This window comes from Leopardus geoffroyi, chromosome B4 (genome assembly GCF_018350155.1).
Source record: "Leopardus geoffroyi isolate Oge1 chromosome B4, O.geoffroyi_Oge1_pat1.0, whole genome shotgun sequence".
Classification (NCBI taxonomy): domain Eukaryota; kingdom Metazoa; phylum Chordata; class Mammalia; order Carnivora; family Felidae; genus Leopardus; species Leopardus geoffroyi.
This window is the reverse complement of record NC_059341.1, coordinates 30062695-30351052: the sequence shown is the minus strand read 5'-3', so window position 1 is coordinate 30351052 and position 288358 is coordinate 30062695. Positions and strand designations below refer to the sequence as shown.

At 39.2% G+C, this 288358-nt stretch overlaps 1 protein-coding gene and 3 long non-coding RNA genes across 9 annotated transcripts; 2 read left to right on the top strand and 2 right to left on the bottom strand.

Annotated features, from left to right (window-relative positions):
* Positions 1–145869: 145869 nt before the first annotated feature.
* Positions 145870–285260, top strand: NRP1 (neuropilin 1). 6 transcript variants are annotated; one of them, XM_045465304.1, is made up of 18 exons: positions 145874–146342; positions 146742–147279; positions 150748–150922; positions 202999–203180; positions 208965–209192; positions 215371–215526; positions 218060–218226; positions 243288–243443; positions 247110–247254; positions 254325–254656; positions 259217–259361; positions 263019–263123; positions 267487–267546; positions 273031–273168; positions 277013–277284; positions 277765–277861; positions 280140–280190; positions 282338–285260. In XM_045465304.1, exons 2-18 carry the CDS (start codon positions 147207–147209, stop codon positions 282625–282627), a joined length of 2772 nt encoding a protein of 923 aa, XP_045321260.1. In that variant the 5' UTR covers positions 145874–146342; positions 146742–147206; the 3' UTR covers positions 282628–285260. The 6 variants fall into 6 exon arrangements, with proteins under 6 accessions (XP_045321262.1, XP_045321261.1, XP_045321260.1 ...); XM_045465303.1 differs by having other exon boundaries at positions 145910–146067; XM_045465302.1 differs by having other exon boundaries at positions 145938–146067; positions 277010–277284.
* LOC123591275 lies at positions 166518–168491 on the bottom strand. The gene is made up of 2 exons (XR_006709199.1): positions 168313–168491; positions 166518–166913 (listed from the first exon to the last, which is right to left on the bottom strand). It is a non-coding gene; the product is annotated as an uncharacterized LOC123591275 (long non-coding RNA).
* On the bottom strand, positions 181560–199321 carry LOC123591274. Its single transcript, XR_006709198.1, has 3 exons — positions 199208–199321; positions 192706–192735; positions 181560–185120 (listed from the first exon to the last, which is right to left on the bottom strand). It is a non-coding gene; the product is annotated as an uncharacterized LOC123591274 (long non-coding RNA).
* On the top strand, positions 247261–249095 carry LOC123591273. Its single transcript, XR_006709197.1, has 2 exons — positions 247261–247638; positions 248440–249095. It is a non-coding gene; the product is annotated as an uncharacterized LOC123591273 (long non-coding RNA).
* Positions 285261–288358: the final 3098 nt, after the last annotated feature.

The following is a 288358-nucleotide window of genomic DNA, read 5'->3' as shown; positions in this document are numbered from 1 at the left end:
CTCACAGTTCACAGGTTTGAGCCCCACAACGGTCTTATTGCTGTCAGCACAGAGCCCCACTTTGGATCCCCTCTCTCTGCCTCCTGTTTGTGCTCTCTACATTAAAATACATTTAAAAAAAAGAAAGGAAAAGAAGTAATTATGGTCAGTCTTCTGCCTTCCATTTCCACAGGGCCATAGTGAGCCTTCTCATCTTAGAGAAAGGAGAATCTATTGATTAAATGTTAAATATTAGTAAGTAAATATTATTATTACATACTAAGTTCTCACCGCAAAAGTGAGAAATTATAACTAGATGCATGTCACTCATAAAATGATTAGAGAAAAATATAAGGGGAAATTTGGGTTTCACTATTACTGGGAAATTCAAGGCTGAGCTCCACTGTAAATGTGGTTCTCCCTCAGGATTCTTACGTCTTACTGACACCAGTCTCTACTCCATTCCACCTCACCTCTGCTATTAGGTGGCCAGTTTTAAGTATCTTTTGTGAGGGGGATTTATATGGGTTTTGTTCTTTAATACATTCCTCTGCCATTTTTATCATTGTGTAGAAGACATAGAACATGAAAATTAAGAATAGAAACCCTGAGGGGCCCCTGGGTGGCTCAGTCAGTTAGGCATCCGACTTTGGCTCAGGTCATGATCTCACAGCTCGTGGGTTCTAGCCCTGTGTTGGGCTCTGAGCTGACAGCTCAGAGCCTGGAGCCTGGAGCCTGCTTCAGATTCTGTGTCTCCCTCTCTCTTTGCCCTTCTCCACTCATGTTCTGTCTCTCTCTCTCCTTCAAAAATTAATAAACTTAAAAAAATTTATGAATAAGAACCCTGAAATCACATAATTCTCACCCTCCTACTTATGCCCTGTGTGATTCTTGATTAAGTTGCTTAAATTTTCTATATTTCAGTTTCCTTTTCTGTAAAATGACTTAGTAATACCTACCTCAAACAGTAGTAATAAGGATTAGATGAGATAATGTGCATAGTGTTGACTCATAAAAAGAACTCAATCAGTGATGCATATTATCATTATTACCTTTATTATTGGTATTTTGTCTTTTATTTTTTATATTTTATGTTTTTTATTTGTTTAATATAATTTATTGTCAAATTGATTTCCATACAACCATAAGAGACTCTTAAATACTGAGAACAAACTGAGGGTTGATGGGAGGGAGGGGAAACTGGGTGTTGTATGGTATTTTGTCTTTTAACCAATTCAGTACTTTTGCAGACTTCATCAGTTTTCTCCCAATTCTGAGGATCCCATCTCCCACTACTCATCATATTTCTTTGAACTTCTACCTTACCAACAGTTGCAACTGGTAGCATGGCCTCTGAATGGCACTCTTATATTGATAATGTTAGAGATCATTTTTAAAGGACTTAGGCTAAGTTTTAATTGAGCTGGACAATGGAAGTTTCTATGGCATGATCCCACTTTTCCTACACTAACACTTCTGCTTTTTGTTTTTTCTCTGAGACTGAGTAATGGATCCCATTCTCACTAGATGTCTCTGGGATCAGAGCTGAAATCCTTCTTCATACTGCAATATCAAGATACTTTCAATGTGCTTCCTTTATACTGTAGTTTTGGTAGAATTATTGGACCCACTCTTGCACACTGAACCTAAACTCTTCAAAACATTTTTTTCCCAGAAGTTTTTATTTACACTAATCAGTAAATGTGAAAATGAAATTTGAATTCACTTGTCACTGGTTAAAATGATTATGTAAACCAAACCATTATATTCCAGAATCCCTAAGGAGCACTCAAATTAGGCCTTTTCTGGACCCTGGGTTACAATACATGATACAGTCTTTAGGTACTGTAGATCCTTAAGATTTGCCAGAGGTATAAGCTGAGAAACTTGAAGGTTCCAATTTCACATTCAGAGGTTACTGAGGGCACAAAGATAGGTAGACAACAACAAGCCTCATTTAGCTGTAGATGCTCAATGGTGGACTCATTTCCCTCACTAATCAGTGATTTCTTCATGAACATCATGAATCTAATCTACACCTAATGAAGGTAATAAGAATTAAAATCTCTTGTAACAGTCAAAACTATGGATGGTATATCTAGAAATCCCCAAGTTTTACTTCATTGCAGAGGATCACAAAAGGTGAAAATCACTAAGTTTCAATATGATCTGATTTGACCTATGACCTGAAACATGTCAGGGCTTGGAAACATAAGAAAAAGGAAAGAGTGCGTGGGAAAATATATCCAATGATAGGAAGAAGGAAATGATTGGAACAAAGAATAGTACTGAAATGAGTCACAGAGGAATAGAGAATTTACTTGGTAAAGGTCTCATTTGGTATAAACCATTCTAGTGTTGAACCATTGTTTTATTTCCCAGAAATTTTAGTTGTAATAAACCAGAAATTGTCATCATGAAGTTTAGCCTATTCTTGTTGTGTTCACCATGGAGCTAGATCAGAACACTTGTGCCAGAGATGAGAAGACATTCAATTATATGACAATGGTAGGAATTGGTCACGAACATCTGTTATGCTCATAGATTGCTGTGGAATTATCTTTCAGCCTCTGACCATCAGAATTAAGCTTTTCAATAGCTTTTCATCTTTTTCCCTGAGTTTCATTCATTCTTCATTCAGCTCCTTGCTGAATTACATGAACAGTAGATCTTCACATGGCTAGAAGTAGAAAAAGTAAAACAAACATATACTGCTTCTAAGAGATGATTTGTGTGTGTGTGCGTGCATGCGTGTGTGTGTGTGTGTATGTGTGTGTGTAACATATATGCTGCTTCAAAACTTCTTTTCCTTTTGGCAAATAAACTTTTTTCCTTTTGTTCCACTTTCTCTGCCAAGAAAACTCATTCCTCTGCTAAGTGGAACAATGTGAAAAAAAGAAAGGATACAATGACTTGCAGTCACTTGTTAGATGAGTGACCAGAGTCTGTAGTAGCACTAATGGTGGATGAGGAAATGCATGTGGAGGTTCAAGGCTTGATCTGGTCTCTGTGGAACTGAGAACAATTATGCTCACCTCTCTGTGTTTCACTTTCTTATAAAATAAACATGAAAATCTCTTCTCTCATGTTAAGATTATATCTGGTAGACTGAAATGGTAGAAACATGTCTATTTTTAAGGAGGAGCACTATATGGTTCAGATGTCTGTATATACCCAATTTTCTTCAGTGGTCCCAAATTAAACAACATTGTTCCTTTATCTACATAAAGCCATGAACATTTCCTGACAATTCCAACATTTCAGTGTTAAGTTACATTTCCTACACTGCCAAACACACACAGAAATATTACAGAAATCTTTTCTTTGGCTGTACTGTCTAGGATTTTTTGGTGTTGAAAATGTAATAAATCACTGTACAGTTCAATGGGATTTCTTTTTTGTGTGTGTTTCTTTTGCTCAACCATCTATATCTTTACTGGGAGTGTTGAGGATTGGTTGGTGTGTCCAAGTCCCCACATCACTGTCTTTCTTTCTAGCCCATGATTATCTTTCTCTGTTTGAACAACAATTCCCCTTCTGTTATCATGTGTCTTCATTTGTGTGACATAATTTGCCTCATTTTTTTTCTTTCATTTCAGGAGCTTACATAAACATCCTTATCGTCTAACTGAGCTTAGTGAAAAGGAAAAATGAGTTTCACACCCAGCCGTATGAAACATGATTGCAGAACGCTTTTGTCGAGATTCTGACTTCTGAAATTTAAATAGTGCAACTCTGGGACAGAACTTATGAGGGACTATCCATGCCAATCACACCCAAATGAAGAGATTTCTAATGCAATTATTTAGTGACACTTCGCTATTTTCACCACCATTTTCCCCCTGCCTGGGCTATGGGAAAAGTCTCCTTGCCAGCTTCCAGCTATCACTCTTTCTCCATAAAATAACCAGAGTGATTTTGTAAAATAGAAATCAGATTTTACATCACTCCCTGCCAAAGTCTTCAATCCTTTGATATTACACTTAGAATAACATTCAGGGGTGCCTGGGTGGCTCAGTCAGTTAAGTGTCCGACTCTTGGTTTCGGCTCAGGTCATGATCTCATGGTTTGTGGGATCCAGCCCCACGTTGGGCTCTATGTTAACAGTGCAGAGCCTGCTTAGGATTCTCTCTCCCTCTCTCTTTGGCCTTCCCCAACTCGTGCACACGTGCTCACTCTCTCTCTTTTTCAAAATAAATAAACTTAAAAAAAACTTTTTAAACTCACTGCTTATTTTCAAGAAGAATAAAATCAATTTGGCATAAAAGATCCACCTCGTTGGGGCCCAGCCTTTGTCGACCCCCATCTCTACCACCCACTCCTTCCTAGCTTTCGAACACCTTCATATCTCACAGCATCATAGGGCTTTCATTTCTGGTGTTTCTCTTTATGTCATTCAGGTTCTTCCATTTGAATGTTGCTTTCTCAGAAAAATGCACATAGTCACCCTCTCTTTACCCTACTTTTTCTTCATAACATCATTTGAAATTACATTAAACTTTTAGTTAATTTGTTTTCAAAATGTTTCTCTTCTGACAACAGGGTCTGTTTTGATATTATTCACTTCTGTCTCCTCAGAAACTAGAACCATACATGAAACACAATAAGCCCTTAATAAGCATTTGTCGGGTAAATGAAGAAATTCTGAAACACACTATATATATATGTTTCTTATAGCCTGATGTTATTATTCTTCAGAGGGGAAAATAAATATTGTTCTCATTTTTATGTATAAACTTTTTGGAAGATAAAATAATTGAGTCATTTATTTAAATGAAAGCTGTTAATTCACATCATAGAAAGGATCTCTTCATTATTCTTTGGTCTCTCCCATGAGGCTGAGGATTCTCAAGCCTGAAAATGAAAGTGTTGTCCATCCGTCTACCTAACCACTCTTCACTAACATTTGGTCCAACAAAGAGGAACTAAGATATAGGTGGTAACTGCTTAGTCCTTGGGTGCATAGGAACAAGAGGGGAAAAGACAAAGGCAGTGGTAGCATATAAATAAATCACCTTAGTCCCTCTTCTGTGTGGGCCTAGAAAAAATGTCAAGGTGCTGGCAGAATAACTAGTAATTGAATCCAGAATTGCCAAAGCTATGACTGGACATATTGAGGGGAAAGAGAGGGAAGCTTTCCTTTCATTCCATGTTTATTTTTTGCAAAGTACATTTGGCAACAATATCTTTCACTCCAGAAGAGGTTATTGAAAGACATTGAGAGAAAAATCTGAACTTAAACTTCCTTAGAAATGACCCTGGGGTAGGGAGTGTTCTACAGCTATAATAAATTATTCTAGGAAGAACCAAAGAGTAAAAGGCTGTTCTCATTTTCAGTGAACAGAATATTTTTCTCTAGACATAGTTTTGCCAGCCTTTGATGAGAATTTGTCATACCAGTTATTCACAAACCTTCTATTCTGCTAGGACCAATCTGAACTGGTAGAGAGGATGTTCTCAGATTTTCTATGAAATTTATAATTATCCAGTAGGGTAATGCTAGGGAGCCAGTCTCTGAATGGAACCCACTAATCTAAACTTACAGCATTTTCCAAAGATCAAAATGAATCACAGACACATTTTCAAGCTCCATACATTCACGTGTTGTTAAAATCTACAAATTCTTGATTCTTACATTATTACATTAATTGAATAACTTTATTCAATGAACATTTGGAGGCATCTACCAGTACCAGAGTTCATATCAGGTCAGACGATAGAAAGATATTTTCATTTTCTCATGTCATTTAGAATCTAGTTTATTTTGAGCTTTCGTATCATGTGGTAGAAAGTCTGGGAAAAAATAAGAATATTCCTAAAGGAGAGAAGGCAATACATATTGAACTCCTGGTGGAAATTAGTAGAAAATGGCAGCTAAAATACAGAGAATGATACCTACTAGACTTAAATTTGATCTCATAGCAGTAGGTATTTAAAAAGACTAAACTATGGACCTAAACTTTAAGTTAATCAGTTAGCTTTTCTTTTCTCCCAAGGCTACATATTTCATTGCTGAATTCAGGCCACCATTTTCACAAATGTTTATGTATACAGGACATAGGTGATGTGCAAGTAGGAACAGTTCTACCCAAATATTGAATTAGTATTAGGAAGCACACAGTATAGGGAGCCTGGATGGCTCAGTCCATTAAGCCTCTGACTTCAGCTCAGGTCATGATCTCACAGTCCATGAGATTAAACCCTGTGTTGGACTCTGTGTTGACAGCTCAGAGCCCGGGTCCTGCTTCGGATTCTGTGTCTCCCTCTCTCTGCCCCTCCCCCACTCATGTTCTGTCATTCTCTCTCTCTCTCTCTCTGTCTCTCTCTCCCTCCCTCTCAAAAATGAATAAACATCAAAAAAAATTTAAAAAGAAAATACACAGTAAAGGCACAGGAAGCTCTTCTCTTTAATTTGCTAAATTGCTAATTTCATAATATTGTCAACTATTGGATACATATTATTATATTTCTTGAGTCCTAGCACTTCCTCCAGTGAAAAACTATATTTTATTCTTCTTATTGCAAATTAATAGGGCATAAAGTCCTATAGCTAGAAGTGGACAGCTCTAGGATTACCACAGCAAGGACCCAGGCATCCAGAGTGTAGAATTTCTAACTTGCAAATTCCTAAAGATAATTGCTGATTCTCTCAAGAGGCGACCAATGTATATGGATTTCTGTCACTTTACAGAACAGAGTTGAGAAATTGTTGCCATTGCACACTGCTTGGATTTTTTATGTAATTACATAACTTTTTAATGTAATTTTCATGAATGAGTCTATTTTTGCTTATGCACTCTTTAATCACAAAGTGACCAGAGGAAAAACTGCCTTTGTCCTTGAGAGATATGTGCACACACACCCAAAGTTGACTTTTCCCTTAATGCAGGTATTCCATTTTGCTCATTTTTACAACGTAGAATCTTTGAACTGGAAGGGTGCTTAAAAGATATGTTTTAACCAAATCTCTCTAAATGCCCAAGGCCACACAGTAAATTTGCAGCAGGACTGAGACTAGAACACAGAGCACTTGGGTCCCAAACCATTGTTTACCTTTCAGTGAGGCCCATTTAAGATGCTTCAAGAGCCTTTAAATACCCATTGAACAGCCCAATGTCGTAGACCCAAGGAACTCACATACAGTCTTTATTTTTTGCAGCTCATCTGAGGCCTCAGAGAAATGTTTTCATTACCTTGAGTCATGGTGGAATCTAATACTTTAATTTGCTTTAACCCCATGAGATTCAAAGGTTATAAGTGGAAGAGGGGATGAAGGGTTAGAGAGGGCTCTTTTCTCAGTCCTTTTTTTTTTTTAATTTTTTTTCAACGTTTATTTATTTTTTTTGGGACAGAGAGAGACAGAGCATGAACGGGGGAGGGGCAGAGAGAGAGGGAGACACAGAATCAGAAACAGGCTCCAGGCTCTGAGCCATCAGCCCAGAGCCTGACACGGGGCTCGAACTCACGGACCGCGAGATCGTGACCTGGCTGAAGTCGGACGCTTAACCGACTGCGCCACCCAGGCGCCCCTCTCAGTGCTTTTAAGTAGGTAAGTTTACATAAGAAAGACACACGGTGATCTTCAATGGCACCAAGCTGCCACTCACCAGGTCTGACACTTTGTCAGAAATCCGTGTGCGCAGGACAAACCAAGAATCAAGACTTCTTTTCAAAATGAAGTAAATCTTTACATTCGCAATAAATGGAGATAAAAGGTTGTCTTTCTGTGGCTTCCAACATAAATTGATGTTCTGTAAGAACGTATGGCTATTTTGCGTTTGAAAGTTTCCCTAATGACAGCAAGATAGAGAACCTGTGTCCCCCACAGGTCTCCATGAAACCAGCAAGAATGGTTTTTCAGTTATTTGGGATTCGGATATATATTTTATGGCTGATTTTTCAGTTTTTTGTTGTTGTTTTTAAGAGCTTTGGCTGGGGTTATGAGAAGAAATCATGGCTACTGATACTTGACTGTGAAAGGTAGACCGGATAGTTGAGAAGTCCTGAGTCCACTTGGGACAGGGCTCATGCAGAGTAATAAAGCAGGTCAAGTGCAAACGTGTATCTAGGAGAAAATGAAATTAAGAATTGTTCCCATAGCTCAGGTCATGATCTCACAATTTGTGAGTTCAAGTCCACGTCAGGCTCTGCTGAGAGCTCAGAGCCTATAGCCTGCTTCAGATTCTGTGTCTCCCTCTCTCTACGTCTCCCCTGCTCACACTCTGTCTCTTTCACTCTCAAAAATGAATAAATGTTAAAAATTTTTTCAATAAAATAAAATTTTTTCTTAATAAAAAAAGAATTGTTCCCATAAGTCCTAATCCATGTGAGAAAAAGACTAAGTCTGGAATCTTTTTCCTCCCCACACTTCTGATATATCTCCTCTTTTATCCATACCTTTCTCTTTCCTGTCTCAGAGAAGGAGAGATAGCCATCACTGTATCCAAGGCCAACTCACTTTCCTGGAAATCTTGATTTGATCCTTCCTATGAAACCCAGTTGTATCAATTAATCCTCTTCTCACATCACTATTCCCCCATCTTCTTAATTCTTTTTTTTTTTTTTTTCTTCTTTCATTCATATTTAAGCCTGGTTTAAAAGGTAGTATGATACTATGGTCATATAGACCTTTCTGTCATTTGACAGCTGTATTGTCCTTGAACAAGTTACTAACCTCTCTAAACCTTAGTTTCCTGTTTGTAAAATGAGAATAATAATAGACTCTATGCTTTAGGAATTTTTTTAAAAGATAAATGATAATGTATATATAGTGCCTGACACATAGTAAGGGCTTAATAGTAGCAATTGTTTTTTTTTTGCTATTACTATTTTATATGTTTAATGTAATAGTGCATTGTTACTAATATATTATTATATCTTATCTCCTCTTAGACAAAAATTCCCTTCAATAAAGGGGAACATTTCTTCTTCATTACTTGAGAAGGTTTGTCATAATGTTGCAATATGATATATCTTCGCTAAACATTTATTGAGTAAATGTGGCCAGTGATTTGTTTCAATGATTTAAGAAGGATAAAGCTTTTATTTGGATCTCCAAGCCTTAAGCTATTTTTCCTTTTTGGAATTTGTTTAGCAATTAGGTAAAGTTTAACCTAATAGTTACAATTTACTAGTGTCTCAGTAGTCTTAGTAACTTAGTTGCATGGGCCATGGGGTGTGCATAAAATTTATGACTTTTGGTGTTCATGGAAACTAAAAATGTGGGGATATTAAGATATTATTAGGAAGAATAACAGGAGTTTAATGTATACATAGAATTCCAAGTTTTGTCTTCTAAAAAATGATACTCAGCTTTTCATTGTCTGGCCTTGAATTGTATAAGACAACAGAATGTGGGATCTGGAGTATACCCTATAGATCATCTGGCCAGCATTTCTCAAAGTGTATCCCAAATATGTTAAAAACAGAGGAAGAGATCTGTGGCCAAATCACTTTGGGAAATGTTGGCATGAACAAAGATAAATTCCTTTATAGAGGGAACAATGTACAGTGATTTTGACACTTATTTGCCCAAAGAACACTTGTTTTTGCAAAGCATATCTCAGGATTGTTATCAGGAGTAATACACTTGTAACCTCTTTATTTTATGGATATGGGACTCAAGTTCAAGAAAATTAAAATAATCTGCCAAAGATTACATAGTGGTAGAGCAAAAAGAACCTAGATGTCCTTATTCTTATCTGAAATTAGTCTTTCTGTTTATTTTTGCTTTCTTGGAAAGATAGTAAAATTCACATAATTATATCATTTTGCCTGTATTTTCCAAACAAGCTTACACTAAAAATATCACAACTAACTTTCGAGAATTAAACACATTAATAATAATGAAATGATTTCTCCATAAAATTGGGAATACAATTACCTCCAAAGTTCTATTAGGAAAATTAGTACTTTTTTTTAAAAAAAAAACTAGAATTCCCCAAACCAATTTCTTTGATGTTTTACTCATTATTTTTATAATTAGGCATACAATGATTCATACTTTATTCATAATTTAACAGATTTTTTGGGTTATTTCTAAATAAGATTAGTATTTCTGCATATCATAGATAAGCAGTCAATCATAAATGACATAAAGTTCTTCTTAAATATAATTAGGTTTGCTATGTGATGTTCAGAATTTCTGTATCTATAGAAAGAATAATCAAAAATTCATGAGAAATGTAAAAATACACTATCAGTGTGATGAAACTAAAGGAGTATAAAGGTGAAATTATAGTAACTCAGTCACTGAAAGACTATTTCTCTAGCTGTAAGGTTTCTACTACCTTCTTGTTAGGAAAAAATAACAAGTTTAAGATCTGAGTCCAAGATTATTTCCCCACCCAGTTTTTAAACATCTTAAATGGGCTTTATTTATAGAACATTTTTAAGTTTGCAGAAAAATTGTGAAAAAGGTGCAGAAAAGCTGCATATATCCCCTTCTGTGTGCACAGTTTCACCTACTGGTATCTTACATTAGTGTGCTACATTTGCTATAATTGATGAACAAATACCAACATATTATAATTAGCTAAGTACCATCATTTACATTAAGGTTTCATTTTTATGTTGTAAACTCTATGGACTTTTGACAAATGCATAATAACATCATTGGAGTATCATACAGAATAATTTCACTGCCCTGAAAATGTGCCGTGCTCCATGTACACATCCTTTCTCCCCCTAAACCCTGATCTTTCCACTGACTCTACAGTTTTGCCTTTTCCTAAAGGTTATATAGTTGGAATTATACAATATTGTGGTTTGGGTCTCTCTCTCTCTTTTTTTCCCAGATTGGTTTCTTTCATTTAAAAAAAAGTGCATTTAGGTTTCCTCCATGTCTTTTTGTGGTTCAATAGCTCATTTCTTCTTATTGCTAATATTCCATCATAAGGATTTACCACAATTTGTTTATTTTCCTAGTTAAGGGTACCTTGGTTGCTTCCAATTTGGGGCAATGCAAATAAAGTTGGTATAAATACTCACGTGCAGGTTATTGTGTGGAAATAGTTTTCAACTCCTTTGGGTTTATACCTATGACACGATTGCTTGATTTATGGTAAGACTGCCAGCAATAAACAGAGTTCCTGTTGCCAGCATTTGATATTCTTAGTGTTTTGGATTTTAGTCATTCTAATAGGTGTGTAATAGTATCCCATTTTTTTGAGGTGTAATTGATATACGACATTTTATTAGTTTCAAATTTACAGCATAATGATTCCATATTTGTGTACATTACGATATGATCAGAATTAGTCTAGTCTACAATTGTCACCACACATACAGAATCTTTTTTTCTTGGGATAAGAATTTTTGAGATCTACTCTGCTAGCAAAATTCACATATGCAATGCAGAATGATTAACTACAGTCACTTTGCTGTATATTAGACCCCCAGGACTTATTTATTTTATAATTGAAAGTTTGTTCCTTTTAACTCTCTTCACCTGTTTTACCAATCTCCGTTCCCATCTCAGGCAACCGCCTCTTCTCTGTGTCTATGAGCTTGTTTCTGTTTTTGTTTCCACATGTAAGTGAGATCATACAGTATTTACCTTTCTCTGACTCGTTTCACTTAACAGAATACCCTCAAGATGGACATGTGTTGCACAGGTACCAAGATTGTATCCTTTTTTATGGTTGAATAGTATTCCATCATATATTATATACATACAAAATTCAGCTTTTCCTCATTGAGTATGATATTAGCTGTGGGCTTGTCATATGTGGTATTTTTTATGTTGAATTATATTCCCTGTATACCTACTTTGTTGAGAGTGTTTATTATAAATGGGTGTTGAATTTTGTCAAATGCTTTTTATGCATGTATTGAGATTATCATATGATTTTTATATTTCATTTTGTTAATTTGATGTATCACATTGATTGATTTGTGGATGTTAAACCATCTTTATATCTCTGGACTAAATTCCACTTCGTCTTGGTGTATGATCCTTTTAATATATTGTTGACATTGGTTTGCTAACATTTTGTTGAGGATTTTTCTATGTTCATCAAAAGTATTTCCCTGTAGGGTCGCCTAGGTGGCTCAGAGTGCTCGACTTTGGCTCAGGTCATGATCTCGCGGTCTGTGGGTTCAAGCCCCACGTCAGGCTCTGTGCTGACAGCTCAGAACCTGGCGCCTGCTTTGGATTCTGTGTCTCCCCCTCTCTCTGCCCCTCCTCCACTCATGCTCTGTCTCTGTCAAAAATAAATAAACATTATTTTTTTTTTTAAGTATTTCCCTGTAATTTTGTTTTCTTGTGGTATCCTTGTCGCATTTTGGTATTGAGATAGTACTGGCCTCATAAAATGAGTGTAGGCATATTCCCTCCTCTTCTATTTTTTTGAAGAGTTTCAGAAGGATTAGTATTAGTTTTTCTTTAAATGTTTGCTGGAAGTCACCAGAGAAGCTCTCTGGTCCTGGACTTTTGTCTGTTGGGAAGATTTTTTTATTATTATTATTTATTCAATCTCCTTACTAGTAACGGGCCTGTTCAAATTTTGTATTTCTTTGTGATTCAGTAAAATCGTATGTTTCTAGGAATTTATTCATTTCTAGATTCTAGATTTTCCAACTTGGTGTATAATTGGTCTAGTAGTTTCTTATGATTCTTTGTGTTTGTAGGGTATCGGTTGTAGTGTTTTCTCCTTCATTTCTGTTCTCATTCATTTGAGTCCTCTCTCTCTCTCTCTCTCTCTCTTTGGTGAGTCTAGAGAAAGATTTGTCAATATTCAGGCTTATCTTGTAAAAAAATCACTGTATGTTGTTATTGTTGATGATATAAATGTATTGACCATGGGCCACTGAAGCAGATGATAAGTATTTTCACATGGGCAAGCTTCTACACACATAACAATTGACTAGAAAAGCATAAACTGAATAGTCAGTTAATAAAGGGAACTTGGACATTCATTACTGCAACAGGAAGTGAACTTTTATTACCTTTTTCTATCTTTATTACGGGAGACAATCTCCATCTATATAACTAGAAGAGTGTAGGTCACCTTTCCAAAGAATTTGATGCTAAGGCTACAACATAGAGGGACAAGGGACTCTCCTTTGACACTGTATAGACAATAGGGACACTTATTTATTCCAAGAAGTCTTTCATCTTCCCTAAGAAGTTGTACCATTACCAGTAACATGAAGAATAACCAGTTAACTAAGCTAAAGAATATCTCTTAAGTTAAAAAAAAATACTTGACATAGAATGGAAGTATTTATCTCTGTGCTACTGGCTAGAAAAAATTACTTAGACAATGGTGAGTTTCCAAGTGTATTTAGAGTTGATATTTGTTTAGAGACTTTTTGAAGTGAATGTGCCAGGAAATGAGTCTCTAAAAACAGAACTTGAAATTTGAGATGTGAGAAGATTATGAACCTTGTAATTTAATACATTGGCCACAGACTTCAACAATTTTCTTCATCTATTTGTAAGTCACCATCCAAATGGGTAACTAAATGGGCCATGTGTATTATTTTCATCTAGCAGCCCTGTTTGGACTGTTTCTAAATTTCCCAATGGACTAGAGGAAGATACCCAACCTAACTCTTGCACTTCTCACCACCTGTATTTATTGGCATCAGGTATCTTGTGCATTCTCAATAAATACATATTCACTGGTTGATTGATAAGCTTCTAACTTTTCCTTGTAGCCTCAATAATTATCTCTCTTCATTCTCAAGGCTGTCTCTAAACTCTATATATTCTTCATATTTAGCATTCATCTGGTGTCCCTTCGAGCTATTCTGTTATTTCAGATACTGCCTTAGCAGAATTTCTAAATGCCAAAAGATTTTTTTAACAACTTAGAAGGGAGATTGAGAATCATAAGTATGCTGCCAGCCCTGGAACGTTTGCCTAGTGACCTAATTTCATGGGAATTTGCCAGGCCTGCTCTGTGGAAGAAATCCAGTCTTATTTCTTGTCCCTATGGGTTATTTAGCTGACATTCTACACAGCCAGACTCTTCACATTGTTGTGACCTTCAAGAGACTCTCCCTTTAATACTGCTCTATTCTAATTTTGCTGTATAAAATAAACTATAAGAATTAAAGGTGTAATCATTTATATGGCTTAGACAAGTTTATACAACACAAAGTTCTTAACTCAAACATAATTTCTTATACTGAATTATAACATACAATTGTTTCTCATTACTCTAGACTTCTGTCACATACATTTTGAATAATTTCAGAAACTTATTAGTATAACTTATCCAAAATGTTATCAAGACTTTTTCCAGATGAGAGAAGTTATTTATTGTCCAACATGGACCTTCATGTCACTTATTTTTCTTTTTCCCCACTAGCTCCTCCTAAAGCCAGATCTAAAGTTATTTTAGATACCACAGTCAATTTGACATGGTTTTGTATTGATCTGACATTCTCTTCAGAAAACCAATACCAAAGTATTGTGTGTTTGTACACTCAGAATTGTACTCTAATTCTGTCCTGTCTACAGGCTTATAACCTTTTCTGAAGAACACTTTGTACCTGTTTTATCCCTCCATCTAAAAGTACTGCAATGGCCTTAGGCCAAAAGCAATGAAATTGTGACTTTCTAACTTCTATATAGCTTGCCTAGGGACATTAATGAGAGAAAAGTAAACCTAGTCTATTATCCTGAATGGCTTTTTAAATAATTAGGAGATTTTAATAATAGTGTCTGGTTGATGCTTTCAGGTTCCCCATGGGCATTCCGACATTTCGAGGGTGAGTAAGATGGTCCTGATGCTTCAGGAGAGAAGACCTCATTCTCACCACAAATGACCTTCAATTCATACAAATGCTGAAAACAGCACTGGGCATCCCATTACTGAAATGGATTGTTTGGCATCAATGCTTGCAGTTTGGGAGTTTGACATCATTTTGTAGAGCTATCTTTAAGAACAGAAGTGATTCAAATTTTTAAAAAGGTAGAAATTTTAGAATGATAGATTTTTGACACTTTGATTTTTTCTAATCTCACTACAAAATTAATTGAGTCACCTCTGACTTCTTTTCTATAAAGAAGGTGATGAAAATATATGCCAAGACCCTAGGGATCTTCAGAAAAGTAAAGGCATGATGTTAAAGTGGACTCAAAATGAAAATGTATCTTAAGCCTTAAAAAGTAAAGACTCTTATAACTTGCAACTCCACTACTAAAAGTTTATCCTCAGTAAGTATAACCAATAATGCATACATATGTTTATACAAGTATAATCACCACAGTGTTCATTATAATACTGAAATTTTGGAAACAAATATCCAGCAATAGGAAAATGGTTAAACAATAAGATACACTACAGCTATAAAACATTATGGTTAAAAATTGTTTATTGATCTTCACAATATTTTACTTGAAATAAAAAAGCAGGTTACAAAACAGCATCTATAGTGAGATTCTGTGTTTTTTAAAAAGAAATAGTAACATGTTAATATGGTTGATGTACCAATGATGGTATTTTAAATTTTTGTCTACATTTTCTAATTACTCTATAGTAATTATGTAGCATTTTTACAATAAAAAGGAGGTATTGAAATTTGTATTAAAGTATTTTCTTTTTATTTTAAAAAAGACTTTAGAAGGGAGTGGAGTGAAGTTTTTTCAAAGGTAGATGAGAACACCTTGATAAGTCCCGCATGCCCTATCATGTAGGAGTAGAGAAAGAGGTGGTGCTTTGAGAAGAACAATGAGGTGAAAAAATAATCTCTTGAGAGGAGCAGAGAGGAGCAACAATTCTGTGTACCTCTTCACATTCAGCACACAGAGGTGGAATGGTGCCTAAATGGATCAACAATGAGAAAGAGCCAACAAATTCCAAACACCATCAACAGAAAAATTTTTCAAGATGTTGGCTTCTAGGAGACTTTCCAGAAGGAATATCTATGTTTTATCTTCTCAAGAAGGCATGCACACACACACACACACACACACACACACACACACAACACATGGAAAGAATTTCAACTCTTTCTTCATAAACAGAGACCATGAAATGGGAATTCTGTCATCTTGCTTCTTCACCTGTTCTTTTGTCTTTTTCTCTTGTGCAAGGGAAGAAGAATTTCCTTTTCAGGACTAGCCCTTTACTTCTGCTCTTCACTGTGCCTCTCCTACTTCCTCAGGGACCTTGTTCTTTAGACCATTTTAGCCATTAAGCAATATAAGTAAACTTCTTGGAACTTGTGAACTATTCAAGTACCTACAGACATGTTTGTATCCAAAAAACAGATTATGAAATTCAAATTATGAATAATGAAAATCAAATGTAATAAATAACAGAATGTATATAAAATGTAATATTATGTCAACATTGTAAAACTTGGTATTTGTAAACTTTTCGCTACATTTGGAAACAATTTGTGACTTGGAAGCTCTCCATTTTCCAAAATTCCTGAGTATGCACATACATTGTTGATAAATCATACTGAATTATAAACTGAGTAGTTCATAGACAACTAAATTTGAAAGCAAATTATAAAAATTCTTTTAAAGTTTTTTTATTGCAAAAATATACTTCAGTCAGGGAAGTTGGCACAGTAAGAGGATCCTAAGATCATCTAGTCTCATAAATGCATCTAGATAACAACCATATCAGTGCAACTAACTCTAAAATACCTGAAGACTGGCAGAAGAGGTTTTCAGGATAGTAAGGGTGGAGACTCGGTCAGAAGCTAAACTCCCAACAAGGCTAACCACGAATTTGAGGGGCACCATAAGTGTGGAGAAGAGAGAGGAACAGACAGCACTCCAGGCACCCCAGGCATGAGGCATCTGCACTAAGAAGATGAGTCCCCATAACGTTTGGCTTTGAAAATCAGTGGGGCTTAACTTTGTGAGTCTTTATAATTAGCAAGTCTTAACTCTATGTACTTTAAAAATTATCTCCTTTCACTATGGGAGAGCTGGAGAGCAATAGGAAACTGAGGCACTTCCCTTAAAGAGCTAGTATAACAAACCACCTCACTGAGATACAGCATAGAAGTAGCAGTTTGAAAAGTGCCTGAGGTATATGTGAAGGAGACTTATTTAGTAATCTCAGAATGTGTGCTAGAGTGGCAGAGATCTTTAGGAGACTTCTTCAAAAACAAAAAAGCCAGCTGTAGAGTGCCATTTCTCTCCCCTCTACATAGCAGCCTAGATAACCAGACACTTGTGGGAACCAGAACATACAAGCTCCACCTATCATGCTAATACCATGAACCCTGGCCCTCTATTCTATGGATCTGCCCCCATCCAATCTGCCCCACTGGGCAGGCATGCTTCCAAAGCAGCTTCTGCCCAGACATACTCTGCAAGAAACCCAGGCAGGGACCACTGCCACACCAAAGTGACTGCAACCCTGGAGAGAAGGGAATATAACCACACACGGCAGTGTGACTACTGCCCCAGCAGACAGGTTGGGGGCAGGCAGCTGGTCTAACTGCTGGCCACACCCACCAATAAAAAACACTCAGAAACAATGCAGGGAGAGTACCATGGGTCAGCGTGACCCAGGCCCCTGAAATTGAGCTAAGGGCAGGCATCTGGTCTGACTGCAGATACTACCAACTAGAAGCCCACAGTGACACCAGACCGGCCCCTTGAAAGCACAGGAACCAAATCCTGCACAATGTGCCCACAATAGACAAAGTGGATCATTATAGCCAACTGGACTGAAGGCAAATGTGGTCCAGCTACAACAGTAGGTTGCATGCAACCCACATAGGAGACACCCTAAAGAGTCTGGTCCTGGTGAATAGGGGAAACTGAACTACAGGACACTGAAAGATGCCCTCTTCATAAGGAAACTACATTCAAGATCAGGAGACATGACTGACTTTATTAAAACATAGAAAAACCACAGAGAATTAGACAAAGTGATGAGACAGAGGAATATGTCCCAAATGAAAGCACATGGCAAACCACAGCAAAAGGACTAAATGAAACAGATAAACAATATGCCTGGTAAATAATTCAAAGTAATGGTCATAAAGATACTCACTGGAGTTTAGAAAAGAGTAGAGGATCTCAGTGAGATCTTCAACAAAGAAATAAGAAATATAAAAAAGGACCAACAAGAGATGATGAACTCAATAACCAAAATTAAAAATTCACTAGATGGAATCGTATCAGTTTAGAAAGGGCAAAGGAATAAATCAGTGAGCTGGAAGACAAGGTGATAAAAGCAATCAAGGTGAACAACAATAAGAAAAAAAGAACACTAAAATATAAGAATAGGTTAAGGAAACTCAGCAACCAACAAATGTAATAACATTGACATTATAAGGATCCCAGAAGGAGAAGAAAGAAAGAAAGAGACAGACAATTCATTTGAAGAAGTGAAGCTGAAAATTTCCTTAATCTGGAAAGGAAATAGAAATCCAGATCCAGTAGGCACAAAGTCCCCCAAAAAAATCAACCTATGGAGGTCCACACCAAGATACATAATAATTAAATGGCAAAAAGGATAAAGACAGACTTTTAAAACAGCAAGCGAAAATAAACAGTTACATACAATGGAAACACTCCAGGTCCATAGTGGATTTTTCGGCAGAAACTTTCTAAGCCAGAAGTTAGTGACATGATATATTCAAAGTATTGAAAGGAAAAAGTCTGCAAACAAGAATACCCTATTCAGTAAGGCTATCATTCAGAATAGAAATAGAGATAAGGAATTTTCCAGACTAACAAAAGTTAAAGGAGTTCATCATCACTAAGTCAGCCTTGTAAGAAATATTCGTGGGAATTCATTAGCAGGAAAGAAAAAAACAGGTTTACCCTAAAGATATTTTGCCTCACATGTGAGTGCTTGCCAATTTCTGTGTATAACGGTACTTCAGAACCTACAACAACAAGATAAGCAAAAGAAATAAAAGGCAACTAAATAGATAAGGAAGAAGCAAAACTGTATTTGCAGATAAGATAACACTATACATAGAAAACCCTAAAGACTCCATCAAAAAACTACTAGCACTGATAAATGAATTCAGTAAAGCTTCAGGAGACAAAATTAACATATAGAAATCTGTCGCATTTCCATACACTAATAATGAAGTAGCAGAAAGAGAAATTAGGGAAACAATCCCATTTATGATCACCACAAAAAGAATAAAATACCTAGGAATAAACTTAACCAAAAAAGTAAAAGACCTGCACTCTGAAAACTATAAAACATTGATGAAAGAAATTGAAGATGACACAAATGGAAAGATAGCCCCTGCTCATGGATTTGAAGAACTGATTTTGTTAAAATGGTCATACTACCAAAGCAAGCTATAGATTTAATACAGTTTATATAAAAATATCAACAAGCTTTTTTTTACAAATAGAACAAATAATACTAAAATTTGTATGTAATCACAAAAGATCCCAAATAGCTAAAGCAATCTTGAAAATGAAGAACAAAGCTGGAGGTATCACAATTCCAGATTTCAAGATGTACTACAAATCTGAGGTAATCCAAACAGTATGGTACTGACACAAAAATTATACATATACATCAATAGAACAGAATAGAGTATCCAAAAATAAACCCACACTTTTATGGCAAATTAATCTACACTGAAGGAGGCAAAAATATACAATGAGGAAGACAAACTTCAGCAAATGATGCTGTACAAGCACGCAAAAGAATAAAACTGGACCACTTTCTTACACCATACAAAAAATAAACTTAAAATCAATTAAAACCTTAAATTTGAGATCTGAAACCATAAAACTCCTAGAAGAAAACATAAGCAGTAATTTCATTGACATCTACCATAGAAATATTTTTCTAGATATATCTCCTGAGGCAAGGGAAAACAAAAGCAAAATTAAACTATTGGGACTACACCAAAATAAAAAGCATTTACTCAGTAAAAAAAAAAAAAAAATCAATAAATTGGCAAGGTAACAAAAGGAGCAGGAAGATGGAGGCAGAGTGGGAGGACCCTAGGCTTGACTCATCCCACAGAACACAACTATATAACTATCAAATCTTTCTAAATACCATAGAAATTTACCTGAAGATTGACAGAACAAAGTTCACAATTAAAGGGAGACAAGGAGCCACATCAAAGAAGGTAAGAAATACAGAGAAATGGTTTAGGGAAGAAATGGATCATTGGTGCTGTGGAGGGGAGGGAGCCATGGTCCTGGAGGAGAGAGAGAGGGAGAAAAAGAAAGAAAGAGAGAAGCACACAGGGGACTGCACTAGGAGAAAGTTTCCCCAAGGTCAAATACTTGGAAAGTGAAAGGGGCTGAATTTTACAAGTTCTTGCAACCAGTGGTACTTTATGTCTGGAGTAGTAAAAGGTCAGCAGACTTGGCTAAGATAGAGCCTGGAGAGCATTGTGTTTCTCCTGGAGAGAAGGCAGGTAAATAACACTGGGGCAGATAGCCTGGAAATAAAAACCTGAAGAGTGCCTGGGCACACAGAGAGGAGATTATTCAGAAGCATTCAGGAAGAGACCTCTCTGGGAACAAAGGAGCAGACTAGCACCTTTTCCCTCCCCCACCCCTCAGCATAAACACAGAGCCATCTGCAGGAAGCAGCACAGCTCTAAAACAGTCTGCGTAAGTTACTTACACCAAGCACCATCCCCCTGTACTCCAGTAGAACTGCTCTTCTCAGTAATTCTTACCTCAGTCCCAGCAAAGTAGGCTCCTTCCCACAGAAGACCATCACAAACCCCTGCCAACACCACATCTCCCAAACAGAGTTTTGCAGGGTGTCAGTTCCAGTGGAGGTGGTTATGGGTCTCATTTAACAAGGAGATCAGAGTACACCTAGTTAAAATTCACCACATCCAGGCCAGAGCACACAGCAGACAAGGAGACCCTCTGTAGATTACTAACCTGAAGGATAGAGCAGCCAGAACACCACAGCAGGACTCACACAGCTCATGACAGAAACACTCCCTGAAGAATCAGCTCCTGGGCACTCACTATATGACCTCTTTTTCATAAGACCATTACTTTCAGGCACAGGCAACATAACTGGCTTTTCTAACACAAGAACGAGGCAGAAACTTAGACAAAATGCCAATATGGAGGAATTCATCCCAAATGAAGGGACAAGATAAAGCCATAGTCAGGGATCTAAGCAGAACAGTTATAAGTAATATGACAGATGGAGAATTTAAGGCAACAATCATAAGGATACTCACCAGGCTTGAGAAAAGAATGGAAGACATCAAATATCAGTGAGACTCTTACCACAGAGATAAAAAAAAGTTAAAAAAGAATTAATCAGCGATGAACACTGAAATAAATGAGATTAGAAACACATTTGATGCAATGAACAGCAGGCTGGAAGTAGAGAAATGAATTAATGACAAAGTAATGGAAAGCAATGCTGATGAGCAAAAAAGAGAAAGAATAATTATGAGAAAGAAGATTAGACTCAGGGAACTCAGTGACTCCATCAAACTTAATAATATTCATAATATAGGACTTCTAAGAAGAGAGAAAAGAGAGAAGAAAATTTATTTGAAGAAAACTTGTCCAATCTGAAGAAGGAAACAGACATCCAGATCTAGTAGGTATAGAGAAGTCCCATCAAAATCAACTAAAGCAGGCGACACCAAGGCATACTGTTCTTAGACTTGCAAAATATGGTGATAAACAAAAAAATTTTAAAGCAGCAAGATAAAAGAAGTCATTAACTGACAACAGAAAACCCAAAAAACTAGCTGGATATTTCTCCACAGAAACTTGGCAAGTCAGAAGGAAGTGCCTTGATATCAAACTGCTGATAGGGAAAATCTGCAGCCAATATTCTACCCAGCAACGCAATCATTCAGAATAGAAGAAGAGAAAAGAGTTTGCCAGATAAACAAAAACTAAAGGAGTTTGTGACCACTACACCAGTCCTGCAAGAAATATTAAAAGAGACTCTTTGAGTAGAAAGGAGAAAAAAAGGTGACGGTATAAAGGCAGGAAGCACAAAAACAGTAAAAATGAATATTTCTGTAAAAATAAGTCAAGAATAACCAAAAAAAAGATACAAAATATAGTAACATATCTAAAACATGGATAGAGAAGAATGTGTTCAAATTTGAACGACCATCAACTTAACATAGATTGTTATTTGCAAGTTAGGTTATATACAAACCTAATGGTAACCATATATCAAAACCCACTAATAATCATGCAAAGAATAAAGAGAAAGAAATTCAAATATATCACTAAACAAAATTAGCAAAATATGAAAGAGAGAAAGACAAGAAAAGATTAGAAAATCTCTAGAAACAACCACAAATCAAGTAATAAGATGTCAATAAATACATATCTATCAATAATTACTTTGAATGTAAAAGGAATAAATGCTCCAGTCAGGATACATAGCATTTGGAATGGAAAAAAAAAACACCTATATACTAGAAACTCATTTTAGACCTAAAGGCACCTACAGATTGAAAATGAAGGGATGGAGAAACATTTATTACACAAATGGATGTCTAAAGAAAGCCAGGGTAGCAATACTTATGCTAGACTAACTAGACTTTAAAACAAAGACTGAAACAAGAGACAAGAAGAGGACTATATAATCATAAAGGAGACAATCCAGAAGAAGAAATAAAAATTATGAACATTTATGCACCCAACATGATACCACCCAAATATATAAAACAATTAATAACAAACATAAAGGAATTAATTGATAATAATACAATAATAGTAGGGGACTTTAACTCTCCACTTACAACAATGGACAGATTATCTAAACAGAAAATAACAAAAGAAACAATGGCTTTGGACAATGCACTGGACCAGATGAACTTTACAGATATATTCAGAACATTCCATTCTAAAACAGCATAATATACATTCTTTTCAAGGGCACAAGGAACATTCTCCAGAATAGATCACATATTAGGCCACAATACAGGCCTCAACAAATTCAAGGTGATCAAAGTCATACCATGCACCTTTTCTGATCAAAACTCTATCATACTATAAGTCAACCACAGGAAAAAAATCTGGAAAGACCACAAATTCATGGAGGTTAAACAACATGCTACTAAATAATGGTCAACCAAGAAATCAAAGAAGAAATTTAAAAATACAGGGAAACAAATTAAAATGAAAATACAATGGTCCTAAACCTTTGGGATATACCAAAGTACTAAGAGGGAAGTATATTGCAATACAGGTCTACCTCAAGAAGCAAGAATAATCTCAAATAAACAACCTAACCTTATACTTAAAGGATCAAGAAAAAGAACAAATGAAGCCTAAATCCAGAAGAAGAAAGGAAATAATAAAGATTCGAGCAGAAATAAATGATACTGAAACTGAAAAACCAATTAGAACAGATCAATGAAACCTGGAGCTAGTTCTTTGAAAAAATTAATTGATAAACCTCTAGCCAGACTTATCAAAAAGAGAAGAGAAAGGATCCAAATAAATAAAATCACAAACGAGAGAGGAGAAATAAAAACCAACACCACAGAAATATAAACAATTATAAGAGAATATTATAAAATATATGCCAACAAATCAGACAACCTAGAAGAAATGGATAAATTCCTAGAAACATATAAATTACCAAAACTGAAATAGGAAGGATTTGAAAACTTGAACAGATCCGTAACCAGGAAAGAAATTGAATCAGTAATAAACAAATAAATAAATAAATAAAAAACCTCCCAATAAACAAAAGTCCAGGGCCAGATGGCTTCCCAGGAGAATTCTACCAAATATTTAAAGAAGAGTTAAAATCTATTCTTCTCAAACTATTCCAAAATATTTAAAAAGGAAGGAAAGCTTCCAAGTTCATTCTATGAGGTCAGCATAACACTGATACCAAAAACAGATAAAGACACCTCTAAAAAAGAGGTCTATAGGCCAATATCCCTGATTAATATTAATGCAAAAATTCTCAATAAAATACTAACAAACTGAATCCAACAATATATTAAAATAAGCATTCAACACAATCAAGTGGAATTTATTCCTGTGTTGCAGGGGGTGGTTCAATATTTGCAAATCAATGAACATGATACATCACATTTAAAAATGAAATATCATTTCAATAAATGCAGCAAATACATTTGACAAAAGTCCAACATCCATTATGATAAAAGCCCTCAAAACAGGTTTAGAGTGAACATACCTCAACACAATAAAGGTATTGTCTTCAATGTGGAAAACCTGAGAACTTTTACTCTATGGTCAGGAACAAGACAGGGATGTCCACTCTCACCACTTTTATGTAACATAGTACTGGAAATCCTAACCACAGCAATTGAACAACAAAAAGAAATAAAAGGCATCCAAAAATTAGTAAGAAAGAAGTAAAACTTCCACTATTTGCAGATGAGATAGTACCATGCACAGAAAACCTGAAAGATTCCACCAACAAACTATCAGAACTGAAAAACAAATTCAGTAAAAAAAACTGATATCACTTAGAACTGATAAATGAATTCAGTAAAGTCACAGGATACAAAATCAACATAAAGAAATCTGTTGCATTGCTATATACCAATAATGAAGCCAAAGAAAGAAAATTAAGGAAACAATTCCATTTACAATTGCACCAAATACAATAAGATACCTATGAATGAATAAATGTAACCAAAGAAGTGAAAGACATGTACTCTGAAAACTATAAAACACTGAAGAAAGAAATTTAGATTACACAAAGAAATGAAAAAACACTTCATGTTCATGATTGGAAGAAGAAATATTGTTAAAATGTCTATACTACCCAAAGAAATCTACATGTGTCATAAAATCCCTACCAAAATACCACCAGTATTTTTCAGAGTGAGTACAATCTTAAAATTTGTATGGAACCACATAAGACCCTGAATAGCCAAAGCAAACTTAAAAAAGAAAAACAAAGCTGGAGGCATCACAATTCCGGACTTCAAGTTATATTATAAATCTGTAGTGATCAAAACAGTATGATACTGTCACAAAAATAGACACACAGATCAATGAAACAGAATAGAAAACCCAGAAATTAACACACAAGTATATGGTCAATAATCTTTGACAAAGCAGGAAAGAATACCCAGAGGGAAAAAGAATATCTCTTCAACAAATGGTGTTGGGAAAACTGGACAGCAGCTCGCAAAAGAATGAAACTGGACCACTTTATTATACCATAAACTAAAATAAATTCAAAATGGAATAAGTATCAAAATGTGATACCTGAAACCATAAAAATACTAGAAGGAAACACAGGCAGTAACCTCTTTGACACTGGCTGGAAACTTCTTTCTAGATATGTCTCCTGAGTCAAGGGAAACAAAAGCAAAAATAAATAATTGGGACCATGTCAAAATAAAACGCTTCTACACAGGGAAGGAAATAATCAGCAAAACTAAAGGCAACATATAGAATTGGAGAAGATATTTTCAAATGACATATCTGATAAAGGGTTAGTATCCAAAATATACAAGAAACTTATGAAACTCAACACACAAAAGTGAATAATTCAATTTAAAAAAATGGGCAGAAGATATGAATAGCCACAACAGATACATGAAAAGATATTCAATATTACTTATCATCAGGGAAATTAAAATCAAAACTACAATGAGATATTACCTGTCAGTTCAGCTAAAATCAATAACACAAGAAACAACAGGTGTTGGTGAGGATGTGGAGAAAGGGGAATTCTCTTGCACTGTTGGTGGGAATGCAAACTGGTGCAGCCGCTGTGGAAAACAGTATGGCAGTTCCTCAAAAAGTCAAAAATACAGAACCCTATGATCCAGCCATTGCAGTACTAGGTTATTTACCCAAAGAATACAAAAATATTAATTCAAAGGGTGGCATGCACCCCAATGTTTATAGCAGCCTTATGTGTAAAAGACAAATTATGGATACAGCCCAAGTGTCCACTGACTGATGAATGGATAAAAAAGATGTGCTTTATACATACAAATGAATATTATTCAGCCATAAAAAAGAATGAAATCTTAACATTTGCAACAACATAGATGGAGCTGAGAGTATTATGCTAAGCGAACTAAGTCATAATAGAAAGACAAATACTGTATGACTTACTTCACATGTAGAATTTAAGAAACAAAATAAATGAGCAAAAAGGGAAAAAAGAGAATGTGGTAAACCCAGAATTAGACTGTTAACTATAGAGAACAAACCGATGATTACGAGGGGTGGTGGGGGGAGGATGAGTTAAGTAGGTGATGGGGATTAAGGAGTGCATTTGTAATGAGCATCAGTGATGTATGGAAGTGTTCAATCACTATATTTTACATCTGACACTAATATAACACTGTATGTTAACTAACAGGCATTTAAATAAATTTTTTAATGACAAGGCAACCTACTGAATGGGAGAAGATATTTGCAAACCCAATAAGTGGTTAATATACAAAATATATTAAAAACTTACACAACTCACACCTCAAATCATCCAATTAAAAATGGGCAGAAGACCTGAATAGACATTTTTTCCAAAGAAGTGGCCAACACACACATGAAAAGATGTCCATCACTAATCATAAGGAAATACAAAATCAAAGTAAAATGAGGTATCACTTCACCTGTCAGATGGCTAAAATAAGAAATAAAAAAAATAACAAGTGTTGGTGAGGAAGTGGAGAGAAAGGAACCTTCATGTACTGTTGGTAGGAATGCAAATTGGTACAGCCACTATGGAAAAAACAGTATGGAATTCCCACAAAAAATTAAGAATAGGTTAACCATATAATCCACTAACTACACTACTAGGTATTTACCCAAACAAAACAAAAACACTAATTTGAAAAGATACATGCACTTCTATGTTTATTGCAGCATTATTTACAATAGCCAAGATTTAGAAGTAACCCACATGTCCATCCATAGATAAAGAGGTGTATGTATGCAATGGAATATTACTCAGCTGTGAAAAAGAATGAAATCTTGCCATTTGTGACAACATGAAAGGACCTAAGGGTATTATGCTAAGTAAAATAAGTTAGAGAAAGGAAAATAGCATATTGTTCCATTCATAGGCAGAATTTAAGAAAAAAAAACAAATGAACAACAAAGAAAAAAAAGACAGACAAGGGACGCCTGGGTGGTTCAGTCAGTTAAGCATCAAACTCTTGATTATGGCTTAGGTCAGGATCCCATGGTTCATGGGATCAAGCCTCAAATTGGCAGGGGGAGGCTGTCAGTGTGAAGCCTGCTTGGGATTCTCTCTCTCTCTCTCTCTCTCCCTCTCCATGTATCTCTCTCTCTCAAAATAAAAAAACTGAAAAAAAATGAGAGACGATAAAACAGACTTTTAAATACAGAGAACAAACTGATGGCTGCCAGAGAGGTGAGGGATGGGTGAAATAGGTGAAGAGGATTAAGTGTACACTTACCTTGATAAGCACTGAGAAATGGATAGAATTGTTGAATCATTATATTGTACACCTGAATCTAGTATGGCACTATATGTTAATTATACTTCAATGAAACAAAATGTTCTTAATGTGACCTGTGGGTGCGCTGTTGTGTTTGATCTGAGGTTGGGAAGAACCTCTAAAATGAAGTCCTGCTTGTGCCATAAATCATATGCTCTCATCCTGCACTTTTCTCCTCACTTTGTCCTGGTTCCTTTCTCTAAGCAGTTAAATATGTGTATGTCTTTCATATTGTAAAATTACTACCTATCCATCCCTTCTCAACTTCCAGCTATTATCCTATTCTTCCTAATGCCTCAGATGTGGTCTACACAGATGGTCCATATTTTCCCACCTTCTAGTCACTCTTTATATCACAGAAATATGGTTTCTATTATAACCATTCCACTGAAATAAAATGTCCTCACCAAAGGCATGAGCAACTTTGTTCTAAAATGCAATTCATACATTTCAGTTCCTTATTTACCCACTTTCTCTTCCTTCTTCTTGAAACACAGTTGCATTAGGTTCTGTGATATCTTTCTGTCTTGGTTTCCTTTGCACTTCTCTGGCCACTTCTTGGTTTTCCTTCAAGACCTCTTTGTCCTTTAGATGATAGTGTTTAGGGTTTTGATCCGAGGATCTCTTTTTTCCCTCTACATACCGTCCCTGGGAAATTCCCTTGGTTCATCTACCATCTTTGTAGTGATAATTCTCAAACTTATATCTGCAATTTATATCCATCTCCTAGTTCAGACCAATATCGCCAGCTGTCTACTGGTCATCTCAAGATAGACTTTAAGCCTTAGTGTTGAATGAAATTTCCATTTCACATCCTCACCCCCACTCCCATCAACTCTTCCTTGTGCTCCTAATATCAACAATTGGTTCCAACATCAATGCAGCTAGCATCTAGGAGCCAGCTTGACTCCTCAGCCTCCCTTATTGGCCTTATTCAACAATCTAGAAGTCCTAACTCTGAATTTTCCATAAATCCATCTCCTTTTCTCCATCCCCAAGGATCCTTTCCTAATTTAGGCCACCATTATTACCTGTCCAAATTATTACAGCAGCCTCCTAAACAGCCTCTGCTTCTGGTCTTATCAATCATTTCTCCGCTCTGCTCTCCAAAGTGACATTTTTAAAACTACTAAACTGGAGGCGCCTCAGTGGCTCAGTCTATTAAGCTTCCAACTTCAGCTGAGGTCGTGATCTCGAGGTTTGTGAGTTCAGGCCCCACATCAGTCTCTGTGCTGACAGCTCAGGGCTTGAAACCTGCTTTGGATTCTGTGTGTCCCTCTCTCTCTGCCCCTCCACTACTCGTGCACTCTCTCTCTCAAAAATAAAAACATTAAATTTTTTTAAAGAAAATAAAAAACCAATCATGATATGCTATTATTTAAATCCTTCAATATTTTCCCTAGCACTGTCAATTAAAAAAAGTCGAAAGTCCTTAAACGGGTTTACAAAATCAGCAAAATCTGGTTCCAATATATCTCTAGACCTGTCTCTTTCTTCCCACCCTATTTTATTAGAGTGAAAATCTTTTACCTCCCCAATCATTCCACATTCTCATTTTCTCCCAGGCTTTCATGTATACTGTTCCCCTGTCTTTCCAACTGGCTGATCCCCAACTGCGTCCTATAGGTGCCCTACTCTTTATTCTAATGTGGTTCTTGCATTGTTTATAATTGCTTGGCTATTCTCATATTTTCACTAAACTGTGAACTCTAGGGGGACTGCGATTATGTCTCTACTGTATAAGAACATAATAAATACTTGATAAATATGTGTTTATTATGCAAATAAATAATACACACCTCATTGGCTACTCATTATTCTAACTTTAGTAGGAGATTTGCTGAGTTAGATTTCCCATCTAACAACTTTGTTCTTAACCATTGTTATGATGCCTTCCAAAACTGTTAAAAAGGTTCTTTAATTTTTACTGAGCACTTTGAAATGGTGAGATAAATACTCCTAGCAAGGTGGCCTATTTTAAGTAAGATCTGGGTCTGGCTTCACAGCACAAAATGGGCTGCTTTTACTGCAATGATGTCACTAATGGTCGTTTGTTGCAAGCACCAAAATTTACTGCTAGTGGGGAAGGAAGTCACCAAGTATGTTCAAGGCCAGATTCAAACAAATGCTTGCTGCTATTTGCAGGGATCAGTGGAAGACTGTTTCACATGCTTTATTCTCAAAAACCCGTGCACAATTATTGTCACGTTTGGAAAGTAAGCAAATTAATACAAAAGGTTACCATATTTCCTTCCTAGTTATGACATAAGCTTGTGATTGCACTGGTTAGAAAACACTCTTCGTTGATAGTCAAACAGCATTTTTTTAATGAAATTTTACACAAAGGCAGTAACAATACTATGTTTTCACTAGTGATTGTCAGGTTTATTCACAAAGGAGGTGGCAAAAGTAAAAGACATTCCAGGTTATCAGGGTGAGTTAATTTGAAGGCAAGGGAATATTAAATTTAGGCTTAACAAGTAAAAGGACCTTTGGCAGAGTTGGATCAGGCATCCAGACAACCTCTACTTCTTATTGTACAATGTTCTGAGTTCAAAGGGATGGCAAGATTTAATGTGCTTGTCACTGACACTATACTGACTTGTGCATATGCAGTCTTGTTTTGGCACAAGCACCAGGAGAAACTGTTATGCCCAGAATTCTCGATCCCCAAAGACCACCAGGGAGCCGAGTCCAATGCAAAAACAAAGAGCCTTTATTCCAGCTAACTCGAGCTCAATCCCTTACCTGCACCGAGGCAGCGGTGAGATACCGGAGAGAGAGAGCGAGTTTCAAAAGCACAAAGGTTTTATAGGGGTCTAGGGGCAATTGGTGAGGTAATGGCTGTGGCCTCAGCCAATTGGCTGGGGAAGGATCGTGGCCTCAGCCGATTGGCTGGGGAAGGGTGGGAGTCCCATTACGCAGGTCGCCAGGCATGTTTTGATAGGGAAGTTTGAACGGGTGAGCGGGAGGTTACTCAAGGGGAGGAGGCTAGTCTGAGGTTTCTGCGATTTTCCTGGAAAGGGGCCAGTTGGGGACATAGTCACTCAAGGTGGAATACTCAGAACAAGGTGGAGTCGGCCAGCGTAGTTCCGCTCTTTCAAAACCTCTTTAAAATATGAGGTTAATACCACATAAATGTGACTCTAGATCTGAAGGATAATCTTTAGGTAGAAGGGTTATTCAGTGCATAAAAAGGAATCCTATCACTTTAAAGCAACAGCATTTATAATGCACATTCCTTGTAAAAGAAAATGACGGTAAGTTCAGGATTTCAGTTGAGTCCCCTGGGGAAGGGATGTCCCTCAAACCCACACGCTAGAACTGGTTTTGGGTTTAATTCTCCCAGTCTCTTGCTTCAAACTAATGAGCTATAAACTTTACTTTTCCCCTTTACTTCTTATTTTTGAAAAGGAGCAGGAATATTTTTCTTTAGGACCGGAAGGCTAATTAGCTAATGTTTGCCAAGAACCATGAAGATGAAAAGGCCTATATTAAGTCCAGAATTATAACTATTATTGTCACAAAATTCAAATTAGCTCAGAAATTTAGGTTTGATGACGCAGGAGCCCACATTCAGGATTCTAGTTAGATTGTGTCTGTAAACAGTCAAACCAATTCCCACAATGATTCACATTCTAAGTATTTATGGGTTCAGCATGACTGTATCCCAAATCATGCATAACAATAAAAATTAAACTGCATTCCTACTGATAATTTAGAAGACAATTGATAAAAGGGATCCCCAAAAGCTTTGTCTGTGTTGCTTCCAAGGCCAAATCCCTGCAAAGTTAGCCTGAGGAGAGACAGCCCAGCCAAGTAGAGGGTGGTGCAGACCAAAGGCAGTAGATGCAGACTGGCAGCTGGAAGATGCCAATTATACCAGATAAAGCTACTCGTAAATCACAATGCTATGCAGTAAATAATTTAGTAGGGAAGAAACCAAATCAGGCAACTATCTTCAGCCCTACTTCCTCAAAGACCCTTCCCTGTACACCATTTTTCACACTGATCTGTCATTAATTTTTAAAATATTTATTGAAGAAAGGTATTCACTGTATGTTTCTCGTAAATGCTCTTTATCAGGTTGAGAAAGTTCTCTTCTAGTCTTAGTTTGCTGAGAGTTTATGGTTGTTGTTTTTTTTAAAATGGGGAATGGCTGTTGGATTTTTGTCAAGTGCTTTATTTGTATCCATTGAGATGATTGACTGTTTTTGGTTTTTTTGTTTTTGTTTTTGTTTTTTTGTTTTTTTGTTTTAGTTTATTAATATGATGAATCACATTGACTTTACAATGTTAAATTAACATTCCTGAGATAAACCCCACTTGGTCATTATATTTTTGTGTATTATATATTATGTATAAACACATAATTATGTATAATTTTATATAAAAGTACTTCTATATATTGTTGGATTTGATTTACTAAAATTCTGTGTAGAATTTTGCATGCATGTTCTTTGGGGATGTTGTACAGCTTTCCTTGGAATGTCTTTTTTTTGCTTTTGGTGTCAGGGTAATAATAAAATAAGTTGGAAAATATCTCTCCTTTTCTGAAAGACTTTGTGTAGAATTAGTATTATTTCTTCCTTAAATATTTGGTAGAGTTCACAAATGAAACCTTCTGAGCCTGAAGCTTTCTTTGTAAAAAAGTTTTTAACAACACATCCAATTTATTTAATAGATATATTTAGTTTCCAATGACCTGACTACTTACCAATCATCTTTTATTATTGGTCTCTATTTTTTTTTAAATATGGAGAGCATACTTTATGTTACTTGGATCCTTTTAAATTTATTGACACTCCTGTGAGAGAATATGGTTTATCTAGGTAAGCATACCATGTGCACTTGAAGATTGTTTACTCTAGGTTGTTGGCTGAAGTGGTCTAGAGATGTCAATTAGATCAATTGGTGGGAGTGTTTTTCGAATCTTCTATATACTAATTTCCTGTCTATTTGTTCTACCAATTATTAAGATAAGATTATAAAAACCTCTGATTATAAATGTAGGCTTACCTATTTCTCCTGTACCTCTATCAGTTTTTGCTTCATGAATTTTGAAACCCTTCTATTATATGCATAAATATTTAGGATTATCATGTCCTCTGGATTAATTAACCCCTTTATTATTATCAAAGGGTCTTTTTCTTTTCTTTTCTTTTTTTAACGTTTATTTATTTTTGAGAGAGAGAGAGACAGAGCATGAGCAGGGTAGGGGCAGAGAGAGACACCGAATCTGAAGTGGGCTCCAGGCTCTGAGCTGTCAGCACAGAGCTAGACGCTGGGCTCAAATTCACCATCTGTGATATAATGACCTGAGCTGAAGTCAGATGCTTAACCGACTGAGCCATCCAGGTGCCCCTGAAAGTATATTTTTCTATCCCTGTTAATGTCATTTGCCTTGAAATATACTTTGTCTAATACTGCTATAGCTACTCTAACTTTTTGAAAATTCATTTTTGCACAGTATACTTGCATGGTTTTTGTTTGTTTGTTTGTTTTACTTTTAATCTGTGCATTTACATTTAAATATGTGTTTCAGGGCACCTGGGTGGCTCAGTCCATTAAGCATCTGAGTCTTGATTGCAGCTCAGGTCATGATCGCACGGTGGTGAAAGTGAGCCCATGTGGGGCTCCATCTTGGGCTTGGAGACTGCTTACTTAAGATTCTCTCCCACTCACTCTGCCCACCCATACGTGTGTACATACTCTCTCCAAAGAACAAATTAAATGAATGAATGAATACATACATACATACATACATACATACATACATAAAATGTGTTTCTTATAAGCAGCATTTAGTTGGGTCTTAACTTTTTTGGTAATACAATGGCCTTTGCCTTTTAAGTAGGAGATGTGTAACTGAAATGTGCTATTTCACATTTGATGGAAATATCATATGGACAAATGCAGATCTACAATCTTGATATTTTTTTTTCTATTTGTCCCATCTGCTCTTTGTTCCTGTTCCCTCTTTTTATGCCATGTTTTTGATGAACTGCATATCTTTTTTATAATTCCATTGCATATCTTCTAATAATTTTAGGTGTTTCCCTCCGCCGCTCCCCCGGCTTCAGATAATTTCCTCAAATGCGCCATCTGGTCAAAACTCAGATCTTCTGCACGCCTCAGAATTCTCTCTTTCTCTCTCCCCGCTGTCTCATGACAGTATGGTGTCTCGTGAATCCTAGCTGCATTGGTCTCCCTGGACTCTCAGCTCCATTTCCTCAACTGAGTGAGACTATCAGACTCTGCCTGAGTTCCCCTTCCCTACACAGTGGCTTGTAAGTAATCTGGGGCAGTAGCTGGGACAATCATAAGGCTTACCTCATTTCTCTGCCATCCCTCAGGGATCACTATCCTTTGTTGTCTGATGTCCAATGTCTTGGAAACTTTTGTTTCATATATTTTGTCTATTTTTATTTTTGTTTTTTGTTTTTGTTTATTTGTGGGTTTTTTTTTTTTTTTTTTCTTTTTTTGCTTGTTTCAAGCAGGAGGGTAAATCTACTTCCTTTTACTCTATCTTGGCCAGAGGCAATTCTGGGCAGAAGGTGATTTTGACAATCATGAGTTATCCTGATGCAAATTGGACATGTTTTAAAACATGAATTTGAAGATTTTCTGAAACTTTTCATAAAATGACCTAAAACGCTTAAGAAAACTGGTTGGGGCATTTTCTTATGTTAATTAGCTCCAAAATTTATAGCACCATTAAAATATTAAAGCAAAATAACCCAGAAACAAATAGCTAATTCTTGCCCCAGTTTAACAATCACTGAAAACACTAATGTAACCTTTCTCTCAAGGGCTTAGTTAAAAGGAATGCCTGTTAGATTTATTTCATTTTCAGGAAAGAGAGAGGTCATTATGGCCTAACAATTACCTAAGTCCTTCCTTGATTTAATCTTAGTCTATAAACACAGGTCTGTGTTTTGAAGACTATTACACTGAATGAAATACACTTATTACTGATATTCGTGGCTAAATGTATACCCCAGTGCTTGGAAGATGCATCCACGAAGCTAATTTACCACCATGAGTTATCATCTGAAAATATATGTCTTCCACATAGTACAGTCTAAAAATATTCCTTTAGTACTCAAACTAATGGTTTATAAAGAAAAGATGAAGAAAACCATGTGAATTCTTATACATTTTCCATATGTCATTTTTTAAAGGGCAGGGTTTTTTTCCCCTTGGTTGTATTTTTTTCCTGATTCTATGAGATTTTTATAATATACCTGCTATTTGTCCTCACTTTTTTCTCAAACCTTTCAGTTTTCAAGAGCATCTGATATAAACAACGCCAGTGCCCTAGATTTCTATGTAAATGGCAATGTCTGAACATTCTCTGGAGTAATTGCTTAATGACCATCCGGCTTGTTTTTTCTGGACAATCAGTCCTTGCTTCTGAATCATCACATTTTCCTCTATTAATCCCTCAAATTCTTTAAATCTAATATTCACATATGCATATGTTAGATTTTAAGAATATATATATGTACACATACATATGTATGTATGTGTATGTATGTATATATGAACAATATTTATATATATATATATATATATATATTTTTTTTTTTTTTTTTTTTTTTTGCCTAGAAGTAATTTCCTTGATTTTGTAAGAGTTTAAGAATAAATAATTAATTGGGGCACCTGGGTGGCTCTGTCGGTGAAGCAACTGATTCTTGATTTCAGCTCAGGTCACGATCTCATGTTTCATGAGTTCGAGCCCCACATCAGGCTCTGCACTGTCAGCATGGAGATCCCTTGGGATTCTCTCTCTCTCTCTCTCTCTCTCTGCCCCTCCCCCACTTGTGCTCCCTTGCTCTCTCTAAATAAATAAATTTTTTAAAAGAATAAATAATTAATAAATAATAAATTATTAGTAAATAATAGTTTGGAAAAGCAAAGAACTATTTTAACTTCCTGGGAGGAAGGGAAACACACAGATTTGTCAGAAGTGGAATTCTTTCCGTGCCCCATCTCTTTGAAACCAAAAATGCCCCCCTCACAGTGATAAACAGTCACTGACTTTCTCCACACTATCTTTCTGGAAACCTGAACAGAACGTAGTCCCCCAATTTAGTCCTTCATGGTTTAATTCGCAAAACCTTAACTGACCTCAGGAATCTCACAATGCCTCTCTGGTTCTAGAACGTTTGCATGTCTGGCCATCCCTCGTCTCTGAACTGGTGCCTCTCCAGCTGTGTACACTTTGTATCCCTGAACCTTCGGTTGGCATGGCTGACTGTGCCCAGCTTCTGAACACAGACGTTAGCTGCTGCCTTGATTTTCACTTTGACCTTCCCATGTCCATTGACACTGAGAGGGCCAATCACCATCTTGAAATATGTCCCTAAGTTCCTGAATTTCTTCACCAAATCTATTTTCAATGTCCCATTTTTTTTTCTTTTTCAGTTTATTTATTTCTTTAAAGAGAGAGTGAGCATGAGCAAGGGAGGGGCACAGAGAGAGAGAGAGAGACAGAGACAGAGAATCCCAAGCAAGCTTCATGCTGTCTGCACAGAGCCTGACATGGGGCTTGATCTCTTGAACTGCAAGATCGTGACCTGAGCCAAAATCAAGAGGCAAACACTTAACCGACTGAGCCACCCAGGAGCCCCTCAATGTCCACTTTCTTATTCCGACTATGCGGCACTGGTATACTAAGTGTGCCCATTTTTCCTCTTTGGCAGACGTACAGCTAAATGAATGTAAGCAAGTGGCCAAGGAGGTAGAGAAAACTAAAAGAACACTGAAATATGTCCAGATAGAAGCTGCCATCATGCTAACCTATTTTGTGTTTACTGTGACCTTTTGCCACTAAATGGGATGAGAGAGGAAGGTGAGCGTGGGGAAATGGTGTGGAAATTGAACTGGGGCAGAAATGATGGGAAGCAAAAGAATAGATTCTAAACATTTTACAGAGAAATGACAGAAAATTGAAAGTTGAGTCAATTGAAAGGGAGGAGATTGAAGAATTGGTGAAAAAAAATGAAAAAGATACATCATCAAGGGAGTTAGAGAGCTGGATGTGACAGAATTTTTTCACAGAAGAAAATCATGTTTTGCTGGGACCAGATTTTGTCCATGTTAGGTATATTTCAGCACTTAGTTCTGTGAAACGTCTGGTGGTACTTTTTTGTTTCTTTTCCCACGCAAGTGTTTCAGTGGGTGTGGAGGTTTGCTACAAGCTGCTTTCACCATGCAAAGTATTTTTCCTACAAAACTTTCCAAGGTACCACATTTCAAAACTCTATGGGTGAAAACATGGTAAACATGAGGACATTGTTAGAAGATATTTTAACTGGGCAGAGAAAAGAAAACTGAGGCAGGTGCTGGAAGTTAGACATAGACATTGCACACATTTTATGTAAGGCAGAGTCTAAATGTAACATTTTTCACAGAGTGCTGCATGCCAGAGAAAGGAAGATTCGTGTACTGATTATTGCAAGAAATCACACATATCAAGTTTGATCTTACAGTCCATATGTATGCAAAACACCAATCAAAATGATGGGAGTCTGCTTTTGTAGATATGACAATATTGTACGCAATTGATATTTATTTACCTCTGTAACTGCTTCATAAACTGTATGCATTAGGAAGTCAGTTGTGGCTTCCTGGAACATTCTCCCGGACTTCCTAGTTTTAAATCTTCTCCTATTGTCTCCTCTGCTTTGCCAACCCATTTATGAGAAGATGGGTGGGCTCTGCTTATGTCACTAATGATAATTATTTATATCCTTTCATTAGGGATCAGTCAGCTAAATCACCCCAGTACTTAAAAGTTCAAAGCATCTATCTATATTAATTTCAAGTTCCTATGAAAGGAAGAAGATACATCTTCTATTTCTCTATCTCTACCAGGGCAACAATGGAGCTGCTTACCAATTTTTCATTTTTCTCAAAAATAATGAACTGGGTCTTTTCCGCCAGGATGAAGGGGGTAAATCAAAAAGGGGAGCATTTACTGGCCATTAGCAAGGTCACAATAGGCAAATAGTGATTGCTTATTTCTGTTGTAGACATAACAGGAAAAAAGTTAAATACAGTCAGTTCCAATTCTACCATTTAGCATCTGAAATATTTTCTCCTTTTTCATCATCCACCATCATTGACTCAGAACTGACCTCATAGGTGTAGAAGACAGCAAGGGTCAGAGACAAGAGAACTGGGTGGGAAGGAGAATCAGAAAAAACAATAAGTCTCTCTGGTTTTAAAAGGCCAGGTCCGAGGATAGGGAAGCATACATGCGGTTAGCAATACTAATTGATTGCAGTTTTTAAGAACTCTTTTTCTTAAAGTTTTCTTTCTTTCTTTCTTTCTTTCTTTCTTTCTTTCTTTCTGAGAGAGTGCAAATTGATTGCAGTTGTTGATCTATCTATCTATCTATCTATCATCATCTATCTACCATCATCTATTTATTTTAGAGAGAGAGAGAGCACGAGTGAGGGAGACAGGCATAGGAAGAGACAGAGAATCTTAAGCAGGTTCCACACTGAGTTTGAACTCAACACCAGGATTGATCCCACAACTCTGGGATCCTGACTTTAGCTAAAATCAAGAGTCAAACACTCAACCAACTGAGCTACCCAGGCCCAAGAGTACTTTAAATTAGGGTTTCTTGAATATTGTCTTTCTCTCTTTATCTCTCTCTCTGCACATATACATAGGTTTCACAAGTATTTTAAAGGAAAGATGAAGACTTTCAGTGTCTCTCTCAGGATGTTCAAAACTATTTTTTTTTTACTTTTTAAATGTTTATTTATTTTTGAGAGAGGCAGAGACGGAGCATGAGCAGGGGAGGGGCAGAGAGAGAGGGAGACACAAAGTCTGAAGCAGGCTCCAGGCTACAAGCTGTCAGCACAGAGCCCAACGTGGGGCTCGAATTCACAAACCATGAGCTCATGACCTGAACCAAAGTCGGATGTTTAACCGACCAAGCCACCCAGGTGCCCCTGTTCAAAACTATTTTAAAAATCTAGCTGGAATTTTTTCTAAAGTTGGTTCAACTAATTGGGGTAGGCTATTAGACACTTAGTTCCTAGTTTCATATGTGGTTAAAATTTCATAAATACTTTTTTGGTGGTGTGTGTGCCACCTTATGCACAAACACATTTTCCATTGGCAGAATCGTGAACTAAAATAACATTTTAGGGGTGCCTGGGTGGGTCAGTTAGTTAGGCGTCCGACTTCAGCTCAGGTCATGATCTCACACTTTGTGAGTACAAGCCTGGCATAGAGATCTGTGCTTATAGCTTGGAGCCTGGAGCCTGCTTGGGATTCTGTGTCCTGCCACTCCCCCACTCATGCTCTGTCTCTCAAAAAACGAATAGACATTTAAAAAATTTAAATAAATACATAAATAACATTTTAATAAGTATCAGGAAACATGAATACAAGGCCTGACTTTGACGTTAGCATGCAGCCTTGGACCAGTCACATAACTTCTCTAGACCTTGGTGTGCTGGGCTATAAAATGGTGGTAGAGAGAAGGACCCCAGGCAAGGAAGGGCAGGTTAGTAATGTTGGACCAAAAATGATCCTTCCCTTCAGGTCCTTTATGGGAAATTTGCTTTAAAATTTTTCCTGTCATCTCTCATGCTGCAAGCATTCTATTAGAGGAAGAGGACATTTCCATGAAAATTACTTGGTTTTTATTTGTATTTGTCTTCCCATGAAATGCTTGCCTGGGCCCCAAAGATAACCTGTTTCCCCAGTCAGACTTAAAATAATGTATATCTAGCTACAATATATATCTCTTGATAAAGGAGGGCCTGCAGAAAAAAAAATTAATTTCTGAATTTCAAAAAACACTGTTTCCTGAGACATTATCTCTCAAATAGGAAATAAACTTTTTTCTTTCAGTATTTGAAAATTGACGGGAAGAATTCAAGTGTATTTACTCTTACTTTATCTCGATCTTGCTTCCTCTCTCTTGAGTCTGAATGCAAATTAATTTGCAAACAAATTCAGAGTACTAAAACAGTCCACACATTAAAAAAAAAAAAAACATATCTGGAGAATATTGACTCTTACCTGGAATATTGTTGTTGACATATTGTCTCTCATTTTTCCCTTTCTATACTAGTGGTGTCCTTAGTAGAGTTTGCATTTATCTCTGTATGAAGCTGGATTTCACTTTACTTTCTCTTTATGGTCTTATCACATCGTTTACAAACACTTTATCTCTGTTACAGAAAATAAATGAAATTCCAGCCTTTCGATGAAATGTCATGCTGAAATGGATGGTCCAAAAATCTATATTTAGATGAGTGACTCCTGTTTGAGGAAGACATGATAAATGTTTCATGCATATAAACTGAAGGATGATGGATTTAATGATCATACCCTAACTGGGGAATGCTATTTTGGAATAATTAAATGTTCCATCATTTGCAAGTCTAAATAGTCCATTGTTAGTTCCTGTTTTTGTCTGTCAACAGATCCTTCCATTTTCTAAAGGAAATTTATCATTAAAACAATTGAAGTGATAGCAACATCCCACCAGTGTGTTAGCAATAGCACATTTCATGGGACTCTAATTCATAGCTACAGTTTAGGAAAACTTAATTTATGTATGAGTCTGCTTCATAAATGACAAACATGACAAGTATTGTTTAAAGGCTAGTGGTAGATATTTATCTTCAGGTATTGAGAGAAGAGGTGGTTCAGTCTTTTGTCAGATGGAAAAAAATCCCATAGAATACAAAGCATTCAAAAACTATTTTATGATAAAATAATAATAATTTCACAATTTCCTTGCTAATCCTTATATTTTAGAGGCCTTTACACTCTACATTTCTTTTTAAATCTTATTGTTCAGCATTTCAAAATAAAAATGTACCTAGTTATCTAATTATAGTTATGTATATATACTTTGATATAAATTTTAATATTTGACTTCTCTAGGTTTTAGTCTGTTAGGCTGCAAAATGGTGGTAGGGAGAAGAAGTGGGACTGGAGAGTATAATATTTTTGAGATATAAATATATTTAGAACTGAAAAATATGCTATATATGAAAAACATTGCTTCTTTCTCATGAAAACTCTTATTCTTATTTATAAAACTAAAAGATATCCCCAAATTCTATCAAAATGTTTGCTTCATGTTAAAGATCTGTATATACCTTTCTCTCTCTGCCTCTTTAGATAGGTAGATGATTTAGATAGATGATAGATAGATAGATAGATAGATAACAGATAGATGATAGATGATAGGTAGATAGATGTATATACATATAAAAATCTTAATTGGGAATGGCATAGTCAATGCATTAGTAATACATACGAATAAAAAATTAATTAACAATTAATTGTTAATTGCTGATTTATTGCCTTCTCGCCCCATCACTGACACAGTTATATTTGTATGAATTATTTGCACATAGCTATGACATGTAAATATTTTTGAGAACCTAGTCAAAACTTCACTGTTTCCATGACAAGGTCCTAGAAATGAAAACACCTAGACCAATTATCATGAAAACCTAGTTGTATTACTGACCAAATTGAATCATTGAATTATTGATTCAGATGTTATCCAATTAATTATTAAGATGGCTGAAAATACCAGACAGATCGTCCCACGACTAACAGATTTTGATTGCTTTGTATGTGCTGTGCAGTCCATATGTGGAAACTTGAACATTTGTAAATAGGTAGGACTGATTGGGCATGGCCAGATCGGCTTTGCCCAAGTTAGAAAAATCGTTGCAGGCCATCCAGAACTTTCTATGTATCAATGCAGTGGCAGAGACATGTTAGTGAAGCAATGACCAAATTGCTTCCAATTTGATTCATGGAGTAAGTCATTTGTTGGAAGATAGTCTGTTTTTAAGAACACTGTATTAAAGATTTTCAAACTCTACTTGGATAGGGTGTCTTGCAATCCTTGTTGATTATTTTACTTAATTCAAGTATACCCAGACATCTTATTGATTTTGAATGTCCTAAAGCAGGTCCCCACATCTGAACAAGACCATTTGAAGATGTGTGAGTTTCTGCACATAGGCTATAATGAAACACAGCGATCCAAACCTATCAAATCTGACCAAGTCAATTTGATATTTTTAAACCCTTTAATGGCCAAATGTACTGCGGTCCTCAAAACTATTCCTGGAAATTTTAAACTGAATTTATATGTGATATCTACCATTAAAGATATAGTGAAGCTATATGATCTGTAATTTAGATGTTATGAAGAGAAATATCAATGATTCAACAATTTGCTCCCCAAAGGTAAGGTCTTAGACTGAAAATAAGCTTGTATCAGTAGACATGAATGGATTTTTATGAGTTTCCTTGGGAGAAAAAAGTCTTTAAGAAATGTTTCAGTTAAGGGGTGCCCGGGTGGCTCAGTCAGCTAAGTGTCTGACTCTTGATCTTGGCTCAGGTCACGATCTCATGGTTGGTGAGGTTGAACCCCTGCTGGGCTCTGCACTGACAGTGCAGAATCTGCTTGGGATTCTCTCTCTCCCTCTCTCTCTCTCTGCCCCTCCCCTGCTTGCACACACTCCCTCTTTCTCTCTCAAAATAATAAATAAATAAATAAATAAATAAATAAATAAATAAACAAACTTTTATAAAAAGCTTAAAAAAAGAGAAATGTCTCAGTAAATATTTTGAAAGTAATTTGGAGAAAAGAAAGGACCCCATCATTGGATATGAGAAAAAGCATTGTTTAAACTATGAAAAAGTGACTGTTGATTTGTTGTGAGCTATATATTTTAAGTGTTTTTCAAAATATTTTTGTAATCAAAGTGGTATTATAAGCATTAAAATATTGGAGTAGATACGAGTATCAAAATCATGTCATGGCTTGAAGTATTTTAAAGAAAAGCCAATCTAATTTTAACATCAATGAGTGACATGTATTTATTGCAGCCCTTGTTTGATTAACCAGAAGTTAGTTATTAAAGAAGTAATAAAAGTAAAATGTACCCTCAAAATTTTTGATTTAGTGAATTGGTATAGATACAGTTTCATCAGAGATTAACTGCACTTTATTCATAATCCTAACAATAAATGAACATCAAACCATACTTCAAAATTATGGGATGCTCACAGAGAAAGTTAATTTAAAGAGGAATGGAAAGACAGGGCTGCCTTCAGGCAGCTGCACTTTGGATTGCAGGAAATATGCAAAGTCATGTAGGCTCCTAGAGAAAAGAAAACATGTCTTACTCATCTTTTTATTCTCTTACAGTCCACTCCTCAATATCTTCTTACAGAACTAATAATTTGTAAACAGTTTTGTAATTATTGAGACATTGCACAGGAAAAACAGAAAAGAAAGGAAAAACCACTAACCAATTGTAAAAACTGAGTCTTACTGCTCACTGACCTTGCTTGTTGTTTATTGTTGTTAAATAACTTAGCGTCTTACTCCTGTATAAAATTAAAACCAGATCTTCTCTGCCTGGTTCTCAACATTGTTGAACCAATCAAATAAAAGATGCATATGCCAGTACTTTGAAAATGGCGAGACTCTAAAAGAAGGAATTGATGATTTTGTTAGCTGTATCTGCAACTCAAAGTGGACAAGTTTGATTGGATATCAGAAAGGCATGTTGGTGGATTAAGTGCTGACATTGGCCATCCAGTCATGTGTAGTTGGAATCACCATTTCATCTACCTTTTAAAATAGAGATCTAGGGGATCCTGGGTGGCTCAGTTGGTTAAGCATCCGACTTGGCTCAGGTCATGATCTCGTAGTTTGTGAGTTCCAGCCCTGTGTGGGGCTCTCTGCTGACAGCTCAGAGCCTGGAGTTTGCTTTGGATTCTGTGTCTTCCGCTCTCTCTGCCCCTCCCACACTCATACTCTGTCTTTGCCTCTCAAAAATAAATAAAACATCAATTTTTTTTAAATAGAGATCTATCACTAACTGATCTAGATTGAGAAAGGAATAACTGAATAAAAAAATATAAGGTGACAATATAAGGTTCCTGTCAATAGTACCAGTTATTTTTAATACAAAACAGAGGACTTTAAAAATTAAGCTAGTATCTGGGTATGTTAGTTTAAAAAGAAAACAAACACAACTTCTAAAAAGTTGGGAGTTGCTATGGACTAAATTTTGCCCTCCCCCCAAATTCATGGGTCAAAGCCCTAATTCCTGCTGTGACTGTATACGTTTTTTTACAGAAGTAATCAAGGTTAACTGAGATCATATGGGTAGGGCTCTTATCAGATAGGATTAATATCCTTATAAGGAAAAGTGGAACCAGATCTCTTGCTCTCTCCTTGTGCATGCACTTGAGGAAAGGCCTTGTGAGCACATAGGGAGGAGGCAGCTGTCCACAGGCCAAGAAGAGGGATCTCACCAGAAACCCACTACCCTGACACCTTGATCCCAGACTTCCAGCTCCAGAACTACAAAAAAACAAACTTCTGTTTAAGCCACCCAGTCAATAGTATTTTGTTTTGGCAACCCGACCAGACCCACATAACGGTTGTAGAAAAACAAAACCTGGATAATTCGTTTTGAAAGCTTAAACAGAATTTGTAAGGACAACATTAAGAATGTATATATATATATATATTTTTTTTTTGCTGGGCAGGGGCGGGGGGGAAAGAATGTATACTTTTAAAAAACAATGAATGCATATTTTTAAGCACTGTGATACTTATAAATTAAGTACTCTGCTTTATCCTTGCTTTTGTTTTTTGTTCCTCTCCTTTCCAAAAAGTTTAGGAATAAAGATATTGCTTATTTCTGTCCCTCCCCCTCCCTTCCTTAACAACACAGCTTCATTAATAGGTGAGCAAAACATTGTCTAAGGATTCTTCTGAGTCGATGGCAAAGAAATTGAAGGAGACAGCAGATGTTCTCTCCTTGGAAGCCTGGGAAATAATAATCCTGGAAATCATTGCAACTTTTCATTAAGCACCTACTAAGGGAAAGACACTGTCCTAAAAATTGACATGTAATATGTTGTTTTTACTGAGAAAATGCTGTTAACTAGATATTTTTTCTTTCTTCCCTTCTTCTTTTCATTTGCTCTAATTTTTGGAATATTGACATAATTTATTTTTATAGAAGTGAAATATAATTGCTAATTTAAGAAATTATAGATGGGGGCGCCTGGGTGGCGCAGTCGGTTAAGCGTCCGACTTCAGCCAGGTCACGATCTCGCGGTCCGTGAGTTCGAGCCCCGCGTCAGGCTCTGGGCTGATGGCTCAGAGCCTGGAGCCTGTTTCCGATTCTGTGTCTCCCTCTCTCTCTGCCCCTCCCCCGTTCATGCTCTGTCTCTCTCTGTCCCAAAAATAAATAAACGTTGAAAAAAAAAAATTTAAAAAAAAAAAAAAAAAAAAAAAAGAAATTATAGATGAGGAATAAGAAGAGAGGAAAAAACCTCCCCAATCTACTACTCAGAACCAACACTATTAATGCCATTCTAGACATGCATGTTTAGAGATAGATGGATGAAAGACAGACAGACAGACAGACATATACACATGTGTACATATTTACATACATGTAAACAGAAAATGGGTTATTATACAAATAATAAAGCTAAATTGACTGAAATTAAAAAAGAAAAATGAGTTGAAATAAAACTGGAGAAATTGGTGAACTTCAGATAATATTTCTTCACCAAGAAAGATCTTAATTCTTAAATGTTCCACATAAAGTTACATTAAAGTAAAAATATTTTTTAAAAAAATTAATAAGACAAAGTCACATTTATTATTACTGATTTCTTACTTTAAAAATGGAGAAGTTAGCATACTCATACCCTTCTTACCTCCTTTTTCTCCTCATTCTATTATAACATTTACATTCTGGCCTACATCCCTAATTCTCCCAATTGCCCAGATGTATTTTTATATTTAAGTAGAGTGTTTTGGTTTTTGCTCTGTTTTGGCTTGGTTTTGCTTTTTTTTTTTTTCTTTCTTTTCCTTTCTTTTATTTACTTTTTATTGAGAGAGAGAGAGAGAGAGAGAGAGAGCATGTGCACAAGTTAGGGAGGGGCAGTGAGAGAAGGAGAGAGAGAGAATCCCAAGCAAGCTCTGACTGTCAGTGCAGAGTCCAATGCGGGACTGGAACTCACAAACCTGAGTTTGAGACCATGACCTGAACTGAAGTCAGACACAACCGACTGAGCCACTCAAGTGCCCCTGGTTTGGCTATTCTTAATAATTTCTCTATTTCTGTTTGGCTATCTCTTTCTTGCCTAGATTCCATCTTTTCATAGATTTTTCAAGAAGGGTTCATAAGAGATAAAGTCCCTAAATCTTATATTTTTGGAGATGTCTCTGTCTTGCCTTAAATTTGAAAGACAATTTTCCTGGGTATAACTTTTTTTTTACTTTCTTGGATCACATTTTCTTTTCTTCAGATCTCTTGTTTAATGTTGCCACACCATCTTCTTAAATTAACTATCACTGTGGGCACATCTAACCCAAATGATTTTCCCCCTTCAAACATGATCTATTTTCTCTCCTATTTCATTTTGTCCCCATAATGCTTAATTTTTTTTTTTTCAATGTTTATTTATTTTTGGGACAGAGAGAGACAGAGCATGAACGGGGGAGGGGCAGAGAGAGAGGGAGACACAGAATCGGAAACAGGCTCCAGGCTCTGAGCCATCAGCCCAGAGCCTGACGCGGGGCTCGAACTCACGGACCGCGAGATCGTGACCCGGCTGAAGTCGGACGCCCAACCGACTGCGCCACCCAGGCGCCCCCCCCCCCCCATAATGCTTAAGAAGCTGAAGTGAGCTTTTGAAGATGTAAATCAAATCATTGTATCCCCTGCTTAAAGTTCTCCTATTAATACCCATTGGATTTAAAACAGATTCCAAACCCCTCCAGTGTTCTTCAAAGACCCTCATGATTCCATTAGTCTTGCCAATTTCTCAAACCCCCATTTCCCCTACTACCCACCCTGACCTGCTCTTCTGTTTCTCATGCCTCAACAAACCTACCTGTTCCTGTCTTGGGGTCTTAGCCATCTACCAGTTCCTAAGGTTACTTGTGGCTCATCACCCTGTTCCAGCATACATATCACTTCCTCAGAGGACTTCTCTGACCACCCTATCTCTCCCGCCCTGCCACCGTTCACCAGGCTTATTCGTATTGTTCCATTACCCAGTTTCCTTAGCTTTATTTTCCACCCTGGACTGTCTGTCAATGCGCAACTCAGGACTGAAGGCACACAATCAATCATGACTTCATGACCATCCAATATTATATTCATGCATAGGCTGTCTTTTTATTTTATTGTATTTTTTATCTTCTTTTGTATCCTCAATTTCTTCAAAGGCATCCCTTCTTGTGATACATTATGTTACATCTTCTTTGTCTTCCTTTTTTTTTCCTTTTCACTTAACATAGGTTTTTGAGACTTTATATGGAGATACATATGGATCTATTTCATTCATTTTGCGCATTATGTAATATTTCATCATTTGCATGTCTCCCATATTTATCCATTCCATTATTCATAACCATTGAAGTTTTATTCCAAAACTGTGTTATCTCAAACAACATTGTGACTATCGACATATATGGCTTTTTGTGAATCTCTGCGAGGGCCTTATGGCGATAGATACTTAGGAGTAGAATCACTGAGTTGGTAGAATATACACACTCAAATTTTCAAAACTCTTTCAAATTGCTCTCCAACACACTGCATCAGTTTGTGTTCCTCCCAGCAAGTGTTTCAAGGTTGAACTCTGTTTTAATTCTCTTTATCTTCCATTGACACTTGATATCATCAAGTTTTTGCAGTTTTACCAATCTAGTGCTTTTTGAATAAATCCCACTGCCTTATAGTGAGACTGAGTTTTTTCATAAGCCATTTGGCTCTCTATTTCTATTGGGTTATTTTTTTTTTTTACTTAAAGAACTTTATGCATATGCTACATATTAATCCTTTAGTAGTAATATAAATTGGAAATATCTTTACTCAGTCTGTCTCCTACCACACTTGTTGAATATAAGTCTTTCATATTTATTCAATAAATTCCATCAATTTCCCTTTATGATTTATGATTTTTACATGTCTTTGAGGAAATAATTCCCCAAAACAATGTCACAAAAATAGCCTTCTACTTTGCTTTCTAATATATGTGTATTTTGCCTTTCATGTTTAAAACCTGAAACCATCAGGGATGTGTTTTGGTATATGGGATGAGATATTTTGACTTTTGTACATATGATCAACTAATTTCCTCAGAACAATTTATTTAAATATTGATATTTCCCAAAGGTTTAATTTCTCTGCTGTCATACATTAGGTTTCCATGTATATGAATCCATTGTTCTAGTTTAAAGCTATAAAATTGAAATATGTCTTTATATATGGTAGAATGATATCCTCAGGAAGATTTTCTTTTTAAGAATATTCTTAGCTACTTGTTGGCCTTCATTTGTCTACATAAATTTTAAACACTTAGTCTAATTTTGCTAAAGCTCCTACTGGGATATTGATGGGAATAATATTAAACATATACATTAATTTAGGGAAAATTAACAACTGTAAAATATTGTCTTCTCATTTTAAACCATGACCATTTTTCCATTGTTTAGGTTTCATTTGATATTATTGAGCAGAGTTTAAAATTTTTTTCTATAAATGTCTTGTGTATTTTTTTTGTTGTTGTTAGGACTAAAACTCTGCTCTTCTCTTGCCACTCAATCTTGTCTCTTTAATGCTTTGGTTTCATATTTACAGGATACACAATTTTCTTTATAGCTATTATTCACTTAAAAATAAACTTAAAATTTTGTACTTTCCTACTTTCCAATAATTCATTGCTTTCTCCTTGATTCATTTCTCTACTTTCTGATTTAATTCCTCCAAATTTCTCCAGAACTTGATTAAACATTTAGTGTTGTAATATGTCTAAATATTTTCTTATTTTAGCCTTGCATTTAAATAACAGCTTAGCTGGATTTTTTTTTTTTAATCTAGGTTTGAGGCCTCTGCATGGTTCAGTTGGTTAAATGTTCAACTTGGGCTCAGGTCATGATCTTGTGGTTGGTGAGTTTGAGACCGGTGTGGGGCCCTGTCCTGACAGCTCAGAGCCTGGAGTGTGCTTCAGATTCTGTGTCTTCCTCTCTCTCTCTGCCCCTTTTCTGCTCACACTCTGTCTCTCTGTCTCTCTCTCTCTGTCTCCCTGTCTCTCTCTCTCTCTCAAAAATAAATAAACATTAAAAAAAATCTAGCTTCAAATTCTTTTACTCTGTACTGTTAAACTCTTACTCCGTTTCTTCTTTCTTCTCATGTGGCTATTGAAAAGTCTGATGTCCTACCTTTCTTGCTTATTTCTAGGTATCCCTCTTGTTATTTTGAAAGCTTACATGTTCTGTTTGATTTGAGTGTTCCGAAGTTATTCTGCATTATGTACATTATATTTTTTCTCTAATTTGTCTTATACAGCATGCTATACGATGTTTTAATTAAAAGTTCTGATGTAATTCTTTAAATTTGAGAATTTTTGACTATTATTCTGCTTTTAATTGCTAGGCTGTGTTCATTAATTCCATTTATCCTTTTTCTTTCAAAGAATTTGAACTTCATATTTGCTTTCGATACATTTTGTGGTCATCTTTCTTAGTTTGGGGCTCTTTATGATACCTGCCCATGGCAACCTACTTTGTAATCCTCAGATTTAGTCTGAAGAATGGTCGGGACATGCCTTGACCATTTTCATTGTACAAAAGTATCTTATTCATGTATTTCTTTGTTTATTTATTTTATCCCTCCTTATTAGACTGTAAACATCCTGAGAACAGCAGTTTTGTCTATCCCAGCTACAGTCATTGTTCTAAAGATAATGCCTGACATTATACAATATACCCAAGAAATACATATTTTATAAAAGAATATGGAAAATATTTTCTGTACCCACTAAAACAGGGCAGGCTATGCTGTAGAAACAAACAGCCTCAAAACCTTGGTAGATTATAACATGTTTATCATAGAGCACCTGCCTGAGGGTTCTGCTCCCCTCCATTCTCACTCATGTACACAAGCTGATGGAGCCCCCTCCACCAGGAGTTTGGTTGCACAAAGTAGAGTAAAATGATGAAAGATGAGTTCAGAAAGATAGTCATGAACCAGATCAGGTGACCTTTGAAAGTCAAGGTATAGATTTTGGATTCTGTGAGGGAATCCAACGGAGGATTTTAAAAAGAGGAATAACATTATATGATTTACCAGGTTATTCTTACTGCTGGTAGGGAATGAATTGAAGGCAGGAGGCAAGAATAGAATCAAGGAGACCACTACAGAGGCTCCAGCAGCATTTCAGGTAAGAGATGATGATGGCTTAGAGAGACGTGTGGCAGTGGGAGATAAACAGCAGTAGATGGGTTTGGCATATGTTCTTGACATCAAGTTGACAGATCTTTTGGAGGATTAAAATAGAGGGGATAAAAGAAGTCAAGGATGACACCTAGGTTCTTGGCTTGAGTAATTGGTAGATGCTGGGGTATTTTGCTGGCAAGGGAAAACTGGCAATATCTTTGTGGTAAGAAATCAAGAATTCTGTTTTGAACACCAAGTGGAGAGTCTATGAGTCATTTAGAAATCAAATAACCAGAAATAAGCACAGAAGTAATAGATTTGGGTTCATTATCATATAGATTATAGCTATAGCCATGGGACTTGCTAAGATTACTGAGGGAAGAGAAGGAGCCTGGGATTATGGCTTGGTTATTAAACAGAGGAAGAGGAGCTGGGGAAAGAGCCTAATAAGAAAAACTGTCAAGATGGGGGAAGAGTGTGGTGTCAAGGAAACCAAGTGCAGTGTTTTTACAAAATAGGGAATGCTCAAGTGTTTTGAAGGATGGTAAAATGTCAAGTAAGACAAGGAAAAAGAAATGACCATTGGTGACTGAAAAGAGCAATTTCAGAGAGATTTCTGGGAACAGAAGCCTGATTGGAGAGGACTGAGTGCTGAAATGAGGTGAGAAGTAGAGTTTTACTCTGGAAAATTCTTTCAAGAAGTATTGCTATGAAGGGGCCTTGAGGAATTAAACAAATCATGCAGAATGTACTCTTTGTTTCCTCCTTTTGTCAGGGAAGAAATCAAGTACTTGGCTCAAGTGAAAGAATGAGGAAGGAAAAGAAGATGAACACATAATGAAATTTTCACAAAATCAAATGGAAATAATAAAATAATTTTCTTACAAATCTTTTTTTTTTTTAATTTTTTTTTTCAACGTTTTTATTTATTTTTGGGACAGAGAGAGACAGAGCATGAACGGGGGAGGGGCAGAGAAAGAGGGAGACACAGAATCGGAAGCAGGCTCCAGGCTCTGAGCCATCAACCCAGAGCCTGACGCGGGGCTCGAACTCACGGACCGCGAGATGGTGACCTGGCTGAAGTCGGATGCTTAACCGACTGCGCCACCCAGGCGCCCCCTTACAAATCTTTAGATATAAATTAGTCGTTCATTGCAGAAAAGATTTTTTATTTGTTTTACAAAAGAGCTAAAAAACTATGTGACCAACCAGACCTGAGCATTTGTTCATTATTTTATATTGCTGTAGGTAATTTTCAGTTATATATAAAGAACTAGCAAGACAGCTATATTCTTATAATTTAAAAATTATCACATGTCAATAAAACTATTAAATTATAATTTTAGGCCATTAAAATGAATAATTTAAGGCTATGAGGAGAGCTTTCACTTTAATAAGTTCATAAGGTGTCAAACTTTGCAATTTATTATAGATTCTCCAGCTAATATGCCATAATTAATGTGAATGAAAAATATTTCATTGCCTAAATATTCTGTTTATGTATTCCTCTCTAATGATGAAACAAAAGGACTAATTTGTTAAAGATGTTCTTTAATTGACTCCAAAGGGAATACTTAGAATATAATTTGCTGACTGGTTTTGTGCAATTCCTGATTCCTGGTACTCAATGACGTCCATAATTTTATGATGACAAAACAGTATAATCATGTAGTAATGTTATTCCCAAGCACAACAGTTCCCAGTGGATTTTCACTACCAACTGTATGGTTTAATAAAAAGAACACTGGGGATAAGATTTCAAAAGGTAGAGGTAAAAAAAGGTCCCTCTGGCAAAGTAGACCCTTGCCACCAAGAATACAGACCTGGGAGAAGGTAGGCAGGTGAGACAGATAGATAGATACATAGATAGATAGATGATAGATAGATAGATAGATAGATAGATAGATAGACAGCAAGAAGTATTATCATTTATTGCCAAGTATTTGCCCAGTTGGGGAAAACAAAGTTTCCCTACTTTAGGAGAGAGTAGACTTACACATCTCTTCACTCCATACCAAATATGATACACACTATTAGGTATTAAGGGGATAGGATTCCACCACTTATGAGGAAGGGTGATAGCTTTATCTGCTCAGGAAAAAGATAGAAATTCTGCTAGGCACTTTCTTTTATGGTACTCCCCAAATATCCTTGTGGCCCTTATTGATATCAGCTGGGCACTTGCTGTCTGTGCTGCATGTACACAAAAGCAACTCATCAATCCCCTCAGTCATAACCTAATAATTCAAGTCACAACCTAATAATTCAGTATAGGCAAATTGGGTTTAAATTTTAGCTAGTATCCTACAGATAAAGTACATTTTATTATTAATTGTTTGGGGCTCATATGTGTTAACAATTTAGGGGAGAATTTGGAGGCAAAGCATTTGTTTGAAGAGGCAGGTCTTATTAGGGTTTATTTAGTTTAGATTAGATTTTTAGAAGTTCACCATTCACAATTTACTTACATAAATAAATTACCACATATAAACCTTAATTTGCTCAATGGGAAAACAATAATCGAATTAGCAACCATTCGACATCCCCAGCAGGATGTTTGTGAGACCCTCAAAGGCAATGTCAATGAACGTTCTTAGCTAAATTCATACTACTTTACCAATAGGAGGCAGCTTTAAGCCTACTTCATTTCCAGTGTTCAAACATTAAAATTCTAATCACAATGGGTATTTGTCAGAATATAACCCATTTAAAGGGTAAGAACTCCTACATTTTATGACCCCAAAGAAAACTTTAGTGAGCTGTTCATAGAGCCAAAACTTGCCTTAGCTCTGAAATCATAATGGGCAGAACAAATGTGGGCCCATGACATGGCCCTGACATTAGGAAGTAAACATCACATGATGTCATGTGAGTGGAATATGAAATGTGAAAGCCAAGCCATTCTTTAACCCTACCTGTCATATGTTAGGCCCTGTATTAATGTGCTCTGCCAAAATGGGGTCTTTACTACTAAAGAGACATGGAAGTTTGGACTAGGTCCAGAGGAGAACGTGACAATTATTAATGACTTGGAAAAAAGACCTATGAAGAAAGGTCAAAGAAACTCAGAACTTTTCAGAGAAGACTTAAGTATCTTCACAATTTCAAAGTGGGCAATTAACCAGTAGGAAACACAAAATCAAGAAGAGGAGTCTGGCTGTTAAATTTGTCAGACAGAAGAAGTTTCCAAGGGACAATGTGGAATCTTATCTGGGGGTGATTACGGGTTTGATGATCTTTTGCTTGGATGGTTTCAATTTCACGTTATCTCAACTCCTAGGCTTGGACTTGGGAACCTCTTAAGGCCATTTGTAAAAGGGGTGCTTGGGCTTATCTGAAGGGCAATGTTTATTCCTTGTGTCAACATAGAGCTGGAACCAAAGAAATTGAGACTGTTCTTTCATTCTGGCAACTAAATTGTCACTCCCTCAATAAAATTTGTTGCAATAAAAGTCTACCCAGTACATACAAAAATCACTTGACTGTTCCATTTTGGTTTTAGTTCTTTCTTTGAGGTACCCTTTTTTAATGTCCCACACATACACACCCTGAATGCATCCCGTACTCCCTTATATCTGAACCTTTTCTTATTTTCTCTTCTCCCCCAGGAATGTCTTTGCTCACCCTTTCCATCTGTTAAAATACTACTACTTTATTTCATATTCCTCAAGGCCAATTCAAGTGGCATTTCCTCCAAATAAACTTCCTTAGTTTTCTCCTTCCACTCTGTTGGAACTAATCTCTCCCATATGCACATATGGAAGTATAGCTTCTATAGCACTTTGTACTTTTATTTTACTTCTGCTTTTGAAAATAGATGCTCAATTATTTATTTGCCTCTCTTCTAGAGATAAAGTTCCTTGAGGACAAGAAAAATTATTCTTTCTTCTACTCCCCATAGTGCCATGCATATAATAAATAAGAATATTTCTCAGGAAATACTCTCTGCAGTCATGGATATGAGCCCTTGAACGCTCTTTTCTTTGTAACTGGAATACACTGTCTTACTCTAAGAAAAGTCATCTGTCTTTCTCCTTCACAACTCTGTATAGAATTTATATCTTCTATTATAATTTTTAACCTAATTCCACTGAGATATTGGTTCACGTTATTCTAGACTCTAGACCAAAATCTGTATTTGTTACCTATTGCTGCATAATAAATTCCCCCCACAGCTTAGTGGCTCCACATTTTCATTTTCTCATAGTTTTTGTGGTTCAGGAATTGAGGTCTGGTGTATCTGGTCCTCTGCTTCATGTTCTCTCAAAGGTTGTAATCATAGTGTCAGTCCAGGATAAGGAGCTTCATCTAAAATATCAACTGGGGAAGGATCTCCCATATGGTTGTTGGCAAGATTCAGTCTCTACAGGGTGGTTGGCTTGAGGTTCTTTGTTGGCTACTGGAAGAAGAATCTCTCAGTGCCTTGCTACATGGCCCTCTCCAATATGGCAATTTGCTTCATCAAAGCTGTTAAGAGAGAACATCTTTATAGTGTAAAGCTTATCCTATCTCATTCCCAGCTTATTTACTGGTTCTCAAGCCACCTTAGATTAGTGAAAATAGAATCAATTCTTCTCCCTCTGTAACTCCTGATGGTGCACCATAGTGCATAAAGTGTGTTTGACTAAAGATGTTCCTTAATGAAATTCAAGTAAGTTTGAGAAATGTAGCAAACTCTGCAACTCTCAGAAGACTCACAAAACAAATAAATATAGTAAAAGATCTGTAATATATTAATTTGCCATGGTAAAGAAAACTGTTTAATTTTATTTTTTTCAGGGTTTCCCAAATTTGTTTGGCAAGGGACCCCTATAACAACCTATGAAACTACTGCTCTGAAGAATGTGCTTATATAAATAAGGTGTTAATTTTATAACAAGAAATAATCCCTTCTGAGAGTGTACCCAAAACACAGAGAAACTGAAAGCACTTGAGAGGCATTGTATTTCATATATGCTACCCAGGAAAGTAGGACAGAAGGCAGAGTGGTACTTAGAAGCAACATTGTGCAAATTCTATGAAGGAGTTTGATAAGATGATTTGGGTGATCTCTGCACACAGGACATATAGGATGTACCATCCATCCAAGGAGCCAAATTATGGGTCTTGCTTGTGGAAGTTACTTCAAATAAGTAAATAATTAACCTACTTCTTGCAACACTGGAGCATACCTCCATCACTCTTTTTCCCTTTCTACCTCTTCCTCCCCACAGGACTGTGCTTCTTGGATGTAAACAATGCCAAGATAAGATGGGGATGTAGTGGGGGGAACAGTGTAGTGAAGCATTTCTAGCAGAGGACCAGGATATGCTTCAGACAGCTCTGAAATGTGTGAGCCCTGACCAACTGACCACCAACCGCCGATTTTATCCTCTAATGAGACATCCTTACTCCTCCCAAGCACGGTTTTAATAAATTGTCCTGGAAAACATCAAAGTTATTTGAAAAGGTCCATTATGGCATATTATTTCTTTATGCAAAATGGCTGTTTAACAAGATTGCCTCCTTGAACTTTTCACATGAATAAGAAAGCCAATCTCATTTGCTAATGGAAGCTTTACAGCAGATCCTTTTGCTGCCCTTGTCTCTCTTTACCAGTATTTTATGGATAATAATTTACAATTTGTGTAAGCTAGGGGGGGAAATACTCTAGAGCATAGGGTGACATTCTCTGTGCTGCCATATGGTGTGAATGTCCCTGAGGCACATTTTAAGGAAGCCAGCCCTGGCCCCTTTGGCAGTTTGACAGGAAATAGAGAAGGGCAGGTGATACTTGCCACTGAGGTGAAGCCAGGGCTAGCTTCATAAGCTCCCAGCCTTTGCTCAGAAACTCTATTTGTAAGACGCTGTTTGCATCAGTTATGGTTAAGAAGGCAATGGATTCGTAAGGAAGGAGTCATGCCGCTTTTACCCCTGATTTGAGCACAGAGTGGATGATGTGGATAATTAGGCTTCTGCTGCTGCTAATGATTATTCAAGTGAATAAGGGGATAGAAAAGAGTGAGCAGTAGAAGTATCTTAGCAAGAAAACATGTACTGAATGGGAAGCTTGCACAGCACTCAGATCCTTAGTAGACACCCACCTGAGTTTTGGCACTGGTCAAAAATTGGTGAATTTACCATCTATAGAAATTACTTCCTTGACATCATGGGATATGTTTTATATTCTCTATTTGGGAAATTCCTATGTAATTTTATGTTAAATGGGGGAATTTCTTCTGAGCAGCAAGGAAAGATGTTTTCAATTGTTTTTCTGAAGGGGAAAGAAAGGAGGTTGTAGGACACAGCCCAGGATCCCTGGGTAGGATGAGAAAAAAGAGAGAGAGAACTGGGGCGCCTGGGTGGCTCAGTTGGTTGAGCCTCTGACCTTGGCTTGTCATGATCTTTCAGTTCGGGGGTTCAAGACCCATGTTGGGCTCTGCGCTGACATCTCAGAGCCTGGAGCCTTCTTCAAATTCTGTGTCTCCCTCTCCCCCTGCCCCTGCTCGGGCTCTGTCTCTCAAAAATAAATAAACATTAAGAAAAGTTTTTTTAAGAGAGAACTGGATTAACTATACAAGAAGGTATAATAAAACAGAAAGGAAAGAAAAAGGAAATTAAGAAGTTATGGGATTTAATTTTTTCAAAGGTGATGTTTTGAGTAAATCATTTGAGGGAAAAATTTGAGGGAAGGTTGCAAAATTATTAGCATATCAAGATTTTCATTAGGGTAAGAAAGAATGATTATTTCTGTTATGAAACTTACTTTCTTCACGGATAAGTGGAAAGCTCCTGAAAAAAAAAAAGTCTATTGACTCTGACTTTGCCCACTTTATGCCAATTGTTATTTAATCTTTCTGGTTGCCAGTTTCTTTGACTATACATGAAATATACCTTCCTTTTCAACAGAGGCTGCCTTAATAATGGAAAGAATCTCAGGACATCAGAAACTATGAGACTTGGGAAGGAGCCAAAAGGCAGGAGATGTTTCTTTGTTGAAATTTATTTTGGAGAATTTGATACTTCAGGATTTGCATGATGTCAGAATGCTAAATCAAAACATCAGAAAGAAAAATATGTTTTTCCTTCTTCAGTCAGCCTTTATTCTGTGTAGAATCCCTTCAATTAAGAGTTGTAAATGATTCAATAAATAATAATAATTTCAAAAAAAAGTGTATCAATTTAAAAATAGTTAAAATTGAAAATGGACCGTCTTGAGAAATTTTTAGCGGTATGTGTCTGTGTGTATGTGCATGGCCAAAAGGCCTTCTCTAGTAGACAGAATAAAATTAAATTAGGAGATGTACCCTTAAAAGACTGATCATAAAGAGACCCAGTACCTGATGGTGATGCCAAAAGCCCTATAAAAATGCCTATGGATAGCAGGTGCCATCAGGCGATGATCAAGTTGATTGTCTATCTGCATCGAAATGGCTCTCCACCATGTAACTAATCACGTAGATGAATATTATTGTGATTTACACAGCAAAAAAATAAAATCACTTAGCAAAAAGGCCATGATTTAATGTTTTGCCTTGTGTTTATCTATTATTATAATCAAAATTACCAATTACCCATCATATTGGTCAATATGGTGGCCCAAGTTAATTAAAATACTTATTGAGTACCTCCTATGTGGAAGACTTTGTACTAACCACTGTGGAAGACACACACACACGCATTCACACACACATATACACACTCACACACACAAACACGAACTGAATGATACATAAATCCTGCTTCTAGTTTCTTAAAATGTATGGACACTTTTATTAGATGAAAACTTTGAAGTATTATTCCCATGGTGGGAATACTTTGAATTACATAATCTAGGTAATCCTGAAGAGTTTGTATGTAAATATTCACAAACAGGAATATATTTTAAATGCTCAAGGAAAGTTTGCTAATTTAAGAATCATAAATTGTCTTACATAAGACAATTTGATAATTCCAGTAGTCTATGTAACTTGTAATTTTTGAACTTTATACTTATTTATACTTATTTATACATCTGTTATCTTGTAGTAATAATTCCATTTTTCAAACAACAAAATATATCCAACCTTTTTTTTAAAAGTGTAACGTAAACATTGCCTTTTCACAAATGCCAAAAATGTTCTAACGGTGTGTAGAACAAAGACAACTTATAAGGAAAAAAAAGGCTCCTTCCACCTGAGAGATCATTTCTAGTGCATGGTGTGGTAAAGAAAATGTTTACTACTTGCCCATTTAGAGAAAATGTCTTTTATTCACTACACTGGACCATACTTTTATCCTGTGCTTTTAAAAAGATAAAAGCAACAGAATGCATTTACACTCCTGTTTCAAGAAAGGATATTTGTTTAAAAATATTTTTTCTTTCTTAAATGAATGGGGAAACATTAAAAATGTAATTTGAATGACCTTTTTTGCAGTAACCTAATGTATGTATTTCCTGACATAATGCTAATTTATACTACTATAGAGTTAAAACACATAAAGAACAAGCAAACATTTGTTTGTTGTGGTTGATATATACATGTAGTCTACAGATATGAAGGCTTAAGTTAAAGTTTTAATGTGAAAAAATATTAGAATGCTTTCTTTTCATTTATTCTGATGGCTATGAAGGTCAAAGAGAGATCAATCCACAGAGGCCAGTAAAGTTAGAAGTAATTTAATTAGGGTTGTCTAGATCTGAAATATCATCTAATCCACTTATTGCTGGGGGGAAATATGTGTATCTATATTTGTCAAAAGTGATTATGTACTTTTATAACCTGTGAAGAATTATACCACAAACCCCATGAAGAAGACAGCTATACAGGAAAAAAAAATGGAATGGGCAATATTTATTGTCATGCTCAATATTATTTCAAAGTACAACAGTATTTTTTTTTCTTTCTTTATGAAAACTGCATCATAACAACCACAAAGGTCAGTTAAGAAGTGTTATGTACAGCCCCTTGCCACCTGAAGGAAGCCAACTTGTTACATCGACAAGGGTGACATTGCATGGTCTCTGGGCCTCTCCCAGGAGATCACATTTCAATGTCATGATACTTGCTGGTGTCTCAGAACCTACTGTGTTGTAGAGAGGCCAATGTGATCCATTGTCACCACTCACTCTGACCAAGTCAGTTCAAGAGATAAGACTTTCAGACAAACTATAATATGTAAGCTACAAGGTAGAATGCAGAATGTGGGGCTCCAGAGAAGCTTTTTGGTGTGCTGGAGCTCTCATTCACTATTTCCACAGGACGTCATGTGAGTGGTGGCTCCAAAGGACTGTATAATTCACTGGGTGTCCCACACAGGAGGTCCCATGTATCCATGGTGGGCAGAATGCACCTGTTTTGTTACCCTATCTGAGATTCCTGAATGCCACTACCAACAGGGCACTATTAACTGGTGGAACATTTGTTCTACAGAATCACATCATTTTTTCCACTCAATCTTTTCTTTGTAGACACCAAATCCACAGAGAAACTGATAAGAGAAATTATAATTAACAATTAATAAATAAGTCTCCTCAGCAAGGAAAGTCCCTTATTCCCGAAGGTTTCTAGATGCATTTAGCGACTAATTGCATAAGCAATTCTGTCACCTGTGACCTTGCATCGAGACCTCTCATTATAAAAAAGGCTTCACCAAGTTAGTCAATTTGTTCCAGGAAAATGGAGTTGATGTAAAATTTCAGTCCTGCCTATAGAGTTTTCAAAGTGCAGGCATATGTTGCCTAGAGTTCAACTCCAATGAGGTTTGAGGCTTTTATTAAATTATCCCCATTTCATCGAGCATTTTCCTGAGTCCTGCAAACCTCTAAGTGAATATAATGTTAGTTTTACCTTTTTTCATAGTCCTGTGTGGGGCAGAGGGGGAGAGGGGTACGGGAGAATGAGCTTTGAGTTCATTGGACCACAACCTTCTGAATGGGCCTCACTGTGGAGAGGGACTTTTTATCCCTGACAGGATGGTAAAATAGTCTAACTTATTCAGATCTGCATTCCTTTTGCAGTCCTGAATCTAAACAACCAAGGTTTGTAAAAGTTTAAAACTCTGTAGGTTTTTTTTTTTTTTTTTTTTTTTTTTTTAATGAAACAAGAAGAGTATTTAAATGGCAACAAAGAAGGGAAGCTGTTAAGCCATTCCCATGATTGGCTTCCAATGGAGCAACCGGTGCGGAACAGAACTTGAGGGTTTCATATTGAGTTCCAGATTGCCATATGGGTTCAGATGAAAGTTAAAGTCAATGAGTTGGATACTTTTCAAATCAGATACATGAAAATTTGGTAGGAACACAGGGGTGGGTTTAAAAACTATACTTTAATTAAAGATCACAACATGTTTTCCACAGCTTTTCTGTGTTTAGGCTTGGCAAGCCCATGATGAGTCCACACTAATGACCATGAACAGAAAGAAAACTACTTGTGTCTCGTGTTTTTACAACACTGTTTATAGATTTCTCTTATGGTACTTATAAACTGTGCTAAAAAGAACTTGATATGTAGGACCAGATAGACCCAGTTTTGAATCCCAGGCACACTACTTACTGTGTGACATTGGACTAGTTGTTTAACTTCTAAGTTTTCCTAGTGATCTGGTTATCTATTACATAATGACCAACATTCCAGAACTTAAGGATAAGGCAACAACGATTTTAGTATGTTTGTGGATTCTGTAGATCAAGAATTCAGTCAAGCCACAGCAGTGATGGCTTATCTCTGCTTTACAGTGTCTGGAAAGATGGAATCTATAGGCAATCGGAATCGCCTAGAAGTTTTATTCAGTACCTGGGTCAGGATAAATTGAAGGCTGGCTCAGCTAGGACTGGCACCCAGAGCATGTAGACATGCCCTGGGCTTCCTCACAGCATGGCGGTCTCATGATATACTTCTTCCATGATGGTTCTGGGCTCCAAGAGCAAATGTTCCAGAGGTCAAGGCAGAAGATACATGGCCTTTTAGGACATTTTGTCATTTATCTTGTACTCTACCAGTCAAGGCAGTCACAAGCCTTCCTAGATTCAAGGGGAGAGGATATAGACCCCACCTTTCAAAGAGGGTATCAAAGAATGTGTGGGCATGTTTTAAAACCACCAGTACAACCTTATAGGAACATGGTGAGGATTAAATTAGAAAATGTAAAACATTATATTTCCAGTACCAGGAAATTAACAGGTGCTTAATACATGGAGTTCTGTTTAGTACTTTGTTAGGGTTGTTAAGGTACAAATCTTACTGCCCACTGTAAGTTCACACAAGATAAGTTCAAGTGGAATTCATGGGGTTAGCCTGCACTCACGCAGTGCCCTGGCACATGCTTCATACACTTAGCTAAACTATTACTGGACTGTTTTTGGTTATAGGCTTGAGACTGTGAATGAATTAATGAAACTTTTGGAATCTTGTAGTAAGCAATGATACCTAAGATAGTTTATTAAGAAATATTGTTAATGCCCCAAAGCACTAAAAGTGGTGCTTTAGAATTACTGACAAATTATCATTTCAACATAGGTATTGCTAAATGTGCAAAAGCAATGATTTGATTTCATGAATATATAACCCTGTAATTCTTTTAGAAAGCACTGGGATCCCTTATTGTCACTTACCAATGCCATTTAGTTAAAGTCTTAAGAATACAACTTTTCCTCAAGTTCTTGTTGTTGTTGTTTTTTTTTTTTTTTTAATCCACACTGTATGAGATTGTGCAAACCAATGAAAGGAGAGGTTAGACAGAATTTTCTGGCCAAAATGAGTTTGCACAGCTGTGAGCAATAAAATACAGCAGCCATGGCAACCCTCTCCAGTGTCCCGATAACACATCTGAAATGAGGTTATTAGAATTATTAATTCACATTAGTGGCTATTAAAATTACTACCTGCAGATTTGCTGCTTGAAAATCCTTTCTGTGTGTGTCAGAAGAAGGCCTTGTTTCCAAAGGGATCTAGGTACTTAAATAGATGCAATCTATTGTGTGTAAGGTGTTAGAGGAAGACCAATGGATTAATAAAGCTCGCAGTGAAATCGGGATAGCTGCCTTGTGAGGCAAAGAAAGCACATGTAACACTTTGTTCTCCTGACAGTGGCAAAGGACCAATGAGGCTCTGATGGCTGGAATGATAACTGGATGCTCCTGAATTCTCTAGAAGGTATTACTTAAAATCCAACCCAGTGTGGGCTGTTTCATGAAATTCTGAGTGGCATAGAAAATATTCTACCTTGGCGAGCCATAAACAAAATCAAAAGAAATCAGCTGAAAAGTAAGTCATTTGTAAGGAGGTTATGGGGATTCTTGGAGAGCCCATGGAGACTTGGCTAACTCCCTTCCATCCCCCATTAACTCAACTCAAAAAGCAGATGCCTGCTGTTTTAAGCAAAAGAAGAAACACCATTACAGAGAGGCCACGGTAGGAATTAATCAGGGGAAGCAGCTATACGGCTGAGAAAGAACATTTTATTTATAGAAATGAGCAGGAAAACACACACACACACAAGGGGAAGAAAATCTACAGGTATAGGAAAGAGGCTGCTGAGGTGACAGAGCTGCGTTCCTTGTAGCTCACGCGTGCCATGTGATGTGCGTAGAACCAGACATCTGCAGGAATGTCTTCCTGGTGACAACGGTGCCCCTAATCCCTGGAGCAGGAGCCCCGTTCAGCCTTGCATAGTGTCACAGAAATGGGAGGCATGAATAGGAGGTCCTGTGTCCCTTCTGAATTCTGTCCTAGTGACTAAGAAGGGGTACTCCATACTTCTGCCTTTTTGATCTAGCTTTGCTGGGTTCTTCATCCACGCAAAGGCAGTCTGCCCTTGACTCAGGAATAGTTGTCAGCCAAAAGCCAGCAGGCTTCCTCCACACTGCTAAAAGTGGGGGTCTTTTGTTTTTCTTTTTATTGAAGTATAATTAACATATAGTGTTATATGAGTTTCAGGTGTGCAATATAGTGATTCAACAAATCTATACATTTCTCAGTGTTCATCAAGGTAAGTGTACTCTTAATCCCCTTCACCTGTTTCACCCACCCTCCACCCACCTCCCCTCTGGTAACCATCAGTTTGTCCTCTGTATTTAAGAGTCTGGTGTCGGGGCGCCTGGGTGGTGCAGTCGGTTAAGCGTCCGACTTCAGCCAGGTCACGATCTCGCGGTCCGTGAGTTTGAGCCCCGCGTCAGGCCCTGGGCTGATGGCTCAGAGCCTGGAGCCTGTTTCCTATTCTGTGTCTCCCTCTCTCTCTGCCCCTCCCCCGTTCATGCTCTGTCTCTCTCTGTCCCAAAAATAAATAAACGTTGAAAAAAAATTAAAAAAAAAAAAGAGTCTGGTGTTTTGTCTATTTTTTGTTCTTTCTTTGTATATTTGTTTTGTTTCTTAAATCCCACATACAAGTGAAATCATATAGGATTTGTCTTTCTCTGTCTGACGTTTTGCACTTTGCATTATGCCCTAGAGTTCCATCCATGTCATTGCTGGTGGCAAGATCTTTTTCCAAAACAGGGAGCCTTTGATAACCTCTGCATAAAGCACCAGGAACAATTGCAAGGGTTCTATTTAATCTTGCTCTGAGTCTCCAGAAGTGGGCGCAGGAACCAGGAGACTAAGACAGAACACTGATAAACACCACGTAACTCCAGAAGCCACATTCTCCAAACAGAACTTCAAACACACAATCCGCAGAGGACTTGGGTGTTGCTTACAGATTCTCAGAGCAGTCTGAGTCATATATAGTTCAGAAGTCAGAAATGCTGAAATTGCTGGGACATTCCTATGGTTTGTGGGATGATTTGATAATATGTTTGTATTGAATCTGGCTGGAAAACCAGAAGGTATGTTTACTCAAAGAGGTCACACACAGAGACCTTCCTAAATAGGAATTTGTCATAGAGGCTGGCCTCAAAGAATCGTTGATTCCCACCCAAGGAGAAGAGCTTCCATGAGATTTTTCTAGTAGCAGAGACTAGATTGTATCTCTGTAAAGAATATACCTGCAAAATTCAATTCTATTCACAATTCCATTGTATCTAACAAGTAACTATTGAGTACTTAGTATTTTGAAATCCCATTGCCTTAAAATTCTTACCTACTGGCAAAAATGCCACACCTCTTTCATGGAACTACATGAAAAAAGTTTTTTTAAAGGATTAACTGCTTTACATATTTGGGCATTGAGATGGCCCAGTCTTCCCTTTGACTTGATTTTCAGTTAGCTGGCTTTCTTAATCACAAAAATAAATATACATTTTTCTGATTACAAGGTAAATCAAATGTAACATGATGCAAAAGCACAAAAGTAGAAAATGAATACTATTCCAAAAATCACCACTTATTCCAAAAATCAGCCACCTTCTAATCTTTTTCCTGTGTGTGTGTGTGTATATGTGCGCGCGCGCCTTGGTATTTCTTCAAAACTTGCCTCTCTGTCACTTGATCAGTATCCATCACATCCACTTAGATTCCAGATCCCCCAAGCCCTCACCATAAGTCCCATATGGTTTCTTTTCCTCAATCTCAAAAGTTTTGGATGCAACGTCAACAGTTGCTTTATGCATCTCTGGCTCTTAAAGTCATGCATTATGTTTACTTTTGGGTTACTGATCACTTCATTTATCAGTTCCCTGCTCATCTTCACCATCTTAACCTTTTATCCTCGTGCACAAGTCAGCATCAGAAATTCCTATCTTGTAGATAGGCACTATATCTGCCTTTAACTGCTAAGAATAAGAGGATGGGGTGGTGCTTTTGTTTCCCTCGGAAAAGGACAGGTGGCCCTGGCCATCTGGGTGTCATTTATCCCAAACATTTGCCTTTGATTTCCCAGACTTTTTCCCCAATTTCTTCCAGAACACTTGTCCCTTTCCTCTGTCCCTTCCCACCCACACTCCTGTTTCTTCACAGCCTGTCCTCTGTCACTGTTTTTTGCCACTTCCTCTGTACTTTCAAAATCAGTCTTGTGTTTGTCTTGTCAAAATCTTATCTTCCTTCTTTCTAGTTATTTAGAAGTTTTATTCACATTGATACATAAAAATTCTGACTTTTGTCATTGGCTTATCCAAGAGTTTTCCCATCCCCTCTCTATTCCTCTCTTAATTGTAATCACCAAAAATCCATTTTCTCAATCTACAAAAAGCAGGTTCTAAAGCTTTGTGATTCAGAAAAATGCACTGGAAGGTACACAGATGTGGATGCACAGAAAACAATAAAATCTGGACAATGAAATCATCTGATAAATTCTCTGCCAATTGTGTCCATGTTCTTCATGTTTTCCCCTCTTGCTAAATTTTACTCTTAAGACATTTCTCCTACATTTGTGGAGTGAGTCATGACTTGGGTGTTGCAATCCCCTCTGCCCTCCTATTTCCTAGACACATCCTCTCTCTGGTCTTGAATCTTAAATGTTTCTCCTCATATATCAAATAACCAACCTAAAAATGAACCCTGTTTGTTTCCTTTTTAAGACACCTTCTTTCCCTTCTTGACTGTCAATAACACCTCCCCGCTTCCCAAACTCAGGGGCTTATAATCATGTATTATTCCTCCATTTCCTTCTCTGGCCACATTTCATTCCCATGGGACCACCGCTCCACTTCCTGAACAGAAATCTTACAAAGTGAGCGTTTTCATTCTCACTTCCACTGGACTTTAGTTTAGACTGAAATAATTTCCTGCTCAACCTGCATGCAACCCCAACTTCCTACCTTCCTAACTCTCTTGCTTCTCCCTTCTCCTTCCTAGGAATCTAAAATTTTACTAGCAAAATATTTTATTTTCTCAGCCCACTTCCCTATGTCCCCCACACCCGCAGGTGTACCCTGTTCATGTAGTTGTTCTTCTTGATTTCCAGAAGTTTTTTTTTGTTGTTGTTGTTTTTCATATACAGTTCAGTGTTTCATGATATTTATGTAGCCCTCCCTTTTATCTCAGGCTCTGGTATCTTTCTTTCCTGACCTGCATTAGCGACTGGCTCTCATAAGCATCCTGTTATGGCATCTTTTAACTCCTATATTTATTCCAACACACTTGACTTAAAGCTTGAGCACTGAGGTATACATATTTTATCTACTGTATCCCCTTCCAGATGAACAGTTTGGTTGCAAATAACCAGGATATGCTAGATTTTGTTACTACATAACAAATGATTTCTAACTACTTCTTGTTTTGAATCACAACAAACAGAGCCACAAGGCATCCTTGTTATTATTTCTTTAAAAACACTTGGAGCCCTTGTACAGGAAGTGGGAAGTAGGACAGCCCTGGAATAGCCTTGAGGAAATATTGTGTTGTGGAAACTACTTTTGGGATTACATGGGACATTTCCTAAGACCCAGGTAAAAGCAGAAGCAAGAGAAAGATAGTCTAGGCTGCTTCCCAGGGAGTTTTCACGCACTGAAAACCACAAGAGTGTCTCCATGGCTCACTTAATGGAGAAGGTACTTGAGACCTTGGGACTGATTTGTCTAACTTTGGTGTAGTTGGATTGGTGTCAAATATAAGCATCAGTACAGTGGAACCGGCCAACTTTCTGAAATCTTTCCCTTGGTTCCAGACACCTCCTCTATGGTGTTTATACTAACCCTGGAGCTAGAAAATCCTCTTGAATCGGATAACTATGAAGACCTATATTTCCTCCAGTCCATCTTAAACCTGTTCATTCATCCCTTAATAATCAACATGATGCATTAACTTTCTCCCTTTGACTTTCAACTGTTAGCTATCGCCTCCCGAGTCCTTCAGCCCAAAGATGCGTTGAAATGGCTGATGCTGTACAGCTGTCACAACCAAACACTCAGTTTAAATGTTACTTCTTCCTGGAAAAATCAGTTATTGTCTTAATGTTGCCCCAAGCTGGTCCCCTCAGACCACTCCTGGGGACTCTGCCACAGTTGCCTGCGCTGTTTCACCTCTTAGATTTTAATACATATTAGAAAAATCTAAATGAGATTTTTCATTGGGGTAATTTCAATTTCTTCCCAAAAGATAGGCAGGGAAAGCAGCGGGCTGCTTTGCCAGCTGCAGCTTTAGCACTTTGATGGAAGGATGCAAACTCAGTCTTTATCTCTTTATGGATCACAAAGGCCTGAACTAATTAGTACTTATTAGAAAGCCAATTAGAAATACATTTTATTTCTCCATGTGGTGTAAATGGAATATACCAAGGGTGATTGTGGACCGAGATATGCTCTACAGCACTAATGCAGAAGTGGCAAGTGCAGGGTCTGGAGGGGGCTGCACCGAGAGCGGAGGTATGGTTCTCTCTTTCTCACATGCAAACTTGACCAAATGCTATGCATGGTTGGGTCTATGGCTAATATCCATGTGCTTTGGGGAATAAATATCCTTTCCTACTTTTGATCTAACATCCCTAGCATTCCAACAGATCGCTCACCTAGAGTGTTTCCTTTACTTTCTCATTTTTCTTCATTATCAAACCTATTCAGTCAAGATTTTATGTAACTGGGTTTAGACACCAATAACCACACAAATGTGACATCTATTTTTGAGAACCTTCCATCTTCTTCTCTGACAACCCTTTTACTGCGTTATCCAAAGGTGCTCAGTCAGGGTTGATATAATACCACCTCCCACCTCCCACTTTAACCACTCTGTCTTGTGCTGGCCTTAAATGTGCTCCTGACTTTCCTCTTAGAGATGCTTTGCCAATTAGCTAGGTGATAAATACAAAAAACTCAGATCCATATTCTTCCATAAATTTCATATTCACTCTATCAATATTAGAATGTTAGTGACTGTTAATCAAATATAAAATTCATTATATGTCTGTGTATCAAGCCATTTGTCCATCCATCTATCCGTCCATATCTGTATCTATGTCTGTATAACCCTCTCTCCTTCTCCCTCCCTCGCTCTCTCTTTTCTCATGTGTGCGCACTTTAATAACAACCTATATAGCTTAGGAGGTTGGAAGAGTGATGTCTTTTCCTGTCATATGCCTCCTTGTGGTTCAGACTCAGTAAGCAAACCATTTTTGGCCCTCCACTCACAATCTGGACCTTATGTGTTTATGTTAAGTGTCACTTCTTCCCTCATTAGACAAAATGCTTCTTATTAGCCAGCACTGTGCCCATACTGAAATGGAGATCATAAGCTCAGTAACTTCCATGTGGACAAAAATTATTTGCTAATTATCAGAAGTACTTGCTCAGGAACTTGGTTCTGCCCCACTGTTACTGCTGAGCTGACTAAGCCATCTGCTAGCCTGCTTTCTTTTATTGTACAGTTTGGGGCCTCCCGTGTGTCATTCTGAAAGCTGCTATTGCGACTCCCTAAATTACTTTCCACTGCTCATATTCTTTATTGCCTTTGTCTTATTTTAGAATCTTAGATTGTTCTCATTCTTCACCTGTCTTTGAGCTTAAACAAAATTGGCCTGGTTGTATGGGTCACCCTTTATGTGGTCATTCGAAATTAAATGAAAGCTTTCAAACAGAAAGGTCTAATAAAGACATTAACTTATTTTATCCTATAATATCAATGCTTTTTTTGAGGGTGGGGTAGGATGGTAGGGGGAGATTTTCATGGTTTGTAACTCTAATCTAAAATGCCCAAGAAATTCCATCACCCATAAAGTGAAAAGCAAACAGACATCCACAAAAAAAGCACATTCCTTATGCCCCTAATATTGCCTTCAACGCACTGGCTACCTGGCTGACATTTACACTGGTATTTTCTTCTAGTTTTTCCATGAGATTTGCTTCCTTCCCCTCTTTCAGTCATCTCCCTGGTATTAACTTGTTATAAGTAGAAATCTGTGGCATGTTTCCTCTTATTTCAGGTGCCCAGATAACACATGGATCGTCATCTGTCCCTAAGATCAGCTCTTTCTTTTCATTCTAGGACATTATGCTGTGCCTTTTTTTATCCCCTCTTATATATCCTCATGTTAAACAATCAAGGTTTTGTACCCATCTTGTGTTGATTAATGAACCTTAATTCTTGGAAGAAAACTCTGAGACAAGATTTTTGAGTCGTTCCTGACTCAGCGAAGCTTCTAGCATTCCCCCGTCCTCAAAGCCCTAATATGAAGAATGTCTGTCTGGCAGAACCTGAGTTCATTGCCCACAAATTAAAAGTGTAATTCTTTTTCTTTTCAAAGACTCAGGCACTTGAGCATTGGAATGCTCAACTCGGAGGTCCCCAACTGCACAACATATTTCACATCATCCTTCTGTATTACATATTATTCATTCTTGATATTAGTCCCAGCCACGTTCTTTGTTATTATACAGATTGCCGATGTTACATTTTTGTAGACATTTCTCCAGTGCCATCCTCACTTTCTCTCTGATGGGTTAAACTTCTGCCTGTCTCTTTGAGTCCTGTTCTAGTCACTTTGATGCATTGTGGTTGACAGTTTTTCTGACCCCCCCCCAGGCCTCAAGAAAGATCTGTTAGTGCAATGCCAGTTCTCCCTCCACTTTTTTCTGGTGAATGATTGGGCAGGTGCTCCAGAACTTGTTACCCAGCTCCCCATTGGTCCTGCTGGGACCACCCAGGTCCAAGTTGCTTTTGCTCTTGGGATCAGAGTTAGCTGCCCAGGTAAATGTGGTTCTTGCCTCTGTATGCAGAGAAAGACTCCAGAAATATTTAAAATTTAAAAAAATATTGTTTTTATTATTTCTTTTTGAGAGAGACAGACAGAGCACAAGCAGAGGAGGGACAGAGATAGAGGGAGACATAGAATCCGAAGCACAGAGCCCAATGCAGGGCTTGAACTCACAAACTGTGAGATCATGAGCTAAGCCGAAGTCTCAGACCTGAGCTTAACCAACTGAGCCATCCAGAAGCCCCCAGAATTTTTTAATGCGGGACGGGTCATCAGAGATTTCTATAGTTCCCTAGGAGCTAGGACTGTTGGCGTGTTACCACTTTCTAAATTACTAAAAATGCATTTTTGTTATTTATCAGATGGATTGGATATGATTTAAACTTCCTCAGTTATGGTTTTCATATCTAGAAATTATGCATGCATTTTTATAATCTTTGATGGATGTAAACTTTTTAGAATTTGGCAATCCTAAGGAAGCAAGATTATGTCTCAGAAAGATGAATTCTAGCTGTTTCTTCTATCTTTAGTTCCTTCCTCATAGGCCTGGTCTTCCCCAACTCTGGTCAACAGAAATAAATACAGCTTTTCTTGCCATATGAGATCACAAAGCACCATTTCACCAGGGGTACCCCTGGGCCAGGTGCTTTCACCTGGACTATGTGAGCCTGAGCAAGTTATTAATAATAAACTGTTCTCTGAATCCTCACAAGGTATATGTGCAGCTATGCAACCTTCCTGTAAATATCTCCCCACTTCTTCACAGAAAAGGATTTCAGTACATTAATCCCAGCTTCCCTTTGTCATAGATATGCACAATTTCACCCGCATGTTGTTCAGGAATCTATGACAACGCCTTCCTTCTGTCCATCCAACTGTGTCACCACTAGTAAATGTGATCCCTCAATGACACGCTAACAGCTTTTATCCTTGGCCTGTGTATCAGTATTGCTGCCAAACCAATGCTCATCTTATCCTCCAGAATAAGTCAGAAACAGCTCCCCTGCTAAAGCTGACTCTGTACTCTCAACTCTGGAATCTGAATCACAGCTAAAAGGTTTGTGAGTCATGGCCACGGTTTTAATACCGAAAGTTCCCAGGGCCAATGTGCCAGTGTGGGCAGTCACTGGCTTCTTCTTCAACCCCCATCCTGATGATGACTCAGCTTTCAGCTCTTGTGATTTGCCCTCTTCCTTTTCATTAACGCTTCCAGATCTGTTCTTCCCTCTGTCATCTGGTTTCTCATTCTGAAACTTTAGGGGGATTAACTGATTAATTCACCCATGCCAAAAAATTCAACTGCTTTTTTTTAATGTTTATTTATTTGAGAGGGGGGTGGAGAGAGAGAGAGAGAGAGAGAGACAGCATGCAAGAGTGGGGAGGGGCAGAGAGAGAGGAGGACAGAGAATCCAAAGCGAGCTCTGTGCTGACAGAAGTGAACTTGACTCAGGACTCGAACTCACAAACCATGAGATCATGACCTGGGCCGAAGTTGGACGCTTAACTGACTGAGCCACCCAAGCACCCCCAGAAAATTCAACTTCTTAAGTCTAATATTTCCCCATTCTTGTTATTTTTCCTTCTTCCTTCTTTTTCCTTCAAGCAACAATTCCCCTCATGTGGTCACTTGTCTGGCTACTCCTAGCTACTCCTCAAAGAATCATCTCCCATTCTGATGGAGTTTGTGCTCTTCCATGATATTTCATACAAGCCCTGACTTCTTCTGTGTCTCTTACAGCTTCTCTGACCTCCCACCACAGTGCTCTCTACAGTTGTTGAAGGAGTTGTCTCTCTCCCTCCTTTGTCCTTGCAAAGTGGCCATCAGGCTTAGCTTATGTATCTCTCAGATTGGGAGGATCTTGCCCAAATATAAAACCTCAATCACATGACTAGAATTCTAGGGAACCAGTATTCCTTATGCATCCCAAACTGTCATTTCTAGAATGGACAGGGAAACTAAAAAATGGTCAATGTAAGTGACAAAAATATTCAGGACAAAACAGAACAATATCCTATAATCAAGACTTTAAATTACAATGGCAGACAAAATAGCAGGTGAAAAGAAAGCAAAGAAGCATCTTTCTTGGTGGATGGGATAGTGCCATCTTCCTACCTTCACCCTCACAGATACTAGAATTTTCTCAGAAAAAAGCCACAGACTTGTGGGATTCCTTTACTAACCCCTTTTCTCTCCTAACCATGCTTGTTGCCACTAATACTATAAGTGAGAGCAGATAGGAATCCCAGCCTCTCTAGAGCATTCAGGGGCTCTTTAGATAGGAGGAGAAGGCAGCAGAGAAACAGCCAGACTAGCCTTTCTGAGTCTCCATCACAAACAGCTGGCCAGTTTCTATGTCAGATGAACAATAATTTCATGTACATTGCTCAAAATTCAGTAAATCAAAAACTATATTGACTTTCCATGAAAACTGGCTCACTTTCTCACTATTCCATTCTCCTGCATTGTGGTGTCTTTATTCTTTGGTTGAACGAGAACTTCAGGTTGGCTTCCCTTCCCTATCCCTGATATCCAGTCTGTCACTACTCTTTTTAGACTCTTCCTCCTTCCTCCTCCTCCTCTCCTCCTCCTCTTTCTTCTTCCTCTTCCTCTTCTTCTTCTTTTTTGTTCATTTTAAATTATTTTATCTTTTGCCGTCTTAGATCAGATTACCACACCTATCTGGTGGATGGGAACTATGGCACCTTGTGTTTCCTTACCCTTGCCTATGTTCTTGGGCCATGACATTGACCACCCCAAACCCTGCTCTCAGGACATCCTCTCTCATTCAAGGATGCACCATGGCTTCATTTCATCACTATACCAAAAGCAACCAACCACACTTAACTAAATTTAAAGGTGGAACACTATTCAGTACTCCCTGTAGGATTGCCGTCAATCTTTGTTTGTTTGTTTTCAGTATTATTTTGTTAAGTATATGCAGCGCATGATTGCTCTGATGCCTTTGTTCTTTTAAGTATTATGTAATATCCTATTTTTGTCCCTATTGTTTCTGCCTTAAATTCTAATTTGTCTGATTAACATTACCAAACTAAATCTCTTTTGGTAAACATTTGTATGGTGTCTCTTTTTACTCCTCTTAATCTTTAATCTTTCCGTGTGATTTTAAATTGTCTGTTTTAAGCAATATATACCTGGATCTTTACGATATTGAATAATCTCTCTTTCAATAGATGGTTAATTCATTACTTTCATTGAATTTTATTTACTTTTATTAATTTTGTTTGGACTAATTTCACCATCTTAGTAACCATTCTTTTCCTTGACTTTTTTTCACCTTTGCCTTTTTCTGTAATAAAAATATTTCTGCATTTTTGTTTATATATTTGTTTTCTTCCACTACTTTGGTAATTAGAACGTGTGTTTCCATTCTTTCAGTGACAACTCTTAATTTTTTAACATATATATTGTATCTTTTGATACTTATATCCTTCTGTTGACCATGACAACCATATCAGTATGATTTAACACTCTCTGAAGAATGACCCTCTCATTATCTTATGGTTATTGGTTAGATTGTGGTTTACATTTTTTAGTTATTTTAGGGTAAAAAAATAAATAAATGTAATGTCCTTTAATCAAATTCTGTTATAATTGCTTTTAACTTACCCAGTGCATTGAGCTTTTAATGTGCTTTTAAGAGTTTCTATTTTGATCTCACCCTTGAGATAGTTTAACTGGTTTTTAGATCATGCTGACGATTATTTTTCCTCACCTATTTGTTTATCTGCCATTTTGTTCTGGATAATCTACCTTTTCTGTGTTATGAACTTTAAGATTTTCTCTTTATCTTTGATATCTACAAGTTTATTATGAAGTGGATGGGTATGGATTTGTTTTTATTTCTCTTTCTAGGTACATAGAATGTGCTTTCAGCCTGAGTACTCATGCCAGTCTTTTCTTCCCAACTGTTTCCTCCATTTTCTTCTGCTGGAACCCTTACTGGATATACTCTGGTGGTTTTCACCTGGCCTTCCTGTCTCTCAGTGCCTGTTCATGTGTATTTTCAAATCAATCTCTCCCCACCACCACCACCCCACCCCCCCCCCCACCTAGCCCCAGCCATTTGCTTCATGCTGAGTACGCTGTATCTTAGCAATGTCTTCCAAATGTGTAATATGTTCTTTCACAGTTTATCCTGTATTTTGGATTTTTATTTTTATTTAATTACTATATTCCTCAATCCCAAAATTTTAGAATTGGTTCTTTTCTATATCCACCCATTCTAGTTTTATTTCTGCCTTTTGTTTCCTACTTATATTTTATGGTTTCATTTATCTCTTTATGCACCCTAAATGTAGGTCTTTGTCCAGACTTCATCTATGCTGATTTCTTGTCCAGATTTTTTTTTTGTCTACTTCCTTCTTTCTTACCATTAGGTTTCTCCATGTGGCTTAGAGTTTTGTTTTGCTGGTTCATCCGGTTTGATTGGTTTCTTTCTCTCTTGCTCTCTCTTACATCTTCATCCTTCCTAGTCCAACCATGTGCATCTGCTTCTACCTGGTCCCTGGGTTCCAAGTGCAGAACCAGACTTTATAATGGTCATTTGGGGACCTAGTGTTTTGGGGAGAGGAGAGATGTCACAGATGGAGTTCCTTATCCTGAGACTGTGCCTCTACCTCCTACCTTCTTGGATTTCCAATTACCATCATCTGTAGTCCCTAGGCAGCAGTCGATAACAGTTTTTCCATATCTTTTTGAGAGCTTGGAGAGCCCAACCTCAGCCCCTGGCATTTGTCTTCATCTCTTGATTTTTTTTTTAATCTCTTTTACCCTGTAGGAACTTAGTTCCCATTGCCTGCTGCCTGACCTGGACTCCATCCCACCCCTGGCTATGACCCTGCTTACCACTTTGTATTTTTGTTTCACTTTTGTTCCATGGAAATGTTTTAATAGTACTTCAACTTAGCTATTATAATTTTCCCATTTAATACTTAATCATTTCTTGGTATTTGAAACAGATGGGAGGTGTGCCAAAGCCCTGCCTGCCTATACCAGCTTGACCACAGTTCAACACTACTTCCAACTACTCACCAAAATAAGATGTTTGGTTGAGTTAAGAAACCAAACACCTCTGCCATGCTGTATGCAATAACATATTCAAGTCTTATGAGCCTTATAACCCAACTCCCTAGTCCTTGGCAAAGGCTTCACCAAAGGCTCCAACCCTTAAACCTTCGCCTCTCCTTTGAATTTCCCAAGCAGTGTAGGTCTCAAATAGAAACTTAACATTCATAGCCTAGTCATTTTATGAACTATTTAGAAGGCCCATACTTTACAATAACTTGTAATTGGTTGAGGCATAACTAAACTAGTTAGTAAAACCAGATAACCCCCAATTAATGTTGATTTTATTGTGCCTTATTTAGCAATTGGTTGGTTATTACAAAAAGTGACCAAAAACTTCCTCTCTTTGACATTTAGAGGCATTTGTGCATATTGCTATTATGCATCTATTTCTATAAACATAATATAGTAAAGAGTTCATTTGACTTGTAGGATTCATTTTAATAATGTAGTATAGTTTTTGGTTCTAAACCTATATAGTTTTAAGTTTTGAATTGGACCACTGTATTTTTCAATTATATTTTATTGAATTTTAGAAAGGAGAAGAAATACATCTTATTGATTTTTTGCAATCAAATATATTAATATATTTTTTCTTTTTTATTAGGTTTTTATTTTAATTCCAGTACGGTTAATATACAGTGTTATATTAGTTTTAGGTGTACAGTATAGTGATTCAACAATTCTATACATTACTGTGTTCATCATGATAAGGGCATTCTTTAATCTCCATCACTTATTTCACCCATCACCCCACCCACCTTCCCTCTGGTAACCATCAGTTTGTTCTCCATTGTTAATAGCCTGTTTCTTGGTTTGCCTGTATCTCCTGTTTTCCCCTTTGCTCATTTGTTTTGCTTCTTTTTTTTTCAAGCATTTTACTTCTTAGAATTTATTGCACAGATATATATTTGAGGAATGACAAAGAGAAACAGAATAAAAATACCTAAATGTCCATTAGTAGCAGTCTTTAAAGGTAAGTTAGAATGTTCTGTTAAAAGTCACGTGAGTTCTATATGTACAGATATGAAAAGATTGCTTAAAGTCTGTTATAGAATCAGATGTAAAGTTACCATTTATATTATGTATAAACATGCACATATTTACTACACCACATGCTCAACTATGCATACATTATCTTTGCATGAATACATACAAGAAACTGGTCACAGAGGTTGCCAGAGATGAATTTACTTTTAACCAACCATGTGTTTGCTTTTCAAGCTTTTTACTATTATATGGATACCTATGCAAAATGGATAAAATATTTCCATTTTCAATTCATTTTGCCATGTTAAAGAGTATTTCCAAATCTGGAGGATTTACAAAGACCTAGCAGCATCTTTCATCAATGTCAAGAATCTACTCATAAAATGTTCCATTCGGTACCCATAGCTTAGCCTCTAATTTTATTTAATACTTTCACTCAAATTTTCAATCTTTACAACTGAATTATAAGCCCCTTGGTGGCAGAGAATGTCCTGCAGGACCTTGAAGAAAGGGACTCAGCTCTGTTTGTTCATGTGAACCCAGGATCTGGTACACAGAAAAATCTCAGCAAATGGTTTGCTGTGTTTGTTTGTTTGTTTGTTTGTTTTGCTCCATCAGTTCATTTTTATTTTCTTCAATCTTATCTGTAGTAGATAAATTAAGAATGGGAACAAATACCTGTTACTTGTGAAAGGCTTTGTTCAATTTGACGCACAAGCTAAAATCAGGAGTAGATTCTTAGTACACGGAGATCAAGATGATATGATGAGCCACTATTATTTGGGTTGTTTGAGGGAGCTTTTCATGTATCTCAAAGTTCCTCAAGCACAGGGTTTTGTCTTCTACTTATTTTTACATCTCCCTTAGTGCCTAACAAAGGAATGCATACCTACGTAGGTACTCCACAAATTCTTGTTGCGTGAATGCCACTTTCAGAGACTCCTATATGGTGGATGTGAGAGCTCGAAAACTCCCTGGAGAAATCAGCCTAAAATGGGCTTGGGGAGACTGGCATCTGCGTAAAGCAATACTTTAGTATCAGGCGTTGGACTCTGAGATGTGCTACTTTGCCAGTAGGATCATCAGTGTGGCAAACCTATTTCCAGTGTTAATATTAAATTCTCTATCTCGTTGTGTCCCCTTTCCCTGGTCCCTTAAGTCCAATGGCTTGACAGTTTTAGATAATGCAAAACAATGGTAGTGCTTGGTCTTTGTCTGATTTGTGATTAGTTTTTCTTGGTTATTTTCGTACTTTAGCATTTCATCTGCCTCTTGAGACTTTGATGCTGGGCACATATTTTATTTATCTGAATTTTAAAATGCTACCATCCTTTGTGAGAAAAGATAAGTAAAAGTGCTTTTTTGGTCCCCCTGTGGAACTGTTCTTTGTTTTATCAGTAATGCGTGTGCTAGGGAACAATTTTAATGGGATCTGTTCTGAGTGTCTGAAGGACATATGCAGATTGGATTTCACTCCTCAGTGAATTTTCATCTGAGAAGATTGCACCATCCTTACTATACCCATGCTTTAGCCTTTGCATGGCTGTGGTAGACTGAGTAACAGTCTCACCCCCCACTCCCCAAGATATTCATGTCCTGATTCCCAGAACCTATGAAGGTTACCTGATGTGACAAAATAGTCTTTACAGATATGATCAAGTTAAGGATCCTGAGATGGGGAGATTATCCTGGATTGCCCAGGTGGACCCAATGTAATCATAAGAGTCCTTGTAAGAGGGTAAGCAGAGGGAGATTTGATGAAAGGAGAGGATGAGGTGATGTGACAATAAAAGCAGAGAGTGGAGTGATACTCTTTGAAGATGGAAGAAACCACAAGCCAAAGAATATAGACAGTCACTGGAAACAAAAAAGGCAAGGAAACAGACCCTCCTTTCAGAGCCACCAGAAGGAGCCAGCCCTGCTGACACCTCAACTTTAACCTCATGAGTACCCTCTGGCTTCTAGAACTATCAGAGAAAACAAACATGTTCTTTTAAGCCATGGAGTCTCTGACAATTTGTTACAGCACCAACAGGAAACTAATACATGCCCCATATAGTGTAAGCATCCAACTTGCTTATATAATGACAAAGAACCCTGGAAGCTCTCATTGAACAGTTCCTTAACAGCCACAGAGTCCAACAATCCAAGTACTATTTGAATCCCTGTTATGTTATCCATGGCAATGATCACTGGAAGGAGAGGGAACCATCCATCTGGAACATAGTCCACTTTACTTCTGACAGCTACATTCAGGGGGTAGATAATATACAGTAGAATAGTTCTTCCTGAGAGAACCTTCATGCAATGGAAGAAGAGAGCCAGATAGGTTTAAATTGTGAATGCATCTGAGATCCTTCAGCGGCACAATGAGGATAAAAACATATACCTTACAGGGTTGTTGAAAGGATTAGAGATCCTGGCAGAATACCTGGCATGTATGGGTCACTAACAAATGATAAACACCATTATTTTTATTGCGCACCAAATAAATTTGCTTCAAATAAATAGCTTCATCCAATTACACAATCCGTACTTTATCGCTATACAGGAAAGGTCTAATCCTTCCTCTTACATAGACAACCTTTGCAATACTAACAATAGCAATGCGTCTTGTGAGACTTTATCTAGTCCAGTGAAACCTTTCCAGATTCTTCAGCTGTAGTTCCTATGTCAGGGTTTAAATCTCCTCCATTATTTTCTAATCTCAAGCTCTATCCCATCCTTAGTGTAGAAATAAGACACGTGGAATAAGATCTGTTTGAGGGGTTCACAGCACCTGTGAATGGAAAGACAATATATAAGCACCCATGTTCTCCATTAAGGCTATCATGCAGCTGCTATGACTCAGCGTGGAAGATGGGCCTATGGGTAATAACCTGCCAGATGATAATCTCTGTCTTTAAACTGACATTTGAGGGATAATCCTCAAATTTGTAGTCCAGTGCCTAGAAAGTAGGATAGACTCAGGAGGAACAATTTGATATATATATAGTTATAAATATAAATAGTTATATATATATATATATATATTTATATATATATATATATTTATATATATATATAAATACACTAATTATGTATGGAATCTCTAAAACATAGTTCAGTGGCCTCTCTGATTTTACTTTCTTGGGATAGAAAGCAAGTGGTCTTAACCTGCAACAAAATATTCCTCTAGTTCTGCCTTTCTCATTTTGTCATTGACCTGCATCAAACCCATTGATAACTATCCTGCTTGGCTCTTGCCTCCCTCCGCAGCCCTCACCTCCTATCCCCTTGCCTTTATCTCCTATTTCCCCACCATAGCAAACTTCCAGCAGCTTGGCAAAGTGCCACTTCCCCTTGCCCATAAGTCAATCTGCCTGGTACGATCTTCTCCCCCTCCTATGTCTATTTCACCTCCTATTTCACTGTCAAGATCCATCTCAGTATTCACCTCACTCAAGACCTCCTTCTTTACCCATCCTACCCCATCACCACCACAAGGATGAATCAGAGCTCCTCTGTATGTGGATAATACCATGTACTTGCTGCTATCATAATATTTATTTATATCTTGTTGTATTTGATGATCATGTGTCTCTCTCCCATGTGAGTTTCTGAACTTCTTAAAGGTTGGGATTTGTGTGTTGCATGTACTTAGCACAGAGCTAGACTATGCAAAGAGTTCAATGTGTACATGCTAAATGCAAAGATAAGTGCTCACGAGTTCTCTGGTACTATATGTGCACCTTTGCCTAACCATTCTGTGTGTCTGCTGTTCTGTCATTACGTCACCAACAGGGATTGTCACACAGCCATCTCACATGGTACTCTAGATGCCAGAGCTATTCTAGTACAACTTCTCCATGGAATAAATGCTCAAATAGACCCAACAAACCCATAACTTTGAAAACTGGAAATGATTTACCTAGGAAAAACAGCATGGAACAACGCTTTGAGCTCTCTAAACCAGGTGGTATCTCGCAAACTAGAATGTGGTTTCTGATTGATATTGGGTGCTTGAATTACTTAACCCTGCCTCCCCTTTAATCAATTAATCATTTATAAAAAAGACCAAATAATATAAATGATTATTTATTTATTGCTTTTATTCCTTTCTTTAAGCACTCTCTAGACTAGCCCATATTTCAGTGCATGTCAGCCCTCTTCAATCATTTTTTCTTGACACACACTGATTTCAGAATTTGGTATTTATTGCAACCTACTTAATGTATTGCGGTGTGGGGTATTTTTTTCCTAATAGCATTTAAAAATGTGTGCTTATACTTCCATAAGAATTGTTACCAATTTTTCAATGCATTTGTATTTGATAATTTTTGTTTCAAAAATAAATTGCAAGGTCTTCCACAATTCCTTTGGTTATATCCTATGCAGGGGAGAGAATCTGTACAAAAGGATATCACTGTAAGTTTATGTGGAAAAAGTAGAGAAAATTTTCTTTCACACTTTCTAGCAAGTCTTTAGTAATTCTTATCCCCCTGAATTAACTGACGCTTGTTCTTAAATTTGTTTAACAGGTCGGATGAATGCTGACTCAGCCTTTATGGCTTATTTAAGAGAGGTAAAATTTATGTGTGTCTCTTAAACTCATTGGATAAAAAACACAAATAGTAAATCTAGGACACACTTCACACAAGTCACCAGAGGAGGTGAATAGTGTCAGATGCTAAACATGGGTCTTTTCTGAGGGAGAAAATTTTGTCAGTTTCCAATCAAACACAGGCAACTGTAACAGTTATGCTCTCTGCTCACTACCTGCCATGTCACTTAACTGCTTAGTCAACAGTTTCCTTTAGAGGTGCACAAATAAGCTTTAGTTGGGCCTAAAACCACTTTTTTTGCTTATGCTCAAGCCCCATTGAACCAACCTAAGTAATTAGTTGCTTTTTGGCACCTGTGTATAACACAAGAGACTGGGAAACATCCGGTGGCTTGGAGGGAAAACTAGCAAGCAGGACAAGTCCCATTGGTTTGTACAATAAAATGGCTCATGCATAGAAAAAGTAAGCCATCTAAATAGAGCGTGTGGAAATTTACTAGGACTTCTGATTCTTTTCCATGGAAAAATCTGTTTAGTAAAAACACAAGATAAAATTTAGACTATTTTCTGATTAGATGAATGCACAAGAGCCTGGGAATAAGAACATGCTAGAATATAACAATCAAATTAGAAAATGGGCAAAAGACATAGACACTTCACTGAAGAGGATGTACAGATGGCAAATAAGCATGTGAAAAGATGTTCCACATCAGTAACCGTTAGGGAAATGCAAATTAAAACCACAATGAGCTATTACTACACACCTATTAGAATGGATAAAATAAAAAATAACAAATGCTTGCAAAGATGTTCAGAAACTGGATCTCTCATGCATTGCTACTGGGAATATAAAATGGCACAGCCATTCTGGAAAAGAGTATGGCTGCTTCTTATGAAACTAACCACATACTTACTATAAGACCCAGAAATTATACCACTAGGTGTTTGTTACAGAGAAATCAAAATGCACATTCACACAAAAACCTGTACATAAATGTTTGTGGCAGCTTTATTCCTAATAGCTAAAGCCTGGAAACAATCCAGATGCCCTTCTGTGGGTGACTAGTTAAGCAAATGGTGTTCCATCTGCAGCATAGAACACTACTCAGCAAGAAAAAGGAACTTTGGACTAATGACACACAGAACAATTTGGAAAGATCTCAAGGGAATTATTTGAATTTAAAAGGTTATGTACTGCATGCTTCCATTTATATAACATTCTTGAAATAGCCAAATAATAGAAATAAAAAACATATTAGTAGTTGCCAGGGTCCAGATAGTGGGAAAGGGAGAAGTAGCCCAAGGTATCCTCATGATGAAACTGTTCTGTATTTTGACTGTTGTGGTGGTCACATGAGTCTACACATGGATAAAATTGCATAGAACTAAATACACGCACACTAAAATAAGTGCATGTAAAACTGGTGAATTTTGAACACAGTTGGTACAGAGTATCAGTGTCAATTTCTTGCTTGTGATATTGTAGTATGGTTACCATCAAGGGAAACTGGATGAAAAGTGCATAGGAACTCTGTGTTACTTCTCAAAATGAAAAGTTAAAAAAATTTTAATGTTAGAAAAATATTTGTATGTTACTGATTGATAGGATTACAGTTTTAGGTTGATAAATTTGCTCTTCTGAAAAATGGTCACCTTAGGGTTTCAACATTACTCAGGGTTCTAAAGCAATGGATGACAGACCTGGACATCACCCTCAATTTTTTCCCTGTTTTTATCCTCTTCCACACTAACTCATCAAGTTCTACTTCCTATACACTCCTTAAATATTATGTCCTCCCTTGTTTCCACAGCCATTGTCTTGGTACGGATCATTATCTTTCCTTAGAGACTATTCCAATAGTCTCCTGACTAGCCTCAAAGTCTTTGTTTTCTTCATTGCAGTCCATTATCAAAAGTGTAATAAGCTAGTCCTCTTTCTTAAAAAGAAAGTTTGCCTTTCATCTACTTCATTGACTCCCACTTATCCCCAGGATAATAAAGAATTCTTATATATTAGAGAGAAGCCTCAACATGCTGGAACCATTACCTTAGTATCTACCATTATTTTTCCCGCATGACACTTGATACTTCAAGGATTTTATTTTATTTTTTTTTCAACGTTTATTTATTTTTGGGACAGAGAGAGACAGAGCATGAACGGGGGAGGGGCAGAGAGAGAGGGAGACACATAATCGGAAACAGGCTCCAGGCTCTGAGCCATCAGCCCAGAGGCTGACGCGGGGCTCGAACTCACGGACCGCGAGATTGTGACCTGGCTGAAGTCGGACACTTAACCGACTGCGCCACCCAGGCGCCCCAATACTTCAAGCATTTTAAACTACATGGGATTTCTATTCACACCACAAGTACTTACGCTTCCATACTTTGTCCACACCCTTCCCTCTCCCTTGAATGATCCATTCCACCCTCTTACCTTCCAAGCAGTCTTCTGCAAAAACTCAACTTAGATATTAGCTTCTCTATCAAACCTCCCTTGAAAACCTAAGTAGAATTCATCATTTTCTTTTGTGTCTTGAACATACTGTTGAATTTATAACATTGGTTCATCTGTGTTGATGTACATGTCTCTTTCCCTTCTCAGGGCGATGAACTCGTTAAGGACAAGTTCCATGCCCTCTCATCTTTATCTTCTTATGATCACACACAATGTTTATCAAACAATAGGCACTTGATAAGTGTTTGATGAATTGAGTTAGAGAAAAATTATGGAACTCCAACAGTCTGATTGACTTGGCTGTAGCTATTTGGTATCAGTAATGAGAATTACAGCTGTGATTAATTGCAATGATGGTCCCAATTAGTAGCCTCCCATCACAATGTGACTTTGCAGCTCCTCCCATCGGGAGGGGTAGTCTGTTCCCTCACACCTTGATTCTGAGCTGGTCTTGTGATTTGCTTTTGCAAACTGAAAGTGACAGAAATGTCAGTGTGCCAGTTCTGAGCCTAAGCCTTGAGAGACCTCTTGTGATTCTGCTCTCTCTCTTGGAAAGCTGCCCAACCACTATGTGAATGAGCCAGGCTGACCTGCTGGAGGACAAGAAACCACATGAAGGACAGCCCAATATTCCTAGCCAGGCTATTCCAGACAAGCCTATAGTGAGCCAGTCCCTAAGACAAACCAACAGAACTATCTGTATGACCTAAAGTTGACAGGAGATTTATAAGTGAGCCAGTTGAGACTAAGAAGACCACCCAATTAACCTGTAGATTCATCAACAAAACAAAGTGATTATTATTGCATGCCACTGATGTTTGATTGTTTCTGATATAACATTAGTTTGGTAATAAATAAAGATGTGAAAATTAGTACCAGAGGTGGAATGTTGATGTAACCAACATCTAAAGTATGCAACATTGATTTGGGAAACAATGTGTGAGCAGAGGATGGAAAAACAGTAAGTACACTCTTAGCAAAGGCTGGAGAAATGGTGTAAATATTGTTTTCAAAGCTAGAAAAATGGTGATCTGTGTTATGAAACAGCAAAATTACTTGTAAGTGGTCATCCTGCACATTACATGAAGTGAAAGGAGCCAGTCATAAAAATCCACATATAACTCCATTTGCATGGAATGGCCAGAATAGGCCAATCAGTAGAAATAGAGGTGGAATTTGAGGAACTTAACAGAAGGCCATAGGGGAAAGGAAGGAAAAATAAGTTGCAAACAAAGAGGGAGGCAAACCATAAGAGGCTCAAGTACAGAGAACAAACTGAGGGTTGATGGGCATCGGGGGGTTGGGAGGGGTGGGGAAAATGGGTAATGGGCATCAAGGAGGCACTTGGTAGGATGAACACAGGGTGTTGGATGTAAGTGATGAATCACAGGAATCTACTCCTGAAGTCAAGATTACACTGTATACATTATATGTTAGCTAACGTGACAATAAAATATTATATATATGTATATTAGATTAATTAATGTTTGCCAGGGGCTTGGGGAAGAGAGAAATGGGGAGTGACTTCTGGTGGATATAGGATTTATTTTTGGAAGCACGAAAATTTTCTAAAATTAGATAGTAATGAGAGTAGTACAACCACTGAACTGTACAATTTAAATGAATGCATTTTAGAGTATGTGTATTATTTCTCAGTAATGCTGTTATTGAAAAAGCTATCACCTGCTGCAAAATAAAACATGCTTCATCAATCAATCAATAGATTGATCAATCAAGTATCATATATACACACATATATATGTATATATACACACATATACATGTATATATATATATATATATATATATATATATATATAACCTAAAAAATGCTTGGTTTTGGTTAAGTGCATTCTCCAGGCAGAATGTTAAAAGTGTTAGCTGGTCACTTCTAGCTGCATATGGCAAGGTACATAATCAGAAGATGACGTAAAGAAAGCACTGGACAGTGTGTAAACAGAATGACTTGATGGATTGAAAAATAAAACACTTACTTATTTCCAGTCTCTTTAGATAGCAAAAGGTTCTTAATGTAAAATTCTGCCTGAAGACACAGATCAAATCAAGGGTATCATTGTGTGACCATTTGTTTAAATAGTTAAAGGACACATTGAGACAAATGATTCAATTGCCACTGAACCAAAGGACTTCTAAAATATTAATGGTATAATTTCTCAAAAATGGAATCCCAAAGTAGCAGTTGATAAATCTAGAGAGCCATATCTACAGAACAATCTTGGGTATTGGCTTTTCCAATGAGGTGAAGAAAATAATCAGATTAATTAGGAAGTTATATAGGCAAAAGCACTGCCATTCTAGACTAAAGGTGATTGAGATTGTCCAAAATGTTCAAAATATTCTGAGCATCCTACTTTCTGTAGGCAGAAATAGGTTAAGAATGTCATTCATCAAAAAAAAAAAAAAATCCATTCATCTGCCAATATGGGTTATTTCTTCAGATGGAGCCAATGAGGATGATGGAAAAGAAGAACATCTCAGAGGCCAGGGACAGGATCTCAGAGGATGGCATAAGAACTTTAAAACAAACAAAAAAAGACCAAGGAATCAGTCACAAGAATCAGAACCAAGGTTCCTCACCACCAGCCAAGGTCTAATCAAGAAACACTCCCCATCTCCAGAGTTGGAGGCACCTGGTAACATTTCCCTGGTGAGTTTCAGAACTGCTATGGGTCAGTTACTGCTAGTGTCTCCCATCCTCTCCCTTTTTCAAAAGGAGTTTTTATTGCAGTGTTTTGCCCCTGTGCCATCATGATATGCTGGGTCTCTGGTGACACGTAACTTGTCTCTACATTTCACAGACCTCTGGATTAAGAGGATACACATTCCAAGAGCCACATGCAGAGCTGATATTAAGTTTAATGCCATGATTGGTTGAGATTTTGTCAGTCTTAGCAGAGTCTGACTATATTTTGCGTGTAGGAGGGCTATGAATTATTGAGACCAGAGGCAAATTGCTATGAATTGATTGTAGAGATAGCCCCAACTAATGGCATCTCTATATCTGCACTCTGCAATGTGACTTTGCTGCTATTCCCATCAAGAAACAGAGGCTAGCTCCCTAGCACTTGGACCTGGCTAAATTGTCTATTTGCTTTGACTAATATAATATGGTGAGGCCAAAGTTATGCCAGTTCTGTGTCTAGGTCTTGAGGACTTTCACACTTTCACTTTCTTTTAGAATCTTGCTTCTGCTAGGAGAACAAGCTTAATAAGCCTGCTAGATAATATGAGAGACAGAGTATAGAGTCCAGAGTATGAGAGAATTCAATTGCCATTGTTATTCCCTAGCCAGTGACTATAGAAATGAACCAACATCCAGAAGCAGAGCCACCTGGCCAACTTGCAGATGACTGCAGATGCATAAAGAAGCATACCAAGATGTACTGAACCCAGTCTAAATTGCCAGCCTTAAGAATTGTAAGCCAAATTAGTGTCTATGGGTGTAAGTTAACAAACTTGGGGCAGTTTGTTATGTAGAGATAGTTAACTGATACAATAACTAACATAAACTGGGTACCTACTCAATGTTAGGCATTGTTTTATACACCTGGTAGGTATTAGTTCATTTATTCCTTACAAGAACTCCGAAGTAGGTGTTTTTATTATCTCAGTTTTACAGAGAATGAAACTGAATTAAAGAGAGTTGAAATAATTTGCCAAGGCTACCAACCAGAAGGTAGTAAATCCTGGGCTCAAACTCAGAAAGTCTGGAGAGAGAGTCCACACTTTTAAGCAGTATACTATACGATTGCATTGAGCAAGCAACTTGAGACAAACACCTTGATTTATTTACCTTTGTTTCCCCAATGCTTGGCATCAACTAAGGGCTCTAAAAATACTAAATTTTCCATTTGTAACAACATGTAGGAACCCATTTTTAATTTCTACATGTTGCTAACTATAAGGAGCCATTATATGAGGAATAAAGTTCAAGTCCTTTAACATCTATCTACAAAGCAGCCTATAATGTAATTTCCTCTACCCCTTTCCTTCCATGTGCACACTATTCCTTGATAATTCTCCATAGGGATCTACCAATGTGTTCAAGTGTTCAGTAAATATTGAGTACATATGGTTTGGCAGATACTGGTCCTCTTGCTTTTTATGCATTACGGATGGCTCAATTCACACAACTCTATGAAGTATTTTATCCTAATTTATAAATGTGCGCAAGTATATGATTTTTTAGTATACAAGTACAGTTATAAGAACAGAACCAAAATATCAATGATTTAAACAATAGAGAAATTTATTTATCTATTGTTTAACAGTCCAAATATAAACTGTCCAGGGAAGGTTGGAAACCCCACAGGGTTGCAGATCCAGACAATTTCTATCTTTTTGCTACATTATCCCCAACCCACAATTTTTGCTATATGGCCCAAGATGGGTGCATTGGCTCCAGCCATCACATGTGGATTCCAGCCATAAAGGAGAAAAATAAAGGCAAATAAGAAAGCATCTTCTTTCCTTTCAAGGAAATAACCCAGAACACACCCACATTTTTTTTCCATGTTCCATGGGCCAAAACTTTATCATGTGTTCACATCTGGTAATAGGGGAGGCTGAGAATTATAATCCTTAGCAGAGCAGCCATGTTCAAAGTTTAAAAAAATGTGTGTAATGTGAGAATGAGAGCATAGGCACTGGGGACTACTGGTCACTGTTGTCGCACCCACTGGGTCACATCCAGGTCACAGAGCTAGAGAGTGATAGAACTGGGATTTAATAAATGTGGGCCTGCCTCTGCCACCTGTGCTTGGTGCATTGTGTGCTTTCCTCTCTCTTGCTCCCTCAGCAAGTTGTTTGTGCTTTCCTCAGAGCACTTGCACTGTCTGTGTTACAGTCGTGTCTGTGCCTCTTTGTCTCAACCACGAGACAGGACGTCAGGACATCCTGAAGTCACAGAGCTATTTTAATCATCATTCTTGCTCCTAAGCCTTCAATATAATTTTAATGACCATTGTGTGCCAGACAGTGTGCCAGACTCTGCATTCATTCACCGCCCCCCCCCCCTCCATGTGAAGAACACTGTACTGATGTACTCGTTTCAGAGGCCAGGAAACGGACACTTCAAGAGATTAGGTAACCTGCCCGAGATCATGCAACTAGAAAGTGTCCAAATGGAGATCTGGAATCTGCACCGCTGGCCTCCAAATCCTCTTTTACACTGTCTATTCTGGACCAAGCTCAGCCATGGAAAGTCATGATTTACATACAGCCCTCCCATTCACTCAGTAAGCCACTTAATTATGCCACTGAAACTATTCCCTTGGGAATTATAAAGAATAGTTATTTTGTCCGTGTTCTCCAAGATTTTCTGGGTCAGTTCTCTTGGTCTTCTTCTGACAATTTACTCCTTTCTTACCTCTCCTTATCCAGGGGTTTCCTCTCTGCTGATTTTATTCTTTTCCTGGGAGGTTTTTTTCTCTTTCCTTCGAAGGCAGGTACCCCACAAGTATATTCTCTGGGCTCTGCCCACCCTTCTCATCCTCTCACTCAAAGACAGCATCCAGAACACTCCTTTGGAAGGTCCAGTCAGCCAAATTCCCGATGAGTCTTCATCTCTCCCTTCCCTGTCTCCCCTGTTCTGGTGCACATCCACCTGCCCGTGGACACCTCCTCCTGTTAACTATGCTAGCCATCTAAACTTGTCATGTCCAAAATGGAACAGCGTGCCTCTGTCTCTCCTCCAACCCAACCCCAAAACTAAAATTAAAACGTAAATAAATTGACTCTTGCTTATTTTCCTTCCTATATCAGGGTATCATTTTTTCCGTATTTCGCCAACTTTAAATGCCATAGTTGCATCTTCTTTTTCTCCTTAGCCCAGTCCCTTCCCCTGCCCTTCTATGGTTCTTTCTTTTCTTACTTTATTGTTACCCTTATGTCAGATCCCGGCCACCTGTGACAGGGCACGACCTCTCAACAGGCCTCTCTGCTGCCCCCAGATCCATGAGTGTGGGCTGGGACTTGGGGCTTATCTCCCTGCAGCCCCCGTCTCCCTTGTGGGTTCCCATAGAACTGCACCTTGGCTCCCTTGGTCCCACCCAGCCTCCTCCCACTGGCTTCTGCCCAGCAGTCACTGCTACCTTCCACTCCCAGCAGGGGCTAGGCAAAGGCTCAGGGATGGTCACATTTGGACACATGTGCCTTGCAGAATCTCAGGGTGGAGTATGGCTATGGCCCTCCCTGACCCAGGCTGGCTGTACCACTGACCACTGTATGGGAATTTGGCAGAGATGAGCTTCTCATCTACCCTGATCCAGGAACCTCACACCTTTAGGTGCCCTGAGGCCACCCATCTGCTATGGGTTGAGGCAGCGGGCCATGGGAAGGGAATACGTACGTGGCTTGACTTCCTCACCACCAGCCGAGGCAAAGCACACTTGTACAGCAGCTGGTGGGAGGGAGAACCCAGCAGCTGAATGATGGGCTCTAGCCAGGCACCCATGGAGCACAGATCTTCCCCTGAGAGGACCCTGGTGCCCTGTATATTATCCCTAAAACAACCCTTCAACTCTAGTATCTCCTCACTTACTGGACAACCTGGAAAACAGGCTGCAAGTGCTTTAACCCAGTGTGTAATTTCTCCTTGCTCTGGACACGTGAACATCACCAACATCCTCTCTCCCTATCTCTTTCCTTCCTCCTGCTTGCCTGCCTTTGCTCATGCTGAACTCCTGTTGGAAATGCCAGTCCACACCTCAGCCCCATTGGATTCTACTTACCTGAACCCTGTGCGTCCTGCAGGGCTAGGTAAATCTCTCCTCCACGATGTCCCCATGATTCCCAAGGGATGAGCTCTCCCCTCTGAATACGTACATCACTCCCATACATTTGGCTACTTTACTGCCTTATATTTTCATCGGTTACACATATATTTCTTTTCATTCTAAAGGAGATTTTAAACCTGTTGAAGTATCTGGGTCTTAAAGATCTTTGACTACCATCAATATCCAGCACAGAGCTTGCACACAGTCAGCCTACAGTAAGTAGCTGTTGATTGTTAGAATGTGGACAAGGCATGCAGAACAGACACTCCAGGAGGGTTGGCCAGTATCTGCAAGAGTGTGGAGGTGGAATACGTGTAAGGGACAGAAGGAGGCTGCAGAGAAGGGGGTAGAAGCTCGAAGAGGAGACTTCTTGACAAGAGCTGGGGGTCCTGGTGGGGAAGTGAAACATTTAAAAAAATCCCAGGTCACCGTATCTAATGAAATGTCAGACTGGTTCTCAAATCCTCTGCACAATTTTGCGTTCCCACTCCAGTAGCCTCCAGGTGCTGTTCTCATACATTGATCTTCCTAATTGTATCTCACTGTTCGTTTGAAATGTGATTTGCAAATCCAGCCCACTGCTTCAGAGCCCAGGTCCTGGCAACTGCCTGTGACTGATTCAGACGAGACTGTTTGAGGATACTCTCCTTCCCCCACCTCGTACATGTTTGCTGCAAGTCCTGTCTCTCAGAAAGGGTCTTTGTGCCACTATTTTACAATAATATTTTGGATAAAATGTTCAGTTTCTTCTTTGTGATTCCAGTCAGATGGAGAAGATCTGAGCTCAGTGTGCAGGAAAGGGCAGAGGATCTGTAATTTTCCTTAAAACAGTTCTTGGCCACAGCCCTTGTCTAATTTGTATGATGCATTGCTTGACAATGTTTCGAAACACCATGCTGGCCTACAAGGCTAATTTATGGAAATTACAAACATTCATGGATTGGATTCTTTTTTATATTATAAAGTGGTTTGACGTTTTGAATTTTTGTTGGCTTTTTAGTCTCTGAGGGATGAGTGAGCCCAGAAACTTCCTAACATTCCCATACATCAGAATCTTGCTAATCTTTTGGTGGTCTGTGAGTCCAAAAGCAGCAAAGCCTTTGAAAATGCCTCCTGCATTCTGTTCCACATTGCATTTCAAAGTTTCTTTTTGATGATTTTATTTTGGGGAGACCTTCAGAATCCTGTTTGTAAGTTGGCCATTTTGTTCCTATTGCTTGATATTTCACTAACATCTCAATAGACAGTACATTCAGCCAAAAGTACTCTGGGCTCATACATCAAAGAAATCCTTAATGAAAGTACATTAAAATCAGCCTTCAGGGTCTGACTTAAATCACTAGAAATACATTTACACTGTAAAAAATTTAATTGAAAGGATTTTCTTTTTTTCAAAAATGTATGTAGTGATCTGATCCTAAGTATATTCCAAATCCAAGGTCATCTTCATAATGAAGCAAATAGCTACTGATTTGCTTAGCTTTGATGATAAATTCCATTTTTTTCCCAGGCAAAATATAAGCCACCAAGGATTTGTCTAATGGGAAATAAGGTTGATGCACTGGGTTTGTCTTAATTTACTATGTAAGTAATTGTTACTTGAGATAATGTTTAAATAGTTCCTAGATATTCCTTTTATTCGAAGAAAGGTAGCTTATCACCTGTTTTCATCTAAATGAACATGCTTTCTAAATTTAAAAAAAGTACATTTTTTGCTTCTTTAATTAATCCCTTCTTCAATCCTAGAGACCATAAAAACAAAAGCAAAATGTTTCTTAAAGTCACATATTACTCTCTCATCTTCTCCTTAAAAATGTCAATCAATTTATTCTGAAATCATCCTTGTAATTAAAGTATGGAATATCTTACTTTTTATTCATTCATTCATACCACAGACATTTTCCCTAAGAATTCTCATTTCTCCATTCCAATTTTGGCTTTGCAAGCAAGCCTGCTATTTATTTCTGGTACTGTTCGATGTCTCTCAATTTAATCCTCAAATAATTATATTCAAACATCCAAAGAGCACAAATGTAGCAGCCTAACTATTTAACTCAAATTCTAAATCACAAGTTATTCATGTTAATGGTTATAATGAGTTTTTAAAGCATATATTACCATTATTTAACATGCCAGAAAAGGAGTTCAGTGTTTCTTTTCCTCATGAAATTTCAAAAATCACTAGAATTAAAATCACATCAGACATTTTTGGCTGACCTGTGAGTATCACAGGGCAGTGGTCCTCGCTTCCCATGACTTAGCACCCTCCTTCTCGTTCAGTGTTCTCTTATGTAGAGAGGAAACAGCAACAGAGGATCAAATAACTGGATCTTTTCCATTTTTTTTCTATATTTTGTCCACACATTTACACAGGTCTAATTGGCAAGATATAAATACGATGATCTTTTTCTGAAAGGAGAGCTTGTGGCATCATGCGTATTCTCCATGCCTTTATACATGCATACACACACACTCATGTACACACACACACACACACACACACAGGATCTGTTACTGCTCCTTGTGAAATTACCCCAACTGTCTATGCTGGGAAAACTAGGAATATGTCCTTACCCTGCAGCAAGTCAGCTCATTCAGACAATGAAAGCCTGGAAGTTAGGACTTGGCACTTGGCTTTCTTCTCCTTCCCAGAAAAATGCAAATACCAGCTCTGTGACCAGGTTCTGTATCCTCCTCACCACTCCCTGCCACTAACCCTGCCTCATCCAGGTCTCATTGCCAAACCCAAGCCTGAACAGAGGAGAAGAGCCACAAACACAGGGGTTGGGCTCAGACCAACAGTGGAGCAACAGGTGCAGAGGACTCGGTCATAATCCCAAAAGGATTCCATGTCCTAACACTGCTTTTATTACTGACTGGACCAGGTTCCTTGGACACAGCTAGAGTAGAAATGAGGCCGAGCCCCAAATTTAAAGGCACAGGCAAGGCTTTGTTGGGGGCAACAGCTGCAGCTGAAAGGAGACACAGTCAGACAAAGGTGTCAGACTGGCTCCCTGAACAATATCCAGGGAAAGGCTTAAAGGGGCTGCGGTGGGAAAGGAATGATGTGTAAACAGGTAGGGGTGGGGAATCCCAGTAAAGTGGGAGCGCAGGTGCAGTTGACAGAACATGATCTGGGTGTGGTTTTTAGCATTAAAATGAGGGGAGATGTTAGTGAAAGGTCAACTTTGGTGACCCTCCTGTTTCAGATCAGTTTGAACAGGTCTGGGCTTGCTCCTTGGTCCCAGCTGTACTCTGGAAGAAAAGCAACAAGAGCCAGTGGAGGGTGCCCCGGGTGCATAGGGACTGGTTGCCAGAGTCCTTGACTGTCTCACTTTCCCTTCTCCCTCCTGTTTCCAGGCAGGGTTCCCACATACTGGCCTCCTAGGACAAAATTTCTGATTTTCTTTAACCTCTCTTAAGCCTTCCTTTACTGGCCATCTATCCCCATCTGCTGCTTCAGGAATTTCTCTCATTTTCTTTCCAGAACAAGGTGGACTATCAGAGTCCACTCTGCAGACTCACCCCAATTCAGCATCCTCCCCTAAATTGTTGGTCTGTGGGGTGGTAACTATACCCATGATTCTGGAAAAAAATCTCCTTGTTAGGTGTATCATCAGTTCTCAGTGGTGAGGAAGTTAGTGGAAGGCTATTTGGCATACGGGCTTTCGTGAGGATCATCTAACTGTAATGCCTGGCATCTCAGCTATTCTGGCCACATGCATATTCCCTTCTGTCTGACTCTAGCCCAACATTTGAAGTAAGTCAACAAGGTAATCTTTCTAATACCGATTCTTCCATCAAAGGCTGCTTGGATTAATAGGCAAACATTCAGGCCTTGACCGTATCAGCCTTTCCTTTTACTTACATTGTCTTCTAAAATATATTATGTAAGGCAAACACTATAACTGAAATTTCTACTCATTCAGAATTAGTTGCCCCACCTGCCTGTCTGACCAACAATGACTCAGTGGGAACTTCTGTCTATCAATGTCAGAAGGTCTTCAGGATGTTCTTTTGGCTGTTTCCAAAGTCATTCCAAAAAGCATTCCTTCAGTGCTGTAATAGAGGCCAGATTTGGTATTCAACAGCACAAAGACTTTTCTTTCTTTCCTGCCAACTTGAGACATCCTTATAGCTTTAAAGGACAAGAATATTCAGTAACTGCCAAGACTGAATGAATCAGCCCCCAAAAGCTATAGTAAAAATTATGTAGGAAATAACAGGCCAAGAAAACCCAGTGCAAAACAATGGTCATTTTACATGTAAATTTCATGGCCTTCATATTACAAAAGAAACAAACAAATTAGTAGAGACCTTAGCCCCAAGGAAATTAGTTTGGAATTTAGAAAGTGTGACAAATACATTTAAAGATTGTAACAAAACCTGGCATTTTTTAGCCAACACACAAGTCTTGTATTTCATCAAACTTTTCCTTAGATCATAAAATGCTCCGTTATGAATATGTTGGAAACATGATGAACTATTGTTTTTGGCTTCTTTGCAAGAAAGCAATAAAGTTGCCTTTTTCTTGGCTGTTATCTAGATTCTTGTCATTATCCATGACATTGCGTGAACCTGTATTATCTTTAATTTTGTTTTTGCAAACTAATAGTCATAAGAAAATCTCCTTTTTTCACTTAATGATTTGGTTTATTTTCAGTCTCTTTTTCGGTATGATCTCAGCTCCCAGGCAAAAGGGAGTTGAGAAACTTGTAGAAGATTGACAAGGGCAGAGGACTGCAGTTGGCAGGTAGAGGCACAATAAAGCCCTGATAAATCTATAAAATTTTGGCTTAAATATCTTAAGTACCATTACTGTTTAAAACCTGCCCCAATATAATGGTAGTAGGGAAAGAATTCCAAAATATTGGCCAGTTTAGTGGGCATTCCCTTTCCTCTGGTGACCCAACACCATAGGACAAATACACTTAGGAAGCTGAACAATGATATCTGACTGATGTGTGATGGCTACCCTGTAGGGGTACCCTAAAGGGTTTAGGCCAAGGTGGCTAAATGTGTTCTCACTAAGACAGCAACATAGGTTATGAGGCAAACCAAACCCTTTAGTGACTTCATATTCACTTTGGAGTCCCAACCCCAGCCACTCTAGATTCTTGTCTCATTATCTCCTGCTCTGGGCATATTATTCATAGACAAGGTGGGGGCTTATGATGGCAACAGAAAGAGAAAATTATTATTAAAAACATTTCAAGAACCCCAATCTCTTGCAAGTTTAGAATATGAATCAGGCAGAAAGAAAAAGCTTCATGTTTGTCAAACAAAAAGCATCCTGATAGACAAATAACATGGAAAGTTTAACATTAAGTTAAGGCAAAAAACAACCAGGGCTGGTAATGTTGTCCATCAAGGAAGGAGACGGGGGGAAATGTGGGCAAATGCTACCAGCATGTAGACGGTGACCTGGATAATCCAGGACGTTCCAGGTAAGGGAACAGTGCTTTCCCATGCCCTGACTCCCTCTGTCTGTGGGGGGCCACTTTATTTAAAAATCTCAGTTAAAACTTCAAAACACCTACAATAAAACTGAGGGACCTACAGAAGGTACACCCGTAAACAAGACTTCTTCCCTTTCAAGGTCCTGACGGATGACAAAGGACCGGTGGTAAAAGCCTAGAAATAGATACAGTATGAGTGCTGTGAGGGGGTTATTTAAATAGACCCTGAGGTGAGGGTGGGAGGATCCCAGAAAGCATGCAATTGGTTCAAATCTTACAAATGAAGAAGGAAAGAGATTTGTTCAAAATCCCACAGTTACCAGGGTGCCTGGGTGGCTCAGTGGGCTGTCAGACTATTTTGGCTCAGGTCATCATCTTGGAGTTGTTGAGTTAGAGCCCTGCGTCGCACTCTACACTGACAGTCCAGAACCTGCTTGGGATTCTGTCTCTTTACTTCTCTCTGGCCTGCCCCTCGCCCCCCCCCCCCATAAATAAATAAACTTTAAATATAAAAAAGATCCCACAGTTACCAGTAGAAACTGAGTCTTCTACTTCCTCCATTATGTAGCACTACCTCTCCAGGACTCACATTTCTGAGAAATAATGAGGTTAATGGAATTAGATAACTCATAACCCAATTTCTCATTTCTCAGTGAGATCAGGAAGGGAACTATGAAGTCAGGATGTGTGTGACAATGAGATAGGGCAGTTCAAAGAGGACCAAGGGTAGACAGGGGTTAGTGCTGATATCTATCAGGGAGGGGACTTCTGTCCAGGATCTGGGAAGTCTGCAGAGGTGTGCAGAAAGGACTGAGAATTAAAAGCAGGTGTGCAGGAGCAGCCACACAGGTCAGCAAAGCAGAACAGACGAACCTGTTCTGATGTGGTGCTGAGGAATAGAATATTTACTCAACCTAGGTCAAAGGCTCTTTGTTTTCCAGTTTTATGCTGTTAGAAACACAAAAGACTATTCCAGAGAGAGGCATGCTTTACAGGTCCTGACAAACGCTACTCACAGAAAATACTGGATATAGGCTTGTTAAGAATGAGGATTTAAAGAACCTAGCCGACTTCGCCAAATAACCAATTAAATTAGAATTAATTATTGAGAAGAATGTACATACATATATGTACATACATATATATTTGGGTCTCTGGAAACAAATAACAAAACCAATTAGAGCTACTTTGCATCCAAAAAAAGAGGAAAAAAAAGAAAATTTACTCTCAGTAAACAAAGTCACTCTATGGAACTCAAGGTCAAGCAAGCCTCAGGCTTTAGCAAGGAACTAGAATAGAAGTTGCTGGAACTCTCCACTTGCCCAGCCTGCTTTGCTCTGTAGATTGCTTCATTGTTCCCTCTCTGCATTTTGCCTGTGCTGCCTGACTACCACACTGGGCAGGAGGCGGCCACCCCCAAATCCACAGGTCACCGTTCAGTCGCAAGCAGATTCTGATTGGCAGGACCACAGACCTAATGCCAAATACCTGAAAAGAGAATATGTTCATTCCAGCTCAATTCCAGAGTCCATCACTGGCCTAAATGGCTCTATCCAGGAAAAGTGCTCCAGCAGAGGGAGATGGATTGGGGGCTGAGCAGATGGTTTCCAGAAAAAGACCTGGAGGTAGGGTCCTGAGGCATCTATGTATTCATTCCTTAAATTTAAAACTAGGGACCTCCAAGAGCTTCTAGGCCAAACCAGTCATTTTGTAAATAAAGAATATGAGGCTCTAGGAAGTGAAATGCTTGCCCAAATTTATAAACCATATATATGGCAAAGCCAGAATTAATCCGAAGTCCTCCTATTCCTTCATTCCTTCATTCAATTCCTGTTGACTTACAGCTTGTCAGCTTACTACATGTCAGGTCCTTGGCCAAGGACTAGAAATAAGTGTTGTATGCCAGACAGGATCTTCCCCTTCCTGGAGTATACAGAGATGTGGGGGAACAATCACACAAATAAATAAAAGTATAACTCTCATCATTGTTAAAAAAATTGACAGTACCAATTTTCATTTTGCTGTTAGATGTCATTGGCTAGGTCAAAAGAGTAGATATCAGCACTCAGAAGAGAAGTTTCACCTAAAATCAACTTTGACAGGCATGATATCGCCAAGATGGTTGTATAGGAGGCTTCTGACTGGCCCTTCCTTCTATGGACACACTGCAAATATAGCTACCCACAGACCAATTGCCTCTGAGAGAAATCTAGAACTGGTTGAGTGACTCCTGCACATTGGATGACACAGAAAATACCCACATCAAAACACGTAGAAAAGGCTGAGATGCTCTTGCTATAAACTTCACCCAGGACACAGTGACATGCATTTGGGAAGGAATCCCCAAGTCTAAGCTGCTCCTTGAGGACCAGAGGATTTGGACCATACTTAAGTATCCTAACTTCTAAGGCTGCCACTCAAGGGACAGTCTCTCACACAAGGGACAGACTCCCAAATCACCTAGCTCTGAGAGTCAATGAGGTTTGTATTTACCAGATCCATAGCACTATAGCAAACAAAAAAACAGTTGTTAGATGGACATCTGAGCACTCCCCTTGGTTATATCCCCAGCTCAGCGCAGAGGGAGTAGGGAAAAATAGCCATCCCACAGTTTCTTGCTGGAAGGGACTGCATACTTTCCAAGCTGCTGCCTGAAGGTCCAGCTTCTAATCAGCCCGTTGCTAGGTGCTGACTGAGTTCCTCCCCAGAACCCAAAAAAGCTGGTAAGCACTTTCCCTACATTCTCCCTCCAGCTCACTCTAACAATAAAACCAAGATTCCAGCTTCTCTCTGGAAGGAACTTGTTCACACATTTAGTGCCCCAACTTCTCAACTTTTGCGGTGGCCACCCAAGGGATAAGCCCTCAAATCACCTAGCTATGATAGCCAACAGGGCTCAGCATTCACAGGTCTGTATTAAACAAACAAACAAAGAAAACAGTTTTCAAATGGGTGTGCAAGTACTTCCTGCAGATATCTCCCACCCTGGGCTCAGCACAAATACCAAACGGAAATAAAGAAAATCCCACTTATAATAGCATCAAAAGTATTCCTAAAATACTTAGGAATAAATTTAACCAAGGAAATGAAAGAACTATACACTGAAAACTGTAAAACATTGTTGATAGAAATTGAGGAACACACAAATAAATAGAAAATATTCCATACCCATGAATTGGAAGAATTCATATTATTCAAATATCCATAGTACCCAAAGTTATCTACATATCCAATTCAATTTCCCTCAAAATTCCAATGGCATTTTTCACAGAAATGGAAAAAAATAACCTTAAAATTCATATGGAACTACAAAAGACCCTAAATAGCCAAAGCAATCTTGAGAAAGAACAAACCTGTAGGCATCACACTTCCTGATTTCAAACTACACAAAGCTGTAGTCATCAAAACAAAGTGTAGCACGAGTACAAAAACAGACACATAGGTCAATGGAACAGAATAGAAAGCTCCATCTCCCTCTCTCTCTGCCCCTCCCCTGCTCATGCTTTGTCTCTCTCTCTCTCTCTCAAAAATAAATAAAGATTTTTAAAAATTTTTTAAATAAAATAAAATAAAAGCTTATGCACCATAAAGGAAACCATTAACAAAGTGAAAAGACAACCTGTGGGGGAAAAAGACAACCTATGGAATGGGAGAAAATATTTGCAAACCACATATCCAATAAGGGATTAATATCCAAAATATATAAAGAACTCATACAACTCAACAGCAAAGTAAAGAAATTTTATTTTCCCTAAATTTAAATAACATTTTATTTTGCTTAAATTTAAATAAAAATTTAAAAATGAAAAAAAAGGACAAAGGACCTGAATAGATATTTTTCCATTTTCCAAAGAATACACACATATAGGCAACAGGTACATGAAAAGGTGCTCAGCATCACTAACCACCAGGAAAATGCAAATCAAAACCACAATGTGATATCACCTCACCCATGTTAGAATGTCTATTATCAAAAAGACAAGAGATAATAAGCATTGGTGAGGATGTGGAGAAGAGGGAACCCTTGTCCATCACTGGGGGAAATGTAAACTGGTGTAGCCAATATGGAAAACAGTATGAAACTTCCTCAAGAAATTAAAAATAGAACTACCATATGATCCAGAGATCTCACTTCTGGGAATATAGCCAAAGGAAACAAAATCATTATCTCAAAAAGATATTTGTACTCTCATGTTCATTATAGCATTATTCACCATACCCAAGGTACAGAAACAACCTAAGTTTCTGTCAGTGAGTGGATAAATAAATAAAATGTGATACATACACATTTATACACAACGAAATATCATTCAGCCTTAAGAAAGAAGGAAATGCTGCCTTTTGTGAGAAGATGGATGGAGCTAGAGAATAATATGCTAAGTGAAATAAGTCAGAAAAAGACAAATAATGCATGCTTTCCTTATATATGGAATTAAAAAAAAGAAAGAAAAAAGCCTTCCTCATAGAAACAGACAGTAGAAAAGTGGTTCCAGGGGCTGCAGAGTGGGAGAAATGGGGAGAGACTGGTAAAAGTATACAAACTTTCAGTTACAAGAAGAATAAAGTCTGAAGATCTAACACATAACATGGTGACTATAGTTGAAATTTGCTAAGAGATAGATAGAACTTAGGAGTTACCACACACACAAAAGGTAAATATGTGAGGTGACGGATATGTTAATTAACTCAATTGTTGGAATCCTTTTTAAAAAATTTTTTTAACGTTTATTTATTTTTCAGACAGAGAGAGACAGAGCATGAACAGGGGAGGGTCAGAGACAGGGAGACACAGAATCTGATACAGGCTCCAGACTCTGAGCTGTCAGCACAGAGCCCGACGCGGGGCTCAAACTCACAGATCGCGAGATCATGACCTGAGCTGAAGTCAGACGCTTAACCGACTGAGCCACCCAGGCGCTCCTGGAATCCTTTAACAATATACGCATGTGTCAAATCACCACACTGTATACTCTAAATATACTACAATTGTATTTGTAATAAAATAAACTTAGACACTTCATAATTTCATTAATCAATATAGTGTGTGTAGACATGTTACGCTATTATAAAATCTTGAGAAGTGGTTTTAAAAGCACCCATAGCTGTGGCACAGCCCTCAGTGTGACTGTTTACCAGCAAACAGCATTTTATCAATAGACATTAATTTTTGTTTAATTGGCTTTGGCTGAACATTTGGAAACAATGAAAATATTCCATCAACTCAGAATACAGTCTTTTTTGAAGATTCTTATAGTACAAGCATCCTAGATATTTCTTTTTTGGATATCTGTGGCTCCTTAACTGAGATGTTGTCATCAAAAATGTAAAAGCCTATGAAAAATTAAAATGGCTTTGGTTTGGCTAAGGCCCTCAGCTGAAAGAATATCATCACATGTCTTCACTTCTCTTGTATGTATGGAATTGTACTTTGGAGATTTTTTTCTTTTCTTCCTTTTGACTAAAACCAAGTCAGTTGCAAAGTATCCAGCCGCCTTGCTTCTTAAGAAAGTACTCTTGATTTTTAGGTGTCATTGTTCTCTCCCATTACCATGCAGCAGGTTTCTTCTCTAAACAAGTGGCATTCTTAATCTTTCCTTCCATTCCATGCAACACAAACTGAGTTGGAAAAAAATAACTCCAAAATAGCATCTTTCTATTTTTGCAGTTTTATATGATTATAACATGCTAGAAATGTCACTATAATTATAGCAACAAATTATTTCAACAATCCTCACAAGTGATGCTATTTATAGACACTTGGAGAAGTATACAGAGCATGAATCGACCCTGGCGGAAAATCTACTGAATGGCTGTGCTGTAGCCTCGGGCGGGTACCACCTGGCACCAGGTGATTAGATGTGTCCTGTGGAAACGAGGTTCCAGGAGTCTTCACTCAAATGCAAAACATAAGAAACAGAATAAAGGAAAGAGGACATTTAACTGATTATAGCTTGGCATTCACTCTGCATTCCTAGTGTGTTAGATACTATTTTAAAAAATTACAATCACTGTTTCACTCTCTTTCAAGATTTAAAGCTGACTGTTCTATCAGAGAGACCTCAGGTTCAGGAGAGGTAAATGGCAACAGAGAAATGTTTGGGTCAGGAAAAAGAATGAGATATCCACCTATCTCTTATCTGTGATCATTTATGGACTATTGAAGCTAGAAAGAATACAAATAGTTATTATGGACCATGCTTACTTCGTTCATGGCAGTTTAAGCAGATTGGCTGGATGTGTTTGTTTGTTACTGGGTTTTCCCTTTTTTGTTTTTGGTTTCTTTCATTTTATGGTTTTTATATAGTATTGCTTAACAAAGCTGTACATTCAGGGATGAAGTAAATTTCACAGTGGCTCCTTTAACCTCTACTGCTCAGATGCATTTGCAGAAACTGCACTTTAGCTCAGAGATTCAGCCTAGGATGAGATTTAGAGAGCAGGGAAAACCATTTCATCAAAAGTAACCCCTCAGTAAATCACAATTTGCTCCAAATTATCTGTGTTTTTGCATATTGGTTGACGAAGCTCTCTTCCTGGGTCATTAAGTAGAGTTGACAGTGCTGTCATTCTGACAGCAATGGGTAAGTAGCTTCCCTTCTCTTCCCCAAAACCTGACCATGCCTCTCCAGGACACCTCCCAGGAAAGTGTGAGCACCAGCTGCAGTAGCTGATAATGACAACCCTATGTTTGATTTTTTTTCCTAGCAAACAAAAAAGATGTCCCTAATTTTCCTAATCTCCCTGTGAATGTCCACCTCTGTGTCATTAAATGTTCACCTACAGAATTTTAAACTCTATCAGAGATTGCTTTTTTCCTATCTGTATTTCTCTGGTGTGCATTATTGCCTCGAGTATGCAAAGGTAAATTTGCCATTAGTTGGCTGTCATTATGTTGTAGGAATATACATACAGAGTGAAGCTTAATGCAGGGCACAAGGTTGAACTTACGTGACTGTTGCATGGTGCCGAGAAAGTGATCTGGGGACACAATTCATGGGTAAATGACAAGTGCAAGAAAGGGGTCTCCAAGGCAGAAGACAAAGATTTCCGGAATTAATTGCTAGTAGCTTCTTCTGATCCATGTAAAGGACCAACCTAAGTAGGAAAAATAGTAACGATAAGAACAACAAAAAAACAAACCCAACAACATGTGTACAGCAGGGACTGCAGCCGCAGCTCCATTTGGAATGAATAAACATGTGTTAATCATTAGAGTTTGAAACTGATCCCAGAGTATGTTGCATTATAGCTACAGACGTGAAAAATACATATTTGCACAGACAATAACTATGAATGCTTAGATGGCGACAAAGCCATCCCTCATATTGCGGAGCTCAGGATGGGCTGGGGAGGACAACGCGATGTTACAGGTCACATTTAAGGAAGGAGGAGATGAATTTTCTTCAGAAGCAGCAGGATGTTCCCTGGCACGAAAACTACAGGCTTTGTAAGAGAGCTCCAGATGGATGCTGAGAATAAGATACTAAACACAGCAACACCATGCTAGTTGGACAGCTACCTGACAGCACTGGAAGAAGCCTGCAGAAAGGGTCCCTTCATTACGCTAATAATACACGGGCTTATGTGGTTAACTGAAGCCAAGGGCTGGGGATAATTTTACAAAAAGGAAAAAAATTTAGCTGCCATGGTAACCTAGACAACGACAGATCTTCTGGATGTGACAAGATTCCAGTCTGAATTACACAAAGTCACCATAAGCCCAGAAAGCAAAATGGATTTAATTAGTTGGTTAAAGTCTGCAGTACAGGAAAAATGGCAACATTTGTCCTTTATTCTCTTTCCAAACTAACAACATTTCGCTAGTATGAGCGTTCCTAGAAAAGGAGCATTTTTAGCTAAGCACGTGATTGCAAAACGATGCTTCGCATGGGAAATCCCCAAATTTAAATTCCCTCAAAACTCCAGATCCAAATTAGCCATGACTCCTTGAAGGATGAACAGAGAATAGGCTTCATGACATGTCATTACTAAACATGGAGTCTTCAAATGTCCCTCCCTGTAGCCACAGATGCCAAGATTACCACTTCCTAATTTTAAGGCTATTAAGATAACTATAGCACAGGAACCTTCTTCATCTTATTAATCAAAATATATTTGGTAAGTACATATGGCATATTGAATATTAAATAAAGCAACTCTCAACAGAGAAGATTCCTATAAACTAAGATTTACTATCCAAAACAACAGCCGTGTTATCATAGCCAGGCCTGTGGGGGGATATTAAAGGGCACTGAAAACTTTTCTAAAATTGGAAGACTTGTGGGGATGTTGCACATGTATTTTGCCTTCCTATAATTTTCTTTTCCTTGGTGTCTGAACTGTGTATTATAGACTATTACGATTATACAATTATTATTACTACTATTAATAATAATAATTGTTACTATTACACCTGCTTTATAACTCTCTTCTTTTGGTTTTCTAACCCCCATTTCTGGGTAATCTTGGTCCCATTCATAGCTCCTCTTCATGGAGTCCTCATTCTCTCCTTTTCTGATGTCAGCTTCGACTCCTCATCTCCCATTTCTCCAATTTACCATTCGATATTTATATGTTTCTCAAAGCCTCCTCTCATATCCACAGTTAAATTCTTCTCCCCGGTCCTTTATTTCTGTAGGCTTCTGTCAATGCAGTCATTGCCCTTCCAGGGTTTCTAGTCGAAACTTCAGAATTGGTTATCTTCACATCTCATGTGTAATCAACCACCAAGTCCTGTGGGTTCTTCCTTCAGATTCTCCCTCAATCCTGCCCACATATTTATACTTGGCAATGTCAAATGAACTACTGCTCATGAACAGATCATAGTCCCTCAGGTCTGCGTGACTGGGAGTATGTGCTTTCCTCAAGTATCATTAGGTAAAGAGCAGTAGAAACTCAAAATAGTTCTCAATGAAGGGATATTGTGTAAAGATTCAGAGAAATCTCATGGAACTCAAGGTGGGAAGCCAAGTCCAGCTGGCAGTCCCAGAGCTGAGAGTGGGAAGAGCGCCAGGAACTAAGGGGGTGTTTCTCTTTACTCAAGAGGTGCTTCATTCCCTCAGTTTGCTTGAAGGCCAACCGTCTCTTTATTCATCAACATGCAAATGACCACCAGGCATCAACACCTTCCAGCTCTATTTTCTGTCACCACTTGGCAACATACCTGGGTCTCTCAGTTCAAAGTTCAAGGGAAAGAAAAGATTGGACCAAGTTATCTGTTTAACCAAAACCACACATATGTTTGGTAGCTGGACCATCAGTAGGCTGCCTTTGTGTCAGGTGGCACGTGCCTACCCCTTAGGCAATGAGCCCTGATTCAAGTAGTGGGAGCCGTAACCATTGTGGCCATTTGCAGAGACTGTAGGTGGAGGATGGTCTTTAGAAGGGACCATGGGGAGGACAGGCAATGAAACAATTCTTGTCAAAAGTGCTGTTTCCTAGAACACTCTTTTCCCCACCCATCTACTCAGAATACTCCTCCTACTCATTCTTTGAAACCCAGAAAGGGTCACTCTTTTGTTCACCATTTCACTTATTTTGCTCAGAGCCCCAAGCAGAAACAATCACACCCAGCTCGGTGTTGTTGCTATTTCTTGAGCTTATATCTATTACTGCATATAAATCACTAAATTGTAATTATTTATTTGCATGATTGGGTCTCCCACTGGACCGAGCATCTCTTCAGGACAGTTTTGAATTCTGTTCATTGCAGTATTCCCAACATTGAACACAGTGTCTGGTAGTAAGTACTCAACAAATGTTTTGTTGACTGAGTTGCTTTTAATATGCTAATTAATTAATTAATATTTATGAATGTTGTCTCCCAAGTCTGCCCCTTGCTTTAGGGAATTAATTGTATGTAATTGAAAGGGCAGAGGTTGCAGTTAGAAGCAATGAATTAGAAGCATCTATAGAAATATGGATGAATCTTAAAAATATAGTCCTTAGTAAAAAACAGAAAGGAAGAGAAGATATGTAATGAATATCATTTGCATGAATTAAATTTTTAATGCACACAAAATGTAGTAATATTTAAGAACACATACAAAAAAACAAATATACAACAAACACATGGAAATTTTTGACTATGGAAAGAGAGTAATGGAAAAAAGGTACAAGAATTTTTTTTTTTTTTTTTAAATTTTTTTTTTCCAACGTTTATTTATTTTTGGGACAGAGAGAGACAGAGCATGAACGGGGGAGGGGCAGAGAGAGAGGGAGACACAGAATCGGAAACAGGCTCCAGGCTCTGAGCCATCAGCCCAGAGCCCGACGCGGGGCTCGAACTCACGGACCGCGAGATCGTGACCTGGCTGAAGTCGGACGCTTAACCGACTGCGCCACCCAGGTGCCCCAAGAATTTTTAAAAGAGATAAAAATAAATAAATAAAATAAGAAAGGGGTCTTACACAGATTGAAGATGGTAATGTGCCTTGATCCAAGGAGAATGATGGACTCAACCATCTGCTTTGACTTCAAAATAAAGAATAACAAATGGAATGAATTTTAACATTATTAAGGTTTACATTGGTTTACATATCCTAGCTCTTGTTTGTTGGTGAATTGATACTGGGAAAGTTATTTACATCTCCTTGTACTTTAGTTTCCCTATTTATAAAATTGGGATATTATCAACTTAGTAGGTATGCCTTAAAATTAAATTAGAAAATGTATATAGAACACAGGTCACACAGCAACTCAAGAAATATTCATATAAATGGATTCCTATGCAGTCTTCTGCTTGCATTTGCCTTTGGGTTCTTCCAGATCAAATTTACCTACTATCAAAGACAAAGACATCCTGCCCCTACTCGAAAATTTTCCATTATTTCCTGATTCCTATATTATCTATTTCCCACTTTGTTGGAATTGGGGGGTTAGTGGTAACAAGGTAGAGGTGTTAGAAATGATGTCTTAAATCTTACCTGTGAGTTTAACACAGTAGAGGAAGAGGTGGCTGAGGGAGACAATAGAGAGGGCATGGAAGGATATTGCCCTTGTACTACAGAGTTAGACCATGGAGTTGGCTACTGGAATGACTATCACACTCCTATAATATGAGGATTGGAGTGCCGCCCAGTGATCCACTAATCAATGCTTAGCAACTCAAGGCCAACCTTACTCACTTCCTTTCATAAACCTTGAGCTCCAGGTAAACTGATTTTGTTATCATTCTCTCTGTAGGAGTGCTGACATTTCCTGCTCTGTGACTTTCCTGAAGATATTCCACACTTGGAATGTCTCATCTCTTGTCCCCCTATTTCAATACTATTCATTTTTCAGGGACCAGCTAAAACCCAAACTTCTGAAAAAACTTCCATAGATCACTTCAATTTTTGAGGAAGCTCTCCTTTCAAGATGGTCACATTTATTTGGCATTATATACTACCCCCTCATAAGTTTGAGGCATCTGTTCAATCTGAATTATATTTATATTGGGTGTATAGACTTGTATTCTTATGGTATCTTAGTATCTAAACAGTGATTTATATGTAGTAGACCCTCAAAAAATATTGTTCAACAAAGAAGTCACTTCAATAGCCTAAAATTATATAATTTTCAGGCGAGTTAACTAAAGGCTAAAATCTCAACTTATTTTATCAGTGAGGAGACAGCAGGTAGAGGAAATAACGTCATATCTATGAGTTAATGAATACATTTGTTCTTTTAAATTTCGAGCTTCCCTGTCTTTTTCCTAATCCATAGAGGTTTATGGGGATATCTTGGGATGATACACAACCACAAAGGGCCTTAATTTCAACCATTTGTGAAATGAAAGTGTTTGATTAGAACTTTCTTCAATCAAAATCTTACAGAGAAACCCAATCAACAATAACAACACACACACATGCACACACACATACACACACATACACACACAAATACGTAGCTGCTGTGATTGAAGAGTCCCATCATCTTTCCCTTACTCCATTCACCAGTTACTTGGAAGTGGAGTTTGAAAACCCCAGGATGGAACCAAAGTCTCTCAGACACTTGTTAGTTGCTGACTCCATGACTGCGGGAAACTGAACACCTTCTTGCTTCTTTCATACCATCCTCCATTTGGCACGCTATCTGAGTGGTACAAATTACTTAATAGGCCATTCAAAGTAGTAGGAGTTTCACTGCCTTCCCAAGATTCTATGAAGATCAAATGAAATAACATCAGTTGAGGTGTTTGCCAGTAATAAATCTTAGCATAAAGGCATAGTGGTATTATTCATATTTAGATGGTGATTGTTGTTGCTTTTACCATTTTTATTACTAACTTGCAACACTACTTAGAGATACTAATTTTACTTAAATATGAGGAAATGAGGACCTATAGAGGTTAACTAACCTCAAACCAGGCAAATTCTAAGTAACAGGACAGTGATTTTAATCGCAGGCTTTCTTATCCAACATCCATCTTTTCACAACATGCGTCCTCAAATTGAATTAAAAAGGTTGCCTGAAAGAAAAGATGGTTTTTGAAAAATATGTTTAAAAGAACACAACTTATAATGTCCTCCATGACAGTAACCCTAACTAACATCTCTGAAGAGCTTGGAGTGAATCATTTTGATCCTTGGGGCCACCTCGAAACATGGAAGTGTTGGGGGTGATGGAGTAACAGCTTTTCATGAGCTTGGGATGCAATAAAAGATGTCAGAGGGAAACAAAGGCCAGCTGGTGGAATTTACCAGAAGACAGGGATGAGTGTTTCTGGTAAGAGTAAACTCTATTCCCTGGGATATTACTCTGGTTCCTGTTTGTCATCTCCTATACTGTTGGTAATAGTTGGACACATTTCTATGCTTGGTTTCTAGGCACTCCCAACCACATACTAACAAGTTTAATCTTTGCTCCCCATTGATCTAATACCTCTCATAGATAAGACCTTCACACTTCCACATATGTACACTCTGCTTTGTGGTGTCAAACTTATGTACTTGTTTTTTTACTCTGCAAGCTCAAGACCCATCATCAGTCATGACAGGTAAGACATTGAGACTGAGACTGTCTATATTACTCAAATGAAATGACTTTCCCAAGATCATGAGAACACAGACAAATTCAGTGTCCAGATCCAAAATCCAGCTGTCTTCCCACCACATAGTTTTTTGGATGAAGCATTAAAAACTGGTCTGCATATTATTACATTGCTATCTGATCCCATTAGTGACATACGAGCTTTGTGAAATACAGTGCTTTCTTCCTCTGGAAGCCATTTGATTCTCATATAATCAAACACTGAAATTATTGTATTTCATGTCCTCACAATCAACATGGAAGGTGATGAATATGGAGCATGTTTGGTTTTAAGAAATCTCTACGTGAGGGGTAGAAGGGAGCAGGCATGGTGTATATTCATTTGTTTGACTTCATTTTATTGTCTTTTGCAAATCCTTTTTAAATTAATTGATTGGGCCCAATGAACAGGTCTTTCTTTTCTCCTTCCCACTCTCTTCTCTTTCCATAGAGATCCCTCTGGGATCCCAAAGACATCTATTCAGAGAAGAGAGCTTGAGACATAAAGGGGTCCATGCTTTGGGGAAAGTCTTCAATACCTGCTGTCTCATTGGGCTCCATGTGTGTCAATAACTTTACTTCTGGAAGGTGCTGGTATGAACATTCAGATTCAGGACAGAGACTCCAAAACCTCTAGTTAAAACCTCTGTCCTACTAGTTTCAGAGAATCTAAGTCTTCCCTCTAAGGTTTCATTTTTGGTCTCAGTACTACAAAAAAGGATGTTTTCAATATAATTCACAAAAACCAGTCACATCTGGCGAATTATTAGTAAATACTAAATAATTAAGCTTTCAGTTCAACAAAATTTGAATCTAATGTCATTAGGTGACCTCCATTTGGAGTTTCTGTTAACTACTTCGAGTCTAAAACTGGTACAAAACCCTTTCAATTCACCAGTGTTTAAATTTTGCATTTCAATTTAGGAGGAGAAACAGGAAATGAAGAAAGAAAGAAAATTATTACAGTTCTAAATGTCTAAAAGTGTTTAACTTCAGTTTTTTTTAACTTGGTTTTCATTTTATTCAAATTAGTGTAGGCACTGCAAATAAAATTTTAGAATGCAGACAGAAGGTCTGTGAAGCATAAATTATAGGTGTTTTCCCAACTGGTTTGTATAAAGGATTTGCTAGATCATAAAAGTTTAATTCACTAAAAGTCAATTCTTCTGAAAAAGAAATTAACTTGGTTTAAAGAATAATATTCATTCACTTAAGGAGTTTATACTGAGTGCCTAGGATGTACCAAGCATTGTGCTTAGTACCATGGGAGACATGGATATACATATAGGTATATAATCTAGACATTTGGTGAACTTATTTGAAAAAGAAGAGGAGAGGGACAGAAAGATATACCTATAATACTGGAAATGCTGGCAAATCTAGTTTTTGCAAACATGATATATGTTGAATTTCCTCTGCCACAGTTTGGATGCATATACCTTATCTATAAAACAAATATCTATCTAGTATTTAAGCACCAGTGAAGATACAATGATGAATAATCTGTAACCCCTGCCCTCAAGGAGTTTACAGTCTCGTAATCAATTTGATAACTAGGTGATTTTTTAGAAAAAGGGGTGAGCTCTCTATTCTCCCAAAGTAAGGATCGGTAGCTTTGAAAACAGGAATTAGGGAAGCAGCAGAACCAGGCAGTCTGGGTTGAATTCCGTAGGAAGGGGATGATGTTAAAAAGACTAACAATTAACTTTTGAGAAACAAGCTCAACATAGAAGAAAAATAGACTGGAGGGAGCCAATTTTAATTCCTGAGCCAAGAATTTACCATGGCCTGGATGGATGATCCAATCTGAGAAGAATCTGTAAGAATGGCCTCTTTATCTTTACAAAGCTAGATGCCTTATCCTTGGTGCCTGCATGCTCCTATCAATAAGGAACTGGTACCCACATCTGGCTATAATAAGTGATGAGTCCTTCCCCCCAAAAAAGATTCAGAGTTCCAAGACTGAAGCACAGAAGAAAAAATTGCAGAATATACATTCATCCTGCCACCCACCCCCACCTCAAGCAGGGTGCACAGTGCCAGTCCCCCTTCTCAGTATTGAGAGGACACTGAAGGGACTATGTCATTGTCCACAGTAACAGCAACAACCAATTTAGATCCTTAATGACAGTCATCCTGCACTTTTTCCCTATGCACAATCTAGATGAAATAACAAGCACAGCAGAGATGAGGTAAGAAATTAAAATCATAAACTCAGACTCTAAGAGTGTACCTTAGTGTAACATTTAAATTTTAGCATTAGAGATTGTCTATCTACTCATAATATAAAAATAAAACACAGTAAGTCTTTTAAAAATCTGGCTCAAAAACTTTTTCATGAATTGATTTGAAATGAAATCTATGACATGTTCTAAAAACTCTTGAATCACTTAAAAAAGAATTCCGTAGAACCACGGAAACTTAAGGCATGAATGTTACCTTAGGAAGTAATATTCATAATTGATTATGGGATTCTCCTGGGAATTCTCTATCGGAAGTACCCATAGTGTAATTCTGTACTGGAAACCAAGGATTACCTGTCCTTCAATATTCCCCCTATATCATCCTCTACAAAATCTGCCTCGGTAAGAATCTGCATTCTCAGGGCGCCTGGGTGGCTCAGTGAGACTGACTCTTGTTTTTGGCTCAGGTCACAATCTCTTGGTTTGGTTCCTGAGTTCAAACCCTGTGTCAGGCTCTGTGTTGACAGTGTGGAGCCTGCTTGGAATTTTCTCTCTCCCTCTTTTTGCCCCTCCTGGACTTGAGATCTCTCCCTCTGTCTCTCAAAATAAATAAACTTAAAAAAGAGGGGTGGGGAAGGGCTCCTGGATGGCTCAGCTGGTTAAGCATCTGACTTCCGCTCAGGTTATGATCTTGCCATTTCAGAGTTCGAGCCCCCCATTGGGCTCTGTGCTGACAGCTAAGAGTCTGGAGCCTGTTTCAGATCCTGTGTCTCCCTCTCCCTCCCTGTCCCTCCCCCACTCGCACTCTGTCTCTGTCTCAAAAATAAATAAACATTAAAAACATTTTTTAAATAGAAATAAAAAAGAATCTGTGTTACTCACATTCCCTAAAGTAATTTGCAAATGGGATTCTGTTTGCCTACAAGAGATGGAACAGGGTAATTTTAACAACAACAAAATTTAATTTGATCTAGGAAACATATGAGGGAATTTTAGCCATTCAAAGCAGAAAAAAAGGAATAATAAGAACTGAGGCTTCTCTTTTCCCTCACTTTCCTCAAAACTTGAACTTCTGGCAAGACCTTGTTCATTCTTTCACTTCTCAAACCTGCCATTCTTTGTTTCCAGTTTTTACCTTTTTCTTGAATACCCCATTCTCCTTATTTAAAGCCAAATGTGGAGTTATTAAAAAGTAATTTTTTTAAAAAGAGAAATAAAATTTGTAGAGTACATACCAAAAAAACCCCTACATTTTATAAATTATAAATCTGAGGCATAAGGAATTTAGTGACTTGCCTGAAGTCACACAGTGAACACATCAAAAACCTAGGGACCCAGCTTCTAGGAAGATTAGAGTCAGATAGACATTGACTCTGGAGGCAGAATAATAATGAGATAACGTTTGGAGATTAGCCCCAAACCTGCATATAGTAAATACCCAAGAAAAAAATCACCATCATAAGTTTCTGTCTTCAAAGATGTCAGGATGATAAGTGCTGCAGAGGAAAAAAAAAAAAAAAAAAAAAAAAGATAGGGGGAGGAAAGTAGAAAGTAAGGAGGGATGCTAACTTCATTGAGAGAAATGTATGTCGTTCACAATAACCCTGCCCGCTGCCCCCTGACGTAGCCCCCTTTTATCCTGGCTCTTTGCTTTAAGACCTTTGTTTTCTTTTTTTGCCTTATATCTCTTGCTTCCTCTACTTTTTGAATGCTAAATGTTTAATACCCAAGATAAAAAATATAAGTTCTGCACTCAATAAAGAGAGAGGTGAACGACATGGATACAAAAATTACTTCAGCAGACTGGGTATAACTTGGCTTAATTTTTGTCAGATATAGGGATGCCTGGGTGGCTTGGTCAGTTGAGCGTTGGACTCTTGATTTGGACCCAGTTCATGATCTCACAATACAGCCTGCTTGGGATTCTCTCCCTCTCTCTCTCTGCCTCTCTCCTACTCATGTTTGTTCTCTCTGTCTCTCCCTTTCTCTCAAATTAAATAAATAAACATTAAACAAATCTGTCCAATATAAGAAAAATGGTTTCAAGTTTTAAAAAGAAAACCCAAAATACACAGAAAAACTAAATTTTGTTGAAGACCCATTAGTCTTTGCTCATTCATCTCAGGAGAGTTGCAGAAAGGTGAAATCCGTTCAAACAAGCTGTGGTCCCTAAAACTGAATTTTCAAAGAGTCCCCAAACCCCTCTGCCAGTATCTCATTGACCTACTCATTTTTTTTGTGTGTGTGTATCCATCAAATATAATCCTCCACACACTGAATTGAAAAAGGAGTTAGAGTCAGAGTATTCAAATAATTTAGAATTTTTATAGCAGCTGATATCCATTATTAAATTAATTTTCACCTGTAGGATAAAACTGAAGTGTTTTATGGGCATCTACAATCTTAAAAACCTTTATTTCCATTTTAAAATAACTGAATACATGTTCTGGTAATCTCTCTTTCAGACTCTTCTTCTATGAAAAGAGAGTAGATTCACGACCCCTTTGGATACTCAAGCAAGAGAGGACTGAGAGACACAAACCTTTAAAAGTAATTTTAATGCCATTTAGAAATTATCTCATCAAACCTAAGATGGTGGCATGAAGTAGTAAAAAAATCTTTGCCCTGACACTCTGGTGGGGTTGGGAAAGGAGACAAACCAAGTTTTCTAGAACCAATTGTGCTGGAAAATGCTATATGGTATTTTAAAAGAAACACCTTCATTTTTCCAGGTCCCAATTTCCTCATCTATAAAATGATGGGGTTATGTCAGCTGCTTCTAAGTTCAGGAATTGAAACTTAACGTAGTCAATTTCAACTTAAATATCTTCCTTATCTGGGGTGCCTGGGTGGCTCAGTCGGTTAAACATCTGACTTAGGGCTCAGGTCATGATCTCGTGGTTCATGGGTTCAAGCCCCATATCTGGCTCTGTGCTGACAGCTCAGAACCTGGAGCCTGTTTTGGATTCTGTGTCTCCTTTGCTCTCTGCCCTTCCCCCGCTCATGCTCTGTCTCTCTCCCTCTTTCTAAAATAAATATTTTTTTTTAATTCGAAATATCTTCCCTATCTTGCTTTATACCTCAATCTGACCAGTGCCATCTGTCTCAGGAAAAGGAAACACCACTCACCCAGGTGGTCACACCTGTCACCTAGAAGATGTCGTTCATGCCCTTCTTTCTCTCACAACCCAAATTCAAGCCATGAGTACATGATTTCTGAACATATCCTGAATTTGGATCTTTCTTTCTATCATAATTGCATTCCAAACTACCTCCCTTTCTCTTCTCTCCTAATGTATTTTCCTGTTCCCGCTTTTGCTCTGATAAGGTTTATTCTCTACAGAGCAGCCAGAGTGATCCTTTTAAAACATACATCAAACCCTGTCCCTTTCCAGAACAAATTCATCCACAAGTTTCCCTTCAATCTCAGAATACCTTGGCAAATCCTTACCATGCTCTGCAAAGGCCTACACAGCTCACTTCTGGCTATCCCACCAAGTATGACTATATTCTCCCTCTGCCTATTGGCCTCCAACCACTCTGCCCCCCTATTGTCCCCACTCACAGTCTTTGTACACACAGCTCCCCTGGCTAGAACCCTCTCCCCTCACACCTGGATGGCCCCCTATTCTGCTGCACAGGTCTCTGTTTTATTGTCACTTGCTCAGAGATACTCATGCTGACCTCCATATCTGAAATAACTTCCCTGTTACTCTCTCTGAATCCCCTTCCTTTTGTTTTATTTTCCTTAGTACCTCTATCACAAATGTGTTAGATTGTTTCCATAGTGGTGCACAATGAATCATGGCTCCTGACCATATGTAGCTCACTCTGAGCCCCTGGGACATGAGCAAATATGACACACTTGATAAACACTTGTTCTTTGGTGCTTGTTCCCATGGAACCCTAGGACCACCCAGGGTCAAAAGACCACATGGACAGAGGATCCCAGCCAGCCCCACTCTGCCAACCGAGCCCAGCCACCAGCTGACCTTTCAGTTCAAAGCAGTCACATGAGGGAGCCCAGGTGAGGCCAGCAGGGACCCTGCAGCTCATCCACAGAATTGTGGGACATAATAAACCATTGTTTAAGCCACTCAGTTTGGGATGGTTTTTTATACACCAAAATATAACCAACACAGCTCTGATGGCATATTATTCCTTTATTGTTGTCTTCCCATTGGCATGTGTAGTCTATGTGCATGTAGGGACTTGGTGCCAGAGAGTGTTGTGGTGGCAAAGTGCCAAAGGAAAAGTATTTGAGAAGGTAATCCCAGCCAGAGCGAGTGCAGACCAATCAAAAATATCTTACAATATTTCAGTTCATTCACACAGGCAGTGCCCATGACCAAAACCACTGCTGTGCCCATCCTGTCTTCCTGCTAAATCAGAATCCCCTCAAGCTGAAACCTTAGCTCACTGTATTATTGATTTCTAAACATACCCATCACCGAGCTTCTAGACCCTTGGACAAAGAACAATATACTTTTTAAGTAACCATTATTTTATATCGGGTATAATTAAAGTTATAAACCTGCCATTCCTCCCACCACATTAGAAAAATGACTTCCCCACACACTCGTAGCCTCAGGCAAGATGGGCAAAGAAAACTATGTTCATGGAAGAGCTGTCAGTTCTATTGATGATGAGCAACATGGATTGAGAGGCCAGACCTGACACCCTGTCCCCTGCCCAGTGGGCTGGTAGAGCAAGACTGGGGGGACGAATCAGAGAAACAGGCATGGAGGCTTTAAACTGAGCCCAGAAGTGAGCTGAATCTGAGCAGACAGTAGACAGGAGATACCATTTGTTTTTCATAGTCACTACTCTTGGGGACACCCTGGTGTCAAGTAAGGCAGGCAAATTAGGGGCTCGTTTGCTTGGGAGCCATTCTTGAGTTTTCCCACAGGCTACACTGCCTGGAGCAAGTTCATTCAGCACTCTGGGTTGTAGTTTTCTTATCTGCAAGAAGAGGAAATTGTCCTAGATGGGATCTAGGGTCTTTTTAAGCTTAGAATGCTATGAGCTTAAATCAGTAATACCAGAAAGATGCTGTTTATCACCCCCACGTCCAAGAGATGAACAATGAAGTCACTATTTTTATCAATTGTTAGACACAAATTAATAGTCCTATGAAGCAGTTTTTATGAAACTGCTTCCTAGATGTTGTGTGTGTTGCATCAAAAGCAAACATCATGAATTGACTCATTCCGCATGTATGTGCTGAACACCACTGCATGTTGGAAACTGGACAAGCACCCAGGCCAGGTGAGAGGCACAGAAGACAACCCCCTGTAGAAGGCTGTAGTCAGTTCATAAAGGATCTTGAGTCCCCAGTGGCTTTAAAGGAGGAAGTTACTGGTCAGTGTGATTCAGAGGAGGCTCATTCTGGTGTCAGGGCTGCTGGGCAGGGGGGGAGAAGCAGATGGTGTGGAAGCCAGCAAGAAGGCTGTTGCAGTAGTGTGAGTGAAACAGAAGCATAAAGATCTTCCTCTGTTATGTGGGCAAACTGTGTAACAAAGAGACCCAAGCATGCCACAGCTCAACACAAGAGGCATTTCCTGGGCAGTGGGTCAGCACCGGGGGTAGTTCCTCCACATGGGTTGTGCCATCCGCAACTCCACCACCTCATGGGGCCTCATGGTGAGCAGTGTTCAACCAGCAGAAAATGAAAGAGCACAGAAGACCTCGTGCGGCAGGTTCTCAGAGACCACACCTGAAAAAAACACATTTCTGTTCTGTGTCCCATTGGCATGGCCTGGATGATACAACAGAGTCTGGGAAAACCATGTACTCCTTGACAGTCCCAGGAAGACAAAAACTTTTGGAAAACTACTGGAAGTGTCTGCTACCAGATGTGAGCTGACAAAGTAACAAAGACAATAAGATGAGGGAAGGATGGAATTAGGAGACATTTCTGAGATTAAATCACAGAATGTGGTGACAATTTGGAAGGAAGCTAGGGAACGAAAGGCAGACATTTGGTGATGACCCTGAAATTTCTAGCTTAGTAAACTGAAATTAAAAATATTGCCAATAAGAAATAATGTTTTTGAAGGGCAACTTAGTGTTATCCATCAAAATTTCAAATGGAGCATAAGTTTCAGACAAACATTCTACTCTAGGAACTTCTTTATAGAAAAATTGATTCTCTCTCTCTCTCTCTCTCTCTCACACACACACACACACATACACACATGCAAAAGCATTTCTTGCAACATAGCTTGCATTAGTCAAATAAGGGAAAACTACTTAAATGTCCATCAAGAGAATACAATAGTATGGAATATGATATAGCCACATAAGTGACAACCATTAAAAATTGCAAGAGTGATCTATATGTATTGACAAGAAAAGATGTTTAAATTGTACTGTCACATTTAAAAAGCAAGTTGCAGAATGATATATACAACTGTTTTTGGAATAAAAATATATGTATGCATATTCATTGAAGAAAAATTCTAAAATAATATACCAAAAACCATTAAGTCATTACTTTGAGAGTTATGTATTATTTAAGTTTATTTTTATAGAGTTTCTATCTTCACTTGAATAATCAGGAAAATATATGATTAGGGATTTTATTATTCATCTATTCATCTAGCTAGCTAGCTATCTAATTTATTTCCCAGGATCTAATTTATTTCAAGGAGTACATAGTTTCCCATGCCTGTTCAGGTTTAGGAGAATGGTCAGAATGTGAACATGTATGTGTGCATGTGTGGAAATGTGTGTTATTTTTGCTGTTCCTCCAAAACGCTTTATAACACCAGCAGCTTTCCCATTTTAGACAAGAGTCTCTGAGAAGTTAATGTGCTTCCTCCATATCACAAGCATCCATATGAAGGATCTTTCCTTGGGCTTCATGGAAAATATGAAGGCCTTCTTCTGCTATCCTTGTCTGCAGAAGACCCCCACAGGCAGACATTAGTGATGGCTTGGTGGCAGAAGGGTGTGCTGAGTGGGCAGAGAGGGAAAGGCAATGAGCAAAATAAAGAAAGCTGTGTCTTCTTTTGGAAGATCATGTGGAATGTCAGCTAAAACAACCCCCTGTCTATTTTCACTTTGCCTAGTTCTTGTTTCCCTTTTCTCTTGATCCTTCTCTCTGACTCTGTTTTTCTCTCCTCTGCCTTTCAGCAAAAGATGATAATGAGAAGAGATATAAAAGCCAACAAACCTTTAGCTGTTTTTGATATTTTGCAAATGTTGCCTTAGGATTTTTTTGTTTGTTTTGTTTTTGTTTTTGTTTCTGATCAAAGCCCTTGAGAGATACAAGCCGTGCAATTTTGAATTTTTGTTTGTTTGTTTGTTTAGAGAGCAGGAGGTATGTAGAGAGAGGGAGGGAGAGAGAATCCCAAGCAGGCTCCACACCATCAGCACAGAGCTCAATATGGGGCCTGAACTCACAAACCACAAGATCATGACCTGAGCCAAAACCACGAATCAGATGTTAAACAACTGAGCTACCCAGGCATCCCACAATTTGAAAATTGTGTACCCTGTCTTCTATAGGGACATAGTCATGCCCATAAAATTCTATTATTAAGCTCTTGATCATAGGTACCATTTGAGAAATAAATGGCAATTGTTGAGTTTTTTAGTTGTATATTGATGTTACCGGTTAATTTTTGTTTTTCTCTTTCTTCTCAATCCAGTTATCTCTCTCAAATGTATTGAGTGAAATAAATAACAAGTGTGTACATTTTGTTTTCCTGCCTTGTTTTTTTATTTCTTTTTTTTTAACATTTTATTTATCTTTGAGAGACAGAGCATGAGCAGGGGAGGGGCAGAGAAAGACAGAGAATCCGAAGAAGGCTCCAGGCTCTAGCACAGAGCCAGATGCAGGGCTTGTGAACTGTGTGATCATGACCTGAGCCAAAGTCAGAGACTCAACCGAATGAGCCACCCAGGTGCCCCTTCCTGTCTTGTTTTTGATGAATCATAAAAAGATCCATATCAAAAAATGTAAAAGGCATTTCACATGCAAAATATTTCACAAAGAATGAAACTAAGACATAAAATATCACATATATTTGTATCAGCTCACAGAAACCTGTTATTTCCATGTAATAAGACATTTCCTAAGCTACCCATGAAGTCTGTTTCTTAATATTATAGCCACTACACACATACACACACACACACACACACACACACATGTGCACACACACATGTACACACACACACACAGCGGGTTGGGGGAGAGACAAAGACTGACTTGGCTTAGCAAATATCACTAATAGCCAGTATTGTTGCAAATTCATCTTTATTGCTTTATGTATAAAAATAAATATAAGTATATATTTAATATGCATCTAATGTAACAATAAATTCGTTATAAAAATAATCATTAGAATGCAGATGGTAAGACTTTGTTTCTAAATAAAGTCAGCAACAATTACTAAAAATGGTTTATTAGGTTCTTTTTTAAATAAAGGAAAATGATAAGCCTCAGTGTGTGTAGGATATGTCTGCATCATGCAGGCTTACTTGGAGCATAAGAATGCATACTGCTTCAGTAATTCGGATGAGAAGAAAGAAGTTACAATATTTTAACTTGTAATAAAAATCCATCAAATATGCTTTTCAAAAAATATTATTGTGTGAATGTCTTAAATGGCTATCATTTCTAGGAATCTTCTTTAGCTATCTCTGTCCTCAAGAAAATCAAATAAATTACACTAGACCAAGCATTAATTGGTTGCCAAGATTCATTTTGGTAAAAATCATTCTGGAGTTATAGATGTTCATAAAAAGACTAATTGCAAAGTGGTTTAAATTATTGTTATTATGATTTAATTGTTCAAAACAATTTTCCCTTAGGAGTATTTTTTCCAAGTCATTTATTTCACTTTACCAAATGACCTTTTAAGAAGTTCTGTAATCAGCATACTTTGTCAAGCCAAAATAGGAAATATGCAGAAATACTCTGGACTGTTTGCTCTCTTTTCTTCTCTTTCTCTTTCTTTCTTTAGGAAAGCCATGAATTTTATTATTAAAGTAATTCAAAAAGATAGGCACCTATAAAATTAAAAACAAAAGCTCAACATTAATGCCATTAGGCTCATTAATTTTTTATGAAAAATAGAAACAGTATGTTAAAGTAGTATGCTGAATATTTAATATGAAAAATAATGTGAAATGGCTTAAACATACTAGATGTAATATTAATATATAACATAAAATATAAAATGCAATACCTAAATATACGATGTGAATATATTTATCTTGTAACACTTTGTATTTAAAGTCTTCCTTATAGGGAGTCTTTGAAAGGCCCCAAATATTTTCCTTTCCACAGCGTATAATTTAGCAACATGTCCTTTCTGTGCACTGACTGGTATCAAAGTGTTTCAATAATCAAAATATATACAGAAAAAGAAATTCAACTCAGTATATTTGCATCTGCTTAATGTGAAAAATTTTATTGTCATCTGAGTTCCCAAAATAAAGATGAGGATTGGAGACTGACAGTCTAGCTTGTGGCCCTTTTTCTATCCACACATTGAGCACAGGGTCCATGGGGTAAATATGAAGATGTGGGCCAGCTGACCTTCCCATCTTATGAAGAACCTGAGTAAAGTAATAAAGTTAGGAAACAGGATGGAGTTCATCTACAGATGATCAAACTCAATATTTTTTCATAGTTAAAAGCTGGGTGTATTTAAAATAGAATTTATTCTTGGGGCGCCTGGGTGGCTCAGTCGGTTGAGCATCCGACTTCGGCTCAGGTCATGATCTCACGGTCTGTGAGTTCGAGCCCCGCATCGGGCTCTGTGCTGACAGCTCAGAGTCTGAAGCCTGCTTCAGATTCTGTGTCTCCCTCTCTCTCTGCCCCTCCCCTGTTCATGCTCTGTCTCTCTCTGTCTCAAAATTAAATAAACGTTTAAAAAAATTTTTTATAAAATAGAATGTACTCTTGATAATAGTTTGAGATTTCATCTATATAATATTAATCAGTAAAAACACAGGTTTATCAGATTCTCTTTTAAATCTAGCATTTATCTCTGGTCTTCAAATGGTATAAGAAGGTGGTGACCAGTGTCACATATGCACAAAAGGTGTCTTCTACCAAAAAAGAAAAAAGAAAGAAAGAAAGAAAGAAAGAAAGAAAGAAAGAAAGAGAAATCAGCAGATGTAGTATGCATTAACTGTTCTTTAAAACTATGTGGCCATGGTAGGAATATGGAGGAAAAACAGAAGGTGAAAATGTATGCAGATGAAAGGATCTTGTTATGGACTGAATTGTGCTCCTTCCCCCAAATTCATATGTTGAAGCCTTAACTTCCAATGTGACTATATTTGGATATAAGACATTTAGGGAATAATTAAGGTTAACAAAAGTCATATGGGTGGGGTCCTATTCTAACACCGATGGTGGCCTTATAAGAACACAAAGAGACACCAAAGATCTCTCTTTCTGCTAGTGCACAGAGGAATTCCATAGGAAGACACCATGAGAAGGTGGCCAACTGCAAGCCAGGAAAAGAAGTCTCATTAGAAACCAACCCTAACAACACCTTCACCTTGGACATTTAGCCTTCAGAACTGTGAGAAAATTAGTGTTTTGTTGTTTAAGCCACCCAGCCTGTGGCATTCTGTTATGGCAGCCCAGAAAGACAATGCCAGTTTAAAAAGTGCTTCCATTTGTTAGCTAATGGAAGGTGAATGAAAAGAAAAAGAAGACACAGGACAGGGGCAACAACTGATTGAACAAGTCCCAGAGGAGACTAAAGATGATGGAGTCTTGAACACAGAACACAGTTCACAGAACACAGATGACTTTCATTGAATAAATCAATTGCTCTAGAACATTTTAGACAGAATTTAGAGAACTTAACAAGCATTCTGACTTAGTAGGTGCAGTATTTTCAAAAATGCTTCAAAATAGTACCCTTTCCCTTTTATCTCAGAAGAAATAGCTCCTACTCCAGAACCAAACCTTCCACTTGTGCTTAGGATTTCAAAACTTCCCACCCCCTGAAGACATCTTAGACTTTCTCTTCATTACATTCCTGGCCAGGCCTCTCCTTGAGGTCTCTCCCCACCAGCAACCACACCCATATACCCTATGCCCCAGGCTTGAATTTTCTAGCCTCTTGTGACTTACGAACCCCTTTCATAATGATCTTGCAAATCATCTCCTTTAAATTTCTCCATGGTATAAAATGAGTAAATTTTAAGTTGAATTTTTTTTAAATTTTACATCAGTGTATTATTAAAAATTATATCACAAAATTCATTTAAAATACTCTCCTATAATATTAATTCTGTGTATAAAAATGTTTATCTTTTTCCATTTGTTATATGACATAGTACTGTTTGATTTGCTTTAATTATGTAAAAAAAAAAAAAAGAGAGAGATGGTTTAGTAACAAATCCCAAAATGATACTGTATGCAATTTGGAGACTGATGTATATTAAAATGTAGATTAAAATTTAATTACGTGTTACATCATCAGGATTTGACTACTTTAGTAGCTGATGTTTAGAATCCCTATATTTTGCAGTTTAAAAATCAACTGGTTCATTTATATAATTGTTAAGTTCTAATGATGATATGAAAGGAGTTTTCAGGCTGTTATTTGCAAGCACTTTCCAAATAACATATTTTTATTAGATGAAAAGCCAAACTAGATATGATAACTACTCTATTTTTTTCTCTTTTTCTGTTTTTTTTTAAGCATTTGAGGCATCTTGAAGAGCTTCTTCAGAATTTTGATATATGACTTGTGGATTAGGTGAAAATCACATAGAGGCAAGCATGCAGAAATATTATCATGTGCTTTTCAATAATTTCTATTCTGACATCAACATTCCTTACTTTATGCCTTAAACCCAGAGGCCCCTTTGTCAGCTCCAAGATGAAATTGAACAAATTGCTTAAAAATTATATGATGATTAAAACCAGTGGTATTCAGTCTAGTGACAACCTTGTTATTTCCATCTCCACTTTCTACCATGCTTGCCTATCTGGTGTGTATAGGGACTCTGGCATCCTGCTGTTATTACTTACTAGGGCAAAAATCCCTTGGAAAATCTTGGGGAATCTCTGGGTGTCCACAGATCACAGATCAGAACACATTGCTTTAGCCCCTTGCTCTCAAACTTGAGCGAGCATCAGAATCAAATGAAGGAACTGTTAAAGCACAAACTGTTGGGCCCCAGAAAATCCAAATTTTCTGATTCAGTAAATCTGGAGAGGTGCAACAATTTGCATCTCTAGTGAGTTCTCAGATGATGCTGATGCTGCCAGGTCCAGAAGCAGGCAGGAAGAAGCACTGCTCCACCATTGCAGACTGTTTAAAGTGTTCCCATTTGCATCCAGGGTCCAGGTCTCAGCTTTTTCCCTTCCTGGAATGCCCCTGCCCCAGCTCTTCCCATCCTCTGAGTTCTACCTGTGGAAACTCCACCCCCACCTGTCCTTCAAGGCAAATTTACTACACTTCCTCTAGCCAGCTTTCTATTCTGCCCAGAGTTCCCCCATGTTCTCCCCTGTGAGACAGCCAGGTGGATGCTTGCCCAGCATGCACACATTGAGCACAGACTACGGGCTAGGCTGCAAGGAAAATGTCCAGGATACAAAGATGTGTAAGCTGCAGATATTCCCTTTAAGGAGACCTCATTTATGGATCTCACTCTTGTTGGCTGAGTTGAAAACGCCTGGATTGTGACAACTATGTCTTATTAATCTCTATATCCCCTAAAGAGCCTCATGCACATTTAGGCATTTAACAAGGTTACTTCTAATTTTAATTGACTCATGAAAAATATTATTTACTTATTCAACAAATACTTATTGGATGTGCCCTGATGGATGAGGCAGACCTAATCCCAGCCCTTATAATAATAATGACACATGATGATTTATTGAGTGCTTATTATGTGCCAGACACTGTACTGAGTGCTTTATATTTATCAACTCATTTAAACCTCAAAACAAGTCTATATGATGAGTACTGTAATTACTTTGACTTTTCATTGAGGAAGTCTAGGTAAGCTGCTCAAGGTCACACAGCTAGGAAGAAAAAAAAAGGAACCAGGATTTAGGGCCCAGGCAATCTGGCCCTGGAGTTTGCCATTTACCATGACAGTACAGCTGATGAAACCTATTTCATTTGGTAAGGGAGGAGGGCAGTAACGCTGAATGAATTAAATACAATCCTAATATGTACTATGAAATGAGAAGTACAAGATGTTGTAATACTTGATGATGTAGGGGCAAACTTGGTCTTTGGGGATGGTCAGGAAAAGCTTTCTTGAAAAAATGATTTCAAGCTAAAATACAAAGTGCAAACAGGAGTAAAGAGAGCAAAAGAGAAAGAGGGTAAAGTGGTGTTACAAGTCAAAGAAAAGGCATGTGCTTAGTTTGAAAGGGGTGAAATATGTTTAAGGAACTGAATGCTGGGGCGCCTGGGTGGTTCAGTCAGTTGGGTGTCAGCTCAGGTGGTGATCTCAGGGTTCCTGAGTTCGAGCCCCGCATCCACCTCTGTGCTGACAGCTTGGAGCCTGGAACCTGCTTCAGATTCTGTGACTCCCTCTCTCTCTTCCCCTCCCCCGCTCACACTCTCTCTGTCTCTCAAAAATAAATAAAACGTTAAAAAAATTTTTTTAATTAAAAAATTTAAAAAAAGGAACTGAATGCTTATGTCTGAAAAGATGCAGCTGAAAAACACTGGAGGCAGATCAGTCAGACTTAGGTATCCTGTTGGGGATTCTGAAAATCATCCTAAGAACAATGGGAAGCCTCTGAAGTTGTCTATGTAAGACAGTTGTATGATTGGATGTACACAGATTGGAAAAGAACAAGTACAAATATGGACACTGGCTGGTAGGCTACTTCTATAGACTAAGCAAGAGAGAAAGATGGCTTATATTATGGTGTTGGCCGTGGAAAAATTGAGAAATGAATGGATTTTAGCAAGACTGAGAGAGAAGATAAAACTTATTGCTAACTGAATGGGAGGGCTGAGGGAGAAGTGCCAAAAAGGACTCTGATTTCTGTCATGCAGAGGGAGGTGACAGAGAGTGACTGAAGGGTGACTTTTAAATTGAAACCAGAGTGATAAAGAAGAACCAGAAATGTAGGGATCTAGACAAGGAAATTGCAGGCAGAGGTGAAAGTAAGTTCCAAACCCCTGATGTGGGAATGAGCTTGATGTGTGTGGGATGGCAGTGTGGCTGGGGCACAGTGGGAGAAGCAGGGTATGGAGGGGAGCAAAAAAGAAGACTAGACCTGAGTCATCACAGCCTTGAGAGTGAAGGCAGAGAATTTAGAATTATTCTAAGTGAAATGGGAGCCACAGAAGAGTTGCCACAGAATGGGGACATACATGCACATGTTTAAAAATTGTTTTAGCGGGGTGCCCAAGTGGTGCAGCTGGTTAAGGATCTGACTCTTGTTCTTGGCTCAGGTCATGATTTTGTGGTTCATGAGTTTGAGCCCAGCATCTGGGTCTGTGCTGCTGGTGCAGAGCCTGCTTGGGATCCTGTCTCTCCTCTCTCTGCCCCTCCTCCATTTGTTCTCTCTCTCTCTCTCTCTCTCTCTCTCTCTCAATCTTAAAATAAATAAATAAACATAAAAAATTGTTTTAGCTGCTTTTGTAGAGAATTGTTTATAGAGAAGCCAGAGTATACATAGAAAGACTTGTAAGAAGCTACTATAATAGATCAGGTGAGAGATACTGGAGGCTTAAACTGGGGAAATGATTATACTTAGCATTTAAAAGATCATGGGTGTTAGATTTTGGCCTAGACAACTGATGGATGGTGGTATTTACTACTTACTAATGTGGAGCATGCTGGGGAAGAACTTCTCAGGTGGACAAATATCAAGGGTTCTGTTTCCAATGTGTAGTTTAAGATGCCCAGCAGACTTCCCAGTGGAGTTACACTGACAATCAGTTATGTGGGTCCAGGGCTCAAGACCAGGGCTACTAAGAGTACATTTGGAGTTTTGCTTGAAGCCATGGGACTGAATAAGATCACGGAGTGAGGGGCGCCTGGGTGGCGCAGTCGGTTAAGCGTCCGACTTCAGCCAGGTCACGATCTCGCGGTCCGTGAGTTCGAGCCCCGCGTCAGGCTCTGGGCTGATGGCTCAGAGCCTGAAGCCTGTTTCCGATTCTGTGTCTCCCTCTCTCTCTGCCCCTCCCCCGTTCATGCTCTGTCTCTCTCTGTCCCAAAAATAAATAAACGTTGAAAAAAAAATTAAAAAAAAAAAAAAAAAAAAAAGATCACGGAGTGAAACATGGAAGGGGAAGGGACAAACACTGAGCTCTGGGACACCTCAAATATGGGCCACCTGGATCGTTAATTGAAACTAAAGAAGTGGCCACCACGTATGGCCACCTGCACATCATTGTGACCTTGACCAGGGCAATGTCAGTGGTATGGTGGCAGCGATAGCCTCACGGAATTCCAGTGAGGAGACAAATCAGAGGGAATGACACTGACTACTTGTGTCTTAAGTTGTGTTGTGATGAAACCCAGGGGAGTGGCGGGGGGCTGGAGAGGGTGTGGGAAATACTATAGCATATCTGGGTGCAGGGGAGAATGACTTTGAATAAAGGAGTGGCAGGGAGTGGGTAGCAAGAGAGAGAGAGAGAAAGAATAACCGTAGGACTTAGTCCTTGAGAAGGCCAAAGGGGGTGACAGAAGTAGAGGAGATGGCTTTAGACAGCAACAGGGATAGCTCATCAACTGAAATAAGAGAGAAAGAATACTATATGGTGCGGATAGTTAGGTTGGTACAGTTAGGTTAGACAGATACAGATAGCAGTTAAGTTGTTAAATAACGTGGAGGGAAGATGAATTAATTCAGTTTCACTCTCTGCTTATATTTTTCAATGAAGTATGAGTTGAGGTCATCAGCTGAGCAAGATGGGAAATTGAATACAGATATTGAAAGCAAATAAAAAGTTGTGACATAGTCATAGAAGCAAGTGGAAAAGGAAACTACCAGAGAAATAAAGCAGGGTTGTACAACAATGTCCAGTACAGATTGTGGTTATGAATATAAGTGAGACCGGTAAGCATAGTTATGTGATCTTTTCCCCCAACATTGTTCAGCTGTTTTGGTGAAGCATGGATGCATGGATAGATGGCTAATTGGTTGAAGCAAGGGTTTACATATGCCAGGCAGGTGCAATGAAAGAAGAGAGGGACAACAAAATGAAGGAAGTGGTTGTAATTATGGGCTGTGCAAATGAAGGTAGGTGAGGAGGGAAGGAAGAGAGGCACTAGATTTGAGATCTTGAAAACATTTAAGAATCTCCGGTATAAGGTACCAGAGCATGTAATAGGTTAGCAAGGATAGGTTGTGGTGTCCCAAAAGAATTATGTTTAAAACCAAGCTAGTTTCTCTTGCATTATAGGCCATAATCACTTATTCAAAGCTAGTCTGGCCAGATGCATTCACTATTCAGAATTTTTCAAATTTCCCAAGACATAGTGCATATGTGTCATATTCCAATGGGAAACAGGGGCACTCTCCAATCAAACACATTAATATTTCTGTAGCAAAACCACGAATTTTCATGTGAAGTAGGATAAAGACTATTAATACCCTTGGAACAAATCAGAGCAGGTCATCTTGCCAGATGAGTTGTCAGAACTGGTGGGATGTGGCCTCCAAATGAGTGGCAAATAAATAAATAATCAAATAAACAAAGGTGTCAGAGCTATTTGATTGGGGATTTCAGATAAGAGATTGTGAATACAACAACCCTCTGTGCCCCCAAGTCATTTGATTTTTAATTTTCTCTCGTTTTCTTTTTCTCCAAGAAATTTCATATACTTCCCAACTAACACAGCCATAATGCTCAAACAATAGCCATAATTTTAAAGGTCACACATGTTTACCATTGCTCACCTAGAGGAATAAAGTTTTACACCAACCCGTGAAAAACTTAACCTCCTGTAAAAATATGTGAACAAATGTAGACTTGCTTCCGTAGGGAAGGGAAGCAGGGGGCAATTATCCCAGAGTGTGCCAGCTCTGGAATTGCTCTGGGGTCAGCTCCATCCTCTGGTTTACATTCGTGGGGAGGATCCACCCAACAGCTGTGTTTCAATCATCCATAGAGATACTGTCTCCCACCCACTACCCTAAGTTAGTGAATTGTAATAAAAAGCACAGAATTGAATGTGTTGCGAAATATACATTATGTTCCATTGTGTAACTGTGTAATTACTGTACTATACATGCTGGGCCAGAGAATGACTGAAAACTGAAGAATTAACCAAAGTTATGGCTAATCCTGGACCAGATCCAGCAGGCAGATGAACGGGAAAGTCCTGATATTTTGCCAAGGCCAGGGCTGTAGATAACTGAGCAACACATGGGGTAATAGAAAGAATTAATTGACTGAAAGTTCAGATTAGAAGGTTGTTGAGTGTGGCAAGTTTGTCCAGAATGGTCTCTTGGGATGTGGTGTTAAAACAAACAAAGAAAACCACATAGGATATTAATATTATTTTAATAATCAATAAAAATCTACATAACCTTAAGTTTTAATAATCTTTCTCTGTATCAAGCAATGTTTCCATTCCACCATTTAGCAATGTTTCATCATGTTGTTGCAAGTATTGCAAGTATTGCAAGTGTTGCAAGTATTGCAAGGAAGTTGTTGCAACCTTCTTCCTTCTTTCTTTTGTAATTTACTGAGGTAAATCTGTTTTCTTTTAGGATAATCTTTCTAGCCCAACATTCCTAAGCAGACAGAGTTTGCAAGAGTGGTCCATTAAGAATTTCATTTTTCCAAAAGCTTAAGAAAACCATACATTTAATTAGGATAAGGCTAAGAAGCTAATTAACCTTGCAAGTATATTCCTGAGAAAGTACATTCCAAGTGGGAGAAAGAGTGAATGAAAGTAGAAAGGTAGAGACATGTAGATGCCCAGGGAGTTCATTCCAGCAGGACAGAGAGTGTAGGTAGAATTAAGGAAAATGAAGAACAGAAATGAATGTCACCATCCAGTTTTGAGTCTCTTAAATGCTAGCCTGACAAATTGGAATTTATTTAGTTTGTTTGCAAAGACAACACGAAGGTTTTTGAATAAGACAATGGCATTATCATATTTATATAGCTTTTTCCGTAGAACTCAAACCACTTCACGTTCTTCTGAGTCATTAAATATGTCTGTGGCTTTAGGGTAACATCAAGTTAATTTGAGTCCTTGTCCTAGTTTTTACTGACTTCCAAGACCTGGAATCTATAAATTAAAGTCTGCCAGTGACTCAAACTCTCTGAACTTCATTTTACTTCTATGTAAGTGGGGATAATAATACTAATTTTATAAAGTCCCTGTGAGGATCAAATGAGAGAATATGTAAACCACATTGTGGAGTATATGGTACAAAGTCAATGCTCATTATAAGTCAGTTCTCCTCCCAGGCCTTCCATGTCTTCTAATAATTAGAATGATAACATCAGAAAGAAAATATCCCTCCTGTAAGCCTTTTCATTTTCTCTTTATTCAATTTGAGAGACTTTTATATGGCAACTTGCTAGATCCTAGGACACCAAGATGAATAAAATAAGGCTCTTTTTCTCAAGAATTCCACAGGCTAGTGAAGGGAGCAGAAACCACATCAATAACCAGAACACCAAGTAAGGAGAATTAACAAAACACTGGAGGCTTAGAGGATGGGAGCTAATCCTTGCCAGTGGATCTGAGATTTCACAGGAGAGCTGATAGTTTAGCTAGGCTTTCAAGAATGAGGAGTTAGACATGTGAGCAAATCACAAAGGCATAGAGTGTGAGTTCCTAAAACAAGAAGGCCAATAGGGTGGACTAACCCAGTATGAATCCAGAAGGAATATGAGAACAGGTTATTAAGGAATATATTTATCCTACTGTGAGTATGAGTTTCATCCTGCATAGAAGCAGAAACCACAAAAAGTGTTCAAGCTGATTTGATATTTTAGGCAGTGGTGCAATAGGATATACTGGAACACCAGAGCAGCAACACCTCCAAGATCCACAGAGACCTTCATGTTTCCAGCGTTGGTATCACGATGGAAACTGTAACCAAGATGAAGGATCCCAGAAGAAGAAAAGTAGGGAGAAGTGGGTTGAGGAGTGAGATGAAATTATTTGGGACCCCTTAGACTTGCATTGGCTGTGGCACAACCAGATGTAAATCTGCTTTGAAGTTCAGTAAAGAGATCACGATGGATTCAAGGAATCACAGATTATAGGTAAGGGCTGAAGCCAAGCATGTGACCAGGTTCAACCATGAAAATATGGAGTGTGAAGGAAAGAGGGCTAAGGGTGGAATGAATGACGGGGATCACAGAGTAAAACATGGTGTGAAGAAAAGAAAGGATTGGTAACAATAACACAGGGGCACCTAGCTGGCTTGAGCTATACAGCATGCAACTCTTAATCCCGAGGTTGTGAGTTCAAACTCTATGTTGGGTATAGACATTAGTTAAAAAAAATAAAAAATAAAGTAAGTAATACAAGTGGAAAAAAAAAACAGAAAAAGAATGTCTATGAAGTCAATGGAGAAAGCCAGAAAAGACCAACTGTGTTTTTTTTTTTTTAATGTTTTTATTTATTTTTGAGGCAGAGAGAGGCAGAGCATGAGCAGGGGAGGGGCAGAGAGAGAGGGAGACACAGAATCCGAAGCAGGCTCCAGGCTCTGCGCTGTCAGCACAGAGCCCGACGCGGGGCTCAAACTCATGGACCGTGAGATAATGACTTGAGCCGAAGCTGGACGCTTAACCGACTGAGCCACCCAGGCGCCCCAGACCAACTGCATTTTATGCAGAAAGAAGGTCAAAACATATTTAGAGTGAAAATACATATATAGGTCTTTTTCCTTTATTCCTTTATTTATGTATAAATAAATATAATAAAATATAATATAGAATAAAAATATAAAAATAAATATATATAATATAAATTTAATACATAAAACATATCTTTTATCGCCATTTAACAAACAGGATGAAATGCTTACCTGATTTTTTCCATGTATTATGTAATGGCTCCAAGTAGAAAACATTTCCTGAAGAGAATATCATTTTATCTCATTCTTAGATGATCTAGATGGCATCATTCAGTCTTTTGTGTCCACACTCATTATAATACAATCAATCCTATATAATGACACAAGATACATTTTCCTGAGACTACCAATCTGCTACTTTCCTATTCAAAGAACTTTGAGTTACTCCTAATTGCTTACAGGATAAAGAATAAATCTTTTCCTTTGTCATTAATGACCCTTCGTATGCAAGCAACAACTTCCTGTCCTGTTACTCTATTACATGAATCTTCTCTCTCTGGTTTATTCATTGTCCTCAAACAAATTTTATGCATTTATGCCTCTAATAGTTTTTTAATACCTGATATAATTCCCTTTATCCGACCCTTAGAAACAAAAAGAAATGCTGCTATGTAATTCCTGAGCATCCTGGAAGGCTTATCTCAAGTATCATTCCCAGTAAAGTCCACTCTGCTTTCTAGACCTTTGATAGTTTTCATTTGGTACTTATCAGGCCAGAGACGAGAGAATCTGAGCAGGGCCCCTGAAAGACTGTGTGACCTTTGGAAATATCTCCGGCCCTCGGTTTTCTCATCTGTAAAATGAGAGAATTTTTAAGATTCTCAAGCTCCAAAATCATTTTGTTAGAGTGGGCGGTAGGTTCTAACAGGATACTAGAGGCCAGCAGAGAGGAAGACATGGAGCAGCACTCCACAAGAGTTGGATCAAACCAGACAGCCCAAGATGGTGGGTGCCATGACAGGAACCACCCCCCAACCCCAACCAAATTAGGAAGAAAAAGCAGGAAACACTGCTTCCCACCCCAAGAGATGAATATTCCATCCCCTAGCTAACAACTATCAATACAAGATAGAAACCCAACCCCCAGGGCATGCAGCACCTGCGCGAGTGCTCTATCTCTGTCTCTCTCTCCCACTCTCATATCTCCAGAGTATACTTTTTGCTTTCGTTTTCATAAACTTTCTTGCTTATGTTGCTCATCCCCTGTGTTGTATGTCTGTCCTCGAATTCTTTCTTGAGACAAGACCAAGAACCATCTGCACCTCCTTCAGGATGGGCTGGGTCTAGGCCCTAGGGTTCAGGGTCTCCCCAGTTCACCCAGCAACAATTTGATCCTGTATGTTATAGTGCGTGTCTAGCTAAAGAGACAGGCACAGAACAAAACAGAACAGAATAAAACAAACCATGATACTAGGCACACACATGCGGATGTGCACGCACAGACACACACAGACACACACAATATGCCAGCAAGGAATGAAATTGAATATCTTCTAATGAAATGAATGTACTAATACTGATGAAGGAGCATGAGGTAGGCGGAGGGGCAAAACACAAGCTAGCACACACCCCCTCCCAAGGTGGGATTTGTGTGATATTCCTTGGACACTCCCGGCTACCCAAAAACAAGACAGGACAAAAAATAAATTGTTAAACTGATAGGAGTCTCCACCAGCTTACCAGAAAAAAGTAATCCCATCAACAGCCTAAAGTCCAGGAACTGCCTACTGTCTTAATGTTAATGTTTTGCTGGAGGGAAAAACAACCTTAGCTTGACAATAGCTAGGCCTCCGATTGTCTGCAAGCCTTTACCATATGACAATCCCTTTAGCAACTCCCTCTTGACTTTATCTCCCCCACTCTATAAAATGGTCACCCCTGACACTTACAGAGACGCTCTTCCTGCCCATGGGTACTGTCCCCATGCTTCAATAAAATTACCTTTTTGCAGCAGAGACGTCTTTAAGAATTTTTTCTTGGCCTCTATCTCCGGATGCCCTCCCCCCCCCCCCGACCATCACCTCAAAATTTCATCAATACTAAGACTTTGCCAATGAACTTGAGTTTGGAAAAGAACATATATATGGAATAGAATGACAGTAGCACAGGAATCAATTCAAGCACCTCACAAAATTGGAAGCTAAAAGTGTAGAACAAACTTAAGCTTTTAAAAAACGTTATCAATAAAATGAACTTAGGGTCCCTATTTTCTGACTTTGATGACCTCCTGGGATTCATTTCATGTTCCTCTCTCATGCACACTGTCCCATTTTGACATACAATATCCTCTCAAATCTCTCTGAGTATATTAGTCATAGTTTCCATATTTTTTTAAGTTCTTTTTTTCCTCCCTGAATTTTCTCTCTTTCTTATCTACCTATTTTTGTTTTCTGGTGTTTTGCTTTCACACTGCAGGATTTTCTCAAATGCTTTGTGATCCATGGTTGGCCCTTCAGACTTAAGATGAGGGAGCAAAACAGTTGTTTATATATCTGCTTTTCTTACTGAACAGTAAGTCCTTTGACCAGAAGGATTATGTTTTGTTTACCTTTTTTTTCTTAAACACTTTTGCAAACTTGACATGCAATATTAAAATTATAGTATTTAGAACATAGGAACTGACCCACTCTTTTCTATCCATACCATATTTGGAGTAAGAGTACTATTAACAACCAATAAGGAAGACTGAATCAGTTATGAAACTTCATTCTGTAATCAAAAGTTGAATAGTTATATCATTGATCACACAAATGGAGAGGTCACCTGGAAAAGAACAGGCAGAAGGAAGTAAGGAAAAATGGGACATTAAAGGCAAGTCAGATATCTGAATGACTAGACATGACTGTTGTACAAATACCATTAGTATGATTGGCACTCTCCCTATATCAGGCACTATCCTGAAAATTAAACATCTAACTCTTGCAGTCCTATGAGGTAGGTATTATTTTTTGCCCCATTTTACAGATGTGAGATCAAAAGGCAAAAATACTAAGTACTTTGCCCAAGGCAACACTGTTCATAATTGGCAAAGCTGAAATTTGTACCTAGGCTATTTCTAGAATAGTCATTTAATCTCTATAGACCTAATTATCATACATTAAGGGCTTTAGAATTTGGAAGTGAATGGAATTTATTAGAATTTAGAATTTCAATCAGAAATTCAATTCAATTAGAATTTCCCAGTGATGAACTAATAGAATCAAATGTCAGGGACATCAAGAGGGCACATTTGCAATGGTCAAGAAGTTAAGTCTTCAAGATCTACTCCAAATCCAAGAGTCTCTGATGGCAGTTTTATGTGCATATATGTAGTCATTCTTTCCAAGTAAAATGTAAGATTCTTGGAGGTATGAATAATGTCTTAACCTTTTCCGTGTTCTATGTTCTTCTCTCCATACTGTTCCGTATGCATAGTAAGCAACAAATATTTGTTGTTTAATTTTGAAATACTTTCCACCGACTAGCCTTTTAGAACAGGGTCGATTATCTCTTCTCTGTGATGTTTAGCATGAAGGCAACAGAACAGATTGATGACTTCTAAAGCTCCCTTCTAGAGCTATGATTTGGTAGGGGACAAAAATAGACAGGAAAAAGCACCAACATCCTTATGTCCCTCTGTGGCACAGTTGGAGAGTGCTATGCCAGGGTTTCTGATTTTAAAGGTTGTTTTAAAAGAGAGAGAGAGAGAGAGAAAGATAAAATAAAGTTCTGAGCAAGTCTCAAAATGGCTTATTGATCATGTCACGCAGGTCTTCTAAACTCCATCCTGGGTATATACAAAATATCAAATACGTGTTGGGAAAAGGAGCTAGCCTTTCTGATGGCCTCAAGGATATGTCAGATATAGCAGCAAGTTATCTAAATATTTCTAGACTACAACATTCAAGACAAGACAAGAGGAGCAATCACAAAGATTTTGCAAAACAATTGTCAGCAATAAGAACATATCTGACAAGTTTGGGGGTAATACTTCTTAAATATCTCTCCAGATTGCTTAAATCCATTTGAAATCATCATTTTGTCTCCAAACAATGACAATTTGATATTACAAGTAGAACATTACAGTAATTTTGAGGCAAATGTTACTGGGTCACTTTGTAACTGACACTACATTTAAATACATTATATTATTTTTTTTAAAGCTGAATGAAAGTGCAAAAAATATTACTGAGTTAAGAAAGTGAGAGTATAGGATAATAATAATGATGCCTTAAACCTAGTCTTGAAATTTTTAGACAGCGTACATAACTATTTTCATCCAATAGCAAAAGCATACAGACATAAAGATTTGAACAAAGAGAATTAGATGTTCTTGTGTTGAGAGAAAACTGAAGAGCAGACCGCAAAAGTCTTTGAAAGCATCAAATGATCCTATAATAGTGAGATATGGTTGCTTGTAAAGTTATAATTATATCCACATTGACTAAAACAGCTCCTAACCTCCAAAAACGCCATTTACAGAGAAGATAGAAATTCTACTTACCTGCGGCCCCACCCTCCCAAACCACAAAGCCTCACTGATAGCAGCTGTTCCCTCTCACCCTCATCTTCAACTGCATGTCTTGGCTGTTCAGGCTCTTCCTTCAGGAATATGAGTACTATCAGGACCTCAACCAAGGCACTTCTTTAGAGCCCCACTATCCAGAAAATTTCCCCTCACAATCCTAGGAGTAGAACCCAGCTGCCAAAGCCTGGCTTTTTTGAGCTTTCCCCTATTATTACCCTATTGACTTAGTGTCCTTGCCCTTCTTAAAAATAACCAGGTCTAGGATCATAAGAGGCCTCACAGCTCATGGCTACCAATAATGAAAGTTCAGCTATGGGTGAGTTTACAATGTCTTAGTGAACTGGCCTGTTGCCTATCTTGTATAACCTTGTCTCTGTGGGGAACCATGTACAACCCTAACCAACTAATTTCGAAACCGATATCTAGAGCATAACCCATGCCTAGGCTAGGGACCACCCATAATAATAATCACCCCCAAATAAGCAGCAGGAGCTAAAACTACAAATTGAAAATATTCCACCAGGGAAAGAAGAGGAACTAAGACATTGGGAATGCATATTTAATAGTTGTAGCTATAGAAAAGGAAAATAAATTCACACCCAAAAACAAAAGCAAATTAAGAAGGCTTTTTAGGTGAAACTACTAGCTAATAATGCTGTCATGGGAACTCTGATAAAATGCTTACATTGCAGTCTGACAGATCCCAGAATCCTCTGATGGTCTAGGAAATCGAGTTATTGAAAACAGTGTCTTTTGTATTTAGAATGTCTTCTCTGCTTTGGAGTTAAAAAATGTGTCCACACTGGATGTTAACAATAACCAAAAGGAAAAGAAAGGAAACAAGCAAACAAACAAAAATCACTCTCTTTTTTTCTTCTTTTCCAATGGAAGCACTAGAAGGAGCAGTAAAATAACAAGGTCATGGTATCAATCTGTCAGAATTAAAAGGGACATAGTAAAGGTCACAATTGCGTAGAGTGCACGAACTCAACACCAAGAAGATTTGGAAGCCATTTGGCTTTGACTTAATACCGTAAAAGTGTTTGTGCTTAATTATGGAAGCCCTTGGGGACTCTTCCCTTTCCCCTTTGAAGGTGGGGAGTCATCAGTAATGGAAATTACCTGGTTGTGAGATTAAGAAAGACAATGTGCTGGACACCAACGAGGGGCCAACATGGTTCTGACAAATTACAACCAAGCCTCTCTTTTAGGGCAGCAGGATATCACTCTGGGAGATTTTTCCATCAGCCAAAGTACACCTACCTGGATCTTTGTAGATGTGACCTTCAATTAAGGCAATGATTTCCTCATTACCCATTTTCCACAGGCTTATTTTACAGAGAAACTCCCAGGGAGCATGAAATAGGAAAACTCAGAAGGAACAACAAAAGGGATTTTAAAATCAGGATAGTCATTACAGCCTCAGGGGAAAAGGAAGAATGTTTTGGGAGCCTTTATAAAACTTTTATTTTATTTATATTGTTTTCCAAGGACAGCTTTTACTAAGGGATGTGGTTGTTAAAATCACAGCAAAGGTACGCTTTGTCAGATAGATGAAGAAGCTCTACTCTGACCTCCTCATGCTTTGGGCCAGCAAGACACTGAGGAATATTTTTATCTTAGCCACAAAACCAAACCTATCTTCTGGACTTAATAATATGGGGAATATTTGCTAGAGCCAACCACAGCTTAATCAGTATGAGCCCATCTAATACCCCTATGAAGAACCAAAAATTGCCCCAGAAAATGCTCCTGTGTCAAAAGCATGGTACTGGGTAGGTAGAGCTTTCAATCTCACGAGCGAGTCTGCAACTGAGCTCCAGATTAATCTGAAAAATACTCTGAAACATAATGTGCCCTTGATATGGAAGCTAGAGGTAACATAAAAGGAGACCCACAAACCAAACGTGTTATTTTTTGTCTTCAACTTGACCTAGCACCGGCAAGTCTCCATTATTGCTCCCTGAAGGGAAGTGGGAATGAAAGAGCAGAAACCCAGCTTGGTGCATATTCCGCTTCCATTGACAAGGGTACCCAGAAAGGCAGAGCATGTCCATTGGCACAAACAGCACATAGTCGGAGAAACATAAAGAGGAACAGCCTTGCTTTACCCTGTACTTTCTCAATAAACCTTTTCTTAAATTTTTAATCTAGTTAACTCACAAAGATCCTTTATGAAATAAGTACTCCTGTTCCCAGCTGAATAGGAATGCTGACTTGCCCTATACTTACGAGAAATCAGGCAAAGAAGAGTTTTGGTGAAGGGTGTTTTGTGGTTTCTTTATTTTGCTTTCTCTTATGGTTTTGGTCACTCCCTGCCATTCCTCCGATAGTACTATTTTTATTTTATTTTATTTTATTTTATTTTATTTTATTTTATTTTATTTTATTTTATTTTATTTTATTTTATTTCTTACTGACAGTATATACAGATGGACACAGGACACAGTCTTCAAGTCCACTGCAAAGCTTCATGGTCCATGTTAGGAAAACAATTCAGAAAGAAAATACACTGGGAAGGTTTTAAATATCACATGAGCAAAGGAGCCAGTGTGAGAGACTCCCTGAGATGTCCTGGAATAGCACCCATACATTCAAGGTCTTACATAATATTGGAGAATGAGACACCCACTCTAATGTTTAAAAAAAAAAAAAAACTGCTCTCAAATAGTAAAATTATCATCCAATTTTGCCACTGATAATGCCTTGAAAGATTACTGAATCCAATGCCTGTGTTCTACAGATGAAAACCCTGGCAGCCCAGCAGGATGAAGCGATGTGTTCAGTACTGCACAGAGTTGTGGTAAAATGGTAGCCTGGACCCTCTGGGTCTGGACTCTCAGCACAGTGCTCTGAAATTAAGTTGTACTTTCCTGTTATATGCTTTCATAGGTAAGCATCTCTCTGACATTGTTCACATCCTTATTTAAGCATGTATCTTAAAAAATTTTTAGGGACAGCTGGTGGCTCAGCCAGTTAAGTTTCTGACTCTTGATTTCAGCTCAGGTCATGATTTCACAGTTAATGAGATCGAGCCCCAAGTGGGGGCTCTGTGCTGACAACAGGAACCTGCTTGGGATTCTCTCTCCCTCTTTCTCTTCTCCACGCCCCCCAACCCCTCTCTCTCTCAAAATATACATTAAAAAATACTATTTTTAAAGGGTAACATTATGTAAAAAAAATAAAGTCTGGTACTATAAATGTGTGTGGGCCTGTTCCAAATATGTCTCAATATAGTCAAGTAGTTCTTTTTTTCCATGAGGCTTAACATACCTCAAGAAAACGTACCACATAAGACCTGCATTAGAACATATTGTTCTGAGTTTTTTTTAGGATGTAATTACTGTTTATTGCAAACTTCACACCAGAGTCTACCAATCATGTCACCCTAAAAACTGTTTATTTGTTGAAGAAAACAAATTATTTTATAAGTGATTCTTAGGCTGTGTCTTCACAGCAATCTCCCCAAAGTAGATATGTTTGTATTTCCCCCTTGAAGGCAACTTAACATTTTGGAACCCCAGTGGTGGTATTCTGGCACCATTGTGCACAGATTCCTTATTCATATCCTTATGAGGGTATCCTGAAAATTTCCTGGCCTCTAAGAGCTACTTACTTAGTAAGCTAAGGCTTACTAACTTAGATTACATAGCCCCTGAAATTTCACCATTCTGTGGGCTAAGTCTTGTGCTCTTACAGTGAGTGATATATTTTTTTTAAAGGCCTTTGTGAAGGAGCAGGGAGAAGAGAAATAAAATGCAGGAGAGTCACTGAAAAGAAGGTGGAGTTAAAAAGGAACTCCTTCACCTGCTTTATCATTTTACTGACAGCTAACCTTAAATGAAGTTTGAAATAAAAACTATAGATGCATGCTATGTCACAGTTGGATATTTGGATAAAAATCTAAAAACAAAGGAAAGCAAAACAAACACACACTGTCATCCACCATAATAAAAATGAAGAACTGAAAGTTTGGTAACTGGTCACTCCCAAACAACAAAGAGACTGGTCTGCTGAATAGTGGACACTTGTGGCTTCTGGTGACCTGGCATTCCTTCCTACTTCTTCCAGGAAACTAGAGACCCTCTTTTTCTTTTGGACACTGCCTCTCTGCACTCCGTCTATCATGCGCCCTCATGCCCACAGCTCTGGTTGGGCAAGTGACCCAGGATGACGAACAAGAGGAATCCATCTCCCTTGACAACTGCCTGCTCCAGGGATGGGCACATAAACCAAGCAGATCCATCTGGATTTTATGGAAGGTAAGTACGTATTTTGGGAGAGAAAGCCTACCTCTGAACCCTTTCTCTACTAACACAATCTACAAAGAAGGAAGCTTTAAGTATGGACTTGCTATTACCCTTGACACTGCCTGGAGAGTGCCTGTTGGGGAATGAAGCCAGCTCAGATGAAAACACACATATCCTGCTGATTGGCACCAATTGAACCTTTGGCCTAGCTATGCCTGAGGCTAGGTCCACATCTTGATTTCCCAATTAGGACCATTAAATCACTTTTTTGTTTAAGCTAAAACGGACTGACAAGTGACAACCTTGATTACCCCTCATCATCCTAGAATTTAGGAGATGCTTCCTTTTATACCTGACAGGAAAGTTGCTGTCTTATATCTACATAATAAAAGATATTCACCTGACATGATCAGAGCTAATAGGAACTACACAGATATCAAGAGTTGATCTGTTTCCTACAGTAGCACCTGTTTAAAAACCCGAGGCATGGGGCGCCTGGGTGGCGCAGTCGGTTAAGCGTCCGACTTCAGCCAGGTCACGATCTCGCGGTCCGTGAGTTCGAGCCCCGCGTCGGGCTCTGGGCTGATGGCTCAGAGCCTGGAGCCTGTTTCTGATTCTGTGTCTCCCTCTCTCTCTGCCCCTCCCCCGTTCATGCTCTGTCTCTCTCTGTCCCAAAAATAAATAAAAAAATAAAATAAAATAAAAAAATAAAAACCCGAGGCAGACCATTTCAAACCAAGGTCCAAAGAATCTTAAAAATCAATGAGACAAGAGTTTGCTTAGGCAGACAACACTAAATTTGAGTATGTTTGAGAAAATCTGAGAATGAGTTAAATTTGACTACATCCAGTCCGTGTCTCAATATAATTCCAAAGTCTGAGATATCACAAAGGAATTTTAAAATCCAATGGAGAAATATGCCTTTGAATGCCAGACTAGAGACAATAGCACAGTGTGAATTTAAGATGTCATTTGACCTCATAAAACACAAGCTAGTGGATATTTTATGAATTTTCTAAAGAATAAACCAATTGTGTTAAACTTATTTTATAGTTTTACTTCTATCTTCCTTAAGATACAAAGGAACATCAATTGGTAAAGATAAATTCAGAACATCAATTTCCCACAGTTTATTCCATCATAGAATTGCTGCATAATCTTGCCAAATTTGAATTCTCCATGTATCTTTGTTCTTCAACCTGTGGCATAAGAGGGAGAAATGATCTCTTTAGAGGCTGGTTAGACCCAGGTCCACTTTGAACTCTGAATGCAAATTGTGAGTAGTAAAGTTCTCGTGGATGCTTGCTTTTTGTTTCTTTCTTTCTTTTTTTTTTTTTTTTTTTTTTTTTTTTGCTTTACATTTCGAAATGCAAGCCTATATATTTTGTTTTATCACCTATCACTTAACAATTTTGCTGTCTCAACTTTTACATTTCTATTATTTTTAATTTCTACAACTAAAAGTTACACCAACAAAATTGAGAAGAGAAAGTGCAGGAGTGTCTCTTACTAAATATTTTCCCTTCCTGTCTACATTGCTATTTATTGTCCCTGCTGAGGTGTTTATAGCACTTGTGCAGGAGGAGAATGTGCCTGCAAAAGGTAACTTGTTGAATGACTAGTCTGAGGAACTTTTACAGTACAAAGGTTCCCCAAAGGCTTCCCTTGTTCTGCATGCCTTCCTCAGGTCATACAAACTTTTATGTGGCATTAGGACAAGTCCATCAAAGCAATGAATTTTGTAGCTGAAAATCAACCAGCAAGTATATGTTACCTCTTATATAGGAGAAAAGGTGCTTTGACAATCTATTGGTTTAACATAATAAACTGAAGGAAGAGGGCTTGTTGAAAATGATGCCCACTGAAAATAGTCTATCAAATACATTTGACTGAACTATCAAGGCAGGAAATTGTATAACAACTCAAAGTAAGCAAAACAATCACCTATGTATCTATGGAAAGTGTGTGCAATATTGTTGAATCTTGACTTTCCAAAATTGAAGAAACAGTTTATTTCACATGGAATATCCAAACAAGCAAGTCTGTGGATGGCTTCTATAGGGTGTAAATGAACATTTAAAATTCTTCTTTGGCCATCTCCAGAAGGATAAAAGACAAAGAAGAGATTGGGTGGGAGTGGAAGACATTGCAAAGAGTTATTTGGAGTGACACTTTCCTGTACATTAGTAGACACATTCATTAATTTTTTATAAATAATAGTTAGAAAAATTCCCTTTTATTAAGGCATTATTAAACACCTACTTTGACTCACTAAAACTGAAATAATACCATGAATATTTGATTACTACGTCAGTAGGGGTTAAGCAAGCTTTTATGTTTCATGGAAGCCAATTTTTCTAGGAAAAGTGTCCCTAGTTCAAATTTTCAACCTACAAAATTATCAAAACAACAGGAACAGCTTCTCTGGTCAGTCTGCTCTTCATTCCAATTATGCTCATCTCCAGAGACTTTCAATACCTCTCTCTCCCTCTTATCGCATGGGACAGGAGAAAATGGAAGACACTAGAGAGAAACTGTCCCCTACCAGGACAGCAAACCTCCATGCAATTACATCCACCAGCTCCTCTTTCCTCACATGGCTATGACAGAGAGGCTGTGCCTTATTTTCAATATCTTTCCCAATACTAGATTCTACCCATTGGCGTTTAAGAGTGTTCGAGAGCACCCATCTTGAAAGCAAACAAGAAAGAGAAAAAATCAACCTCCCTCCACACTTCTTCCTTCCAGGGCTATTTTCTGTCTCCCCCACCTTCAGTAGAAACTTGCAAACAGAATTATCTTTGCTCATTGTCGCTATTTCCTTACCTTCCACTCATTCTCTAGCCCCCTCCACGCTGGCCTCTAGCCCTGTCCCTCCATCACTCCACTGGAAAGACTCTTGTCAAAGTCACTGTCAGTAGTGATTGGCCACTATATACAATTGCATTTAAGTCCTCATCCAACTAGGACTCTCAACAGTATTTCAACTCGCTTGTCTAGCATTTCCTGTTTGAAATCTCCCTTCTACTTGACTTTTATGACAATATACTCTCCTGGTTTTCCTTCTACTTCTCCAGCTGCTCGTTCTCCAGATCTTTTGTTGAATCATCCTGACAATCCAGTCTTTAAATGTTCCTCAGCATTCTGTCTTGCTCTCCTTTTCCAATTCCCTTAGCAATTTAATCCATTCCTTCCACTTCAATTACTAAATTCTTATAATTACTGGATTGTAATATCACAATCTATTGCTACATACCAAAGACTACAAATGTATATCTCCAATCCAAACCACTCCTCTGTATTCCTACCTCATTTGATAGTCTCAAAGACACTAAACACTAAACCTGGATCAGATCAAACTCATGATCTTCTTTCCACACTAGTCTTCCTTCCAGTGTCTTTTGCCTATTTGAAGACTATCACCACTAATTATGAAAGCCATAACCTTAGGGGTTGTCCTTGACCACACCCTCTTCTTCATTAGCATTGCCATTTCACCATCTGTCCTGTTATTACACTTCTAAATACACCAGAAATACATCTTTTTCCAACCTCCACTGCTATGATCTTTGTTCATGTTCATATTCAGATTCCACCATAGTTACTTCCTAACTGGTCTCTTGGCTTCTTCCTTTATTCTACTCTTAACCTATTCCCCACATAGCAGCTGGAATTATCTGATATGAACACAAAACAAAATTAAATTCTGCTAACATAAATTCTACAATTCTTAACTGGGTTTGTTTTGTTTTGTTGTTTTTGTTGTTGTTGTTTTGATTTTTGTTTTCAACTTTTAAATTAGTTTTTACTAGTTTTTTTTTTTTTCAAAATTCCTTAAAATTTCAATTTTTTTTCAACGTTTATTTATTTTTTGGGGGGACAGAGAGAGACAGAGCATGAACGGGGGAGGGGCAGAGAGAGAGGGAGACACAGAATCAGAAACAGGCTCCAGGCTCTGAGCCATCAGCCCAGAGCCCGACGCGGGGCTCGAACTCACGGACCGCGAGATCGTGACCTGGCTGAAGTCGGACGCTTAACCGACTGCGCCACCCAGGCGCCCCTAAAATTTTAGTTCTCTGTATAAAACTATGATTAAATGTTAAGAGAGAACTACTTCCCTGTTTGATTGTTCAAATTATATTTTATACATTGTCCTACTTAAAAACAATCCTTTGGAAATTTTGAGTATGTTCTCCGTAATGTTTTTATTGGTCTGATGAGTGTTTCTATTGGTTATTATCACCTTAATTTTCCTAATTAAAAAGTAATTCAATAAAGGCAGAACAATCTAAGAATATTCTTTTAGACAAAGAATACATAATTTTCAAATTCTAGCCCTGATCTCTAACACCAAAAACTTTTAAATCAGATAACATGTTTCCAATATTAGCAATGTCTTCCTGCATCTTGTTATTGCATGTACTGTATTATAACTTTGTCTTAAAACTTTAGATGGTAGCATTTTCTCCAACATGTGAAGAATTTTTAAAGTAATTTTTTATTTACTTAAATTTTTTTTAAATTTATTTTGAGAGACAGAGACATAAAATGAGCAGGGGAGGGGCAGAGAGAGAGGGAAACACAGAATCTGAAGCAGGCTCCAGGCTCTGAGTTGTCAGCACAGAGCCTGACACAGGTCTCAAACCCATGAACCATGAGATCAGGACCTGAGCCTAAATTGGATACTCAACTGACTGAGCCACCCAGATGCCCTTTAAAGTAATTTTTAAAAGGCCAAAACTGAAGGATAAGAAAAGAAAGGTTCATTTGTTTATTTTCTTCCTTCCTCTGCCAATCCAAATTAATGACATACCTGTGGATGAGGTCCAAAAGACACCTCCTGAATAGCAGAGTCCTTTGACAGAAGTGTCATTTGTAATATAATTTTTAAAAATAGTAGTAGGGACTCCTGGCTGGCTCAGTAGGAAGAGCATGCAACTCTTGATCTCAGGGTTGTAAGTTCGAGCCCCATCTTGGGTGTAGAGATTACTAAAAATAAATAAATAAACCTAAAATAAAATAAAATAATAGTAAATTAATTTAAATTTAAATTTCTAATCTTTTCCCAGTTTCACTTCTTCCATCCTTACATTTCAAATGTAGGTTAGCTCCTGCTAAAAATATGTTGTTTTATTGCTTTTCTGAAATATGTGGGTTTGGTGCTTTAAAAAACTTGCCTCGACTTGATATAGTTTTGAAATACCAACCTCAATCTCCATATTGCATCAACCTGGAATACTTTGAGGAAGTTTGTGGCTCAAATGGCCCTCCCGGAGCAATGGATCTCATCTTATTTCTGATAAATTGATGAGAGCTTGATGAAAAGAACCAAACATTTACCACCCAGTCTATTCTTAATGGCGGGCAAAGATTCCAGCCCTGCTAAGGAGGGCTGTGTCCCTTATTCCTCTGCAGTTCCAGTGTGGGAGTCTATGGGGCTCGGTGTTGCCCACCCAGGGCCTCCGCCTGGCATTCTGGAAGTATGCTCCATGAATCTTCCCTTCACTGAAACTGGGTCCTATCTAGTCTGGGGATTTGTGATGTCAGGAAGAGTGATGTGTTCGTGAGATCAAAATAAAATCAACCCAGGAACACTGCCAAATTCTTCCTCTGTCTATCACTTATTCTCATATAAAGGTCGGTCTGTCTCCCTTGCTGGAGAATTGCGGAAATCTAAAACTGACCCTTTTCAGCACTTAAGCGGAATCTAACAGCAGAGGAAAGAGGTTGTTAGCAAGGACAATTTGCTCTGTACCAACCCACTAGCTGGCAATTATCAATCAGTGTGGTAGGGCTCCATTCCCCAGTACTGTGTAGAAACTAAGAAGTCTAGAAAAGCCTCAGATCAGGTAAGCCCAGAAAAATCAGAGGCAGAACTTAAATTTGATAGTTCCCCCCAAGCACTTAGTGCAAGTCTTATTAGTTGCTTGGAGAAAGCCTGGCTAAAGTGTTCACCGGTGAGCAAGAGAGAAGACAGGAGTTTTTTTGGTTTTTTTTTTTTTTTTTTTTTTTTTTTTTTTTTTTTTTTTTTTTTTTTTTTTTTTTCCTGCGTGTTGACACGCTGGAGGTGCCCTTCCTCCGGGAAAGGAGGAAGGGAGCCAGAGAGGGCGGCGAGGTTGCAGAGTGGGGGTAGTCCCTCTCTGAGCGTCTGATCTGGTGGCTTTATTTGTTAGCGCGGTGGGTCCAGGCTGGGAACTGCACACTCAGCAGGGAAAGGGGAAGAGAGATTGGCGGCAGTTTTATAAAAACAATACAGCTCAAGTCTCCCGCGTGTGCCCCCTCGCTCACCCCGCGGAGGCACAGTCCGGTCAGAAACGGCTCCCTGGAGCGAGTGCGGCCTCCTAGTTCCCAGTAGGAAGAAGGCGGGTGTTTGCGACTGGAGGACGCCCTGACCGCTGCACACCCCTCCCCATTCCCCTTCTCTGTCAACCCGCCAGGTTCTGAGAGGCGCCTTTCTCTCCGAGCCCGGGACGGAGGTCGCTCGGGGTCACCCCAAATCTGATGATGCCGCTCGCCCTGCGCAGCTGGGGCTTGGGACTGGCGGGGGTGCGCTGGAGGCAGAGAGGACACGGGGAGGAGGCGACGTGCGCCTGTCGTAGCCAAGCGCCGGGGCTTTCCTCCGCAGCGCCTGCTCCCCCGGGTCTGCGCTGGGCGCGGCTGGCGCCCTGGTCTCGCCTCCCTCCCGCCCTCCCGCCGGCCGCCAGGGCCCCCGGACGCCGGGCTGCCCACGGCCCCGCCACTGTCCCTTCCGCTCAACCCGGGCATTTGACTCCCGGCCTCGTAGCGCCACCTCCCCACCCAGCACCTCCCGGGGGTCCGAGAGCCAAGACTCGGGAAACTGGTGAGGGGAAGGAGGCGCCCTGAGGCCGGGTCTCCAGCTTGGAGGCGGGGGCTTCCCGCGCGCCCGCAGCGGGAAGGAAAGCTGGACCCGGAGAGAGCGCGCGGTGAATGCGGGCGCCACGGCTGCACCTCCGCCCGGCCACTAGCCCGCCGGCACCCCGAGGGGCGCGCGCCATCGCGCGTTGCCGGGCCCGCGCGCCTCGGGCTGCCCTCCTCCCGTCCCGCCCCTAGTTCTTCCGCCAAAACCCTTGACCAGAGTCTCCTGGCCAACATTCTTAAATCTCTTTTGCCAGCTCTTTGCGCCAGGTAGGAATAAAGCTCTGCTTTCAGGGTGTGTGCAGAACGCCTATTCCCAGAAGGTGTAGTGACCTTTTCACCTCCCGCACGAACTCTTTGGGAGGGGGGTCCGAGGGCATTTACCCTCTCAAGGGCCTGATCGGTGGCCGAAACGTTTGTTCCCTATTCTTGCTATCCATATCCTCAGAGGCCTTATGCAGCAGTTCCGGGAAAGCCTTTGGGATTGGAACTGGGGGGCATCCAGTCCACAGTGAGGACGCGCCGCCACGGGAGGTGGGGGTGGACAGGAGCTGGAGGACTGGCATGACAATTGCCTGTGGCCTGGGGCGGGCACCGTGCGAGCCCTGCCAAGAGCCCTCCTACCCAGCTACTGTTCTCCCTCCCAGCAGAGGCACAGAAACGGGGGCCCCTGGACCCCTAATTGCCAACCCCCGGGAACACCTGGGCTCCAGAGAGACAAGAGTCTGGGCGGGGTCGGGCGACGGCTGCCCCCTAGCTGAAGGCGCACCACTTCCCACCCTCCCGCGTTCCCTCTGTCCCGGAGGAGAGGGCCCCAGATCTCAGTTAACAATGGAGCCCCCGGTGCGCGGCGGGCACCCGGGCACCACTGGCGCCCGGCAGCGCGCTCTGCTGCGGGACAGGGAGGCCGTGTGCGGCTGCAGCACAGCCTCGCCCGCTCGAGTGGTCTGATTCGGATTTACGTGGCAGCGACACTGTCAACCCTTGCCTGGCTCTGTGGTGCGTCTCCCACTCCAGCCTAGCTTTCCCGGGTCTCCCTCGTCCTGGCCCGGAGCGCCAGGGGAGCCCTGCTCCTCCTCGCCCCGGGCCTCGGGCCGGCACAGCGGGAGTGACCCGGCAGGCCCAGCGCTCCTCGCCGCCGCGGGTCGGGGATTTGGAGTTGCTCGAAGCTGCAGCCAGCTCCCGGGCGCGCCGCACTCCTCCGCGGCCGGATCCCGGCGATCCTCCACCAGCTGCCGGGCTCTCCCTCGGGGATCCTGAGCGAGCGCGCAGAGGTAGGCTAGACCGACCCAGTCAGTCGCTGGCACCGACCTCGATGCTTTCTTTCCAAACACACAGACACACACACACACACACACACACACACACACACACACACACACGCCCTGGGCGCAGACCCCTCAACGCCTCCCTTCCCGTGGATATCCTTCAGGGCCTCCGGGAGAGACCGACAGACGGACGGGGAAAGCACACGGAGGGAAACTTGTTCCTTCCAGTCTCCTGTCAGGCAATTACTGGCGAGCCTGTGCCGGCAGAGGGGAGGGAGGAAGCGAGGGAAGGGCTCCAGAAGGGGAGGGGGAGGACGAAGGAGGTGGGGGAGGCGGGGGTGCAGTTGGTGAAACTCCTCTGTCTCCCGCTCATCTTTTCATTGCGTGCTCCTCTCCTTCGCGCAGACACCCCAGACCTCCCCTGGGCGCCAGCTCCTCGGCTCCAACGGGTCCAGAAACAAGCCGGATTTTTTTTTTTTTTTTTTTCTGGAAATTGGCTTTGGTGTGTTTCCCTACCTCCTTCCTCCCCCGTCTAGCCCCCCCTCCTTTTTTTTTTTTTTTTTTTTTTTTTTTTTTTTTTTTTGAGACATGGCCCGGGCAGTGGCTCCTGGAAGAGGAACAAGTGTGGGAAAAGAGAGAGGAAACCGGAGCTAAATGACAGGATGCAGGCGACTTGAGACACAAAAAGAGAAGCATTTCTCTCGGATCAAGGCATTGCATCGCTGCTCTCCTTTCTCCAAGACGGACTGAGGATTTTACGGCTCTAGGCGGAGTTGAAGCTCTTCAGATTGTTTAGATTCCCCGCTTTGCTCTATTTTCCCCGCACGTTCTGGTTCTCCCGCGTCTGCCTGGGGATCCGGCGAAGGGAGAATGGAGAGGGGGCTGCCGCTCCTCTGCGCCGCGCTCGCCGTCGCCTTCGCCCCGGCCAGCGCTTTTCGAAACGGTAAGTGACAGGCGGAGGCGCGTGTGACAGCGCGGCGCCCGGGCTCCCCCGCTGCCCGCGTCCGGCCGGGACTCGGGCTTCCCGCTCCAGCCACGGGACTCACGCGGAACTGCCGGGATGCACCGGGAATAGCCACCTCCTGGGCGGAGGAAACTTTTGTCCAGGAGGAGAAATAAAAAAATAAGAACGGTCGGTTCGGGGCAGGAAGATTTCAAGTCCTCCGCCTCCCTCCCCAAGTTGGTTGTTTGGTTATGGGGGTTTTCCTACCTCCGTTACAAGGCAAAGCTGCCTACCTTCCCAGATCAGCACACCAATTATCTTAATAATGTTTCCTCCCAAAGGCAATTAGATGAGACTCCCTTTCAAAAATCTGATGGCTGTTGAAAGTTAATGAACACTTTGCCGGGAGAACTTCCTGGTTGTTTTGCAGCTCTTTGAAACCATCTCCTCTGGTGGGTGCCTGCAAGAGATAGCGGTTTTGGGGTTGCTGGACCTCCCTCCTCTGTCTTTACATATCGCCCCTCATCTGTCTGAAGTATGAATGAAAGTTACATAGTGTCAATAAAGGAATCTGATATATACAGTGTAAGACACCGGGATATCTGAAAATCCCTAATCTAGCTACAGCTTCCATTTAGCTTCTAACACCACTCACTGCTAAGTAAATGAAAGAGTGCTGGGTTATAAACAGTATTCTGTAAACTAAATACTGTATTTTAAAATGTGATCTGGTTGTAGGCATGTTTAACTTACACTTTAAAGTAGGTGAAGGCAAGGATATGGAATTATCTTTACAGTAATTCTTCAGCAATTATTATTAACTATTTATCAAATATTTACTTTTGTCTGGCTTAGATTTCAATCAAAGTAATTAGGAAAAAAAAGAACACCCACTACTTACTGTGGTATATTGTTTTAATAAGAGGCCACAAGTGGAGGGGTTCATACCAAGAGGAATTTAAATCACGTCTTTATGATAGGAGTTAATCTCTCTAATATGCTTTTTGGAGGTTTTGTGACTGAAGCAATAGATTTCCCCCAACAGCCACCAAGCAGTGTTCTAAAAGAAAAGCTTAGAGGCGACACACACACACACACACACACACACACACACACACACCTACCTGTAAATATGGAGTTCAGTTTATTAATGAACCTGAGTTAGTGGCATCTTTCTATAATCTGGCTGGCAAGGGATGAAAAACATTCTCCTCCAATTGAAAGAGGTCAAGTGGTTAGACTTTAGAAATTACAGTAACCCAACCTCTGCCCTCTACAACTCCGGAGATTAAGTCCTTAGTAGGGATATTCACAGGATGGATTCGTAGCCTAATGCAAATAGCTTCCAGACTTTAGATTGTGAAGTCCATGGATATATATATATATATATATATATATATATATATATGTATGTATATATATATATATATATATATATATATATATAGTATATTTTTAAATTTTCTTAGCAGAAATCTGGGCAATGCTGAGAACCTGAGCTCCAGTCTGTGAGCTTGCCTGGTTAAAGCCATGTTGCTATGCTTTCAGTGACCAGAGCCAGTAAATGCCTCTGTAACACAGCAGACCTCTTAAAGCCATGTCCACCTCCTCCAAGTACCAGTGTCTGCTAAATTAATTCATTAACCTTATTTAGGTCTAATGGTCCAGAGTCATTAGAAATTGCTCTTTCTTAATCAACTGTTAGAGAGATTTAACAGAGCCAGGGAGTCTAGCAGTCCACATTATCTTATTACACTGTCACTTTCTCAGAAGTCACAGATTAAAGAGCTCTGGTGTGGTACCGAGTCTACCTAAATGTCTTCTGAAGTGACTCTGTGGAGTGACTAGAAGCAGTGCTGTTTTATTTCACTCCTCTTACGGATGCCAGACACTGCCATGATGTTTGTATAGAGCTGGAGGAGACTTAATGAGATGGGGTCACTTTCCAAGTTTTCTGCACATTTGAAATAATGGAAAAGCCTCAGTAGAATCACATAACAGAGTCCAACATGATCATTAGTTGAGATCCTGAACTCTAGTTGCAACATTTCTTCTTGGCAAACCTTAAGCTTTTACAAGCCAAGGCAAAGGAAACCAGTAGAAGGGTACCCCCCAGTCTAAGAAACAGGGTCAGAAACATCTAGCAATTGAGAAAAACAATGTGATTTATATTGTCTTCTTTTTAATTTATGGGAAATGATTTCTGTAATGCATGTAGCTTTATGCATTTTTGATGTGCACTTCATCTTTCATTTCCATTTGACCTGGTTTTCCTGTAATAAAATTCTGTAGATTTATAAATTCATGCTGAGAGCAAAGAATGCCATTCTCTTTCCACAGGGAATCTATTAGATGCAATATTAAAATCTATATATACCATTACTGAAAATTTGTGATTGATAGGCTTATATATTTCACTGCTTTCATACCTATTCCTCTTACATAGTTTATGCACCAAATTTTTATTGCTTAAAATTAAGCATCAATAAATGTGGCAGCATTTCAGGCTGAGACTCTCCAGCATGAAATCCATCATAAAAAGTGACAATGAGAGTCTACGCTGAACAATAAAGCAGCCCAGTGACTGGTTTATTTGGCTCTCAGTGAATCACTTCAGCATTTGGTTTTTGTTTTTGTTTTTTAAATGAGGGCTCAAAACTAGTTAGCTCACCTTTCGCAGAATGTGAGACTATGGCTTACCATACCCAGACCTCATGTGTGGTAGGATTTTTTTTTTCAACATATAGGGAATTAGAATTAATGCTGGGTGGCTATTTATTTTTCTTTCTGCCCAGTAGCTTTGATCTAGTCTCTAGGACTGAACAACTTTACTTGGAGCGGTAGAGCAGAATTATTTCTGCTTCACCAAATACACTTTGTTCTCTGTTGATCTGGATCTCCAGAGCAGAGATAACTCAAAATCACTTAGATTTATGGGCAGATAAAGCAACAACACAAAAGGTTTGGCTTTAAGCCAATCGAAATCTTGGATGACAATCCCCACTGATCAATGACATAGACCAGGCTTATCATCAAAAAGCCACACAAGGGGTCGAATCACTTCTTTTAGTCACCTTCCACTCAGAACTTGCTACTTAATGCGATTACACTTCTTGGGGGATAATTAAGTCTAGTAGAAGCTCCCTGGGGACCATGTTAACATCCATTGAGAGGATTTAATGTTTTTAATGCTAGAAGACCTTTTTTCTTGGAAAGGAACTTTGTGGGGGTAAGGGTGGAGTCCTGTCAGATGTCAGTCTACTTTTCTCCTGTGCTAACCTTCCTGGGATCAAAGAGTGTTCCTTGGTGGGGGGTTGCTATCAGTGACACCTGAAGGGCCTGTGGGGACCTCTTGGAGTTCCCCCTACAGAGCTGTGGAATGTTTAATAACCAGTAATGTTTGTATAAAGCTAGAATACCTAAATGGTTGTCAGGGAAAGATTTACTAAAATGTTATTTTTATTACAGATAAATGTGGTGATACTATAAAAATTGAAAGCCCAGGGTACCTTACATCTCCTGGTTATCCTCATTCTTATCACCCAAGTGAAAAATGTGAATGGCTGATTCAGGCTCCTGACCCATACCAGAGAATTATGATCAACTTCAACCCTCACTTTGATTTGGAGGACAGAGACTGCAAGTAAGTGAGAAAGTATTTGAACAGGGCACCACACCACCATCTAGTGGTCATGGATGCCTAAGGGGGGAAGTCTGTGTGTACAGTATGGGATATAAATGGATCCAGGAGGGATTCTGATCTAGGCCAGATCATGTATCAATGGTATGGAAATTAAATTATGTTAAGTAATTTCTGAGTTCCCCAAACTAGCATATTATGTTTAAATGTATAATCTCTCAATTTTTTTTTTCCTGTTAACACTTATGGTTTCAGAACTCTTTTGTTAAGAAATGTATATTTACATTTCTTTCTCTTTTTTTTTGTTCCTGGAAATGGGAAGAACTAGAAACCTAAACTTTCACTTAAGATTTTTTTTTAATATTGTGGGTTACTAACATATATAGCATCAACAGATGATGAGGTTGGGTATTTTTTAACAAATCTGTGACACATTTTGTGATTTAAGGACTGAATCTTATTGAATTTGACATGACAAAAGCAAAGTGTCATTGAATAAAAATAAGGCATATAGTGTAAGCTGGATGAGTGGTTTTCGTTGTAGATTAATGATTGCAAGTGTCTTGTGGAAAATGCAAAAAAAAATGTTAATGCATAATGAATACAATGGGGCTCAAATATAAATTATTATTTCATCTATCTGCTTTCATCTTGCTAACGCCTTCTACTGTTAAGTAAATAAGCATCAATTTATGCCAGATTTCCTTATTATCAAAATATCCTCACTATAGATACAGTCTAAATTTCATCTCTTCACTTTATATGAATGAGCTAGTGTGTGGATCTTGCTTTGCACAGTGTAGAAAATGTGTTTTAACATTGCAGGCAGCAGTCTCCTCAGATCCAGGATTTGCTCTTCTCTCTGGACATCCACGAGACCACCTGTCTCTGTCTTGTCCACGTTACCACACTCTGCCACCCTGCATGTGATGCGTTCTCCAGACACTTGAACCTGAATATCTATCTTTAATGAATGTTTGGATAACGAAATAGTTTTAGCCAAGGAAAACAATCTACTTAAATCTCAATTCTAAAGTGTTTCTCGGGGACCAATATGTTTTCCCAAGTTTTAAAATGGATCAGTTTGATATAATTTCATACGATGTGAGTAGGCTATGGTTTCTATTGGATATAAACATTATTATGCAGGCATGTTCATTATTAAAAATGTTCTATTTGCAAACACATAGCCTTTTTAGGGAAGAACAGAGTAATATGAAAACGTTCCCACCTGTAGGAAGTCCTTAACGACCTGTTGAGTTGGTGGGGTAAACTAGTGTTTCATGGGCAGGGAAATGAGGTCATCGGGCTAATTCAACATTCTGGTACCTAGAGAATTAGCATACATTCATACACTGTTGATCAATTTCCAAATAATCAGCATACACTAGAGTGTAAAAAAAGTATGCTGATTCCAATTTAATCCTTGTTCTGTGCCTCAGGGCATTATATTGACTTCTTAATCTTGTATGAAAGTTGCCATTAATAGAGTGTTCCAGTGACTGCTAAGAAACAGGGAGTTTATTGTTGTTGCCAATATTCTGTATGGTGGTTTTACAGCATCAGTCACCTAGAGAAGTTGGATATTTGTTCTCTCTTTCATTTTATTTTGTTTTATTTTTTGCTTTTTGAAAATATTTAAACTGCTGTAAGAGATATTTTTAAGAGATGGTAAAACATGTTCAAGTAATAACATTTTTCCAAAGATAAGATGCCATTACATTTTAGTAAACTCATGTCTACTAAATCCTGATCTGAAAATCATGACCACATCTGCATATGATATAATAGCTAAAACATTCAAAATAATCAGTAGTCAGTAGCAATGGTGTGCTGGTAAGGGTTGAACAACTGGTTCTTGGAAGGGGGTGGGTCAAGTCCTCATTTGTAACATTTGCCAATTTCTGTAGTGTAAATATTCCCCCCATGGCCAGTTTCAAACTATCTATGTGATGTCACTGTATGCAGACTTGCAAAGAAACGTGCATGAGGGGTTCTTGTGAGCTGATGCAAGCTGGAGTAGAAGTGTATGAAGGGGAAGCCAGTCAAGTGAGTTAATATGTGTTAAGTGCATATCATAGTGTCTGGCAGGCAGTAAGTCTGCAATAACTATTTGCTATATCATAATGGGAGGTGGAGGGTTGTGGAATTGGAAGAGCACTTTTTCAATGTTCTTTCTTAAACATGACAAGAAAAGGGATAATTATAATTTATAGCAAGGGAAAATTTTAGTGATATCGACAAGGTATTCAAGAAACTGACATGACCAAGAAGATTGTTGCTGTTGTTCTGATAGAGGCGAGACTTTTCAAGGCTACAGAGTGAAGTGGTTTCTTAACTGTAGCGAGTAGGGATTTGTTCTCTGTGAAGGTGCCATCTCCTGGCCAGCCTTGAAAGGCTGATAATGTTTAGCCTGATGAAGTCAACGGAGATGATGGCATAGAAAATAGCTTTGTGCCCTGTTTTGAAGTGTTGCTACCTGATTGTTTTATCAATAAAAATTCAAAAAATGATATAGGAAGAACAGCTTAAGACATTGCTGTCACTATATTTTCAGGCTGGTCCACATGTGACTCCTGGTCACTGTTGCATGTCGCAGTTGAGATACAAGCGTCGCACAATTCTGACAATCTTTTGTGAAGGCTGTGAGAATAATCTACAGCTTTAATTTAAAATTAAAATTCCCTACAAAAATGAAAAATACCAATAACCCTTGGGAGAACAAATTCATAGGCAAAAATTTTTTGTTGGATGTGCAAGAGCATAGTTTCTTTGTCTTTTACATTTTAGTGGGTTTGGGGTGGGTTTTTGTTTTTGTTTTTGTTTTTGTTTTTGTTTGTTTGTTTTTTGGTCATTTATAATAGGCTCCCTCCAAAAACATATTTGAGTTGATACAAAATTAGGTACAATAAACCAAACACAGCGAGCTGGCAAGCTTTTAGTAATCATTCCTGTTAAGATCAAACTGATTGTCTTATTTGAGATATTTAATATCTTCCCCTGTTTCAGCTACATTTTATGTCTAAGAGCAGTAAAAAGTCCAATGTCATTGGGTTATTGACAAGATAAAATAGGGTAGTGGCTATGAAAGCCCTTTGAAAAGTTAAAAAGCTTCCCTCGAAAGAAGTTGCCACTGTTATTATGATATCTTTAACAACTTGGTGATGGTTAGAACATTTAGAAATATGAAACTTAAGCATATGTCAAACTAAATACATAGATCCAGTAATGGGATGATCCACATAAAATATACCTGGCAATTTCTCTTGAAGCTTTCTAGTATTTGTACAGTCAACTTCCACCATGTGAAAGTTTAAGAAATCAATTCCCTAGCACATTTGCTTATTGAGGAACATCCTTAAAACCTAGGTAAAATTCCTTTTGTGGAGTGTAGGGATGGATAAGTAATTAAATAGATTAGCTCTGGTAGGAAAAATATTTACTTATTTAAATTCGTATTGTTTTATTTATAATTAAATTGAAAACTATGTGTAATTTTTAACAATATACTAATGCAGTATCAATTTTTCATGTGAAGAGCTCCAAGACCAACCCAACACATAAGCACTATGAACCTAACCTTACAAAATGTTTTTAGGGTGGATATCAAGGCGTTACTTCCTTAGGGAAAATGGATGTGCAAGTTTGTGCCTGATAATTTTAAAATGCAACAATTTATGCTTCAGGTTGCAGTATGAAAGTCAGGTTTCATTACTAATAAACATAAAGACATACTATTATAACTACCAGAGTTCTTTTATTGAACAATGTATAGTATTGATCAATCAATCAATCAACCAGTAGAGCAGTAGAGAATCTGTCTGTGGCTAACATTGAACTAGGACGTTTAGCTAGAATTACCACCTGGTTTTATTGTTATGTTGATAAAAGAGAGGTGGCTAGAGAATATTCTGAAGGAGGAGAAGGTATGGAAGGAATGTACCAGTAAAATCCTCCATTCCTGTGAAGTGTCAAAGCATAGTTACAAACAGAAAAGAAAGAAAAAGGCAACCTGCTGAAGTGTTTTTCAGAAAACAGTGTTCATTGTGACCTGTAAATGGTTTTCAGCATTTACGTTGAGCTAGTTAGCTCTTACTCAGCTACAGTTTTCTTCGGTGGTAAAGCAGACATCTTGAATCTCATAAAACTTTATATCTGCATAATAAACAAGAATGTCATTGATACAGTAGTTAGAATTTATGGAACTTTTCCGGTTTCCCAGCAATGCAAACTATCAGCATGATAATTTATAATGGGTTGTGACAAATACTGCTGAGCAAAGAGGTGTGTGATTACATTCAGATCAGATGTCCTCATCTAGGGAGCAATAAAAATTTCACAGACTTTGGGTTAAAAACATTAAGAAAATGAATGTGGAGCTCCATAAAGAGTCTAAAAAGGTGGTAGTATTGGAGGGAGAAAACTCAGTAGTGGTCTTCTTACTCACTGGTTCCTGGCTCCAATGGCTGATTTGTCAGTTGCTGTTTTGCAGGATTTCACCAAGACACAAGCTAACATGGTACAGGTGCTTTTTTGTCTATAAGAGATTTGTAATCTGTTCTTTGTGTAACCAAAAGTAGGTTTTTTTTTTATAATTCAATGCAATCAAAGGAGATTTCACTCTTGTAAGTTCATGTGAAGTTTAGTTATAAGAAAATTGTAACTAAACAGAGATAATACTCAAGTTTGGGCATTTTGTTGGAATAGATCACACACTGTTTCTTTAATGCCACTTTTAAAATTACCTAAGTTCTTACGAACTTAGAAACACTGGTCATTTCATTTATTTTCATAGACTATAAACTCACTGAATGAAAATTAATGTTATGCTAGTTTCTCAGGTCTGATAATTTCCACCAATTTAATTTTCCAATGGCCACTTTGTCATTTATTGCCAATTTGGGGAAGTATAAGTTCCATTTTTGGTTTCCCTGAGTGCTATTTTCTGTTTGTCTTTTCTTATTTTCCTTTGTTCCACATGGGTTTTTTTTTCCCCAATTAATTTTGATTTTTTTAAATGCTGCATTAAAATATTATTTATCTTGATTGGTAAGTTTTTCATTTTTTTGTTTTTGAGGTGAGTGCCTTACTCTAGTCCCAGTCTTGCATTTTAGAGCATCACTTACACCCAAACAAAGTCTTTGTTTTATGGAAAACAGTGAGTATTTTAAACCAAAATACTTCTCCATTTTCTATATGAAATATAGAAGTATAGGTTCTTTTAATTAAGGTATGATATGTATGCAGAAAAATACACACAGTGTGAAGTTTGATAAATTTTTATAAGGTGAGCACATCCATATAACCAATCCAAAGTAAACATTTCCAGCTTCCTATGAAGAAGCCCCCTTATGTTCACTTTCAGTCACTAGCCTTTAGCTTTTTAAGGATGACTACTGTCCTAACTTCTGTGATTCCATTTCTATAAATTTCAAAGTCAGACAAAACTAAACTATAGTCTTAGAAGTCTGTATGCACTATCCTTCGAATATGATAAAACTCTTTGGAATAGAGATAGAACAATGCATACTATTCCCTTTCTAATAATAACAGTCATACTGAAGTGTACTCTAATATTTTTTAGTAACTCCTGTAGAAATCTCTTGTATTTGTTACATATATTATGCATATGTTAAAATATACACAAAGTTTTCAATCTGGAGCTTGCTTTAGATTCAAGGCAAATGCAGAAAAATCTTCCTTTGCTTTACTTTTCAATTTTTCATTGTTGATTTTCATCCCAAGTAACTTCCTGACATGGTCAGTGTGAGAAACACCACTCAATTAAAAACTTTTGAGTAGATAAGAATGAACCCTTCTTAGAACAACTGCTGGCCAATGTTGTTGATACCACCTGCAGCCTCCTTGGTTACTACTCAGGCAGATAATTATCTACTTTCTTCCTTTTGATTTTTTTTTTCCATTAGCACTGATTCAATTTGAACAAAACCCCATGTGTTTAATAAAATTAACTTTCTTTATTATTTTTTACTATAAGCAGTCACATTTGATCATAATGAATTTTGAGTATTATAGGGTTGTTTCGCGTTAGGCATTTTGGTAATTTGAAAGAAGAAACCTTTATGAGAAACTAAAAGAGAAGGTTAGTTGAAATCTTATCAAATTGAATCAACATGTGCATGGCATTTCCAACCAGATTTCACTTGGGGAGCAGACACTTAAAAATTGATCCAAATGAGACATATGCCTTCAGCCGGCATGCATATTCTCAGCTCCTTTCTTTCCAGCATAAAACTTGATACTTGCATGCATGCTGACATACTCCGGCAGAAGCACACACACAAACACATATGTGCATGTGTGTGTGTGCTTGTAAAGGAGGCTACAAAATAAACTTAACTAATTGCTGTTGTAGTATTCATCAAGGCTGATCATTAAGCCCAAAGAAGAACAAGAGACAAGATTAGTGTTCAGATCAGGTTCCAAATGCCTCTTAATTGGGTGTTTGTAATCAATCCTGATTGTAGGAGTCAGTGACTTGGCAGAACATAGCACCTCAAAAAAAGATTTTTCCTGCTATTCTGTGGTTGATAGAACTGTGTCTAGTATCTAGGTCAGTTAGGGATGGCATGAGGTCAGGATAACTCTCAGATTGGCTGTGAAGCATGCCAAACACATTATGCTGCTTATGTTTGAAATCACTTAGTCTTTGCAGTTAGCTTAGCAAATGAACTTCATTCATTCAGAACTCTACTAAATTCTGCAGAAGAGCAGAGAGGAAAAATAATCTTTTGGCTTCTGTCCACTCAATTGCCTTGTAACTTGGATTCTTTCCTGATCACACCCAGGTCTATAATGTACACATTTTATATCTTATTCAGTCAACATGTTTTTTTTCCCCTTTAATTTAAATAGTTGATAGAGTGTTTAGAAAGTAATGGTCATGGCTGGTTTTTATTGTTGAGTCCTCACTCCATGCCTGCCATGGCACTCACAAAGCACTATGTACGTGCACGGGATGTCACTTAATCTTCCTATCATCCCCATTTTACAGATGGCAGCACTGAGGTTTACAAAAGTTAGACTGAGCCCAAATGCTCAGCTGCTGCACCAAATCCCTTTCCATCTTTGTGACTGATGCAGCTTGTGATGTCCCTTTTGAATGAGAAAATTCTTATGAAGGGTTGCCACCTTATCTTTTATTCAAGTAGACATTGTCTTCTATGAAACACTTCACACAAAACTTTGAATACAAACCAACTAACTCTGGGGAAGGACTTAGTTTTGGAACTCTCAGTTCAGATTACGTAAGAACTGCTAAAAATGGTGCACAGAAACTTCTACACCAATTGGTGATTTTCCACTCAGTTAAAACTTGCCTTGGGGTTGGGTGGCTCAGTTAGTTGAGTGTCGACTCTTGATTTTGGCTCAGGTCATGATCCCAGGGTTGTGGGATTGAGCCCCCTTAAGATTCTCTCTCTCCTCCTTTCCCTCTCCCTGCTCACTCTCTCTCTCTCTCTCTCTCTCAAAAATAAATAAATAATAAAATAAAACAAAATGAAATTAAAGTAAAGTAAAATAACTTGCCTTAACTTGGGGATGAAATCCTGGGGGGGAAATATCTAAATTCTGGTCCCTTTGGTTGGTGGAGTTGGAAAGCACAAAGCACATACAAACACAATATTTGTGTAAAGCCTGATAACCAGGCAGCACAAGCGTTCGATTTATGCAATTGGTTCGGGGGACATGTGAGATCCCAGCTGGGTCCAGGGCTTTTTCACAGGCCCAGAAGGCAGCAGGATGCCTTGTCTTCCAAGCATGGCTCATTTACTTAATCTCAGGCAAATGTCAGGAAAGTTTTGCTCTCTCATGTCTTCCCTGTCTGTAAAGTTTTGATACTTCTATTTGCCATCATGACTCAGTAAGGGTTAAATGGAGAATGTTTGCTCAGGCACTGGATTCCTATGAGAAACAGAAGAGTGTTTTTTGAGAAGAAACAGATGCTCCAGAGTATTTTGTTTTTATCTGGTCAGATACTTATATAATCAGCTGGCCAGGTTGGAGGTGATGGCTTGTTGCTTCTGATTGACTGGCATGTCACAGAGAGAGCAGCCAGTCCCAGGCTGAAAGAGGATGCTGAATGTCTCCTTATTCAACTTCTTAAATTTCTTTAAAACAGCCAGAGGTGCCAAAGGCCAGTCAATATATTTGTGATTCCAACTTCTTGCCTGACTCTCCAACCAATAGATGCTATGAGCAGGGAAGCTATTGTGTGAAACATAAGCAGTCACTGAAATGGCATGGAAAAAAATTAAATGTGCTCAAAATCTTGTTCCAAGAGAGATAACTTTAAAAAAAAATTGAAGGCACTAGGGATGCCTGGGTGGCTCAGTTGGTTAAGCATCCAACTTCAGCTCAAGTCATGATCTCCCTGTTTCCTGAGTTCGAGCCCCACATTGGGCTCTGCACTGTCAGCTGTCAGCGCACAGCCTGCTTGGGATTCTCTCTCCCTCTCTCTCTCTCTGCCCTTCCCCACTCATGTGCTCTCTCTCTTTCAAAATAAGTGAACTTAAAAAAAAATTAAGAGCACTAAATTCCCAAATTTAAAGAAAAAAGAACAGGCTCTTGACCCAAACAAAATAAAAGACAAAAAACCCCACAAGCATGGTAGCTTGACTTCATCTCGTTTGGGATGATGATTTTTAGACAGAGCAATCCCTGGCAAATGAGACTGATATTTTACCTTTTATCTCAGTTCATACCTGCCTGTTCATTCTTGAATAGCTTGAGAAAACAGGCGTTTATTTGTAACACAGTTGGTCACAGAAAAAGATGATTAAAATTTTAATTTCTGGATCAATCCACTGTTGAAAAAATTTCAGCCACTAGAAATGACAAATTCTCATTAGTTCGACAATGAGAGTGCATTTGCATCTCTCTCCTACCACCCATCTGTTCAGGTTCTTCATTCTAACAGTACAGGTAAAGGTTGGTCTCCCCATTGGGTAGTGAACTCTTTGGAAGTAGACACTGTGTCTTACTTTCATTTCTACTCTCTACCATCCCCACAGTGCTTTGCACATATAAATTAGTGGAACTACACAGCTGACTTTTCTTGAAATTGAAGTCTGGAAAGAAGAGAAGAGAAGAAAACAATGTTGCCCAGAGTAGAGTTCACAGTGGGCAGTCTGGGGGACAGACTAGCAAAAGTCAGTGAAGGGAGAGCAAAGGAGCAATTCTGGTAACTGTCCAAGTGGGTGTTCTGTTGGTCTCAGTGCCAGTTTTTCGAAAAGACGTGATGACAGCCACTCCCCAGACACGGAGGTGCGTTATCGAAATCTGACCAGGTTCCCCCTCCTCCTTCCCCACCTGCCTAGTCAGAGGCATCAGAACTGGAACTTTCTTTGTTTTTTGTTTTGTTTTGTTTTGTTTGTTTGTTTTAATTTATTGTCAAGTGAGCTAACATACAGTGTAGTCTTGGCTTCAGGAGTAGATTCCTTGATTCATCTCTTACTGATGACACTCAGTGCTCATCCCAACAAGTACCCTTCTCAATGCCCATCACCCATTTTCCCTGCCTTCTCCAGCCCCCCACCCCCATCAACCCTCAGTTTCTTCTCTGTATTTAAGAGTCTCTTATGGTTTGCCTCCCTCTCTGTATCTTATCTTTCCTTCCCTTCCCCCTATGGTCTTCTGTTAAGTTTCTCAAATTCCACATATCAGTGAAATCATATGATATCTGTCTTTCTCTGACTGACTTATTTTGCTTAGCATAACTTTGGAGCCTCAGTTCCCAGCCACACAGGCAAGGCTGGCTGATCAGCTGGGGAGTGATCAAGCAGAAGGTGGGGGGGCAGGGGTTAGCCTCTCATACATGTACAACCCACTGCTCTTACCCTATGTATGTTTGAAATGCATTTTAGCCCTGGTTCCACTGGAGCCAAAACATCACCAGAACTGCCCTAGAAGCGTCTTCCCTTCTACAAGCGGTAGCCCGTAATTTCATTTTTCAGTGAAGGTTGTTGACCCTGGGCAGAGGGAAGAGTGAGGTTTTTTTATAGAACTGATTGGATTTTCTTTCTTTCTTTCTTTCTTTCTTTCTTTCTTTCTTTCTTTCTTTCTTTCTTTCTTTCTTTCTTTCTTTCGAAAAAGTTTTATGTTTTCCTTATCCTTAATTCCATTGCCAATTTTTTTGTCCCTGAGTAACTGTTAGGTTATCTTGGTTCAGTCCGTTAAGACATTCTCCTTTCCCTCCTTAGCAGATCTAGCCTCATATCTGGTGTGTGTTAGTTCATTAACAGGAGCTGGGGATTTCTGATTGTCGGGGGAACATGTTAGCAGCTCCTGTGAAAAGTGTTCTGGTGAGGATCAGGGGCATGGAGTATAATTGCACGTCTGCCCTTCATTTCCATCTGTGAGGCAAGACACAGGGAAGGTGGGCGGGGTCACAATCTGTGAATGGCTGGGTTGTGTCGTGAATACTGTGGTTTTGACAACCTCAACCAGTGCATCTCAGGCAGATGTAACAACATCAGGCTCTGATGGAGCAACACAGCCTAGACATAGCTTCAATTCCTCTTTTTCCTTCTCTTTCTGGAGAAAAAAAAATTGCTTTCCTTCCTCTACCTATCTCGGTGACACAGTGTTGATGAGATAATGTAGGTGGAAGTAGCTTAGGAATACAAGAGAAATATGTTAAATAAAGCCTAGGTATTACTATAACAGGAAGTGCATCCGCAGGTTTTGTTCCTCAAAATAAGTTCAGACTGTAAACAATAACGTCTGCATCCTTACGAGGAGGCACTTATAAATATTTCAAAAGCACTGCACATGTCTACAATGGAGATAGTATCTCATGCCCAGCATGTATTCAGCAAACAAGAATTTCTGAACGTTCTTATACTAAGTTTGGCTGGATAAGTGGGCTATAATTGCTGTCTTCTAAAACTCTGGATGGGTGGAGTTTCTGGAAAAATCTCATGGAAGATGCTATCTCAATGTCACAAACTTGATAATAAAATTCATGGCTTTAAAAACATAATTTTCTCAAGTTTGCCTGAGGCCTTATAAATATATTTATATGGTACATTCAGACAGTAAACCAGCCAATACTTTATGTACAGCCAGAGCCAATATCATGGTGGCTGTTACAGGAGGGATGCCAGTCCTTTCCGACCAGTTAACCAAAATTGTGCCAGTCCATTCATGTCCACAAAAGAGGAAATTAGACGGATTCTGTGTTAGAAATTTGTACAGAAAAGCAACTGGGAAAATACATGTCTTTAAATTGATGATTCATTGCATTCCTGTCCCTGTCCCTGCACTTCTGGGTGGCCCCAAGTCTTTTAACTTTGCTGTCTCCTTCCCCTATTTCTGGTTGTGAGAGATTTCCCAATAGTGAGGAGATGTCTCAGTGGCTGTGATGAAAAGCACGTTCTCAGGAAGTCCCTTGAGAGAGTGGCAGAGGAGAGATTGCTGTTTTAGCCCCCTCTCCCCACTTCACCCTTATAAATGGCCTTAAATGATACAGTCATATCTGTAGCTTCTCAAATGCACTTTCAATTCTGTTTTCATTTGAAATGCCTTCAGGTGTGTGTGTCCGGGAGCTCCAGCAGAAGTGGTTTGCTTTCCTTCTTGTGGGACCATTGTGGTTCTTCACAGGTCAGATAGATTCTGTAGGACTTTCTTACTCATGAGTAAAAGAAATCCTCCTGGGAACTTGTTACCCTTCACACAAATACTTCATAGCTCTCTCTCCCTTTCCTCTTACTGCCACAAATACTACACTCCACAACTCTGCCTTCTCACTTAACTCTTTTCCACATAATTCCTGTCCCCTCCAGTTGATTGAAACCTCTTGTTGAAATGTTACATTCCAATTATTCTTCTAATGCCTCGACCACTAGCCTTGCCTTGGCTCTAATTTCTTCAATCTATGTACAACATTATACACAATTTGCTACTCTCTACACGTCGGGGCTTCCTTCTTTCCTGCATCTCGTCATACTGAACCATCATGGTTTCCTCCCCACCTCTTTTTTCTGACTTTCTCTTTCTCTTCTAACACTAAAAGACAGGCCCTTGCCAAGTTTCTGCCTTTGCCCTGAATGTCTTCTCCCTGAATTGCCTTGTTGATCTTAGTCACTCAGCTCAGATAATACCCAAATTTCTGTCCAGCCCTAGATTTGACCTACGCATTGGACTCAGACTTCCAGATTCATATGGGACGATGTTGACTGCCTGAGTGGTAGACCATGGCTAAAAATGAAAAATCCGATTTTGTCCCACCCCTGCATTTTCTTTCTCTTATTGACTCCTTTCTTTCCTGTTTATCCAAACTCGACACTCTGGAATGTCTCCCAATGCCTATTTGTCCCCCAGGTGCAGTCAGTTTAAAGGCCTCTAAATTACAAATCTAGAACGTCTATCTTTTTTGTTACATTTCTTCTGTAACCACTCAAGCCCTAACTAACACTTTTAACCCCTTCTTGGTGCTATTGCGTTAGCCTTATAAAGGGACTTTCCTTATTCCTCTTCTTTGCTTAGAAACATGGAGCTTCCCATTTCTCCTTGCTTCTGTCTGTACTTCTCAGTCAGTCTTTTCACAACATAATTTCCCCCATCCCTCTGGCCTATCTCCTGTGGTTCCCCTATACATCCTAACCAAAATACATTGTAGTTCTTTAGACTTACCCCTGCTTTCCCACCCCACACCTATTCATAAGATGTTTCCTTCAGAAAGGTGGGAAGGGTAAACACGGTTCCCTGTGAAAATGTTACACATCATTCTAGTTGAATCTGAAATGCTGCTTCCTTCATAAAGCCATTCACCGAATAAACATGGTTTCTCTTTCTCTGTCCTCCAACACCCTCAAAAACTGTATTTATACCTCATTCATGTTCTTTAAAATATTCTACATTGTGTCATAATCATTAATATTCTGCTACTTACCATCCAACTAGTTCGTGAGTTGCTCAAGAATGGAGGATAATATTGATTTCCACTGCTTGCAGGGCCTTGCGTAGTGTTTCAGCTATTATAGGTGTTTAATTAACATTTCCGAACTGAACTGACCAACTGACACCCAGCGAGTCTTCTCCAGAGTGTCTATCTAGCGTGGAAGAACCAAGCCAGCTTTACAGGGAAAGCTCTAACTTAATCAGACTATTAAAATGCACACTTACACTTCTCATTTACATAGTAAACCCTTCATTTTCCCGGGTAGTGGAGTCAAACTTACATTTTCCTTCTAAAAACCGCTAGTTTTAAAAACCTAGATTTCAACAGGTGAATGGCTTTAGCTAAATCTCAAAAAAATATGCAGAGGTAGTGCTTGACTGAAAGCTTTGCTTTCTGTCTTACACTCATCTCCATAACGTGTTTTGGAGTTAGAGACATAACATGAATACTATTGTATAGGTATATGTCCTGATTGCTGAGTGATTTCTGATATCCCCACAACTCTTAAGACCTTGTGTCACTACTCTGAATATTTTGTCCATTGTATATTTATATCCGGGCTTATGTTCAAACCACCTTTATGTAAATTTAACACAAATAATTTAGAGCTTTCGTCCATTCCAGCTGGCAACCTCAGTATATGCACATGTTAACTTCCCAGCAGATCACTGGGGAAGTTGTATAAAGTGAGGTTCTGTATGATAGAAGTCAACAGGGCATACAAACTGTGTAGAATGGTGTAAGTTTGTTAGTCTATATCGCCAGATAAATACCATGCCCCAGGCCTTGGTACAGCCACTTGTAAACACCACTCTGGGGAGGTGTTAGATTGAGCTAGCCCAGGGGTTGCTGCAGTGGGGTGTTTTCTAAAATGGACAGTACAGGGTTTCAGCTACTCCTCTGGTTGACAGCATGGCAGTGTTTCCTAAGTGTTTCTTAAAGTTGTGTGTCACAAAGAGCTAGTGTCAACCCAAGGGGAAGACACAAAGAAAATTGTAGGTTCATGGCTACACCTACAATAGCAAGTAACCTCAGCCACCATGGCTCATTTTTAGATTTCTTACTACTTTACACTGAGTTCTCTGGGATAGTTCCAGATGTCTCTCTTCTCTGTCTTATCTAGAAACCCACAGCACATCCTCATTCTCCCATGTCCAGGTTGCCTGCAACCAGAGAACAGAATGACTTAGATGAAAAACTCTTGCATTTCCATGGGTATAAAAGATTAGCTGGGGCAGAGGTGGGAGTGCTACCTGACCAGGCCCTCATTTTATGCTACTTTGTGCCAGCCTGTGTTGACCATGTTCCTCGGTCCCTCGGGAGACTTGCTTAGTTAACAGTGCGCCCTTCATGTATGATGCCTATAGGAACCTATATGATCCTGAATTCTAGAAGCGATTCAGCCTTTATGTAGCTGTGGGCTCCAGTATTTCATCTTTCTGGGCTTGCATTTCCTCATCTGTGAAGTGAGAGGATTGGGCTCTGTGCTTTAAGCTGTCTTGCCTCTAATATAACAAGAGTGAATGAGTGCAGGGGAATTCTGCTGCCATAAGAGCATATTCCAAAGATGTCTTTTCTGGTGATTTTTCCTGGCCCTGATCCCTGGGCCTTCCTTTGTCTTTGACAAGACCCCTGCCCCTTTTTCTTTTGTCTGTCTTAGCTGTAAGCTACCCCCACTCAGCCTTTTGTAAAATGGCCCCTCCCATTTCCTTACTCTTTTTTTTTTTTTTTTTTTTTGCCTCTGAGACACTCTTATGTCAGAGACACTCTTTTATGTCAGTTTTCTACCCCCAAATGGTATCAGACATTTTAAAATTTTTTTTCAACGTTTATTTATTTTTGAGACAGAGAGAGACAGAGCATGAACGGGGGAGGGGCAGAGAGAGAGGGAGACACAGAATCGGAAACAGGCTCCAGGCTCTGAGCCATCAGCCCAGAGCCCAACGCGGGGCTCGAACTCACGGACCGCGAGATCGTGACCTGGCTGAAGTCGGACGCTTAACCGACTGCGCCACCCAGGCGCCCCAGACATTTTAAACTCTATTTCAGCAACATTTATTATGAGGAATTGCCCGTTTTCCCACCTGACTTTAATCTTCCCCATTACCAGGTCTGTTTCAGCTAATCAGTCATTTGGAAGAACTGAGAATGTGGTCCTCAGAAATACTCATCTCTCGTTCTGCTGTCGTTGAATTTGATATTTGCGGGCAGTGGAAATTTCGCATAGGAATGAGTTGTTTATTCTTGAAACTAAATGAGCCACAGGCCAAGTTCGAAGTGTAATTTAACTGCAATTGATAGCCTAAGTGTTAATCGAAACTTGGATTTGATCACTAACACAGAAGTAGCTCTACCTTACCTTTTTGTTCAACATAGTTTCTTAAAATTAGATTATGAAAAATAGAAATTACATTGGAAAAAATACAAAGGAATGACAACAGCGATTTTGTTAATGAATCCCACCTCACTCTTTATGTCTCAGAGGCAGTGTAAACTGTGTAATAAGCTATGCATCTATTTGTAAAACAGCCTCGAATTAAGGAGCTTATTCAGATGCCATTGTAAAAATAATTTTCTGAAATTGTGGTCTATCAACAGGAGATAAGATGGCACTTTGTTGTCGCCTGCTGAGGCCCATTATGAATATTCTATTTCAGAAGCAAATCACACTGTAAATACAATGTTCAGATTCATTTATTTCCACAATAGCATTTTTGCAAAGGTGCAATTTCATAATTTGACTTAGCATTGATAGCACATCATCATTTCAAAGCTCTTTATAACCACTGGTTAATTCACACATCCTTAGGAAATTGTTTATTTGTACCAGCCCCATTTTACAGTGAAATCACCAAAATGTACACAGATAAAGCAACTTACCAAAGACTAAACAGGGAGAGAGATGTGATTAAAATGTGCTGTCCTTCTCCTGAGCACATCTGACTAGGCACTTCTGAACATACATGTGTTCCCAATAAAAACTAAGAGCTCTCTTAATGATTCTATTACAGGCAGGAAACTTGGTTTAAAACAATAAATCCAAGTCATTCAAGATGCAAATGTAAACAGGACCTGAAATGAAAGAACATACTAATTGTACTTTTCTCCTCCCTTTGGTCCCCCGAGCCATATTTTTGTTAAAGCAAGTGATCAATGGTGGACTAATGTCTAAAGTTATTTAGCTAATTCCCAGCATTAATTGGAAAATGTCTAGTATTTCTAAACACCACAATAAAAAAAGAACTTGAACTGTCAACCCCCATTATTTTTGTCATTACATCCTTCCTAGGACTGACCCTGGGATTTAAGCTCTTCGTGCTTTTTATCCATGTTGTTTTAGGGTTTGGTATAGATATCAGTTATACAGGCCCTGAGGTTGATGATGATCATGAGTTTACCGTTCAACATCCATCACAACATATTCTTAAAAAAATACATGGTGATAAATTCAGAACTTATAACCTTGGAAGTTGAGGTCAATTCAGGCACTTTCCAAAACATTGTTTATTTGGACACCAACATTCCTCCTTTGAATACCTCAACTGTTGCCTACTATTTCATTCATTTGACAAGTAATTATTGACTACATAGTATGTGCCAATGACTGTTTGGTGATATAGCAGTGACTGTAACAGTCATCATCCCCTTCCTTCATGGCACTTATATTCTAGAAAGACGGTGATAAACAAAAGAGAGCCTCTGTGGCAGGAGCTGTCCTTTGTGCTCACTCTGTGCCCTTCCATCTTGATCCTCATTATCTTCACCTGCAGTTTCCAGACTGTCCCACCTGGGACCTGACTCTCTCTCCAAATAAGATGCATATAAAAACATCTGGCTTAGGCAATTGTTGGTTGAGTGTCATGTTTGTTCCTGGTTGCTGATGCTCTCTACATGTAACCTCTGCTGAGGTTCCAGACCCTCTCTGATTCAGCCTTCAGTCACAACTCTTGCTTCCCAAGCTCACTCAATCTCCAGCCCTAAATACTTGACCGGTGCATGCCGGCTATCCACATCTGACACTGGCTAGGAAGGTCCTGCCTCAGGTCCTGGCCTCTTTGACTATAATTATGGATCCCAGTCCATCCTCTTTTACTCTCCAGCAGGCTCTGAGTGACAGGTTTCAGGAAGCAGTGGACATGGACAGAGTGAACATGTGGCCTCCAAAGTTCCAGGATGGTTTTGGGTTGCTTTAAAGTATATGTTTGCCAGAGCCGGCTCGGCAGGGCTGCAGGGGACATGGCCTCTGGGTGATTCATATACAAGAATCTCTCAGTGGGGACCAAGCACAATCAGCCCTCACATTTTAGAGTTGGCTTATAGCCTGAGCAACCATTTTACTCTTTCTTCAAGTGGCAGAAATTAAAGAGAAGACAGAAGGAAACTATAGGAAATCTTTTCTCTCTCATATCCCTAGCTGGAGTATAAAAATAATAATCCTTTAACAAAAATGGAGCAGAATGCTTTACCTTACCATTCCATCTTCATCTCTTTCCATTAAAGGTCCCCATCCACTTCCTGAACATAGTGAGGGGTAATAGAAACAGAAAGGAAGAGATAATCCTCAAGGAGACATGGACAGAACTTGACCAATGATCGGATCTAAGGGGAGATGGAGGCTAGGATTAGCGACTCTGGGTGTCCCTGTCTTCAAGACCTGAAAAAACAATAGTACCAGTAACATAGATAGTAAAAAAGCAAGGTAGTAGGTCCTATTGTGGACATTTTGATATGCTTTTGAAATATATACACAACATTCGATTGCTTTCGAAGTAAGATGATCCAGTTCAATGCTGATAAAAATGGGTTTGACCACTTCATCTTAAGAGAAGGAGGAAAACTAGAATTCACCTACCAAATCTGTCAAAGATGGCAAATATGTTTGGTATGGATTAGCAGTGGCCTTCTGTAGTACATTTGAGAACACTTCTTGGAAAGGAATGGCATAGTAGAATGCAGTGCCTCCCACAGGCTTGAGAAAGAGGTGGTAGTTCAAGTGCTACAAATAGCCATCTTTAGTCCGTACACAGAAGCAACCTCTTTTGGAAATAGGCTAACCACAGAATGGTAGACAAGAGTTTTATGTAGAACAAACATTTTTGTTGATTAAGTTAAGGCATGAGTATTTTTTTTTCTTGAGCACAGAGTTATCCGAAATAGATTTTAAATCTAATTGTTATCAGCCCAATGACGATTTTTGGATTATTTGTCTTGAAAGAAGTCTTATGTATATATTCTATAGAATCAATTTTAAAAACTCAAGATTTGCAGATACTGTGAAAATATACATAATCATTTTTATAGTTCTAAATAAAGATTTTCTCTGTGGCTTGGCAAACTCTACGTTCTGATTTACACAATAGGCCTTTTATAGAGACATGCACACCACACCGAGGTTGCATATATATGATGGACTCATGCTGCATATTTTTCCTTTGAATAAATATTTGAAAAAAAAAAAGACACAAGAAAATAAGTTACCGTAATCCTACCACTCAAAGATAACACTGTCTTCTTTTTGTGTATCTTTTTTAGGCTTTTCTCTTTGCATTTGGAAATATGCATATGTTAAAAAAAATGAGATGATTCTCTGTAAACACTTTTTATCCTACCATTTTCTCTTAAAATTACATTTTAAGTATTATATTAGGCCCTTAAATAGCTTTTAAGGCATGACTTTTATAAATCACATTATCTTTGCAAAAATAATAATTTTTATTAAACTGCTTAGGACATTTATTTTCAATTATTCAAAATTATAAGTAATAACAATAATGGTGAGATGAACATCTCTGTGCGCATCGTTTTGTATCTTTGATAATTTCTTTGGAAGAGATTTCTAGAATTATGATTTCTGAACTGAACAGTAAGGACAGTATTAAGCCTCTTGAATACAAATTAGCAGCTTGCTTAAGAGGGTAATTCTCAGAGATAGGGGAGGTTGGTGAGATTTACTTTAAAACCATCTACATTTTCAAAGAAATTGATATTTTTATGACATAAATTGACACTTTAAATCAGGAATTGGCACACTTTCTGAAAAGGATCAGCTAGTAAATATTTTAGGTTTTGCTGACAAGATGATCTCAATCTCCACTTCTCAGCTCCTCCATGATAGTGTGAAAGCCCTAGACAAGTAAATGAATGAGCATGGCTGTGTTTCAATAAAACTTTATTTACAAAAACACACAGACCAGTTTGCTGTGCTGGCCGTAGTTTCCCAACCCCTGTCTCACCTGAAAATTCTGCCAGTCTGTGAAAACATTTAAATTTGTCACCAGCAAGATTTGGGAGCCATGTTTTGCAGTGTTCCCTTTGTTACGATTTGAGCTTGTAGGATTGTAAATCCCAACTATAGTCTAGGGAAGGGAGTAAATTTGCTTTTGTTGAAAGGCAATTTGGAAACTAAGCAAGGAAGCTATGAATCAGCCTGTTGTTTCAACATATGTAGACTATGAAGAAGTCTATACAGTTAAGCTTCTGTTTGCCTCTGTTGGGCAGCTGTAGCTCTGCCTTGCATCTTTTCTTAGTGTGCTTCCTTGAGATATTCACTCTAGCTTCCACAAAAGTAGTCCCATCTATGTACACAAACTAATTTAACTCAACATTGATTCAATCAAGGACTCCATCACTCATTAATTCCAGCATTACTGCACAATTCCTAGGAAAACAAAGCTGACGCTGGAAGAAAAAAAAATCTTATGAGAAATAACTTTGTTCTCATGAAACTTACTGAACAGGGAATATTTTTCCCAGATGTTAATCATGTAATTGCTTTTCCTTAGGTGACCCTTTATGGACCAGCTAAAAGACATCACTGACTACCTTTAACAAAGGTATAAAACAAAGGAAATAAACCAAGTGTAGTCTAAATAATGCTACTATGTCATAGATAACTAGCAATTATTTGTCAAGGAAATTAGTAAACTAGCCACAGGTGTAATATATATTTTAACAGTCTTTACGGCAAAATAGAGGATGAAGGAAATTACTTTCAGTGACTGTCGGATCTTACAGAAATGGGCACGCATGTGCGCACGCGCACACACACACACACAGACACCCCCTTATGACTTTAAGAATGCAAAAGCAGCTGCCTTGGTAAACACCACATCTGAGTCCAGCAGTAGTTTTATGCTCATTGTTTCTGTCTCTTTTATTTATGCTAGGGAAACAATGTGAGCTAGATGCAGACAGCATCTCTGCCAATAATAGAACTGTGTTTGCTGGGGAGCCCAAGCAAATAACAAAGAGTTAGAAAAAAATGGATTTGACCTTAGCAAATTAATATAAACAATAACTTCCCTGCACACACGCACCCGTACTCATACACACATACACATATTCACACCATGTATGTATAACAGCTACAGTTAAAATTTTGGTTAGAATTTTTTTTTTTTTTACTAAAGGACCCCAAATTGTGTTCCCATCATAAGCTTTTAGGTCTAACATAGTTTTTAAAATGTATGGAAGTTATAAACACATACACTGCTTGGCAGTTAGCTAAAATGATAACCCCAGATTTATATTCTGACCCTTCTGTTGGGTGGATGAAGAAACTGGAGATTTAACAGTGAGTGACTTTCCCAGTGAGTGAGGCTGTGTTACAAGCTTGTTTCTCCTGATTCCCAGAACAATAATTCCTTCACCCATTCACACTGCCTCTGTACCTATGTTTCTTTTCCTATTTGTTGTTTGTTCTGGGTAGTATATATTCATGATTTGTTGTTTGGGACACATGTATCTCTTCTGCAGCTTGTCCTTCAAGAGGTTGAGAACTTATTCTGTGTCATCTTGAAAGGTAGGACTGGGACCAGTGGGTAAAAATGATGGTCCTAACACACTATCACAACCCTTCTAATTGTCATAAAACATGACTTCCCGGGAATGTAAGCTGAATCTTGAGCTATTTTAATTTGAAAGGTTTACATGTTAAAAAAAATAGTTTTAGTACATCATATATGTGTATACAAATGCAATTCAGTACCTTATAATAGTTGCTATATGACAAAATCTTCAGACAGAGTTATCAGTGAGGTCACGCAAATCAATGATTCCCACTATCACTGTGTGCTGTGAATTGGTCCATGGTAATGTCACAGAGTGCCCATTTGTAGCCTGGCAGAACACACCTTCCTGATGCACAGTGTTCTATAGCAAATCACTTTTCAATTACAAAGAATTGATTTGATTCTTTACATTACTTTAAATCAAACTGGATGCTTTTGCTTTTCTGACTTTCATTGTTTAGACTCAAAGTATGTGGTTTCCTACTCAATTTCTACTCTAGTGAGGGACTATTTCATAAAGCAGTGGGCTCCCATTACCCCCAGAAGCTTTCAAGCAGTGGCTTGATGCCATCTGTGAGGAGTGTCATGCAATTCTGTAAAATTTCAGACCGAGACTGAATCGGGTCCACAAATAAATGGAGATGAGTAGATTGAATGCCAATGCCATGGCCGTTGGTTTAGATGGAGTCATTTTCATTTCATTCCCCAGAGTGCATAATGAAAGACACAGCTTATCTCAGAGCTAAGTTTGACTTGGAAAATAGCATCATAACAGCTGCTATGGGACAATCATCATGTTGTAGAGTCCTGGTGCCCTTGGGTACTGAGAAGCAAAGGAACCAGTGAGGCAGTATTGATTAAAAATAAATAAATAAATAAATAAATAAATAAATAAATAAAAGGCATCCCAACCAGGATGACAGAGAACCTCACTGAAGACAAAATGCTACCAACTGTCTCTTATGGTTGGGGTTTGGTTTCTTCCCCATTCTTTTCTTAGCTTTCTCAGTCTTTTGCAGTGATGAGTTAGTACTCCTGGGGGGCTAGGGGTTCAGTTCAAATAAAGAGAAGTAAATCAGTGAAAGAAGAGGAAATGGAAGCCAAAAATAGAAGGTACTATAGTGAAAACATGTCTTAGGTCAACTCCTAAACTAATTATTTTAATGTATTTCAGTTACCTTCAACCGTTTGACCTTTTTTTCGTGTGTTAACCAAATTACTTTTCGTTATTTCCCAAGAACAGCTAAGTATCATACAGGGAATATTTGTTCTGTCATATGATTTGGTTGAATCCCCCATTTATATCTTAATGGAAAAATGGATTCTCAAAATTTGAAAAAATCAGAATATTCATTTCTTCTTTCTTATCACCATGCCAATACTGTTTTATTCTATTCAGTAAAAACAAAAGGCAGGGACATATATCACATGAAGTATCACAGTGGGCAGTGGGCACTGGGCTCAGGATGATGAATAATGCCTTGTTTACCATCCTCAAAGGGGCTACAGTAAATGGGGGAAGCAGGACTGGTAAACAGATGTTTTATAATTTAAGATGGTAAATGCTATAACTGATGAGTAAATGAGGCGGTTTCCAAGTTTGGTTATGTGGGCAAAGCTTCACTTTTCTCCTGCCACTTCCATCCCATTTAACATTATTTACTTTTTTCTCATTAACCACCAACCTCCCATTTAGAGAGGAAACTGAATATCCATTCACACCCACAAATTTTGGCCTTTCACTTCATTTCCCTATTATAATGAAATAAGGCCCTAATCATTGTCAACTGGAAACTAAGGTAGAGTTTAAACATGAATTGTTATTGATCTGTACCACCTACAACTGTATGAAAGGCAGAGACAAAGAACTGTACCCTGGAATGCATCCCTCGATATTTAAAAGTTTATCATCTCTTTTGGAATATGGAGTTTATCCAAATAATGAGATAGCAAATGAAACAAGGCAGTCTGGAAGTGCCAGCTGAGTGTTACAGAGGAATGTGTGATAAGAATTCAAAGCACCCGTTTTTCCTTGTCAGGTAATTAAAAAGAAGAATGAGTTCTACAGATAAGACGAATACAAGAGAGAAGGTCTTTTAGAAATGTTTGTTTGTTTGAGTACACTTTGATCTATTTGTCCAATTTAGAGAGAAGGTAACTGATAGCGTTGATTGCTCTCTCTCTCACTTCACTCTTACATAATGAGGTTCACATACAGGTGTGATTAACTAGAAAGGAATGCAAAATCTCCCTATGGTGGAGGGACAGATTTTGCCTGAAATTGGTAGATTGTAGTGAAATTACAGAGGGGCGATTAACTGCCTTGGACAAAGATGTATTCGACTTTGGAAATATGAGCTGTGACTATAAAATAATAAAGTTTACTGTATAAACAATCATACCCAGAATTTCTGCCTGCAATGATGTCTCTACCTTTTAAGTTGACTGTGCTCCCATTTGTCAAAACCAGTTTCGAAGTGACCTCAGGGCCCTTACTAACCACAGGGATAGAAGCGATCTTTGTGTTTACAGTTATTATTTTTATTTCTAAACTTTGAGGTCCCCAAACTTGCCAGAGCACCTCCCACACCTCTTCTGTCCCCCTTTGTACTGTGAACAGGTCTGATCAGCTTGCCTTCCTTGGCTGTTAATCAGGACAGAGGCTCCAGGCCTGGGCCTGGATTTCTCAGAGGAAACCTTAACTTTTCTCCAAGCCCCACCTCCTCATTAACAGACCAGCTACAACTTACTCTTCCTGCATTTTCTGTGTGGCTCTTGCAGTCCTGGCAAGATGCCAGCACCTCTGCCACAGATGGTAATAAAGTGCCCTCCAAGAGAACATCTGATCTGCAAAGTGTTAATGGTGAAAAACTGGGGGGAAGTCCTTATCCAAAAGCCATCTTTTGATCAAGGAGGGGCCCTCTGCCTCAGAGGAAATCTTTCCTGTTTACAGACTTCTGGGGCTTTGAAAAGCCTTGGCAGACAGTGGGCCAGGCTCCTTAGCTTTTACAGAGGGGCAAACAGGATGAGACCAGGATGGAAACTACATATCATAGGAACCCAGAAGGACAGGAAGTAACAACATGAGAGGGAACTCTTGATTAAAAGTATAATTGGAAAGGTTTGTGGGAGGTGGGAAGGGGATAATGACATTAAAATATGTCTGTAGATTTTGTTCGTGTTTGTGATAGTACAGCCATTAGCCCACCTTTTCTTCAATTGGTTTTCTTTGTCACATTATTCTCCACTTTGGAGAAGTCTGATCTTTCCCCACTCCCCCCCCCCCCCCCCCCCCCCCCCGCATGAAGATTTTGTGCTAAGTCTATTTGGGAGAAAAGACAATCAAACTTCATTATTTTGATTATTATTAATTTCTTTTTTTTCTTTTTTTTAATATGAAATTTATTGTCAAATTGGTTTCCATACAACACCCAGTGCTCATCCCAACAGGTGCCCTCCTCAATACCCATCACCCACCCTCTCCTCCCTCCCAACACCCATCAACCTTCAGTTTGTTCTCAGTTTCTAAGAGTCTCTTATGTTTTGGCTCCCTCCCTCTCTAACCTCTTTTTTTTTCCTTCCCAATCCCCATGGTCTTCTGTTAAGTTTCTCAGGATCCACATAAGCATGAAAACATATGGTATCTGTCTTTCTCTGTATGACTTGTTAAGTGAAATAAGTCATACAGATTATTATTAATTTCTATGTGAAGTGGAACTTGGGAAAGACCTTATTATCCTTTGTAGAATTAATCATTCTAGAATTAATAATGAGGATATTGAAAATAAAAGAAGTAGGTAAAGGATGAAATTGCCATTCACTATGCTTTTTCTACATCCTGTTCTCCAAGAATGACATAGATGGTTGTGAATTCTTTTTAAAAAATGGCTCAAAATTAGACATTACTATTAAAGGAACATTTTTTTCTTGCTTCAAAAACTGTTGTGTGTGTGTGGTGGTGGTGGTGGTGGTGGCCATTAAACTCCCACGTGTGGATGGGGATGTCCACGAAATGCCCCACTGATCTTTACTCCATTTCTTGGCTCCACCCAGCCTTCATGTCACCACTGAGCCACACCCACCCAGCTCTGTATCCCACACTACAGGGTGAACCATGATCATCTGTTTCCAGACAGAAGTCAGTAGTAACATGTTTTATAATTGTAGTCCTATGCCAACTAGAGAATAAATTGTCATTACCAGATGGCTCCATGTTGCAGAAAATGTGCTAGTACAGAATTCTGCATCAGCCTCCTTGACTTGCACCCAGCAGGTGATATTTATGGACTGTTTACAAGTTGCTCACATATGGCATTCTAAAGAGGTTTGTAACTTTTATATGCTGTCATCCAGTTTATTTATTTTATGAAAATCCCACTCCAAAGGTCAGTCTCATTCTGTCTACCTCCCTAACTTCAGACTGAAGGAAAAATCCTGAATGTAATCTCAGGACAAAAGGGCTAAACAAAGGGACTTTCAAACTCTCCAAATGTAGTGCTCCCCCCACCCCCCCCCGCCACACACACACGTCCCTGCCACGCTGCTCATCCTGACTGCGGGCGTAACCCCAGTGAGAATGGGGTAGTGTCTCTCACTTATTCAAATGATACAACATTCATGTGCTTCTGTGTGGAATCATCTGCCAGAACTGGGCTTGGTTCAGCTCATATGGAGGAGAGACCCCAGCAGCAACCCTGCGGAGTGAAGTGTAGTCAGTCACGTGGGAGGGCAAGCCATGGGCACAGAAGCAGAAGTGCCCACAGACCCCTCCTGCCACGCACCCCTACCTCAGTCCTCAATGGGCCCTGGCCATCAGGTAGGAGCCTTGCCTGGCCACCGTCCAAAGTGGAGCATCAGGGCTCCCACCTGAGACAGTGACACATCGGTTCCTGAAAATAGTTCTTCCTGACCTGGATGCACTTTGCTCTGGACATTGGCATTCCCGACTTTATCATCCTCGGTCCAGGTAGACACTCAAGATGGGTGGAGATTCTATTCATTTTTAGGTCAAGGAAAATAGGAAGAAGATGTTTTCTTGTCCTCGGGAGAGCTAATCTACAGGAGTGACATTATTTGGTCATTGGAAACATTTCAATACTGAAATGAACACAAGGTGTCCCCATGGTGGAAAGAAGGGGCAGGAAAGAGGGGAGAAAGAGGGGGCAGGCTGCCCAGGAGCCACAAGGTCCAAGGACCATGAAGATTTTAGATGTCTTGAAAGTCAAGTTCTTCATCTTCATTTGGTAGGAAATAGGAGACAGCAGGAAATTTTTTAGAGCATGAACTTTTCAAGTGACTTTTCCAAGTCACATAGGTAATCTTTTCCCTTTTCACAGATTTCTTTAGGTAATTAGAGAGCATATCATAACACAGAGTTCAGGTGGGGAAAATGGAGGCCAGTGATTCCCCCACAGTTCAACAGGCACTGTCAAGCTAACCAGATCCAGTCATTATTCTCAACTGATTGCACCCCTCCGAATCAGTTCCTGCAGCAACTTGTATTTTTATTTTTTCAAAATGTTTATTTGCTTATTTTTTAGAGAGTGCAAGTGGGGGAGGGGCAGAGAGAGGGGACAGAGAATCCAAAGCAGGCTCTGCGCTGACAGTCTGACAGCAGCAAGCCCGATGTGGGGCTGGAACTCAGGAACAGTGAGATCATGACCTGACCGGAAGTCCTACTCAACCAACTGAGCCACCCAGGTGCCCCTGCAGCAATGTTTTAAAAAATACCTAAAACTGGGCCCTCAGATAATCCTGAGCTAAGAGCCTATGGATGGTGCTCAATACTGGTGAGCGGAACAGACAGAGACCCTGCCTCAGCACCCAGGCCTCTGGCCCACAGGTCAGCCTGCAAGGCTGATGGACCCCTGCCTGGGAGAGCCAGTGGGTCTAGGGAAGGATGCTTCTGGGGGAAAGGAAACAAGGCTTCTCTGGTAGGGGTGGGGCAGGTTTGGCTCAGCCTCTAGAAAGAGTAGGGCATGGTTTATAGAGCCCTTTCTCTGGACCACACTGACCCAGGGTCAGCCACTTACTCTGTGACCTTGGGCAATGTAATCTCATTAAGCCTCATTTCTCTCAAGGACAAAGTGGACCTAAAAATAGTACCTTGTGGGGTTATTGGAGTATGGAATGAGATTATACAGGGCAAGTGCCTAGAAAAGCTCCTGGCGCACGTAAATGCTCATGAATAGTAGGTGGTAACAGTAGTGGCGGTGGTGGGAGTATTTTGATTAGTGGGAAGAATCTGGGGTTTCCATTCTGGCAACATTCCAGCCTCGGCCTATAACAATAGCAGCTACAGTTCCTGTGGTGTCTACTGCGTGCCTGATGGCATGTGTATATCTTTAATCCTCACAATCATGCTGCAAGATATTGTCATCCCCATTCTATGAAAGAGAAATGAAGTATAAAAAAGTTAAAAGATCTGGCTAAAACCACAGAACTTGCAGTGGCAGAACAAGGGTTTGAAGCCAGAGGTCCTTCTGATGCCAAAACCACTGGAGGATCTAGGTTACCTGACCAGATACTGAATTATGGGAACTTGTGTTCCCTTCCAGCTGAGCAGGGATCCCAGAACCCCTGACCACATGACTGGTACTAATGTGCTTATTTCCGGGGCAATAACTGAAAAGCACTTGGGATCTTGGGAATTCAGGCATGACATAAGGTTAGGACATTAAATGGGACCTCCAACTCTGAAGTTGAAAAATCAGGCTTTTCTCAGGGCAAAGGACGGCTGTGAATAATGAACAGGGGCTGCCTAGATGGGTGGGTGTTGGCTGTGTGCAAGCAGACCCCTCAGATCCCCCAGACTCCCTTCAACCTGGGCAACACACCCTAATGGAGCAGGAACCACATGAGCCCACCTGCTGGTAAGTCCCTAGTCACCCAGAGTAGAAAGAAGACTTTCACATGCTGCTCCTGGGACCAGTGCTAGAAATAGGTTCTCTTAAAGTTCCCTATCACAAACTGAAAAAAAATTTCCTGGGGATCCCAAGATCTTAAAAATCTGCTTGGCTCCAGAAAAACAGGTACATTTAATGCTCATCTTGAGCAAGATTAACAGGATAACGTGAATTTCCACTGTGAACTGACGTTGATAAGTATATTATTAATAGGAAAATGTAGTACTCGTTTTCAGAGAATAATGTAATTCCTAAGAATGTTTTCTTAGAGTAGTGTCCAAGGGTCTAATTTTTTTTTTTAAGTTTATTTATTTATTTATTTTGAGAGAGACTGACACAGCATGAGCTGGGAAGGGGCAGAGAGAGAGGGGGGCAGAGAGAATCTCAAGCAGGCTCCACACTGCCAGCACAGAGCCCAGTGAGGGGCTTGAACTCACAGACTGTGAGATCATGACCTGAGCTGAAACCAAGAGTCGGTCACTTAACCAACTGAGCCATCCAGGTGCCCCAAGTCTAATTTTCTAGAGCCATGAGGTCCATCTGACTACAGAATCTCAGGAGATCACTGAGAAGGTGGTCCTCTTTTTTTTTTTTTTCCCTCCCCTCCCTCTGTCCTCAGACCTGCACAATTTAAGGCAGTTAACCCTACCTTGAAGCCCAAAGTGTTTGAAGGAAAAGGAGGTTTGCTGGAATGGAGTGCATTTTGACAATATGAGATACAAGATGGAAAGTAAAAACTGCAGAGTCCCCAGAAATATTTCAGAATCCATATTTATATTCAATTGAAATCTAAAGAAACAGAAATTCATGCAAATGGCTTCTAGGAACACCCTTGAAGGAAACAGTTCATTAATAGACTACAAGTGAAATATTCACCCCTTAAACAGTGTGCTGCTTTTTATAATAAGACACACAGGCTGTGGCCATAACTAAATTTGCCATAAATTATATGGCATCACCACAGACAGTAGTGTTTAGTGTTGGGTTATAGTACAGATTGTGTGGACTCCCAATCTGTAATTTATAATCAATTTGTAGAGTTTTTAAAGTTGCAGTGAAGGAAAGATTTTTATTTGTTTAAACTGGATTATTAGGACTGACATGCTAATGCTGTCTGGACTCTGGTGGCCCAGTAGGTGCCTCCCAGGGAACTGACTGACTTGCCTAAACCAAACTTGGTGTGTGGCCTTGGAGCACTTGGCTGCCAGATTACCTGTTCCCATCCTATCCCTGCAGCTCTAGAGTAAGAACAGACCCCTTGTGCCACTCCTGGGTAGTGACTGCTCCAGATCAACCTTCCTGGCACTCCTGTCTGCATTAGGCCTACCCTGAGAGTGCAGAAACTCCTTGTGCTTCTCATCAAAGAACAAGCTTATTTCCAGCTGGCTCTGGGCTGGTTGGGTATAAGAAGCAGGATTAAGATGAAAGGAATCATTTTTCATAGGTCTACTTAAAGTAACTAAAAGGAAAAGGAGATGGAGAGTTCCAGAACAGTCAAACTAACCTCTAGAGAGGTCAGTGGACCAGGGGCAGCTTGCCTTCAAACAGATCTTCCTGTCTGGCTGTCGGTTCCTGCCCTCACTGAAAAGCCTGAGGATACAGCTGAAAGAAAAGTGTTTCCCAAACTTAAGGAATATACTTATCCCCCTTTCAAGAAAAGCATTCCCGCCAACCTTTAGTGTTGAAAATTATTTTATTATTATATTGCTTACTATACACGTACAAACATGTGTTCATGTCCTATTTATGTTTAGCATTCCCACAGAATAAATAAAATAATGCAAGTTTACACATTAATCTTGACATAACAACAAAACCAAAACACTCAGATAACAGCGTCAATTTTACGTGATGAATCATGACATTTGGCAGAAACAAAATCCCTGTCATTGGGTAACATAATAATAGCATGATGGGTTTGCAGTTTTATACTTAACTTATTATCAACTTAATTTCCTTGAGTTTCAGCACAATGGACAACCCTTCTGGCTACTAGCATGGCCTTTGCTGTTTTTCCTTTTTAATTTTTTATTGTTTAATTTGTTTTAGCCACTGATGGTGGTTTAAAGTAATGGCGTATTAATGATGGATTAATTTAATGGTGTAGCCCAAAATATTATTATGTTGGAAAATAATAAAAAGTTGTTCACTGCCTATTTATGTCTGGAGTTGTCACTTGTGAACTACTGCCTATTAGTTCCCCAGTGACTAGACCATGGTGCCAATGGCCAGGATCCCAGTGCTTTAGAGGACAGTTCTATGTTACTCCTGTGTTATCTGGTATGACTCGCCCATCCCAACCACTTGTGTCTGTTTGAATGAACGGGAAGCCTTTGTCTACACAGGAAGCCATGCCTTCAGGGGATCTGCACTTCTCACTCATTTAATCATAAACCCAAATACACGCATGACTACAGAAAGACATGGCAATGTTCCTTATATGATGGTTATCGAGGCGATCTAGAATATGTTTGCAGTGCAGGTTTTTAAAAAGATAATCATCAAAAGGAAAACCTCATAATGTTAAATTCTTTTGTAACTGTTTGACACTTGAAGAATGACTGGCCTTAGGTCCAAGTGCCCACATATGACAGAGATCGTATCAGGGCAAGCCACAGGCTCTGGATCTTGATCATAGCTATGGTAAAACCAGAACCAACACGACTATTTTTAAATCCTGGTGTGTTGTTAATGGAAAAGGCCTTTGAGATCTTCTGGGGCAATACCTTTAGGTTACAGATGAAACAAAGGCCCAGACCAGTCAAGTGACTTACCCAGCATCACCCGAGTCCCTCCTGACTCTTTGACCAAGGCTGTCCTGTCACTGCATGAGCTTCAGAGGGGCAGTCAACCCTCGCAGCTCAGTAAGTTGGTAGCTGTGGCACAGAGGAAATGTTCCTTGTTTAATGTTACGGAATTTGCTCAGATACAAAGTGGATGTCGGTTCTCTCCCAGGTTTCACTTACATCGGGTGAACCCTTCAGGATTTCACAAAGACTGGCTTATTACTGCTTTTCTTCCTCATTAACTTTCCAGTGCTTATCCTTCTGGCCCTTTCTATCTCTGAGAAGTTGCTAGAAATGAGTTTTGCTGAAACATTATTTTGTGAAAAAGATCACACCCAGAATAAGGACTTACATATGTTAGCAGGAAGTTAGATGTCACTTTAGACTTCATTACGATTCTCACATTCTAAGAGCTTAACCCAAAGCTTTTGAGAAATGTAGGGACCTCACCACTACATAAAACGTCACATATACATAAAAATCAGTAAGTGATTTTATTGCAAGAAATAACGTCAATTTTAACTTGAGGTTGTAAACCCCACTCTGATTTTATATAAAGTTCTACTTTGTTGAATTTGCTCACACATGTTATTGTTCAAGGTAACATGAAGTAAAGAATATATTTAGCTGGTATTAGTGACCTCTTTGAGTTGTCTGAAGAAGGAACATTATCCACACTACAACTGTGATGGAGGACTACACATTGGGTATGGGGGAGTGAAATTCATTCATTCACATGGTAATGCAAAAATTGATAAATCCTCAGTATGGTGATAATGCCACATACCTATTATACATATCAGCTATGTTTTAAGGGATGTTTGTGGCTTTTAAGCATGTGTGTGCATGTGTGTGTGTGTGTGTGTGTGTGTGTGTGTGTGCTGTTAGCAGATGCCAAGCATTCCTCCTTCAAAGATAACAAATATGTTTTCTGTCTTCTCCCTCTTGCTGAATGCTGAGTGAGTGTGTTTTAATAGAAGCGCTGGAATGGGGAGAGAGAATCCAGAGTCCACTATTGACTCTGCTGCAGTCTCCTGGTCATATGACCTGTAGCAGTCACATCACTTACTAGGGGCTCTGTTTCCTTATCTGTAACATTTAGGGGTCAGAGAAGATGCCTGCCAATTCCCTTCTGTAATTCTTGTTCTTGATAGCTTTCTTTGTTTCTAGCACGATGAAACAAATTGTGTGTGATTAAGTACACCATCGCTGTTATAAAGATGTAATAGTCCAAACAGGTTGTAAAATTCTAAGGATGCAACGCTCTTTCTGTTTTCTTCCACACTGGAAGCCAAGGTATCTACTAAAGATGTTAGAATCAAAATTGGCTGGGCCAAAAACATTCCAGGGAAGGAAAAGCCTGGAAAAGTTCCTTCCCAGATTACTATATTAAAGTCTATATTTCATAAATGTCTCTTATCTCATCTCAAAAGAAATAGAGAATCTAAGTATTCTGGAATAAAAATAGATTGTTATTTAAGTATATGTGCATGCGTACATTTAAATAAATTGGAAAGAAGAAGAAATGTTCTGAAACTGAAACGAAACAGGTTGGAACTGTCTTCAAAAATTTTCTTCAAAGTAGAGGTTACAGAATGCAGGAATAAGTTACTAGGGAAGCTGTGGAATTTCTTTCTTCAATGGGTTTTAAACGTAGGACAGACACAAATCTGCTCATCTGCCTGAACTGGATTAGGTTGTACAAATGAACTCAAGCCCTTCATTGTTGATTCCCATGAAAATGCTCAGATGCCTTTCTCTGCCCATTAAGGTTCAGGGTCAAAGTCAGCACAATGGTACATGCATAGAAAACTTAATTTCCTCTCCTCCCATATTTGTAGCTAAACATTAACTGAGCCCATCAGAATGCTTGAAAACATTTATTTTTTCAAGTGGGGATTTTAAAAATCACTTTGCTTGCTGTTCACATATATGCTAGAGAAACAAGGGAGCCAACAACTGTAGAATCCTGTTATTCAAGAAAAATCAGGGCAAAAGTAAATTTGTAGAGAAAGTTCATGTTCTTAAACCATGCAAGTGAAAAACATGTTTAGGAAGTCTGTGGAAAAATAGTAGCTAGGGTATCAGGATGTTAAAACTCACTCTGATCTTGGCTACTCCACTTCTCTGTCTCAGTTTCCATATTTAAAAATAAGTAGCTCAAACAGACAATTTTCAAGGACATTTCAACTTGAAAATAGATATATAAAAACCTCTCTCCCTCCCTCGCTCTCTCTCTTTATGTAATATATGGCAATATATATATGACTATATATGGCAGATATGTGACTATATATATAAGATAGATATGTGTGTGTGTGTGTGTGTGTGTGTGTGTGTGTGTGTAGAGAGAGAGAGAGGGAGAGAGAGAGAGAGACAGAGGGAGACAAGATATATAGATATATACGTATCTTCTAAATTTTGTCCCCATTTAATTGACTCTCTAATTCCAGGAAACACTTTTTGACCCATGTTTTAAATGTTTATTATAAGTGAGTTTGTAAGCACTCAGTTTTCTCTAGAATTCATGCCGACACTCTTTTGAAGATTCTATTTGCATCTACTCTATGTACCCCACAGATGTCTTACTGCTCTCCACGTCTCCACAACACAGCTCTGTTTAGTGGCGCGCTATGGTTGCTGTTGTTCATAGTTGTCTGGAAAAGTCTTGTCTCCAAATTACAGTGGCTTTCTTTTCTCTTGCCCTGAAGCAACAAATGATGGGAGAAATCTGTGTATGTTTCTGTTCTTCAGAGTCAGAGCTGCCTCAAGCGTAGAATTCTTAACCCTCTAGTTTATTCCAAATGCAATGAATTGCTAAATAAATGAGAACCATGGGCTGCCTATCAGGGCATTTGTGTAAGTTAAATTAATTTTTAGAACCAGATTGCATTAGTTAAGGCTGGGATCTTAATGTGCACTGACAAAAATGTCCAATCAGCCTACCAAGGTGCCTGAGATGTATTGCCCAGATAATGGCTGAAAATTTGAACTTGGCATTTTTATGGATTGGTTTGTGTCTAAAAGGCAGGCAGCTTTTAAAAGCCCTGCATAAACACTGCTTTCTGTGGACACCTATGGCGTGACTATTTATAAAAGTACCCAATCATTTTTCCCCTCCTAAAAGTGCTATTGGCAGAGGAGGGCTTGATATTTAATCCATAACCTGCAACTCACTGCACCCCACAGTGGCAAAGAACACACAAGAGCCAGAAGAAAGAGATCAAGAAAGCATTAAAAATGTCAGGCCACAAGACCATGTTTAAATTATTAGGTGAGATGCTGTCCTGCATTTAACAATGGCCCAGCACACCTCCAGGCCCAACTTCCTCTCCACTTGCTCTGTTTTGATGGGTTACTGCAATCTGTTCTGAAATTGAATTTCAGTTTGTTTCAATAGCATTTTGCAGTAAATAAGAGTGACTCTGGTATCTTGTTTGCGAATCTTGATGTAATAATCAGAAGTAATTGAAGCATGCACAAGCCACAGAGACTTATGACATATTTTTAAACAAGTATTGACTGATATGAAACTAATTTAACTAAAACTGGAAATCGGACTCCTCGGAGAAGGCGTGCACAGAATACAGGGTCTGTTGCAGTTGCACTGAATTGGCCTTAAAAAATGGCTCCTTCAAGTCTCCTTACCTTTCCTGAGGAGTTTAGGTGCAAGTTAGTGGCAGGCAAGGTTGTGACCCCATGAATAGGGCTAATCATCTGACGACCAGAATTAATCATTTGTCAGTCCTGTGGTTTGGATTAAGTGGGGTCAGTCATCCACGACTGCCTCGGTGGCTCCTATGGATAAGAAAACCTCTTGGTAACAGAGGCACACAAAATCGACTCCAAATGACAACATTTTGTGTAAACCAGCACAGATTTGGAATCTTTTTGTTTTATAAGTGAAACTTCCTTAGATAAGATTGTAATCTTTTGTATTTATGCTCATGCTTACATGGATCTATGTAACTACAGACATCCCACATAACCATCATATACATTCTCACTTGCAATGTGCCTGCTGGACTTATATTCCATTTAATGCTACTTAGGTACTGAAAAGGAGAAATAAAAGAACAAACCTATAATTTACATCTCTAAGCCTTATTACAGACAAAGATTATTAGAACAGGCTGTGCTATTCTCCTTAGGCTCCGGATTTAAAGCAGGTGAAAAGCGTTTGAGGATAAGAATTTGGAATTCAAGTGATGGAAAAAAATAGTCTAAAATGTTGGCTTCCACAGATACTGACCTTAGGTACAAATGGTAGTGAATTCTTTTGTTCACACACTAAAGAAAAGAGAATGGATTGTGTGTAGTGCACTCAGATTAGTGATAAAGTCTCTGAAACCTTTTGATGTTTGTCCCCTAATTTTTTTTTTTTTCAACGTTTATTTTTATTTTTGGGACAGAGAGAGACAGAGCATGAACGGGGGAGGGGCAGAGAGAGAGGGAGACACAGAATCGGAAACAAGCTCCAGGCTCTGAGCCATCAGCCCAGAGCCTGATGCGGGGCTCGAACTCACGGACCGCGAGATCGTGACCTGGCTGAAGTCGGACGCTTAACCGACTGCGCCACCCAGGCGCCCCTGTCCCCTAATTGAAGGAAGTAGAGGAGAGTGATAATGCAGAGAGGGAACATAACGGAAAGAAAATAATTAACAGCTTCATTAGGCAAATTTTACCATTTGAATGTGTTTCAAGCACACAACTAATGTCAGTTGGATTGAGACTTTATGTGGAGCAAATTTCTTTAAAAGACAATGAATTACAACATATAATTTGAAATGCATAAATGCTGCCCTTATCAGTAACACTACCAGAGATCACAGAAAAGTTGAGGTCTAAACAGTATATTTTTCTAAATAGAATCTTGAAGACATGGACCTCATTAGAATCATCATTCCACCTGTGGAAACAGGATTGACAGAGCGACTGGGGATTTATAGACGTAATACCTATTATCACTAATAGGAGTTAGGTACCCAAATCCCAGAACGGTAGATGAGACTATGCCCCTAAGTATTTGGCATACTCCTCTGCAGAGGTGTTGTTGTCATGATGGCTATTTTAATAAGGTTTAATGTAATTGGAACAAACGTAAAACCACCCAGGGTCTTGAGTTTTCCCCACAGTGATTGATATCATTTGTAGAAAAAATTTCTTAGAGCATAATTTGTTTTCTTCCAGAACCTTTAGTAAGCAAATTAGACAATGCAGCTGAAATGTTGTTACAATATCAATACCAAAGAGTTGGACTACCTGAGTTATGTGATGTTTGTTGCGATTTTTCTTGTTTATTCATTTTCTCCATAAGCATGAGCTTTTTTCCAGGGAGGCAGTTTTGTTTCTGATTCTCATAAAAGCCCGAGATAAATAGAGAGACATATTTTCTACCTACCAGAAATCTTATCAGGGAAAAAACTAGGGCATGGCAACACCTAAAAACCAATTCCAGGGCAACACTGGGCAAATATAATTACCTGGTCCATACTGGCTAACAAAGAGCTCCATAAATTCAAGTGGAGGAAACATCTACAGATGACTGACTATAAGGAAAGCTTCACAGAACAGATGAACCTTGAGTTGGGCTTTGAAAGAATGGAATTTGGTTTGGCAAAAATAAGAAAAGAGAAACTTCCAGGAAAAGAGATGCCAGAACAATTCTGTGCAGTTATTCTTAGGTGAGAGGTGTCAGGGAAGTTGTCTCTGGTCTTTGGAAGAGTAGTACTATCCCAGGGGTGGTGACTGGGCAGAGAGGCTGGGAGCAGAAACCCACAGGAGTAGCCAGGGGAAGACTCTTTGGGTTTGTGTCTTCAGACGACATGCATTTGCCTTCAAGTCATCGTTTCTAATTTCCTTTTTACCCTGCCATTTCTCTAGTAGGCCTTTTTTTTTTAAGGCCATTATCAGCATTTCTTCTATCTACACTTAAACACTGTTTTTCAAAAGTCCAGGGGAGAACAAGGGAGAGATACGTCATGTTGTTTGCAGCCCCAGAAGAGCCTGGCTGACACTCTACCTTGAGCCAGCTCTGAAGTACTGAAGTACTGAACGAGCAGAGCGTGCTTGAGAGGCAGTGGGAAACACCTTGCTAGAGAGATATCTTCACATCATCTTCTATTTCTTGGACTTTCCGTCTAGCATCCATGCTATTGGTTTGCTTTTTGGTCCCTGACAGTGAGGTCGAGAGCCAAGGATGAGGAGTCGGCTCTGTCTACACTGCCACTCATACCCTTGACTCTATTCCAGGCACTTCTGTGTGACTCTAGGTGAGCAATTCAGGAGTTAATTCAGCTTATTCATTAGTAAGTTCAGTAAAGAATCGCCTGTGACACCAATGGTTTAACAAAATCGACCAGCTACTCTGGTCATGATGTGGACGTAGCTGTAGTAAAGACACCCTCACATGTCACAGGACACCATGTATTCACTCTTTCCTTTCAAGCCTATAAAACAATGCCAAGTGTAAAAGCTTTCTCAGCTTTGCAGAAAAAGAGTGTTGCATCAATATAAGCTATTATTGCTTTTCTCACCAAAAATTATATATACACATATATGTGTCACACATGCTAAGAATACTTTCCTCCTTAATTGCAAAGCATAATGGGAGTAAAAATCAAAGCTTTTGCTAATGGTCTGCCATTTGTACAGAACATTTCCATTGAACAGATCAATATTATTACTGTTCAAACATTTACACAGCCTGTGTTTAACATGTCTGTCACACATTAAGGGGCAAGTATTTTTGAAGACATTGGATTTTAAAGAAGAAAAATTAGAAAAAAATCAAGTTGAAGTTATTATTTTTAATGACTGCTAAACCCAACATTCCTTCTGCTTTGATAGTATTTGAACTATTAACCTGTGTTTCTGGAGTGTATGTTCATCAGTGAATAATTAAGGAGGAATTCAGTAGTAAAAAAACTGATATAAAAGCCATTTGATTCTAAACTTACAAAAGCCTATTTTAAGGTTTAAAAAATGATTAAGGCTATGTGTGTGCTTAATTAATGAAAATGGGTATTTCGCCTATGTCTGGCAAGGAGAATTATTACAACCTGTCATTAGGAAAAGTATCCTGAATCAATGACATTTCTACAGTATAGCAACAATCTTGCTATATTACACTCACACACACACATACACACACACACACACACACACACACACACACACAAATGTTAAAGGGACTATTGGTTGGCATGAAATTACATAGTAGTGCGTGTGAGGAGGAAGGGAGTAAGAGAAAATTCAGCATATAAATTTAACAGTTACAAAAATAGGAACATTCTCAGTCCAGCATTGGGAGTTCTTGGCTGGTGTGCCTAGTTTGTAAAAGAAAAATCAGCAAAATAAATTCTTTCTCTGGCATCAGAAAGCCAACCCTCAATGTGAATGTGGAAAATTTTTGTATTAAATTGTCATCTGGGCATTTCTTTCGCCCTCTGGCTCCATCCATGGGGAGATCTAGAGCAGCCCTTCCTCTGCCCTGAACCTCTCTCCATTTCCTGGGTCCCTGCTCCACAGAGACAATTTGTCATTCCCATGGCAAGACCCTGCGTCAAGATTGCCTAGCCCCAAATCAATAGGAAACGTGGAGGCTGGAGAGTATGGGAATGGAGGGAGAAGGAAGGCATGGTGGGGTATGGAAGAGAGGAGAATAGAAGTCTAGCCACCCACCCTGCCTTTTGTATCACCAACACTACTCCAAGTGCCCACAACATTACAGTGTTCGAAATACATACGCACCTTCCATAGTGCTCACCGTCCTTATACTTGCTAAAATAAGCTTGTCTCAACAACCTTTGAGCAATTTGAGAAGTGGTTCCTTACATATCTGTGCTTTCGCCTGTTTTCAAAAGTGTCAGTCTCATATATGTGTTCTTTAATTTTTTTCTATTCTTATAATACCAAAAAAGTTAGAGACTTTAGGGTTGTAATGCTTATCCACAGATACCTGAAGAGCTGTCCTGTGGAGGAGGAATTGAATGTGGTCTTAGGATAATGGGTGGAAGCTACATTAAATACTGAAGAAGCATTTATTGAGGGAGCAGATCCAAGGCAAAACAAGGAACACACAATAGTCATCAGGATGACAAAGATGGAATGAACTCCTTGCCTGGACTCAGTCCATCTCCTCTTCCTATAGGTTTTGGAGCAAGGCTGAGCAGTCCCTTGGTAGGAATCTCAAATTGGAAGTAAACCCTGATGACCATCAAGACCCTTTCATCATCTCTTCATAAATGGGATGTAATGGTTTGTCGTTCATCAAAATACAGTAGAATGTTCTTGTTCTTCTGGTAACTGGATTTGAAATATTGCTCCACTCCCCTTAAGCGTTTTTTGGCTTCAGTTTTCTCATCTATAAAATTTAATTTTTTTTTAATTTTTTTATTTTAGAGAGAGAGGGAGAGAGTGCATGAGGTGGGGGAGAGGAGCAGAGGGAGAGAGAGAGAGAATCTTAAGCAAGCTCCATGCTCAGCACAGAACCAGACAGCGGATTTGATCTCATGACCCTGGAATCATGACCTGAGCCAAAATCAGGAGTCGGATGCTCAACCACCTGAGCCCGCCAGGCACCCCTATACAATGCAGTATTGGTCTCCTATCCCTCAGATCTCTTCCCACTGTAAAATTTGCTAATTCTCTTCATGGTGCTCACCACAACATGAACTACATAGTAAAAATCAGGACATTCCCAATTCCTGCTCTCAGAGATGCAAACTAGAGTAATCTAGCCAAGTGCATCTGTCAGGCGTGGTCAAGCCTGTTTTACCAAGTATAGGGATCAGTCTTAGGGATCAGCATTGTACTTGTTTAGCTAGAAACAGTTGCTAAAACAGTTTTCCAAGCACTGATTAAAATTAAATTCCTAACATTTAAGGCAGAAAAGAGGAAGGAATTATGTTGCCAAATTTATCTCTGTCTTCACAAATTTATGTCATCACTTACAAAATTGATTCCCTTCCTGAATTTTTTATTATTTTTGACCTGTGGCTAGTTCAAAGTCAGTGACTTTCCAAAATAACACTTTGAAAATACTTTGATGAACAATAGTTCCACAGGTATTATGTAATAAAAGACACTTACAATCAATAGATTGGCACATGTTGGGTTAAACCAAGTTAAATCAAGGTTTCAGACCTGTGGAACTTCTCAGAGCCTTTAATATACTGACATAAATTGTGAATATTCACAAAAGGAACATTACAACATGTAGCATTCCCAGATGATTTGGGAAAAAAAAAAACTATTTTTTCCGTGAAACATTTCATGAGTATTCTGGGGAACACATTTTAGGACCAATTCTCCCCTATTTCTGCTTCCATTAAAAAATAATAATAATAAAGGCAAACACAACAGATTGGAAATTGATGAAAACAACAATAATATTATCTAGGTAATTGGCCATTACTAGAGAAAAAAAGCAATCACAATTAATGAAATATCTGAAATATGGGATATTTTTAATGTAATGTGATAATCTCAAAGACCTGCACTATTTTAGGTAAGTTTCCCCTGAAGGATTCTCAAAGGGCCTGTTTTATTGTACATTTGTAAGTGAGCACTTATTTGCCCCCAAATAATTCAAGAACTAAAATGCTGAAAAACTACCTTGCTATCTCTCCGTGTGACTTTACACTATCAATTCTCTTAACAAACTTTTATTTATAAAGTGCAATAAACCGTAGCCCTCTACGTTAAAAGCGTTCAAAGAAAGTAAGCTGTTTAAATATAGTGAAATGTTCAGTGTTTCATGTATTCTGGTTTTTAATGCAAAAAGTCACCTTTCCTTATGGAATAATTAGTCAAAGTAAGGGAAGATAAAGCACAACCTTCTACCTCCTTTGCCTACCTGTCTTGTTTTTACAGCTGAGTCTTTACTATCATCAAGAGGAAATTTTTTATGCCTTTCTCTAGCTTATGTTGTGATAAAGAGAAGAGTGTATTTGGAAATGCTCCCTTTATGCTCCCTTTTGTTTCAGCAAACTTGACTATTCCCTTTTCCTTTCTGTGAAGCTTGCCATTAAAGACACCTTGGGGTTGGGGAGGAGTTTAGATGGTAGGACGGAGGTTGTCTGATCTCCTGGTTGAGTCAAATCCATGCTTCCACCAGAGAGCCATTTTGGCAAACTGACCCCCTCTGTGTTCATATGGTTAAACTTAGATGGTGCTTCTGCTTTTAGGCTACTGGCAATGTTTATGGCCACTGCTTTCTTTTCTTCTAAACACGCAGTTACTCTTTAAGGTCTGCATAAATCATGAGGCCACCTAGATCATTAAAATCCTTTCTTCTCTCCATGAGCTTGCTCCTAACACAGAGATAGTTCGAGTCTTGCTCTATACCAATTAATTACTGAGTCTGTAATGCAAATCAGTGATAAGAAAAAATCATATAAACTAATGTTTAGGCCAGTAACCAATGATTCCCTGAATATATTTTTTAACTAGTTTGCACGTTGTAATATAGAAGAAACCCTAGTTGACATTTGAAGTATTTTATGTCCATAGATATATTTCTCATTACATAAATTATTCTTTGTATTACTAATCGACTTGGGGGTTCAGAATATATGCTAGGTTAGTAAAACTACTAGTGACCCAGTCATGTGCAGCTGATACACCTGTTTTTCAAGTTAATAGAATCTTAAATAATGAAAACCAAAAAACAGAAAAGAATACTGTAAGCATGGATGCACCGAACTCTAAAGATGGCCTACATCAATTCAACAGTACACTGCTTTCAGTAAACATTAGGGGTTAAAGAAAAGGCAAATCTCCCTTTGACCATGATCTATTTTTCTCAAGTGTATTTCATTCTAGTATTATAAATGCATTAGGCCCATGGTGCCTGGGTGGCTCAGTCGGTTGGGCGTCCAATTTTGACTCAGGTCATGACCTCACAGTTCATGGGTTCGAACCCCATCTCGGGCTCTCTGCTGTCAGCACAGAGTCCACTCTGGATCCTCTGTCCCTCTCTCTCTCTCTCTCTGCCCCTCCCCTGCTTGTGCTGTCTTTCTCTCTCTCTCTCAAAAACAAACATTAAAATATAATTTTTTTAAATAAATGCATTAGGCCTATACCTAAAAGATTCATATTTCTTAGTTATGGCTAGCTTAGTGGTTTGTATCTTAGGTAAACTCTAGGACCTACTGAACAGAATCGTAGAGTTCCAACTAGGGTCAGTGCTCCCTGTCCATACTAAAATTCAACTCAATGTTGCTTTCACTGGTCGTGTCACTAAAAGGAAAACTAATCTGTGTCACTAGACACATTTTTCTTTGGCATTTTTTTTTCTTTCCACTTTTTTTTCAGAAAAGATGGGTAGCCATTTCAGGGTAAGGGACTTCCCCATTCCAGAATGAGTAATCTCACCTACCTGACACCATAGCGTTCTACTGTAATTAACCTGCAAAGAAAAAAAAAAAACTTAAAAAAATGAGTATTTGCCAACTTTAGTTCCTGCAGCTCTGATTTGCAAACTACCTAGATCCCCACTGAATAATTACTAAGTAATCAGGAGGATATTTTTAAAATTCTTGAAATTAGCACCTCAGGTCCTATAGTCTAAAGCAGAATTATTGCTTTATTTCTTTTTCCAAACAATGAAAAAGGAAACTTGAGGATTATGATTTTGTGACACTATAAGCCAGAGTCACTGCCTTTCTATAACTGGAAGTTGTACCCGGGGTGCTTCCATTGTACCAATTATGGGGGCTTTTGGAGAAAATTCAGCACTGCATGCTAAGAGTACTAATCCAACTGCACATCATTAAATCAGTTGGGTACATCAGTGGAAACACTTAACAGGCTTAGTGATTTAAAAAAAAAAACATATTGTGGTTATCTATAAATTGATTTCTTTAATTCCATTATTGACAATGGTTTTCATTGATTGACTTTTGGTGGTAGTACTGGAGCAAGACCTACTGCCATCGCAAGTCATATTTTTCAGAATAACAGGTTATTATGGTCATATTCTGAGACTTAGTCATGTGACTGATGGATCCCCCTGGGAGATAACAGTAGTTAGATTTCCTGCACTACCTGAACTACACAGTCTGTTTTGAGCTTGGTGGCATACCTTTTGGAAAACAAAGCCCCCATTTACTTTTTGATACACTCATCTCTTTCCTTCTTATGCATTCCAACCTCACTTGGGAAGGGACATCAAGCCTGGCAAAGGTCATTACATTCATTACCTAATTTAACCCTCCCTATCGTCCTGTAGGTTAATCCTCATATGAGTTGTCCATTGTACAGGTGAGCAACAGAGGCTCACAGAGTTTGGTTAATACCTGCCCAAGGCACTCAGCTAGTCAGTGGCACAGTGTAAGGACTTGGATCACAGTTGTCCCAATTTGGCTAAATTGACTGCCTGATGGTCAGGCAGGTGGCACTTCCTTGCCTCACTGACCCCTGTGACACTTTGTGGGAGGTCAAATATAGTGACACATCTTGACAGACCAAAGGTGCCTGAGTGGTTCCTGAAGTTCAGAGCCCAGACCAGAACCCTGTTCTTCCTGCCCCAGATCTCTCCACTGGGCCACGTTATAAGAAGCTCAGTTAACTTAAAAAACTCAAAATTATTCCCTTTGGAGGGCCAAGAGGAGAGGAGCAGAGAGAAGAGAATATCTTTTTAGAAAAAAAAAAAAAAAAAAAAACCTTAAAGATACAAGGATTTAAAATAAATAAGAAGGAAGTAAATGTGTCCAAAAAAACCCCTCTGTCACTTCCTGATGGCTTGACTTGCTATATAAACCCATCTTGAGACAATCCATACAAGTAATTCCTTTTTTTTTTTCCCTGAGAACAGTGGAAAGTTGGCAAGAAGTAAAAATTTTCTATGAAATAGGGAGGCGAACAAGTTGTAAATGATGTTAATATCTTCCAGATGGCACAGTTTTACTTGGGAACTGAGTTTATTGTAATTAAAGGCATGTGAATTTTTCTATAAATACTGAACTTTGCAAGTTTGACACTGAAAGACTCCATCACTTCTGGAGGATAGTTGTTTTAAGGGAGGTGTTCCTTCTCTTCCATTTAAAATGCATCATTGAATTTCATAATCTGAGTTAAATCATAGAAATATTTTCCCATGTGAAGGACTCTTTTTTATCTTCCATTCCAATAAATCTTAATTACGAAGTGAGATTCCTCAGAAATGAGAAATTTTAACTCCAAACATTTTCTATTAAAATTATGTATTTTGACCATTATTTTATACCACATGTCTTGAATTCTTTTATGTATTTATTTTTAAATTAAGCTATTATCACTTTTCTGTCTCCAGACATATGTGTTGGGCAATCTTGGAAGTTCTGTTTTTGCTTCAAACAGGAGAGTCTGGCTCACTCCAGAACCCTGCTTTCCTTTTCCCTGCAAGCAATGCCTGCGGGCTCAGGGATCCCAAACCAGCAGCCAACATGACATGAGAACATTAAAATTGCTTCCATGATTGCTCCAATTTCCTAATCCCATCCTTAGTCTTACCCTGTATCTACTAATCTCTGCTCTACCAGGTGATGCAAGCGGATGATCCCTGTTGGCTTTGGTTTCTACTGTAGCTTCCAAGCCCCGTCTGTCCTACCAGAGCTTGGTCTGTGTGGTAGACAGAATTCTAAGAAGGGCCCCCAGGATCTTTGGCCCCTGGGATGCACACACCTTCTCCCAGTTATTCAATCAGCCATTAATCCAGGTGCTGCTACAAAGGGATTTTGCTGATTTAATTAAGTGGCTAAACCAGCAGACCTCAAGAAAGGGAGATGATCCTGAATGAGCCTGACCTAATCAAATGAGCCCTTAGGAGGGACTGAGCTTTTCCTCAAGACCATGAGGCATGAGTAAGGCAGATTTTCTGCTGTTGGCTTTGAAGCTGGAGAGGGCCACATGATGACAGGTGCAGGTGGTCTGTAGGATCTGAGAGCAGCCCCCAGCTGACAGCCAGCAAGAGAGTGGGGATTGCAGTCCGGCAGCTACAAGAAACTGAATTCTGCCCTGGTGGTGTGGGCTTTGACAAGGACACCAAGCTCAAGTTGAGAATGCAACCCTGCTGACACCTTGATTTTGGTCTTAGGTTGCCCCGAGCAGAGAGCCCCAGCCACGCCATGCCAGACTGCTGAACTATGTGACCTAATAAATATGTGTTGTCTTCGGCCCCTCTCTTCACGGTGATTTGTTATGCAGCAGCAGGGATCTGTCTATAACCTGATGGACATTTATTATCTCATGTTTTCTCCTACGCTAGTCCTGACCAGCCACGGCATCCCTCGTAATCAACTGCCATCCCTTTGCATGGCTCCAGGGAGAACCATTTAATATCTCTTAATTTTACTCCAGTAAAACTTTTTTCTTTAACACTTTCTTTCTTTACTTTTGTAATGCCTCGTTTCCTGGGACTGTTAACTCTCATACATATTATTATGTTACTATCTAGTCTATTAATCATCAGTTTTCAATAGCTGCAATAAAATTATGGATATTCATTATAATGACCCTGAGGCATCACAAAAGCCTAAAGATGAAAATTTTAATGTGTGAGATTAGCTTTATGAGTTTTACTATACTCTGATTATTGAGAACAAGTTATCTGACTACCTACATAAAGAAACCCTTACTATACTGAATCAGCAGAACCACCTTCTGGAAAAGATGCTAGGGAGACTGTATTGTGTTGGGATTTCCTGCAGGAGAATTATCGGGAAGCCTGTGGACAAGTGCAAGATTAACATCTTGCAAGCCTTTGAGGAGAACAATGACAAGACAAAAGCGTTTGCAACAGTTTTTGTTCTAAGAGAGGTAGGGGATTGGCCTCCCATTCACTATCTGTAAAGTCAGTTACAGGAGGCATGGTTTGGCTGGAGTACATCCAGCAGCCACTAAGCAAAGCTACCTGTTCTCTTTAGCACCACCTACTTCCCAGCTCTGTGGCATGGGCGCAGCCAGCCGGCCAGGGTTGTCATCCCTGCCCTCTGGACCTTGAGCTCTGTACTGAGGAACTCCAGGGTAGAGAAATGGCAATGTTGATAAAATGCCACTCTCCTTATAAGTGAATGGGGTCACCACTATGTTGGGTAGCTCCGCAACTGAAATAATGCTCCCCCATGCCCGGACACTGTCAAGATCATATCACTTAGTGCAACTATTCGTAACCACATCATAAGTATAGCTATAGTCAGGCTATGGACTAGAAGTTAGGGGTGTATCAAAAGGATAACTAGACTTGGGGCATATCAGAAGGATTGCCAGAATAGAAATAAGGGAGACTGACTTTTAGAAAGTGTCAGCACAGGTTAAAATGAGGCTTAGCTTAAAGACTCATGTCCTACAATCCTACTTATAATACACAGAGTGCATACAGGGAGAAAAAAAAATATATATATATATACATATATATATATTATATATGAAAAAACATGTATCATTAGGAAAAAATATTTAGCATTATTTTAATAAGGGAAAATTACTTTATTAACTTAGAAACAAACATTAAAGGGGAATATGACAAAATATTAAACAAAACAATTTCTGTCTATAGTATAAATTTAAAATTTTTGCCAGATTCAGAATGGCTTTCTTAGAAATTGTCACTTCATAGAATCAGCCAGCACAGCCCAGTTTCTCTGTCCCTCTGAAAATGTCAAGGGCTCTCTGGCCATGCCCAAGGCTCAGGCCCTCTCCTTGTCCTGAGTTTGGTGTGTTACTACCTCCTTCCTGGGGGAGTGGCCCAGGCCGACTCCAGCTCTGGTGAGCCTGCCTTTCCCACTTACCATCCTGGGGAGTGTGGATAGGCCTGCATAATCCAGTCTCTGTGCCTGCCCCATCCTTACTGGAGTAATCTGTGTTCAGACCCCAGTGCCAGCAGTGGGGAGAAACCAAAATTTGAGCTGCTATTCGATAACACTCTAGCACCCTCCTCTGTTTCATCTCTATTTCTCTACTGCCCAGGCGGGGCTTGGGTTCTAGTCATGTGGTCCCTGAACATCCAGCCCAAGCAGGAGGACCAGGACCAGGACTAGAATAGCTCTGGAAGAGGCCCATTAAATGACCACCACCAATTCCACTGAAACTTTCAACCCACGTGACTCCCTGGAGGCCAGTGGTTCTCTCTTATCTCTGTCTATGTCTGTCTCACACATGCACACATGCACATAAACCTCCATACACACTGATATGTCTGTGTATATAGCTCTAGCACACTGTTAAGAAAAAAATCAATGAAATATTAGTCGATGTGGTGGTTTTCTAGCAACAATGACCAGTTGAAAATGAATTATGAGTTGTTACTAAGTAATTCTAAAATAATAAGGTCATACCCATCCTCCACCTCTCAAAATACATGTATGAGAAAGAGTAACAAGAACAAAAATAGGAATCAAATTTGCCCAAAAGTAGGCACTGTCGAAAGGATGCAAATTTCTTCATCTGTGTCTCCCACCCAGTGCTTCCCCAGCTCTGTGCTCCCTCTGGGATGGTACCACCTGATCAGTGCCTTCCTGGGATCATGGGAAAGACTATGTTAGATAGTACATCTGACAGCACTTTGTAACGTGGAAATTACCATACAAATGGCAAGTATTATTGCCAGTATCAGACGCTATCAGATCATATATGATTCATTTTAACTTTCTAATACTTAAAAAAAAAAAAAAAGCACACAGACTTTCACTGATCCAGTTATTTTTTAAAAAGATGAAGCCTTTGATTTATTTCCAAATAAAACCTCATAAAAAAGTGTTTTCTGACCAAGAAATAAAAAATTATTAGCTAGGCAACAGGATATTGATTTGCTACTTTATATACAGATAGTTAATGCTTTTCAAAATAACTTTTATTTGATTACAAAGAACACTTATCCATTGTAAAAATTTTGAAAAATACAGAAATGACTGAGGAACATAATCTCACTACCTGGAGACAGTCACTTATTAATGGCTCTACGTACTCCCTTCCATTTCTTTTTCTTCATATGATTAAGAATTGAGAATATACTGTATATAGGGTTTTATGCTCTTACTTTTCACTTATGATATCATTAACATTTTTCCTATGTTATAAAAAAGTCTTTTGTTGAATATGCTTTTAGTGGCTGAATAATATTCCATGATATGAATGTATATAAATTCCTTCTTGTTTCCTTCCTGCCTGCCTTATTTCCATTTTCCCCCATTATTCTAAATAAAATTTCAGGAAATATTTTTGCATAAATATTTGACATGATTCCAGATTATTTCCTTTGAATGGATTTCTAAAAATTGTTTTTACTCAATAAGAAGCTATGAACCTTATAAGCCTCTTCATATATCTTGATTAGAACATTGCAAGCAAGCCAGAACTTAGGGGTGAATATCATGTAAAATCACTCAGAAACACAGATACAGATACAGACTAATTGGCTTCTTCTAGCCCCATCATTGTATATTTTTATTTCCAAATCCTTCTCTAATGCTCTGAGAGTAAAGCCCATTCTCTGCTGGGGAATATGTAAGGTAATTCTTGGACAGCGGTGTAGTAATCGTTTACAGGTTGTTCAGTAGGAATAGCTATTAATGCCTTGTGCAAAATAAACCAAAGATCCAAAGAAACACATTTTTGCAGGTGAAAATTATGTTAGCCAACATCATTTCTCACTCTGGTTTATGATGTCAGGTATCAGGTTTCTCCATTATTAATGTACACATGCACGTGGGGGCAGATCCTCTTGGAAGGAGATTAAAAAGACGCCACCACCTATAACCCCCCTTCCTAATCATACGAGAACGTCCAGAAGCTGTGAGGGGCTGGTACAGTAGCTCCCCCGTACAGACAACACCCCGCAGAGGATTAGCTTTCTTCCCATTAGCGGGCTCCACCATGGAGAGTCAGGGGTCATTTGTACTCACCAGAGAAAACCTGACTTGAGTAAAGTGTGCTATTCGTCTCTTCAGCACTGCGTACCTATAAAGCCTCTGAAACCACTCTTTAGTGACTGAGTACATTTCTCATTTCCCATCCCTTCTCCCCCTACTTGGCGGTTTTCCTAAAGCCGTAATTCAAACTTCCCAAAAGAAAAAAAAAAAAAAAAATAATCTCTGGGTAATCCTTTCAAGAATTCTTAGAAGGAAATCTTTATTCTTTTATCATTCTTATGGGAAACCTAACTCGTGATTAGTATTAGGACTCAGAATGTTTCACCACACACGTATACCCAGGTAGGGTGAGGGAAGGGGGAGTGTGAGGGCAAAACACCCTTTAGCTTAAGGAATTTGTGCTCCTGGGGCTCCTGGGGGGCTCAGTCAGTGGAGCATCTGACTTCAGCTCAAGTCATGATCTGGGTTCGTGAGTTGGAGTCCCACATCGGGCTCATTGCTGTCAGTGCAGAGCCCACTTTGGATCCTCTGTCTCCCTCTCTCTGCCTCTCCCCTGCTTGTGCTCTCTCAAAACTAAATAAACATTAAAAAAAAAATAATAATAACAGCTTGCTCTCCCAAGCCTGGGACACTCTTGAGAAGCGCCACCATAGTACCACACCCTAAACCAGGAACCATGGTAAAGTGTCTTTAAGTTGTAAAAGAGTTACTTCCCAGTAAATGCAGGCTCCTTAAGGGAAAGCATTAAGGTAGGAGAGTTAAGAAAAAAAAGTGGCAGGATGCCTAAAGGGGGAGAGCTTGGTTGTCCTCTAAATATTTAAAAAATCCACATGACGTTTACATTCGTGTGATAAGTGGACAGGATGAGGTTTGAGGAAGGGTTTCCTTGGCTGGGACCCTCCAAGCCCCTGCACAGAAAGACAGTGCGCTTTGGACTCAGAGGCAGCTTCCCTGTCACCTAGAGCATTCATGTTCTGGAGCAGGGCTCCAAACGGATGGGCATGTCAGCTTGCTGACCCCTCCTCTAGCTTCTATGCGTGGGTCCAGTTCCTGAGACACAGTTCCCGGCTCTCCTCAGGCTCTTCTCCAATGTGTGGGTTCAGCACGAGAGTCAAGCAAGTGGCCCGGCTTCCACCTGTGTAGGTCCCTGCCGTCATGACCAGGGATCTTGACATTCCAAGAAGTGCAGCGTTTGTCACACTGGAGCACTAACAGAGCAATGTGCAGCCGCCTGGGGGAGCGAAATTTGCAAACTCAGTATCTCGGGCCTCAGGCCAATGCAGGCTGGGTGCGTTGCTGTGGTGACACATTTAGTCTCTAGGGAGGGATTGCTGGCATGCCTGCTGCATTCCTGGCACCACGTTTGCCAGCAAGAAACTTATGGAGTGGAACTGGTATCAACTCCAGAGGGAGATGCAAGCTGCTTTCTTAACTTCCTTGGCAGTACTACCCTTTGCAACTTGTGCACATAAACCCTCCTGAATATTTACATGAACTGCTATTTGTGACACTCTTTGGGGCCCTGTTGGATGGTGCTTTGAAGGGAAGTGCTAAAATGATAGCAGCCTTCCAGTTTATAAATGTAACTATTGTATCCCCGAATAATTCAATTTCCTAAAATTGGCACTTAACGATGCAATGACTTATCTCTTGCTGGGAAGAGATTCTAATCCCTCTCCTCCTGTTAAAAATAGCTTTTACTGTTGCCAAGAGGAGAGCCTGGTATTTACTATTAGAAGATATGTGAATTAAAATACTAGCTTCTTTCTCTGTTGCAACTCACTGGCACTATCTTAGCTGAGCTCTCTCTCCTACCTGGGAGGAAAGGCTCCTCACAGAAGAGCCCCCAGTTCTTAGGAAAGCCTGACCCACCTCCCTTATTTGTGCCTGGAAAGCAAAATGCACTAAGATTTGGCCACTTAGTATTCAGACCATGTCAAGATTCAAGTAAAAAGCCTATATTGCACCATCACCAGGCCAAACATAGCCAACAGTTCAAACCACAGTTAAATTATAAGCAAACGTGGGGCAAAACATGCAGACCTGTCTAGTCAATGAAGCAGTAGAGATAAAAGGAATTACTACATAAATGCCAATGTGGAGGCTTAATGAATACAGAGATGGTGTCCTTTCCAGCTGCCCCCAGTTAAGTGTAAAAGGCCAGTAAGGATTTTGAGCATAATGCTTTCTTCCTCCTCTTCCTCCTCCTCCTCCTCCTCCGCTTTTTCTTCTCCCCCTTCCTGCTTCATCTTCTTTTAACATGCAAAGCATCTCCCAAGGTATTGAGAAATGAACAATTCTTCTGTGCATGTCCATAGTTTTGCAGAGGGGCCAGCCAATGATTACTACTGGAAACATCAGATGCAGCAAAGGAAATGCAGTTAATACAATAATTCACATATGTTAATGCTTAGTTCCATCAATGTCAGCTTTATTTTCTTCTTGATATACACAAAGCTGGCACACAATTTTAACTGATGAGGTAATGTCATTTTTAATTTAGAGAGCCTTAAGCTGTCCACTCTAACTAGTGATATCATCTTTGCAGTTCCCTCGTGAGACTTTATGTAAACATAAGTAATGTGTCCTGGACAGTTTGAAAAGAGATTGTTAAAGATGACATTGGTCATCATGAAGATTTCCCCCACTTTGATCTCTTTTAAATTGCCAGATACAGTTTATATTACTGCCATATTCTAGCCATTCCTGAAATTAATATATCGCAGGACTTTTGAACCAAGTCAAACGCAGAAATAAAATAAAGGTTTGAAATGAATGGACTGTAATGTTTTCATGTCAGTTCTAGAAGAAAAATGGAAGACAGCTCAGATCATCTGGATCCTAGGTGACTTGGTAAATAACAAGAGAGGAAAGGGAAAGGCACTAAGAGTATAACACCAAACAAACAAAACTTCCTATTTTTGAGGGGGAATGCTGGTTTGTTGGAGACGGCTCCCCACCTCTTGGAGGTAAAGAAGCATATGTGTTATCTCAGTACAATATTTAGAATAATATTTTATTGTGACTTCCTTTACCATTTGTCTCCTTAGTGTATTATTATTAAGCCCGTTTTTTTTTAAATCACATCACTTTGGTGACTTGGAGTGTGTCACATTTCCTTTTCAAGCAACAATATTCCTTTAAAGATTCAGGCTGGTGGGTATAAACACAGTAATTTTCCATTTTTAAATAAACCTTTTTCTTTGGAGAGATTATGTTCTGCAATTCAAGTATAGCTTTGGAGAAGATGATCTGTGTTTTAACCACTGTGGATACTGAGAGAGTTTTTCCTAAGAAGTCTGGAGTTTGGTAGAATTGAGTTAAATAGTAAAGAATCTGTTTATTATTCTGTGGCCATATGTTTAGAGGGTCGCTCACAGAAATCAAAGTATTTTTCATGGAGAGCTCCAGCCAAGGAGACATTTTGGATTCATAAAAGAACTTCACAGTTTGAAAAAGAATGCATAGCATTATGTATTGACACCCCACCACCACAGACAAAGGAACACAATTTAATAATAGAGAATTGTGCTCGTGAGATTTTTCTTTTTCTTGTTAATTGGTTACTTTAACTGACATTGTCTGCAAGTATAATGGACACCATTATTCTTAATAGTTCTGTGTTGCCAGATGATGTATACAGACATGATGTAGTCCATTTTGATTATTTCATTTTGCTAGATTTTTATCCCTCCATGTAATACAGTGGTGAATACAGATAGCACTGTTTTCCTAACAGACTATGCTGGATAATGCTGCCTTCTAAATCACTGAAATTAAAAGGGCATTTCTCACTAACCTGTTGTCTCCTGTATTTATGTTAGGTATGACTACGTGGAGGTCATCGATGGAGACAATGAAAATGGACGCTTATGGGGAAAGTTCTGTGGGAAGATTGCTCCTTCCCCTGTAGTGTCTTCAGGGCCATTTCTTTTTATTAAATTTGTCTCTGACTATGAGACACATGGTGCTGGATTTTCCATACGTTATGAAATTTTCAAGAGAGGTGAGTGACTTCCTGCAGAACAAGTGTGGCTAAACGTTCATTACCATTGTTTGATTCCATGAATGACAAAGGGAAAAGAAGACAAAGGCATAATGCTTTGATCTTCTTGTAAAAAATTGCATATTCCCATTACAAAACTGTTGGAAAATACTTTAAACAAAGGAAAATTACCCAATGTATGGAAGAAGTCGTGTTTAAAGATTTTTTTAAGTGGGTCACCTGGGTGACGCAGTCGGTTGAGGGTCCGACTCTTGATTTTCGACTCAGGTCATGATCTCACAGTTCATGAGTTTCAGCCGCACATCAGGCTCTGCACTGATGGCGTGGAGCCTGCTTCAGATTCTGTCTCTCCTTCTCTCTGCCCCTCCCCAACTTGTGCGTGCGCGCGTACGCGCTCTCTCTCTCTCTCTCTCTCTCTCTCTCTCTCTAATAAATAAATAAACCTTAAAAAATATTTTTAAAGTATTTCAGGACTCAAAATTGCATCATTTTAATGTGCTGACCAGTGTTTATAGGGTATATATTCTGTAAAACTCTCTAAGAGCATTTATTCTTATCTTTCTTCAAAAATAAGTGTGATCTTCTCTTGAAGTTTTATTTCTTTCATTCAAAATGTGTGAGTCTCCTTTATCTTAAAGCCATGTACATACATCCTGTTCCCTTTATTTCATTACAAAACTCAAAACTAGTATTTCCCAGGAAAGGGAAAGCAGTCTGCTGGTCTTAGAGTTTCTAAAGCTGCTGAAGGAAGAAGAGTCTTTCTATTAATGTCTGTTAAGAAGAGGAATAGTTGGAGAGAGAACCTCTTGGAGGAACCAAAACAGTAAAGCTTTAAATGCCATTCCCCTTAGGAAATAAAGATCTTTCTCCCTCTATGATATAATCACTTAGTAGTAATCTTCTGTTCAAATGGTATATATTGAGATGGATAGAATCTGACAATTCCTAGTCTCCCAGCCTTGAAGAATTGAATGCACATATCAGTCAATTGATAAACAATGTATCTTTATCCAGATGTCACTGTTTTTCACAACAGCTGGTAGATTCCTTTAATGTGTTAAATTTAACCTTCCGTTTTAGGTTGGCAGTAATGTGGTGGGTGGGAGTTCCAATCCAGGGACAGAAGCTTAAGATTTGAGTGTACTGTCCTAGAATAGGAGCTTTTTTTAATAGAAAAAAATCTAGTTACATCAATTACAGAGTCTCAGTGGCAACTGAGAATAACAAATAGGAGTCATTAGGAGTTTCTAGGAACATTGGTACAACTTCTTAAAATTTCAAAGAAATCTGCCATTGCCCCATACAAGTATGGATAGATAGAAACAATTCTACAAACATTTGAATAAATAATAGTATACATATGACTTCAGCATGTACAGCTGATTACATATATACATATTTTCTTGTTTTGAAAGCTGTTTGACCTGTTGTAGAAATCACATTGTACATGTATGTATATGGACACACACACACACGTATCTACATTTGCTCACTTACCGGCATATGGCACTATCAAAGAAAATAAGGTGTCAGAAAGGAATTTAGGAGTAGCCTTTCATTTTCAGTGTTTCTCGAAGATCTGAAGATAGTCGAAAGAGGAGAGAGAGAGAGAGAGAGAGAGAGAGATCTATAACTAAGTCATTGAGAATTCTTCATTTTCCTTCCTAATGAACTCAGCCCCCTATACTTCCATTTCCTCAGAGGTACTGTAATTTCCTTATCCTGATCTCCAACACCACCTTTGAAACTTGAAACCTTATTTTTTCTTTCTCTTCTTGCCTCTCTACATCCAATATGGCTTCTAGTTCTTTTGAATTTACATCCAAAAGCCTCCAAGAGTCATGCTGCCTTTCTGCATTCACTACATTAACTGAATAGGCCCAATTTGGGTTCTCCCTATGTTTTCTAATGCTACACACAGCTTCTCAAACAGTCATCAAGCCACTGTCCTCCAAATGCCTATGGCAGGTGTCCATCACCTATTGGGTTAAACCTCAATGTCCCATTGGGTCAAGCTCAAGGCTTGACATCAAGTACTCCCAACCTTCTCCAGCTTCAAATCCCACAGATCCACACCTGGTTTCCTGCCTCGGATAGTGCACTGGGTAATGTCCAGCAGACCTGAACGTGAAGTTTAATTCTGCCTCTGACTATCAATCTGAATGTTCAGAGACTTGGATTCCTCATCTGATAAATGGATAATAATATCCAACACAGGTTTATTGAGAAGATAAGTTGAGATGAAAACATGAGAAACATGTAGCCAATACCTGTCACCAAAGATGTGTTCAGTAAACAATGCTTATGGATGAAGCTGGTGCCATTAGCTTTCAGAGCCCTCGCTCTCTATCAGTTTATATCCCTTAACCTCCATGGAAACCTGGCTCTTTTCTTTCTTCTTCTCAAGAAGCTTTTTTTAATTCTTCTACTTTTTTTTTTTCCTATGCATATACCCAACTTGTCCTCTACACATGCAAGTGCACACACACATACACACAATATACACATAATGCATATTATGTATACACACATATATCCAAGTATGTTTCAGTAACCATTATGCTTCTTAATATTTTCAAATTTGTTCGTATATGCATACTTTATTTCCCAACCAGATTGGTACCACCTGAAAAATGCAAAGAAAACATCTTTCCCCCCCCTCACTGCATATACTGTAGTCCTTACAGGTGTTTCATAGAAAGTCATTAACGAATACATTTATGCATACATATACAGGTTCATGGATATTATTTTCCTCAAAAGCCATTTAATGATATTATAGAATCCATGAATCTCCTTTTTTTATTTTTGAAAACATACCACTTCTTCCAGAGTGCAGCAATTTCAAGTTTCCTCAAAACACATAAATTATACTAATTATAGTTGGCCCAATAAATGAGTCTTTCACCTGTTGGCCTTGAGGTTTTCTGGAACTAGATTACAGTTCTAAGGAAATTTTAGGCCATTTCTGCATCCCTAAGGCTGCATTTCTCAAAGGCCACCTTTGCAAAGGTCAGTCAGCAAAGCCAGTCCCCACCTCTTCCCATGCTTCCTGGAGCCACCCTGGACACCCTAACTTTCTACCCAGGTCCCTCACTTTCCCCTTCTATGTGTCTTTTCCTAGATGGTGAAAGATTGGGCCATCAACCTGAAAATTATTCCTACTCACCTAAAACAATTTCTCCAGGAAACCCAAGCATCACTACCTATCACTCCTGCCCGTCCTTCCCTTGGTCTGGGTTATCCAGGCTCAACTGCTGGAAGAAGCTGTAGACATTTTCTTTGCGTGTCCATGTGGGGAAGACATGGCATTTATTGAGAGCAAGACTGATCCCTTCACATGTTATTTGGTTATGAGTCTGGATTTTAATAATAATTCCAAGGAGACTATCTTAGCTGTTATTGTGTACCCTTATTGTCATTAACAATGAAGCGTGGCATTCTTACAGCCACACAAGGTCCTCCAAGTCTTACAAATAAATCAAGAGCACAGTGTTCACTGGCGGCCAATGCCATGTGTCACCTCTCACAGCAGCAGCTCACTCATGCCTAGACACGCAGGGCTGCTCTCCCTCTCTCCTGTTTAGTGCTTCTGTACTCTCTACAGAGTTCCTTCACCCACTCCTGCCTTGCTTGTTTTTGGGAAGTGCTTGCTCATCTGTGGCAAACCTATGCAACAGTGAACATATTAAAACAAATGTTGGTGTTTACTGGAGGAAGTAGGAAAATACAGAATCTTGAAGTTTAAAGGGATTTTTTTCCCAAATCCTAAAGCCCACCTCCCATTTGTTATATACAGAATCTGAAGACTGGGAAGGTTAGGAGGCCATTCAAGTTTACACAGCAGGTTAGCAGTAGAAGTAGGACTGGATCACAGATCTGGTGCTCAATCCAGTTCTCTTGTACTAGTCCATGGGATTTCTCCAGTTTTTGTCACACTCCTTAGCAAACCTGGGCCAGCCTTAGTGAAAGCATTGAAATTATTTGATTTTGAAAGTATGCCTTTAATCCCTGTCATTTTTTCCTCTTATTAAATCTTGATCTCACCTGGATAATTTTACCTTTTTAAGAAGGAGAAAATATTAGTACCTGAATTGAACCCCACTGTCAGCTTTTCCTCATAAGGATCTTAAAAAAGCATCCCCCCCCCACCCCCGCACTGCACTTCCCCAGGGAGGAAGCTGGAGGTCTCCAGGGTCACTGTTCCTACATCTTAAAAATAAAATGAAAGGGATTCCAATATGTTAGTAACTTTAACCAGAATCAAATAAGTAAGTATCTGAAGCCACCATGGTGAAGGATGAGCCACATCTGTGAAGGCTTTGGAAGACATTTTAAACAAGTCAGACCTCTAAAGGCCAGGTTTATTGTGTACATCTAGTAATTTTTATTCTTCTGTGTCTCCGGTGCCATGAACATCTAGTATGTACATGGAGAGCAAACAATTGATTTGTTTTCTCAAAACCCTGCCAGACGCACTGAGGTGGAGATTCAGCATAGCAATTCTAAACACTAAAAATAGAGATCTGTTGGTTTAATTTAATCTGTATTGATGCCTACAGTGTTGCCTCTAGTACTTGGCTCTGTGGGAGAATATTTAGTTAAGAACACTCTCAACCAACCTCCTTATTAGAGCTGAATCCATGCATGCCATCACAGGGTGCCCATCAGTGAGACAATGGCCCAGGGAAAGAATTGTTGAATTGAATATTCCCAGGTTGGATCTTGAGTTTCAAGAGGATCAAGTCGTTGCTGATTCCCAGAGATCCTTAGGATCCCTTTGAAAATCATAGCAGTGGTGGTGGTGATAAGGGGTCAAGTTGATGTGCTCATATTCTTGTAGATGGGCCATTTTCAATGGTGTGGTGGATACCACCCCATTTGCCGCTGGACGCCATGAATCAAAATTGTGGTCATTCATACGGTCGTAAGGTCAACTTGCACTATAGGTGTGTATGAGCTTGACCAATTTAAATTACAAATTACCATAATTTGTAAAGTGTTGAAAACCCTGAATAGTCACTAAAATTATACACTATAAATAGACACATTACCCACCCACACATGTATGTTAAAAATAATTTTAGAATGGCACTATATCTGATACATTGGGGAAGGCAACAATGTCAACATTGATATCAAGTGACTTCTAGCAACACGGCCTGTAATCACAGTTTATCGTGCCCTCACTAACAGCCACACTTTACCGGCACACCTGTGTCAACACCACTCAAAATGAGTCACTCACCCTGGATACATGTACGAATTACCTTTCACATTTAGTTTGTCAAAGAGGCATAGGTCACATCTGGCAGAGTTACTGAGTCACTGGTGTAGGAATCTGAAACCCAAACTCCCTCCACTGAATTCTCTCCCTCGCCTTTGTAAATGTTCTATTTCACCAATAAAGGGCTGTCAGCCTCAAGATTTAAAGATTTAAGCTTGAAGGGGCTATAATTATTTCTCTAGGGCTCTGTCGAGATTTCTGTAGCTTACTCATTCATTGTTCCCACATGATTTGATATTTGTCATTTTTTTTCTCTGCAACAGCAGAAGTTTTTAAATTGCTTCACACAAATGGAAAACTAAGGTGAACACAATAAATCTGAACTTGACTTTCCATACCTATCACTCCTATAGTAAGGCTGAGTAATGAGTGATTTGGAAAGTGACTATAATCGTGAGCTTTTATTAGAAAGATATGCTGCCTTTACCCAGGTTATTTGTTGGTGAAGTTGTGTGAGTGGGATTTTCACTTTGCTCTTTCTTTTCTTTTGCTTCTAGGTCCTGAATGTTCTCAGAATTACACAGCACCTAGTGGAGTGATAAAGTCCCCAGGATTCCCTGAAAAATATCCCAACAGCCTTGAATGCACTTATATTATCTTTGCACCAAAGATGTCAGAGATTATCCTGGAATTTGAAAGCTTTGACCTGGAGCTTGACTCAAACCCTCCAGGGGGGATGTTCTGTCGCTATGACCGGCTAGAAATCTGGGATGGATTCCCTGATGGTAAGAAGGGCAGGAAGCATCCCCAAAAGGGGAGAATCTGGGGGAAGGGTGCTGAGATCCTTTTACAAGTGTCATGATACATGCATCATTTTTTAAAAAAATAGTTCAGAAGGAGGAGATAAAGCAAAATGGTAACTCTCTTTATGAAGAGTAGCGATGAAATATTTGAGCTCAAAAGACAGTAATTATTCTAGTCTAATTTCTTCAATTTATAGGTAAGGAAACTGGGGCCATGAACGATTATACATGGTCTCATACCTATTTTTGTGATAGAATTAGGACCAACATATGGTTTTCCTGACTAAAGTATTTGCCTCATTTCATTGACCTGCCTACTGGTCATTAATTCACAGACCTGAAGAGATCAGTTAAGTCAAACAATTCACTTGACAAATGCAGAGACTAAAGACCAGAGAGGTTAAGTACTTGATACAATTTTAAGGGTGAAATGGCATCCATTATGCGGTTACCAAAAATTTAGAAATTTAGAAAAAGAAAGAGGATGTTTGCACATTCCTAATTTAGACAGATTCCTTATCTGCTCCCTAGGGAATTTTTATCTTTGACAATTTGAATCATCTCAACACATCATCTGTATACATTGTTTTTATCATCTAAATTTATCCTACATTTTAAAATATATTTACTGAATACCTGCCATGTACCAGGCACTGGTCTAGCTACTTAGTAACAGAACAATCAAAGATGGCTGCCCTGCCCCCCTCCCCCCCCCCCACCCGGAGTTTCAATTCTGCCAGGGGCCATTGGACAATAAACAATACACTTACAGATGAAAGAGTTCTGTCCTTGGAATGCAAAAAGTGAGAACTTCTGTAAACAACAACAACAACAAAAATGAAAGAAAGGAGAGTAGAGCAAAGGCATGAAAAGTACTAGGGTTAAGAGACAGGGATATTTAGGTTGAAACTTTAAATAAGGTGGTCAGGTTCGGCCTTATTACAAAAATGTCATTTTAGCAAAGATTTGAAGGAGGTAGGGGGCAGGGGGGTGGCCATGTGGACAGCTAGATGAAAGTTTTCCATTTCTATCCTTGTGAATTAGAAGGTGAATGGCAAAAATACACACCCAAATCCTGAAAAGAGGGAGATAATATCAAATAATTTGTTGCAGCTGCATTGCTTGTCTTGTGTTTAGTCTGGTTTAATATTAAGATTTCTCTAGAGAACACACTCTACACAGATCAGAAAGGGCAGCTTGGAAGTTCTTACGAATCATGCAGTTAGAAATATGTAACCACCAATAAAATAGAGTCAGATATTATGATCAGGCTGGAGGAAAGAATATTTAAATAAATATTAAATTGTAAATGAAGGGCAAGTATCATGTGAAAGAGATTGCCTTTGCCTTTGAAATGACATTAAAATTCTCAGCGTAATTCAATTTAGCTATGTTCCTCAACAGTAACAGCAATGGAGATAAACTGGGTTTAGAGAAAGCTTATATTGTCATTGCAGTAAGTGGGTGAGTTATCATTGGTGTAGTTTCTTCTTTGCTCTTTTACTATATAAATAGGGTTATGATGATCTTATCGAAACTCCTTCATTAAGTAATGAGATTTGCCCAAACAGAGTGCTGATTGATTTCTAAGTATTCAATCTGATAATTAGGAAAACAATATTATAACAGTATTGTAATAATAGTTGGAACATTTAATAATGGGTTTATTTGTTCACAACCCAAATTTGCAGCCTTCCTTTCTAGAACTTACATTTAAATTGACATTTGAAAAGGAGGTCCAATCAACCAACTTATTTAGAATACTTTCAGAAAGAAGCACATTGTTATTAGTGTCAAGGGTTTTTCAAAGTAGTAATTTTCTGGCTCTAGAAAATCACTGAGTTGAAGCGAGGAACAATTAACAATAAGAGTTATCAGCCTTGCAATTCACTCATGTTTTAAACTACAGTGCACTTGACTTATTCCCAGAGAAAACTGGCCTTGGAATATGGAAACTGTGTTTGTATATTTGTTAAAATTTACCTAGCCTTGTCCAGCCTACACCAGCATAACAGCTCTCTCCTTTTTAGGCAAAAATGACAGACTTCCCCTCCTGGGTTTGTCAGTGGCACTAGAAACATTTTTGTTATAGTAGTTCAACACATACAGTCCCTTGCCAGCAAAATTGCTTTTACTCTTTGATATCCCTTCCAAAAACAACAACCAGAAGGCGCTTAAGGCTTTTAACCATCAAGTGATTTTATGTTGCCTTTTATCATACACATTGAATTAGGTGACGAAGTAATTGAAAGCTACCCATTGAATAGGATTGACTTTGAAGAAAAGCAGTTTACTCCCAAACTCAAGTCGAGGTATGCATTGTTGTGAATCACACATCTTTGTCTATCACTCCTTAAGCTCCATGGATTCACAAGTAGCGACTCTGTAGTAATTGGTGGAAGTTTACATATGGTTTGTGAGCCATGAGCTGAGCACACTGCCCGGCCCTGGTGGATATTGCAAATGTTTGTGCTGAATTCTGGAGCCAAACACGAATGCTTAGCTCATACCACATGGGCACACATGAAGTCAGCTCTCCCCCCAGGCTTTAGCTGTTGTCGTTACCTACATTCCAAAATCTATCAACTATTTGAGGAGTAAGTTTCATGAACGCTAGATTGAGCTCTGTTTGGATTTTATTGACTTAATGTTTATATTAAAATTAACTTCTGGGGCACCTGGGTGGCTCAGTGGGTTAAACGTCCAACTTCAGCTCAGGTCATGGTCTCACAGTCCGTGGGTTCGAGCCCTGCACTGGGCTCTGTGCTGACAGCTCAGAGCCTGGAGCCTGCTTTGGATTCTGTGTTTCCCTCTCTCTCTCTGCCCCTCCCCTGCTCATATGCTGTCTGTCTCTCTTAAAAATAAATAAAAACATTTAAAAATAAAAAATAAAAAAATTAAATTAAACTTCTAAAATAGAAATGATATAAACATAAAATTATTAACATTCCAAAATGTAAATGACATAAATGTGCAATTTTTTTTTTTCTGGGGAAAAGTTGCCAAGTCCAGATATTCTCCAACAAAAAGTTTATTATTGTAGGAAAACAATACCTGGTCTATTTTGTACTTTTTTGAAGTGATTACCTTTTTTGTTTAGTTATTCAGAATGCCTCCTCTTGAAAGTCTGTCTTTATAGCAGATTGCTGCCTTTTTTTTTTTGCCCCCCACCATAGAAAGGGAACAGGAGACCAAACTGTCTCATTCTGAGGTGAGAGATTGGAGAGATTAATTATTGGAGAAATTAATGGAAAAATACAAATAACAGGGTAATGCCATTCCCAGTTGCAGGTATATCTTTTGAATAGCATAAATACTTTATTGCCTTCACACCTGGAAAGATATGGTCACTATGCACCTACTGTCCCCCCAAGAGATTGTTTAGCACATATTGCTTGCTTAAATTCTTCAGTAATGCAATTGCTCAGTTCCACTTCTGTTTTTGTGAGTTTCCATTCATCTCCTTGGCCTAACGGAAAGAGGAAATCCAATAGCTGTGTTCATGTAAATACACAAATGAGCACATGCATGAGATAGATAAGTACTGTGCCCACTCTTGCTCAGATCAATATTGCATTAGCTTGCTAGGCTAAGGTCTCGCTGTTGTTCAGGAAAATTCAATACTTCTTTGTCTTATAGTCGAAAAAGCCTTTTCACTCTCATATCTTGAGGGCTCCTAAAGAGAGTTGCACACTGCTATCCGGGGGCAAGGTTCTAAAAAGGACAGAAGGCAGATTTACCCGGCATGTCTTAAACATTATAAACCAGTGAGTCATGGAGACTCTCTAAATTATGAGTCTGCATTAGACAAGTTCTCTTCTGTTTGCTCTTTCAAAGAGACTCCCCCTCCCCGCTCCCCAGAGGAATGGGGTGGTGGGGGGAGGGTGGAGAATCTGCAGCCAGAGCTTAAGGGGTTGAGTGTGGCTTCCCTTGTGCACTTGTATTCTTGGCGGGTCAATGGCTGTGGTGATCAGAGACCGGCTCCAAGGACTAAGGCTGTAAATGTTTGCCCACAAGCTAAAGAAAAAGAAAGTTATGAAACCACAATAATGGAATTTAAATGAGGGGGAAAAGTGAGAACCTACGAATGGACTCTAGGCCTCTCATTAAGATTGTAAATCAGAAATGGGATTCTTTTCAAGGAAAGGAAAGACTGGTGTTTATGGCTCTAGCTCGGTGTTTTCATGCATATGTCATGGGCAACTTTGTGCTCCATAGGGAAGAAAAAAGTGTTGAATTCATTCAGAATGATGAAAATATGCCAAAGGACTAGCACTTGTAGAAGAACCTGAGGCTCAGATTAAAGCTCAAGAGAAACAAAACTACGAGTTTCATCTCCTGAGATGCTCTCTTCTGCCAACTGGGAAACCTGATAGAACAACATTTTCTTCCCATAACACAGTCCCTGTTCATGACCATGTCATGCCCTGTAGATAATCTGTATCAATTCCCCTAATGGGCCAGGGTCCTTGTTTTCTTCATAATAAAGCAGGCTACACACACACACACACACACACACACACACACACACACACGTTTGGTTGCTGGAGAATGAGGAGTTACAGTAGAGAAAACTCTTTAAATTCAATCACATCAATTACTATGAATGCATGGAGAAGTTATCAGATATTCGAAGTAACCATTTTTCACTAACTCGAATGTGGAAACACTTTGGTTTAGTTGTAGTTTTAGGTTTGCTTTGTTTTAAGAGGGCCAGCCAAGAGCTGAAAACCTGTCAGCCAAGGATCTGAGCACTCTGAAAAGCAGGGTGCTTGGACTAGCCAGCTGCCTACTAGGAACTCAGTGGGTAGGGGAGGCTCCAGGGAGATCAGTTCTTATGAGACTCACTTTTCCAATCACATTGGAAGCTGCTTCTAGTCTTCATCAGCTGCTTTCTGCATCCAAGCTCCACACACGGGCCTTGGCGCACCAAGTCCCTTCTGTAGGCCCATCCTTCCAGAGAGGGGTCCACCCACTGTGCTTCCTTGAACAAAGCAATAACTCTTAGTTGAAATGCAGAGAACCATGGATTTCTTGGAGGGGAAAATGGTCCACACCAGATTGTCCTTCTAAGCCCAAACCATCTGCTATGTTTTTACCATATGTGCAATGGAAAAAAAAAAAAAAAAAAAAAACTAGAGAAAAGGGGATTTTTTTTTTCCTTGCTGATGATCTGGACAGGGAATTGGAGAGATTCTCCAAGCCCAGAGGGCTTGTGCACTGTCTATGTGGCAAGTTGCAATTACTAACTGCCAAGGTTTATCTAAAAGCACTTCAACAAAGGGGTGGCCAGTTTAAGCCCAGTTGCAGTTTGACATATCACAAATTAATCAGTGTTCCCAATTTTTCACTGCCCCAGGTACTACTTTTTTTCCTGATGTGCACAGTCAAATGGCTCCTTTGGGCCATCTTTTAGCCACAGGACCTAAGTGCAACGTGGTCACGTCTCTTAAGTTTGGGAGAGAAAAAAAAACAGAGAAAAGTCAGATGCATTTTCTTTTCATTTTGTTTACAACTTATTATTACGTATAAATTATTGGTGTCTGTAGCTTCTAATTTTTTTAAATTGTTACAATTATAAATTATCCATTAGATAGAGCCCTGTCTGTGATGTTCATCATAATAAGGCTCCAGAACTAAAAGATGGAATGAGGAAGGAAATTGGGGTTACTCAATGTTGGATCAGATTCCTGGCACTGGTCTGGTTGCATCTGGGACCAGTTCCCTGGATCTCCTCATAGGGGGGGAAAGTGAGTAAGGCAGCTTCCAGAACCCTTGGTGATCACAGCCTAGCTGGAATCTTTCAGCACTGGGCAGTGTGTGCAGTTTGGTCCTGGAGATGAATGTCAAGGTGACACTTGACAGCCCAAATCTCATTCACTGCAGATGAAGCAAGCATTTTGATTCTGTTCCTGAAAACAATCCTGCTCAGTGGGGAATGAGGTTATATGCCTGTTATTGCCCTTCTAAGCACACTTTAAATCCCTCTCCACAAACCTGATCCAATATGTTCACAGTGAACCAATTAACCAGGGAAGACTTGCTTTGGGTAAGAAAACACTTCTGGGTTCTGCCGGGACCCATGTTTGCAAACGGTTATTCTTGCATCTGCGGTGGAACAAAAGATACTTTAATGTTCTCTGCATTTCTCCCTTTCTAGTTGGTCCTCACATCGGGCGTTACTGTGGACAGAAGACACCAGGTCGAATCCGTTCCTCCTCGGGCATTCTCTCCATGGTTTTTTATACTGACAGTGCAATCGCAAAAGAAGGCTTCTCAGCAAACTACAGTGTTTTGCAGAGTAGTGTCTCAGAAGGTCAGTATTTATTCACCCTGCAAAGCCCTGTGGTAAACACTCCATGTTATTCCTCCTCACACATCTGTGGCCACATGAAACACTAAAGAAATGGTTTGTGAATTGGAATGTCAAATATTTATTTTTCTCTTTTAAATGGTTTTTATGGATATCAATAGGAAGAACTGTTTGGTGTGCTTTCTTAAGGAAATTGTGGATGAGAAGACTGCTTGTGAGCCTCTGAAATGATGGGAGAAAGTGGGAAATGGCAAAACAGTGTCCTGAAACAACGAACTAGAGCCAGACCCTATCTGGCACCCTTGAATGTGTACTGGGCTGAGAATCATAAAAGGACAGGCATTGATCACAAGGGATAGGAACAAATCTGCCATAGTTTATTGACAAGGCAGTCTTACAGAATAGATGACACCTGGTGGATTGGTTTGTGAAGACACCAATGGAAGCCATTTGTTTTTTGTTTTTAGGGGAATAAAAGTGGATATTTGTGTGAAAGAAGCATGTTTTAATTTTGGTTATAGCTTTCCACAAAAGAAAGAGGAAGTACTATGTTTCACATCTTATTAAAATGATCAACTAACTCAACGCTTCTTCAAAGTTTATGTGGTGTCCAGCTCTTTTAAGGGCCCAAGGGAAACACCAGAGAGAACAATGAATAAATTGTGTATTTCATCAGGTCTAGCTGCCAGGTTGTAAAGTAACATAGGGAAGAGGACAGGGGCTGTTTGGAGACCTTTCCTGCAGATATACTAGTATCTTTTTTTTTTTTTTTTTAATATTTGTCAGATGGGTGCCCTGGGTGGCTCAGCTGTTTGGGCATCCCACTCTTTTTTTTTTTTAAGCTTTATTTATCTTTGAGAGAGACAGACCAACAGAGCGTGAGCAGGAGAAAGGCAGAGGGAGGGAGACAGAATCTGAGGCAGGCTCGAGGCTCTGAGCTGTCAGCACAGAGCCTGATGCGGGGCTCAAACTCATGAACGTTGAGATCATGGCCTAAGCCAAAGTCAGACACTTAACCAACTAAGCCACCCAGGTGCCCCATAGATATGCTAATATCTTTTCTACCAGATCTTACTGGAAAATGAAAAGGCCAATTAAATTTCAAGATCTTATTTGTGCTTAATTTGATTAATTAATTTATATATGTTTGTGTCTATAAATATTTTTAAATGTTTATTGAGAGAGATAGAGAGAAAGAGAGAGAGAGAGAACATGGGGGAGAGGCAGACAGAAGTAGAAAGAGAGAGAAGCCCAAGCAGATTCCACGCTGTCAGCACAGAGCGCGACACAGGGCTGGATCCCATGAACCACGAGATCATGACCTGAGCTGAAATCTAGAGGTGGATGTTCAACCAGCTGAGCCACCCAGGCACCCCTATAAATATTTCTATATTACAAATAACAAATCTAAGCTTAAAAGTATGAAACCAGTGAATGAAAACCTTCTATGCCATAAAACTTTATCTATTATGATAAAAAATTCAGAAAATGTGCAAGTTTGGTTAGTTGGCATTTTTCTTGATGATTGAGAATCCTTAATCTCTAAAGCTTTTTTTTCCCCATGTTAGTACTTTTATATTCACATTTCTTAAAGTTGATTATTTATTTCCCTATGTCATATTTCATATCAATGTCATATTTCATTGTTTCACTGAGTATATGAGGCCTAATGGAATACATGCTTTCATGATTCATAGTCATCGTTGTGAGCATTATTATTTTATGTTGTAAAACTGTGGTCCTCCTTGGGACCATATGATACTGTGGTTTACTTCTGATGGATACTCTCGTGTTTTAATAATATAAACTAATGATGTTAATAATCATGACAAGGCCAGGGCAGGAGGCATGAGAACAAAGGGAATCAGGGAGAAGTGGCCCAGGTGCCAACTACAAGGAAATCTGAAAGACAGAGAATTAAGGTCTACTGTTCACCAAATATGGATTATAAACAGACATAGAATCTTTTTCACTTTTACTGGATCTTAGAGAAAATACTAAAACTTTTGGTGTGTACTCGTATGAACTTTGAAAATAAATCAAAAGCGCCATCATTTCCTAGTAATTTTTTTAAAGTATATTTATTTATTTTGAGAACAACAGAGTCAGAGCAAGTGGGGGGAGGGGGCAGAGACAGAACTGCAAGCAAGGTCTGTGCTGCCAGCACAGTCTGATGTGGGGCTTAAACTCATGAACCATGAGATCATGAGCTGAGCCAAAACCAAGAGTCACCTCACCTGACTGAGCTACCCAAGCACCCCCTAATAGATTTCTAATAGTATTTCTGTCAACCTAGGTCCAGTTAGGAAAATAATTAATCCACTACAAGATCTTCAGAACCCTGTTTTTAAAAATTACTGCCATGAATTTATTCCCACGTATCAGTACCACGTCTCAATAAGTCCCCCACTGTCATCTTCTGTAAGATTTTGTGTGAATGTCAACACGAATGTTTTAGTTTGCCAGATTATAAAAGGAAATCTGCATTTCAGGTCCCCTATGTTTTCATGACTTTGGGCCATTTTTTCCCCTCTAGATTTCAAATGTATGGAAGCTCTGGGCATGGAATCAGGGGAGATTCATTCTGACCAAATCACAGCTTCTTCCCAGTATAGCACTAACTGGTCTGCAGAACGCTCTCGCCTCAACTACCCTGAGAATGGGTGGACTCCCGGAGAAGATTCCTACAGAGAGTGGATACAGGTATGTAGCAGGAGACGTGGCATCTTTAGGGTGGAAGATTTTGGTCATCTAGAAAGGGTGTTGAAAAAAAGCAGTGCAATGCCTGATGCCTGCAGGTGAGAAGACAATAGGAATGGGCACTAAGTGTCATCACCCTGCAGAACCATCATGTCACTGCAGTCTAAGAAAAGCAGGCCTGGCTGATGTCCTTGAAAATTCTTTTTTTTTTTTTTTTTTTTTTTTTTTTTTAACTCTTCAGAGAATGCCCAGTTGTCTCACTTTGGTAACAACTAAAAGATCTGATTTTTCCCAACAACTACACATTTTCTATTCATATACTTCCTCCTTCAACAGATTTTTATTTCCTTGATGCAATATATTGGCTCAACCAGTAGACTTGCATGAAATAGTTATATCAAAGTATAAGGCTTCTTATTTGTTTGTTCAGAGTAGAAGAAGGGAAGAAAGGAGCTGAGGTTTGCTTTTCCATACAAGTGTACATAGCACATGCCCAAGAAAGCAGTGGGAGCAGATCAAGGGCACTGGTCTTTGTGGGCTGTGTATATACACATGCATGTCTGAAATGGACACATTTGTATCCTTATTATGACCTTGCTTCTGCTTCCCTCCCTTTGCCCTGATACCCCCTTCCTTACCATTACCCTTACATCCCCGACAGACTCTCCTCTTCTGCACCATGACTCCCTTGCCCCAACTCATCCCTGGCACCAATCCTAATACCTCAGCCTGGCCAACCTTGATGTCTGGATACACCCACTCAAGACCTGATGCTCATGTTCTTGACTTTTTCACCCACTGTCAAATGAAACACTGGGTATCAGGCTGTGTGGGTTAAACTGTGGGCAAATTATACAAAGTTATTTGCTGAAGGATACAGGCTTCATTTTCATAGAGTAGGCAAAGCTTGTCTTACATACATTGCAAGATATATAAAAATGACTAATTCCCAGAGAGAGTTTCTAAGCAAGAAAAAAAGCAAGATGATTAATCCCCTACTTTCTATATCCATTGCTGTTTCAGTCTTTTGAGCACAAATCCCAGATTTTGTTTTACTTTGTAAAGGTCAATATTAGTTTAACATACACTTAAAGTGAAATGGCCTATTACAGGAGACTGAACTCCTGCTAACCTCTAAATGATAACACTGAGAAATGTGTAGACGGTGAGAAAAGATGAGATTTTTACCTGAGGATTGCTGAATCCAGCTCCAGATTAAGTCAGAAGTTAAATGAATTTGCCTATGTCAAAATAGCTCTTGGTAACTTGTTTTTTCACATCCCCAAACCAACAGGCAGTTCAGTATGATTGACAGACGTGTCTCCAGAGGAAAGCTTGCATTTTGCAGTGCTAAGCATGTTTGCATGGTAATGTGGTCCTATTCTTGGTAATGTGGAGAGTGCTCAATAATTTAGGGACAGTGTTGGGCTTGCAAGACTTCTGAAATTGCAACTGTAGCAATTCTTCTGTGCAAGGCAATTCTGTGTCAGTAGAAACATTGAGACAAGATGGGCTCTCACAAAGCATTTGTCAACAAGACAGGATTTACATCCTTCTCAGGAGCTAGGCAAAAGGGAAAAAAATCTGAAATGGTCCCACTCTTTCTATCAAAGCATAGAAAGCAAAGGTTAGGAGAAGCTACGTAACCAAAGTCTCTCAAACAAGGTTTACTTCTTACTCAAGCTACTCTGCATCGGTCAGCTGGGGGTCTGTTCCACATCTTCTAAAACCAGGACCCGGAGAGAGGGGACAGCTGTCATCTCAAATATTGCTGGTCACCAAGCAAAGGGAAAAAGAGAGCACAGCCATTGTGCTAGCTCTTATGGTCCCCTCAAAGAGCACTTTCACCCATTTTCATTGCCAAAGCACATCCCATGGCCACACTTAGCTTCTGAGGGGTAGCAATTCACTTCATGCTGGATGGAGGAGAGCTAGAAATTTGGTGAACAGCATGAATGACAATTGTGCCATTTGTAGAATAGTTACCATTTATTGAGGGTTTACTATGGGGCCCCACTTCTGCTGAGTACTTGACATATTTGTATTTCATCCTCACAGTAATCCTGTGAAGGAGGTGCTATTATCCTCATTTTACAAAGGAGGACCTTGAGGTTCGGAGAGATTAGTAAATGCCCAAGATCACAGTGAATGACCGGGCTTGGAATCAGGGTCTGCCAAACTCCCAACACCTGCTTCTTTACACTTCAGTCTCCTCTGTCTTTATCATTTGTTACCTTTCATATGAATTCAGGTATATCTTGGGACATAATTCCCTTCATGCCTTTCCTTGTGAGAGGACACACGGAGATGAGTTGGGTGCTTACTCTTTCTAAATCTAGCATTCAATGCCCTTATGCCTCCATCCCTATGGACGATGAATGTCAGAGAGACTCAGCATCAGTTCACCTTGAGGTAAGATTATCTTTTGCTCCTTCTGGAGCTCACTGGACTCATTTACATGTTTGTTGTGTCTTTTCCCTCATGATGGGAGCTCTTATCATTCACCCATCACCTAATTATGAATAATTTTGTATGTTTCCAGCTTTTCTGAAACTCCTTGGAAGTGGTTGGCTTGTTGTTTTCATTGGGTAGATGTTTTACATTAACCACCAAGTAAAACATAATTGAGGCTGAGGGCAAGAGGCGCGTACCTCCAATCACAGGAGCATTAGCGCACAGACATTTCTATTTATATGCACATCAGTATGCGGTTGGTATTTGTTTTCTTTTTCTGCTTTTTCACATTTTGCATGAGATATACCCTACAAAACATGTTGCTGTAGCAACAAGAACAAACACTTGCATGTGTTAAATTAATAAGGCAGTGTTGGAAGCTGACTTTCCTTCAAGACAGGAACAGTCTTTGGTTGCCATTGTTTTCTCTAGGAAATTACTGAGTGACATAAAAAAAACAATGCGTTGTTAACCGTGGGTATGAACGTCTACATCGGTGCTTCCTGTGAGATCTGTTGTCTGCCAGAAAGCTTAAAAACAAGTCAAGAGGCAATTTAGTGGGAAGGGGCATAAGGGAAGTCCCCACTCGGAGCTTTGCACATGGTCATATCCTGCTCAAAAGGCCACTTCATATCCTGAGCAGCTAAAACCTCCTAATGGTCAACAGCAGAGTTTAATCACACTTTGAAATTTGCCCATGTTTTTCAGAGTATTCCACTCTGTCCTGTTTCTTGGAGCTGCTTATCTTTTATTATTCATTTAGTCTTTTTCTTCCTTTTGTTTCTGGTTAAGCAATAAAGGATTCAAAGTAAAGACTCCGTATATCAGTGGTGTTATAAAAATTCTTAATTTTCAAGCATATCATCAGAGCCCAAGCCATTAACCTCATTGAAGCTGAATTTCTTTCCCTGTAAAATAACGGTATGGTAGCCTTCTCCATTCAAGCTGTCGCAGTTCATGATACTGTGAATCTCAGAGAAATGCAGTCTTGGGCTTTCTTCTCCTCTGTGCATACTAAGTGCGTAGCATACTGTCTGCTCCGGAAACGTGTTCTCATGGATCCTAAGTGTAGTCATTCACACACAAAGCAGAATTTAATTCGTTAATTATTTCAATGTTTTATTAATGATAGTGTTCACCACACTGTAAACAGATTTATCCTTCTCGCTTTAATTAAAGCTCTTGGGAGTGCTCTCCTCAAAACAACTGTGACTTTTCCCTGATTAAAATGCCAGGAGACGAGGGGGAAAAAAGGCAAGAGATATAATGCCTAGATGGGATATGACCTTTGTTGATCCAAAGAAATAAAATGGCACCAGGGACTAATCGATTACCACACCCTCCAGTGAGTTTAGAAATAGAATTGCTTGATAAACCGACTCAGGCTGAAACTCCACTCTTCTCCAAATTTGGGGGCATTGTCTTTTGTGGGAAAATTTTTGGGTACTAGATTATTTATGCCGTCACTTATCCCAGAGAAGCAGAAAACGAAAGCGCTGGCTCCTAAACCCCATCCTGTTTGGTTTGGTAAATCAGCCCTTTTATGGATTAATCACACAGAAGAAAGAAGCCTCCACAAAGATACTCTGTAGCTCTGAGAATACCTCACCGAGCCCCCAGAGCAAAATCGTCTTCTCTCTCCACTACCTCTCTCTATTTACTAGAACAGATGTTCATTCTGAGGAATGAGGAGAAGGAAAGTTCCAGAAGAGAGGAGCTAGCACTAACTTTATGAGGAGGCTTGATTCTATATTTTCCTTTTGCCTTATGTATGTTCCTGTTGGATAATATTCCACATCTTCTAACTGAAGGAACTTTGAAAGCAGACATCAGCAACAAAAGGCCTTAGTGTGGAAAGGAGGTAATCTGAACTGAGTCATAACACACCCACAATACCACACACCACACACCCTCAGTCGTATTCACTCACTTACAATCATAGTGTCAAAGAAAGTAAATGCCCTTGTTAATGTTCAACATGTGAAACTGATCAGGCCAGGCCTTAGGGTTGTTTTGTGGATTTTAAAATTAGTTATATGATTGGGGTGCTAGGTGGCTCAGTCGATAAAGCGTCCGACTCTTCATTTTGGCTCAGGTCATGATCTCATGGTTTTGAGATCAAGCACTGTGTTGGGCTATGCTCTAGGCATGGAACGTGCTAGGGATTCTCTCTGTCCCTCTGCCCCTCCCCCCACTTGCACTCTCATTCTTTCTCTCAAAAATTTAAATAAATAAATAAATAATAAAATTAATTGTAAGACATGTTCTAACAACAAAACTTTATGTTCCTATTGCACTTTTTCTTTTTTCTTTTATTTTTTTATCTTTAATTTAATTTTATTTTTAGAGAGAGAGAAAGAGAAAATGCAAGTGGCAGAGAGGGGCAGAGGGAAAGAGAAAGAGAATCTGAAGCAGGCTCCATGTTCAGTGTGGAGCCTGACGCAGGGCTTGATCCCATGACCCTGGGATCTTGAAGTGAGCCAAAATCAAGAGTCAGCTGCTCGACCAACTAAGCCACCCAGGCTCCCTACTTTTCCTTTTTTAAAGCACCTTTTTGCACACATCCCAGTTTAGTCTTAGAATGTAAGTTAAATAGGCCAAAGATTTACATCCTCAACTTCATGTGAGAAAACAGAGGCTCAAAGAAGTTAAATGGTTCATGAGTCCCAACTTGCAGAAAAGATGCAACTTGTGGAGAAAATTGGGCTTACACAATGGAAGTGGACTTCCTTTCTCACACGTGAGAATGGAGTCAGTAGGCACAGAGAGATCATGAAGGCAGACAGCAGCTGGTGAGTCACCACTTGTGGCTGGACCTGACCCAGGCCCAGCGTGCAGCTGGCTTTTCCATAGCTCTTTGGCCATTCGAACTGTGAGTTTTTCACCTTACACTCTCAAATTCTCAAATGCAGTAAACTGAGCAATTCTCTCACACCGACTCTACAGAGGAAAACCACAAAGTCTGGTGAGGTCGTAAGGCCCTACAGGTCCTGGAGGAGAGACAGTCATTCAAATAGCCAAGTTCCTATAATCCCCAGCCCAAGGGTCTTTCCTCTAGGCCAGGAGGTCTTTCCTGGTTTATTGCCCAAAGGCTTCCCAGCATCCCTCCAGGGCTGTGAGTTGGAGCTACCAGCAACTTCCAGAGTGGCTCTGTCATCATTAAAACATGTGATTAACAGTTATGACTTGCTGATAATGGAGACAAAAGGCAATTTAAAGGCATGGGCTTGATTTCAGGAGCTAAGAAGGGGCCAGCTGGATGCCCTGTATTGGAATATTAACAAATGGAATGAAGTAACTCATGAATTCTTGGAAATATTCCCTCTGACACATGGAATTATTACACATTTTTAGGAAATCTTAGGTGGGAAAAGTTAGTGCTCCTCATTCAGTTAAAAGAATTTATTTGGAATCCTTGTTTTTATCTTTAATGTTACTTGTCTCCCAAAATTAAGATAGAAACTGAAATCATTTATCGTAAAGCCTTAGAATATCATTTATTTTAACAGGCTTCATGTATAATTTTCTTCTAAACTTTCTGGAAAAATCTTTTGTTCTCATAGTAATGTGTTGAGTATGGAACAGGTATCGTGGATGAAATAGTTTTTGACATTTTCATACAACTGCTAGTTTTTAGCAGGTTTATAATCTGTAATGCTGTATTCATAATTGGTTCCATTTGCTGAATTGACTGGTCCAGAACATATATTGAGCCACGTTATCCTGACTGTAAACGGTCTGCTTATAAACCAGACACTTTAGAGGGTACATTATCTCATTCAGATCATTAGTAAATTGCTGAAATCGCAATAAAATGATCCTTTATAAATGTGTAACTAGAGAACTGACAAAAATAGCTCACTGGGTTACCCAAATGTGGAATGAGACATGTAAAATATAGTGTTGGCAAATTTAGGGAAAATATAGCTGTTTGACTGAATGTTTATTCCCCAGGTGTGCTGCCTGTGTGTGTGTGTGTGTGTGTGTGTGTGTGTGTGTGTGTGTCTGTGGTGCAACTAATATTAGTATGCTGTTTTAGCTAAAACATTGATCTGGAAGGGAGAAAAATTGCTTTAAAAAAAATTCCCCCAAGATAAGTCTTTCATTATCTTACACTGTTTCTGCAGGGACCTCTACTTCCTGATAAAATGAATGCTTTACATCCTATCACAGGGCTGTTTTCTCTGACTAGGTTCCACCCAGGAAGTCTCTGTTCCCAAAATTCCTCTCTGGAGGAACTTTTCCTTTGCTTTCTCTTGTACCTTGTTTTCTCAAGTTGTTGAAAGTCATTTGAAGGAAATACTTATAGAAAAAATGTACAGGGATGGGTTAAAGTCAGAACTTGTTGCTGCGTTAAAGGAGGTTATGATTTGGGGAACATAGAATAAACGTGTGGCATAATTATTTAAGATATTTTTACCTGACTGTTTTGTCATCTACAAAATACCAAGATCATTTTAACTGTTTTGATCAAATAAACCACTTAATTCAGTTTTAAAAATCAGTCAAATGATTTTACTAATTAGTATTTCATGTCAACACACCCCAAGAGAATGTGTGATATTTAAAGAAACCTCTTAGATTTTTATGATGAAATCGCTGGAAAGACAATATTGAAAAAAACCACAACTATTCAGGTAAACTACACTTCACATAGATTAATTTGCATACCACACACATTTCATTTGGTTATGGTTTTGGTTTCTTAATTGTTTTATGTCTATTTGGAACCAATATTCATAGTTATATTCTAGAGGAGAATTGTTTTCTTTCTAGGATAGCTCAGCTTTAAGTATAAGGCTAAAAGCAGATGCAAACATCATTTTATCTAAATTCCTTATTTTGCTTGAGTTCAGAGGTTAAGTGATTTCCAAGACCACATAGCAAGTTAATGACCCAGACCCTAGACTAGAATCTTAGCATCCTTGCTGCCCCTTCTTTGTTGCTACTCAGTTTTAATACTGTGCAAACATGAATTTGGATCCTTCTTGAAGGTGACATCGTGAAGACCAGGTAAGCACATTTAAGTCCCAGCATATTCCTGCTTAGTTACTGATTGGTAAAGGATGTCTATCAAATTGAGCAGTCATTGCCAAAGCTTTACCTTTGGCCAATGACTGGACTCTGTCCTGACCAGAGTTTCTTGGTCTAAACAATACTGATGTTTTAGATTAGATAATTCTTTAATTTTTTTAATGTCTATTTATTTTTGACAGAGAGAGAGAGAGAGAGAGAGAGAGAGAGAGAGAGAGAGAGAGAACGAGCAGGGAGAGGCAGAATCCGAAGCAGGCTCCAGGCTTGGAGCACAGAGCCCGATGCAGGGCTTGAACTCATGAACGGTGAGATCATGACCTGAGCCAAAGTCGGATGCTTAACCAACTGAGTTGCCCATGCTCCCCTAGATTAGATAACTCTTTATTGTGGAGGCTATCTGTGCATTGTAAGATATCTAGCAGTACCTCTGGCCTCCACCCACTAGAAGTCAGTAACACACACACACACACACACACACCACACACACACACCTCAATTATGACAGCCAAAAATGTCTGTAGGTATTGTACAATGTCCTACTGGGGACAAAAATCCCCCTCCATTGAAAACCATTGGTATAGAAGATGCCCCAAGTCCTAATCAAGTCATTTTTTAAATAATAAGGTTAATCACCATTAATAAGGTTGATCACAAAGGAAAGGTAAACTGGTTGCTTGGCTGTTTTTTGTCACACTTCAATTGCTTATCATAGATAATCATTTGAATAGAACCGTAGTTCTTTTGTTTTCCAAAAATACAGATGCATCTGTTTACCTTATGCAGGAAAACAGCATCATAAACCTCCTGGTTTATTTATCTTAAGCTTCACTATTTTTAGCTTTTAAAAGTGAACTGTTTTTAGCTAAATAAATACAGATGTGATTTCAAAATACTGTAGCTTGGGTCTCAAAATGCACTGATAAGGATTGGATTATGAAAAGGAAACACAAGGATAAAATCACAAGTCATTGTTGACAAGATATAGGAAAAATAAGACTGAAATGAGCCCCTCCACACCTGGACATTATGTGTCACTGACCTTTGCCAACGTATTTTAATTTTTTTGCAGTATGTAAATCAAATGTGTGTGTGTGTGTGTGTGTGTGTGTGTGTGTGTGTGTGTGTTTTCACTTCCATGGTAATCAAGAGTAAGGAGCTGTGTTTGAAAAACTTGTCTATTGCTTATTAACTTATCTTTTCATGGGAAAAATACTATTAAGTTTCCAATTTTGTAACCTAAACAACAACACATTAAGAGCTATCAATTCCAACCAGTTTCATATCTGTGGACCAATAAGAAGGCAAGGTTGATGGTTTCACATCTGTTTTGGGTGAAAGGCTGTTCCTGTCTGTGGTATTTAAAATTTAAAGAACTTCTGTTATTATACAATTGGGAATCCTCAGGGAGTAAAATGTTAATGAAATCCATAACATGCACAGATTTTATGATAGCAGTTTTAAGAAATTCCTTTGGTGGGGTTTGTTGATTTCTGTCCCGGCGGTAATAATTGTACCTTTTACAGAGTGCATTAATGTTCGCATTTAGGAGCAATGGCTACGTTTATGCAGCGTGTAATGTAACACACGAACTCCTAAGCTTTAAATAACTTTCATATCGTAATTTGAAAGCCCTGGAGCAAAAAATGTGTGTTCTTCAGAATTGGCATAACCCACAGTTTAAAACTTACCTAGCACGTTCACAGCAACCTCCTCCAAAGATGGAAAAGGTACACCCTGCAAATTCTAAAGCCTGGATGCAGATGGACATTCCAGACCCTCTTATATTTCTCATTTAATGCACCATTTGAAAGCTCTGCATCAAAAAGGCAATTTTGATCAGCATCACAATAACAATTTGGGATGCTGACCTACAAGAGAGACAGATACTCATATTTATTTCCTTTCTCCACTTCCACTGCCCTCCCCGCAGCTTTCGAATTTCATTTAATTCTGTGTTCAGATAAAGAGAGGAAAGCAGATTAAATCAAAAATGCTCTATAAATCCCAATAGTAATAAAATGCATTATGCTTTCATATTTCCAGCTATTGAACAGAGTAAGCATGTGAAACTAATTGCACACATTATGACTCAGAATAATCACATATGTACTCATGCATGTGACATGCAGGGTTTTTTTTTTAAGCTCTCTTTTCCTTAAGGGGTTAAAACTGCATTTATGACACTCTTAGAATTGCCTTTCTTCAGAATAGCGAAGTCTTACTTTTACCAAAGTTTTGTTTTCTCACAATTCTAATGCTTTAAATTTCTGACTACATTTTCAGGATTTAGCAGAAAAATAAACCAGCTCCTTTATTCTTTGAGCAGGCCTGAGAAGGACTATCTATTGATAGAATTCTTCAGGGGATGGATGATTGGACCAGACAGCTTCTGAAGTCTTTTCAAGCATTTAAGATTCTGTGATCCTATTAGAAATAAATTTACTCTATCAGCTGGTGCCCTGGGCTTTGCCTAAATGAAAACATAAATATATGAAGCATAAGTGGAATTCATTTTAAATACTCCTGATTACCATGTGAGGCAGCACATAGCAAAAATGTATTCTCAATTCAAAACATTTTCTCTTCTTTGATCAAGTAATTGTTTAGGTTGGTTTCACCATGAAGTTTGCCTGAGGATTTCACATAGAAACTTCACTAGTGAGGCCTGTCTTCCTTGGTTCTTTTGTACTAGCTCACAGGGATGTGCAGCCCACCAGGGAAGATAAGATGAGGCCCAGAGAGTTCATCGTTCGTGTCTCTCCAATCTTTGAAGAAAATATCTGTAAGGCATAAGCTTACCTACCATTATGGACTGTTCACACCTTAAAGTCCTGCCAATACTCAGTCTTTTTTTCTTTCCTTAAGAAGACAAATACCACATTCAATTCTGAGGATGTTATAGGCCATAATACTATCCCAGAAAAGTGACAGGGAAAAAAAGCGGCCCCAGGGAACCTGGATGAAGCTGTATGAAGAAGGACATTACAGTTGTCTTATGCCTCCAAGACTTGATGTATTTACTTTGGGCTAGAGCTGATGCAGATAGATCCATCTCAGACGAGAGAAAGACCAAGACCCAGGGAGACACGCAGGCTAATAGCTACAGAAAGTGCAAGATATCTGACAGAGCTTTCAGTTTAAGAATCTGGAAATGAAATCTAAAATTTGCAGTGGGGAGTACCTGTGATAATAAAAAGAAACTAGCAAATTATGAAATATGAAATACTGAAGAAAATGTTCTTTTGTATTTTAGGAGGGACACCACGCTCACGGGAAGAAGAGATAATAGCTCTTTTTTATGTTCCTAGTCTTAAAAAATGAAGGTATAGCACGTAGGATTTTCATGGGCTAATTATTTAAACCTTATTTTAAAAATCCAGGCTAGTCATTGCTACTCTCAATCAGCAACATTCTATCACACACACATTATACTATTTCTGTAGTTTTAACTTATGTTTCCAAATATTGCAATAAGGAGGCTCTAATTTATTTAGAAAGCTCCAATGCCAAGACAGCAAGAATTCATTTATTTAACAATTCAATTTCCATGGAAAGAAAAACGAGTCAATACATTTGTACATTCAATATGGTATTTCCTCTCAATCAACCAATAGGAAATAAATGAATCTTCTTTATTGCGACAAACGTGGAAGGCATCTTACGTGATCTCCATCTGCACATTCCTGTGTTTTCTGGGCAGTAGGACAAAAAGGAAAAGGAGGCAGGAATAGGCAATTTGGGGTTCATCCTGTATATGCTGAAATTCAACTGTGATTATTAATTCCTGTAATACAATAATCCAGTCCCCTTAGCCTAAGAACTTTGCGGTTTCAAGAAGAATTTACGTTAACATCTGTTTATCTACTTATCTTTCTTTGAAGTGTCTAGACTTAGAATATTCATGTGTCTCATATAGAATTCATCTTAATTAAAATCTTTTTATCAAAAGTAATTCAAATGTTATGAAGCAGTTCATTTGATTTCTTTTTAAATACTGGCAGTTTTAGTAAAACCATGCAAAATGATGTGTTCTTATCCTTAACTTTGTGTCTAAAAGTATAGTAACAATGGGATAGGATTCTTACTGCTCCAAAAACTTGCAAGGGTATATGAAAGGGATGCTTTTTTTAGCATTTCCAAATATGCGCCTTAGCTCCATGTTTTTCTGTCAAGAAGTGCCCCTTCCACACACACACACACACACACACACACACACACACACACACACACACAGCAGTGTGGCCATGTTCCCCAAGAAAGCATTTCACCTCTTGTCACCTCCAAGTGTATGGTTGAAATAGATGTATCCAACCACGTGTTAAGAATGGTTCCAGTGGATAAATGCAAGTCATAGCTTCCATTATGTTAAGGACTTTAGGCAGTGCTAGGGGACGAATAACATGATATGCTTAGTGTAACATCTGTGCTCATTCTCCTGTGGTTTGAAAGTAGTCATGCACATGCATTTTTCCCATTGTGTGACCCAGGCTGAAATGCATGAAATTAATATAGATTTTTTTTTCAGCCTGCATTTGGATGGCAAAGCAGCATATCTTCAGAACACAGAATGATGTCATGCTTTTTCCCTTTCTTCTAAGGGGAGCCTGGAAATCACTAATCATTATATAACATTTCTCCTCTCCTTGTTTTCATTGCCCAGCTCCAACACGGAATCAGTCCAAAACTACAGAACGTTTTTTGTGAATTGTAAATGCAAATGATTTTCTTAGAGAGTAATTTTTGAAAATGCATTATTTCAAGGCTTTTCTTGTCCCCCTTTCTCAGTGATCTTCAAAAAGAATCAGTATACACTTCCTGGATGAACGATAAGCTTCCAACAGGGAAAACGCAGTTGACCAAATATTCAATCGTGACGTTCATTTCATCTGTTCTCAGGAATGATTGGCATCCCTTCAGAGACTAACTGTTGACACACACTTTCTGATGGCCAGCTGTACCTAGGCAGTCTGTTCTTTCTCTCCTTTCTCGTCTCTGGGGCAGCATTCCTTATAACCTTAGGTGGTGACTGACTTTAATCTCAATAATCCCATCAGCTCCTTGCTGGATTGTTCATGCCAAGTGGACGAGTTTTCTTGGACACCTGCACTTGCAGATTTGCCATCAGCACATGAAATTCTCATTAACGTGACAGGCCCACCTAGCTCCCTGAGAAATACATGGAAAGTCAGTATAAAAGGATGCTGTCAGAGTTTATAGGCCAAGAAGCTGATTTAGACCGTTGCCCTCATCTGCAAGTCTTTAGTTTCCAGAAATTCATCCTTGTGTTTGTTTTTGAAACCAAGCTTTTAGGAGGAGGGAGAAAAATTAAAGTCATGACTTACTGGAAAACTAATAATAAACAAGTCTTTTTGTTTGTGCTGGAATAGACAGATGCCTTTGGAGTACAAATGTGTGTTTATCTTGAGTCAGTTAGGGATCTCCCCACTAATGCAGATAAAACTTAACAGGAAGAGTGGAACAACAGCTTCTGAAACAAGTAAATACACTTTACCTGTACATGACATTTAATATGCTTTTTGGTCTTTTAGGTTTGAAAATCTCTTTAAACTCCTGATAGACCTGAAAGATGTATGTGTCATAACTGAGGTCACTGCATCTAGAAAGGGGTGATGTGATTTTTGCCTCGGTGCAGAGCTCTAGTTCTCCTGCCAGGAGGCTCACTTACGAGGCTGTTTCTCAGACACCATAGACAAAAAACCCACAAAATTCACCAAAGGCCTGAAATCTGCATGCATTTCCTAGCCACATACAGCTATAATTCCAACGTCTTATAAAGCCCACACGTTAATTTGGTAAAACGGTAGAGACCTATAGTTATGCAGTGAAATGTTGATGCTGTTCCTTTTTAGAAAATACAGGAAGGGTATGGGAAAAGTCTAACATACCAGATACATAAACAGCCAATACATAAACATCCTGTGGACATCATGCTTGCAATTAACTTAGCTCTAAAATAAAAGGTTTGCATGAGGTTGAGAGCATGATAGACATTGTGAAAAAAAATTTATGGAAGTCCTACTGTCCTTTGGGGTGACTTGTGGGAGGAAGGACACATACTAAGTTACTTGAGAGGTCATCTGAGAAATAAGTGAAAAGGAATACTTCACACAGCGTCAACCTAGCCCATGAAACTCATTGTTCAGTGGACTCCAGCCTCAAGTAGTGGGCTTTTCAAAGGACTGGAAATTTTATGAGTAGTTATACTAGTTGCAGTTATAAACGCCAAGATAAAAATAATCACATTCCTAGCTTACGTGCACAAGTTAGTTGGCCAAACACTAACTTTGCCTTTAATGACAGGCAATTGGCTTTTGTTTGGAAGAAAGGGGTTTCAGATCTTGCCAACAATGGTGGACAGGCACAGCACTGAATTTAAATCCAACAGATATATACTGAGTATCTGCTAAAGATTAGACACTGTATATGAGAGCCAGGTGAATTTAAAATGAAAGTTTCTGTCCCTCCTTCAGAAGAGTTAAAATCCAGGTACACTCACACACACACACACACACACACACACACACACACACACACACCAATTACCCAAGTGACTAAGAGAAAAAAATATTAGGGTCACATTCTTATGGTTAATGTGTGTACGAATGCTTCATTATGATCCTCATAATAACCATGGGTTGTAACTAAATAGAGTAAGCCTTAGTGTTTTTGCTGGCAAGACGAGAAGACTAAGGCTTGGGATGGCTAATTAACTTGCTTAACATTGTCCAGGTCACTTTTTAATGTCAAAGCTACAGAGGTACTTGTGGACCCTGTGCTATCTGCCACCACTTGCTGCCTGCATCACCCCAATTTTTTCCCTGAAGTCTAGAATTGATTGAGCATTTATAATGCAGTCTATCTACTCTGTACTGAGATTTATTGTTTACTTTACTTTTTCCCTCACTGACTAGAGGGCAGGAATCTGGGAACCTTCCCTCTCTTTCACCCAAGTATCTAAGACTTATTTGTGTTATAAATGAGTAATTGCCAGTCACCAACTTCCCTCCACCGAAACAAAAACGCTCACCATTATAAGCTCACGTTCTGAACTCGATGCCCTCTCCTTAAATGTTTGAGGAGCGAATGGTATGATTTCAACAGCAGTATGAATCCCTGAAGTAAACAAAAGGTTTTTATGCCACTTCACTGAAATGTTTTCTTTTAAATGTAGATATAAACTTAGGGTAAGACTGCAGAGTGTGCCATTAGAGCTCAAGAGAGAAGTCCCTGACTCATGCAGATTGAGGTTTAGGTATGTTCCCAGGAATGCTTGGATTCCCAGAGGCAGGGAGAGCCCGTATTTCAGCAGGATTATCTCAGCAACACAGTACATGCTCATGAGCTTAAAGCTTAATTACAAATAAGATGTCATTGTCTCTCTGTCATTAGCCACGCCATTCCTGGCCTGGACTTGTGGACCACTTGAAGGCCCATGCAAAGAGTGATACATGCTAGGGGGAGAGGGCAGGGAGGACACTTAACCTTGATCTCTAAAGCAACTTTGCCAGGAGATTTTAGATAGAAAGAAAATATTCATCATATCCGATATTTCAAAATACAGACAGTTGGGTGAGATATTTTTCCAGTTGATTCTGCCTTTAGCTCAACAATCTTGGCCCCTTCCCCGGCCAAAATCTTACCCCATCTTATGGGATCCAGTTTGATTCAAATGACCCTTTTACCATAAACCCTGTTCTTTCTCTTCCTGGAAGGAATCTTTCTTCTTTGGAATCCCATAATGCCTCATCTGTCAACATGGTGGTGTTTTTTACTTTCAGCCTTGTGTTATCATTATTTCCACATAGGCCTACCTGCTTCCAGAGCCTGGCAAACAGTACATGTGTGTTGAGTTTAATGGATTAGCTGTTTTTACCTGGACACCTGAGATCCTTCAATTTAATTTCACACTTTCAGCTTGAACACCTATGATGTGTAACGTGCCCTAATTGTGAGCATGCTCCCTCGCTCCATTTATTAGTTTATAGTTTGCTCCCAAATGTTTTTAAGAAGGAGAACAGTAATTAATGTTTATCTACGTAATACAGTGTGTCTTAATGTCCAGATTTTAGAGGTTTCTCAAGTAAGAGGGGAATTCAAATGGAATAACTGTCTGGTTTTTCTGAACACAATTATATCTGTTCAAGAAAATCTAGAAGGAAAAATACCCTCAGGTTTTGCAGAGAATATGTGAAGACTTTCTGCTCATACGTGTCTTTTTTTTTTTTTTAACGTTTTATTCATTTTTTGAGACAGAGAGAGAGACAGAGCATGAACGGGGGAGGGGCAGAGAGAGAGAGGTGACACAGAATTGGAAGCAGGCTCCAGGCTCTGAGCCATCAGCCCAGAGCCCGACGCGGGGCTCAAACTCACGGACCGCGAGATCGTGACCTGAGCCGAAGTCGGCCGCCCCAACCGACTGAGCCACCCAGGCGCCCCTCATACGTGTCTTAAAGATGTTTTTCATAAACTAAGCTGAGCATTTTCGGGTGGGTGTCACAGTCCCATGTGCTGCTGTCAATCCAAAGATCTTCAAAGCCTAATCTATCTTCAAAGCCTGTATCTATCACATGGAGGAAATGTAGACCAGTGGTGGTGCCTCCATTCTAGAACATTCCATCTTTATCGTTTCCATATTGGAGTGATTTGAGTAGCTGGATTCTGGAAATGACTCTAGTTGAAATGCTAAAGTATTAACCTGCTGCGCGGAGTCCCTTTTGTTTCTTTTTTTGCCTATGCCACTTGCCAATTTTAACAGCTACAGCAGATTTTACTATTTAAACAGAACCAGATGGAACTCCAGTTCAAAGAACATAGCAGAATTAAATATTACTTTTTTAATTAGTTGTTTCTGATTTATATCCAAAAAAATTAACATGAGATAGAAAGAATGTGCAATAAATTCAGACACAAAGGAACCCACTTAAGCATTATCTCTCTTTATTAGCCAAAAAAAGACAAAGTCTGCCCTTGTTTAGGGACATGGTTTTTCTTGCCCCTTTCCTTGTTCTTATGCTGGAAGTATAGTGGCAAGTCAGGGAAACCAGGCTTTCCATTGCGTTTCTGCTGTGACATCCTTATCTAATGTTATTTCAACTGGCTGGCTCACGTCTTCCGATAGAAGAATTCATCTGTTCATTCATGTAGGATTGTTGTACTATTGGAGTTTTGTTATAACCAGTAGTTTGTTTCCACCCAAGAAAAATGCTTTCCTTTAATTTAGCTATGGGGGAGAAAAGAGAGAGAGATTAATACAGGAAATTAAGACCAGAAAAGAAAATAGGTAAGGTTCTTCCTGCCTTGCACTTTTCTCATACTTGGATATTTTTACTCTTTACCAGAATTTTAAAAATATTTCCTCATTATCTTTTGCTTAAAACACTCCATCCCTACTATCTTATTTTTCAACAGCATAACTAAGTCACTTGCAAAGTTTTGCTTTCTGGTAGCCTGTGTAAATTTTAAACCCACAGTCAAGGTAATCATAAATGGTTTCATATTTTCTATGATTATACAAAAATGTAATTTTTAAAAAGAATGATCAGATTTCATTATTCTTGACAAAGCAATTCTTTCAATACTTATCAAGTTTTTGCAATACAGTTGGTGCAACAGCATGGGTGAGTATTTGTACATGGGCCACGGATCTCCTCTGGGTAAGTCCTGGCCCAGTCACTGGTGAGCTCTGTGACTCTGGGCAAGGTCCATCCACCAGTTAGTTCCTCAGTTGCTTTGCCCATAAAATCTTCCATGTGTGACTATTGAGAATTCAAAGAGATAATCTTGTAAATTTAGCCCTTAATAAATGCCTGATACATAGGGACTGCCTGTGGTTTTCCTGTTAATATAGTAACTTCAGCCATAAGTATATTTTTTATGTAATACAATAATAGTGAAAAAACACATAAAGAGATAGAGAATTATATCACTGGCTATAAAGTGGTTATATTCCAGTTGGTAACTATACAAAGTCCAAGATGCTAGGTTAAGGAATGCAATGATCAGATGCTTGAATTAAGCCCTCAGATCCCAGAACAGCATTGATGTTCAAATGACCAGGCTCTATCAGAAAATATGTGTGTTATCGAAGGAAATGAGACAATTACTTAAAAAATATTTTCTTTAGCTTGTGGTGTCTAGTGATGAATTAGACAGGTCTTTGAGTCATCAGAGATGCTCTAAAAAAAAAACCCAACACACTCCCCCCTGCTTCAAAGTATTTTTCCTGTTTTTAATCAGACTTCAGTTCTTTGTCCTTTATTTTTTCAGGCTCTTGTATTGACCTGCTATGGGAATGTTAGAAGCTGGTAAATGCTTCCTTACCAATGCTACCTCAATGGGCAGTATTTTATTGAGCAAGACAGATTTTCATTTTAGAAATGAGGCTTTCCACATTATGACATTACCAATGGCTGGTTATGTATTATTATAGAAAGCAATGATATTCATTTCATGGCTCGGAGGCTGCATGCTGGTGTTTAAATGGCAGTTTGCAAAGGTTTGCTACGTGATTTACTACACAATGCTAAGATGTGTGCTTTGTCCAAAAGTGATTCCCAGTAAAATGTGTGCCTCTCCTGGCTTCTCTTTATCTGGGGAATGTGTTTCCTGCCATTACTAAGACAATGCCATGGCCATAAAGTGCATGTGGATTATACCTGTAGACATCTTACAACAAACGTTGAGTCAGGATCATGGTCAGGATCTATGCTGTAGGGAGTCCTCACCCCACAGGTGCTGCTAGCTCTCTACCCCCTGCCCCCCCAGAAGTGGATGAGGACAGGATTTTACTATTGCACCTCTCCCCAAACCCAAAATGAAAATTGGGCTTTCCTCTTCTGTATCTGCTGTCTGACAATATTTTCTCTTTGAGGATAGAGCACAGTGAAAGTAAGATGTGGATAGACATTCTACTAGCAGTGTTAGAATTTATATTTATATTTATATTTATATTTATATTTATATTTATATTTATATTTATATTGGAAACAGGATATATTGGGTAAGCTACTGTAAGCTAACTCAGAGAGTGGCCGACAGAACTCAAAAGTAGCGTGCTAGACTTCTGCAAAATAGTCTACATACTACCAGATAAGTACCAGATGTTTATGTGCATCACACACACAGAGTGAAACATTCAACAATTTTAGCGAATGCGTTGATGCTCGGCTCCATGCATACCCGTCCCACCATCACACCCCCTTACCATCACCGTTAATGTCAAACAGAAGTGCATCAAACTCAGATGTAAAATCACATCCATCTTCCAATTAAAAATAAAGCAGCTGTGAAATAATGATATTCTTTCAAAATAAGAAGATAGTGATTGGAACAGAGCTGACTGGATTTAGGGAAAGCAGGTTACTTAATTATGGTTATTGTGTGAGTGAGTTTTTATGGAAAGAAAGGAATTATTGTTCAGGATGATGAACCCTCCAAAACACAGAGGGGTGGCATTATGTAAAACTATTCTGGGGTTATATCTTTGTCTTTCCAGCTGCCTGTCTTGGGTCACCAATCTTGTCTATTATGATGTGAGGTTGGTAAGAGCTCATCATAATTCAAAAAGCTAAACCAGCAAGAGGATGGCCAGGGGCTGATTTGGAAAGGTTTTCGTGAAAACTATTTCTTTTGGCTTGAAAATGACCGGAGCACAATACTCTTTAAAGAGCCATACACTTCTTAACAAATAATGTCTATAGTGGTGAGGGAGGCACAGTAAGTTGTTTAGGGTCCATTTATTTCATTCATTCATTTCCTCCTGCTTACCTCTGCACTTCCTGCTCCTCCTTCTCACCAGAACATTCCTTCCCTTTGTGCCCATTTGTCCACTTCTACTGGGTACCCTTCAATACCCATCTTAGACATCAAAGTCTGCAGTGAAATGTCTGCAGTGCCCCAACTTCCAATTCTCTGGGTAAAATTTTACTCCTTCCCCTGTGCTGGATCACATTTCACGTGTATTGATTGCCCCATTCTGTCATCATGTGTTTGTGTTTCCAACACTCTGACTGCTCTTTATATCCTCACCACTTGATACAGAACTTAACAGATGAGTGGTATTAAGTGTTCACTGAATGAATGTCAGTTAGGTTGAATAAAAATGTTCACAGGTTGAACAGATCATGCTACAACCATACTGTGGAACACCATGAAGCCATTGGAAATACTTTGGGCAAAAACTTCTATCCATAAAACTAAACAAAAAGCAGGTCATCAAACATAGACTTAATATGACCTCATTTTTTCTGATACTAATAAAACATACAACACAACATTCACATATAGTTTGCATAGGAAAGAATACTCTGGAAGGCTATTATTGGTGGCTTTCTCCTAATGTTGGTCTTATGGAGATTTTATTTTCTTCTTTAATCTTTTCTGCAGCTTATACATTTTCAATAGACATCTATTACTTTTCTATATAGAAAAGCAGATGTCCCTTGCAAGAAATCCTAAAAGTCTGTATGGAAGTAGAGCAAAGACGCAACCTGATGGGTTTGGTGGTGGAGACATGAGCTATCCCCCAAACATCCCGGGGGAAGAAGGTACTTCATTCTGTCTACCGGACTGAAAAGACGAAAGAGTCATTTGTTGTCAGAAAAGAGGAAAAGGTTATTTTAGGTCAAGAGAACTTCACGTGGCAAAACAGGGAAACAGAAAGGCTTATTTTGTGTTAGGAATAACAAATAATTTCACGTGGCTGGAAGGGATGGTTGGAGAGGGATAGATGCAGCAGGTAGGACTACAAAGGCCAATGGAAGCTAATGTCATGGTTAGCAGAGCTGGCTTCACCGGTGAGAATGGTGTAAACACCCAGGCTTTAGGCAGTGAGTCCTTCTGAGTCTCCTGACACAGACACAGGAAGTGTGCCCAGCAGGGCTTCTGAGGCTGACGGTTTTGCTTCTCTCCCAAACCCAGTGAGTCACTCCAGGGTTGTTGTTAGGGCATTCCTCAAAAATACCTAGGAAGAAGGACTTGAAAGAACACCCCTGGTGTTGCCCATGAGAATTCCCGCAGTGATAGGGAGGCTGTGTCTTGGTAGAGTTCTGGCTACCATCCGGTTTTAATTGCAAAGGTTCAGGCCCCAGCCCTGATCATTTTGTGAGGTTGTCATTCATCCTTACTAAACCCAGTGGCAGTAATGTGAGGAAGAAAAATGAAATGAAATTTCAAGTATCCCAGTGCGGTATAAACAAGAGAATCTGCAGAGTTTTAAAGCACAGCAGGAAATTTTATGCAATTACAAGAGGAGGTTGCTAATGCATTTCATTGCTGTTGAGAAAAGAAAATATTTTTTTCTTTTTTACAAGTGATTCGTGTACATGTTTAGGGCCTTTCTATCTGGGACCTTGGACGTTTCCCCTGTTGGATACCCAGTTAATTCCAGTCTGTTGCTCCTTCCTTTAAGTCAGTTGTTTCTAATGCCTAGGGTTCTTCCAGTTGACAACCAATTAAATTCTCTCCTACCTGGTAACCAAATTTTACCCTAAAAACAAAGTTTAAAAATTAGGAAAAGGACAGCCAGGGAATGAAGTACTAGAGTTATTTTAAATCAGCCTAAGCTGAATGTGCACTCTTGAGAATTTAATCATTTCCAAACTGAAGAGCCATTTGTAAGTTTGACAGGAAGAGTTTATTTAAATAGCTCTGCTTCATGCTCCCTTGGACGTCAAGACTTGAAGGGCCCTTCAGCTTGAAAGTGGATATGGCATTGGGCATGACTCAATGGATAGTCAGTAAAGCACTAAGTGTTCTGAGAGCATTTGAAAACAGTTGAAATTGTTGAGTGCAACCATGTCCAGAGTGCCCATTAACTTTCAGATTGCAGCGTTAGGAAATCAGAGAGTTTTTGCGGCAACTTAAAATCACCTGATTATTTGTCTGGAATAGAGTTAGATTTAGGGTTGCCAGAACATCCAGTTAAATCTGAATTTCAAGTAAACAATGGACCAGTTGTTCATATGTCCCAAATATTGCATGGGACGTACATGTACTAAAAACATTTGTTGTTTCTCTGAAATTCAAATTTAACCTAACAGTCTATATTTTTATTTGCTAAATCTGGCAAACGTGGATTTGCCTCCTTTTTTTGAGCTTTGTATACAAATTCATACAAAGTATTATAGTTCACTTGTGAAAAAAACTCAAATTTCAGAAAAAAATTCAAATAGCAAGTACAGGCACTTGATAAAAATGTGTTGGGTAAATATTTATTTGTTAAAATTAAAGCATCTACCATTATCCAAAAATATTAATTTCTATTAAAGTCTTGCTCATTTTTTCTCTTAAATCTGGTAATAGCAACCAGAGCGTAGACTTTACATCTTTAAAATCAGGTAAATGAGGGGCGCCTGGGTGGCTCAGTTGGTTGGGTGTCTGACTTCAGCTCAGGTCATGATCTCACAGTCTGTGGGTTCGAGCCCCACGTCAGGCTCTGTTCTAACAGCTCAGAGCCTAGAGCCTCTTTCGGATTGTGTGTCTCCCTCTCTCTCTGACCCTCCCCCGTTCATGTTCTGTCTCTCTCTGTCTCAAAAATAAATAAACGTTAAAAAAAAATTTAAATCAGGTAAATGAGATAAAGATGGTTTTACATTGAATGGTATCCTCTTCCTTTCTAGATGAAGTCTCCTATTATTGAACTGTGTGACTTCAACTTGGCTTTTATGAGCTAGTAATACAGCTGTTTTTCCTGGATTTAACTTTGTGTTCAGTTTTGAAGTGAATTGGCAACATGTTGATTTAACTACTCTAAGGGCCTTCAGGAAAAAGCAATTCATGAAAGACAATAGTCATTCTTCATAAGGCTGACTGTACATAAAATGGAGATTCTTTAGGTGTCCATGGCCTATAGGACTGGAGGGTTAATTGAAATTTTGTTTTCTGAAAATTGGGTTGTCATGTAGTAAGTGGAAAGCAGGATTCAGAAGTTTTGGTGGTAGGTAGAGGGTATACTGCAGGGGAGGGGGTTGTTTTCTTTTTCTTTTTCTTTTTCTTTTTTTTTCTTTTTTTTTTTTTTTTGGCTTTTGTTGCTATTTTCATTGGAAAATGGCATTCTCTTACCTAATAATGAATGTACTGTTGAAACATCTTGTTACTGTTAAGCAGTTGTGATGTGCAATTACTTTCTGTGTCCTTTAAAAAGTATTTGCCAGGGGTGCCTGGGTGGCTCAGTTGGTTGGGCATCCAACTCTTGACTTCAGCTCATGTTCTCATGGCTCATGGGTTCAAGCCCCACATCAGGCTCTGCACTGATGGTGTGGAGCCTGCTTGGGATTCTCTCTCTCCCTTTCTCTCTGCCCCTCCCCTGCTTGCACTCTATCTCTCTCTCTTCAGATAAATCAATAAACATTTTTTTTTTAAAACTTTCAAAAGTATTTGCCATATATTTGTATCATTTCTTTAAAGTATTTGCATTATACAGAAATACAATAGAGGGTATGACAAGTGGAGGAAAACAATTTTAAACAAATAATCAAATGTATCCCTAAAAGGAAACTGAAAACATTTCTAATCTATAGAAACAAGTAATGATTTTTGTTTTAAGATCATTCTTGGTTATTGGGGCACCTGGGTGGCTCAGTCAGTTAAGCGTCTGACTATCGGTTTTAGCATGTGAGGTCATGATCTCGCAGTTTGGTGAGTTCAAGCCCCACATCAGGCTATGCGCTGACAGTGTGGAGCCTGTTTGGGATTCTCTCTCTCTCTTCCTCTCTCTCTCTGCCCCTCTCCTACTCACACTGACTCTCTCTTAAAATAAATAAATGAATTAAATCTGTTTTTAAAGATTATTCTTGGTTATTAATGATGGAAATAAGGGAAGTAAAAGAAAAAAAAAAACCCTGTAGTTGACCCTTACACAACATGGGTTTGAACTATGGGGGTACACTAAAAAGTGTATTTTTTATAGTATTGTACTGGAGGTGTATTTCCTTATGATTTCCTTAACAACATTTTCTTTTCTGCGACTTACTTTATTGTAAGCATACAGTATATAACACATATAACATATAAACTATGTGTGTATCAATTATTTATATTATCTGTAAGGTTTCTGGTCAACAGTGGATTATTAGTAGTTAGGTTTTGGGGGAGTCAAAAGTTATACACTGATCTTCAACTATGGAGCAGGTCAGAGCCCCTAACCCCCTTCATTGTTCAAGGGTCAACAGTATTTTACTTTACAGAGAACATGGAATCATAGGAAGTCAGAGTTGAAAGGGGCCTTCCAGGTTATCTAGCCCAACTCTTTTATTTAACAGATGAAGAACTGGAAATCTAAAGTCATTAAAGATGAAGTGATTTGTCCGAGGCCCAACAGCTAGCTAGTGGCAGAACCAATACTAGACATTTGAGGGCCCGATGCTTAGATCTTTGTCCCACCCACTCATATCACAGGGTCGCAGGAACAACCCAAGCCACTGCACACCTCTGCCAGGAAATTGTGGATCTTCAGGCTTTGGTCACCCTCTGTCATCACTGCTGTGATGCCTTCCAAGTAGCCCAACCTTCAGGGGTACGAGACAGGCTAGTGAGAGATGAAGACGAGGCTCCAATGTTGAGGAACTTCTCCACTGGAAACTTACAGTAGGAGCTTGTGAACTCTAGCCATTGTCACTTGGAGGCATCAGTCCTTCCCAGATGATGCCTTGGAATCCACTTGCCTCTTGAGCTGAACTGCAAGAGAGGCCATGGGAAGATATGGGGAAGGAAGAAATCTAAAGATGAAACAGATATCCTTACTTTGCCTTCCTGGTCTCGCCTCCATTCCAGATTATAAGTCTCTGGCCCATTCTCCAAACCACAGCACTCCTAGTGCTTTCAAAGTCCTCTTGTTTCTGTCTGGAAGGGGACAGATGCTGAAGAGTGATGAGAAATGGGAGCCCATTAGACCTGAGTTTTAGTCCAAGCCTCTCCAACATCCAATTTGCAAGTTTATCTTATCTTTTCTAATTTTATCTTATCTTTTCTAATTGTAAAATAACACATACCAATGCATTGTTTGGAAAGAATTTTTTTTTTTTAATTTTTTTTTTTCCAACGTTTATTTATTTTTGGGACAGAGAGAGAGCATGAACGGGGGAGGGGCAGAGAGAGAGGGAGACACAGAATCGGAAACAGGCTCCAGGCTCTGAGCCATCAGCCCAGAGCCTGACACGGGGCTCAAACTCACGGACTGCGAGATTGTGACCTGGCTGAAGTCGGACGCTTAACCGACTGCGCCACCCAGGCGCCCCTGGAAAGAATTTTTAATCTCTTAGAAAATATAGCAAAATGATATTGAAACCAGTGTTCACTTTTGTACCAAGATCAAGCAATTGTGGTTGCAGCAGTCTCTTCCTGGAACTGCCAAACTCGGACAATTGCTGTCTTAATCCTAGCCATGCCTTTGTTTAGAAGGAATGAAATGGAGAAGATAGGGGATGTTGATGCCAGGTGGAAGTAGGACCTATAACTCTCAGGTGGCTGAAAACTGCACTGTGGAACCCACGGGAAAAGATGTTTCAGGTTATGATGGTGCAGGGTGAATGATTGACTAAGCTTGTATTGTTTTGCAGGTAGACTTGGGCCTTCTGCGCTTTGTCACTGCTGTCGGGACACAGGGAGCCATTTCAAAGGAAACCAAGAAGAAATACTATGTCAAGACTTACAGAATAGACATTAGCTCCAATGGGGAAGACTGGATCACCATAAAGGAAGGAAATAAACCTGTCGTAAGTTTCGCTGTCAGCCCCTCAACCAATTCAGTCTTTGAAACGGATGATCAATTTTTACTTGTTTGTTTGGGAGCTTTCTGTCTGGCCTGGTTTAGTTTGGGATTGATTTAAAATGAAAAGTGCAATTTGAGGTTTATATCTGACCAAGGGGTGGGGGTGGAGGGTTCTCATGTTCCCAGATCCAGAAGCCAAGAGGAAATTATACAGATGCTTCCTAGAAAAGTCAATACCAGCCAAATTAAGTGTTAGACTCAAGAATCACTTTAACCCTCCCATGGGGACACTGAGCATGTATAGGATAAGCACTGTCTTTTTAGAACCTGAGGAGTTGTTCTGTTTTGCTTCCCCGTGTTTCTTCATTGTCTTTCATAGATTCCTTCTTTCTTCCTCTCAGTCATGGGCTGGTTTTAGAAAACTCCTTTTCATCTACCCTCTGTGGCTCACAAACTAATTTACAAGAGTGTTTGGCCGTTTATGTGAAAATGAATAGAAGAAAGGCAGTTCACAGTGTTCCCTCAGATCACACAAATGACATGATATTACCTCCTCACTGCTCTTAACAAAAGAACACACACCAACCATGCCCTGCCCTGGGTGCCCTACCCTAAATCATTTGGAGCTGAGTTGTTTTTCTCAGCCTGCGTGTTTATTTGAAGTTATGCTTGCTCTGATTTATTCATCAAAAGATTTCTGAGATCTCATATTCACTGTTTCCCCAAAACTAAAAGCTTGCCCTGAAGGCCAAATAAAATGCACAGAAATGATAAGGATAGTAGCAAAGATCCAGGTAACTTGAAATTCAGGATTTGGGAAGAGGCCAATTAACATGTCCTTGTCTCTGTTTTGAGCATGCATGGCCTGATTTTCTCCTTCTGGGTCTGGAGCTAAGAAGAGCCATAGTGTGAAGTGAGAGAACTGTTAATTCCTTTTGATTAGCTGCAAAGCCCCCACTCTTATTTAGGGCAGACAAAATGAAAGTAGATATATAGACAGTTGCCCTGTGGGAGGGAAGGTCTATGGACAGCAAGTTCAAGGCCACTGAGTAGCCCTGGAGGACATGGAACCAGTCTTCCATCTGGGGAAGAAAAATCCTCATAGCCAACATTTGTGAAGCTTTGGCAAGTAAAATTTGACCCTAAGTTTCATGACTTAATCTTGACATATTTTTGAAGACATGCTTTAATTACAAACAAACAAACAAACAAACAAACAAACAAGATACTAATGCCCAGGACACAGCAAGGAGAGTAAGGAGAACTGACCTCAGGCCTTCAGGCCATTTCTTTAAAACATGAGTGCTACTTCTCCACGGTGTCCTCGTCAGCCGCTGGCCATCAGTCATTGGCATGGCCCAGAAGGGGCTGTCCGATAGCACACACCAGGTTCTGAGGGGGTGTCTGACAATGCACAGAGCTCACTCTAGGTCCACTATCGGGAACATCCTGGCACATGGAAGGGCTTCCAGAGTGAGAGGCAGAAAGAATAAAGAAGGATTCGGCAAAGATATAGGTGCGACATCCATCTGAGCACTTTTATTGAACCTAAATGCAAGCCAGACGTCCACCTGGTGTCCAGTTATTGTTGTCCACCCTCCTTTCCCTTTACTTTGCGGCCTCTCAGACACTGACCCCTACCCTCTTCCCTGCTTTCTTAGCCAATGACAAGGCCAGCAGCCCTCTTTATGTTGAGTGGAATGTATGTACCTCCATGGTTTTCAGCAAATGTGAAGTCCCCTCAGTGAGAGCCAGAGTTCACCCCCAGCCTGTGCCGGGGCATGCAGTGCTCTTAACTGACTGTCAGGCTCTCCCTGAAGTGGACTTGTTGACCCTTCAAGCGTTATATGGCTTGGGACTCTGCTTCCTCTGGCAGCTGCCCATTCTTCTCTGTCACACAAAAATGCTCCCACACAGATTGTTTCCCAGAGAGATTTGCTGAAGTAGGACAGAAATCCAAAGGCCATCACAGGCGAGGATAAATTATGATATTAAACCATCTCTGGAGAGGGATCAGGCTAACGGCCAACTTTGTAAAGCATTTGACCACCTTCAGTCACACAGGCCACTTAAGCTAAATGAAGTAAAAACATCAGCTCGACCTTTAGAAGTCCTTTCTCCCAGGGGAAGAACAAGTCTTGGGAAATTGTGATTCTCCTCTGAGAACTTACCTGGAAATGTGGGGAGGAATCTCCAGGCCTCCAATGGGCTCAGTAATGCTCAAGTGACACAACATAATAGGAATATGGTGTGGCTGTGTAAGAAGCAGAGCACTAGCTGATTTACTTTGACATGGGATATCCCCAGTTCAGGGCCAAAGTGAAAGACAGGGAAGTAGAGGCTTTCAGTTCCTCCTGAGGTGGGTCTAGTGCCGGATGTTCCAGCATGGAACCTGCTGAAGAACACAGCAGTGGAGCCACGCCCAGGAAGAGTAGTCCCGACACATCCTTGTGGGAAACTCATTCATGACTGGCACTTACTACATTTGCAGTTACAAGCCTCATCTTTCTTAAAATAAAATGGCTCATTTTTAAAACTAGAAGCAGGAGCCCTGGAAAAGCTGATTTCCAGTTACATATCATTTATAACTCAGTGTTGATTTTGACCGCTAAAACATAATTTTACCAATATCCAAAAAAGATGAAATATCATTACTTAGTTGGCGTCAGGGATAAAGTTTCCCATCAAGAAATGGAGTTAAAAGAGGGGAAGCTACTTGACACAGTGCTGTAGCTGGGAATATAACCTAGAATTTTCAAAAAGCCAAAATCTATGGGGGCACCTGGGTAACTCGGTTGGTTAAGCATCTGACTTCAGCTCAGGTCATGATTTCACAGTTCGTGGGTTTGAGCCCCATGTTGGGCTTTGTGCGGACAGCTCAAAACTTGGAGCCTGCTTCAGGGTCTGTGTATGTCTCTCTCTCCCCACTTCCCCGCTTGTGCTCTGTCTCTCATGAATAAATGTTAAAAAAAAATTTTTTTTTTTTAAAGCCAGACCCTACACTGAACTCAAAAAGTACTCCTTCTAGGGGCGCCTGGGTGGCGCAGTCGGTTAAGCGTCCGACTTCAGCCAGGTCACGATCTCGCGACCCGTGAGTTCGAGCCCCGCGTCAGGCTCTGGGCTGATGGCTCAGAGCCTGGAGCCTGTTTCCAATTCTGTGTCTCCCTCTCTCTCTGCCCCTCCCCTGTTCATGCTCTGTCTCTCTCTGTCCCAAAAATAAATAAACGTTGAAAAAAAAAATTAAAAAAAAAAAAAAAAAAAAAGTACTCCTTCTGGGGGTTCCTGGGAAAGTAAAATAGAGTGAGTTCCCATGCACCATCTATAGTATTATGTAGGTCCTTATGATAAAGTTAATAATTTCCAACTTTTTTGGATAGCCTTTTTTAGGTAGCCTTTAACAAATGTTGTCTTCGTAATAGTGCTTTTGGAGTCTCTAGGATCTCAGAAAATTGAATGGATGATTAGGATAACATTCTACATTACACGTGATTTCTTCTGATTGCCATCATTTGAAAAAAATAACATGACAAATTACTAATGCCACCTCAACCTTTGATGGGCAATGCTGAAATTACAAATAATTTTTATAGGCATTTGTGGAAACATATTTTTGTATTTGTCTTAAATCTGAAGAGGCTGTCATTAAAGGACCCTTTCTTTTTCTATATAGATCTTTCAGGGAAACACCAACCCCACAGATGTTGTGTTTGGAGTTTTCCCTAAACCACTAATAACTCGATTTGTCCGAATCAAACCGGTGACTTGGGAAACTGGCATATCTATGAGGTTTGAAGTCTATGGCTGCAAGATAACAGGTGAGCTCCAGCTTGAAGATGGCCCAGTTTTGATTTATGTAAGCTTTGCAATATAGGGAGTTTTTATAATTTTAGGAATGGGAATTTTATAATTTTATATAAAGCTGGTCATTTTCTTTATATAAATCTGGTCATTTTCAGTTGGTGGTTAAAGGCATATGCTTTGAGTTTAGACATCTGTGTTCAAATCCTGTTGATACTCCTCACTAGCTTATTTTGTGAGGGGATTTATTGTCTTTCAAAGCCTTAGTGATCTCAACTAGAAAACAGTCATCATGCACCATGCAGGATTGTTGTGATAATGGAGTAGCTCATGGATATAAAGTGCTCAGCACAGCCTGGTGCTAAGTGACACCTTTCCACTTGACTCCAAGCTCCATGATGGTGAGCACTGTGCTTTTCATCTCTGTTTCCTGGGTGCAGGGCACACTGACAGGTGCTTAGTCGATTTGCAATGAAAAATTACTGCATGGCATGCTCTCCACCTTTTTCATTTTGATGCCAATGGGTGGCTCTGTCAGCCACCGTCAAGAAGGAGTTTAACTTATGAGAATTTCTCTCTTCACTCACTCTACCTGGACAACTTTTTGTCTCAATGTCTATCCCTCTTTTATTAAATTCATACACTAATATTAGAAATTGATCGGTCAATTTTCCTCTCTTTTTGTTTGTTTCTTCTGACATTCACAGGACTTAAAAAATCTCTGTTAAATTGATGTAAGTAGAGGGATTACACCCATTTGAGAGATGAAGGTGTACTCTGGAGGCACGAAAGGCTAAAAAAGTGGGCCAGCTCGGGACAGAGTTGGAAGTAAAAGAACTGTCGTCACTGTCACTCTAACTGCATTTCTCTGGCGATTCACTGATCTTCCTGTGCCACCATTGTGTATTCTGAAGTAAATACTAGTCAGGCCACAATTCCTCACCATTTAAGTAAATACATTGCAAAGGTTTCACACACACACACACACACACACACACACACAGCAGTACAATGTAACCTTCAGTGTAAGTTTAAAAGTTAAATGGAATCAGTAACTGATTCACCAAAAAGTAATTAAAAGTGAACCACTTTTAAAAGTCTCTGAACTATCTTTTAATATTATGTTAGTGTACATAGTTAGGACATTTAATCTCTTCTTCCATGAATGCTAGTATTATTGTTTTTATTTTTATCCTTTGTAGGATAATTATATCGAGACAAGGAAACTACTGAATTTAAAACAAAAACAAAAACAAAAACAAAAAAAAAAAACAAAAACAAAAGCCCCACCACCTGGGCAATTTTCAATGAAATTACAAGCCATTTGGACAAGAGCGCCACAAGAAAAAACTAAGGAGAAAAAAAACTATCCTTGTTTATAGGAGAGTCCATTTTGGCAAGTAATAACTGACACCTGATTTTACCAAAATCATATTTATTTCCATACCAGAGACAGGTTTGTTTATTGTTTCAGGATCTAAGACTAAGAAAGTTCAAGGCCTTGGAGGCAGGAATTGGGTGGAGAGAGGTTTGGAGGAAGAAGCGATGTTGAAAAGTTAGATATAACCTTGGCTTTATTTTTGATCAGCAGATACATGAGAAAAGTTCTAGGTCATTTTCAGAGAATTACAAATTTCAGAAGTTGCTCATAAATTTGTAGAAACAAGGCCATTTGAGGTCAGGGTGGAAATAATTTCTGGCTCATTTCTAATCTAATGTCACTGCACCAAAAAAAAAAAAAAAAAAAAAAAAAAGAAGAAGAAGAAGAAGTAACTTTGTAAAGACTCCAAATGTAGTAGTCTAAACTCTGATTTCTGAAGTTCTCCTTTTAGTTCAATAAAACACACTTAAATTTGAACCTCTCTTTCCATTTTCACAAGGATTTCCCTGAGAGTTCGTTCTAGGTGTGTGAGTCTTCACATGTGAAGAAGGCAAATACTTTATTGGATTTTTAAAACCAAAAATGTTACATGACTCAACATTAAAGGACTAATTAAATGTCTAGTTTATTTATTTAAACATAGATATCTAAAATAGCATACACTATTTTCACATATATTTTATTTTACTATTATTTTAAGGAGCTATTTTTTCCCAAAAAAGATACTGCTTTTAAGTTCATAGCGCTAATATTTTTATCATGACCCCTGATATATTTTAGATACTTCTCTCTAGTAAGGTAGCTACAATCTCCAAATAACTGACCAAGGCAGATTTTGGGGAAGGCAGCATGTTATAAGGATGGTCATGTGGACAGAAAGTGTGCAGACATCTATCCAGGCCTCGCTCTCGACTGTCCACTTGGTGAATGTGAGACCATGGGCAAGACATTTTGTCCCTCTGAACTCCATTTCCTGGTCAGTAAGATTAACCTTAATTCAGCTGTAATTAAGATTAAATTGAAAGTATTTATAATACACTTGGCCTAGAGTCAGTGTTAACTAAATGGTACCCAGTAAATTACACAGTGAATGGTACTCCATGAACTGAACCTAGGACAAGTCCCAGCAAGCAGAGTTTTCTTCTTGATGACCAGAAGCAGATAGTTTTCAGCTTTCAGAGGCCCTAGTCCCCTCAGAATAGAGACTAATGCAAGAGAACAAGGCTGCAGTGTCCCTGCTGGACTGTAAGATCCGTGAAAGCAGGGGCCATGTTTGCCTTACTTTCTATTGTATCCTGTATGCCTGGAACAAGTGCTCAATACATTTATTTTTTAATGAATGAATGGATGAATGAATTGCAGTTTTATCCACAAATGACTGAATTTCAAAATACCACCCTCTCCTCTTCAGTTGGCAATTCCTAACTCAAACTGGATTAAAACAAACAAAAACTATTGAATTAAGTTATCCTGTGAATACATCATTCGACTTCCAAAGTCTCCAGAGCCCTTAAGTTTTAACCTAATTTTTGTATTCAGAAATTATTTTTTAGAAATACAATAATTCTAGAGAAGCCAGAGTATACAGTGTGGTCACCATGTAGAGATATAAAGAAAACAAGATTGGAGCAAAAACCATTCTGTTTTAAAGGTGATTGCCAAAGGAGCATTTTCATTATTTTGACAAAGCAGGCTTCATCATTTCGGCAAATATGGATATGTGGGGAAGATAATCTTGGAGGATTACTGCTTGATGTATGAGAACATACCACAAACTCGTTTAACTTGTGTTTGTTAACCAGAAGTGTCTTAACTGGTGCTTCTGCTCACATCAGTGTGTTCCTATGTTAATCAAAGTTTGGAGGGATGATCTCAGGTGCCACAATATCCTGAGTCATCATGGGAAGATTAAATTATGCTCACTCAGTTTCACCCATCAAATGCAGTTATCATGATCCCTCTCATTCTCTAAAACAGAGTATTTGATTTACCAGTATATCTGTTTTCCTATTAAAACTGTATAATTTTACCATAATATATCAATGAAAAGAATCACCTTAATTCCTCACCACAGAACTCATCTCTCCCTTCCATCTAATATTGCTTTTTAAGTTTTCGAACAGGGTTGCCAGGTAAAATACAGAATGTCCAGTTAAATTTGATGCCGATAAATGACAAAGAATTTTTTAGTATAAGTATGTCCCATGCAATATTTGGGACATACTCATACTAAAACATTATTCATTATTTAAATTCTAATTTAGTCTAGCATCCTGTTTCCTGTTTTGTTGTTTTTCTTTGATTGTTTGCTAAATTTGGCAACACTATTTCCAAAGGATTTGACATGTAGCCAGGCTAAAGCACATCTGAGCAAGCCTGCTGTGGAAGAATAGAACTAGATCCTAGCATCTTATTCAAACCTTGAAATGTTAGTGTAACTTTTCTCCTAATCATTGCTAAAAGTGAGTTATTAAATTGTTGAATTAATAATTGTTATTTAACATTGTTAAAAGTGCTAATTTTTAGTTAAAGGCAAATCAATGTGCCTCTTCACTGTTCTTTTTTGGATGAGGCAGACTTACAGAAGGAACCAGGGTCTAACTGTACTGTGGATATGTTAGCGGAATGGGGGCTGGGCATCACTAGGTTTGTTGATATGTAAACTCTGCTTTAGCCAAGTCTGCATTAGAGAAAGGACGTTAATCTGGTAAAGGTTGTGCTCGCATTACAATATTCAAGTTAATTGTGTTTTTGTCCAGATGGTAACATCTGGTACTTATTACTAGCTAAACATTTTCTTTCTAAAAGCTGATTTTGAATCAGACAGGTGTGACCACAGTGACCAAAAATGTGACTTCTATTTTTAGCACTACAATTTCATAGACCCTCAGTAAAATACTTTTTATAATTTTTTTTAATCCTCATTGAATTTATTGTATCCAGGTCCCAGCCAAGAGCAGCTACTGTGACTGAATTACAGGAAAGGGTGCTTGAGAAAAATGGCAGTTGCCTTTATTGTGTTAATAAGTTGATTCATTTATCAAATATTTGTTAAGTAAATACCATAGAAAGCCCGGATCAAGGAGTCATAGAAAAAAATTTAAATATGACTTGGCTCATGTCCTCAAAGACAAAATCTGGTGAGGCCAGTAGCAGCAATCCAAGGAGCTGCATAGGGTCATCAATATAGAGAAATGCACATAAAGTGCTAAAGAAGAGTCTCATAGAAAGAAAACCATGCCTAGTGGGAAATATTGGGAAAATTGTAGCATTCAAAAATGGCTCAAGATTTGTAGTGGTTTAGGTAGTGGGAAGGGCAAGATAATGAGGACTTCCTAGTGGAGGGAACAGAATGAAAGAAAGCCTCCCTCCATCCCACCCCCATAAGAAAGTTTTTTATTCCATTATTTATGCCTGTCACAAATGGGGTAAAATGAGGAGAGGCTTTCAAGGCTGCAGTATGGAAGACAGGACATGCATAATTCCGAGCCGGGACTGAATGCTTGGATAAAGAAATGGCATGACCTGAAATGTACAACTCATTGGAAAGTATCTGAGCAATTAACTCTTAAGGACCAGCTGATAACATGGACACAGTTTAATCTCATTAAATGCATGCCTCTCATTTAGGATGGCTATATTTTTTAAGCTAAATTTTAGTTATATTATGCAGAATTGAGTTGTTTCAAAGAAAAATAGGTTATCATTCTTATGCATGTCCTTGATTGAGATGTACAGTTTTGAAAGGAGAATAATTGAATGATTTGTTATTAAGTGGCCAATTAATTAATCAATGATCGATACTCTGCTTATGCTCAGAAGCTACTTGGACTGCTGCAGAAGATGTAAAAAGATCTGATGCTCTTCGTTGCTTTTTTTTTTTAATGTTTATTTATTTTTGAGACAGAGAGTGAACAGGGGAGGGTCAGAGAGAGAGGGAGACACAGAATCTAAAGCAGGCTCCTTCCAGGCTCTGAGCTGTCAGCACAGAGCCCGACGCAGGACTCGAACCCATGAACTCTGAGATCATGACCTGAGCCGAAGTCGAATGCTTAACTGACTGAGCCACCCAGGTGCCCCTGATGCTGTTTGTTGCTTTTGAGAAATTTATAATCTAGCTGTGGATGCAAGATAACCAATCTTAAAGCATGGAGAGAACAATTTAATGCTAAACCGTGTGCTACTTTCTGCACATGCAATCATATTTCTGACAAGGGAGAGTTTGGAATAAAGGCTAGAATAGTTTCAGAAGTTTTCATGAAGAGTTTAAGATGGGTTTTAAAATTTCAGCAGAACTTACCTCTGTCAACAGGAGGATAAGGGGCTGCAGGAACATTTTGAGCAAAGATAATGGTGAGGGTTGTATCTAGGGTATACAAAAAGACGGATTCACTGAAATATGCTGTCAGTAAGAGGAAACAAAATTAGATAAACAGAATGAAACCAAAATGAAGATTTCAAAGGCTGGATAGACTTTTTATATAGTCCTATAAATAATGGGGGGCCATGGAAATTTTTTAAAGCTCTCTTTCTTTTATTATTGTGGTAAATACACATCACATAAAATTTATAATTTTGGCCATTTTAAGTGTACAATTAAGTTGTGTGAAGTACAATCACATTATTGTGCAGCCATCACCACACTCCATCTTCAGAGCTTTTCATGATCACAAACTGAAACTCTGTACCCATTAAATACTACCTCTCCATTCCTGCCTCCCACCAGTTCCTGTGGCCACCATTCTACTTCCTCTCTTTGTGTATTTGAATCCTCTCCATACCCCACATCAATGGAATCATACAATATTTGTCCTTTTGTGTCTGGCTTATTTTACTTAGCAATGGAAGATTTTTGAGCTTAAGAATGACATTGCAAAAAAAAAAATTTTTTATGGAAAGTGAATTGGCAGTTATGGATGGTATAGACTCATAACTGGGGTCTGACAAGCCAACCAGACCAGTTAGCACCCTGGCCAGGAGGGTGCAGACCAGAGTAATGCCAAAAGGAAATGAGGACCACAAGGCAGGACCAACCAACATACTTTTTTTTTTTTTTTTTTTTTAATGAAAATATGACAGGATTTAGTAGCAGAACAGGAATGGAATATATAAAATAAAGAAAGACTAGATGACTAGGCAGAAACTAGCTGGTTGGTAGTTCCACTGGTTAAAACACAGAGTTTGATAAAGAGATTTAGTATCAAGGGGAAAAGGACCGTTTGGGTTTGGACATGGTACATTTGTGACGACAATGGGATTTTCGTGTGGAAAGCTCCTAAAGCAGTTAGAAAAGGGGTGGGCAGGACAGCCTCCGGCTGTTGGAATTACTGATTTCCTATCTCCAGCCTATCATAAACTGAACCTCTGTTGGGCAGGGCCTGTACTGGATCTAGGGCTAAATTCTAGATACCAAAGGGACTGGAACATCAGTACTTTGACATTAAGCTTGGAAGAACTCAAAAATGGGGAAATGTCTATCTTCACGGAAGAGTTTCCTTCTTGGAATGTGAGTGTGGGAGGGAGTGCTATAAGTCTAGGAGAAAGGTTTGAGGGAGGGAGAGCTTTGGTTTAATGTCAAATGATCCAGAGACTTAAAAATGTATATGAATGGGTACAATGTTCCTATTCAGTCTGTGGTATTCTCTTTCTAAGCATGGAGAGTTATAGAAAATCATTTTACATCATCTATTTCATTCCACCCTCTAGATTATCCTTGCTCTGGCATGTTGGGTATGGTGTCTGGACTTATCTCTGACTCCCAGATAACAGCATCAAACCAAGGGGACAGAAACTGGATGCCTGAAAATATTCGCCTGGTAACCAGTCGCTCCGGCTGGGCACTGCCACCTGCTCCTCACCCATACATAAACGAGTGGCTCCAAGTGGACCTGGGGGAAGAGAAGATTGTGAGGGGCATCATCATTCAGGGGGGGAAGCACAGGGAAAACAAGGTGTTCATGAGGAAATTCAAGATCGGGTACAGCAACAATGGCTCAGACTGGAAAATGATCATGGATGACACCAAGCGCAAGGCTAAGGTGAGATCCAGGGATGGGAGCAGCTGCTGGGGAGGAAGTCCTTTCTCATGTCATTGACTTAAATCCAGGACCTCCAGCATTTTCCTGAGGAAGTACGACTTTGTATTTCTTTTAAGCCATGACATCAGTGGAAGTGTGGATGGTGTCCGTAAGACCCCCATTCTAGGGAAGACAGGAATGAGATGCTAAAAGTGGTATCTGAGATCAACGCAGAAAAGAATTACATTGCTGGCTGCCTTTCCTTCCTTAGGGAACAGGGGAAAGCTTGACACTCAGGAGACAGGGCGGCCCAGAGCCTGGGAGCCTGGGGACTGACAGGGCAACCCAGCAGAAACTCAGAATCTCTCAACAGATTTTAATCTGTTAGCCACTGCCCCACCCCCATCCCTTTTCCCTTCTCTCACCCATCCCTCATTTAAGTGGCTTTTGGGGGGGTTTTGTTGCTGGTTTTTTGGTTTTTTTTTTTTTACATTTTAATTGTGGTGACATACACATAACCTAAAATTTACCATCTTAACCTTTTCAGATGTAAAGTTCAGTGGTGTTAGGTACATTCCTACTGTTGTGCAACCGATCTCCAGAACTTCCTCATCTTGCAAAACTGAGAATCTGTACCCACCCCGCAATGACTCCCATTTCCTGATGCCCCAGCTCCTGGCGACCACCATTCCACTTTCTGTCTCTGTGAATTTGACTTCTTCAGGAGCCTCCCATAAGTGGAATTATACAATATTTGTTTCTTTGTGACTGGCTTACTTTACTTAGCACAGTGTCCTCAAGTTGGAGCAACAGGATTCCATTTCTTTTTAAAGCTGAATGATACTCTACTGTATGCACATACCACATTTTGCGTATCCATTCATCCACCTATTGCCACTTTCATTGTTTCTGCCTTTTGGCTTTTGTGAATAATGCTTGAGTATGTTTTTTTATGCCTTGGAACCTTTTAAAATACACTTGGCTCTTGATCCAATGATAAGGGAGATCTTCCAACATTCATCACAACACGTGGTATCGTTTTTTTTTTTTAACCAAACAGATTCTTTAGGGATTATGTTTTACTTAGGCTGGTGGTCAAACTAATTTGCATTTTCTTTTTTTTAGTATATGTGCTGCCGAAGTGAGCACTGATTTGCATTTTCTGAGCACACAACACCAGCTAGGCCTGATGATGGCTGGTTTGAGTGTGAATAAGTAACAACCCATAGACCATCAGTTCTGTGTGCACTGAGGGAAGCATTCAGCTGATGGCACTTCTCACACCCAACACAACTGGCTTTCCATCCCAGCTTTTGCATCTCTGCTTTGCTCAGGACCTACTCCTTTTGTGAAAAGATTTTAGCCCATTGGAGGGAACGTTATCCTTGCTCCCACTCTAAAGGACTGTGGTGATGTGCCTTGAATATAGTGACTCAGGCCAAGGGCTTTGCAGGCAGGAAACAAAAGCCCAATGGCACAGCCAGATCCCCCTCTGTCCAGAAGCTGGACTCTGCAGAGACCACCTGTCCCCACTGGCTACCTGTCCACCAAGGCCGTGGTCAGCACCAGTGTGGCAGGCCACTGACAGTGATGTTGCTGTCGGAAATGTAAGAATCTCTCTCCCATCTCGCCCCTACTTAACTTGTGGTTTCTAAACCATTTCCAGTGTTTTTTTTTTTTTTTTAAATCTACATTACAGCTACTTTCCTTCTTGTGTTCATTTCATTCCCCACCCCCTTTATGCCTGCCCCTCTTGTTTTGATAAAAGAAAACGTAAAATAAACACCAGAAACCGGAGTTCCCCTTAAGAGCCCATCTTTTCAGAGGAGTTGTGAGCCTTCTGACTTTGTCACAAAGTGTGAATATGCCACACATCAGCAGCATCCTGGTGCTGTTGTGACAACAGCAGGTGTTGTGACACCTTCAACATGAGGGTTCTAGGAGAGAAAGAAAACAAATTACCATATGCTTTGGATAAGGTGCCTCATTGAGTCTGCAATTAAGTCTAAAGCTATCACTCTACTGTAGTACATTGTGCATAGAATTCCACCAGGAGCCAGCACACAGGTTTCAATCTTAACAAAAAACTCCACTCATGAGTATGTGAGATTTTTCTCCTCAAATATGATCTTATCCATCATTATCATCCCCCTATGATATTTAAAACCACAAAAGCCTCTAAATTATTTACATAGAGCCTAATCTGTCATTCCTGACATGTCCTTCTCCTTAAATAAAATCTTTAAGATGCAAAAGGACATGGGTAAAGCCTTCAGTTTAGGTGCAGTGCATATTACTAAATTGTATAATGATACTTAAAACATACTCTATTTAAACTTACAAATGAAGGTCACCTGCTTAGGATGCCAAGTATCTTTTGTGTAATAGTAGAATGAGTACTGGGTTTTATGAATAAAACAGTACTTTGATGGCTATAAAATCCCCTATATCCTGCTCCTCACTTCCTACCCTCAAGTAGTACATGATGGACAAGGTATATCAGAGTCTTTGAATTAAGCAGAGAGGAGATCTAAATGCTCAAATCCCTCTTCTTCTAAACCACGGTGAGTAACAGGACACAAAGATATTTCATAAACGATCTTATGTTAGCAGTGTTAGCTCATTTCCATATAGATCCTTGCTGCTAATATTCTTTCCAGCTCATCACGGACAGCTTTTATAATTTTCTACATTGTCCTAATTCTTTACTCAAGTTAAAATTAGAAGAAGAGCTTGGAGTCTATAGCTATAAGTGCTTTTCTCCTGTGATTGTTGGAGCTATATTAACATAGAACAGGCATGCATAGTAATGTTGTTTTCATTATAATTATATCTCACTGACGACACTTAATTGGGCCTAACAATAATATATGTCAGATTCCCAATTACTGGAAGCAACTGTGTTCCATCAAGAGTGCAGAACCCCAATAATGATTTTACTCTTCAAAATAAGAGAAGGCAGCTTTAGGGGAAGAAGCGAGTCTGTGTTAACCATGTTCTTTAGATTTCTGGAGACTTTTCTGGATTGGATAGGACCAATTAATTTATTTCTGGAACTCAGAGAACCTCTGGCCAGATCACAGTCAACCCAATCCGTCTGTTTTCACTTACATGTGTGTCCCTTTTAGCCCTGATATTTCTACCACTGAATGATCACATCTTTTGCTGGCTTATGACATCTTGATCCAGGAATCGGGTATGGTCCCTGCTCCTGACTGACATGGCCTGGTGGCTGGCCATCCACTCAATCTAATCTACCAGTCAGTAACCCAAACTGCAATACATTTAAAGAAAAATTAAGGAAACTAAGTATGTGGCCTTGGTTACAGACCTCAGTTACCTGAATGTAATGAGATTAGACATGATTATTTCTAAGGGCAGAGGCATCATAGCAGTGTGGTGAAGGGCCCCAGTTAAGACTGCCTAGGTTTGAATCCTGGCTCTGACACTTACTGTATGTATGGCCTTGGGCAAATTACTTGACCTCTCTGTGCCTCACCTGTCAACTGAGGACAATGATAGAATGTACCTCAAGGAGTTGTCTTGAGGATTAAATGAATTCATATACTTTAAGCACTTAGAACAACGCCTTGCACCAGGAAACATGATGCGATGTTTCATGTGTAACAAGACACTCACAATGATAAGGCAAGATGATTTTCCTAATCTCCCTCCCCACCTACCTTTAGGGGTAGGATTAAAGAATAATGTTGGGAGAAGAGGATAGAAGAAGGCTTATCTATTTCTTGAAAAAATTATTGTTCCATTTTCTTATGATTCCACTCAAGGATTTTGACCTTCCTGTCAATGTAAAAAGGGAAATAAAATAATCAAGTAGCAGCACGGGCAATGAGTGGCCTGGCCCCCGAAGAATGTCACAGTGACTTCAAGTCAGGAATGTATTTCAAAAAAAGGAGCCCATTCACACGGCAGTTCAGCCAGGCATCAGAGCCTCACTTGATAGCCAGGACCCTTGTTACTTTCCTGAGAGGCTCTTTTATCTACAAATGCCTCCAACTGGTGGTTCTGCTTAAGTAAATAGCAATTTCAGTGAGTTGGAATAACCCCAGTTCCTAACTAAATAGCACTTGTACTACATTAAATTTAATATCTCCTTCTTCAGGAATTTAATCACTCCCTCTTCTACAGGTTTTAGCAAACTAGGACCCGCTTCTTTAAGAGAATGTAACAGGAGTCGTCACTGAAAATGTGGTGTCTAACATAGCTCTGAAAAATGGCAGCTTCTCTTCCTGACTTCTCTTCCTCCACCTCAAGGAGGTGGTAGAAGTGTCACTTCTTGAAGGCACATCAGCATAGCATTGAAAACGTGTCTCATTAAATCCTCAGCTTCTGGTATAGCTTCAGTGTGTACTTCAAAGTTTCTGAGAAATGACATCTGTCACTTCTTAGAGAAGCTTTAGTTGTTTTCTTCCCCCCTCCTTTCTCATTTATGAAAGACATGTCAGCCATTTACGAGGTGGTGGGATGGGGTCTGTTTCTCTGCCCTATTAAGAGTCCTGAAGGAGGGATTCCTCTACCGAAAGGGAGGTTTTATTGATAATGGTGTTTCTCCTACTTCAGTCTTTTGAAGGAAACAACAACTATGATACACCAGAGCTACGGACTTTTCCACCTCTTTCCACACGATTCATCAGGATCTACCCTGAGAGAGCCACTCATGGAGGACTGGGGCTGAGGATGGAGCTGCTGGGCTGTGAAGTGGAAGGTAATTACAACGTCCCGAGTCCCTTCTAGTTTCCCACTTTTTAATCTCTTTCTTCATGCATTTATGCCCCTGATGGCGCGGCTGCAAATTGCCAGCTTTTTCCCCTGGGTGATCCTACCTTGTGCCTGTCAGTCTGTGAGGCTCGACGTTCTAGCACATTCCACCAAACAGTGCCTTCAGAATCCCACTTTTGTATTGGTTGTTTGTGGAACTCTCCTCAGATTCTTTGGGTTGCCTTCTTTGACTTTTTTAAGTTTCCTGAGGTGAAATTTGCATAACATAAAATTCACCATTTTTAAGTAAACAATTCAGTGGCATTTAGTACATTCACAGTTATTTTTGCGACCACCACTTTTATCTAGTTCCAAAGCAAAACCCCCACCCATCAAGCAATTTCCCCTAGACCCCTGGCAATCACTAATTCCTTTGACTTTTTAGTGTTGTTTAGCCATCTGTGTCCCATTCAACTTTCTGTCTGCAGTGTTGACTGCCATCTCATACTAGTGGGAAACAGCATTTGACAGACAGAACCACCACCATTATCTTGAATGAACTGCTTAGGCTACTGCAGAGAAACAAAACTTTACATGAGATAATATGTATGAATGTATGGTGAGGTGTGTTTTAGGATATTACTGCATACACTTATCATATGAAAGTCATCTCAAGGACAAATTCAGCTCACACACTGACCTCAGAACTGCACTTACCTCTGCATTTTTAAATCACATAATAAATAAAAGGAATGTTTGAAAAATGATATGATAGTTGTTTATTGTACCATCTAATGCTTTTGTGCATTAGAATTCCCATCTGCCTTAGATTTGGGCATAAAGAGTAACCAACTTTTCCATCCCCATAAAGGTCTTTCTCTAGGTTAGCTCAAAGAATGGCTATTGTTGGTACCCAGATGTTAATCAATTGAGCATATGCTCATGGTTGTTTCAAAGAATGCTTTTTAATATCACCTTCTTGTGGTTTCAAAATTATTTGTGTTTTGAGCTACCCAAATATAATTACATTCTTGAGCACATTAAACATCATAAAACTTTTCTTATGCACTAAAGAATCTGAAGCTATAAATCACCATACTAGTGAATAATTCATAGCTACTTTTGTATGTATTTATTTTAAAGCAGGCCATTATCTCCCATTCTTTATTGTGTAGTTGTTTCCTTATCTGTAGTCATATCTCAGACCTCTGAATTATCCAGTCACTATCAGCACAGGCTAAGAATGACTATGTGCCAGGACTTTGGCAAAGATACCAAGAAACAAAAAGGGATGGGCAGATTGAACCCACTGCAGACAATGTTTGTTCCATTTACTGGGAAACGTGTTCATCTGGAAAAGGGAGTCGGTTGCCATGATGCAGGTCATTAGCCTGGATTCTAGAAAGCAACACTGATTTAAGAGGTGGAATGAATGGATGGCTGAAAAGACTGAGCCTGGTGGCAGTTTGCCAGTGTCAACTCTGTAGTGAGAGGTACAAATCGTTGGTGAAGAGATTTGCCACAGATGTTTCCAAGCACTCACAAAAGTGAGGAAGTTGCCCTTAGCCATAAGAGAAACCAACATCCGGGGAAAGTAATGTCAAAACTTTTTGACACAATCTGTGAAAGGGAGTGGTTTTTTTTTTTTCTTCCTTAAAATGATTAACAGGCCCTATTAAAATATCTGCTTCATGACTGTGCCATGGGACATACCTAGAGGAATACGGGAAGACGGTGAGATATAGCCGAGCCTTCTACAAGTGTCTGTCCTGTTTGGGGCTAGCATTTACAAGACACAATTAGAGAATCACAGAAGATAAAATATATCTAAGTAGTAAAATTGGGAAATAAAAATTATTCACTTTCTATTTTTTAAATTTTTTTTTTATTTTTATTCTTTTTAATTTTTTTTTTTCAACGTTTATTTATTTTTGGGACAGAGAGAGACAGAGCATGAACGGGGGAGGGGCAGAGAGAGAGGGAGACACAGAATCGGAAACAGGCTCCAGGCTCTGAGCCATCAGCCCAGAGCCCGACGCGGGGCTCGAACTCACGGACCGCGAGATCGTGACCTGGCTGAAGTCGGACGCTTAACCGACTGCGCCACCCAGGCGCCCCTCTATTTTTTAAATTTAAACCAGGTACTACCCTGGGCCACTTCCAGTGAGGAATTCCCCCTTTATAAATCCCATAAGGAATGCAGATGAATAGAGAGTTTAAAATACTTAAAAGTGGCAGGTAACTCAGTGAATACAAGTATCTGGATTAGCAGGGAGGATTCCACTGATTCACTGATAGCAGTACGTGGAGCCCAAAATGTGTGTGTATGCATTTCACAAAGTCTAGATGGTGTGCCTAAACACTGTGCACATTCTCTGTACACATTCCTAGTGTGTGCTCTGGGCAGTTGAGGAAGTTGAAGCTAGCTAAATTTCTTTCTTTTTTTTTTTTTTTTTTTTTTTTTTAATACTTATTTATTTATTTTGAGAGGGGGGTGGGTCAGAGAAAGAATCCCAAGCAGGGTTTGTGCCATCAGCTCAGAGCTGGACACAGTGCTCCATCTCATGAGATCATGACCTGAGCCGAAATCAAGAGTCTGACACTTAACCGACTGAGCCACCCAGGTGCTCCTAGCTACATTTCTATATTTGTCATAACTCTGCTCAGTAATTAAGCACAATAACAAAGACTATCAATTTTTTTATTGAGAAAGAAGCAGTTACCAACACATTCCCAGACACATGGCCAGAAGCTATTAGAGAACAGGCCCCCACTCCCAGTATCTTGTCTGGTTCTCAGACATTGAGAGCTGTACATTATCTCAAGCCTTGCAAAGTGAAAGGTAATGCCAAAAACTGTAAAATATTAAACAGATTGCAAGAATGAGTAACAGGCTGAAAAATAATAGACCAAACTAAGTTTAAAGAACTTCAAAAGCAGTCTTTGATTAATGTTGGCTACCTTTCAACTATACACTCAAAGATACAGGAATACCTGTCCACAGTGGAATGCAGTCTTCCGGGAGTTAAGGGAAAATGACCCCAGGACATCTAAGACAGCTCCTTTCAAACACCTGCTCTGGAGAGGGGGATCACAAGTTGAGAAGCTTACTTAAAGGGAAATGGAGTCATTCACAATTTTCTTTCTTTTTTTTTTTTTTTTAAAGAACAATATTGTACTAAAAGTGAATCTTGAGACTCCCTTTTGGAGAAAAATTCTAATACAAACCTAGCAAGCTTAGCTAATACTAAGAAAGTAAAAGAACTCATGACAGGCGAATTCTCTAGCCCATTGAGAATGTAAGGAAAAACAGTTGAAGCAGAATCTCTGTCATCAAAGTTCTCAATTCCAGGGTCATGAATAAATAACCAGTGAGAATGCAAGCACTTTTCACAAAAAGGATGTTTATGTAGATAGCAATGTATAAAATGCTAGGGCAGCCAGCTCTACTGAACAGATATGGATCAAATACCAAAACAAAGCAGTCCCCAACGAATTCTGCCAAATCCAAGTAGATTTAGCTCCTGAAAGGGAGGCGAATCATGCTCCTGGCCTTCTTACCACGGATTAGAGTTTTCTGCAAAGGTGTTAGCAGACTCAATAGCCAGAGCCTTGCAAATACATTTCAGAGGTGTGAGGTAGTAATCCTTGGATCTTGTTTCAGCACCTACAGCTGGACCGACCACTCCCAACGGGAACCTGGTGGACGAGTGTGATGATGACCAGGCCAACTGCCACAGCGGAACAGGTGATGACTTCCAGCTCACAGGTGCAGAAACCATCTTCATCCCATTGCTGTGCCATTTCAGTCATGTCGTAGTAGAGACCTGCTAGTGCATGTCTGTTCATGTTTGTGTAGCTCCTCACGGTGGCGGCCATCATCAACTGGGGTCACTGCTTCCTTTCCTCATGCCGTCTGCCGCCGCCGTTCGACACAATTATTTTAGCCATTTTCAGAGCCAGAGGCTAGGATTTTCTTAATTCCATAAGAATTTCTCTATGGCTCCATGTGCTAAACTCATCCTCACCTTCAAACCCCCACCCCCACAACACGTGCACCACCTCTACACAACCACACACTTTAGAATGTTTATTTGCATTTTTGAACAAGGGGAAAATGCTTTGAGTGGAACCTTTACCCAACTAATTGATGAAATTAGGCTTATATTTGAAATGCAGCCTTTAAGTTAGGGTTTTGTAAATCATTTTACATTGAAATTTACAAAGGCAGAATTACTTCTTATTTCACATCAGCAACGACTAGCAAATGTATCAGGGACAGTGTGTGCCAAATACCTCACTAATTAATTTAGAGTATTACTCCATAACATTCTAAAACCCTAAGAGCTACAAAGTGACCTTCTCTTCTACTTGGAATGGCAGAGGAAATATTAGACAAGTGGGGAAATGGGATTGTACCACTTGGAAATTGGCCAAGGCAGTAGGATTTTCACCCTATTGTTGCCAAAGGCACTGTGGGACCTTTATCGCCACTTGGGTCAAATGCAGTTTCATATAGCATCTGACTCTCATTTTAGATTAAACATGAGCCCTTGGATACAGGTCTGTATTTTTAGCCAGAGGGGACTCAGAGAGCCCACATAATTAATTTCCATGGGCGAAACTGAAGGCGTTACCATGTAACTTCATAATAGTGCCATGTTGTTGGCTAATGCATTAATGTAAAAATCTGGAAGGAAATGTCCCACAGTACATTTCCAATTACTTCAAAAGCTCTCCTCTGAAGGAGCAAGAGAGCTCGGCACTCAGATAGAATAAGAGGTGAAATGTAGCTCAGAGACATAGTACCGTGAACTTGGTTTACATTTAAATCCCAGCTCCTAAGGCTGTCTCCCTCCAAATTCCCAGGCTAATCACTTACAGTCATAGGGCCAATAAATGTTACTATGGGCTTTTGAAAACAAATCTTGTGTGTAAGCAGCCAAAAGCCACAAAAATTAATTAATGTAGAGTCATTTTCTTTGTGAGATGTCAAGTTCAAGCTGAAAACCCTACAGCTGATGTTAAGAACAGAGTACCATTCTATGAACCAGGTCCTGTGGAACCTTCCCAGGATTGCTTGTAAACACCCTGACACAGACCTCAGGCTCTTTGTGGACCCTGTCACACATCTGTAGTGAAATTCCTCATAAAAAGGAATGACTGTAGTCATCACAGTATACCCTTTCAATTGCCCTCTTGTGGAGAAGGTTCTTTTCTTTATAAACCCTAAAGTGGTCAGTTAATATTGATTAGAAACAAAGCCTCAGATTTACTTCTCATATCAGAACAACCAACCTTCTCATTTTTGGATCAGTTCATGACTGAATCAATTGAAACTGAACCCTTTGAATGAAATAGGGCAAGTATGTTAGCCTGGAGCAAATTATGTATGCCAAACGAGTAACAAACCACAGAAAATGGGTCATTTATAGTAGAAACACTGACAGTCTTTTAAATGTACAAGGTTATAGTTTATCTACAGCATTTAACATCATTTATTGGTGAGATAGAAAAAAGTTCTAGTTTTTTTTTTTTTTTTTACATATTACAATGGCAAAAAAAAGTTATTTTCTCGAGCCAGCCCGTTTGTCTCAACATTTCTATGAATCAGACATATATTAAGAACTTCCAGAGGTATTGATAATACCTGCTCTACGCCCCCATCAAGAAGAGGTGATTTCAGAAGGCATCTCATGTTTCAAATTCATTTATTGCATTGCGGCCAGTTTTGGGTTTTCTTCTTGTTGCTGTTTTTACTTGTTTTGCTTTATGAAGTTACTTGTTCTCCTTTTCTGAGAAAGGGTGTGCTCCTATGTAAGCTTTTCTGCAAGGAGCAAAATCCTCCCTGACCCAGGTATCACCTTGCATGGAAACAGCTCACATCCGAGGCTCACACACACTCCTTGCTCCTTCAGTCACAGGCTTTGCTGACAGAGCCTCAAACTTGGCACGTTGAGTGTAATGGAGCCAAAGTGAAAGCATCCTCACCTTATCCTGATAGGAGGGGGTGTGGAAATTAGGATGAATGCTCTCTTTCATGGTGTTTGGTTCCTTAATGCAGATGGTGTCCCTTTAATTTCTCCTCTTGGGTTGGCTGCTTTGAATATAGTGGCAAATAAGTATTTTAGCAAAATGCTCATTACTTACAAACAACACTGAATTCCAGGTGAACTCTACCAAAATGCATGGAAATGAGGAGAGATTTTGCTCTCCCACACTGCTTGCCAAGGTGAAAATTCATCCCTGAAGTTACTCATTTGCAAATACCGTTGAAGTCGTTAGATAATACAATTAGCTTCAAAGGCACCAGGAGGCCAAATTTCTCATTGGGTCTGTGCGTACCCAACATCAGAGTTTGGCTCCCAACGTATAACAAAACTGATAATGCATATCAGTTTTAAAAAGTGAATTTTCACCTTGAGTCTTTCTCCCTTGAGACCACTGGGAACAGAATGCTAATGTATTCTGGCCTCCCTCCAATTCTGCCATTATAGATTCACCTCCTTAACCCATAATATATATAATTCTTTCTTCCTAGTGCTTGCCTCATTGAGGCCACGCACACGTGTGACCGCTCATCCAGCGTATTTGCTGGAAAAGCAAGGGTAACATGACTTGGTGCTGTAGTCGATTAGCTCCAAAATCTTCAAACCATCCCAAGAGCATGATTTTACGGCTCTCTGATTCATGATCTGGATGATTTCTGCTCTGTGGAAGCTGCAGGGTGAAACTAGGACCTGGCCAGAATAGAGATGATCACACATCTTTATTGAATGATCCTACTGGAAGCTGTACAATGGCACCTTATAACCACCTCCCAAACTTTCCCTGATACTCATGAGCCCACCCCATGTCCTTCCCCTGAGTCTGCCCTGGGCTTTCCCTCTTGGGGTAACAAATAGATTATCTCTGATCATAATCTGCAAAACAGATACACACAAGGAGAAATGGCTCCAACACCTTATGTAATAAACAGCAAACCGGTGTTTCCCCTGCACTTAGTGGGTTATAAGCCTCACCTGAGAAGCTTTTGCAGAGTCAGATTTCAAGGCCTGAACTTTGGACATTCTGGTTCAAGGAGTTCCAAGGAGGACAGGCGGATTGGCAGCTGCAGTTTCAACCAGCGTTCAGGTGATTCTTGTGTTTGGCAAGTTCAAGAACACGACTTTAAAACAGAAGTGTAGGGGCACCTGGTGGCTCAGCTGGTTAAACTCAGGTCCTGATCTTGCAGTTCATGGGTTTGAGCCCCGCATCTAGCTCTGTGCTGACAGCTCAGAGCCTGGAGCCTGCTTCAGATTCTGTATCTTCAGCTCTCTCTGCCCCTCCCTCTCTCTCTCAAAAATAAATAAACATTAAAAAAACTAAACCAGAACCAGAAGTGTAATAATGAGGAGGAGCAGAAAATGGAAGCGCCAGGGTGCAGAAGAAAAGAGGGTGGAGCTAAATCAGCACCTGGTTCCCTCACCTGGAATTCCAAAGTTGCCCCACTGATTGAGAGCTCACAACATTCAGGATATTCTTTGTGCAAACTTCCAGTTCTCTGGGCCTGTGAACTTTTTCTGCAGCTTCTCCAAATCACACACTGGGCAGAATATTTGTCCTTGGGAAAAATAAACAACTACAGCAGCAAAAGAAAGGAGGAACTGCTGTCGCCCTCTTAAACCTACAGTTTTCAAAATAGATTGTGGGGAGCAGCCCTACACCGCCCCTGAAGGCACGCATCTGAAACCTTGGGAAACTATTTGAAGCTTAAGAGGCCCAGGTCAAGTTTAATTCCCAAGTCACTGGGGACTTGTGGAGGCTTTTGCCCTTCACTGTCACAATGGTGTAGCACGCTTAGCCTGGGAACCAGGGAATGCCCTTGGAACAAAGTCTCAAACTGTCCATACCGCCTAGATGCTTTGTGAGCAAATGTGTTGAGTAAAAAATAGTGGTTTATTTGAACTTGATATCGTGGTGGACAAAATCTAAGTAAAACAAATTACTACAGGCAGAATTAAAGGAAGGATTTTCTGTGGAAAATGTTCGCCTCTAACAGATGTATGCACACATGCAGCATTTCTTTAATGCTTATTATCCCCAATGCTTACTTTTTCTCATTTTCGTCTGTCACTATTTTTGTTTTTCAGGTGGGACCACCGTGCTGACCACAGAAAAACCAACCATAATAGACAGCACAATACAATCAGGTATCCAACAAAACAAAATGGCGTAGATTCCACGTGTGCTTCTCCCCCCCCCCCAAAATAGTGCATGGCTGCCCCCCTCCATGCCCTGAAATAGTGCCCTGCGCAGCTTCTTGGTTTCGGTTTCCCCCAAAGTCCTAGAAGAGGGACGCCACACAGCATCTGGTCTCTAAGCATGAGCCATAAATATTGCTTTCCTTTCATCCACATGTATATGCAGCCGGGAGTGAGGTTTCCTTCTCCATCAGTAATTGCCAAATGGTGACAATCCCAGCTCCCGACTGAAGGAACTGAGTAACATACTTTGTTTAACGCAGCACATCTAGGACATGGACTGTGTTTGCAAACTACAGGAGAAGGAAATCTCACAGGCAGCAGCCTGACTATTTATTTTCATCACAATTCTGCAAAACCGAGACAGGCAAAGTTTGTCAGTTTTGCCTGCCACGAAGTTGGCAGTTTGACAACAGCGTTTCCAGTGGGCGTGCCACGAAGTGGGGTGCAGGAAACCAGGGCTCTGATTGTGCGGGGGGAGAGCGGCGCCCTCGGGAGCGCCTCCGCATCCTTTTATTCATAGAAAAGCGTAATGACTTTTCAAACCCTTGGCTTGCTGTTTATCAGCGGCCAGCGGCAGTGAAATGGCAGCCTCCCCCCTTCTCTCTTTTGTATGTTGTTAGTATTCTGTAAAATTCTTCCCCCCAGACACACACGAAGGGAAATAGTCAGTATAAGCAATCAGAGGTTTTAAATACTTTAAAGTTAATCATTAGAGTAAGGTGACCAGGTCAGTTTTCCAGCTTCTCCCATTTCCTTTATTGAAGCTCACTCAGCCTTGGCCTCCACAGTCATTTATTAATGGGGCGTGTGGTGTATATCAATGTTTCCTCAACAGTATGACACTACCCAGCTAGGCAGAAAGTAGAAAGGACTGCTCTAATTAGTATGCTTCCTTAAAGGACACTGTCACCGTTGACCTGATTAAACTGCAAAACAAACTTCTCTTCACTTGAACTTAACCCCAAGTTTCCCTGTGGTGTGCTCAGGTTGACAGAGTTCTTGCTACCCCATGGCTCAGACACCCCCAACTACGGAAAGGTGAAACAGAAGAGTATCTGTTCACCTAAATTCAGAAAAAACTATAGTCCAAAGTACATCTTTACCAGTTGTAAAGTATGGCCTCCAGGGGTTGTGCAACCACGCTGGATGGCTGCAGTTGGTCATGAGTGAAGCCCGGCCTGTCGCTTGTTTCCTGACTTTTCTGGGGGCCCTTGGCCCTCTTGGGTGGTTTTCTGTGGAGTAACTGCCGGCTGGCTTTCTGTGACCTTCTGTCATAGGGAAGAGGGCTGAGGTGAAAACATGAAGTTCTAATGATGTAACAAACATATTAACTGCTCTGTTAGTTTTTTCTCTTGCCAGTGAGTTAATTAAAACCACTCTAAGGGGCGTCCGGGTGGCTCAGTCGGTTAAGCGTCTGACTTTGGCTAGGTCATGATCTCAGAGTTCGTGGTTTTGAGCCCTGCGGCAGGCTCTGTGCTGACAGTTCAGAGCCTGGAGCCTGCTTTGGATTCTGTGTCTCCTCTCTCTGCCCCTCCTCTGCTTGCGTGCTCTCTGTCTCTCAAAAATAATAAACATTAAATTTTTTTTAATAAATATTTTTAAAAATTAAAAAATAAAGCCACTCTGAAGTTGCCAATGAACTTGTTTCAACTCCTCTCTCCTCTTGCCTATCAAAAGAGCTAGGGATCATTTAAAAACTAAAAGTGAGCAACAGTTTTAGAGAAAATGGAAAGGTATACACCAGATTCCAAAATGGGATAATTCTCCCTGGAGGTGGAAGGTTAGGCATGACTTTGTGAATGCATTCGGTCTGTGCATGAGTTCAAGGGCCAGCCATCTCAGAGGGTGTACTGTGGTCAGAGCACAGATGTACAGATCGAGAACCAGTAAGACCCATAGCGACCACAATCTAAACCAGTTTATGTCAAACCAGAGCTTACTGATAAAGGCGGTCTGCTCTGGTTTTGAGTTCCACAAATGACCTTGGTTTCCTGTTTTTCCATTGCTTGAGTCCTGAATCTGTCTCCCAATCTTTGTGGATAATGGACAGTCTGACCTTCTTTGAGGAGCTCTGTTCATTGTCACCTTCTGGCTAAACCAATGCTCAGAACAGTTCAGTAGGCCCAGAGTGTACATAAAGTCAGAGGCCAAGTCTGATTTTGAGGTGTTCACCCAGTGGTGGGACCCACCTATCTGATAATTTGATCTACACTGTTCTGCAGTTTTCAGATTCTTTGGACATCTTTATAAGCAGCAAACTGAACCCCTGAACTTTCATCTAATCTCATTTTGCTGAAACCATTAGATACTCAAGCAGTGTCTTAAAATTTCATTTTTGTGGATTCTTATCAATATAATAAATTCAGTGGATATATAATATTCATATACTGCCTGGGTTGTAATCAGATGCATAAAAACCTATTAATGCTTTGCCAGGAAATGATGAGAAACCCTGCATTTTAAATCTAACTCCCCCTGCTGAAACATCTCACCCTCTGAGGATCTTCAAACACTCCTATAGCAGCTCAGAGTATATTCCTAACCTCTGATTACATGGGCCTGAGCACCTCCACTTATTTGGACTGAAAGACCAGTCTGTGAGTAAGCTAGTTAACATCCTCAAAAGAAGTTTTGAAAAGCAGATTCTAAAATTAAATCCTTGTGCATATATGGTGCTAATGATTCGACTGTGGGCAAGATAGTTCAACAATTGCAGCTGGTGCGTGCTCACAGCGGCTGTAAATTTGTTTTAAGTTCAGAATATTGTTTCCTGCTATTTTTAAGAGTCAAGAAGGGATTTAGCCAGATTATTCCCAATGAATTTAATGAGAATCATGCAGCCACAGGGCCTGGATAATATTTTAAAGACGGAAAGGTCAATAGTCCTATATACTTAACTTCATTCATCAATTTGCTTTTTTCTCTTTCTCTTTCCTCTTTTCTGCTTCTGTCCTTCTTTTTTCCTCCCTCAATCTCTTTTTTCTTTCCCTTCCCTATAAATGTTTGTGTATATTTTATGTGTTTAATAGCCTTTCTGGCCAGGCTTGAATTTTCAACATTTTCTCACCCCACACCCCTTGCCACCATATGCATTGATTAAAAAAAAAAAAAAAAAAGTATTTCCTTTAAATTAGCAAGATTGCCAGAGATTATATGATTGGGACAAGAAGATGAAAGAGTAGTAAAATACATAATGTTAGAGCAGATTGCCTTGTTAAATTCCTAGGACTGGGAAAAACATGAGAAGATAAACCCAGACCACTGAGCAGTACAGCTGCAGAAATGCTTGAGTCCTCCTTTCAAGCAAGGCTGTCCTATGTCCTGGTCATTACCAAAACATTCAAGTTCATATATTTTATTGTTATCACCAGAAAATTAACAGCCAAAATAATGCATGGTGTGGTTTTCTATACTATACAATAATAATTTGATGTATTAACCAGAAATACAACCAGAAATGTGTGTGCTGTAATGGCTTGCTGCCTTCCTACATGTGCATGTCTTCTAAACTACATTTAAGGAGGAAACCCAAAACCACACACATATTAACATTTTCCAATATTAACATTTTCTAACATGAGGTTATGCGGCAGTACATTCCAGGTTTGTGGGTGTTGACATCCAAGGTTGCTCAACCATTCAGTCACTGTGCAATGGACTGTAGTTCATCTGCATAATTCAATCTTGCTGCTCAAAAGTGTGGTAAATTTTGGAGAGGGTTTCTCATGCTTTAAGAAGCCCTATTTCATGGTTAGGATAGACTAGACATGAAATATTTCACTCCAGTGACACCACAGCTGTGAAATACAGCCCTTTTGCACTAACACAAAGTCCGCACGTTATATGCATCACGTGGCTCACACTAGAGTTACTTTCCCAAACTGGCCCTAGGCACCCTTCCACCCCTCACCCCTCAGGAGGTCTCCTTGTCCCTGGATGGGAGAATCCATCCAGTTTCCTTTTGACAATGCATATGGTGCATTCCTTCCAAAATTCTACATTAGCATTTGAAAAGGGTTCCTTGGAAACTAAAAATGCAAAGTAAATCATCCTTATCTATTCACTAAATCTTTCCATTAAAATCCCTCCCGCCATTGTTAAAGTGGGGGAGGGGCAATGGAGCCCAGGCTCCGAGAAGAAAGCAGGCTACGTCGTGTTAAACACGGACAAAGTTAAAGATCAAAGCAAGCTAGGATCTCAGCCTGACCCTAATACAACATACGATACTATACCTCCCTTATTGTACATAGGAATTGTTTGAGGAATGTTCAAGATCCAATTGGCGAGACGCCCTGGGCACCTTTCTCTCCGTTTCAATGCTGCCATCTTGTGGACTACTCAAGAAGCGGTGACCTTCCTTCATTAGAGAAAACAGCCGCGCTTTGTGTGTTTAATTTTATGTAATGGGGGGAGGAGTGGGACTGGCAGAAGCAGGAGAATTTTATCTTTAGGATTATTTTTATTATTCGCTTCAGTTTACCAAAAACAAAATCCAAGCCATTATGACTTCATTTTTTCCATACTTAAAAAGAGAAGCTACTTCTAAGAAAAAAAGGAGTTGAGTAAAAAAAGAAAAGCTGTGGGGGTTAAAAAAAAAAACACCACAGTCAAATAGCACCTTGTAGAACACACAAAATAAATAATCCCTCTGAGAATCCATTCATACTTTCTTTTTAGATTCCAAAGGAAACACTCTGAACATGAAAAAAAAATTTTTTTTTAATGCGCAGCTATTTAAAAATGCTTTGGCTTTACGTGAACTTGCCTGGGTTTTAAGTGGGGTGAACAATTTACATACACATTTTAAAATTCACTAAAAAAGCAGAAACTTACATTTAAAATTGATTGACCTGATGCAAAGCACAGAAGAAAAAATAATCTTAAGAAATGCTTCAGAGATCTGACCTAAAGACCTGAGGCATTAGCCAGAATGGTGAGAATACAGATAGCCTCCAGAATGAGACATCCAGCCCAGTCACATTTCTAGACTTTTAAGGTTCACAGGTCAATCTGTACTTAAGATTCTTTTCATTGGTGGATATCAATTTATATAATACTCAAGAATAGAGTATCTTTCATATTAAATATTGTGGACCAAGGGAGAATGCTACAGATGTAATATATATGCCTTGGAAAGTAACCTTTCTGGAAATTTTATGTAAAACCAATTTGGCAGGCAGTCCATAATCTTTTTAAAGCTGGATTAAAAAAAAAAAAATCCTAAACGTGATTTTGCAAACATTTTGACATCTCCATGCGTCTTTTGAGTTTCCTGGTAATCCTGGATTTTGTGGCTTTCCCCGAATTTTCAAACATACGTTAAGTTATATAAATTGTGCCTTCTGTGAGCAAATTAAAGGCCTTTCTGACCTAAATGATTAAATTTGTCTTTCTCTGCTTTTCTCTATTTTTCCTTTCCACCCACTGAAGAGTTTCCAACATACGGTTTTAACTGCGAATTTGGCTGGGGCTCTCACAAGACATTCTGTCACTGGGAACATGACAATCACGTGCAGCTCAAGTGGAGCGTGTTGACCAGCAAAACCGGACCGATTCAGGATCACACAGGTAACGGAGAGTTCACTTCAGCCTCATTTCTTTGAATTAGCAAAGGTGTGGCTATGGAGGGTTTCTGTGGCCTGTGGGACCAGCGGTGATTGAAAAGACTACCATGTGTTCACTCATGTCTTCCTTTCCTGGAATTACCAAGCTCTCCTTTCCTAGAAGGGATGCTTGTCCGCCAAGTAGTAGAGAAAGCTGATTAAATTTGGCAACTGACTGCCTCTCTGGTAAATAGCAAACTGGGTAAAGATGTGTGAATAATTACCTGTTTCATACTTTTCCTGAGCTGTTTATGGCAATTTCAAGTATACTCAAATAGAAAAGGCTTAGTGAAATGAACCCTATATGTATATAACCCAACTTCAACAGGCACTAAATCACAGGACTCTTATTTTATCCCTATCACCCCTGACTCTGGATTATTTTGAAGCAAGTCCAGACATATGTCATCTCATTTATTTTGCAGCTAAAGAAACAATAAGTGAGACTATTGCTTGCTCTCTCTTGACCCTTGACGTGGAAGTGGAAGAAGGTGGGGTGGGATTCTTATTCTTTAGAGGAAGGTTGTAAATCTAGCCCATTTTTTCTGAGCAGGTGGAAACCTCACCCCACACCACCTCCTGTCTTGCTTTCCTGCTAAGATTAATGAGGGGCAGAGGGATGGGCTGGGGGTTACAGGGGGCTGACAGCCACTCCAAGAACTTTTTATCCACCGCCATCCTGTTTTCCTCTTAGTCATCTTGTCACCCAGTGTAAAGATCCCGTGGCGTCCTACAAAGACCACATATACACACACTCCCATACACAACAGATACAACCCACCGACTTCTACCCTACTCAGGGAGACTTACAGGACTGTTCACTGAAGAGGTGGCTTCTCAAATGATACCTTTGAGGGGCATTTTCTGAGGCTGAGAAATCTCATTAAGCAAAATTGCCCCATATTAGGGCTTTGGGCCAGTGGGTCAGTGGGCCAATGGATGGGCAGAGGGCACTTCATGCCTCTCCCATTTTATTGTTCACTTTTCTTTCCCCAGTGAATATAACCATTAAGTAGGTTGAATTGGCCGCCTTCCACCACAGCTACCTCTTTTCCTAATGAGAATGACAAGGAAATTGGATAAAATTGGACTCCTTCAATTCTGAGACACTTTCAATTGAATCTTAAGACAAGCAGTTTTAGAAAACTTAAAATACTTTGACTGTAAATGGCACTGTACATATAAATGGCATCAAATTAACCAAATGCAATTAGCTGAAATGAAGGCAGTAATGGTGGAAAAATTGATGCAAAGTGAAGCAAAATGGCTCAGTAGGATCTGACATTCAAAGGAGGTTAAAAGCTATGTTAGCCAGAGACAAAAGCTAAAAGGCTTGCAGAAGTAAAGTGCTAATTGAGAAAATGAAGACAGAGTTCCTGACCCAGAACTGTGATAAAACCCCTGAAAGGGAAAAATATCAACGCTTTATGTGTTGGAGTATCAGAAAAGGAGGGCTTGTCTTAGATTAACAGCTGAGAAGTGTGATTCCTTCAGAAGGATTTGTCTCTTTTGTTCTCCCAGACACCCAGATTTACCAGGTCTGCCCTGAAGAGAAAAAGCCTCCTGTAGCACTAGGAAGGCAATCATTTGCTGAGAGAGAGGGGCGAGCCCGATATCTGAAAGGCAGGAACTTGTTAACATAAAAATCCTAGATGAAAAGAGCCTACACCCAGCACACATGCACACGGACCGACATTACACAGTATTCCGCACTTTGCAAATCAGACCTGGAGATTTCTTTAAATTAGCAATATCTAGATAAAATATCCTGCTGTTCAATTTTGAATTTTTTCAAAGAAACCCACGTGGTTTTCTGCAGTTGACTTCTAAGAGGGAAGCTATGTACCTCCTTAAGGAGGATTCCTGAAGCCTGTCATCTTCCCTGGTTAGTTGAACAAGGGTTTTTTGAGGAGCTCTATTACTTTAGATTAGATGCCGAACTGGACACTGGAGATTCGGGAATAAAGGAGGGTAGCCCTGCCCTGAGGAGCTCACAGTCTGGTTGCAGGTGAGAAATGATTACTGTGCAGGCGTGAGGGTGCCCCAAGGTGGGGATGAGCAGCGACAAGAAAGGTAACACGGGGGATCAGAGAAAGCAGTTCTGTCCCGGAGATTGTCTGAGCTAGGATGGCGTGTGCAGACGTGGAAGAGGGATGGCAGGTGGTGTGGTTGGGCAGGTTCCTCTGTGAAGCAGTTAGATATGTGGCAGGGGGGGTGTGTGGCCTCGGGTGTCACGTGAAGAAGTGAAGAGGCTAACGGTAGTGAGGAGCCACTGACAAGCTTTGAGCAGAGGAGTGACAGGAGCATGTTTTTAGAAGACCACAGTGCATCGGGGCAGAGGTCATGACAGATTTCTCAGGCAGCCACCTTTCCTCTATCCAAGTCCAGTTTTCTCCTTCTTTCTTCCACCTCTTCACTGACTAGCCAAAATAAACCTCTTGGACTCCATTAGTGTGCTTCCTCTCTGCAGCATCTCTAACTTCAGTATTTTCCCCTAAGATGGGCATGTTGGGCACAGAGGCACGATGGGTGTGTTTTCTACCTGTCCCTGCTGGTAGACTGATACCCTACTCACCTCAGGGAAATGGCAGTGTCACACAGATAGGGTAAAGTAGTGGGAGAAAACAAACCCCAAGAGTGACTGAGTCCCCTTGGTCATGGGAGCGCGCCACAAAAACAGTATCAAACATGCTGCTGGAATTTCCACCCTCTTCGTATTTCACCCGTTGGTTTCATTAAGAGTGTTTTGGTGCAATCTCATCTAAGCAGCCAGGTGATGGAAGCAAGTTGCCCACTGACGCATCCACTTCCACCTGGACACCGTTGATGCAGGCGAGCAGATACAAGGACGTGCCCACATGTGCACAGTGAAAAAGTATCTCACAAACACACAAACCCCTTGGGCAGCAAACAAAACATCCTGTTGCCCACTGAGGCCCAAGCGTCAGATTCGCACTTACATCAGGTGAAGCGTTAGAGTAGGTATTTCTATTTGCAGAGCAAACAGTGAAACATGAGTTGTGTGCATAGACCAGGTGGTGGCAGGAGGAAATGTTCCCACTGGGGGTAATTAAAAGCAAAGCCAAGAGTAAGTCCTTGCAGCCCGGCAAGTGTCTACGCTGCCAAAATGGCAAGTTCTAATAAGCCTCAAATATGCAACCTTGCCTCTCCTTGAACCAGAAGCCCACATCAAACAAGAGTGGGACTTGAGCTGAGATTCAAGCTTTCAGGTGTATTTAAGGAATTTATAAGCCATTAAAATAAATGAGGGAAAAATCATCTGAATTTGTGGGAAAAAGAAGATGACTAGATTATTTGGAAAAACTGCAACTTTATTATTATCAAGAAGCTATAGTGACCTAAGTATCCTCACCCAGCTCAGATGATAAATAAGAAAACATCAAAATATGTTCCATTTAATGTCTGTGTTCACATCAGTGCTGCTGAAACTATTTTAAAGTTGCATGGAAATAGGTCTGCCCTCTGCTTTCAGTGTGCTTGCAACGATGCAAAGGCCAACTGGAGTCACAGCCCAGATCCATGTGACAGTGCATTCCAAATATGTAGTATCCAAATTAATGCTGCTTCACAGCCTTCTCCCAATTAAGCATCCATTCACAGAGGCTTGGAGTGCAGACCCAGTTGCCAAAGAGGTTCCCCAACAACAGCACACCGCTCCCTTTCCACTGCATATTTGGGTTCTTGGTGCTTAGCCTAGGAGAGAAGGTTTGAGTCACAGAACTGGAAAGAAGAGGTAAAGGATTCATACATTCAGCCACTCTCCCTAACCTGGGTTTTTGTCACAGCAGGAGATGGCAACTTCATCTATTCCCAAGCCGATGAAAACCAGAAGGGCAAAGTGGCTCGTCTGGTGAGCCCCGTGGTTTATTCCCAGAACTCCGCCCATTGCATGACCTTCTGGTATCACATGTCCGGTTCACACGTGGGCACGCTGAGGGTCAAACTGCACTATCAGAAGCCAGAAGAGTATGACCAGTTAGTCTGGATGGCCATCGGACACCAGGGAGACCACTGGAAGGAAGGGCGTGTCCTGCTCCACAAGTCTCTGAAGCTTTATCAGGTATGCCCCCTTCCCTTCCCCAGGTGGGAGGGCAACTCCTTCAGAGACACTGAGATAATGTTGAAAATCATGGAGAAGAGATGTGGGAATTATTCCAAGGATGATTTCGGGCATTTCCCGAACCTGGGATTTTGCTGCAATCGCAGTAGCATATTTCGCAGTCTCCAACATTATAGGAATAGAACCAATTTGCTGAGAAAGAGGAGAATGCTACTTTATAATCTATTTCTGGCTGCCACAATGAACATTCCTTTTATTTGGTGCTTTCCCCAGTTTAACGTTTTGAGTTATAAAAAGAGAGTGTTAGAAGTTTGATGCCATCACCAGGCAGTTAACATAGATTGATGATCGAAGCGCACGCTTACGTGAAATCTCATGAATTTAATTTATGTGCCATAGATTGAACTGAACAAGCATTTGTAAACACTGCTATTCAGGACCGAACATTTCAATACTGCGAAAATGATTTCATTTTGTTAGGTGATTTTTGAAGGTGAAATCGGAAAAGGAAACCTTGGCGGGATTGCAGTGGATGACATTAGTATTAATAACCACATTTCACAAGAGGACTGCACAAGTAAGTATGAAGTGCTGTCGAAACCAGACACACTTTCCCAGGGCACAGTTATTTTCACGTGATGGTGTTTGTCTTGTTCATTTAGACCTAGAGTTGCAATGCAGGCTATAGGCACATCCTGTGAAGTGCAAATTTTGATGCAACAGGGCATAAAATCGGGTCAGTTTATCTTTAGCTACGTCCTTTCCTAACCCAGTTCATTTAGTATCTGATTGTACCTGCAGAACCACATAAATAATGTGGAATCCAAAAACCATAGCTCAGAAGAAAGACTCACAGTTTACAGGCTATATATACCATGCCAAAACATTTTGATGAAAAGTGGAAAACTCAGACATCTGGATAATTCCAAATATCTGAGTCTATAAACAAAACAGCAGGCCGTTGAAAATTTTGAACACAGTGAACTTAATTAAGGTTACATTTTTAATGAATCATAGAAGCTATAATTCTTTGCTTTATTACAAATAAGTAGATGTTTCTGACTCTGAAAATAGTGGCAATGACTCAAGAGAATAAATGAAATTTTGAGACTTTGCCTAGTATTAGAGTTTATGGTTTTTATTGGTCTGGATGTATAGATGAAAGTTGACATAGAAAACCAATTCATATTCCCTGGTTCTTGATATGTAATTATAAATAGAATCACTAATGGCAATGTAATAGCACAGTAATTAGTCTTAAGCTCCATTTGCTACACTTAAACTTTTGCTATATATCATATAATAGAATGTTAATTATAACAAAATGGAGTAAGCCTATTGGGCAAATTTAAGACAAAAGGGGCCTGTTGGCTGTAATGGGTTTTTGGTCATTTCAGCAATTTACAAAGCTTTTATTATACAATATATTGAATATATGTAATCCTAAAGTGGCAATAATTTGATATGGTCGATTAAAGAAATTAGGGGAAAAAGAGCAGTGAATAAAGATCTGCTTCTTCGTACTATGTAAGGAAATCTATTTAATGCCACACTACTTAGCAGGTCTTCACAAGAAATGATAAGACTTAATATTTCAGTTGCAATTACTCTACAGATTGGCCACATCCAAGTCTACACTGTTGTTAAAATATGTATTTCAGGGGTGCCTGGGTGGCTCAGTCGGTTAAGCATCCAACTTCAGCTCAGGTTGTGATCTCACGGTTTGTGAGTTCAAGCCCTGTGTTGAGCTCTGTGCTGCCAGCTCAGAGCCTGGAGCCTGGTTCCGATTATTTGTCTCCCTCTCTCTCTCAAAAATAAACATTTAAAAAAATACGCATTTCATGCAGTTACACAGGCTTTCCTATTCCAAGATGAGAATTATATTTTTAGAATGTAAGAGTAAACTCCCTAAACTAAGGAAAAGAAATCAAATTTAATTCCATTCAGCAAGTTTTAATGGACTGCATATTGTATGCAAAGCAGCATCCAAGTGCTCCGGAGAATATATAGAGGGATTGAGACAATTCTGTGAGCATTTTTCTTTTCATGTGACTGGTCCACATGGCTATAGTTGTTATGAAGCAATGTACTCAGAAAGTCACAACTAATGCATTGCCAAAATACTCTATGTTGCTGTCACAATAAAAAGATGTCTAAGATAACTGTATAATTATTCATCAAATATATATCCTTGAATATTTAGCTATGGATGCTATGAGACTATCAACTATTTATTACTTATCCACACATGTATGCAACAAATATTTATTGAGGCACCTTTTATGTTCTGGACACTGTTGTAAATGTTGGCAATGTAGCAGTGAATAAAGTACTCAAACTCCCCACCTCCTACTCAAAACCATATGAGCTACTGGAACTCTTTTCCAGAGGGTTTTTTTGTTTGTTTGTTTGTTTGTTTGTTTTTTTGTTAAGACACAGGGCACAGTCTCTTGCCTCAAAGAGCTAGGAAGCAGTTATCTACAAAAGCACAGGATGGTAGCCATATGCACAACCCCACTACTGTTTCCTATTTTCATCAGATTTCTCCCCACACTCCAGATGCCAAAACCATCACCCTCCACTCTTCTCTTCAAAACACGGATAGCTGTGCTACCTGGATTTTGATGTGACACAGATATCCTAGTCATCTGACATTGCCCCTCTATTGATCTATAGTTATGTGGTAGGGTGGGATTGCACTAAAAACTCTCAAAGAGATCTAGCAGAACCATTAGTGTGAGGAAGGAGTGTGTGTGTGTGTGTGTGTGTGTGTGTGTGTGAAGGTTTATGTGGTTGTGTGTATCGAATTTTGTTGGCAGTTCAAATATCGCTTTCAATTTTGTTTAACTTGTCAGAACCGGCAGACCTGGATAAAAGGAACCCAGAAAATAAAATTGATGAAACAGGTAAATTTTTCTTGCTGACCAATTTTTTTTTTTTTTTTTTTAATTTACTATGGCTTTCATGGTAAATTTTATGAAGCAACTATCTGGAACGTTAGTGCCCTGGTATATCAAAGCAGTTCAAATAAAATAAACATCTCTGCCCATGGAGCTGCGAATTGTCACAGAGTGAGTGCTCTCTTCTAAGCTGTCTGGAGGTCTAGGGAAGCCAATGAGGCAAGTCCAGCTTGGGGGAGTGGCTGAGCCCTGGGGGAGCGTGCTCGCCCTGTCCTCCCCTGTCTGAGCTGGAGGAGCCCCTAGAGCATAACTGTGTGAAATACTCTCACTTTACAACTGTAGAAGTAGGAAACCAGTAAAGACCATGACTTACCCAGAGATCAGTGCTAATTTTCATACAGTAATTTGAAGCCAACCTAAATTCTTGTCTGGTTGATATCCAGACATGATCTTTGAGGACTGGAACCCAATTTTTGTGATAAGCTGTTGTGTTCAATCTGTTTCCCTCCTCCTCTTCATGGGACCCCTAACTTTGTGCTAATGAAGACAGTGATGAGGATGAGGATGATGATGATGATGATGGCAAGGATTTATTGAGGACCTAGTATGTTCCACACACTTTATATATGTATCTTCTATGCTCTCTAAAGCTTATTTATCCCCATTTTGTACACGAGGAGGCTGAAAAACTCAGATCAGTGACTTGCCTTTAAGTAGCACGGTTAATTGGGTGGTAGCCTCGGATCTTACACGGATTAATCTGAAAATGTATGTTTTTCTTGACTACTTTGTGATCAAATACAAGACATTTGATCAGAGTTGGGCCTTGCCTAATGCTATTTTATTTCTAGAAGCTTCTGTACCTCCCAGCCAGCAGTTGTGGATTGATGGACACTTGCCCCGGAATCACTCACAGCTGCTGCCAGCAGTTCTGTGTCCTACACATTGGCATAGGCACCTGTTGCCCATAGAAATGTGGACTGGCTATAGTCAGACTTGGACTTGATAGACACAGATAAATATGGCACTATACTATGACATTAGTAACATTAACACCCAGCTCATTCAGCTTAGTTACACAGCCCACCGCTGAGATGTAAACTTTATTAGAGGTTGTTTCAAAACAATGTTTCAAGGGAGTGAATATTAATATGCCCCAAGGCTTGTTTTCCCCTGTTTAGGGACTTGCATCTCATATTTTTAGTTTTCTTTGATTGGAATCTTTGTTGATCAGAACACCATTAAGTAAACACTGAATGTTGTGCATTAACATTTTAGTCTCATTTCTAGTACCACATAATTAGGCTCAGAGCTCCCATGTTAATAATTTTTCATGTTCCACTCTAAAGAAAACATTTCCCCAGTGACTGAACTGCAGAGCAGTGTGACTGTCTCCAGTGAAACCACCAAGGCTGCAAAGATGCTGATTATTAACTGTGTTCTATTCAGCACAACACAGACACAGTCTCTAGCTCTGAGCCATAACCCATTTGAAATGTCAGCAGCAAGCATCCCCTTTGTCCTGAAAGCTCTCTCCTTCTTGAGTGGAACCCACGGTGGACTTGGGGGGAATCTGTTTGACTTGAGGATCTTACATGTGGAGGAACAAACACGTGTGTAAACTGTGCCCAGACTCGCTGGAAATGGTGCCACGTGAAAGGGCAGCTTGGAAGATTTCCTTGTGCCTGGTCTGGGGGTCAGGCAAACACACAGGTCATGGTCAAATCCCCTTACTAGCCAAATGTGTGACTAAGCATTTTGCAGAGCTTGATGACCACATGTTTGGCCAGGGACTGTAAACACAGATTGTGATCTAGTACAGATGGTGGGCTGTGCAAAATCTGAATTCGATTAGAACATAACCCTCCCTGTATGTCCAGAATCAGTTGTTTCCATGTGCTGAGCTATCTGTCAGAGTCACAGCACTGACTCCCCAGAACTCTCCCCTCCCATACCTCAGTTCTAAATCTTGGTGTTTCCCGCACATGGGGGAGCCAAACCCCACTTCAGAGATTGCCCGCGGGCCCTTGAGAGAGGACAGACGAAACTGGAGTGTAGGATTTGCTTTTTTCTCTCCTTTTTGTCTATTCTTCTGTCCACTTTCATCTGGTATGTTGGCATTGCTCATGGGGCCAATTGTTCTTTTTCCCTAGGGAGCACCCCAGGCTATGAAGGCACAGGAGAAAGCAATGAGAACATCTCCAGGAAGCCGGGCAATGTGTTGAAGACCTTGGATCCCATCCTCATCACCATCATAGCCATGAGTGCCCTGGGCGTCCTCCTGGGTGCCGTGTGTGGGGTCGTGCTGTACTGTGCCTGTTGGCACAATGGGATGTCCGAAAGAAACTTATCTGCCCTGGAGAACTATAACTTTGAACTCGTGGATGGCGTGAAGTTGAAAAAGGACAAACTGAATACACAGAGTACTTATTCGGAGGCATGAAGGCAGACAGATGAAAAGACGAGTCAGAGAATTGAAGGGGAAGGACGTAACTTGAACGTGCTGGGGAACTGTTTGTTGATCTCTCTCACTGTACAGGCTGGGAAGTGCGTTGATGACGCTGAGCCAGGCTTTTCTCAGGAGCATCCATGAGTACGGCCGACAGACATGAACAAGTTAGCTGTGTTCGCAATCGGAATCATGTACAGTCAGCTTTTTTCTGTTGGTTTCATTTGAATAATCCAATGCTGGTGTTGAGACCAAGTATGAATGACTTAATGATTCATTTCGACTCTCCCTCCCCATTCTCTCCCTCTTCCTTTTATGGATTCTTTTCAGAAACTGTGCAAAATCCAAGATGCTGGCACCAAGTGTATTCAGCGGGGCCCTTTTGATGGACATGCTACCTGTAGCCCAGTGCCCAGAATCTATTAGAATAACTGCACTTCAGTGGACTCCTGAAGCTGTACTTGTGTATAATTGCCCGCGTCGTGCATAGGCAAAGAAGGGTTAGGATGTTTTATGTTAAAGTGCTGTAGCCTCAGTACCAGTATAGTGTGTCAGCTCTGTTTACAAAGCAATACCGTCAAATTTTCTTGATGTTTTCCAGTGTTGTACTAAACCTCGTGCTTGTGAACTCCATACAGGAAACCGTGCCATCACCAAACACTGCTGGCAACTGGGTGTGCTGCCGACAACCGCAATGAAAAATCCTTGGCACTGGCTAGTCTATGTCCTCTCAAGTGCCTTTTTGTTTGTACTGGTTCTCATTGTGTTACATTAACAACCCGCTCTGTTTCTCGCTGGTGAAAGCCCTACTCTTTAATCAAATCCTGGTGGCCCACTGACTAAGAAGAAAGTATATTTTAGTGTGAGATGTCAGCCCCTGGGAAGGCAAGGGCTCCGAAGATTTGGCAATGTGGCTTAATTGTTCTGCTTTTTCCGTAGTTCAATTTCATGTCTCTTGACCCTTTTGTATAAAGCTGCAATATTCTCTCTTATTGGTCTTTCATATGGAATGTATTTTCAAATGTAAACTCTTTCTCTCCTCTCTCTTTCTCTCTCTTTGTCTCTCTGTCTCTCTGTCTCTCTCTCTCTCTCTTTTCTCTCTTAGAATTTAAGCATTTGCCATTGTCCAGAAAAGAAACTTGCAGCTTTAACCTGCTGGTAATGGCAAGCAATTTTGCTAGACTTTATGTTTAAAAATAAATAAATAAGGGAAATTCCTAACTTTGCCCTCCAAAGTCTAACTTTGGTTTTCTTGTTAACTGGTTAAAGTGACAGTATCTTTTTTCCTTAAGCCATTTGTCTGTCTGCTCCAATCAAAATGATCTGAGATAGAAATGTTTGCATTTAATAGAGTGAGAAGCTGAGGGAGAAGGAATACTAATTGGCTTTTAAGTGAGACCCAAAGGAAGGACTGAATACAATTCTCCAAGTATCCAAAAATATGAGATTTTTACATCCAAATATGCAAAATGACCCTTGAGAACCCTCTTGTTTTGCTATTGAATCAGACAAGGGAACTGGAAGAAAGAACAGTTAATTTAAGAAAGTGACTATAAATCCTGGTGCCTGGGGGGAAGTATTTTAAGATAATACGGGGAAAGAAAACAAGTAAAGTCAAAACAAATCTTTAAAAACATCCATTGAGCAGCAACGCTGAAAAAACAGAGACTTGAATGAATGCACCTAGAAACTTCCAATGGCTCACAAAGAAAAAGCCTGCCTTGGGACTGGTAAGAAGGAAGCCTAGAACAACAGCACAGAGCCGTAAATATCTTATCAGGCAGCATGCGAATTAATCCAAAGAAGCTGTGGTTGTTTCCCGTGTATTTGTATCAGGCCATGGTGTATAGAACTTTTAGATTGTCCTTCCTACATTGCCCTGGGTCCCTTTCAGATGCATTTGTGGGAGTCACATTTGCATCATGAATGGGTCAGTCCATTCATCTTGGTTTAATTGGATTATGAATGCCTTTTGTTTCCAGGAAAGTATTGATCACTAGGAAAAAAGAATAGATTTTTATCCCCAGAGGCATTCATTCAGTTGTTACAATCATACCAGGATGAAAGCACCAAGATGTGTTTTTGTTTTTTTGCTTTTTTTTTTTTTTTAAGGCAACAGACTTAGAGTTGTCCTTAGTCAAGGAAAAATGATACTGCAACTTTAAATTTTAAAGTATCTTGCACTGATAAATATATTTAAAAATTATATGTTTATAAAGTTATTAATTTGTAAAGGCAGTGTTACAAAATGTTCAGTTTATATTGTTTTAGATTGTTTCGTAATTTTTAAAGGTGTAAAATAACCTATTTTTTCTTTATTGAAATCTATAAGACTTTCTGTAGTAAAATGTTTTCATTTTACTGGTATATGATTGCTTCATGTTTTGTACCATCATAAAATTTTGTGCAAATTTTTTTTACAGAAATTTTTATTTTCTATGACAATATGACGCTTGTAAATTGTTGTTTCAAAATGAACAGCGAAGCCTTAACTTTCAATGACATTTGTATTCTCAGACACTGAGTAGCATAAAAACCACATAGAACTGAACTGTAACTTAGATTCCAAACTATGACTACTACATTCCAAAGAAACAGTTGAATTAAACATTTTCATAAAACACCCACACCTGATGGCTTTTATTATATTAGCTTTGTTCTTGTTAAAGAAATTGGTATTGTGCCAACATTGAATCACTTCCAAGATTTTTTAAAGTTCTTTTTCTTTTCAAAATTTTCTTTTTCAAAATTTATTTTACAAAGAGAGAGAGTGAGCTGGAAAGAACGGCAGAGGGAGAGAGAGAAAGAATTCCAAGCAGGCTTCACGCTCAGTGCAGAGCCCGACATGGGGCTCCATCCCACGACCCTGGGATCATGACCTGAACCGAAATCAACAGTCACTCAACTGACTGAGCCACCTAGGTGCCCCTAAAGTTCTTTTTTTAATTTTTAAAGTATCCTAATTAGGAGAGAAAGTTAAGAAGACATATCCCAAAGTAGAATACTGACCCAAATTAGACACTGTCAGGATATAGGAATATAGAATTTAGCCTTATACACAGAAATTTTTCAACCCCAAATCTTATGTCAAATGCTCTTTATTCCATTTGGTAAATCTTTTTTTTTTTTTTTTTTTAATGAAATTCACAAACATCTGTTGGTAAGTTTTGTTTTTATAGAAAGTAGGTACTAAACTGACAGGGTTTACGCATGTGCCTATGTAGGTGTAAGGCAGTGTTAAGCATGGCATTACAACTGGCCATTTGCTAATTCTTAGGAAAGTTTCTATTCCATCTGGGACTAAAATAATAGTAATAGTAATAATGGTAATGACAGCAACACGAAAGCAAGAGAAATGTTAAGCCAAAGCATGCTGAGTATGACTCTTTACAAAACTCCTTCCAGCAACCCTACTGTCCACAGACCAACAATTCTTTGTTTATCTATAATCCTTTGATTATAGGGAAATTTGAAAGCATAGGAACTTCTTGAGAAGTGGGCTGTTCTGTATAGCTCTTTGCAAGGAACCAATATTCCTGCTTCTCTGGACATTTTTGCCTTTTGCATCTTCCAAGATTTATCTAAGAATAAGACATTTTCCCTATTAAGGGAATTTTCAAGTCTCTCTGCTTAGAAGAGAGAGACAGAGCTGGGTAATCACTTCACCGAAGTTAAATTCTACCTACTTTCAGGGATGTTTCCAGAAAACATGATGACTGGCAAGGGTCTATCAGAATTCATCTAGAGATGCTTTCTGAAAAATGCTAAGGGCCCTCAATTAATATTGTCTCTGTCTCATGTTTGAGAAGGACTTAAACATAGATGTTTTCACCCTGTGTCATCCCTGGTTAGCTGCTAGGCTACGTCCTTCTTACTGGGTGTAATGAGCTACATCACTCTATAATACTTCCCAAAGTCAGGAATTAAATGTATCATGAGGGTTGAAACACTTAAAAGCATGAAAATTATTTATTGTTCCATCTCCTGTCTTCCCTAATAACTTATTAATTGCCACTCGGGCTGAATTACACTAGTTCTTTTTGCAAATCAAATGGATTTTGTAACATTCCATAATATTTCTGCTTCCCAATGGTAATTATAGCTGTTGTGTTGCATTAAAAAGTAGTTCTGTTAAGCATTAGTTCTATTTCCCTAACCTATATCCACTAAGGGATCTTTACCAGCTTTTCAACTTGGGGGTTGAGAAAGGGAGTAAAGGGAGCCCCAAAGTAAGTAGAACTGAGCACCAAAAGTAGGTAAGACTAGATTAATAACCTTTTTAAAAACCTGTCCAATGAAACATTGCAAGATGATTCAAATGAGAGCATCACATTATCACATTGCATGCAACGTGTTAGCAATAAATGTCCTTTGAACCAATCATATCATTTTAGGAGGAAAAGAGTAAACTTCACTGCACCAGAATTTTCTATGGTGATGTCGTACTGGTTTTTAATGAAAGCATTAGCTATTTTCACAGCAGCTCTTTGAGGTAAGGTTTGCAATATTATTTCACCTTATAAATGAGGAATCCAAAGTTTAGAGAGGATGAATGATGAGTTCAGTGTATCTCTAATCTCATCTCCTCTTCCAATTCTCCTACCATCTCACAGCCCTGCATTTTCTTGCAAGGTGCTTGCATAGGGCCTTACTACTCAAAGTGTGGCCCAAGAATCAGCATCAATAGTGGCATCACCTGGACACCTATTAGAGCTACAGAATCTTAGGCCATACCCCAGACACACAGAGTCATCTTAATAATATCCCCAGATAACCTGTATTCCCATCCATTTAGGTTTGAGAAGTGCCAAAATAGTCTTCAGTTAATGCTGAGCCAGGTGTGTGAAAGTTTGCCTCACTTCCAATAGTGATTTTGAGACACTCAGAGATGGGGAAAATACACATGCCTGCAGGTTTCACAAAGCACTTTCCAGAGGAGTCGGAAAACAGACTGGATGCAACCTGGAAAACAGAAAGTAAAATTAGCAAATGGGCAATCCCACTCAGAAGCACGATTGCTCTGGAGGGACCTACACATACATGGGCTTTTCTGAGACTGCAGAAATAGTGCTGATGAAGTATTTTGCTGGGCAAAAACTTTAAAGTGCTACAGAGCATAGCAAATACTCTACTCATCAGAGTATAATCGGGGGTGGGGTGGGGAAAGGAGGACCCATTTGTAAAGAGCCAAATCCTCCTACCCAAAAGAAGTTGCCTTATTTATTCAACACACACAGTTTACTACTTTACAAAGATGTTAAAATCCTGAATGGTAAAACTAAACTGAATCCTACTTGATCTTCCTTTGATGATTTCTAATCTTATTCCTTAGGGTCATCTGTACAGCTGAATGGAATGGTACCTATTATGATATAAGAGCTTAAGAAATGTGTAACACTTATAGCCAGTACCTACAGGTATCATTGCCCTGTTAGTGGTGTTAGGAAGCTGCTTGCTCTGGTAGAGTGTGATGCTGGGATTGGACATGCTGTCCTGTGAGGAGCTGTTGAGTCTCACCCTTGTGCTACTCAAATGAAATGTCTTGCCCAGATGGAAAGCAGGTCCTGGTCCATCATGACGCTCCTTTCAGGGATTCAGACATCCCCCCTACTCCATCATTTCTGACATGCACTAATGCCACACCCTTCTTCAAGGCCCGATCATCACCCTGACAGGATACAGTGCTGGCAATGCTAACAATGCTAACAATCTTGATGTAATCCAG

Coding starts and splice junctions, on each gene's coding strand:
- NRP1 (XM_045465302.1), top strand. CDS start 147,207: ATGGAGAGGGGGCTGCCGCTCCTCTGCGCCGCGCTCGCCGTCGCCTTC. Junction 147,280..150,747: donor GGCCAGCGCTTTTCGAAACG/GTAAGTGACAGG, acceptor TTTTTATTACAG/ATAAATGTGGTGATACTATA. Junction 247,255..254,324: donor CTATGGCTGCAAGATAACAG/GTGAGCTCCAGC, acceptor TCCACCCTCTAG/ATTATCCTTGCTCTGGCATG.